Source organism: Chiloscyllium punctatum, chromosome 11 (assembly GCF_047496795.1).
Source record: "Chiloscyllium punctatum isolate Juve2018m chromosome 11, sChiPun1.3, whole genome shotgun sequence".
Taxonomy (NCBI): Eukaryota; Metazoa; Chordata; class Chondrichthyes; order Orectolobiformes; family Hemiscylliidae; genus Chiloscyllium; species Chiloscyllium punctatum.
The window spans coordinates 72,785,152-73,072,987 of record NC_092749.1 but is presented as its reverse complement, the minus strand read 5'-3'; the positions used below and the strand labels follow the sequence as shown (position 1 = coordinate 73,072,987).

General features: G+C 41.0%; 1 protein-coding gene and 1 long non-coding RNA gene across 4 annotated transcripts; one reads left to right on the top strand and one right to left on the bottom strand.

Annotated features, from left to right (window-relative positions):
* Positions 1-51,857: 51,857 nt before the first annotated feature.
* Positions 51,858-242,628, bottom strand: cnksr3 (cnksr family member 3). Of its 3 annotated transcripts, none has more exons than XM_072581043.1 (14): positions 242,137-242,275; positions 188,522-188,685; positions 188,236-188,386; positions 139,312-139,511; positions 129,519-129,606; positions 109,592-109,633; positions 107,351-107,470; positions 99,528-99,587; positions 79,928-79,996; positions 72,335-72,481; positions 70,991-71,115; positions 66,596-66,801; positions 59,574-59,663; positions 51,858-55,285 (listed from the first exon to the last, which is right to left on the bottom strand). In XM_072581043.1, exons 3-14 carry the CDS (start codon positions 188,317-188,319, stop codon positions 55,014-55,016), a joined length of 1,503 nt encoding a protein of 500 aa, XP_072437144.1. In that variant the 5' UTR covers positions 188,320-188,386; positions 188,522-188,685; positions 242,137-242,275; the 3' UTR covers positions 51,858-55,013. The 3 variants fall into 3 exon arrangements, with proteins under 3 accessions (XP_072437144.1, XP_072437142.1, XP_072437143.1); XM_072581042.1 differs by lacking the exons at positions 188,236-188,386; positions 242,137-242,275 and adding an exon at positions 242,351-242,628 and having other exon boundaries at positions 51,862-53,302; positions 55,053-55,285; XM_072581041.1 differs by lacking the exons at positions 188,236-188,386; positions 242,137-242,275 and adding an exon at positions 242,351-242,628.
* A 105-nt stretch (positions 242,629-242,733) lies between these two features.
* LOC140483102 (uncharacterized) lies at positions 242,734-285,618 on the top strand. Its single transcript, XR_011961894.1, has 4 exons — positions 242,734-243,045; positions 262,473-262,517; positions 274,687-274,723; positions 280,157-285,618. It is a non-coding gene; the product is annotated as an uncharacterized lncRNA (long non-coding RNA).
* Positions 285,619-287,836: the final 2,218 nt, after the last annotated feature.

Genomic DNA, 287,836 nt, shown 5'->3' with positions numbered 1-287,836 from the left:
GTAAAATAATGCTTTTTTGTGAATTGGAGAACTTAATATAATCACTACAGGAAATGACAGAGCAGATTTTTTTAAAAAGCTGCAGTGGCCTTGAATAATATGTGTTTCTTTAATATTTCTTCAGTATTGTGCACTAAAATACTGAAACCATTATCACAATAGGAAATTAAGCTGAAGGGATTTGGGAGATGTCTGTTGACTTGTACTGTGCTTGATGGATGCTCATCACAGCCTTCAGTGCACATTCAAAAATGTTTTCTGTTCTTACAGATAGACAAATTCTACTGTGTCTTTTCAAATAGTAGGTTTGCTAATGCTCATTTCCCTGTTACTTTTGATAACTCGGCCCAGTCAGAAATATCTATTTGCAATGAACACTATTGCAGATGTTGATCCATTTATTTTAATCTGCTGGTGGTTGGTTAGTGTTCAGTCCTATTTGTAATTTGCAAGACCAGGATAACATTTCTGCTTGGGTTGATAAATAGCAAATAATATCAAATGTCAGGCAATTACTACCTCCAATGAGAGTATCTCATCACCTCCCCTTCATTTTCAACAATATTACAATTGCTGAATTCTCCAACATCAGCATTTTGGGCTTACCATTATTGGCCAAAAAACTAACTGGATCAGCCATAAAATAACTTTGTTACAAGACGCGTCAAAATGTTGGAAACTCTCCAGCAGTTAACAGACCTCCTGGTTCCTCAACCTTTAGGTACAAGGCACAAATCAGGACTGTAATGGAATATTCTCAATTTACATGGATGGCTGCAACTCCAACAATATTCAAGAAGCTCAACACCATTCAGGGTAATGCAGCCTGCTTGATTGGTTCCTGAATCACCAGCACATAAGCGGCAGTTGGCACCATTCCCAAGATGTACTCCAATAACTCATCAAGGTTTGTCCAACAGCAAACTCTGCAACCTCTACCACCTTGAAGAACAAAGGCAGCTGGCACATGGGAACACATCCATCTGCAAGTTTCCATCCAAGCTGCACATGATATTGCTGCTCCTTCACTGTCACTAGACCAAACTCCTGCAACTCCCACCTTATGGTACCATGGATGTATCTATAGCAAGTGGACTGCAGTGGCTCAAAAAGGCAGCTCATCAACCATACCTTCTAAATGGCAGTTAGGAGTCAGCAATTAATGCTACCCTTGTAAGTGACACCAAAACTCCGTTGGTGAACAATAAAGCAACACATTTATAAAAGGAAAAGGGAGCAATATACGGGGTGAAGTTTCCACAAGGTGTTGTTTTCACCAGAAAAATTTACTCAGTTGGCAATTAATATACAAGAAGAATTTCAGGTCATGTCTAGCACAAATCAAGTCTATATTGGTTTAAAGTGGATGGGTATAATCGGGCGAGAATAGAATATGCTGGACCAAGACAATTGACATGAGGATCCCATGTGATGCAATCTCCAAGATTACATCCATACACCCTAGTTGACATTAAGCCTTGAGAGTTGTTGGGAGGTATTGGTGATTTGATGTTGTGGGGGTGGGATGGGGTGCTAATTGTATTGGTACGCAAGACAGAGCAGAAAGAAATTAAATGGAACTGTTTTGTGGTCTGGTGCTTCTAACTTACGTAAATGAGAAATTCAGAAATTCAGTGTAATTTGCTTACCCTCAGACAATACTGTTACAGGGGAAGAGGACATTGACCTGAGTGAGCAACAAGTGATGTGTAAAATATATTAAATAACTCATATAAAAGGGCCAACAGTAATAGAAATGATGTAGCAGACATGTATTGTGCCAGAAAGTGTGGTATGTGTGCCTCACGGCACTGTTGACATAGTTACAGCCAGAGGCAAACAACATGTAGACAAATGCATACTATTCAACAATTGCCAATGTGCAGTGGCTGTTATCAAAGCAAGGAGAATTCTAAAACGGAATAGCATATTTGAGCAACAGAGCATCAAATATCAATTGTGGCCCTCCAGTTGTACAACTGATTGATTGATTATTGTTCTGGGTACTGAGGAAATAAGGAGACAAACCCTAGAAGTGGCAGAGGAATGTGCATAAGACTGATTCTTAATGTAAATATTGAACTAATTTGGAGCAGTGGAGGCTGCAAGTGATTTTCAGCATCATCTACTCAGCTATGCTAATTATGTCAGATTTTGAACTAATTTGACAGCTAGTTTGGTGGAAATGAGAACAACTGAGTCTGTGAATGGCCTAGATCAAGTCCTTTTAGTTCTATTATTCAAATTGATGCTGTGCGGTTAAATCCAAGACCAGCTTGAAAAGCCAAAACCGAGTGAACATCAGGGGAGATGCAGGCTCAGTTTTTGAAGACTGCACATTGGATTTCAAGTGTTCCTTGACATCATCCTGCTGGGTTTAATGGATTGCAGAAAGGTTAACAAGAGAAATAAGAGCAGGATTAGGCAGTTAACTCCTGAAGTTTGCTTCATCATTCAATAAGATCATGGCTGATATAATCGGGGCTTCAACTCCACTTTCCTGTCTACCCTAAAATTGTTAACTCCCCTTGAAGATTGCAGCAGGTCAGGCAGCATCCAAGGAGCAGGAGAATCAACGTTTTGGGCATAAACTCTTATTCAGGAATGGTTTATGCCCGAAACGTCGATTCTTCTGCTCCTTGGATGCTGCCTAACCTGCTGCGCTTTTCCAGCAACACATTTTTCAGCTCTGATCTCCCACATCTGCAGTCCTCACTTTCCCCTTGAAGATCAAAACTCTAATGTAGTATTCAATGATTTCACCTTCACAGCTCCCTGGAGAAAAGATTCCAAACACCAACATCCCTTTAAGAGAAGAGGTTTCATTTCATCTCCATCTTAACTGGGAGACTGTTTATTTTGAAACTGTGGTCCCTAGATCTAGATTCCCTTAAGATAGGAAACATCCTCCCAACATTTATCCTGTCAAACTCCTTTAAGATCTTATGCTTCAATAAGAACATCTCTTTATTATTTTAAACTCCAATGAGTATAAAACCCATCTGCTCAATTTTTCCTTTTAAGAAAGCCCTTTATTCCAGGAATGAGTATTGGTGAGCCTTCTCTAAAGCATCTGCAATGAAAACATATCCTTCCTTGAATAATGAGGCCAAAACTATCCACACTACTCTAAAATGTGGTCTCACGAATGGTGCGTTCAATTGCAGCAAGACTTCCCTACTCCATGCTTCTTGTGAATGAGAACAGGCATATTTTTATCGAATTCAGCTGTAAATTCGTCCTTTTTTAAATGAATGGTAAGTGCATTCAGATACAAAGCCATCAATTTAATTCTCCCTCCCTTTCCTAGAGCCTTATCTGCAGGCACAATAAAACTGTATACTCTGGCTACCTGCTAAGTTCTGATTATCATTTACCTTACTTATACCATGCTCTCTTGTCTTGTCCTTTATTTTATCACATTCTCTCCAATTTGCTTCTTTACATTCATTATTTGGTATAAAGCCCTCTCCACCAACCTATTTATACAATTCACTATAACACTAGTTCCCAGCATGGTTTAAGATAAGACTGTGTCAACGGTTCTGCTCTCATTTTCCCCATGAATTGAAAGCTATTCGTTGTATCAATCTTTTAATTCTCTATTCTGGTTTACCCAATGGCAATTTGCATGTTGGGCAGGAATTAATATAGAATGTATTACCTTTTGAGAATCTGCTTTTTAAATGTATCCCCTAGGTGTTTATACTTGCTAAGCAGAGCCTCTTTTTAGTTTTAGCCATTTTATTGGCACCTACATGGACCACAACTATTGGATATTCTCACCCTCCTACTGAAAGATGTTCTCCTGCTCAGAGCAGATACCCTGCACTCTAGCACTGGTAAGCAACACAACCTTCTGAATTCTCTCTCACTCTTGGTTGCAGAGATCCGTGTCTATCTCCCTGACTACTTAACCCCACCACCTGCATTTTTATTACTGTTCCCAAGTTGATGGCTTCCTGTACCCCCAGTTTGCTCCTCCATTCTGAAGCTGCAAGAATATTGAATTTCTTGAACAATCTTGAGAGAATGGTGGTCAGATTTGAGTAAGGTGTCATGCCAGAGTTCCAAAGCAGTGGTCAGAGAATGAGTGGACCCCGTGTGGAGCCGCTTGGTCTGTGGACTCATCATGTTCTGAGAAAATTCAACATGTGCTATCATAGGGAAACAATAAGTTTGTGAATACAGACTCTGCGAAGTATCAGGGAAGAGGCATGGTACATGGACACACCATTACAGGAGGTAGTCACTTCCAATTTGTTCTCTGGTCAGTGATAAGAAGTATGACTATGAATGAGGCAAGTACAGGGATTGAGGGGGTAGAAGGAGTCGGAGCCTTAAAAACTAAGCCACCCCAATACTCATTATTTCCCTGTGATATCACGTTCTGAATTTTCTTAGAAAGTGATGAGCACAGACCAAGCATTCACACGGGGTCCATTCACTCTCTGCCCAGTGTTTTTGAACTCTGGCATTACACCTGACCATCAACCTGGTAAGATTGGGTGCACAAAGATGGTGCCCTAAGATTCCTCCACATTAACCAAAGTCACAGAAAGCTTTTTTTCTGGGGTCCATTTGTCACATCCTGTGGCCATGGAGAATTGGCATTGGCAATCAGACTGTGAAAGTCGGAGTTTCCAGTCGAGAACCTTCTTATAGACACCAAATACATGGAAGTTGTTGGACACCCGTGTTTGGGTAGAGGTGTCTTTTGGTAGTTACTGAACCCAAATGGAGAGTGCCTAGAGTAGGTGGCTGAAGACCAGACAGTCACATTTTCTCTTTGTTGGGGAATACTGGCTGAGGAATCACTATCTTTTGTGCACAAGGAAAGAAATTCTAAATTTTGCAACTTGTAATGTGAAAACATTCATGAATGATCTTCAAGACTAACTATCCAAAAAGACAAACTGTAATTTGTATCATATTAGCCATCAAGATATTGCAGAATTGACATTGGCATTATCAGTGAGAACCATCCTCCTCAGGAGGGGAAGATGAAAGAACAAGCAGAAGGATAAATCTTTGACTCGAAAAAAAAGGTTGACATCAAACTTTGTTCAATTTGTCAGCCATCTGGAATGAGATTTTGGATGCGCTGTCACAATCCCCCAATTGTACAAGTGAAAGAGAAGGGTTTTTTGTTTTAAAATGCTAGTGTCATCAACAATTAAAGATTGACTCAGGTGAAAATGCAAATGAAAAGTCCTATTCTGACCTTGATGGATCCTCACAGCCATTCCTAAAGAGGATAATCTTTCTACACACTTTAATGCTAGGGTTGGGTGGTTATCATGCTGGTGCCTGGCGCAGAAAAGTGCAAATATTGTTCTCTTGGTGATGAAGTATGTTCCTGATGAAGGGCTTATGCCTGAAATGTTGACTTTCCTGCTCCTCAGAAGCTGCCTGACCTGCTTTGCTTTTCCAGTGCCACACTTTTCGACGATGAAGTGTGTTTAGCATGGCCTCAAATCTCAAACACACTTTATTGCTGGAAGGTCAAATACAAAATCATATGGAGGTATCTGACATCAAAACAATTTCATATCCTGACTAATGTCATTATTCAAGTCAAAGATCAATGTGATGTCTGTACCCCCAGTCCACGCAAGTGGCTAATGTCTGCTCGATAGATCTTTGATTTGTTCAATCTGCAATGAGATCTGCCTTTCACCAAGACATTGCAACATCCAAAGGTTCAAAATGAAATAAAAAAAATAATTTTCTGTTGTAGAGTAGCCTGAACAAATGCAGCTCATGAGCAAACTCGAAAATCTTTGCACACATAATTTTAAATCCAGAACAGTGTGATTGAATAAAGTCAGCTGTACAAGACTCATATGTCCAGACCTTTGGGTTGAATCACTGCTGTAAACAGGACTAGTTTGATGAAAACAATGCCAAAATATGTGATGTCTTAGAGGAAGAAAATAGCAGCTGATATTGCTTGGCAAAACAACCCAACACTGCTCAAGGCAAATGCTCAAAGTCAAATCCAGAAGACAAATGATATGTGTTTGGAAGAGAAAGCCCAAGATTTCCAAAAATATGTTGACTATGATGACAAATAAAGCATATTTGAACCATCAGGGCTTGCAGGGTGTTTCTCTTTCTACACTGGGAATGAGTAATTTCTCAATTGTGAATCCAAAAAGACAGTTGATACTATTGACAAGATATTAATGTTTCATAATTGTCCACAGCATGATTTATCTCCCTTGCTGAAGATAGTTACAATTGTTGCATTCCCAAGTTGGAGGGGGATTTCTTTTTCCTCCCAAATCCAGAGGAACAGTGTGGATGTGAAAGAAACCCACCATCTTGGAAGTCTGCAGCTGGAATACAACACAGCTGTGCACCCTTTTCACCACTCCCTCTGGTTGGGGCTATCTGAGGTCCAAGCACTGATTCCTGCAGTTCCCCGTTAGTCATTTGCTGCAACTTATTCCTATTCATTGTTTTCTGTCTGCCAAACAGTTCTCTATCCATGTCAGTATACTGTCCCCAATCCATACACTTTAATTTCACATGCTAAACTCTGATGTGGGGACTTTTTGAAAGTCTTCTAAAACATCCCCTCTAATAATTTCTAACCATAGTTTATGTCAAATGATTTGACTTTGCCTGCCTTAACTCTAATTGAGTGTGTAATTGAGGTTTTGAAGGCTCAGGTAGTGGATTTGAAATCCATCCTTTTTTTTGCTAAAACTAAATGTATAATTTTGCTGTTACTGATAAAATGAGGTGTGAATAACCTTTGTCCTAAGTAGTAGTCAGTCAGGTGAATTGGTGATTTGGGCAGTCTCAGTGGAATGTTATATATTTATACACCTTGTGATTGCTTGTGAAACATTACAGTTCTTCCCAATTCAGTTGTGCCACTCTTCAATTCTGCAGATTGATGAAATTTGGCCTGTTCTTCGATTATTGCCAAAACCAAAACTATCGTCAGCTTAATCAGCCAAATATTCCCAATCCCAAACATATTAAAGGACAGACTCTAGAATATGTTGAATTTTTCCCATTCCTTGACAGTCTCCTCTCTCAAAAGGCCACCAAAGAAGAGGATGTCCAATGTCTGAGCAGCTTAGATTTCTTAACAGCTATGACAGGGGAGCCTTCAACAATAAAGAAAATCAACAAAACCACTAGTGTACAGAGCAATTAACATCATTACACCGCTGCACTGCAAAGACAGCTGGACTATGTAGCAGAGGTGTACAGAGCAATTGAAAAATTCAGTGAGCAATCTCTCCACTGTACCCTCCAGATTCAACAGAGGACCACAGAAACACTAAGATCTTCCTTGAAAGCAGATCAACAAACATTTGGGTAAAACCCCTCACAAAATTATTCCAATGGATTGAACCCATTTCTTGGATGGATGAAAAGGATCTCTCTTATCCAGTCTTGTTTTCTCAGCTCTCAAATAGCCAGGAGTCCTTTGAAATGTTTTCTTTGTCCTCAAAGGCACTTTGAAATTCTCCAAGATGTTTTGACATTATGGACATCTAATGCTGGTTGGAGTTTGTGAACAATCACTCAAAATGGCAGCCACCTGTCCATCAAAGTACATCATGCTTTAATTTATGATGTCTTAATCACAACACAGAGTTACTACAGAGAAGAAAAGGAAGCAAATCCAGCATTCTAATCTTGCTATCTTGGATGGCATCTTGCCAAACATGCTTAAAGATCTGTGGATTGAGAATTAGTCTGAAGATCTGCAGTAAAAACTCATAACCCCAAGTGGATTTTATTATCAAGCTGAAGTATTACTTATGACTATATTGTTATCCCTAATTTCATCCTCTGAGAACAAAATTTGTTTGCACTCTTTTCCTTTTAAGTATGTATGTCAAAACTACTACCGAATTGTTTATATCTTTGTTAATTTCACTGATCTCCAAATTCTCCCCTTATTAAAAAAAACTCATAATGTGTGCTTTTCTAAATGTTTTCTAATCTTCTGGCTGACTAGATTTTATTCAGTTTGAAAGTTTTCTTAACTTCCTCAGTTAGCCATAGATTATAAATCCTTCCTGAGAGACTGTCTTTCTAAATAGAACACTTTAAAATATCTCCTTGATGTCTGCCACTAATTACTTACCATTTTTTTTTCTTTAAACATAATTTCATAATTCATGACAGCCAAGTCTTTCTTCATACTTCTGTTTTTGTCTTTATTTAAAATCAAGGCGGCACTGTCAGATAGAGTCATAGAATCATAGAGATGTACAGTATGGAAACAGACCCTTCGGTCCAACTCGTCCATGCCGACCAAATATCCCAACCTAATCTAGTCCCATTTTCCAGCACCCAAACCATATCCCTCCAATTCCTTCCTAAACATATACCCATCCAGAAACCTTTTAAATGTTGCAATTGTACTAGCCTCCACCACATCCTCTGGCAGCTCATTCCATACACGTACCACCTCTGTGTGAAAAAGTTGCCCCTTAGGTCTCTTTTATATCTTTCCCCTCTCACCCTAAAACTATGCCCTTTAGTTCTGGACTCCCCCACCATTTTGTCTATATATCCTATTCAAGCCTCTCATGAGTTAATAAACCTCTATAAGGTCACCCTTCAGCCTCCGGCACTCTGGAGAAAACAGCCCCAGCCTATTCAACCTCTCCCTATAGCTCAAATCCTCCAACCCTGGCAACATCCTTGTAAATAGTTTCTGAACCCTTTCAAGTTTCACAACATCCTTCTAATAGGAAGGAGACCAGAATTGCATGCAATATTCCAAAAGTTGCCAAACCAATGTCCTGTACAGCTGCAACATGATCTCCCAACTCTTGTACTCAATAGTCTGACCAATAAAGGAAAGCATACCAAACGCCTTCTTCACTAACCTATCTACCTGTGACTCCACTTTTAAGGAGCGATGAACCTGCACTCCAAGGTCTCTTTGTTCAGCAACACTCCTGACCTCCTTACCATTAAGTGTATAAATTTTGCTAAGATATGCTTTCCCAAGATGCAGCACCTTGCATTTATCAGAATTAAACTCCGTCTGCCGCTCCTCATCCCATTAGCCCATCTGATCAAGATCCCATTTTAATCTGAGGTAACCTTCTTTGCTGTCCATTACACCTCCAATTTTGGTGTCATCTGCAAACTTACTAACTACACCTCTTATGCTCACATCCAAATCATTGATATAGATGACGAAAAGTAGTGAACACAGCATAGATCCTTGTGGCACTCCACTCGTCACAGGCCTCCAGTCTGAAAAGCAACCCTCCACCACCACCCTCTGTCTTCTACCTTTGAGCCAGTTCTGTATCCAAATGGCTGGTTCAGAGGTGGGGAACCTTTTCATGTTGGAAGGACGCATTACGTTAGTTGTAATCTCATAAAGCCGCATCCAAGAAACTTCAATGATATATTCTTCAAAATTCACATTATTTTGTAAAAATCTAACTACTATGTACTAACTGAAAAAAGGAAAAAAAAAGTTAAGCTAAAGTTAACTAACCTTTTAGTGACTTTGTTGTGACTGCTTTTTGTAGGAAAGCATTTGAATATTTGGTTGCAGCATGGAGGTCTGCAGTTTTAGCTGATTCTTTTACTCTCTGGTATTTTAAATACATTCATTTTAAGATTAAAATTTAAAAAAGGACAAAAAACATATTCATAAAAAATAAAGGATTTGGATTCATTCAAAAGGCCACACACAATGGCCTAGAAGGCCACATGAGGCCTTAAGGCTGCAGTTCCCCACCCCTGGGCTAGTTCTTCCCGCATTCCATGAGATCCAACCTTGCTAACCAGCCTCCCAAGGGGAACCTTGTCGAACGCCTTACTGAAGTCCATGTAGACCACATCTACCCCTCTACCCTCATTAATCCTCTTTATTGCTTCTTCAAAAAGCTCATTCAAATTCGTGAGACATGATTTCCCACACACAAAGCCATATTGACTATCCCAAATCGGTCCTTGCCTTTCCAAATACATGTACATCCTGTCCCTCAAGATTCCCTCCAACAACTTGCCCACCACCGACAACTGGCTCACTGGCCTACAGTTCCCTGGCTTGTCCTTACCACTTTTCTTAAATAGTGGTACCATGTTTGCCAACCTCCAGTCTTCTGGCACCGCACCTGTGAATATTGATTATTCAAATATCTCAGCAAAGAACCCAGCAATCACTTCCCTCACTTCCCACAGAGTTCTTGGGTACTCCTGATCAGGTCCTGGGGATTTATCCACTTTTATATGTTTCAAGACATCCAGCACTTCCTCCTTTCTAATATGGACATTTTTCAAGATGTCACCATTTATTTCCCTACATTCTATATCTTCCATGTCCTTTTCCACAGTAAACACTAATGCAAAATACTTGTTTAGTATCTCCCCCATCTCCTGCGGCTCCACACAAAGGGCACCTTGCTGATCTTTGAGGGGTCTTTTCTCTCCCTAGTTACCTTTATGTCCTTAATGTATTTGTAAAAATCCCTTGTATTCTCCTTAACCATATTTGCCAAAGCTATCTCAAGTCTTCTTTTTGCCCTCCTGATTTCCCTCTTAAGTATACTCCTCCTGCCTTTATACTCTTCTAAGGATTTCACTCGTTCTATCCTGTCTATACCTGGCATAAGCTTCCTTTTTTTTCTTAACCAAACCCTCAATTTCTCTCGTCATCCAACATTCCCTACACCTATCAGCCTTTCCTTTCACGCTAACAGGAATATACTGTCTCTGGACTCTTGTTATCTCATTTCTGAAGGCTTCCCGTTTTTCAGCTGTCCCTTTATCTGCGAACATCTGCCCCCGATCACCTTTAGAAAGTTCTTGACTAATACTGTCAAAATTAGCCTTGCTCCAATTAGAACTTCAAATCTTAGATCTGGTCTATGCAAGACATATTAACTGTCATGCCCATCTTTATTATATTCTGAGTAAACTGTTATGATTTCAAGTTTTGGAATGCATTCAATGATAAGCTACTTAATATAACTAACTTAATTAAATCATAAATTTAGTAAAGGTCTAAAATATTCTTAGTACTATATTTAAGCTGGAGCATTTAGAATAGAAGGGAACATTAAAACTCACAAGCCAACAATTATCTGCTTGCATAATTATCCCACTTGAGTTCAGTTCTCAAGTCTCAGTGGTTCCCCTACTGTCCTACAGAAGCCTTCTCTTTTTTTTGGAAGACAAGCAGAGAGGAGCACCAGAAAGCAAACAGATGCAGCTGGAAGTAGCAGAGGAAGTGAGCTGGAGTGTGGTACCTCACTCCTGAAGATTTGATAGACCTGGTTTTTTAATAGAAAAATTACTTGTGGTATGTGGGCATAGCTGACTAGCCTGCATTTATTGGCCATCCCTAGTTGCCCTTGAGAAGGTGTTAATGATCAGGGCAGGAAAGGGGGGGTATCATTCCACACTAAATTGCAAACCCCAGTCTTTTCTATGTATCACTCTTCAGCACATCTTTTATATGAATCTATTCCTCTCTCTTGAGGCAGATCGGACATCTTAATGTGACCAGTTTTTGGTAATGAACCGGGACAAGTGATGGGCTTGTTAGTGGGTGAGCATTTTGGTGATGGTGACCACAATTCTGTGACTTTCACCTTGGTTATGGAGCGAAATAGGTGCGTACAACAGGGTAAGTTTTACAATTGGGGGAAGGATAAATACGATGCTGCAAGACAGGATCTGAGGAGCATAAATTGGGAGCATAGGCTGTCAGGGAAGGATGTCATTGAAATGTGGAACTTTTTCAAGGAACAGATACGACGTGTCCATGATATGTATGTACCTGTCAGGCAGGAGAGAGATGGTCAAGTGAGGGAACCTTGGTTGACAAGGGAGGTTGAATGTCTAGTAAAGAGGAAGAAGGAGACTTACATAAGGTTGAGGAAAAAAGGTTTAGACAGAGCGTTGGAGGGATACAGGATAGCCAGGAGGGAGCTGAAGAAAGGGATTAGGAGAGCTAAGAGAGGGCATGAAAAATCTTTGGCAGGTAGGATCAAGGATAACCTCAAGGCCTTTTATGCGTATGTGAGAAACATGAGAATGACGAGAACGAGGGTAGGTCCGATCAAGGACAGTAGTGGGAGACTGCGTATTTAGTCGGAAGAGATAGGTGAGGTCTTGAATGAGTACTTTTCTTCAGTATTTACAAATGAGAGGGACTGTATTGTTGAAGAGGAGAGTATGAAATGGATTGGTAAGCTAGAGGAGATACTTGTTAGGAAGGAAGATGTGTTGGGCATTTTGAATTTACTTGAGAATAGAAAGTCCTCCGGGCCTGACAGGATATATCCTAGGATTATGTGGGAAGCAAGAGAGGAAATTGCAGAGCCGTTGGCAATGATCATTTCATCTTCACTGTCAACGGGGTTGGTACCAGGGGACTGGAGAGTGGCGAATGTTGTGCCCCTGTTCAAAAAAGTGAATAGGGATAACCCCAGGAATTACAGGCCAGTTAGTCTTACTTCGGTGGTAGGCAAAGTAATGGAAAGGGTACTGAAGGATAGGATTTATGAGTATCTGGAAAGACACTGCTTTATTAGGGACAGCTAGCACGGATTTGTGAGGGGGAGGTCTTACCTTACAAGTCTTATTGAATTCTTTGAGGAGGTGACCAAGCATGTGGATGAGGGTAGAGCAATGGATGTAGTGTACGTGGATTTTAGTAAGGCATTTGATAAGGTTCCCCATGGTAGGCTTATGCAGAAAGTCGGGAGGCATGGGATAATGGGAAATTTGGCCAGTTGGATAGAGAACTGGCTAACTGGTCGAAGTCAGAGAGTGGTGGTAGATGGTAAATATTCAGCCTGGAGCCCAGTGACAAGTGGAGTTCCACAGGGATCAGTTCTGGGTCCTCTGCTGTTTGTAATTAATGACTTGGAAGAGGGAGTCGAAGGGTGGGTCAGTAAATTTGCAGATGATATGAAGATTATTGGAGTTGTGGATAGTGAGGAGGGCTGTTGTCGGCTGCAAAAGGACTTAGATATGATGCAGAGCTGGGCTGAGGAGTGGCAGATGAAGTTCAACCCTGTCAAGTGTGAGGTTGTCCATTTTGGAAGGACAAATAAGAATGCGGAATACAGGGTTAACGGTAGGGTTCTTAGTAAGGTGGAGGAGCAGAGGGATCTTCGGGTCTATGTTCATAGCTCTTTGAAAGTTGTCACTCAGGTGGATAGAGCTGAAAATGTGTTGCTGGAAAAGCACAGCAGGTTAGGCAGCATCCAAGGAACAGGAGAATCGACGTTTCGGGCATCAGCCCTTCTTCAGGAATGAGGAAAGTGTGTCCAGCAGGCTAAGATAAAAGGTAGGGAGGAGGGACTTGGGGGAGGGGCGTTGGGAATGCGATAGGTGGAAGGAGGTCAAGGTGAGGGTGATAGGCCGGAGTGGCGGTGGGGACAGAGAGGTCAGGAAGAAGATTGCAGGTTAGGAAGGCGGTGCTGAGTTTGAGGGATTTAACTGAGACAAGGTGGGGGGAGGGGAAATGAGGAAACTGGAGAAATCTGAGTTCATCCCTTGTGGTTGGAGGGTTCCCAGGCAGAAGATGAGGCGCTCTTCCTCCAACCGTCGTGTTGCCATGGTCTGGCGATGGAGGAATCCAAGGACCTGCATGTCCTTGGTGGAGTGGGAGGGGGAGTTGAAGTGTTGGGCTGGTTGGGCGGGGTGGTTGGGTTGGTTGGTCCCGGTGTCCCAGAGGTGTTCTCTGAAACGTTCCGCAAGTAGGCGGCCTGTCTCCCCAATATAGAGGAGGCCACATCGGGGGCAGCGGATGCAATAAATGATGTGTGTGGAGGTGCAGGTGAATTTGTGGCGGATATGGAGGGAAGTAAGGGGGGAGGTGTGGGCGCAAGTTTTGCATTTCTTGCGGTTGCAGGGAAGGTGCCGGGAGTGGAGGTTGGATTGGTGGGGGGTGTGGACCTGACGAGGGAGTCACGGAGGGAGTGGTCTTTTCGGAACGCTGATAGGGGAGGGGAGGGAAATATGTCCCTGGTGGTGGGGTCCGTTTGGAGGTGGCGGAAATGACGGTGGATGATACGTTGGACATGGAGGTTGGTGGGGTGGTAGGTGAGGACCAGTGGCGTTCTGTCCTGGTGGCGATTGGAGGGGCGGGGCTCAAGGGCGGAGGAGCGGGAAGTGGAAGAGATGCAGTGGAGGGCATCGTCGACTACGTCTGGGGGGAAATTGCGGTCTTTGAAGAAGGAGGCCATCTGGGTTGTACGGTTTTGGAACTGGTCCTCCTGGGAGCAGATGCGGCGGAGACGAAGGAATTGGGAATATGGGATGGCATTTTTACAGGGGCCAGGGTGGGAGGAGGTGTAGTCTAGGTAGCTGTGGGAGTCGGTCGGTTTATAATAAATGTCCGTGTTGATTCGGTCGCAGGAGATAGAAATGGAAAGGTCGAGGAAGGGGAGGGAGGAGTCTGAGACGGTCCAGGTGAATTTGAGGTTGGGGTGGAAAGTGTTGGTAAAGTGGATGAACTGTTCAACCTCCTTGTGGGAGCACGAGGCAGCGCCGATACAGTCATCGATGTAGCGGAGGAAAAGGTGGGGGGTGGTGCTAGTGTAGCTGTGGAAGATGGACTGTTCCACATATCCTACGAAGAGGCAGGCATAGCTGGGGCCCATGCGGGTGCCCATGGCTACTCCTTTGGTTTGGAGGAAGTGGGAGGATTGGAAAGAGAAGTTGTTCAGGGTGAGGACCAGTTCAGTCAGTCAAAGGAGGGTGTCGGTGGAAGGGTACTAGTTGGTACGGTGGGAAAGGAAGAAGTGGAGGGCTTTAAGTCCTTTGTGATGGGTGATGGAGGTGTACAGGGACTGGATGTCCATGGTGAAGATAAGGCATTGGGGACCGGGGAAGCGAAAATCATGGAGGAGGTGGAGGGTGTGGGTGGTGTCCCGAACGTAGGTGGGGAGTTCTTGGATTAAGGGGGACAGGACCGTGTCGAGGTATGCAGAGATGAGTTCGGTGGGGCAGGAGAAACCCCGTGCTGGCCTCTTACCCGCCCTCGATCTCTTCATAGCTAACTGTCGCCGCAACATTAACCGCCTCAACTTCTCCACCCCTCTCACCCACTCCAACCTCTCACCCTCGGAACGTGCAGCCCTTCACTCCCTCCGTTCCAACCCCAACCTCACCATCAAACCAGCAGACAAGGGAGGCGCGGTAGTAGTTTGGCGCACTGACTTTTACACCGCTGAGGCTAAACGCCAGCTCACAGACACCTCCTCCTACTGCCCCCTTGACCATGACCCCACCTCCCACCACCAAACCATCATCTCCCAGACCATCCAGAACCTCATCACCTCAGGGGATCTCCCATCCACCGCCTCCAACCTCATAGTCACACAACCCCGCACCGCCCGTTTCTACCTCCTGCCCAAAATCCACAAACCTGACTGCCCCGGCCGACCCATTGTCTCAGCCTGCTCCTGCCCCACTGAACTCATCTCTGCATACCTCAACACGGTCCTGTCCCCCTTAGTCCAAGAACTCCCCACCTACGTTCGGGACACCACCCACGCCCTCCACCACCTCCATGATTTTCGCTTCCCCGGTCCCCAACGCCTTATCTTCACCATGGACATCCAGTCCCTGTACACCTCCATCCCCCATCACGAAGGACTTAAAGCCCTCCGCTTCTTCCTTTCCCGACGTACCAACCAGTACCTTTCCACTGACACCCTCCTTCGACTGACTGAACTGGTCCTCACCCTGAACAACTTCTCTTTCCAATCCTCCCACTTCCTCCAAACTAAAGGAGTAACCATGGGCACCCGCATGGGCCCCAGCTATGCCTGCCTCATTGTAGGATATGTGGAACAGTCCATCTTCCGCAGCTACACTGGCCCCACCCCCCACCTTTTCTTCCGCTACATCGATGACTGTATCGGTACTGCCTCGTGCTCCCACGAGGAGGTTGAACAGTTCATCCACTTTACCAACACTTTCCACCCCAACCTCAAATTCACCTGGACCGTCTCAGACTCCTCCCTCCCCTTCCTCGACCTTTCCATTTCCATCTTGGGTGACCGAATCGACATGGACATTTATTATAAACCAACCGACTCCCACAGCTACCTAGACTACACCTCCTCCCACCCTGCCCCCTGTAAAAACGCCACCCCATATTCCCAATTCCTTCGTCTCCGCCGCATCTGCTCCCAGGAGGACCAGTTCCAAAACTGTACCACCCAGATGGCCTCCTTCTTTAAGGACCGCAATATCCCCCCAGACATAGTCGACGATACCCTCCACCGCATCTCTTCCACTTCCCGCTCCTCCGCCCTTGAGCCCCGCCCCTCCAACCGCCACCAGGACAGAACCCCACTGGTCCTCACCTACCACCCCACCAACCTCCATGTCCAACGTATCATCCGCCGTCATTTCCGCCACCTCCAAACGGACTCCACCACCAGGGATATATTTCCCTCCCCTCCCCTATCAGCGTTCCGAAAAGACCACTCCCTCCGTGACTCCCTCATCAGGTCCACACACCCCCACCAACCCAACCTCCACTCCCGGCACCTTCCCCTGCAACCGCAAGAAATGCAAAACTTGCGCCCACACCTCCCCCCTTACCTCCCTCAAAGGCCCCAAGGGACACTTCCATAACCGCCACAAATTCACCTCCACACATCATCTATTGCATCCGCTGCACCCGATGTGGCCTCCTCTATATTGGGGAGACAGGCCGCTGACTTGTGGAATGTTTCAGAGAACACCTCTGGGACACCCGGACCAACCAACCCAACCACCCCGTACCCCAACACTTCAACTCCCCCTCCCACTCCACCAAGGACATGCAGGTCCTTGGACTCCTCCATCGCCAGACCATGGCAACACGACGGTTGGAGGAAGAGCACCTCATCTTCTGCCGGGGAACCCTCCAACCACAAGGGATGAACTCAGATTTCTCCAATTTCCTCATTTCCCCTCCCCCCACCTTGTCTCAGTCAAATCCCTCGAACTCAGCACCGCCTTCCTAACCTGCAATCTTCTTCCTGACCTCTCCGCTCCCACCCACTCCAGCCTATCACCCTCACCTTGACCTCCTTCCACCTATCGCATTCCCAATGACCCTCCCCCAAGTCCCTATCCCTACCTTTTATCTTAGCATGCTGGACACACTTTCCTCATTCCTGAAGAAGGGCTGATGCCCGAAACGTCGATTCTCCTGTTCCTTGGATGCTGCCTGACCTGCTGCGTTTTTCCAGCAACACATTTTCAGCTCTGATCTCCAGCATCTGCAGTCCTCACTTTCTCCACTCAGGTGGATAGAGCTTGTAAGAAGGCCTATGGTGTATTAGCGTTCATTAGCAGAGGGATTGAATTCAAGAGTCGTGAGGTGGTGTTGCAGCTGTACAGGACCTTGATAAGGCCACATTTGGAGTACTGTGTCCAGTTCTGGTCGCCTCACTTTAGGAAAGATGTGGAAGCTTTGGAGAGGGTGCAGAGGAGATTTACCAGGATGTTGCCTGGAAAGGAGAATAGGGCGTACGAGGATAGGTTGAGAGTGCTAGGCCTTTTCTCATTGGAAGGGCGAAGGATTAGGGGTGACTTGATAGAGGAATAGATAGAGTAGACAGTCAGAGACTTTTTCCCCGGGTACAACAGAGTGTTACAAGGGGACATAAATTTAAGGTGAAGGGTGGAAGGTATAGGGGGAATGTCAGGCGTAGGTTCTTTACCCAGAGAGTGGTGGGGGCATGGAATGCGCTGCCTGTAGGAGTGGCAGAGTCAGAATCATTGGTGTACTTTAAGCGGCAATTGAATAGGTACATGGAAAGGTGCTTAAGCTAGGACAAATGTTCGGCACAACATCGTGGGCCGAAGGGCCAGTTCTGTGCTGTATTGGTCTATGTTCTATGTTCAGTTACCGCATTTAATTGGAGGCATTTCAGAGAAGGTTCACCAGGATAATCCCGAGAATGGAGTGATTGTCTCATGTGCAAAGGTTAAACAGGTGGGGACTCTGCCCATTGGAGGTTAGAAGAATAAAAGGATCTCATTGAGTCATATAGAATTCTTTAGGGGCTTGATTGGGTAAATGCTGAGAGGATATTTCCCCCTCAAGGGAAAGTCTAGGAGGAGAGGACATAGTCTCAGAATGAAGGGGTACCAATTTATGACTGAGATAAGGACAATTTCCTCTGGGTGGGTTGAGTGCCTTTGGAATGCCTTGCCACAGAGAGCTGTGCAGGTACAGTCCTTGTACATATTTAATGATGAGAGAGACCTTGATTCCCCAACTGATCAGGAATCTATGGAGAAAGGGTGGGAATGTAGACAAAGGAATGTAGGATCAACCACAATTCCATTGAATGGCAGAGTGGACTCAAGAGGTCAAATGGTGTACTCTGTTATTACTTCTTGTGGTTTTATAGTCTTTATGATCTTATGACATTCACCTTCATCGTTCTACCATGTCACTGCCTCCAATTCCAAACATTGTATATTGAATATTAATAATCCTCTTTCCATCCTTCAGGAAGAGCATGTGTGCAACATCAGGGAGATTGTGAGTGTGGGGGAAGGGTGGTCCCCAAACATAGCCAACCTAACAATAGTAGAGCTGCAGCAGTGCATCCCCAGGTACTACTTTTTAAGAAATGTGGGAGAGAGAAAGCAGGAAATTATAGACCAGTTAGTCTGACCTCAGTGGTGGGAAAGATGCTGGAGTCTATTATAAAGGATGAAATTACGACACATCTGGATACTAGTAACAGGATAGGTCAGAGTCAGCATGGATTTATGAAGGGGAAATCATGCTTGACTAATCTTCTGGAATTTTTTGAGGATATCACTCTGAAGATGGACGAGGGAGATCCAGTAGATGTAGTGTACCTGGACTTTCAGAAAGCTTTTGATAAAGTCCCACATAGGAGGTTAGTGAGCAAAATTAGGGCACAAGGTATTGGGGGCAAGTACTAACTTGGATTGAAAGTTGGTTGGCTGACAGGAAACAAAGAGTAGTGATAAACGGCTCCATTTTGGAAAGGCAGGCAGTCACCAGTGGGGTACTGCAGAGATCAGTGCTGGGACCGCAGCTTTTTACAATATATATTAATGATATAGAAGATGGTATTAGTAATAACATTAGCAAATTTGCTGATGATGCTAAGCTGGGTGGCAGGGTGAAATGTGAGGAGGATGTTAGGAGATTACAGGGTGACCTGGACAGGTTAGGTGAGTGGTCAGATGCATGGCAGATGCAGTTTAATGTGGATAAATGTATGGTTATCCACTTTGGTGGCAAGAACAGGAAGGCAGATTACTACCTAAATGGAATAAATTTAGGTAAAGGGGCAGTACAAAGAGATCTGGGTGTTCTTGTACACCAGTCAATGAAGGTAAGCATGCAGGTACAGCAGGTAATGAAGAAGGCTAATAGCATGCTGGCCTTCATAACAAGAGGGATTGAATATAGAAGCAAAGACGTTCTTCTGCAGCTGTACAAGGCCCTGGTGAGACCACACCTGGAGTACTGTGTGCAGTTCTTGTCTCCAAATTTGAGGAAAGACATTCTGGCTATTGAGGGAGTGCAGCATAGGTTCACGAGGTCAATTCCTGGAATGGCGGGACTACCTTACGCTGAAAGACTGGAGCAACTGGGCTTGTATACCCTTGAGTTTAGAAGACTGAGAGGGGATCTGATTGAGACATATAAGAGTATTAAAGGATTGGACACTCTGGAGGCAGGAAACCTGCTTCTGCTGATGGGTGAGTACCGAACCAGAGGACACAGCTTAAAAATACAGGGTAGACCATTTAGGACAGAGATGAGGAGAAACTTCTTCAGCCAGAGAGCGGTGGCTGTGTGGAATGCTCTGCCCCAGAGGGCAGTGGAGGCCCAGTCTCTGGATTCATTTAAGAGTTGGATAGAGCTCTCAAGGATAGTGGAATCAAGGGTTATGGAGATAAGGCAGAAACAGGATACTGATTAAGGATGATCAACCATGATCATATTGAATGTTGGTGCAGGCTCGAAAGGCAGAATGACCTACTCCTGCACCTATTGTCTGTTGTCTATTGTCTATTGTACCTGATACTAGACCCTAAATATGACCCAGCCACATTAAGTGCAACAGTCATGAATGTTGATCTGATTTCAGCACTGAAACATGACGCTCTATACAATAATTGGAACTCCTCAACTTATCGTTTCTACTAAAGTGTCCCTGAGCTTGAACTGCCAGAGATGGAAAATGACCCACCATATACAAGCTGGAGGAAGCTTTGCATGAGGGTTTTGACAGTTCCTTTTCCATTGTTGGCTTAATCTGAGGTATTTAGCCTTGAAAGGAACCACTCTCATAGATTATAACGATTGCCAAGGTCATTGGAGGAAACGGAAATCAGAAAACCATTTAAACCAAAACCTCTAGCGAGACAAGGCATAAAGAACAAAGCTAGCAAAAAAAGCAGTTTAGGTTTCATTGGAAAGTTCTTCTCCATGTGGTTGATCATGTGAGAAATCCATTTCTGGACAAGGATTTCAGGTCAAAACCCTGCAGCCAATTCGAAGGGAACTACCATAATGACGGTGGATACTTTACTTCATTGTTTAAACCCTGTTACATATTTCACTTTTGCCAGTTCTAATAAAAGTTTAATTGACCTGAAAGCACATATTTCCTTTTCTTTTCACAGATTTAGTCTGATTTATGTAATTTCAATATTTCCCTGCTTGTATTCCAAATTGGTACCTATTTTATTGCAAAAAATAGATTTTAGAATAGAATATCCTTTATTGTCACATGTACTCCATTGTAGAAGTACAGTGAAAAGATTTTACAATCTGCCTCTTATGGCACCATCTTGGGTACAAATCTTGGATACAAAAGAAGAATAAAAAATAGTTGCATTTCTTTACAGAGTTTAAAAAAGAAGTTTTAAATAAGACATCATTAAAGGATTAACATTACAGTCAGGTAAAAAAATTTCAAATAAACATTACATGTAGCAATTCAGGGCAGGTCCTTCGCGTGTGAAGTGAATGCCCGCACCAGGTCCCAGTTCAACAGTTGTTCCTGCTTTGCTCCAAGCCTCCAGTCTGTTCTGTACTGGCATTCAGCTGCTCCAAGGTACATTCCAGGACTTGATCCCCTTGTGCTGCTCCAGAACTCACTCCTCCAGGGCTACTTCTCCATGCGCAGCTCCAGGGCTCTCAGGCTCCAGGGAGAGACCATCATGATAGGCATAAGTGGTGTGTCCTTCTACACTTTGTGGTGCCTTCAATTGTGGTTTTTGGACACCAGCAAATATAAATATACTCGCAATATGTTTAGAAAGAAATTAAGAATGGACCAAGTGAAATAACAACGGGGGACATACTTGAGAAAGGATTACCAAGTGGTGGTGTTCTAAAATGTGAAAGAAGTACGATACATACAGAAAGACTGAACCACCCTGTACACTTTGAAGGATATGCTTTTTAGGTGCGGTTCCAAATCAATAACATTGAGGTGTACGTATGTTTTGGAATGGAAAAAGTTGAGTAACTTCCTTCTAAAAGATTAAACAACTATTTCTGCCCTGTAAGATTGGAACAAGTTTGAGCCAAGGAATAATAAAATCAAAACTATCTGGAAATTCCACCAGCTTGATACAAACCTTTCTCGATAATTTGGATCATTAACTGGAAATCTAGTCAGTATATCTAAATTTTATTATACTTAGAGTCACTGCTAATGCAATACTAAGTTCTGAAAAGTGTAAAACAAGTTTAAAAATATAAAAAGCTAGAGCCCTGTTTAAGACATGTTCATCCCTGGCCTGGTTGAGAAACTTCTCCATCCTGAAGCTAATGCTATTAACATTTGATTCCTTCCTAATTAATCTCTCAAGGTAAACAATGGAGGTGGAATAGCATTAATCCACACGGAAGACAATTTCAAAATAGCTTAAATTCAGCCTTACCTGAACAATCACAAATGTGCTATTAGAAGTCAACCACTGTAATGCAGAATTTTTAAAAACTGCTTTTTATACTTCTAAAAATGGCAATTTTCATTTCTAAACAGCTATCAAGTGCAAATTTAATTTCTGATTTATTTTTTGAAATTCAAATTTCAGAATTTAATTTTTCACCTGCTCTCCAGTATGAGTCAAAAACAGAAAAAACATGTGGAGAAGGCAGGCAACATTAAAGCTGGAGCTCCTTCATGTAGTTTCTGCTTTTGCTTCAAATTTCCACTGTCTGTATTCTTTGTTGTTTGTTTGATATAAATATTGGGTTACGCAATGCACTTCAATTATTCCCTATGCAATTACACAATTATGGGAACTCAGAAATGCACTTAAGTGCAATACACGTATGCTTAATGTGATTTACTGTTCAGACGCATCTTCAGTAAAATCTATTTTCTATCTGTTTTCAGACTACCTCTACAATTTATTGTCATCGAAATGTTTACATGACCTATCAGCAACCAAAGATTAGAAGACGGATGGCAAAACTAATTGCAGCTATTTTACTTCCGGCAGAGATTCAGGGTGAAATCTGATTGGGGTCTGCGTAATGTGGGCTGTGGTGAGACTTGTGGCACAATCGAATGAAAACGCCAGTGAAGCCCATCTCAACTTTGGGAGCATCTTGTTCCATCTTTTACGCTTTTGACAAGTGCTCGGCACGGGGTTTTGCCAAGTGACTGCGTGGTTATTGCTTGACATACACCTTGTTCATAGCACAGCATGTGACATTAATATTCAGCCTCTTATTTTACCAAGCAAGCTAGACGTCAGAGAAACTTGACATGAAAAATAGCGCATGTACCTAGTGGATTCAGCTCACCAGTTGCTCTGGACAAATTCCTACAATCCAATATTCAAACCACAGGCCCGGCATTATGCACAGGCATCAACTGCATGCTCTCTTCCTCCACACATGTTGACACCTGGCAACTGACAGCCCTCATGACCATCCTGGCATCTCTCCAAAGCACTGGCACATGGGCAACTACTATTGAAATGGTGTATCACAGGCAAAGGAACCGGTAACCAGCTTGCATGTTGGGCTAGGCTGGATCTGGATCTGCTTGCTTGCTTGCTCGCTCACTTAGCACTTCCCTGTATGCTCGTAGCTTTCATGTCTTGCTTTGCCTTGCCTTACCAATTCGAGCAGTCACATAACCAGGCAGATGGTTTTGTGACTCAGTAGTCCTCAGGCAAGAGAATATACATTTTGCTCTACAGAAGCATGCAACATCTCTCACCCACACCATGTACCAGCAGATTATGGCAAACAAGCTGCATTTGCAGAAAGCAGATAGCCAGGTCTCTAAGTCTGAGGATAGAAGTTCTCACTAAAATCCATGGAGACGTCCGTCAGCCAGGGGTCTTGGCATAGTAAGTGAAGGGAAACCTCTGATACCACTTCAAAGGATTGGCCATGATCAGGCGTCTGGTCAGGATATTGGTGCTTAGGTGTACTGGCAAAGGAGAACTTACAGGAAAAAGGAAGGAAAAAGGAAGTGCAATGAGGAAGAAAAATGGCTCTGGGCACCCTCAGAGTTGATGGGGTAAGCCACTCAATCAATGAGAGAGGAGGCTGCAGCAAACAACAAGTATAAGGCTTTTGAAAGGGAAAGAACATTGGTCACAGACCCATGGGCACATAGGCAGCTTATTTCCTGGCCATCTGGCAGCATTGACTGTCGCTTTGTGTTGCACCTTCTTGGCACAACCACTGCTGGATACTGCAATGTCTTTGTGCACAGAGGGAGCCAAACATGAGGGCTGTTTAATGAGGAGGGTCAGAAGTATCATTATGACCCAATGCCATATTTAAGTGTTGTTCCCCTTCTTCCTGTGGAATTCTCTGCCACAGAAAGTGATTGAGGCTGAAATGTTGAAGTTTTCAAGAAGGAATTCCTAGAACTAAATGGATCAAAGAGTATGGGAAGAAAGCAGGAAAAGGGACAGAAGAGAATGATTAGCCATGGTCCTACCGAATAGCAGGGCAGGTTCAAAGGGCCAAGTGGCCTACCCCAGCTATTTTCTATGGTTCTGTGGTGCATTAGGCTGTCAACATGGACTTCCATCCATGGATCATTAATTGTGGCCAATGAACCGATACTGGATGGCGTGACAATGCATTTAGCACCTCCTCAGAGACACTGTATGTTTGAGGCGCTAACATTTACACATAAGCAGGCAGTCACATACGACCTACTGTCATCTTAATAAGGTTCTCTTAATGCGTCTTCTGCTTCCTCTCTTTCCCAACACATCTTTGTGTACTCCCTGGTTCTGCAGCTAGGGTGAATGTGGCTGCTCGGCAGTGGACTTTGTTGGCCCTGAAGGTTTGGACTGGAGATCATGGAAGAACTTCTCTTGTCAGGCCCCACCCTCCCTAGTCTGCATTTCCAAGAATCAGTGAGGATCAGGTAAGGGAAAGTGAAAGGGCCATCATCTCTGCAGTGCCCCCAACTGAAACAGCCAGAGAGCCTGTATGTGGTTTCACAGCCTTTACGCACAACCCTGTCTCCTTTTGAGGAAGGGGCACCCAGGATTGTAGTCAAGGCTCTCCATTTCCCTGTTGCTAAGCCTTTGATGGATTGTACATCTCACCAGCAGATCCTGAAGATGCAGGATCTTTAAACAGGATTATTTTTGCTTTCAAAAAAAAAAATCAACCAACAGATTGTCAAGTTAATTTGTCCCAAAATACTGTTTAATGTTAATCTGAAATAAGGCTCAGTTGGATACACAGAAGCAACTCTGTGAGTCTTTTACATTTTACTTTACAGTGGAAACACAAAGTGGTTTGCTATCTCTATGGCATTCCTAAATCAGGGATAGTAAAAGCACAAGTCTGGTCATGATCCCCTACTATTTGCGAACAGCTGAAAAGTGATGCATTGAGTGAACTGTCTAACATGAACCATTGCTGCAATTTATTGGTGCAGTGTGGTTCGAAATATCTTTCAGTTACCCACACTGAATGTCTGTACAACCACAACTCCTGTAGTCAACGCACTGACCAATAAAACAAGTGCACCAAACACCATCTCCACTATTCTGTCTAGTTGCAACTCCACTTTTAAGGAATTATAAACCTGCACCCTAAGGTCTCTCTGCTCAGTAACACTCCCTAGGACCTTACCATTAATCCTACCATGATTTGCTTTATCAAATAGCAGCACATCGCATTTACCGAGATTAAATTCCATCTGCCACTCCTTGGCCCATGATTTCTAAGCTGAAATTAAACCCAACACATGGAAGTGCAAAATCAGACTCCATCTCAATAATTCCCACCTCCTGGAAATGAAACCTGGATTTGAACAGCATTTGAATTTATCACGGACTGCATTTGTATTTGGGACATTTCACAGATTTGATTAGTGACAAAACATCATCCTGAGAAAGTCTGTTAATTTGAGATGGGGTGGGGAGGAAATGTGTCATTATTTTGATCAGCATTTTCATAGTTTTTTTTTATTTATCCAGTGTGAAAACATTTGTGGCAGAAGCATAAATTAGTTAAATAACCAAAGATAAATTTTTGAAAAAGAGGGGATTGTTACTTCCTGAAGAAGGTATTGCATGACAAATGATCTTTGGTACCAGGATGGAGAGAAACCTTTTACAATCTTGAGTTTAATCCACCATTTTTGAAATAGATTTTTGTTATTGCTCCTAAAAGTGATGCTTCCTTTATTTATGGAATAGTCACAGTTGGATCCCAGCACCTTAGACAGAGGTCATATAGTGAGTGGCTGGAGAGTATAAAACCACGGGAGGGATTTGATCTTCATCTCACATCAACTTTTTTTAACCCCTTCTTAATGGTTCCAGAATTAGTTGGTACACAGCAAACCAAGTAGCTAATTGCTCTCCCCCCAATGCCCCATAAAACTATTGAGACCTATTGAGAAGCTCCTTACTGCACTTGTGTGCTATTCAGCAGTGAGCAGGAAGTTGAAATGATCTCCTGATCAATATGGTACCATCAGGTTGACCATTATTTATATGGTTACAAACTGATTTTTACCATCTATGGTTCATTACAGTCCAATGAAACTTACATTGGAACTGAAGTAGGCCATTCAGCCACTCGAGACTGTTCTGACACTCCATGAGATCATGACTGATCTGTGATCTAACTCCATATACCTGCCTTTGGCCCATATCCTTTAGTACCTTTAGTTTACCAAAACATTATCCATCGGATTTAAAAATAACAATTGATCCCACACCCATTGCCATTTGTGGAGAGAGTTCCAAACATCTATGAGCCTTTTTTTGTAGAAGTTGTCAATATGGACTTCATCAAGGTGTTCGACAAGATTCTCCATGGTAGACTCATTAGCCAGGTTAGATCACATAGAATATTGGGACAGCGATTCATTTGGATATAAAATTGGCTCGATAGTAGGAGACAGAGAGTGGTGGTGGAAGTTGTTTTTCAGACTGGAGGCCTGTGACCAGTGGTGTGCTGCAAGGATCTGTGCTGGGTCCATTGCTTTTTGTCATTTATATAAATGATTTGGATGTGAATGTAGGAGGATGGTTTGTAAGCTTGCAGACAACGCCACAAATGGTGGTGTAGTGGACAATGAAGAAGGTTACCTCAGTACAACGGGACCTTGATCAGATGAGCAAATGGGCCGAGGAGTGGCAGATGGAATTTAATCTAGCTAAATACGAGGTGCTGCATTTCGATATAGCAAATCAGGGCAAGACTGGTGCATATAATGGTAAGGTCCTGGGGAGTGTTACTGAGTAAAGAGACTTTAGGGTGCAGGTTTATAATTCCTTAGAAGTGGAGTTGTAGCTAGACAGGATAGTGAAGGAGGTGTTTGGTACACTTGCTTTATTGGTCAGTGCGTTGACTACAGGAGTTGCAACTGTAGAGGACATTGGTTAAGTTACTTTTGGAATATTGCATTCAATTCTGGTCACGCTGCTACAGGAAGAATGTTGTGAAACTTGAAAGGGTTCAACAAAGATTTACAAGGGTATTGTCAGGGTTGGAGGATTTGAGCTCTATGGAGAGGCTGAATATGCTGTGGCTGTTTTCACTGGAGCATTGGAGGCTGAGGGATGACCTTATAGAGGTTTACAAAATCATGATAGACATGGATAGGGTGAATAGGGAGTCCAAAACTAGTGGGCATAGGTTTAAGGTGGTGACAGGAGAAAGATTTGAAAGGGACCTAAGGGGCAATTTTTCCACACAGAGAGCTGCCAGCAGAGGTGGTGGAGGCTGGTACAATAACAACATTTAAGGATATGGGCCAAGTGCTGGCAAATGGGTCTAGATCATATTAGATTAGATTAGATTACTTACAGTGTGGAAACAGGCCCTTCGGCCCAACAAGTCCACACCGCCCCGCCGAAGCGCAACCCACCCATACCCCTACATCTACCCCTTACCTACACTACGGGCAATTTAGGATGGTCAATTCACCTGACCTGCACATCTTTGGACTGTGGGAGGAAACTGGAGCACCCGGAGGAAACCCACGCAGACACGGGGAGAACGTGCAAACTCCACACAGTCAGTCACCTGAGGCGGGAATTGAACCCGGGTCTCTGGCGCTGTGAGGCAGCAGTGCTAACCACTGTGCCACCGTGCCGCCCATCAGTTCAGAATATCTGGTCGGCATGGAGAAATTGGACCGGAGAGTCTGTTTCTGTGCTGTATATCTCTATGACTCTAATGTCACTCTTGAACAGTTTGGCCTTAATTCTCAAATATATCTCCTAGTTCTAGAATCGTCAACCAGTGGAAATAATTTATCTAGCCCATCTTTTCCTGTTAATACCTTGAAGTCTTCAATCAGATCACTCCTTAACTTTCTAAATTTCATAGAAAATATGCCTAATCTGTATAATCTCTTCTCATAACAGATCATTTACTAGAATTCTATGAAGACATTACAAGCGTGATGGACAACAGAGACACAGTGGATGTGGTGTATCTGGATTTCCAGAAGGCACTTGATAATGTGCCACACAAGATAAAGGTGCACAGTGTTACAAGCAATGTATTGGTATGGATAGTGAATTAGTTAACTAACAGGAAGTAAAGAGCATAGGTGAGTGCTTTTCTGGTTGGCGATCAGTGACTAGTGGTGTGCCTCAGGGATCAGTGTTGGGACTTCAATTGTTTACAATCTACATAGATGATTTGAAGTTGTGGACCCTTTTTGGATGATGTTAGGATGAGTGGTAAAGCAAAGTGTGCAGAGTAATCAAAGTTTGCAGAGGGATATGGATACTTTAAGTGGACAAATGTCTTGCAGATGGAGGACAATGTTGATTAATGTAAGGTCATCCATTTTGTTAGGAATAACAGATCAAAAGACTATTCTTTGAACGTTAAAAAATTGCAGCATGCTGCTGTGCAGAGGCACCTGGATATCCATGTGCATGAATCACAGAAGGTTGGTTTGCAGATGCAACAGGTAATTAAGAAGGCAAATGGAATTTTGCTAAAGGGGTTCAGTTTTAAAGTAGGGAGGTTATGTTGCAGCTGGACAGAGTGCTGGTGAGGCCACACCTAGAGTACTGTGTGCAGTTTTGGAATCCTTATTTGAGAAAAGATGCAGTGCACTAGAGGGGGTACAGAGGAGGTTCACTAGGTTGTTTCTGGAATTGAGGGGTTGGCTTATGAGAGATTGAGTAGGCTGGGATTATATTCATTGGAATTTAGAAGAATGAGTGAGGAATCTTATAGAAACGTATGAAATTATGAAGGGAATAGTTAAGATAGAAAGAGGGAGTTTGTTTCTACTGGTTGGTGAAAATAAAACTAGAGGGCATAGCTTCAAAATTAGGGGGCGCAGACTTAGGACAGATTGGAGGAGGAACTTCATCACCCAGAGGGTTATGAATTTGTGGAATTCCTTACCAGTGAAGTGGTTGAGGCTTCCTCATTGAATGCTTTTAAAGGTAAGATAGAAAGGAATTAAGGCTTATGGTAAGAGGTGGGTAAGTGGAGCTGAGGCCATGAAAGGATTAGCTATGGCCTAGTCCTGCTACTGGTTCTTATGTAAGCCCAGGTATCATTCTTGTAAACTTACATTGTACTCCCTCCAAGGCCAATAATATACTATTATAAGGTGTGATGCCAAAATCTGCTCAATACACTGCAAGGGAGTATAATTTTTGCATCCTTATATCTAGTGCACTAGGGTATAAAAGCTAGTATTCCATTTCTTGATTATTTTCTGCTGCTGTTTATAGCATTTTAAAGATTGATTTGTCTGAACCCCCAGGTTGCTTTGGACATCCACTAAATTTAACTTCATGCAATAAAGAAAGTATTCTGGTTTACTCATCTCAATCCAAAATGTATAACTTCACTTGCTAGCAATGAACCTCCACCATGTGACTCACAAAGGACATATATTAACTGCTGAATTCCCAAACTCTGAATCTCTCAGGACTAAAAGTAGGTCACGAAATTCAACAGGAATTAACACTACTGAGATGTCATAGCAAATTTGTTCCATTTTACCATTCCAATGTGGCAATTGCAGGTAGGACTTAGAATAAAAAATCATCTGTAAGAAAAAGATGGTTAAATCATGTTTGGTATACACATGCAAGTGAATACCCCATAAACAAGTTTTTAAAATTCATTACAGGATGAGGGCATTGCTGGCTAGACCAATAGTTATTGCCCATCCCTCATTGCCCAGAGGCCAGGTTAAGAGTCAATCACATTGCTGTGAGCCTGGAGTCACATGTCAGCCAGACCAGATAAGGATAGCAGTTTCCTTCCCTAAGGGACATTAGTGAACCAGATGGGTTATTCCCCAACAATAGATTCATAGTCATCTTTAAACTCCTAATTCCAGATTTGTATTGAATTCAAATTTCACCGTCTGCCATAGCAAGGTTCAAACCCACAGGGCATAACCTAGGCCTCTGGATTAGTAGTCTAGCAGCAATGCCAGCAGGCTATCACCTCCCCTAGATGAATGCAGATTATGTACAAGAGGCTAAAACACAATAAGACTCTGTTGGTCAAACTAAGAGAAAAGTGGTCTAAATTATCCATGCACTTAAATTTGGGTCAAGTAGGAATTTTTTGAAGATTGTTTCAAAGCAAAACATGATGGAAATTCTAGGAAGGCCAGTCAGTTCATTGGTATGCATTGCCTCATTAGGTCTTCATGAATCAACTCAAGATATTCTTTGATGTTAAAATGTGTGATAAAAATATGTACAGCTAGAATGGTATGAAAATGTCAATATCCAAAGAAGCATGAGAGGATGTGATTATGTACAAGCGAGTAGCCCCAGCAGCTGTCCTGCCTTGAAGTTAGTCCTGAGTACAGTCTGACAGGTTTCAGGTGTAGACCTGGACAGCAACAATGACCAGCTGCTTCAACACAAAACCCTCAGGTTATCCAAGGCTAACCCACCTAGCCTGCACATCCATCAGTACTACAGGACAATTTAGCATGGCCAATCCACCTAACCTGCCATCTTTGGACTATGGGAGGAAACCGGAGCACCCAAAGAGCTGGAGATCAGAGTGGAGAGTGTGAGTCAGGATGAAGGGTTTATTCCCGAAATGTTGATTCTCCTGCTCCTCGGATGCTCCCTGACCAGCTGTGCTTTTCCAGCACCACACTCTTGACACATACAGTTGTCCAAGGCTACCATGCCACTGGATGCGGATGTGAATGTGAATGTCATTGAGCATCTTCAAAGTTGAGAGCATTAAATTTGTGGACACTGGGGAAATTACAGGGATAAGGTGTCAAAGTGAAAATGAATGCTGGAGTAAGTTTAAGGAGCTGGAGTGCCTATTGCCTCTCTATTTCTTATTTTCATAATCCACTAATTCCTATGTGGATGTCATAAGTATCAGAAATAGGCTGACTTTTATTTTTCACCCTCTTCTCCAACCACTACCGGTTTGAGATAAATTTTGTCTGCACACCCCAAATAAATCAGTCCACTAGTGTGTGCCTCAAACCTGAAACAAACTCTGGGCATTTTTGAAAAATACAGATATTTTGCATGTGTCTCATTCGGCAAAATAATGGAATAATTTATAACAATTAATACAAAGGTTCTGAATCAGAAGGTAACCTCAGTTAATGCAAATTGACAGTGTGACGTCTCTTTCACCCTCCATCTACACGCACAATTAATTAAACAACCAAAACCTACAATCATGTAAATGTGCCTAATTTAAGGGACAGTCAATATTGACTTAACTATTGCTGTTCTTGCATTGAAGCCATTAAGAAATTCAATTATATACTGTGAATATGTACATCTGATGCTACTTGAAAACATTTGCTTTGGAATGAATTCTGCTGAGGCACACTTGCACAAAAGCACATTGAGGCTCCAACAAATTGTGTCACTATCAATTAATAGATCAAATACTTGGACAAGATTCTGGAAATAGTACTAATTTTTACCCATTTCCTGGTACAAGGCACAATCCATGAAAATAGTTTGCAGTACAATGTAAATTACAACGAAGAAACTAAATGAGCAGGACATCAATTTCAAACATTGAAATATGGATATCGGAGAAGACCAAATAAAACCAAAATGACAGATGACCTTAATTGTGTAACAGTCAAAGATGGAGCTTCAGTAGAATAACTGTCCCATACGTAAAGATATTAATCTAAACTAAGTCAGTTTCATTACATGTGGAATGTCACATTAAGACAGTATGCTCAGTTCATGATTTGCAACATCCATGCAGATATTAATTGCTGTTTAAAGCAGCACTTTTTTTGAAAATATAAGAATAATGGGACAAGGGTGAAACTAATTGAGCTCTGAGATAAAGCTTGCCTAGTGTTTTGGTCAAATGCCTGAAAAAATAATTCTTCAATAATATTCAATTGCCTATAGGGCACTTTACTGCTGAACTTAAAACAGTTCTATTTCACAGCACATTAGTGCTTCAGATTGAAGTCTGCTTCAAGCTACACATAACTTCTCTTTTTAAAAACGAAAAGTGGATCAGTGTTTAGCAGTTCTTCATAATTCTGTATGTCATCAGTATTCCAACTTTTGTAATACTTGTTGTTCAGTTAAAAAATGAACAAATGAGAGTTCAATATTGTAAATGTGCAGTATTGATTGCCTATGATTCTTTAGTGAGGTCACCCTGAATAAAATATTTATATCTTAACTTTTCTGTCAGTTGTAAATCAATATTGAAGAGATACCTTAACATAATCATCTTCAAGCCCTGAAATACTTTGCTAGCCTTTGCTGGATAATCACAAAACAAAAAGTGTCAAGACATAGCAAATCAGAAGGGGTTAAATAAATCAAATAGGGAAGTCGCTAAAAACAAATTGCCAAACATTGGCTAAAGTGAGGAATCTCCTTTGGACTCCTTTCCATCACTGGAACTTCAGTGGAAGTTCAGTAGAGGTCCTATTTACACATGCCATGGTGTTTATAAACTTAGAGAAAGAGGAAGAAGTTTCAATAAATCCACCAGTCTGTGTTATTGGAGGGGGTCCTCTTGATGATAAAATCTTCCTCCCATTTTGGATCCATTGAAGAGACAGTAGGTACCCAATCCCCAGGGTTATTCCAAGCCAAATATGGGGTGATACATTCTTGTAATCTTTCAGGGGGAATGGTTTGTGTTCACTGACCACTTCCCCCAGCTAAGGCTTAGAATCCTCAATATTTAAAAGTGAACTTTTAACATTCCACTTCATAATAGCTCAAAAATGTCAGAATTTCACATGACAAACAAAACTTAAGTACTTTTATATGTTTTTTAAATGCATTCTTGGGATGTCATGGACTGGGCCAACATATGTTGCCCATCCCTAGAGATGGTGGTAAGCTGAACTAAACAGTAAAGGTTGCTTTCAAAGTGTTTCCTCACAAAGATTGTACATGTAGCTATAAAAAAAATTATAGCTATAAAAAAAATTATATTTACAGTTGGCATTTATAGAATTTATGGTTAATACTTCAAAATGTGCTATATGGAATGTGGGTATTGCTGGCCGATCCAGCATTTTTGCCTGTCTCCAGGTTGTCCTTGAGAAGGTAATGGGGAGCTGCTATGATGAACTGCTGCAGTCCATTTGCTGTAGGTAAACTCACAACATTATTAGGGAGGGAGTTTCAGGTCATTGACCCAGCAACAGTGAAGGAAAGGTGATATGTTTCCAAGTCAGGATGATTATTGGCTTGGAAAGGAATTTGGAAATGATGGTATTTCCAAGGATCTGCTGCCCTTGTCCTTCTAGATAGAATTGGTAGTCTGTTTGGAAGGTGCTGTCTAAGGTTATGAAATGATATCTTAATAATATGGGTGCAACTCCAAAAATGCATTCTGAATTTAACTAGACTTTCTATTTGCATTTGCACATAGTAGAATATATAGAAAACTAACTTCGGCGTAAGTGGGCACCTTCCAAATTAAATATTTTGGACAGATCAAAGTCCCAATATTACAAACTACTATGTTCCAAAGGATGTTACAAAGTCCTGGGTGGTGTTCACTATTTTCAGTAGAAATGTTTTGTTGAGTGAAATTCATAGCACCTAGTTCACCATGGCTCTGAATAACTTTTCTGATTCAATCTTCTAATCTTCACTTTGTTGGTGATGCCAGTAGCCTCTTTGATTTATTATTGTCACGTATTGAGATACAGTGAAAAGTGTTGTATTGCATGCTATACAGGCAGATCATACCATACAATGTGCATCAGTGTAGCAGAACAGAGTGCAGAATACAGTGTTACAGCCACAGAGAAAGTGCAGAGAGCAAGAGAGAGATCTGAATTAATATTTGAGAGGCTCTTTCTCAAGGAATTGCACAGCAAGAGAGCCTGAATTGCTTCCCACTGCCAGGACCTTGCATTACCCACACTGCTGGTGCTGTGTTTAAAGTATCGAACATCTAGCAAGTTTGTCAGAGGCCTTCAGTAAACTGGATTGAAGGAGGGAGGGGTCCATCGCCTTCTCTGCACCTTCTCTGTGGCTGTAACACTGTATTCTGCACTTTGTTCTGCTACACTGATGCACATTGTATGGTATGATCTGCCTGTATAGCATGCAATACAACACTTTTCACTGTATCTCAATACATGTGACAATAATAAATCAAAGAGGCTACTGGCATCACTAACAAAGTGAAGATTAGAAGATTGAATCAGAAAAGTTATTCAGCACTGTACTTACTCTAGCCTGAATGCATTTGCCTGTCCCCTTAGACAGGTTTGCAACTGCTATGTAGTTCAGGTCTAGCAAAAGTCTGCCAGATACATGCAGGGACCTGCACATCAGTGCTGTAGTCACAGTATCAATACCAAGGCAAGAGAAGGACACAGGCCTCAATCTACTCCAGGTACCCTATCCTGTCAGGGACCCATAGGGAGGAAGAGAGTCACTCACGGGACACTAATACTTTTCTCCTCATAATACTCCAGAGTGCACCTCCAGGTGCCCATTGGCCGTGGTCATAAAGCCTCTGGAATTTTAAGCTGAGAAGGGTAAGCCTACATTTGGCAAGGACACTCTCAGCAAACCTTAGACCCTTAAGCCTAAATACCCCCAGGAGCAGCCAGCCAAGTCTTTCAGAGCAGACTCCATCTACCTCAGCTATTCATAGAATCAATACAGTGCAGAAGCAGGCCCATTAAGTCCACACCTATCCTCCCAAGGAGGACCCATCCAGATCCACCCCCGTACCCTATCCCTGTAACTCTATTTCTCATGGCCAATGCACCTAACCTGCACATCTTTGGACTGTGGGAGAAAACCCCTGAGATACAGAGAGAATGTGAGATGGGAATCAAACCTGGGTCCCTGGTGCTGTGAGGCAACAGTGCTAACCACTCAATATAAATTGCTCCATAGAATTCCTACAATGTGAGGACAGACCATTTGGCCCAACAAGTCCACACTGACCCTCTGAAGAGTATCCCACCCAAACCCATTGCCCTACCCTATTACTTTACATTTCCCCTGACTAATGCACCTAACCTACACATCCCTGAACACTACGGGCAATTTAGCATGGGCAATTCACCTAAGCTGCACACTTTTGGATTGTAGGAGGAAACCAGAGTACCCAGAGGAAATCCACACAATTCGACTCTGGAATCAAACCAGAGTCCCAGGCACGGTGAGGCAGCAGTGCTAACCACTGCGCCACCATGCCACCCCATCTGTTGTTGAAGGAAACTGGCATATGAAATGCCTTGAAGGCCACAATAATATTCAAATTTATACCTGGTGATTTACAAGACCAGTGCTTTAAGTAAGTTAGGGAGTCAGTGGGCTGTGAAAGTCAGGGCTTCACTTAGCCATAATAGGAATAAGGGGAAGAAGAGAACCTACTGAAGGAACATAGGTTACCCATCATTGTAAATAAGTTTGCATCTTACAAATATATCTTGCTGGCACTCTTAACATTTCTGTTACAGCACATTTTTTGCTGTTGTACCTAGTTACATCACACTTATGCAGGATGAGCAGCTTCTCCAGCCATCCCAAGGATGAAAGAAGTTACAATTTCCAAAAATTGCTCATCTCTGACAAGCTACTGTCTCCTTCACTGCAAAAAGCCTCAGACATCAGTGATCTTTGAACTATGAAGCTCATGATGTTCAGCAAGTTCAGCCATGGTATTTTCATATGTGATCTGTGAGCAGATAACCTCTGAGGAAAGAATTATTTTCCTGCAGAAACTCCTCAGCCATTGAAATGAAGCCTCACGTTATGCCCTCACACAGTGTAGCACACAGGCTTCCTGTGTCATGTCTACAGAAGAACTTCTGAAGAATGTGACATTATTCACTTCTATTCTGCAAAGCTTTGATGCTAAACTGAATGTAGAAATGTTCCAGTATGCCACTGTTACTACCAGTCACTTCTTTCACCAAAAGAAAATGTCCATTCCACATTGTAAAACTATGTCCTTGCATGCTTAGGTTTCAGTGTGAGGATGTGACATCTGCAAAGTGCCATCTTTTTTAAGGAATGTGTTTGGGAAAAGAAAACTTCAGGTTCTGCTTTGAACTGCCTTTGCCTGACTTCAGTTGTTTTGTTGACATGACAAGGAAGACGTTAATCTTGAGAATGATGCCCCTGATTGCCTGAGGCCAAGATTTGGAATGTGCATTCCTGGACAGTGAATGTGTTGGCAATGAGTTCAAATTGAAGCCAGATGGATGGTGCTGCTGAATTATTGGAGGCACAATTACTGTAATTCTCCCAAACAAGGCCTCCAAGTCAAACAGTTTTACACCAACCCAAAGGAAATGAGGTAACGTGCTTTGCCCATTTTGCAAGTGGTGTCAGCCATTTTAAGCAATTGACTTTCAATTCATCCTGGCAAGGTGCCAACCTTGTGTTCTGGATGAAGAGTTGCATACTCCGTCTGAGATGCAAGACCTTTCCTGAAAGCATGTTTCATTTTGTGTTGCTAACCTTGCTTCCATTGAGTCCCTTTACATAACTATTACTATCCTCATTATAAATATTGTCAAATCAACCTGGTCAGAGATGTTATTACACATCTCTGTGAGGCTGGAACCAATGCCTGCTGGTCCAGAGGTAGGGATACTACCATTACACCAGACGAACCCCCAGAATATCACTATTTAATCTCAAAGGCCAAGGCTTTGCACATTTCCATGCCCTTGATAGCCCTACACCCTCTCCCTCCCCCCCCCCCCCCAAATAAAAATTGGAGTGACTGTCACCTATTAGAATGTCAGTCTCCTAGAACTCCAAGCTCCCTTCCATTATCTATGGACACAGAACAATACAGCACAGATGTGGAGGAGTTGGTGCTGGACAGGGGTGGGCAAAGTTAGAAATCACACAACACCAGATTATAGTCCAACAGGTTTATTTGGAAGCACTAGCTTTCGGAGCGCTGCTCCTTCATCAGGTGGTTGTGGACTATAAGTTCATAAGTTCACAGAATTTATAGCATCTGTGTCTTATGATCTTATACTTCACACCCACCTAATAAAGGACCAGTGCTCTGAAAGCAAGCTTCCAAATAAACCTGTTGGACTATAATCCCATGTTTGTGATTTTTAACTTAATTTAGCACAGGTATGGGCCCTGCAGCACACAATGTTGTGCCGAACATGACACCATATGAAACCAATCCCTTCTGCCTGCCCTTGATCCATCTCCCTCCAAGCCAGAGAAGCCAGGGAACTATAGACCAGTGAGCCTGACATCGGTGGTGGGCAAGTTGTTGGAGGGAATCCTGACAGACAGGATTTACATGTATTTGGAAAGGCAAGGACTAATTAGAAATTATGTCTCACAAACTTGATTAGTTTTTAAAAGACATAACAAAGAGGATTAATGAGGGCAGAGCGGTGGACATGATCTATATGGACTTCAGTAAGGCATTTGACAAAGTTCCTTGTGGGATGTTGGTTAGCAAGGTTAGATCTCATGGAATACAGGGAGAACTAGTCATTCGGATTCAGAACTGGCTTGAAGGTAGAAGACGGAGGGTAGTGGTGGTGGGTTGCTTTTCAGGCTGGAGGCCTGTGCTCAGTGGTGTGCCACCAGGATTGGTGCTGGGTCCACTGTTTTTCATCATCTATATAATGATTTGGATGTGAACATTGGAGGTATAGTAGTAAGTTTTCAGGCGACACCAAACTTGGAAGTGCAGTGGATAGCAAAGAAGGTTACCTCAGATTTCAACAGGATCTGGACCAGATGGGCCAATGGGCTGAGGAATGGCAGATGGAGTTTAATTTGGATAAATGTGAGGTGCTGCATTTTGGAAAAGCAAATCTTGGCAGGACTTTTACACTTAAAGGTAAGGTCCTGGGGAGTGTTGTTGAACAAAGAGAGCTTGGAGTGCAGGTTCATAGCTCCTTTGAAAGTAGAGTTGCATGTAGATAGGGTAGTGAAGGTAGCATTTGGTATGCTTTCCTTTATTGGCCAGAGTATTGAGTAAAGGAGTTAGAGGTCAAGTTGCAGCTGTACATGACTTTGGTTAGGCCACTTTTGGAATATTGTGTGCAATTCTGGTCTCCTTCCTACCAGAAAGATGTTGTGAAACTAGCATGGGTTCAGAAAAGATTAACAAGGATGTTGCCAGGGTTGGAGGATTTGAGCTAGAGGGAGAGGCTGAGTAGGTTGGAGCTGTTTTCTCTGGAGCGTTGGAGGCTGAGGAGTGACCTTATAGAGGTATATAAAATCTTGAAGGAAGTGGATAGGATAAATGGATAAAGTCTTTTCCCTGGGGTGGGGGAGTCCAGAACTAGAGGGCATAGGTTCAGGGTGTTAGGGGAAAGGTATAAAACGGACCTAAGGGGCAACACTTTCATGCAGAGGGTGGTACGTGTATGGAATGAGCTGCTAGAGGAAGTGGTGGAGGCTGGTACAGTTGCAACATTTAAAAGGCATCTGGATGGGTATATGAAGATTTAGAGGGATATGGGCCAAGTGCTGGCAAATGGAACTAGATTAGGTTCCATATTTGGTCAGCATGGACGAGTTGGACCGAAGGGTATGTTTCTGTGCTGTACATCTCTATGACTTTATTTATGTGCTTATCTAACAGTCTCTACAACACCTCTATCTTTCTATTGGGAATTGTCCCCTTTCACTGTAATCATTCCCACAGTGATATAGCGCAATGAATTGCATTTCCAGACGCGACTTGTCCACTTTTCCCCAGACTCCACGGACTGACCCTGATAAGACCTTTGACCATGATTGTCCAAAACCCTAGGACTGACTGTGGCCAAATAGCTGAACTGATTTGGCAGGACAGTATCAAATGAGCATGCCCATTCTCTGGACTGATATCTCCACAATACCCCAGCTAAACTGGCTGCATTTGACCTGCTGGACTAACTGGGGCCCAAAATTCAGGGAGGACACAGATCCCAGAACTCTAGACAGATGAGCCCCTGTCTGACTGTGGTTAAACCCCCTTGACTGAGAGTGACTGAGTATCCCCTGACTAACCATAGTGTCTCTCATCCAACTAAATAATTTTCAGACATGATCATTTGCTTGAAGCACATGCATGTGTTTGCCATGTAAGCTACTAACATTGGGCTGTGTCAGTGCCACACCAACAAGTGTCATACAGTAATATCTCCAATCCCAAGACTGTTCAATTCTCCCAAAATTCACAAGCTGCCAGCCTCTCTCCGTTTAAAAAGCAATTCAAGACACAAATGCTGGCAGCCTGTAGGTCAATGCTGAAGTCAGTGAGTGTAAACAATGAGGTGTAGACAGGGGGGTGACAACTTCCTAGTGAAGCCTAAATCAAATGAGCATGAATAAAGTTAGCTAAACACCAGACAATATATCCTTTGTAGATACATGAGATATGTATCTGTCTCTTTGCACAAAGATATCCGGCAGAAACATTCAAGTTATACTTTCTCCAAAGTAAAATGCTGAAAGACTGCAGTGGAGTCTGAACTCATCGAAAAGGCAGCATGGTGATATTGTGATTTGCTGATGCAACTTGCGTGGACAACAAGTTGTGGAAATGGTAGCCACGGAGCATACCAGGACATTACGGTGGAGGTATTTTGAGCAATGGTTGAGACAAACATTCAATGAACTAAAACCAGCAATTCGCCATTCTGACTGACTTGTTGGAAATTTGTGCCATCTTGTTTCTTGGCAAAGTAGAGGAGAATTGGAAGTGGTGGATAAATTAGGTGAGTTGGGTTATTAATGAAATGCAAATACATGAAAATAAGGCAGTCACCCCTCAATAATGAGATTAAGTCTTCACCATTTAAAGTTTAAGGGAAAAATCAAGACAGAATTTCAAAGAGAGTATCAGAACTTCTCATTCTCTGCATTTTCCCCAACTTTCTGCCATTGCCATGTCACATCCAGTAGGGGAAATTCTATCCTTCAACTTACCAGAGCAAAACCAATGCAATTATTTCAGTTTGCTTAACATTATGGACATTATTACCCAGGGAAGCATATTTTTGCCTTTAAGGGACTATAATGAAAGCTCAACCAAGTTTAGAAGTCCGAGAAATGGTCTTATTGAAACACAGCAAAAGTGTGAGGGGCTAGGCTGGGTAGATAATGACAGCCCCCTGGCTGAAGAGTTGAGACAAGAGGTTCTCAAACTTTCATGAGCCCTCATTCAGTGGTAAAAGTCACGTTTGTGGTCACAAGCTGGCTTTCCGCTGAGCAGTGAAGATGATGGTGGAGAAGGTGAAACAGTCTGCATGTTCTGGTGGAATAGCCCTAGGCACACTGCTGCAATGTTACCAAATAACACATGACAAATGATGAGGCCAAAGCATTCTTTACTCACTTATCAGTGAGTGCCAGGCAGGCCTGGTATGATTGTGTGCCAACTTGGTGCATCCTGAGGCTGGCAAACGTAACTCAGAACATTATCCCTTTTCCTGCCATATTAGTTGGAGATGAGTGTGAGTTGGTAACTAACAGGCAGTCCTCGCCAGTGACATTGGTTCATAAAGAACTGAGAAAAAGACAAAGGTGAGTACCACCCCCTTCACTGGTATCCTGGGTGTGAAAGCCTGCTGGCCAAGCTTAGTCCTCTGGAGTATTGACTGATTGATTGAGACAATTGGTGGTATCCCTAAACACAATAGGCAGGAAGCCATAGTTTCTCAGTCTAGAAAATAAACCCATTTCTCACCACTTGGAGGCAGGAAATCAGTAAGGTGGTGACAGGAGGCCCTTACCTGGTCAGCAACAGTCCAGTTATGGGCCTTAGATGCTGATCACCTTGGACCTTCATACTCACTTAATTGCAGATGCTGCAAGAGAGGGGTGTGTTTCACTCCAGGGCAACCTCATTCAAATATTTCACTCACCATATCCAGGGAGGGTGAAAAAGATCACACACACGATTACTGATGGAAGGGGGATAAAACACTCGGAGGTTATCGAGCTGAGCCAGGAACCTAGTTAATGGTTTCCAACTATGTCATCTCCCTGACTGCATCATAGACTCCTTACCCAAAAATAGCAATTTTTATTAGAATTGATTTTGTGGAACGTGGGCATCACTGGTTGACCAGTATTTATTGCCCTTGAGAAAATGGTGGCAGTTGTGGTGGGATTGCAGAGCTTAGATCTGATCTGTTGTTTATGGGATCACTTAGCTGTCTAGAATAAAAAGGAAGGATATAGGTCCAAAGTGAGGGAATAGGTGGAAGGGGGTTTGGGATGATGGACTTGTTTGCATATCTGTTTGGGATAGGGGAATGGGTTGAACAGCAAGGTGTGTGCACTGGGGATCAACAGGGAGGTTAATTCTAATGTGTGCATTGGGGTGGAGGGAGGGGATTCACAGAACCTTTTGTCACCAGGAAACAGCTATAGCTTCAAAAATGATTGTTTACAAGTATTTTCAAAACTTGGGATTTTCATCCTAATGTTGATCTACAACATGCCAACATATTTAATTAAGTCTGAAATGTTCCTATGGTACTTTTGTGCTGTGTTGGTATTGCTGGTGCCTAGAGTCACAGTCATTTTCAATCATTAACATGTTTCCAATGTTATCACAATTTAAGGAAGCACTGGTCTAGAATGAGGAACCATTGTCTCAGGACAAGGAGTCTCATTTAAGAACAGAATTCCGGAGAATAAAACTTACAAAACCTGTATCCCAGTGGCTATGAATGTTCACTTGTCGAAACTATTTTAAGACTGAGGTGAAAAAAATTATGCAACACTAAGGAAGCCAAGGCACAAGGGACAGAGCCAGAATGCAGTCTAATGCCTGGGGAGTCAGTGGGGGCTGGTGAAGATAAAGTGTTACAGCAGGAGATAGCGGGGTTAGGCAAGCTAGGTGTTGTAAGTCAGTGTTTTCTCAGGGATGATAAAAGTACATTTTACTTGCCATGCACCATGGGTTTAAAATTGAGACACTGTGGAGTCTCAAGTGATGTCAAATCTCTACATTTATAAATAATTTTTTTTGAGAAATACTCATCTTCTGAAGGTTGCTGTCTTGTAGACTTGTAATTTTTTTTTAAAAAATCAATCCTACATCTTCAATAAATCACTGGTAGACAGGAAGTTGAGTGCACCATGCAAAACCAGAAATCCAAGCCTCAGAGTGCAATACTAAGGGAACTCAGAGTTTGAGTTATGGACTCATTATTGCAGAATAAAATAAATAGCAATTTGCAGCCTCACTGAAGTAACAGGATTTACAGGCAAGTTATCCAAACACTGCAGTATTTGTTTTCAAACAACTGGACCAAAGATGACAACATGCTGCAGTGTAATCCAAGGAATTTCAAATGAATGTCAACACTTTGTTCAGGACTTTCTAATGAAGATCCGAAAACATGGGGCTGTATGGCAGCCAAAGTCAAGTAAATATTCCAAAACCAAAAAAAATTGCACAATCCCAATATACTAAGAGAATCAATGAGCAACAATTACTTTGATACTGATGCTGGTCGGTCTTGACAGTTAACATTCTGCACGTAAACATTTCTACAGAGTTTAAGTACTCGTCTTTTTTAGGATGTTGTGATTACAAAAACAAGTTAAAACTAAGCTCAGCTCCTACATGCCTGGACTTGTTATTACAAATTAAAATACTGTACAAATGAGAAACAGGTTGAAATTTATATACAGCACTCAAGGAGGAACATCATTTGGGCATTGGTAGCAAAAGGATTGAAAAACCATTTATTTTTTACTTTTAGGGCCTTGGCTCAAATGTGGTGCAGATTAATGAAATCACTGTATTGTGCCAACTGTAATGAATTCTTAAGAGTTTTTAGGATATAAAATAGCAGAAGAATAACCACCACAACTCCCACATTAAGAAGATAAAAATTCTGCAAACTAACAGCAGAGGGCACTCTGAGGTTAGTGTTAGGCTAGACTGCTTTATGGCAGAACAGAATGGACGAACAGCAAAATTGCTGACGAGTTAAATGATGAAATTGGGAGTCCTAAAACAATTGGAAAATGTTCAATTCTCCAGCATGATCTGTGATGAACACAGGTTAAAAGTAGCAGAAATCAAACTAGCATTTTAAGTTTAAGAATCAAATTGTCAAAGGATAAAATCAAAATTTACCTAGAGATTTGCACTCTGTCTAAATTTTGCTAGTCTACCTGTATTTTAGCTCATCAGGCTTACCTTTCAATCCCGTACACAGACTTGAGCCTGCTTTAATAGAAGATGATCATTCAGGAACTCCTTTCAAAAGATAACATGTCATACGTAGTTGCTGAATAAGTTCTTAAATAATTTGGCATGTTAAAATATTTTAAGAGGGATAGACATACATTTTGACCTTGAAATAATTTAAGTTTACCATAATTGCTACTTGGGAGCTACAAACCAGAAGAGTATTTACATTCAGCAAGAGAAAAATGCACATGGGGCCACTGAAAAAGTTACTGAAGCATCACTGATGCCTGTGGAACACAGTTTACTGTTCCCTTAATTTCTCTACACACGTCCCCTCCCCACCCCACCTTACCCATTCAAACCTAGCTCCCTGTGAACTGACTGCATTCCATGCTCTCACATCCAACCCTGACTTTGTAATTAAGCTTGCTGACAAGGGTGGTGCTGTTGTTCACTGGTAGGCTGACCTCTATATTACAGAGGCTGAGTGCCAGCTCTCAGACAACTCCTCCGATGTCCCTCGGACCATGACTTCACTATTGAACGCCAAGGAATTGAGTCTACAACAGTCACTAATCTCATTTCATCTGGTGATATTTCCTTGCACCCCCCTCATCACTGCCTCCAAGTGCATAGACCACCAATCCTGCACAGCTCGTTTCTACCTCCTTTTCCAAAATCCAGGAACAGGACAGCCCAGGCAGACCTATTGCCTTTGCCTGCTCCCGCCCTACAGAACTCCTGTCTTTCTACCTCAACTCAATTTTTTTCCTCCCCTTGTCCAGTTCCTTCCCAATGGCATCCACAATTCTTTGATGCTTTACATCAATTTTAAAAATTCCAGTTTGAAGCAACCACATCATCTCCTTTTCACCAGAGACACGCAATGCTTTTACATTTCCATTCCCCATCAGGAGTGTCTCAGGGCTCTCTGCTTCTTCCTAGAAAAAAGGCCTGAACTGTCCACGTCCACTAAAACCTTCGCTCACCTGGCCGAGCTCATCCTCACTCTAAGCAACTTCTCCTTTAACTCCTCTCACTATCTTCAGGTCAAAAGGGTGGCTATGGGTACCCAAATGAGTCCCAGTCAAACCTATATCTTTGTGGAGTACATGGAACATTCCTTGTTTCAGTCCTACTGGGACCACATTCATAACAGCGAGAGGGGCCTCCTGGTCATCACTAACCACCCCATCAGCATTCACAACCATGGGCATTTTCTCCATCTTCAGTTGGTTGTCACTACTAGACACATATTCCCCTCCACTCCCAATATTCCCACACCACCGTGGCATCTTCACATGAAGGTATAGCACCTGCCTGTTTACTCACCTTCCTTCCCTCCCTCCCTCCCACCCCACCCCCCCCTCCATGTTCACCTTCTCCCACCACACCTTCAATATATATAACAACCTTTTCCTAGCTAGAACTAGTCCTGGAGAAGGATCATTGGACCTGAAACATTAACTCTGCTTTCTCGCCACAGATGTGGCAGACCTACTGAGATTTCAGAGTAATTTCTATTTGTGTTTCTGATTTCCAGCAACCATAACTCTTTTTCTTTTTTTCCTTTTCGTTGTCATCTCATGAACAGTGAATACTAAGGAGAACCAAAAAATAAAAGTTTTTTTAAATATAAAGGGAAAATGCACTTATCTGTGGAGTTTAATGACCCAAATGAAGGTGAACCTTAATCTTTCATTTAACCAAAAGTATCATCACAGCTTCCTTAGATCCACTCCTCTGTTGAGTCTGAGAGCATCCAACTTCACTCACTAGCGATCAGAAGTAGTCAGCTTGGCTAATACTTTCACTCCCATAACCTGGGACAGAGGCAAATTACTGCATTGTAGCAGTTTTTGTTTCTCGATCTGAAGTCAGTTCAACTAATCAGGCTTGGGACTTTACTGGAATCCACTGCAAGGTGCTAGTTGTCAGAACCACAATTATTATGGCCACTGAAAGTTGAGATGGAGCAATAAGAACCTGAAGTAGCTTGAAAGCAGGAGGTTGTTTTGCTTATAGCAATATTGTATTATGATATACAGCTGGAATTCCTGATGCTCTGAACACCAAAGATACTCAAATCTCATCTATACTAATGTTCCAATTAATCAAAGCATAAGCATAGAAGTCTGCAAAAGCTTTACGTATGATTTGCAAAACAAATCACAATCTACAATTCTGAAGTATTGCATTTTCATTCCAGGCCCACAATGAAATGAACAGTAAATGGAAATAGACAAAACCGTATCACTTGAAGTCTTTAGATCATTTCTATGTCATTATCAGAACAACACTTCAGCAGGTTAGCTATCACTGTTCATATAAATGCTGCTTGAATATAGATATTAAGTCTGTAATGCTGACACCTAAATCAGAGGTCATCCCTGGTATCAATCCCACAATTTGCTGGCTAATTCTTGATGGCAACCAAATGTTTTGATGATCCTGGATTAGCAACTGAAGGCTTGACTTCTATCATAGCAAATTGTGAAAATGATTCCAGCAATTCCTTTTACTTGTGGGCTGGCACCTTAAAACAAAAATGGACCACAAAAATTGCTGGACTTGCATAACGTAACTGATGCTCAGAGAAGAGACCTGTTATCCTGATCTGGTTTGACCAATAAAATCATTCCATTACCATCACAGTGAGATCATTCACTTAAGATTCTTGCTCTTGAAGCTTAAACAGCTAAGAAAATACAATTAATTAAAAAACAAAGTGGCTTTTTAAAATAAAAGTTTTAAGATAAAGTTACAATTCAATACAGGGGTAATAATACTTCACATAGTCCTGGCACAACTTCACTCACACATAGACAAATGAACTGACTGAGAACTTTTCACTTAACATAGAAAACAGGAATAGACCACTCAGCCCTTCTGGTTTTCTATACACTCATGGCTGATCATCCAACTCAGTTAGAACTGTATCTAACTCCTTGTTGAAACCATTCAATATTTTAGCCTCAACTGCTTTTGCTGGCAGAGAATTCCACAGGTTCACTCTTCACTGGAGGACAAAATTCCTCTTCATCTCAGTCATAAAAGGACTAACCTGTATACTTAAACTATGACCTCTGCTTTTGGACTGACCAGTCATCAGGAACATCCTTTCTGCACTTACTTTGTCTGGTCCTGTTGGAATTTTAAGTTTCTATGAAATACTCTCATTCTTCTCAATTCCAGTGAATATAGTCTGAACCGGTCCAATCTCTAGTCAGACCTAACATCCCACAAATCCATTTGATAAATAATCATTGCATGCCCTCCGTAAACATATCACTAATTCTCAGATAAGGAGGCCAAAACTGCACACACTACTCCAGGTGGGGTGTCATCAAGGCCCTCTAAAATTGCAGCTGAAAATGTGTTGCTGGAAAAGCACAGGTCAGGCAGCATCCAAGGAACAGGAGAACCGATGTTTCGGGCATCAGCCCTTGAAGAAGGGCTGATGCCAGAAACGTTGATTCTCCTGCTCCTTGGATACTGCCTGACCTGCTGCGCTTTTCCAGCAACACATTTTCAGCTCTGATCTCCAGCATCTGCAGTCCTCACTTTCTCCCTGTAAAATTGCAGCCAGTCAACACTGCTCCTGTACTGTAATCCTCTTGCTATGAAAACCGACATATCATTTGCCTTCTTCACCACCTGCATGCTTACTCTCAGTGACTGTATAGCACCATCCAGGACTCATTGCACTTCCCCATTTATCAATTTACTGCCATTCAGATAACGATTTGCCTTCCTGTTTTTTTCCCACCAAAGTGGATAGCCTCACATTTATCCACATTATACTTCATCTACCAGGCACTTGTCCACTTATAGAGATGTACAGCATAGAAACACACCCTTTGGTCCAACCTCTCCATGCTAACCAGATATCCCAACCTAAGTTAGTCCCACCTTCCAGCAACCAGCCCATATCCCTCCAAAACCTTCCTCTTCATATACATATTCAGATGCCTTTTAAATGTTGCAATTGTATTAGCCTCTCCCACTCTCTCTGGCAGCTCACTCCATATACATACCCCCCCCACCTCTGTGTGAAACATTTGCCCCTTAGGTCTCTTTTATATCATTGCCCTCTCACCCTAAACCTATGCCCTCTAGTTCTGGACTCCCCAACCCCAGGGAAAAGATTTTGCCTATTTACCCTATCCATGCCCCTCACGATTTTATAAACCTCTATAAGGTCACCCTTCAGCCTCTGACATTCCAGGGAAAACAGCCCCAGCCTATTCAGCCTCTCCCTGTAGCTCAGATCCTCCAACCCTGGCAACATCCTTGTAAATCTTTTCTGAACCCTTTCAAGTTTCACAAAATCTTTCCGACAGGAAGGAGACCAGAATTGCACCCAATATTTCAACAGTGGCCTAACCAATGTCCTGTACAGCCACAACATGACCTCCCAACACCTGTACTCAATACACTGACCAATAAAGGAAAGCATACCAAATGCCTTCTTCACTATCCTATCTACCTGCGACTCCACTTTCAAGGAGCTATGAACCTGCACTCCAAGGTCTCTTTGTTCAGCAACACTGCCTAGGACCTTACCATTAAGTGTATAAGTCCCGCTAAGATTTGCTTTCCCAAAATGCAGCACCTTGCATTTATTTGAATTAACATCCATCTGCCACTTCTCATCCCATTGGCCCATCTGATCAAGATCGCATTATAATCAGAGGTAACTTTCTTCGCTGTCCACTTCACCTCCAATTTTGGTGTCATCTGAAAACTTACTAACTATACCTCTTATGCTCACACCCAAATCATTTGTATAAATGATGAAAAGTAGTGAACACAGCACTGATCCTTGTGGCACTCCACTGGTCACAGGCCTCCAGTCTGAAAAGCGACTCTCAACCACCACCCTCTGTCTAATACCTTTTGAGCCAGTTCTGTAACCAAATGGTTGGTTCTCCCTGTATTCTGAAATCTAACCTTGCTAACCAGTCTCCCGTGGGGGATCCTGTTGAATGCCTTATTGAAGGCCATATAGATCATTTCCACTGCTCTGGCCCCATCACTCCTCTTTGTTACTTCTTCAAAAAACTCAAAAGGTTTGTGAGACATGATTTCCCATACTCAAGGGCATGTTGACTATTCCTAATCAGTCCTTGCCTTTCCAAATACACGTACATCCTGCCTATCAGGATTCCCTCCAGCAACTTGCCCATCACCGACATCAGGACATCTACAGTTTGCTAGCTTGTCTTTACCATCCCAGTGGCACCACGTTTGCCAACCTCAAGTCTTCCAGCACCTCACCTGTGACTATCAATGATACAAATATCTCAGCAAGAGGCCCAGCAATCACTTCCCTAGCTCCCACAGAGTTCTCGGGTACATCTGATCAGATCCTGGAGATTTATCCACTTTTATGCATTTCAAGACATGCAGCAACTTCTCCTCTGTAATATGGACTTTGTTCAAGATGTCACCAGCTATTTCCCTACATTCTATATCTTCCATGTCCTTTTCCACAGTAAACACTGATGCAAAATACTCATTTAGTATCTCCCCCATCTCCTGCGGCTCCACACAAAGGCCACCTTGCTGATCTTTGAGGGGCCCTATTGTCTCCCTAGTTACCCTTTGGATTTTCCTTAACTCTATTTGCCAGTTATCTCATGTCCCCTTTTTGTCCTCCTGATTTCCCTCTTAAGTATGCTCCTACTGCCTTTATATGCTAAGGATTCACTCGATCTATTGTCTACACCTGATATATGCTGCCTTCTTTTTCTTAACCAGACCTTCAATTTCTTTAGTCATCCAGCACTCCCTATATCTACCAGCCTTTCCTTTCACCCTAACAGGAATATAGGGTCTCTGGACTCCCGTTAACTCATTTCTGAAGGCTTCCCATCTTCCAGCCATCCCCTTACCTGCGAACATCATGCCTCCGCCCACTCCCCCCCCCCCCCCCCATCCTACTCATAACTCATCCTCCCAACCAGCTTTGTGTTATCAGCAAACTTGAAGATTTAGTTTTCTTATCTATTTTGTTAACATATTGTGAATAGCTGGGACCAAGCACTAAATCGTGTGTACCCAACTAGAGACTGGCTGCCAATTGATGCAGAGAGGTATGTGTGTGTGAGCTTATTTACTCCTACTGTTTCTTGGCTGCCAACTAGTTCGCGGTCTATACCAGTATTCTACCCACAATCCCGCTTTACATTTTACACATTAATTCTTGTATGACCTTACTGAAAGCCTCCTGATAGTCCATGTAAACCATGCTTACTGACTCTTCCTTATTAGCTCTATTAGTTTTCATCCACAAAACTTTTCAGTCAAGCATGATTTCTTTTTTGTAATTTTAAGTTTCTAAGCAATACTCCCTTATTCTTCTAAATTACAGGGAGTGTCAGACTCTGTCCTATCCTGTCACTGTTTTTAAGTGTTTTGACAATGAACTCTAACATTTTCCCTGCCATTGATGTCAGGCTAACCGGTCTAGTTATTTGAGACTGTACCACTGCACCACATGAGCCCCTCAGTTCCTGATTTCTCTCCATCGCCCTTTTTAAATAACAGGGCTACAGTAGCTACCCTTTAACCTTCGAAACTGTTTTAGAGTCCATAGAAATCTGAAACATGAGTACTAATGCATCCACTATTTCTAGTGCCACTTCCTTAAAGTGTCTTGGATGCAAATTATTAGATGCCTGGGGATTTGTTGGCCTTTAATCCCAATTTTACCAAAACTATTTCCCTACTAATATAGATTTCCATTCTCTCATAATACCTGGTCTTCCCCAATATCTTTGGGATATTACTGGCGTCCTCCTTTGTGAAGTCAGTCCTCTCCTCTTTGGAAAGTGTTCTTGTATGAAATCAGGATCAGTTGTCATTATGAAGCTACACTCAATCCCCATGAATAAACTTGCATGAACAGCGAAGAGTGAAGAGAGAAAGGTATCACATTAGAAATGCACTACACAGAACCAATAGGACCTCAAGTCAATAATCCAAACTTTGGCAAGATTGTGCTGAATTATTAGTGTTGGAGGTTACTGTAATGCCATTGAGTGATTTATGGAAGGAGTAGAATTAAACACTAATTCCAATTATGCACCCATTACATTCGAAATGAATTTTCAGCCTAAACAATGATAAATGCCTGCCATCTCGCACAAGGTTGATGAGTCATCAGTTTAGAAACTGTTGAGGTAAATGCAGAACAATTTCAATTGTTAGATAATATATTGATTACATATGTTGTGAAGTCATTGGTTTTAAGAGTTTGTTTTTGGTACAGTGAAGGTACAAGGCCACGTTATCTTTGTACATTGGTCCTCCAATGTTTTAGTAATGTCCAAAACTACAGATCAATAGTCTCCAAGTCCAATTCCTTCAAATGGCAACTGCACCCGAGTAACATAGTAAATCATAAACTGTGTTCTTGGTGCGGGATTATTGCAGACAATTTATTTATAATCCCTCCTTACTGATGATTGGGAAACTATACTTTATTTACTGCAGGCTCAAAGACTGCCTTCTTGTTCTTTTTTTAAATATCATTTAAGTCTTATTTAAAGTCAGAGCAGTCCTCCATGATTAACCATTTACAATTTGCAATCATGCCATTAAATTATAGGATGACGGTCAGACAAACACTTGGAGGTCAGAAGCTTCAGAGAAATAAGATATTAGTAAATATGAATAACTGCCGCACTTCAACATTAATGTCAGTTTCACAGGTGCATGGATCTCTAACTTACAAACCATAAATGTTTAGCATAAAGCATAAGATGATAAAAAGATCAAACACATCAGTTAGTTTAATTAGAATTGAGCATTTCGAATTATTAATTTTGAATCAACATTCTTTCTGCAACTGACTAACACAAACCATTCTCAACTTTGAATATGCTGCAATGTTTGAGAAGATTTGTAGCTCAGGTTGTGGTTCTGGATGTAGGTTTGCTCACTGAGCTGGAGAAGGTTCATTTCCAGACATTTCATCACCCTACTAGGTAACATCTTCAGTGGGCCTCTGGGCAAAGCATTACTGATAATTCTTGCTTTCTATTTATATGTTTGGGTTTCTTTGGGTTGGTGATGTCATTTTCTGTTGTGAAGTCATTTCCTGTTGCAATATGCAGCAGGTCCATCAGCATTCAGGAAGACAAATGGAACATTTCAACCAGAGCTCCAAATGTTAATCCAACTTTAGAAGTAGTCTAAGTGATCCCCTATACACCTCTTTTCTCCTGTAAAAGTGAACTGCGTGTAGAAGATAACCCCATGACTTTTGATCTGGAAAAACAACTTTTTGTGCATCTTGTGTGTAGAAGTCCACCATTGTTTTATCAAGGATCAAAGTCTAAAAATTTCAGAACCAAGGCATAATCCTGGAAATGTTACTGACTTCATTTCATTGTACATGCAAAAATAACAGCATTTATAAATGTTGAATTTATTTATTCAAATTATGACCAGATTATGAAGGACAAATCAAAAAAATAAATAATCATAGTTCATGTTTATTAACCATGATTTTAGTCATATTTGGGTTTCACATAGACCCAAATCAGATATATAATTCACCCCCTACCTATAAAAACAAACCCCATAACTTGTGAGCTGTAAACGTTATTCTTAAAAAACTTTTTGACTTCTCCATATTTAAAAAAAGTCCGCATTTACAGTTTCTCCCTTTATTAACCTCATCTCAACTGCTGCATATCTTGTAAATATGACAAACCATTTAATTCTGAAATCTTTATTGTTCAAATATATTAGACTAAATTTCCAGGTACATGCCAAGAAGAAACATCAACTGTTGGTAATGCAGACTGTAGCATTAAAGATAGTTAACATTTTTTTCACTGTCTGTACAGGAAGATTTGCACCAACAGTTCCCATTAAGAAAATGGCTCCTTGGCCAGTTTCCTCCATCAATGTACCTGAATGATAAATGCAGGCAATGACTTGTAGACTATTAGTCATGTAATGGAACACCCAGATTTTTAATAAATACAATTTATTCTGCATCAGAAATCGAACCAGTGTAAGTGAATCTTGAGAACCAATTCTTTAGACATTAGAGCATCTTCACCAAAATAACACAAAATGAAAAGTGACAATTTTTGAAAAGAAACTGCACCTTTAATCAGTAATCCTGCAAGTATTAACACCATGTTTTAAACAAAGACAAAGTAATGTCACAGTTATTTACACTCTGAAATGTATTAATCTTTCCAAATGATATTTAAAATGCTAATCTATGTTTTAACTCCATAACTGCCTAATTTCTTTCAGCCCAAAATAAATGTAAATAGACATTGGCTCCCTGAAACATTTCCACTCCCCTTGTTCTAGAAATGAAATTTGTTGGGGAGAAGTTTTTTTAAAAAACACTATAGGCAGTCAGAAACTTTGCATATACATATTTGTATGCCTTTCTTGTGCAAATTTTGCCAATTTAAGCAAAGGGGCATGTCACTGAACTCTTTCTATCAACATACTTATTACAAATTAGTTTATACACTGATAGCCGTGGTAGACCATTGAATATTGTACATTAATACAAGTTAAAAACAAAACTGTAAGGCATTTTTATATATATTTAAATACTCTATTAACATCCAAATAGTTGTAAATCTACACAATCCAGTAATCCAGATGAATCATTATCTATTTGGCAAGTAAACTGCACATGCAGGTTTGTGTCTCATTTAACTGCGCTTCTAGGCTAAACCTTGAAATTCCCGATCATTACAATCACCACTATAGAGATGCACACCATTTTTCTTGATCAGATTTGTACAGATGTCTCATTTCATTACATGATGTATATTTCCATTCATATCACAAGAAATTGCCCAGATGCTCTGAACTAGAGCTAATTGGCTGAATGAGTCAAACACTCCATACACTTAGTGTGCATTCCAAACTTTGGGTGAGATTATTTTTGTTTTATAAAATTTCTCTACGTATTTGCACAGTTCAATTACCTCACTGCTGAAGTAGCTGCACATTAAGCAGTGGAAAAAGAATAAGAATTTTTATTAAAGAAAAGTATATTTTAGTCAGTTCTATCATCCATTGCATCTAGTTCCTCCAGAACAACATTTTGATTGTGGTCTTTATGAGCTGGGAATGAGCAGACATAGATCACAACTCAGGATAATCAATGACCTTCTGAGGAACTGAAATCTGAATATCGGATTTTCTTGATCACAGTTCTTCAGGTATCTTTGGCTACAGAAAACAAAAACAAGTTGTCCATCAAATAACTTCCACATCCCTGATTCACATGCCCAGAAGCATCTGTCTTCAATAAACCAAATAAAAAAAACTGATATTTGACTTGGACTTAAAGCCAACTACAGACCAATTAAAACTGTTCAATAATGGCCCATATATGCAAAATAGACACAAGTACACAAAGGGAAAATAAGCAATTTATCCCAATTCTAAATTGGCAGCATTCCAAAATGAAAGCAAAACTAACACTATCTTCAGAACAGTCTCAATGAGAATGTGCCAAAGCTATCAAAAAGAAGAGAAATCTAGCATCAAAGTCTAAATATCGACAGATTGCAAGATTAAATAAAGCAATCTAAAGAGAAACATACAAGTATAAAAAGTATCAAAATTTAGAACTTGCATGATGGTAGAATGAAATTTGCTCAGTCACCAAGTCCTGTGTAAAGCTGTTTCCAGTGGGTTGTATAGGGTTCAGCGCTAGGTACTTTGCTTTCTTTTTGGGTGTATATCAATGACTTGGAGTTTAACAGTTTCAGGCATTTTCATGCAAAAATTTGTCACGAGAGGTAGGAGCTTTCAAACAATTTGAGGAGAAAGTATTCCATGCAGAGAGTAGAGAAGATTTCATTCCACTGCCTGAGAAGTTGCAAGGGTCAAAAAATCCTCAAAATGTAAAAATTACTTGAATATTCACTTGAAGTGCTGCAACCTATAAGGCAATGGACCAAGCACTGGAAAGCAAAATGAGGCTGGATAGTTTCACAGCAGCTAGCCTTGAAATGTTGAATGGTCTCCTGCAGAGCTGAAATTTTCTATGATTTCACTCAAGTGATAATAGATGCCAATTATTTTATTTTTAAAAAAACAAGTAGCACCAAAAAAATTTCAGGAATCGGAAAACTCAATCTAGCTTGGTACGTGATACCAGTTGAATATATCCTTTAAGAATTTCTCTCTCCCTTTGGAATGCATTGCTTTAAAGATTTAGCTAACTAACAATGCACATACAACTTGGGTCAGTGGTCTGATATATCTAAACAGCAGTTCACTCATGAGATCATTCACACTTCCTTTGGATTATAACAAGGTTGCTCTATCAGTTAATCACAAGAGGGGCATGAAAGATATTTCGAACAAATGGGTTGCTTGGCGAATCATGTATTACAAAGATTTTTATATACATATCCACATATCAAAGTAATTGCATTTGCAAAACAATGTACACCGTTGCCCTGCTTTCAGTTTCTGTAACAAGCAAAACATAATTTAATCTCCAATTCCACTTATTACTGAAGAAAAAAATATGCAGATGCTACAAACATCAGTCTAGAGCTAATTTAGAAAGTCAATGCAGAATCCTTTTACATTGTTCCGTTCATATACTCTAAGACTTAAAACCTGTGTCTAGGATCTCCAGAGGGAACAAAAACTGACGCAACTTTGCTGCACATTTATTAGGTGGTGTTATAAAATCAAACCAAATGGATAAAACTACATTGCATTTGTAATCTATTAACCCACTGCATAAGGTACAATTAACACGATTCTCTTGAGACATGTGCATTTTTACTCTGATGTTAAAAATTGACCAAGTGACGCCTGCTGTATTTTTAATCAGCGATTGCCTCACAAAACGAGTCAACATTGAGCTTAGCATATTGCTCTTGGACACAAGTGTGAAATGAATGGCAAAAGGCAAAATTCATTGAGTTAATAGCTTAAATCTTGAAATCCAACTGACCGTTGAATGTGCTGATGAGCTTTTATCTGGTGAATGTCTGCTTTTTTGGGGTCTGTCTTGCTGATTAGAGAATGCCATACTATTGAGGGGTTCAGGGCTGACAGAATACCTCCCGCTCACTGCCCTTCCAGAGTGTCTGCCAGCGGCTGGTTGAGAAATATGTGCTGCAGCACAATCTTCATTGATTGGTGGAATCCTATCATTGCTGAAGTATCTGTAGAGATAGTCACCCCCTGAAAGAGATTGCCACTTTTAGAACTGAAGTTAAGGAAACTTGGAGAGTAAACAAGTTTGATAATATAAAAATCTTACTAGATTCATACATTTTACTTTAGTTCACAAGTATTACTTTGACAACTCACTTCATATCCTTTTAAATCAATCAATCAACACTTGGGAGAGTTGCAGGTATCCCTGCATATGCTGCAACCCAAACAGAGTTTCTGACTTTGAGCGCGGTTGTTTAAGTACGAGCGCATCAAAATACCAGTCACAGTAAAACAAAAATCAGTCTGTTTTGAGGGTACATGGCAGCAGCAATAGGCCATTTGGCCCTTTCAGTCTGCTTCCCCATTCAATAGGATCATGGTGTGGTCTGACTGTGGTCCCAACTCCATCTCCCTGCTGTCCCCCATAAATCTAGACTCCTTTGCCAGTCGAAAATTTATCAAACTCAGCCTTAGATAAATTCAAAGAACCTGTCTCCACTGCTCTCTGGGTAAGAGAGTTCCAGAGACTTGTAAACCTCAAAAATATTCGTCATTTCGTCTCAATCTTAAACTGGCACTCGAGCTCTGATATTAAAATAGGTAGGAAAGTAAGTTGCAATGAAGAAATAAGAAACTTATAAATGATATGGATAGGTTAGATAAATGGGCAAAAATTTAGCAGTTTAAGTTTAACAAGTGTAAATGTGCAGTTATTCATTTTGGTCAGATGAAGAGTAGGGCAAATTGAATGTTTAAATAAAGAAAAACTTCAGAAGAATGATTTAAGTGTCTTCATACATGAATTGCAGAAAATGAATATGCAGGAACAGCAGGTAATAATGAAACCAAATGGAAGTTTGGCATTTATTGCTAAAGGAAGAAAGTGATAAAATTAGGGACTTATTGCTGCAACAGTACAAGGCATTAATTAGTGAGATCACACCTGGAGGATTGTGCACAATTTTGGTCCACTTATTTGAGGGCAACATATTGTATTGGGAGCATCACTGAAATACATGAAATAGCATAAAGTTCCTGTACTTGACTGATAAATATTAAGTAAATTTGGGTGATGCACAGTCAAGGCATAACTATATTGTGCTTCTGGCTAGAACACTGCAAATGTTTTAAAAATCACAAACAAGTTGCACAAGATGGCAGTTAAGAGTAATTTGATGTGATCTGTGGGTCCAAAGCTGCTATGGTGCCTCAAAAGTAGACATTACAGGCTAGAAGCATCAAAGAGAAATAGGCAGCTTTTACGAGTCTGTAGTCGGAAGCTTTGCACAGGCTTATTTTAAACGGGTTGCATTGAAAGAGTCGTCTAATTAAAAACTCACTAAAGCTCAGATCCTCATTTACTGAGTGAGCTAGGACCTTTGTTAGGACCGGACACAAGTAATCAACCTAGTGTGAATCGAATTACAATAGACTTCATAAGTTAAGTATCTCAGAGTTCAATGGAGGAAGACGAGAAGCATTTGGCTGTTTTTTGCCTAAACAAAGCAGTTGATTTTTGAGTATTTCTATTCTGTGAAGTGAAAATAAGGTCTTCAGTTTGTCTTTAGTCTCCAGGCTTTTCCCATTTCTCTCTTTCTGGGAAAAAAATGATTAGAAGCACGATTTAGAGAGAGTGTGGTAATAAAAAGAAGTAATACAATACACTCCAATGAACAGGGATACTGGAGTGACTAATAAATAATTTAAAGAGACGCTAGGCCACATGATGTAATGCAACAGCATATGCTTGACACAAATCTGGTCTACAGCAAATATATTTGTTGCAAGCATTTGCAGTTAACGCAATTTAAGTTTGGATTGGATTCCCTACAGCGTGGAAACAGGCCCTTCGGCCCAACATGTCCACACCAACCCTCCAAAGAGTAAACCACCGAGACCCATTTTCCTCCGACAAATACACCTAACACTAGGTGTGTGGGAGGAAACTGCAGCACCTGGAGGAAACCCAAGCAGACACGGGGAGAATGTACAAACTCCACACATGGACAGTCACCTGAGGCGGGAATCGAATCTGGGTCTTTGGCGCTGTGAGGCAGCAGTGCTAACCACTGAACCACCATGCCACCCCAAATTCTGGGAGTCCAAACTGCAGACATCGCACCACAACAGAAAAGGGCAAGTTAGTTGGAAACTTTGCTCCAGGTGGCATTCACATCGCTTCGATTAGGCATTTCAAACTCGATCTGTGATCAAAGATTAGGGAGCATGATTGTACATGAGGCAGGTAAAGGGACAGCTCTAGAGCAGCCTTAGTCCCTGAAATTGTTTTAACAGTCACAAGGTTCTCTTAACGCATGAGAATTAGAGTTGAGACTACAGGAAGGATCAGCGACATGACCACAAACAGGGAGTACACTTGGAGGTAGGAATGTAGTAGTGGTAGAGGTAGTAATTAGGGAGATAGATCCTGTTCTCTACAGGTCTGAGTAGGAGTCCTAATGGTTGTGCTGCCTGCCTTAGCATTAAAGATGTCTCGGAGCTGGAGGGTTCAGTTGTGGTTGTCAGCATTAATGCTAATGACACTAATAAGACTGGAAAGAAGGTTCTGCTGAAAGATTCTGAATAGTTGGGAGCTAAATAAGAATGAAGAACTTCCAAGGTGATAATCTCAGGATTATTATCAGAGCTATGGGCAAAATGGCACAGGGTGAATAAAGTAAAGGAATTAAATGCATGGCTTAAAGATTGCGGTCAGGGGTGGGGGCAGGAAGAATGAAGAGTGTGCAGGGTTTTGGGGGGGGGGGAGGGGGTGGAGAGCAGGGCAGGAGTGCAAAAGGGGAAGGCAGCATTGCAGAGCAACTGTTTTGACAATGATGCCCAGGAGTTAGACAGAATACACAAGCATGTAATAACCTGTACCTGCATCTATGGCAGCTCCAGGGACCATTCTACAGAACAGCTATTTTACTGTGATTTAGAATCATACAGTTGTAGAGATGTACAGCATGGAAACAGACCCTTCGGTCCAACCAGTCCATGCCGACCAGATATCCCAACCCAATCTAGTCCTACCTGCCAGCACCCGGCCCATATCCCTCCAAACCCTTCCTATTCATATACCCATCCAAACGCCTTTTAAATGTTACAATTGTACCAGGCTCCACCAATTCCTCTGGCAGCTCATTCCATACCACCCTCTGTGTGAAAAAGTTGCCCCTTAGGTCTCTTTTATATCTTTGCCCTCTCACCCTAAACCTATGCCCTCTAGTTCTGGACTCCCCAACCCCAGGGAAAAGACTTTGTCTATTTATCCTATCCATGCCCCTTATAATTGTAAACCTCTATAAGGTCACCCCTCAGCCTCCAACGTTCCAGAAAAAACAGCCCCACCCTGTTCAAACTCTCCCTGTAGCTCAAATCCTCCAACCCTGGCAACATCCTTGTAAGTCTTTTCTGAACCCTTTCAAGTTTCACAACATCGTTCCGATAGGAAGGAGACCAGAATTGCATGCAATATTCCAACAGTGGCTTAACCAATGTCCTGTACAGCTGCAACATGATTTCCCAACTGCTGTACTCAATACTCTGACCAATAAAAGAAAGCATACCAAACACCTTCTTCACTATCCTATCTACCTGCGACTCTACTTTCAAGGAGTTATGAACTTGGACTTCAAGGTCTCTTTGTTCAGCAACACTCCAGAGGACCTTACCATTAAGTGTAGAAGTCCTGCTAAGACTTGCTTTCCCAAAATGCAGCACCTCGCATTTATCGGAATTAAACTCCATCTGCCACATCTCAGCCCACTGGCCCATCTGATCAAGATTCCTGTTGTAATGTGAGGTAACCTTCTTCGCTGTCCACTACACCTCCAATTTTGGCGTCATCTGCAAACTTCCTGACTATACCTCTTAAGCTCACATCCAAATCATTTATATAAAATGACAAAAAGTAGAAGACCCAGCACAGATTCTTGTGGCACTCAACTGGTCACAGGCCTCCAGTTTGAAAAACAACACTCCACCACCACCTTCTACCTTTGAGCCAGTTCTATATCCAAATGGCTAGTTCTCCCTGTATTCCGTGAGATCTAACCTTGCGAGCCAGTGTCCCATGGGGAACCTTGTCGAACACCTTACTGAAGTCCATATAGATCACATCACATTTTGCCACAAGGCTTTTCAATAAGATAATTTTAATATTACTTGGACATCTAGAAACTCAAATATTCTGCACACATTAAGGAGACAGCCATAAACAACAACTGTATACTAGAGGAAAGACAAAGAGTTCACATTGAATCCAACGTGTCTCTTTTTTTAAGAGCATAACTGTAGACTTTTAACAAACCTTTCCTTCCTTCCACTCTGGGCCTTGAACAAGCTTCAACTGCAGCCATCCAGCTCCCACTCACCGGCATTGACAGAGGTCGTGGTCTTCCTGTTAATAGCAACATTTTAAATTTCTGAGCACGCCACTTCCTGATAAGTCAAACATTCTCTCAAATTCTTTGACCAAAGATTTTGCACTTACAAAAAAGTTCAAGTATTAATTTACTCGTCTTTCAGAAAAATGGCAGGAATGAAACTATATGAAGTTACCCCGAGCCTAACTTAAGCTGGCTTTCACATTGATTTTAAAAGTGAGTTTTAAATAACACAAGGAGAAAGTGAGGACTGCAGATGCTGGAGATCAGAGCTGAAAATGTGTTGCTGAAAAAGCGCAGCAGGTCAGGCAGCATCCAAGGAACAGGAGAATCGATGGTTCGGGCATGAGCCCTTCTTCAGGAATGAGGAAAATGTGTCCAGCAGGCTAAGATAAAAGGTAGGGAGGAGGGACTTGGGGGAGGTGCATTGGAAATGCAATAGGTGGAAGGTTGTTAAGGTGAGGGTGGTAGGCCGGAGTGGGGATGGGGACGGAGAGGTCAGGAAGAAGATTGCAGGTTAGGAAGGTGGTGCTGAGTTCGAGGGTTGGGACTGAGACCTTGTCTCAAGGTGGGGGGAGGGGAAATGAGGAAACTGGAGAAATCTGAGTTCAACATTTGTGGTTGGAGGGTTCCTAAGGGAAGATGAGGCGCTCTTCCTCCAGCCATCGTGTTGGTCTGGTGATGGAGGAGTCCAAGGACCTGCATGTGCTTGGTGGAGTGGGAGGGAGAGTTGAAGTGTTGAGCCACGGGGTGGTAGGGTTGGTTAGTCCGGGTGTCCCAGAGGTGTTCTCTGAAATGTTCCGCTAGTAGGCTGCAGTCTCCCCAATATAGAGGAGGCCACATCGGGTGCAGCGGATGCAGTAAATGATGTGTGTGGAGGTGCAGGTGAATTTGTGACGGATATGGAAGGATCCCTTGGGGCCTTGGAGGGAAGTAAGGGGGGAGGTGTGGGCGCAAGTTTTGCATTTCTTGCAGTTGCAGGGGAAGGTGCTGGGAGTGGAGATTGGGTTGGTGGGGGTATGGACCTGACGAGGGAGTCACAGAGGGAGTGGTCTTTTCGGAACGCTGATAGGGAAGGGGAGGGAAATAGATCCCTGGTGGTGGAGTCCGTTTGGAGGTGGCGGAAATGATGATGGATGATACGTTGGACATCGAGGTTGGTGGGGTGGTAGGTGAGGACCAGTGGGGTTCTGTCCTGGTGGCGATGTCCAGTGGGGTTCTGACTGACTGAACTGATCCTCACCCTGAACAACTTCTCTTTTCAATCCTCCCACTTCCTCCAAACCAACGGAGTAGCCATGGGCACCCGCATGGGCCCCAGCTATGCCTGCCTCTTCGTACGATATGTGGAACAGTCCATCTTCCGCAGCCACACTGGCACCACCTTTTCCTCCGCTACATCGATGACTGTATTGGCGCTGCCTCGTGCTCCCACGAGGAAGTTGAACAGTTCATCCACTTTACCAACACCTTTCACCCCAACCTCAAATTTACCTGGACCGTCTCAGACTCCTCCCTCCCCTTCCTAGACCTCTCCATCTCTATCTTGGGCGACCGAATCAACATGGACATTTACTATAAACCAACCGACTCCCACAACTACCTAGACTACACCTCCTCCCACCCTGCCCCCTGTAAAAACGCCATTCCATATTCCCAATTCCTTCGTCTCGGCCGCATCTGCTCCCAGGAGGACCAGTTCCAATACCGTACAACCCAGATGGCCACCTTCTTCAAGGACCGCAATTTCCCCCCCGATGTGATCGACGATGCCCTCCACTGCATCTCTTCCACTTCCCGCTCCTCCGCCCTTGAGCCCCGCCCCTCCAATCACCACCAGGACTGAACCCCACTGGTCCTCACCTACCACCCCACCAACCTCCATGTACAGCATATCATCCGCCGTCATTTCCGCCACCTCCAAATGGACCCCACCACCAGGGACATATTTCCCTCCCCTCCCCTATCAGCGTTCCGAAAAGACCACTCCCTCAATGACTCCCTCATCAGGTCTACACCCCCCACCAACCCAACCTCCACACCCGGCACCTTCCCCTGCAACCGCAAGAAATGCAAAACTTGTGCCCACACCTCCCCCCTTACTTCCCTCCAAGGCCCCAAGGGATCCTTCCATATCCACCACAAATTCACCTGCACCTCCACACACATCATTTACTGCATCCGCTGCACCTGATGTGGCCTCCTCTATATTGGGGAGACAGGCCGCCTATTTGCGGAACGTTTCAGAGACCACCTCTGGGACACCCGGACCAACCAACCCAACCACCCCGTACCCCAACACTTCAACTCCCCCTCCCACTCCACCAAAGACATGCAGGTCCTTGGACTCCTCCATCGCTAGACCATAGCAAAATGACGGCTGGAGGAAGAGCGCCTCATCTTCCGCTTAGGAACCCTCCAACCACAAGGGATGAACTCAGATTTCTCCAGTTTCCTAATTTCCCTCCCCCCACCTGGTCTCAGTTCCAACCCTCGAACTCAGCACCACCTTCCTAACCTGCAATCTTCTTCCTGACCTCTCCGCCCCCACCCCGGCCTATCACCCTCACCTTAACCTCCTTCCACCTATCGCATTTCCAACGCCCCTCCCCCAAGTCCCTCCTCCCTACCTTTTATCTTAGCCTGCTGGACACACTTTCCTCATTCCTGAAGAAGGGCTCATGCCTGAAACGTCGATTCTCCTGCTCCTTGGATGCTGCCTGACCTGCTGCGCTTTTCCAGCAATGCATTTTCAGCTTTAAATAACACAACCCAACTACAAAACCACAGGCCAAATAGCTTGATACAAATCTTCAGAATGTATTGCAACTTTGAAACTCGGTCCCACATGTTCCATACTTTTTGAACGTGGTTTCTATGCTTTATTTTGGCAAGTCCTACATTTTAAAAAATACCAATAAAGATAGACTTTTTGAAAACATTTGTACCTCAGATTGAGGTTCCAGATGTAAGTTTGCTCGCTGAGCTGGAAGGTTCATTTTCAGACATTTCATCACCCTACTAGGTAATATCATAAGTGAGCCTCCGGTGAAGGCTCCTAGTATGGTGACAAAACGTCTGAAAATGAACCTTCCAGTTCAGCGAGCAAACTTGCATCTGAAGACAGATTTAAAATAACGTAGAAGGTTCACACACACAGGATTTTCCAAAGTGCTCTGCAGCCAATGAAATAGTGGCCAGGGTATCTAACTCAGGGATTTTTGTTGAGGGACAATTATTGACTAGACCATTGATGGAACTGTGCTGCTATGCAAAACAGCTCCAAAAGATTGTTTGTATCCATCTGAGAAGATTGAAGGTCCTCCGTTTAATGTCTCTCAAAAGGAGTCAGATTTGCATTTATGTAGCACTTTTCAGGCTATTCCAAAGTTAATTAAATACTTCTGAAGTGTAATCACTACTGTAAAGTAAAAGAAACAACAACCAAATTACACACAGCAAGCTCCCAAAAATAACATGATAATGATTAGATGACACTGTTTCGTTTGTGCTAAATGGGGATATATCATTTGCTTGGACATCAAAACTAACTCTCCAGATCCTCATCTAATGTTTGGCATTGATTTTCAAAGTGCAAGCTGCTCAGGTACGCTCAATATCTGGTTCCTTGCAAATATCGCAAACGACATGCTATTTGAAATAATCAGCCAGCCTTTGGGATGTATAAACTACATATCTGGCATCATGCTGGTAATGACATTCATATGCAACATTGCATTTGTGTGATTAGCAAAACCTCTTTCTGGCTTGATAGCAACATATTGTATCAAACAACATTATCTTTGTGAATTGCCAAGGAATTTGGCCACAAGCAACCGACCTACACTTGCAAAACTAACAAAGTTCAACATTTCATCCAATTCTGCAATTTGGTGTTTTCTGGATAATCCGGAACGTGCAAAGAATTCTGCTGACAATTTAGGATCGTCAGTCTGGCTCACAGTGTGGTGCACTTACATATACTGGAAGCTACAGATGTTAACACACAAAGCCCTGTTCTTTGCATTGCACCTGTTTGAACTCAACAATATAGATTTCTCACTGCAATGCCCTAACCAAAGTCAAAGTCAATCAGACTGGTTTAAAATTTAATAAGGCTGGGCAGTTAACTATCAATCAGCATTAACGGATGCATTCTTCATGACTATATTGTGACCATTTAAAGTACACTTGCCAATTAATCAGCACTCTCCTTTCATGCACTACAAATTCTGGTTTGCCCCTTGAATTGATTTTCTTACAAAAACATCTGATGAATAAAAGATGAAACGCTTCAACAAAATGCATTGAACTTATTAATTTTTGAACCTTTGAAAAGCTGATTGTCACCGATTTAAAAATTGATCAATTACCATGCCACCTCTCTCCCTCCCTCCCCACCCCCCAAATATTAAAACAAATTTCTAAGCTATGGAGATGCCAGTGTTGGACTGGGGTGGGCAAAGTCAGAAGTCACACCTCACCAGGTTTATAGTCAGACAGGTTTATTTAAAATCACAAGCGTTTAGAGCGCTGCCTTTTCATCAGTTGGGAGTGGAGGTAAGCACACAGGCACAGAATTTATAGGCAGAGAGATAATGGCAAGATAATTATCTTGTCGAACTTTGACCTGATGTCATGGGACTTCTAAAAAAGTTTTAAATATACAAATTGATAATCACATCTAATTTATCAAGGTATTAGATAACAATGAGTACAGAAACATAGGTATGGAAAGAGAAAAAAAGACCAAACATAGGGGCTTGCATTCAAATCACCTTAGTTGTTGTATAATACAAATTATAATGGAGCTGCAAACTAGCTATGCCAAACCAATCTACCAATTAATACTAATATAGGAGCTGCCCTGAACAGCTTGGCCAGGCGCATAGCTAGTTCTGGAGCACAAGGGTTCAACGACCAGTAACCACCATGATTGCTGGAATTTCTTTTTGGGCACACATCCTTCGAAGTATCTAGAGGCTTCAGCCGTCTTTTTTAAAATCAGAGTGAATCAAATTGGCTGAAGACAGACAGCTGAGATATTGGGGGCTTCAGGTGAGATGGATCAGCAATTGGTCACTTCTGGCTGAAGACAGACCCATCTTTCGCATGGATATGAGAGGCTTCCCCACTGATGAGGATGGCGATAGATGTAGACTCTCATCCTATATGTTGATTGGCAATTAAATATTCCCACTGGAAGGGGTAGGACTAGAGCTTAAGGATTAGTTATGGGTTACTATATCTATCCAATACTGCTATCATTGTCTGAAATCCAAATATTCCTGATGCCATTGCTTCACCAAGTTAACATACTGCCCATGCCTTCCAGTACTCTTCATTGAGCAACCATAATGGCAGAGTGAGGGATATGTTAGGTCAAGAGGTTGCAGATGGAGGGTTTAACACAATTCTGCCATTGCTAATGGCCTATAGTGTCTCTCGGGTGCCACAATGAGTTATTGGATTTGTTCTGAATCTACCCCATTTAGCACGGTGGTTGTGCCATACAACATGATGGAGAGCATGCTCAATGTGGAGATGGGACTTCATCACCACAAGCACAAAGAAGTGGTCATTCTTGCCTCCAATCTGTCATGGACAGATGTATTTGTGATAGGAAAATTAGAAAGGTCAAGATATGATAACTTTTCTCCCTCAAATTTACACAATTGCTCAATCTAACCCTTCACTCATTCTGGTTTCTTTCTTGTTTTTCCTTTCAATTGTTGCAGTATCTTTTGTGTAAAGCAGAAATGAGAGCAGTTGTAGAATTGTCAGGTAGATCTTCTGTGGGGATTTGTCACCGGGCAAACAAGATTTATAGTATTAAATGACATTTTTAAAAAGTCCTTCCAAATTTCCTTGGAACAGCATTCACAGTAAATTGGTGGTTGCAAGCACTGAAATTTAGTTCCGCAGATTTTAAAGACCACCTACACTAAGTCTGCAACATGCAATGTGCCTACAGAAAGGCCAGAGGTGAAACAGCTGCTGAGGTTTGCCCAAGCACAATGACAATAAACGGCCCATTCCATGGACTTCCACAGAGATCTGACACTTCACTTATGAAAGGACCGACAGGTGACAATTATGGATTGCCATACTCAAAAATGCAATTGTAACAATGATTTAAAAAGTAACGGGATTCTTTCAGTAGCTTGAATTTCCAATAAATTCCAATATTGTTTTCATTCACTACCACCAACACGGTTGCATTTGCTTCAATTTTTCAGCAATCAGAAATACAGAATTTTTTTTTTGTGCACACATTTTCCTGCCAATGAGTTAAGTGCTTTTTGGAATTTTTTTGTCCGCATGTGAACCTTTCCAGTTCTCGAAAGTGAATTTCATTTGCTACATGTCAAATTTCAGGGAACATTCACATTTTCCATTTTGTTCGGGTTTAGAGTCTTCCATCTCCTTTCACTTTGTGTCATCTACAAATTCAGTCACTGTACTTGTTACTCCTAGCTCCAGATCTCTTCTACTTATGAAGATTTTAAACACAAGTCCCAAAACAGGCCCCTGTAAAACTCCACTGGTAATATTCTTTCAACTAAATGTCAAACTCTTTAATGTGCTCCTACATATCCATTTAAAAATATTTCCAAATATTTTTCACATTAGACTTTGCAGAGGAATGGCCTTAAGGGAAATTCAAAAATACTATCAAGCTGCAATACTGCCAAACTTCTGTTGCCACACCCTCAAAGAAAACCAGCTTTTAAAATTTGCTGATGATTTAAAGATATTATCTGAATCCTATGTTGAGGAACATTAAAGACATCCTATGCAAATGACCTCAACCTTCAGTAACACTGTTGAAAACATGGATAAACTGTCCAATGAGCCAGGAATTTTGGAATTACTGGTTGCAAGGAGATTTGGAGAGTTAAGTAAAAATCAATCACAATTTCAGAAGACATGAAAAATAACAAACCATATTGCTGTGTCTTATCCCGCATCCTGGTGGGTTTAGGCACTTCAAATGCATATGGGGGCAATTGATCATATTCTGCAATGGTAAACCGCCGCCTCTGGTATTCTTGATCAAGGAAAGAATTGGGAGACTCAGAACCCTTTGGTACAGGCCTGACTGGTCCATGCTTGCTGACCTCTTCATAATCCAGGTCACCCTGGTTATTTCTGAATGTGAGGATAAAACATCAACTTATTTACAATCTTTTTACATCCATGGTTGCATAAACAATTGCTGAAACAAAATAGCACATTTTGTTCGATTACTAAAAATATCATTAGTTATACCTAATAAAAAAAATTAAGTGAAAAGCAAGAATGTACATTTTTAATTATATTGCCAGAAATAAGTGCTTCATCCATAAGAAATTACACTTTTAAGGTAATGTGGGTAAATATGGCACTCCCTGTGTTTTAACCCACAACTTTCACACACTAATTGCAGCTAAACTAACATGCAGTCTTTCAGATCAGGACAGATTTACAATTGAACAAGCGCACCAAACTCATGGCTGGGGAGGACTCATATAGCATGCATCAAGATGTTGTCCCAGAAACACGGCACAAATGTCCTTTTACAGCACCAAATTGAAAATCTTTACCATAACAGTATTGTTTGCCTTTGGTTACTAATTTTCAGAAGTTAGGGCAAGGGAATCCTCAGACTTTATTGGTAGTTGCTCATAAGGTAAAGTTTGAAAACCACAAACTAATAATGGAAAAATCTCTACACTCAGAAGCCAGGAATGTCAGTAATGTGACAGATATACTGGCAGATTAAAAATGTATAGAGTTTAATTACTTATCATACTGGGGGGCAAGATTAGACCAACATGCTGCATTAAATTATTAAGATTAAAATTAAAGGCTACCTCTAAGCAGCAGACGTGACTTGTATTTTAAAGATGTAAAGTTGGTACATAATTTGCTAGAGAAAAGGGCACTCCAAATCAAAATTAGAAGCATAAAAAACTACAGAAGAGGTATCAATTGCAATTCAAAAAGCCAAGAGTTTTCAAGTTTCCCACTCTGTGCTGATTAGAACAGATTTCTAAAACATTGTTTCAAGGAAACATTGCCATGCTGAGAAAATGATAATCTTTGGACAAAGTTTTGTTGGATAATATACCTATTGTAATACACTTGACATTCCTACCAAAATATAAAGGACAACTCTACCTGCCTTTTAATTGCACAAGATGCTGAAAGTTCATATCCAACTGAATTGGAACCACTGCCTCACTCTTGATTTAAACATTTAGGAAAGCCAATCTTCATCCACAAAACCAGACAAAAATCTGTTTGCAGAGTCAGCTATAACTGGTGGCCCATACAGGTAAATGCACAAAGTATCACCTTGCTTGCTGGCCTGAGGGTTCATTATAAGACATGTAATTCAATACATCTCTCCTATTGACGCTCGCCTAAAGAGGGAATTAGCAGACTGTATTCTCTGCTGGAGATGGAAGAATGAGTCTAACATGTTTTTACTTGAGTTCCTTAAAGGTAAATTCTTTTAAACAGATATCTTCATTTATCAGAACCAAGAGAGTTGCGAATTTCAAATTCACACACGATTAGTAATTCTCTGGCAGGACAAGGGGGTTTGGTGGGGATATGCATCTTGAGAAGTTAGAAATCTGGTCCCCAAAGGTTAGCATGTACTGATTGTAAATTTGCTTACTGAGCTGGAAGGTTTATTCTTAGACGTTTCATCACCATGCTAGGTACCATCATTAGTGAGCCTCTGGTGAAGCGCTGGTGTTCTGTCCTGCTTTCTATTTGTGTCTCTTGGTCTGTTAAGGTGGGTGATATCATTTCCAGTTTTTTTTCTCAGAGGCTGGTAAATGGGGTAAAAATCAATGTGTTCATTGATGGAGTTCTGGTTTGAATGCCAGGCTTCTAGGAATTCTCGCGCGTCTCGGTTTAGCCTGTCTTATGTTGGATGTGTTGCCCCAGTTGAAGTGGTGTCCTACTTAGTCTGTGTGTAAGGGTACTAATGATAGCTGGTCATGGCTTTTGGTGGCTAGTTGGTGATTGTATCCTAGTGGCTAGTTTCCTGCCTGTCTGTCTGACGTAGTGTTGCAGTCCTTGCAGGGTATTTAGTATGTGACATTTGAGTTGCTGGTTGTTGGTACAGGGTCCTTTAGGTTCTTCAGTAGCTGTTTCAGTGTGTTGGTAAGATTTGTGGGCTACCATGATGTCAAGGGGTCAGAGCAGCCTAGTAGTCATTTCCAAGATATCTTTGATGTATGGTAGTATGGCTAGAGTCTCTGGGCGTGTTGTGTCTTCTTATCTGGGTTTGTTGTTTACGAATTGATGAACTGTGCTTATTGGGTACTTGTTCCTGAACCAGAAGAGAGAGAGAGATCACACACCTTAACAGACCAAGACACATGAATGGAAAGCAGGACAAAACACCAGCGCTTCATCAGAGGCTCAATGATGATGTTACCTAGCATGGTGACAAAACATCAGAGAACAAGTCTACCAGCTCAGAGAGCAAACTTACAATGTGAACCTCAACCAGAGCTATAAATCTTCTCAAAAATTGTTAGCATATACTCTTTGGCTGGCATGTACAAAGTATAACCTTGTCTATATACATTTTCCATGCAGCCCATACAGCCGCGGTAGGGTATCATAGCTTCTGCATAACTTTGCTGTTTTTGCACCCTTTCTCCTCTACTAATGAAGCCAAGGATCCCAAATGCATTTTTGCAAAAAAAATTCTCAACTTGACCTGTCACCTTCAAAGATTTATGGATGTACAGCCCCCTCGGTCTCTCTTTTCCTTAAGATTGTACCATTCATTTTAGATCACTTCACTTGTTCCTCCCAAAAAAAAATTTAGGGTTTTACAATCTGTTAAATTAGATTTAACCTTCATGTTTCTGGCTATTTCACCAGTTTACCTCATTGTTTAAAAAACTTGAATGCAATAATCAGTAATGTTTGCAACTAATCTCTGTAATACTCAAGTCAAGGTTTGTTGGGATTAGAAAGAACACTAGCCTCAATATGGACCTCTAAAAACAATACTGTGTACTTCCCTCACGTCTGAGAAATGAATCATTCAACACTACTCTCCACTTTCTGCCCCTCAGCCATTTCGACATCTATAACCACTCTTCTTGCTCTCATAGGCGTTATATTTTGTTAACAGGTTTAATCATGCGTTACTTTAATCTAATGCCTTTTGAAAATCTATATGCCAAACAACCCATCAACCCTGAACAGCCCTCTTAATTGAGTTATTTTTGGAATAACTAAGTTAGTCTAACACAATTTTGCTAAGAAGCCATCCTCCACAAGCAACATAGACATCTCTCTCTGTTAGGGAGAGAGACAATTAATTATGCATGCATTTTGCCTACTTTGCTCTCAGCCGAGATGCCTCCTCCACACTAACTATTCCCCTTGACCCTCCTCTACCTTGGTCAAGTGTGTAAAAACTGCCATTTTCCAAACCCTTTCAGTTCTGAGGGACAGTCACATCAGACTGGAAATGTTTACTCTATTTCCCTCTTGATAGATGCAGTCAGACCAGCAGAATTTATGCAGCATTTTCCATGTTTGTTTCAGATCTGCAGCATTAGCAGCATCTTGCTTTTATTTGAGAATCAGTAATCATCTCAGTGAATGTGCCCCAAGAAAACAGTGTTCATATCTGGTTTAATGTTTGAATGCAGTTTGAGGAAGAGAGGTGTGGACCAAAGACTACAATTCTAAGCATAAACAGGCACAATATGATGGCATGAAGATAGAGCCAGTTAGAATTTCAATGGCGAAATAGGCACATTAGTTAAATATTGTTTACCCACTAAATGTAACATTGCTCACTGAATGAGACAGCAGTTATTGGAGAGAGGAGGGGCCATCAAAAACTTGCTTCAAGTTGCCAGTTTTACATTATCTAATGCACTTTTTAATGGAAGAGTGAAAGAAATCTTTCTAGGTCACAGCATAGGATTCTCATTCATTACTATATGGTATCATTGGCCCTGGATTACACATAAATGTTTGCTGAGAATGCTCCATTCTTGCTTACACACCACAGTAAAATGAAAGGATTGAATTCAAATCTGGCCGTATTTCATTCTCTATGATGGAGTCAATAGCTTCTCTTTTAAGTCAGCATAAATTAAAAGCTATATACCCAAATATTGAGCTAGTAGCATTTAACTGCAGAAACATTGGAAACAGAATGCATACATATTTTCCCATGCCTATTCTGAATTAACCACTCAGCGTCAAATCGGAAATATTCATTCTTCCTGTGTAGACTCATAAGCTCTCACTTAAAACTGTAATGATACAAGCAGCTTTTGTTGTGAGATTTCATGGATTATCATACCGTGGCGTATATGGAACAGCTGGTGGTGGTGGGATGTACAAATCCTTAATAGCAGGTTTTTCTTTCTTTTGAGACATCTCCATTGTGCTGGCTGTAGATGGAGTTGCAGTTTGTGACGGGCTGGTCTAGAGAGAAAGGAAAATTAGTCAGAAACTATTTAAAGGTAATGTTTACTTCATATAAAGAGAGGGGATAGGGAGATACAGGGAATGCGATTAAAATGAGATCAATACCATGCAGCATGTTCCACGTCAGTTCCTGATTGGATGACAGCCAAGGACAGGAAATATTTCATAGCTTTTTCCATATCTGTTGGACAGCTTTAAACATTCTGTTTTCTTTAGAACAATGCAAGATTTCTAAAGCTTCTGTACTTTACCATAGGTTGAATGCAATTAATTTTAACTAATTTTCCCACACTACCATTTGATGAAAATTAAAACTGTGTACTTTCCAAAAACATTAGTTCTAGAAGTGCTATACCTTGTTTTAGAAAGAACTTGGAAAGAGCTTTAGAAAGGCACCATCACCTTAGCAACTTGCCATGATCTCTCTACCTTAATGAGTCTGTAGAGTTTTGGATTACTTGTTACTTTGGTTAGACCCTCAGCATGTAACTCTTGCACCTATCATGTCATTCCAGCCATTTGGTTTGTCTCCTGCAGCATCTTATTTTGTATTTTTTGTAATTACCTCGCTGCCTCAATTGATCAGATCATAGGTCATCCTTTCAGTTACTATTCAGCTGGCGACACTTTGCTCACACCGTCTGACACTTTTGACCACCTGCATAGGCTTGTTGTTCAGCCTGTTGACACTCCACTCACACCACCTGTGTTATCATTTGATCTCTCTGCCTATACATTCTGTACCTGTGTGCTTTTCTTCATTTCACTTGGCAAAAGAGCAGTGCTTCAAAAGCTTGTGATTTCAAATAAACCTGTTAGACTATAACTTGGTGTTATGTGACTTCTGACCTTGTCCACCCCAGTCCAACACTGGCCCCTCCACATTATACATTATAGAAAGAGCTTCACCTTGCTTTTAAAAAGTAGACATAAACTCTCCTAAACTCAAGAACAAACAAACATGTATTTTTTTTCTTCAGGTTGTTATGAAGAACTGCACAGCCAATGACTACATGTGAAGTACAATCAATATTGTAAATGTAGCAAATATATTAATTTGTACACTGCACAACACCACAGACAGCAGTGTAACAGATGCCTAGACCAGCGTTTAACTGATCTTGTGAGATAGTGCACCATTAAGAATAAGCACTGACAGATGCAAATACAACAATTGAGAAGTTGATCGGTAAATTCCCAGCTGCACTTTTATTACCTGAACAGCTGGTGGTTTCCAGCGCATATTCTTCAGAGGAGCAGGAGTAAAATTGCATGTGTTTGCTGCCCGTTTTTTCAACAAAAGCACAACACCGATAGGATCTTCACGGAGCTTTCCAACAAGATTTTTCAACTGCCACCCAACCTTTTAAGACAGAACAGAACATGGTCTGGTTTACAAATCAATTGGAGTTGCTTTTAATTATTTCAAGAGATGACATTAGAAACTCCAAACATTTAGGTTTATTATGACAAAACATGAAATATGTTACTTTATCAAACATTTCATGCCATAAACATTTTTCAAGAATGCTGCGTGGAACATTTAACATTTATTAGTCCTTATTTTCTTTCAATATATCCTTAAGATTAATTCACATGACAAAAACTAAACAAAAAAAATCCTGAATCCTAAAATGAAGTGTCCATTAAAGAAAGTTTTAAGCTCAGTAGCGTGTTGAAATCTTAAGAAAAAATCCTATGCAGATATCCTGCGATGGATTTCTTCATTCATACATTTCTCATAACTGGAAAAGGATAAAGTACAAAATCACATTTGTAAGCTTTTCTTACTTCCTCTGGTACCTACTGCATCAGAGAAATGTTACTAATAACCCCAAAGTTGTTCTGCTCATGCCATATGCTTGAAGATGTTTGCAAATTAAGATCTCTAACAACTAGCATGACATCACACAACTTTAATTCAGCTATTCATAGTCATAGGAAACAATGTTTCACCATTGGAGACAATTGGATTTAGATTGTAATATACAGATACATTAATGAACAAATGATTGTAATAAGGGCACTGCATGTAATATGCCTGGGCCACCAGTAAAATAACATGAATCCAACTAATGGTTTTTCCCAGGAATCCAATTGCTCAATCCATATACTTTCCAATAGCAAGACACTAAATATAACAAATTCTCTCGGAATATGCAGCCCCAGTATATGTAACTGAGAAGGAACAAATATTCGCATAAAATTATGATCACAATCACCTTCAGTCACTGGCATGTCATGTCTACCCTATAACTCGTTTGCCAGATGGCAGAGTTCATCCAATTTCAGCAAGAATATATGGAGCAGGAACATTTGACATACATTCTTTTTTGTGGGATGAGAGCGTCACTGGTATAGCCATAGCTTGTTGCCAAGCTCCAATTAGTCTCACAGTGGGATGGTGAGCCGCTGTCTTGAACTGCTGCAGTTCATCTGACAGATATATTCACTGTGCTTCTAGAAGAGTACCTGGATTGTGACCCAGTGGCAGTGACAGAATGGCGTTATCATTCCAACTCAGGATGCTGTGGGGCTTGGGGGGGAACTTGCAAGGAGATGATTTTCCCATGTAATTAGTGCCCTTATCTTTCTAGATGGTAAAGGTCATAGCAGGTGGTAGAACTTGAATTCAGTAAAAAAAATTCTGGAATTAAGAAACTAATAATGACCATGAATCCATTGTTGAAAAAAACCCATCTGGCTCATTAATGTCCTTCAGGAAACTGCCATCTTTACCTGGTTTGGACTACATGTGACTCTAGACCCATAATGTGGCTGACTCTTAACTAACTGTTAGGATGGGAATAAATGCTAGCCTAGCCAGTAATATCCTCACCCCATGACTGAATGTAAGAAAAACATCTTGTACAGGCTGCTATGAATATTTGGTGGATTGCATGAATATTTAGAATATTTAATGAGACAGGTAAGATTTCTTTGAAACCACTTGAATCTTGCTGGAGCTGCACTCATCCAGGCAAGTGGAGAGTATTCTATCACATATCTGAACTTGTGCCTTGGTGATGGTGGACAGGCTTTGTGAGAGTGGAGGAGAATTACTTGCTACAGATTTCTTAGCCACTGATATGTTCTGAGAAGGGTCAACAGACCCAAAACGTTAACACTCATTTCTCTCCACAGATGCTGCCAGAACTGCTGAGCTTTTCCAACACTTTCTGTTTTCATTATTGATATGTTCTCGCAGGGCACATAACTAAAATGTCTGGTTGAATTAGTTTTCTAGTCAAATTGTAACCCGTCAACATCCTAAAGTTTCTGTGGTGGTGATAATGCCATGAATACTAAAAGATGTTGGCCTCTCGTTGGAGATAGCAATTGTCTGGTATTTGGCTGTCACAAATGCTACTTTTTTTTCCTACTTTGTGTCAAAGTTTGAAAGCTATCCAAGTGTTGTATGGGACACAGACTGCTTCAATATCTGAGGAATTACAAATGGTACAGAGCACTCTTCAATTGTCACTAAATAAAAAAATTCTGATCTTATGAGGAAGTTTTCGATGAAACATCTGAAGACAGTTGGGTCTAGGCAACTACCCTGAGGAACATGAGGGCATTTATGGTTCAGTCTTAATGTCTCTGTCTGAATCAGAAGGCCTGCTTTCAAGTCCCATTTGTTCCAGAGGAGTGTAGTAACATCTCTGGACAGGTCAGTTAGAAAATCTCTATCTTGACAGACACCTATAGTGCTGTCCTGGGGCAAACATCTTGGATGATTGATTTCCAATAACCATATCCATGTTCCTTTATGCTCACTATGACTTCAACCAGTGGACGTGTTCCTGTTCCCCCAATTTCTATCAGAATGATTTTTGCTAGGAACCCTTTAACCCGGATAGACGAGAATAGTGGTGGCCTTGCCAAAAGAGCAATCACTAAGTTTGCCTCAATCACAGAGGCCTGGATAAACAATTGCTTTCAAAAGCTGGATAATTATGGCTTTTCATCGACAGCTATGCTCTCGCTTCCTATTTGTTCCGTCAGCTCCTTCACCAGTTTTGTTGCCTCTGTTCATTCAGCATCATGCTGTGGTCAAGGGTTTTAATAGCACTGCCCTCCTGCATGGGAACAAGTCATTCCGCAGACCTTTCCATCATAATAAAGCCCTTCAACATGTACTGCACCTTGTAGATTTTAGTTATTTGAAACAACTGCGAAAGACATCCAACAGATATATCAATCAGGGCGAGATAAGCATGTCATTGCTTAGATCAGAACATCAGTGTATTTTCAAACTTTTAATAACAAATGTTTTTCTTTTTAAAAAAGGATATATAGCCAAAAGATGACTGTGGGTTTAAATTCAGTGACTGTATGGAGAGAAACAATCTGGAATGTTACATCTGATGAGCTCTTAAGGAAGCTTCAAAGGGATGGAGACACAAGAGAGAAATGGACTACAAATTGTACTGCAATCTCTTGGGATTTACTTTAGACTGAATATGGGTTAAAAAAAAACTTAGTTAGAGACAAAACAAAAACTGCAGATGTTGGAATCCAAAGGAGACAGGCAAGAGGCTGGAAGAACACAGCAAGCCAGGCAGCATCAGGAGGGGGAGCAGGTGACATTTAAACGTCGACTTCCGCACCTCTTGATGCTGCCTGGCTCGCTGTGTTTTTCCAGCCTCCTGCCTGTCTACACAGGATAAAAAAAGACAGGGGTCTTGGAAATACATGGTGAGAGACTTCTACTTTGAATAATACATAAGAACAGGAAATAAAAGTGCATCCAACACTGATTTGTGCATTATCGTTTAAGAGTACACCAACAAGCTGGATTACTTGTACATAACAACCTAAATCCGTGTACTAGTGTGCTATGAAGGTCACAGTAAAAAACTCCAGCAAGGCAGTTAAAAAGATGCAGAAGAAAAGATAGACTTTCTCACTACATGTTGCCAGTCAAGCATGGGCAAAAAGGGAAACAATACAAAAAGAGATTTCAAAACCAATAATCCCAAAATCGACTGTTCAACTATCAATGTTCCACTGTCTCCTCATGAATGTCCCACAGAAATTGATCTGTATATCTTTCAAATGTTTTTTGACTCACATCTCAATTCTAATCTGTGTCTATGGGTGATGTATAATTATTTCTTCTCATGTTTCATAACTTGATGAATTATTAAAGCAAAACCTGGTTAAATTACCTCCTATTAAAGCCTAATTCTTTTGGTCTGGGACAAAAAGGTAGCCTCACAAAGGTGGGAATCCTTTGTCAATTAACCTGATTGCAACTAACTGAGGAGACAGGTGAATAAAGGATGACCGCCAGTTCATCCCTCATCAGGGGGTTGTCAATTTTGGGGTATCCTGTCTAGAATTATAATTTGAAGAACCTTGCTCAAGGACTGGTTGACAGTTATGGATACAGAATGGTTATGAGTGTGCTCCCACGGCTTCAGAATGGTAGTACAGATTGAGGTCATGTGTGCAAATTTCTCATGGTGTTCCCTGCAAGTATGCTAACACAGTTAGCAAATGGCATCAGAAACCAGTGATATAAGGAGCAAGAGGGTAATGAAAGAAAGAGTTGGCCCACTCATGGATAAAGGAGGAAAACTGTGCGTGGAATCAGAGAAAATGAGTGAGACTCTTAATGAGTACTTTGCCTCGATACTCACTGAGGAGCGGGACATGGTGGATGCTGAGGTTAGGGATAGATCTTTGATTCCGCCATGTCAAGTCGGGTTAAGAAAGGAGGACGTGTTGGGTATTTTAAGAAGCATTAAAAGGTGAATAAATCTGCATGTCCGGATGGGATCTATTCCACAGTACTGAGGGAAGTGAGAGAGGAAATAGCTGAGGCCTTAACAGATATCTTTGCAGCATCCTTGAACATGGGTGAGGTCCTGGAGGACTGACGAGTTGTTAATATTGTCCCGGTGAACCTGACATCAGTGGTAGTGAAGCTGCTTGAGAAGATACTGAGGGACAGGATCAATTTACATTTGGAAGAAAATGGGCTGATTAGTGATAGGCAACATGGTTTTTAGCAGGGAAGGTCATATCTTACCAACTTAATAGATTTCTTTGAGGAAGTGACAAAGTTGATTGATGAGGGAAGGGCTATAGATGTCATATATATGGACTTTAGTAAGGCATTTGATAAGGTTCCCCATGGTAGGCTGATGGAGAAAATAAAGTTGCATGGGATCCAGAATGTACTAGCTAGATGAATAGAGAACTGGCTGGGCAACAGGAGACAGAGAGTAATAATGGAAGAGAGTTTCTCAAAATGGAGAACTGTAACCAGTGGTGTTCCACAGGAATCTGTGCTGAGACCACTGTTAGTTGTGATACACAAATGATTTGGAGAAGGTATAGGTGGTCTGATTAGCAAGTTTACAGATGACACTAAAAGTGGTGGAGTTGCAGATAGTGAAGGGGACCATTAGAAAATGCAGCAGAATATAGACAGATTGGAGAGTTGGGCTGAGAAATGGCAGATAGAGTTCAATCCAGGCAAATGTGAGGTGATGCATTTTGGAAGATCCAATTCTCAAGTGAACTATACGGTAAATGAAAAGGCCCTGGGGAAAAGTGATGTACAGAGAGATCTGGTGTTCAGCTCCATTGTACCCTGAAGGTGGCAAGGCAGGTCTATAAAGTGGTCAAGGCGGCATACGGCATGTATTCCTTCATAAGACCGAGTATTGAGTACAAGAATTGGCAGGTCACGTTACAGTTGTATAAGACTTTGGTTCGGCCACGTTTGGAATACTGTGTACAGTTCTGGTTGCCAAATACCAGAAGGATGTGGATGCTTTGGAGAGGGTGTATAGGAGGTTCACCAGGATATTGCCTGGTATGGAGGGCGTTAGCTATGAAGAGAGATTAAGTAAATTAGGATTATTTTCATTAGAAAGTTAGAAAGACAGAGGTTGAGATGGGACCTGATTGAGGCCTACAAAATCATGAGAGCTATAGACAGGGTGAATAGCAAGAAGCTTTTTCCCAGACTGGGGGACCCAATTACTAGGGGTCACAAGTTCAAGGTGAGGGGGGAAACGTTTAAGGGAAATATGCTTGGAAAGTTCTTTACGCAGACAGTGGTGGGTGCCTGGAATGCTTGCTAGCAGAGGTGGTAGAGGTGGCCATGATAGCATTCTTGAAGACTTATTTGGACAGATAGATGTATGGGCAGGGAGCAGAGAGTTACAGATCCTTGGAAAATAGGTGACAGGTTTAGATAGAGGATATGGATGGGTGCAGGCTCAGAGAGCCGAAGGGCCTGTCCCTGCACTGTAATTCTTTGTTCTTATATGTGCCTGCATGCACATTAGGGACAGTTAGAGGTGAAATGGTGCCCAATATGCTGATGATATATTGGAGTTAAATTTTGCAGCCTGTAAGTTCATATCACAACACCATATTCATACACAACTCCCCCAAGCTAAATGTTTCTCATACCACACAAGTCACTGAATAGCTTGAATCTCAAATTGGAAATGCACAAGTCCAAGGGACAATATAAACGTCTGGAGTGGAGCAGAATTAGTTGTGAAAACATTTTAAAACTTTGCTGAGCATTATAGTTAAAATCAAGTTGCATGCATGAATTCCAAATACCAGTTTCCTATTTCTCTGTTGTGCAAGTCAACTTTAGAAAAGTAATACAGCTTAACACTGCTATGGGGCACTCAGCACCCAAACTATTTAGTTTTTTAAACATCAATAGCTCTGAACAGCAAAGAGAGATCATTGGCCAGTCACTTTCACTTCTTCTTCACCCAGAGAGTGATCCCCACATTGTCCATGGTAAAGGCAGACTAGCTGCAAATCTGCACTGTTGCCCTACCATCAATTATTTCAGTTCAGATCAGAGCAGGAATTCTACTTTGGATCACATCATAAATGGCCCATTAAATAATAGGTGGCTCCCAACTATTTCAGTGACACGGTACTCTTCAATGAGATAAACAATCCCAAAATTCACACACTTTTTACAGCTGAATTGATTGCTCCCAGATGTCACATTCACTTGCATTTACGGAGGGTAGGGTCTTACTTGAGAGATTTACAACAAACTAAAGGAGGATCAAATGCATTAACGTTTCAAGTTTGTTTTACACTGATTTTCATTACTTTTGTACAGAAGTTCATGGCAAACCAGCATGCCACAGCATACTGGTTGAAAACCACTGATTTGAAGGTACTGTATTCCACATTACATTAGCAATTAAGTGTGTTTTGTAAAATAATCCATTAAGCAGATATTTAAGTAAGCTAGCAATTCCCAAAATGGCACAATGCAAGTTTGTGTCTGTAATGCAACGTTTAGTTTGTTCAAACTGTAAAAAAAAATTCAATGAAGCAGCTTCCTATACTTAGGTTAAAACAAGAGCTTGAGTAACCAAATATTGTCTTGCTGCGCCAGTAAGAAGCCAGGCAGGTTATCAACAGCATGATTTCTACTAAGTTTAAATTTTGACTTTCTCCACGAGAAAACAATACATTTCACATAAAGCTAATCTTTACTATTCCACAAACTTGTAAAACAACAAAAGTTTGTAGGATAGCACAGGGTTCATGAATAGGATACTGGAGGTCATTTTGCTCTTTTTGCAAAGATGATATTACTTGTGCTTTTAGCCTTATTCACTGTTTTAATTCTATTTAGATTGTAAAACTAACACTGAATACATTAAAACAATGAATTATTCAGACAGCAAAGTATCTTTTAGGTCCAATGATAACGAAGTGTAAAATTAAGCGAGGAACCATTCAGTGATTATCAGCTTCAATGGGTCTCAACATATATTTAATTTATCTACTGAGTACTTACCACAGTTTGCTGATTAACCTGAATCACCTCATCACCAGCATGAATTTTACGCGATCGATCAGCAGGCGACTGCAAAACAGAATCACAATAGTTACAGTGGCTATTATAACTGTGCCAGCTCTCTGAATGAGCGACCTTAATTCTTCCCCTTCAGAAAACAGTCCAGTTCCCTTCTGAATTTTCCAACTAAACTCCACATTCAGGCTGTGCATTTCAGACCCTATTTGAAAAGATTTTCTTCACATCCTTCTGCTTCTTTTACCAATTACTTTTTTTTATATGCACCATATTATTTTCAACCTTTGCACAAATAGGAAAAGTTTCTCTCCAGCCAATCTGTTGAGACCCCTCTTGATTTTTAATACCTCAGTCAGGTCCCTTTGCAACCTTCTTTCCTCCAAGAAAAAAAAAGTCTCAACTTTTTCAATCTATCTTCAGAACTGAAAATCCTCATTCTCATGATCCTCTTCGATTATATCATATTCTTTCTAAAATGCAGTGCCCTGGAACTAGATATTATACTTCTCCTCAGGTCAAATAAGTGTCCTGCAAGAATTCAGCATAATCGCCCTATTCTTGTACTCTACACTCAAAATAATAAAGCCTCGGATACTACATGCTTCCAGCAGTTCCATCAATCTGTCCTGTCCCCTTTAATGATTAATGCACACATAGACCCAGGTTCATCTGCTAAATCATCCCTTCAGAATTGCACCCTCTACATATTTTATTGTCTATGCTCTTCTTCCCAAAATGAACCATGTCAAATTACTCCACATTGAATCACATCTCTCACTCAAACACCCCAAGTCATTTAGAAATTCTACATTATCCTCCTCACTATTCATAATGCTTTCATGTTGCATATCATCCATACACTTCTGGTCTATAAAGGTCAATTTAGAAACTATGCTTTACCTGGCCTTATTATCCCAAGTGCTTTAATGTGGCTCAAGTCTGTTGTGTGGCACAAGACCAAATTACCTTTTGGAATTCCACATACACATTAACTACACTGTCCTCATCCACCCTACCACCTCTTCAAAACACTCAAATTAGTCAGTTGAACAATTAGCTGGCATTTATCCATACAATGAATGATTTTGTCCTAAATTGTTGTTTCTATAAGCTTCCCCATCACAGAGATTCAACGGATTGATTTGTAGTTTCTGGATGTACTTTCACACGGTTATAGGGAAGGGAAAGGAAACAAACATCCATGAGCAAATGAGAGTTTAGTATGGTCACAAAAATAACACACATTTTCAACATGCTAGAATTCTCAATTCTCCCTTCTATCCTTAGTTTAACTAGTTTTCAATTCAGTTCTTCACAATTATTAACATGTGGATATGCCAGCTCTGCAGACAAACAGATGTTAACCAGATGATGAAAACCAGAACAAAATGCGGATGCTGGAAACCAGAAACAAAAACAGAAGTTGCTGGAAAAGCTCAGCAGGTCTGGCAGCATCTGTGCAGAGAAATCGCAGTTAATGTTTCAGGTCCGGTGACCCTTCCTCAGAACTGATGGTAGCTAGGAATATATTGATTTACATGCGGGAGATAGGGTGGGGTGAGGGGTGAGGGGTGAGGAGTAAGTAGTAGGTGTGTATGGAGCCCAAAGAGAGAGAACCGTTAGATAGACAAAAGGAGTGGATAACGATCAGATTAGGAAGGTGAAGAGCTGTTAATGGAGACTGTTGGTAGTTAACAATAGGTAGTGTGTAATGGCAAACTAACCAGGTGATAGAAAATTCTGAGTTTATCCGATTAATGCCAAACATGTCAAGCCACTGGGTACCGAACAGACTTTTTTGTTTGATTAATAGAAGACAAATTTTTCTCTCCAATAATAATTTTTAAATCATGTTATTCTGGACTCATTAAACCAAACAGCCTTTAAAAATGTTCAATTCCAGACCTGAATAGTGTAGTTAAAATTTCAAACTTTAAGCAAATGTGACAACTCAAACACATACTTAATAACTCCAATTCCCACAGACAGCTTCAGCAACATTTTAATGTCAAGTCAGCTGGTTGCACAAAGGCTGTCCAACTGTAATATAGAGGGAAGAATTGGCAGACCCAGACAGAGACAGAGACAGGCCTAGCTACATTTTATTTCTTCCAAGTGCTACTATTTTTGCAGTAAGATGTAAGATTAGTATGGTGTCACTGAGACCTGGCATCAGGATCCATCCATCCCTCCTACGCCATCTCCCTTCAAAAGGCCTGAACCATCTGTATTTTAAAAAAAAGGAGTGGGTTCTAGCATTCAGACAAATGGCAGAGAGTAATTTTGAACCAAATGGACAGTGCGCTCCCTGGTTCATTCCCAGCTTGTTCTATTTAAATGATCTCAGCTGGATGATGGTAGTAGTCCTACAATTGGACGAAGTGCTCCAGTGCTGAAAATACAAGGTTTGTGCTCATTGCCACCATTTTAAGAATCTTATTTTGTAAAAATGGATATTATCTTCTGGAATCAAAACAAATACGAATAGTCAAAAATCAAGTAGGTACGTTTTTCTTTCTTTGTAAGACAAATAGATTAAGCGTCAAGTTCATTCTCTTTCAACCAAAAATTCCAGAAGTTTGATGAATACTAAAAATTAAAAATATTTAAAATGAACACATTTAACAAACTATTAAAATTAAAAGCAGTACAGTATATTTGTCTAATTAGAAAACCTGAAGATGGCAAACTATTTTAAATCAATTGTTTAACATACAGCAGACAATGTATTATCCTGTTAACAAACTAGTCATCATTGCAACGTGAAGCTTTAAAAGAAGTGAGTTTTTGCTTCAATGATACCAGGTTACAGTCTTTTCTCCCAGCCAACAACCTAACAGAGAGATCAGTTACATCAAAACCTGCATATGGTTTCAAATTCTGCAATTAAGAGCAGAAAAACACGCCTGGCTCAGCAAGAACATCTGGGCAGGAATCATCAGCACACAAAGGTACAAGTAGTTGAGTCAACAGAAAGTCAGAACTACCACTGCACCACAAAAGTTCTTCCATCCATAGGAATAAGCTTAATCAGCAATTGAAAAGAATATTGCAGAGTTATATTTTTGGCAACGGCTTGCAAATGAAATAAAACAACATGATTTGGCAAATAGTTGTTTTAGTTGCGAATACAAAGATGCCTGTGAAAGACAGATGTTTATTCCCTGCAACAGTACAAAGAAATGAAAATGTAAAATTGCTGTAATAAAGGGTTGGAGGGATATGGGTCAGGATTGGATATTAGGGGATGGAAGGGTCTGTTTTCATACTGTACAACTCTATGACTCTATTGAAGAATGTTGGGCTAACGTTTGTAAAACTCACTGCACTACCCTGACATTAGGGATGTGTGAAACTTAAGTTCTGCTTCTACCACATCACATCATCTCCCCACCCCCAAGTGAATCACACACACTGTTCCCCCAAACTGTTTGGCATTTTCAAAGCATATGTCAGGAGTCTGATGGAATGCTCCTCACTTGCCTGACTGAATGCAGCTCTAACAACAGTCAAGAAGCTTGACACCATCCAGGACAAGAGCGGTCCACTTGATTAGCACAACATCCACAAACATTCAAGGCAGCAGCTCATTGCCACGTTCTAGAACAATGTGGGACATGCAATAAATGCTAGCCTAACAAAGTCCACATTCTGAATGAATCATAAAAAAAGTGTTTTGCACACGCAAGCAATAACTTGTAAAATTTGACAGAGCTTTAAACGCTAAACTAAATTACAGTCAAGTTACCTAGTTAACAGAAAATGCTCATCAATAATAGTTAACTGCCAGTTATAAAATATAGGTGCTAATTACTTTGAACAGGAAGCTGAGCTAGCAGCTGGAACTTCAATGACGCTCAAACATTCATTGAAGTAAACAGCATCTGTTCCAGACAATGCTCATGGAGACAGTCTGATGTGAACAATGCAGTCAGGCATCTGGTGTGCAGGACAAAAAAAAAGATTCTGCTCTTTTTCTTAAATCTTCAGGAGCTTTAGGTAGTAAATATTCAAACATTTTTGTCCAATGCATTGTGCAAAGTAGTGTGTGTGTATACTAAAAAAAACCCCAAATTAAATACTAGTCCTGAACATTATTATTGATTTAGTCAAAGCTATGGCAGATTAGGCTATATACCTGGATTGCAGTATGTAGGGGTTTGTAGACTGTAAGAATGCATAGAGGAAACAATTGCAGTAGATATCTTACATCCTGGATCTCTCTAGCCCAGGGTCATTGAGCTACAGGGAGAGTTGGAGATGACAGGCTAGATCTTCTGAAGAGTGGCAATGACATGCAGGTTGCTCCTCTGCTGCTTTCTTTCCCCCACACTACAAAGGATACATATTTTCTGACAGGAGATTCTATTCTGGGTTCGTTCACAAACACTGAGCTGTGCCTTCGTTCTGACAAGTGTCTCTGGAGCAGGACAAACTGGGGAAAGGCAAACCATAACCATTTTCACAGTAGTGAGCTTTGTATTCTGAAACTGAAAGGGTCAGCATAACAGTCAATAAGTGATAGGCTGCTTAGAGTTGGTTCAGTTAGGGTTAAATGGTATTAGGTCTGGTGGTAGGGAAAGGCGTATAAGATCAGGGTGTAAGACTGGGGTAGTCTAGGGGTGTCTTGGGTAGGTGCCAGACCAGTTGAATACATACTCTAGTTAGACCAGGTATTTAATACCCAAGTCTTTCCTGAGTAATTTCTGGAGTAGTTCTCAAACCTAAATGGAATACTTTATAGGTTCCAGAGGTAGAAGAATTGCCCAATGGAATCTTCAATTTCCAGGCAGTTCCTTCACAATCTGTTGCTTGGGGATTCTGCTGGGTCACATGCGCAACACCCACCAATATTTCAGAAATGATCATCTGACCATCAGAATATCCAGGCCAATCAGATACTTAAAAACAACGAGGCAGCACCTGGAATATTGCTCCAGATTTTGGTCACAAAGGTGCAGCGTCAAATCAAGTGAATGACTGACAGTGCAACAAAAGGGGCAGCTCAGGCAAGAGAGAATGACAAATCACAGAAACCTCAGTGCATGAAGCAGGAACTACTCACCATAAACTAAACAAATCTATTAATTGGTAAACCAACAAGGGGAAAGAATTTAATGTGACACAGTCTATACCTCTCAAGAGCAACAGTTCTACTTGCCAAAAAAAAGACAGGCAAGGATAACTAAAGACACAGGAAACAACATAAAACAAAACAAAAGCAGTAGAAATCTTGGCAAATAATCAATGAAAAGAGCAACAAAACAGACAGTAAAAGCTATAAAAGGGAATATGAAAAGCCTTTGTAAGGGATATCATAATCTACACAAAGACTCTTTCATATTTACGAGATAGAAAAAGAAAGGGTTGTTAGAAACAATGCAGGCCCCTTGAAATTAGATATGGTGATGTAGTCAATGATAAAAAGGAAGTGACAGACATGATGAGTAATTACTTTGCTTCAGTAATTACACTAGTTTAGCATGCTTGACATCTTAAAGAAACCATTATTAAACCAATGATATGGACGTAACAACATTCAAGTAGGAAGATAACAGGACCGAACAGCCTTAAGGAATGACAATTAACAGGACCAGATGGCTCACTTTGCAGGATTTAAGAAACTGTTGTTTAAGTACATTGCAGTTTCAGCATCTGCAATTTTTCAGAGAATTAACTTGATTCAAGATGTATTCCCTAAGATTGGAAAATTGTGCACAAGATTCATGACATTTAAAGGAAGGTGATAGAGGAAATGAAGAGTCGGCATTTGTCATTAGAAAATGCAAGGGTCAATAATTAAGGATGGGCAACGGAACACTTTTTTTGAAGCTTAGATTATATTTAATTTTATTTTACTCTTGTCACACGTTCAGAGATATAGTGAAAAGCTTTTTTTGGATGCTATCCATGTAAATCATACCATAAGTACATCAAGGTAATAAAACAGAATGCAGAATATAGTGATACAGCTACAGAGAAGATGTAGAGAATTATCAACTTAATACACGCGAGGTCCGTTCAAAAGTTTGATAGCAGTGGGGAAGGAGCAATTCTTGAACTTGAGACCCCGCATGAATTTAATATTTATAGATCTTGCCTGACAAGTCTGACTAATAATTAGAAAATTAACTGAAATTCATGAAGAGTAGTTTGAAATGAACTATTTTGGGTGAAAGAAGGAGATAAGCAATTAAAAAGGGTATGGGACCGGAGGGTATAAAGTTCATAAATCATCGAATGTCATGAGCCATTTTGAGAAAGGGGAGGAAAAGGCTTCCCAGATCCTGCTCTTTACAAATCGAAACAAAGTACAAAAATAAACAAGTTACAATGAACCTTCATAAAACAGGGGTTCAGCTTCAATTGGGAGCAGTGTGTCCAATTCCAGTTATGGAACTTCAGGAGGGTATGAAACAAAATTTTGCAACCAAGAATAAAGGACTTTAGTTACAATGACAGACTGGAGTTGAGAGAGAAGATATACTATTAGATTATTTATAGTTATGAGGGATTCAGACGAGTGCAATTGAGAGCGCGTGCGCACGAAAATGTTGTCTTTGCCAAGAATAGTGAGAGCCAGAGAATACAGATTTAAGATGATTGCCAAAGGAACCATGTGGTGAAATAAGGAAATAGTTATTATGCTAACAATTAGGATCTGGAATGCACTAATAACACAGTGGAGCCAGATTCTACAGTGATTCTCAAAAGGGAATTTGATGAGCATCTGAAGTTGAGAATAAAGATTGCTCAACCAAACGCATAAAAGTGGATAATTCCCCAGGACTAGATCAGATGTACCTTAGAACTCTGTGGGAAGTTAGGGAAATGATTGCTGGGCCTTTTGCATAGATATTTCTATAATCGATAGGCGCAGGTGAGGTGCCGAAAGACTGGAGGTTGGCTAACGTGGTGCTACTGTTTAAGAAGGACAAGCCAGGGAACTATTGACCAATGAGCCAGACGCCGGTGGTGGGTAAGTTGTTGGAGGGAATCCTGAGGGAGAGGATGTACATGTATTTGCAAAAGCAAGGACTGATTAGGGATAGTCAACATGGCTTTGTGCGTGGGAAGTCATGTCACACAATCTTTATTGAGTTTTTTGAAGAAGTAACAACGAGGATTGACAAGGGCAGAACGGTAGATGTGATCTATATGGACTTCAGTAAGGCATTCAATAAGGTTCCCCATGGGAAACTGATTAGCAAGGTTAGATCTCATACAGGGACAACTAGCCATTTGGATATTGAACTGGCTCAAAGATAGAAGAGAGGGTGGTGGTGGAGGGGTGTTTTTCAGACTGGAGGCCTCTTACCAGTAGAGTGCCACAAGGACCGATGCTCGGTCCACTACTTTTCATCATTTATATCAATGATTTAGATTCGAGCATAAGAGGTATATGGTTAGTAAGTTTGCAGATGACACCAAAATTAGAGGTGTAGTGGACAGCGAAGGAGGTTACCTCAGATTAAACAGGATCTTGATCAGATAGGCCAATGGACTAAAAGTGGTAAATGGAGTTGAATTTATATAAATGTGAGATGTTGCATTTTGGGAAAGCAAATCTTAGCAGGATTTATACACTTCATGGTAAGGTCCTAGGGAGTATTGCTGAACAAAGAGACCTTGGAATGCAGGTTCGTACCTCCTTGAAAGTGGAGTCACAGGTAGATAAGATAGTGAAGGCAGTGTTTGGTATGTTTTCTTTTATTGATCAGAGTATTGAGTACAGAGGTTAGGAGGTTATGTTGTGGTTGTACAAGTCATTGGTTAGGCTACTTTTGGAATACTGCATGTAATTCTGCTCTCCTTCCTATCGTAAGGGTGATATAAACTTGAAAGGGTTCAGAAATGATTTACAAGGATGTTGCCAGGGTGGAGGATTTGAGCTATAGGGAGAGGTTGAATAGGCTGGGACTGAATGGGACTAGATTAGGTTAGGATATCTGGTCGGCATGGACGAGTTGGACCAAAGGGTCTCTTTACGTGCTGCACATCTCTATGACTCAATGACTCCAAGATATCTGCATTTGTCTTTATGAATCTTTTTCTCTTAGCGTATTTATAGAAGTTTTAATGTTTGCTGCAATTTTACTTGCACATTATTTCTCTCTTCTTGATTCAACATTTTATACATACCACTACCCTCTCCAATCCCCTTGCTTGCTATGTCCCTCACGTATAGAGTAAGTTTGGATTTTCAGGAAAGATCAGTAAAAGTACCTAAATTCCATCAATCCCGATGCTTCATGCTATAACAGGAGTCTTGGTTGGTTAACTTCACAAAAGAAACTCAAGAAATCACTGTTTTCAAAATATCATTTGAATATCATTGCTTCAATAATATCCATCAGTTTATCCATCAGAGTCTGTTCCAACAGCACAGTGACAGAATGACCAACATTCATGTTTAGCATTGAGCTTGGAATAGAATCCAACTTCTGTGAAATTGGATTTAGTTCTTCCAATGTGGATTTTATGTCAGCATCTCTAAAGATTTTCCTAACTTGTATGTCAGTACATTTGTTCTAAAGATTCAGTGCTAGGTTAATGCTAAAGTGATTCAATATTGAAATATTGGTACAGGGAGCCAAAAAAGAGAAGAGAAATATAGTTGTAATTGGAAGTAGTATAGCCAGGGGAATTGACACTATTCTCTGCTGCCAGGATCCCAAAGTGAAATTCTGTAAGTTTTAAGACTTGGAGGATAAGAATCACTTGCAACAGGACATAGACAGGCATGTATTTTGAAAGTGTGTTGGGAGAGGCACTGTTCTAAACAGTACATAGGGAGAGACAGACCTGAGGGGCTCATGTGTGCATAAAGGTGGTAGGACACGGTTACAATGGTGGGCAAGGAACATGGGATGTATAAGCAGAGGCAGAGAGAGTACAAAAACAAGGAACCGCCCAGGAGGCCAGCAATAGCAAAAATGATAAAATGATTTAGAAAGGAAATTGGTGGACACTCTAGCAGAAATTAACTTACAGAACTACAGGGATGGGGATAGTGGGGACTGCAGATGCTGGAGATCCAAAGTCAATAAAGTGTGGTGTTGGAAAAAGCATAACAGGTCAGGCAGCATCCGAGGAGGAGGAGAGCCGACATTTCATTAGGGCTGATTGTACAGAATCAATAAGTCAAATGACCTGTCACACAGCTCATTTCCCCCAAGGAGGCATGGCCACTATAGTTCAAGAGATCCAGATGAATGGATTATTATTGAAAACTGGTTCAGCTACAAATGACAAAATCTGGCTGGACCATACAAGGATCTATTGGGTCCAGCTCTCTTCTCTCACAACAGTTGACTCTTTCAGCATTATTCTGGAATGAAAAAAGCTAATCTCCAGTTTTGTTTCTGTATTGCAACCTTCTCTTCATGTTACCTGCAACCTTACCCCCAACAAGCACAAGATGCTAACGGAATCTTCATCAAGGTCAGTAAGCTTCACACTGTCATGAAGGACAGATCCTTGTCCAGAGGAAGACACAGCACAAGTGAGTATACAGTTTGGGGAATTTGGAGGCAGCTTGGAAATTTGGTGCAGAGGGGAAGAGGTACTTTTGGGGTTATTTTTGGCTTGTAGTTTGTCAGATTTTCATTTAAACTGGATAAATTTAAGCCCATGATTAGGAATGGGGCCCTGCACTAAGGAGTGACATTCCAGGTAAATTAAGTTTTTGATTGGCGATAGCTACTATAACAGATTACTTTCAGATTGAAGGCAAATAGAGGAAATATTTATAAGCCACAGATGAAAAGTATGAAAGTTCTAAATTTGATTTTCAAATTTAACTAAAAGAGAGATGCCAACTCGGGCAATGTGTTATACCCAATGTTATGGGAGCTGGTGGACCCCATTGTGGTTCATAGTGAGCACATCTGTAGCAAGTGGTCGCTTGAGGATCTCTGGAGTTGAAGCTTTGAACACTGACAGAGCAGGGAGGGGCAGAATTACTTGGACCAGAAGGCTGTCACACCCACTAGATCAACTACCTCAAATTTGGTCAGCGGTTAGTTATAGGAGGATATGACCACAAACAAGGCAGGTAGAGGAATCCAAGAGGTAGTGAAGAAATCTCAGCCCTGGAGCGAGCTAACAGGTTTGAGATTCTTGCTCCCTATCTGGATGAGTGCGGAGGCTGGAGGGAGGATGAGCAAACTGACCATAGCATCATGGTACAGACAGCCAATCAAAAGGAGGGGAAAAATACAAAAATGTAATTATAAATCGGGGGCGGGTAGTATAGTAAGGGAACAGACACTATTCTGTGGCCAGGATCGAGAGTCCCAAAGGCTTTGTTACCTGTCTGGTACCCCAGTTCAGGGTACCTCATCTGGGTTGCAGAGGAACTTGGAGTAGAAGGGGAAAAATATCTAGTTGTTATGGTCCACACAGACACCAACAATAACATTAGAAAGAATAACGAAGTCCTGCTAAGGGAATATGAGCAGCTAGGGGCTAAATTAAAAAGCAGAACCAAAAAAGGTAACACGCTCCAGATTACTCTCTGAACCATGAGAGAAATATCTATGTACCCTCCAGTAATTGACCACTGACCTAATTTGAGGGTCAACAAGATTAAAGAGGTAAACATGTGGCCCAAAGATTGCAGTGGAAGAAATAGGTTTGAATTCATGAGTTAGTACTTGGGAGGAGAGAGCTATTCCAATGGGATGGGCTCCACCTGAGTCATGCTGGAACCAGAGTCTTGGTGAATCAAATAACTAGAGTTGCAGATAGGGCTTATAGGGGTTAACCTGCATGGAAAAGTATGGAAAAACTTAAGAGGATTGTGGGGGGAACTCAGGAGGGGTTATGAAAGTTGCCACATCAAATAACAGTGTGTGGAAAGGGTCAGGAATCTAACATCAGGCATATCAGATGACAAATATGAGGAGGGGTGGTCAATGCAGGACAGAGGGTGCTGTACTTAAATATATGCAGTACACAAAACAAGATGAATGAGCTTGTACTGCAGACTGAAACTGGCAGGCAGATGGGCAGAGAAGGTTGGGTTGTCTTGTCACTAAGAAACAAAATTAGATCAATAGCAAGGGATATGGAGTCTGAAGATATAGAACCTGCGCTGAGTGTGACGAGGAACCACAGAAGGGAAAAAAAAGCTCTATACAAGCCTCCTAGCAGTAGGTAGGATGTGGGGAATGGAAGAAGTCAGGCATAGAAAAGACATGTTGTGGTTCTGTTCGCCGAGCTGGGAATTTGTGTTGCAGACGTTTCGTCCCCTGTCTAGGTGACATCCTCAGTGCTTGGGAGCCTCCTGTGAAGCGCTTCTGTGTTGTTTCCTCCTGCATTTATAGTGGTTTGTTTCTGCCGCTTCCGGTTGTCAGTTCCAGCTGTCCGCTGCAGTGGCCGGTATATTGGGTCCAGGTCAATGTGTTTGTTGATAGAGTCTGTGGATGAGTGCCATGCCTCTAGGAATTCCCTGGCTGTTCTCGGTTTGGCTTGTCCTAAAATAGTAGGTGTTGCCTCAGTTGAACTCATGTTGCTTGTCATCTGCGTGTGGCTACTAAGGATAGTTGGTCCTTAGTAGACAGAACCACAACAATGAGCACCCGAGCTACAAATCTTCTCACAAATATAGAAAAGACATGTAAGAAATGCATTATTACAATGATCATAAGGGACTTCAATATGCAAATGGACTTGGGAAATCAGATCTTAAGAAAATGAATTTGTGGAATGTCCCAGAGACTTTTTTTGGAGCAGCTTCCGGTAGAACACACCAGAGAACAGGTAATTCTGAATTTGGTGGTTGAGCGAATTTGAGACAAAAGGAACCCAGTAAGGAGCAGTGACCATAATATGGTAGAGTTCACCTTGTAGTTTGAGATGGAGAAGCTGGAATCAGACAGAATGATATTACAACTGAGTAAAGGTAACTTCAAAGACATGAGGGAGGAGCTGGCCAGAGTTGTTTGAAGCAGGAGACTGGCAGGGAAGGTGGTGGAGCAGCAATGGTTGGAGTTGCGGAAGTAATTCGGGAGGCACAGCACAATCATCCCAAGGAAGAAATATTAAGGGGAGCACAAGGCACTGATAGCCGACAAGGCAAGTGAGGGACAGCATAAAAGCAAAAGCATACAATGTGGTGACGTTTCATGAATTCATGAGAAGTCTTTTAAAAACCAGCAGAGGATAACTGAAAAAAAAGCAAAGGCCAATAGTGGTGGTTTGGAGGGGGGAGGGGGGTTGATGGTGCAGAGAGGAATTCGGTGGCTATTACTAAGGAGAAGGTGCTGGAGAAGTGGAAAGGTATCACCCATACTAGATGGACTACCTCTGAAGAAGGTAGTTGAGATTGTAGAGGTATTAGTGGTGGCCTTTCAAGAATCACAAATCAGGGATGGCCCCAGAGGACTGGAAAATGACTGATCTAGTACCCATGTTTAAGGGAGGCAGAACACAGGAAACCTTTGGCCTGACCTTGGTCATCAATAAGACTTTAGAGTCTGTTATTAAGAATGAGATTGTGGAATGCTTGGAAGTGCATGATAAAAATAGCTGAGCCAGTAGGGCTTTATCAAGGAGGGGTTATGGCTGACAAATCTATTAGAATTCTTTGAGGAAATAATGAGCAAATTAGACAAAGGAGAACCAGTGCATGTGATTTATTTGGATGTCAAGGAAGTGACAAAAGGTACTGTGTCGGAGGCTGCTAAATAAAATAACAGCTCATGGTGTTAGGGGCAAGGTACTGGCACTCGGAGGATTGGCTGACTAGCAGAAGGCAGGGAGTAGAGATAATGGGGTCTTTTTCAGGATGGCATCTGGTGACTAGTGGAGTTTTGCAGGGGTCAGTGTTGGGACTACATCTATTCATGACGAAGGAACTGAGGGCATTGTTACTAAGTCTGTAGATGACACAAAGATGGAGGCAAAGATAGTGTTGAGCAAGTGGGGAGGCTACAGAAGGATCATGACAGGTTGGAGAGTGGGCAAAGTGTGAGGTTATACACTTTAGCAGGAGCAAAAGTGGCATAAATGGGTTAAAAATTACACAACACCAGGTTATAGTCCAACAGGTTTAATTGGAAGCACACGAATTGTACTTCCAATTAAACCTGTTGGACCATAACCTGGTGTTGTGTGATTTTTAACTTTGTACACCCCAGTCCAACACCGGCATCTCCAAATCATTCCTAAATGGGGATAGGCTTTGAAAATCTGAAGCACAAGTGGACTTGGGAGCCCGAGTTCAGGATTCTCTTATGGTTAACATGCATATTCAATTGGCAGTTAGGAAGACAAATGCAATGTTAACATTAATTTCAAGAGAGTTAAAGCACAAGCAAAGAAAGGTATTGCAGAGGCTGTATAAGGTTCTGGTCAGACCGCATTTGGAATATTGTGAGCAGTTGGGACCCCATATTGAAGGAAGGGTGTGCTGGCTTAGGAGGGGGCTACTTCCAAAATGCCCCTATCCTAACCTCAATTTTGCACCTTCCTCTAGTTTCTTTCACCATGTCCTCTGATGCCTTGTTCAAGCTCTTGCCCAATTAGGTCCACTTCTTGCTCCTTTTATCCTACTTTCTATAAGATACAAACTACCCAAATACCTTTGTGGTTACATACCAACCGACATTATGAATGGTATTCTGAAGAAGAGTGAAGTAGTTGGTTAGCTTGTCGAGTTGCTAGGTTATTGTGCAGATGTTTCATTACCATGCTGGGTATCATCAGTGAGACTTCCATGAAGTGTTGTTCTGTTCTGCTTGTTTTTTTTTTAATGTGGGGTCTGTTGGGGTGAGTGTCATTTCCAGGTCTTCTCTGTAGCAGTTTGTACACTGGGTTTATGCGTTTGTTAATGGCCTTTTTGATTGAAAACCAGATTTAAAAACACTCTGGCTTGTCTCTGATTAGCTTGTCCTAGAATAGTTACTTTGTCATAGTAGACCTGACGACCCTCTTGGTCCATCTTTATGGAGATGAGGAAGAGTGAATCATGTTGTTGAGTTGCTAATTGGTGTTTAAACGGATGGCTAATTTTCTTCCATTTTATCCAGCGTAGTGCTTGTGGTTGTTGCAAGGGATTTTGTATACTTTCTTCTTCTGAAGAAGAGTACTATTGCATTTGAAATGGTAACTCTGCTCTCCACAGATGCTGCCAGACCTGCTGTGTTTCTCCAGAACTCTCAGATTTCCAGCATTTTCATATATTTGCTTTTATTATGAATGGCACATTCAGTGCAGGTATTAGACCCCCTCTTCCCACCCACCAGCATACGTCTTTCCTCTGAAAATAAACCCAAATTTGGCCCCTCTGTCCTTCAAAAACCGCCCCATTTCTAATCTCAGTTTTCTCTCTGAATTTCCAGGAGAGATGGTTGCCATTAAAAGTACGTTCATCTTTCAAGAAACTCCATTTTAGAATCTCCCCAGTCTGTTTTTGATCTCACTAAAATAATCCGTGTGCCAAACTTATACATTACATCTTCGAGGAATATGACAGTATCATAGCTCCATGTTACTTACTGAGAAATTTATATCATCGATAGTTACAGGTGAGGTGCCAGAACACTGGAGGTTGGCAAATGTGGTGCCACTGCTGAAGAAGGGTGGTAAGGACAAGCCAGGGAACTATAGACCAGTGAGGTAAAAACAATGACCGCAGATGCTGGAAACCAGATTCTGGATTAGAGTGGTGCAGGAAAAGCACAGCAGTTCAGGCAGCATCCGAGGAGCAGGAGAATTAATGTTTCGGGCCTTCATCAGGAATATCTGCTGTGCTTTTCCAGCACCACACTAATCCAGAACTATAGACCAGTGAGCTTGACCACTGTGGTGGGCAAGTTGTTGGAGGGAATCCTGAGGGACAGGATGTACATGTATTTGGAAAGGCAAGGACTGATTAGGCGTAGTCAACATGGCTTTGTGTGTGGGAAATCATGTCTCACAAACTTGATTGAGTTTTTTGAAGAAGTAACAAAGAGGATTGATGAGGGCAGAGCAGTAGATGTGATCTATATGGACTTCAGTAAGGCATTCGTCAAGGTTCCCCATGGGAGACTGATTAACAAGGTTAGATCTCATGGAATACAGGGACAACTAGCCATTTGGATACAGAACTGGGTCAAAGGTAGAAGACAGAGGGTGGTGGTGGAGGGTTGTTTTTCAGACTGGAGGCCTGTGACCAGTGGAGTGCCACAAGGATCAGTGCTGGGTCTTCTACTTTTTGTTATTTACATAAATGATTTGGATGCAAGCATAAGAGGTACAGTTAGTAAGTTTGCAGATGACATCAAAATTGGAGGCATAGTGGACGGCGAAGAGGTACCTCCGATTACAACAGGAACTTAACCAGATAGGCCAATGGGCTGAGAAGTGGCAGATGGAGTTTAGTTCAGATAAATGCGAGGTGCAGCATTTTGGGAAAGCAAATCTGAACAGGACTTATGTATTTAATGGTAAGGTTCTAGGGAGGGTTGCTGAATAAAGAGACCTTGAAGTGCAAGTTCATAGCTCCTTGAAAGTAGAGTCTCAGGTGGATAGGATAGTGAAGGCGGCGTTTGGTATGCTTTCCTTTATTGATCAGAGTATTGAGTGCAGGAGTTGGGAGATCATGTTGCAGCTGTACAGGACATTGGTTAGGCCACTATTGGAATATTCCATGCAATTCTTGTCTCCTTCCTACCAGAAAGATATTGTGAAACTTGAAAGGGTTCAGAAAAGATTTACAAGGATGTTGCCAGGGTTGGAGGATTTGAGCTATAGGGAGAGGTTGAACAGGCTGGGGCTGTTTTCCCTGGAGGGGAGGCTGAGGGGTGACCTTATAGACGTTTACAAAATTATGAGGGGGCATAGATAGGGTAAACACGCAAAGTCTTTTCCCTGGGGTCAGGGAGTCCAGAACGAGAGGGCATTGGTTTAGGGTGAGAGGGGAAAGATATAAAAGAGACCTAAGGAGCAACCCTTTCACTCAGAGTGTGGTACGTGTTTGGAATGAGCTACCAGAAGAAGCGGTGAAGACTGGTACAACTGCAACATTTAAGAGGCATTTGGATGGGTATAAGAATAGCAAGGGTTTGGAGGGATATGGGCTGGGTGCTGGCAGGTGGGACTAGATTGGGTTGGGCTATCTGGTTGGCATGGACGGGTTGGACCGAAGAGTCAGTTTCCATGCTGTACATCTCTATGACTCTATGTCTTCAGCTGCAAAGGTCCTAACCTCAAATTTCTTTTCCCTTGCTACACTCTTTCCTCCTTTTAAACACATCTTAAACCCTATCTTTTTGACCAGGCCTTAGTCATCTGTTCTGATACCTCATGTGGCTTAATGATGTATTTTGCTTCATAATCCTCCTGTGAAGTCCCTTGTCACAAAAATACAGGTCATTAGAGTCATAGAGATGTACAGCATGGAAACAGACCTTTCAGTCCAACTTGTCCATGCCAACTAGATATCCTAAATAAATCTCGTCCCAACTGCCAGCATTTGGCCCATATCCCTCTAAACCCTTCCTATTCACATACCCATCCAGATGCCTTTTAAATGCTGTAATCAGACCAGACTCCACTACATCCTCTGGCAGCTCATTCCATACACACCACCCTCTGCGTGATAAAGTTGCCGCTTAGGTCCCTTTTATATCTTTTCCATCTCACCTTAAACCTGTACCCTCTAACTCTGGACTCCCCCATTCTGGGGAAAAGACGGTGGCTATTCACCCTACCCATGCCCCTCATGATTTTATAAAAACCTTTATTAGGTCACCTCTCAGCTTCTGATGCTCCAGGTAAAATAGTCCCAGCCTATTCAGGCTCTCTCTATAGCTCAAACCCTCTGACCCTGGCAACATTCTTGTAACTCTTGTTCTGAACCCTTTCAAGTTTCACAACATCCGCCCTAAAGCAGGAATACAGAATTGAATGCAGTATTTCAGAAGTATTTTGGGGGAGTGGGGAAATGTGACTACAGCTGTTTTCGTTGGATTTCCAACAGCTTGCTTGCGTAGTCACATCTATAGTGTTTTTACTTGTTCTGTCGCCTGTAGTTAGATTAGATTAGATTACTTACAGTGTGGAAACAGGCCCTTTGGCCCAACAAGTCCACACTGCCCCGCCGAAGCGCAACCCACCCATACCCCTACATCTACCCCTTACCTAACACTACGGGCAATTTAGCATGGCCAATTCACCTGACCTGCACATCTTTGGAGTGTGGGAGGAAACCGGAGCACCCGGAGGAAACCCACGCAGACACGGGGAGAATGTGCAAACTCCACACAGAGAGTCACCTGAGGCAGGAATTGAACCCGGGTCTCTGGCGCTGTGAGGCAGCAGTGCTAACCACTGTGCCACCGTGCCGCCCACGATTACCACGGCTTCCCTGGTAACAACCTGACAGAGGGTGCTCGATTTGATGGATCATTTGACCGTTGCTAAAGCAGTACTCTAGTTGGGTCGGCGAGTACGACCACAGAAGGAATATGAGATGGCTGTTGACCCACGTGGATCACTTACCCTAGGACATTTAAAACAAAGCAAGAGGTGGAATGGCCCTCATGCCAATCTTTCCTGTATCCGGTTGGGTGGACAACTGGGTAAACAACTGCCTTGCACGCACGTTAGTGGTGACGCGTGTGCCAAATACGTTAACCACAACAGGATGATGCCGTCAGTGTATACACAAACAGATGAGACCCCTAGTTTGCTCCTTGTAGCAAGAGAGAGTTCACAAATTTAAATTGCAACGAGAAAGTGAGCGACCAAACAGAAAGTAACGAGGAGCAGTCCCTTCTCCACAATCCAGGTTTTATAAAATCGAAGATTTTTTTATAACTCCAACTATGGGGGTCCTTTGAATTTGAATAATGAGCAAGAAAGTGAGATGGAGTGTAATAACTTAATAGATCCCTGTGTTATGGTACCCAATGGCCAAAATAAAATTAAATGTTGATTTAGTATTTTGGTATCCCATAGATGCCTTTAATTGCCATCAATGCTTAAAATATATTTAATACAATGGGTCAGTATAGAAAACATGTTAAAAGCTGTAAAGGAGTTAAATTGATAAGAGCCACTTGCAGTCAGTGTGGATGGGAAGGTAGCGTGTCACTACTCTAAATGTAATAAGGATAATACAGTTAATTTAGAAGAGACTTTTCAATGCAAGTACTGTCCACTTAAATTTTCCACCAAGATAGGCCTTAGTCAGCATGTAAGGCATAAACACGCTGAAGAAAGAAATGAGAAAAGAAAACAGATGGCTAATATAAATCGTAAATAATGATTGATGTACAAGTAGACAAGGATGTTGGACTAAAGTAGCAGTAGATTTATTAGATAGGCTAGAAAAACAGTTTTCTGGCAGTAAACAAACAAACTAATTGCAGAACAATTAAAATCTAAAACCGCAAAGCAAATATTACAACCAAAGTCCAGTATAGTTGTTAATATGCATTTATTGCTGTGACAGATGTTGATAAACAGGGAACAGTCTATGAATTGTCTTGTTGTATAGCACATATAGATTCAGAAATCAGCTTAATTGATCAATTTACCTTCATAGATATATATGATGCACACTCAGATTTCCAAAGTTACTTCACTGCTGTCTATTGTTGTATAAGGCATTAAGCTCTGAAAGGGTTATCGCTAAGGAACACATTAAGCACCACCCAATATGATCTGATCATATGGATAAGAGTAGAATAGCTCTGAGTCGCAAAGATAGACCTACCACCCTCAATCTCTCTCAAACATTGGTTTGGTAGTATCAGAAACAATAACCTAAACAATTTTTATCACACAATAAACTACAATGTTGTTTAAGACAAGAAAGTCTGCTCATTAGACTAAATGGCTTTCCTGTACTATACTAGACCAGTCACACACGAATCCCAACCCCAGAGGAGGATGGTGGCAGCAAATCTACCTGACACATCTTTCAAGGTAATGATTGTCAGGACCCATCACGCAACATCTATTACCCAAACACACACAGGACTCCACGGACGGTGGATACGCACAAAAGTATTTGAATAATCAATGTACAGCAAGCTTTATTTTAACCAGAACCTTATGAACTGGCATTCTCGATAAGTTATATACCTCAAACACCAGATGTTTACCATGTTTTTGTGATCACCATGAAGTCAGAGTAGGCAGTGGATGATGCAAGTAAGCAGGCTCTCTGCTGCTAAATAATATAACTTTGTCTTAAATAAAATTTAAGTGCTTGACGCTGTAAGTAATGTATAACAGTGATGTTGATACCCTGTGCATTGGGCTTCTATTACATAATGCGCATGTTTTTACAGTGATTATGTGGACCTCTTGATCAGCCAGCACACTTCTGGTCCCATCAGGGCTGTTTAATAAAAAGTTTGCTGTAGTATAATTTTATTTTTGAAAAAGAACGTGAATTTGCATAATTAAAAACTCGTTAACTTGCCATCTCATGTAGGAGAGCTTCAGAGTTTTCAATTAATGCAAATTACAAGAAAAAAAAACACAACTAAAATAAGGCACATTAATGCACGCTGATTAAAAACCCAAAATAATAGATTTGCCATTCAAAGTTGAAATTATCAGCAAATTTCTTACTCACATTTTCTGTTGTACCAGTAACAACATGCAATCCATCATATGTTGATTTAATATACATTCCCTAGGAAAAAGGATAAACATTTATTTATTAGAAAGAATAAAACACAGCAGTACAATTACCCATTTAGAAAGCTCACTGATGTGATGTTGAAATCCTATCTTCACATTTGGAAATTCATACTGTGTTCCAAGTAACATACAGCCTTTAAATTTCAATGGTACAATTCTCAAATAGACATCTATACCTACTGGAGAAGAGACAAAGCATAATAGATGAACTGAGAAAAATAAATAACTTGTGCAAATACTGAGAAAGTCCTACCAGCTGGAGCAATGTGATTTAGATGAATCATATAAACCATAATATCCTAATATAGTATTCAAAATATTACAATCCTGGAGCTGCAGCAGTTCACAACTTTCACTCTCATCAACCTAATGACAACGTATACATTCAGTAAGTTGCACAAGCACAGCTCAGTTATGCAGCAAACTCAGGGAATAAGTTCATCATTGTACTTTGTTATATGCCAAATCTCTATTACCCAGGCAAAGTTCAGTCATAAATGCTCAGGTGATGCTCAGTTTGGATTCCAACATCTATAATATTTAGATCTACTTTGGGCATGTGCTAAGTTTTTTTTAAATTGTCGAGAACTAACTTGCACTTAGGATGAATGTGGACAAAATTTGAAAGACCCGGTTTCTGAAAACTGTGTCTAACATAAAATGTTCGGATTTTAAATTGAAATTTAATGTACAGGTAGTTCTCCTATAATGCCAAAGTTGTGTTCCAGCAAAACCTCGCTTAATAGAAATAATGGGGCCTATCGGAAAAGTGACGTCCTGGGCAAACATGAGTCACGATTGTTCAGTAATCATCAAACAGTGCAGCACAATGTAAAGCACAGCCTGAATGAAGGTTGAAATCATATTTCATTAACAAAATAAAAGTAAGTTTAACACAATACATTCTTAAAAAAAAGTAAGAAATCTGCACTCTACACATTACCTCTCATTTAAAGTTGCTCCATCGGCAACTGACATTGGTGCATGCACAGAATGGCTTTAAGACTGGTACTGAAAAATGTGTTGCTGGAAAAGTGCAGGTCAGGCAGCATCCAAGGAGCAGGAGAATCGACATTTCGGGCATAAGCCCTTCTTCAGTTTCTTGAAGAAGGGCTTATGCCCAAAATGTCAATTCTCCTGCTCCTTGGATGCTGCTTAACCTGCTGCGCTTTTCCAGCATCACATTTTTCAGCTCTGATCTCCCTCATCTGCAGTTCTCACTTTCTCCGAGTTGAAGACTGGTATCAACGTCACTCATGTGCGGACACTGGAGCATGTGCAGAACAAGAAGAAAATCGGCACATGCACAGAACCAACTGCGCAAACCAATCCCCGCTGGAATCATGTTATTGCAGATAGGAGGTAAGTGTCCTCCAAAATACCATTCCCTAATTCTTCAGCACCATCATAGATAGATTGTGCTGCTGAAATGTGTGTTCTACCAGAAGTACCTGTACAAGAACTGTCAAGAGTTCCCCTCTCATTTATGAAATAAAACACGTAGTAAATAGACAAGTTCATTTACAATGGTTTCCTGGTCTGCAGATCTTGATTTGTTGTGTTGCTGCCTTCCAGATGTCGTCTAAATAGAGTCATCATGGGTGTTCTGCGAAGCAGTAACCTAGTCTGTGTTACATTGCCTCAATGTAGAAGAGACCACATTGTGAGCAGCAAGTAGAGGAGGCTAGATTGAAGTGCAGGTAAATTGCTGCTTCACCTGGAAATCGTGCCTGGGACATTGCACAGTGAGAAACTTATCAAAAGTTGTAACAGTGAGAAGGTAAATGGACAAAGGTTTCACCTTCTTCAATTGCATAGAAAGGTACTATGGAAGTGTTGGGAGGAGTAGGAGTGGAGCAGAAATGGACCAGAGAATGTCCCAGAATAGCAGTCCCTGCAGAATGTGATCTCCTGTACATTTGGGAGGTAAATGCAGACTGGGTAACAGCTTTGGGGAACATCTATATTTGGTCTGTAAAAAATCATCTTGAATCTCCAGTTGCCTGTCACTGCAATACACCACCATCCTCCCTTACCAAAATTTCTGACATAAGCCTGCTGCAGTGTTCCAACAAACTGGAGAAACATCACTTCATTTTCCACATAGTTGACCGTTTCAGAGCATGAAGATCCCAAGTCTTTGACTATTACCTATTCCCACAAATCCAGATCCTCTCATTAAATGTGCTGCTTTAATTGCTGCCATTAAGACCTATCTAGCTTTTCTTCTTCCCAGGCCAATTATCAACAATCCCTTTGTTTGCCTATCCTTTTCTCTCCCTCTCTCTCTCTCTCTCTCTCTGGGCTCCCCCTATCTGCTCACTCCTTTACTACCTCATCTAACATCATCAGTACAAAGACCTTACCTCGCTGATTAATAGTTCTGGAGGAGGTTCACAAGGCTTGAAATGTTAATTCTGTTTTCTCTTCACACATGCTACCAGATCTGCTGAATTTCTACAGCAATTTCTGTTTTTGTTTACTTTTGACCACTATCTCTGCCAAATGGTGTAGAAATTATTTTGTTCTATAACGGTTTTTCTACTTACACTTCAAACAAAGACCACTAAGATCAAGCATTTTAGCTGCATTTTCATATACAACCCCAAAGCGTGATTTTAATATTTTTAACAACTGACGAAAATTGATTTATAGAACAAAATTTCCACAACAAACACTAGCAGACCTTAAACTCTAAGTTCAACTGACACTTCTTGCTAAGAAAAGCTTGATTTCCTTTCGCTGATCAAAATGTTAATATACATAGGCTGTACGGGTCCTAAAAAACAAAACAGAAAATTGTCAAAATACCAGCATCACCTGTGAAAGAAATTGAGTTAAAGGTTGCAGATTGAATGTAAACATTTTTCAAAATGATTTCCTAATCTGGCTTTAGTTTCCTCAAATATAGGAATGTTCATATTGTGAACAGTGTATCAACTTAAAAAGTATGTCAAAATTTCTGTTTCACTTTGAAGAAATGTTCTTTCTCTGTACAGGTGCTGTCCGACTTGAACATTTCCAGTACTTGGTTTTAATTCCAGATTTCTACTCTCTGCAAGTCTTTTGTTTTTGTTTCAGTGTATTCTGCCTTATGAAATGTATTGATAATCGAGGAGATTGTTTCAGATAAAATAAGCTGTTCAACTCCTGAAGCAATTTCCTAAAAAGATTCTCTTTAAATGAGCAATCTTTTAATGATTTGCATCAGGCTGCAGGAGATGTGGTGGAAGTATCTGGGTAGAGAGTTCAATGTTTTTGGTCCATATTGTATGACTTGGGAGGGTAACTGAATTATGATTCCTGGACAACTATTAGTGGGACACTCAAATGTTACTGAATACCAATGGAAGGCAACTATGGTCTCTCTTGTTGAAGACCAGTGCGTAACACCTGTGATACAGGAATGTTGTATGTGACCTCAATGCCACTTGCCACTTTTCAGTCCAGCACTGAATATTGCCATATCTGTACAGGTAAAGATGGGTTGATAAAATACCTGCACAAGCACAAATAGTGCTACTCAACACAACCAGCAACAAACAGCACCAACTCTGACATTACAAGTACTTTTTAATAAAACGTTTGGACACATTATCACACACCTCCATATAAGGTCAGACCCAGACCTTCTGGCCATTTCCACTGCATCACAAGACCCATTCCTCTGAACTTATATTGCAGGTAAGTCATGGATTGAGCAGCCGAAGGTACATTCTCCAATTGCACACTTTCCTTTTGTGCTACTTGATAACATTGCAGATATCCTGAACAATTTTTCACATAGAACAAAACCCAACATTTGTTTTGAAACAAAGAGCATAGCTACTTCTGCAGCATAGATCTTTAGCACAAGTGAGATATAAATCAGGGTCCACATCCTTGGGAACCTAGGTACTTAGCAGCTCCCTGATGTCACGTGCAACCAGTCAAATTGGCTGAAAACTAATATTTGTTAAGAATGCAAGGACCAGAGGTGGTGACAAATAGGAATCAATCATTCAGCATTTCTGGCTGTAGATTCATGCAAACACTTCAAGCTGAACTTCAAAAGCATCATATTCACAGATGATGTGGCATCTCGGCCTCCTATTAATTAACTGTCCACTAACATTCACATGTGGATGTGACAGGGCTGAGGTCCTGAGCTGATCCTCAATTTAGGATTGTTACACATTTATAGCGGGAAAATCGACGTTTTGGGCAGGGAGGCAGGGAGCTTCCTGTGTGGAGAGATAAATGGGAGGGGGGGGAGAGGGCTGGAGCTGGGGAGAAGGTAGCTAAGAGTACAATAGGTGGATGAAGATGGGGATGAAAGTGATTGGTCAGAGAGGAGGGTGGAGCGGATAGGTGGGAAGGAAGATTGGCAGGTAGGACAGGTCATGAGGATGTTGCTGAACTGGCAGGTTGGAAGTGGGGTCAGGTGGGGGAAATAAGGAAACTGGTGAAGTTCCCCTCCCTAGTTCCTTACCCTAGTTCCAACCTGCCAGCTCAGCAACATCCTCATGAACTGTCCAACCTGCCAATCTTCCTTCCCACCCACCGGTTCCAATTTATCACCTTCATCCTTACCTCCATCCACCTACTACACTCTCAGCTACCTTCTCCTCAGCCCCACTCCCCTCCTATTTATCTCTCCACCCTGGGGGCTCCTTGCCTCATATTCCTGATGAAGGGCTTTTGCCTGAAATGTCGATTTTCCTGCTTCCCGGATTCTGCCTGACCTGCTGTGCTTTTCCAGCATCACTCTAATCTAGACTGTGATCTCCAGCATCTGCAGCCTTCACTTTCACCTCGACATTTATAGCATGCTGCTAACTCTAGAGTTGTCATATTGCCATATAGAAACTTAATTTTTGGGTGCAACTGGTGATGTTCTGAATGTGGCTCTACAATCCATTAGATCAGGCTGGTCATCTGGCTAATCTGCCATGAGAGATATGACAGGCCACGAGGTAATATATTGTGAGGACATGCATTGCTCAGCAGTGAGGCAGATAAGCTTTCACACGGTTCTATTCAGCCTTAATCCATCCTAGTTAGCATGGCATTACTGGAAAATACCAAACCAATGTACACAATGAAGCCAGTCAGTATCGAGGCATTGGGGTGTGGGTGGACATGTGTTAGGTTAGTCGATTACACAGCTAACATCTGCATCTGAATTCTCTACTTTTAGTGTAAATCGAATGTCTGCTCTTTTCCAAGTATATTCAGAACCTGTCTCCCCAACCTAATAAAAATATCGTGGCATCTTATCTTGGTTCAGTGAATAATCACCTAGGATCTGCCTTTGGGTCAAGAACTCAAAAGGCATAAATACAAGAATTAATCTGCATGAGGAATGTTTTGTGGACATTTTTACCAACATCACTGTTGATGCATCTGTGACAATTAGATTGGATAGGTTTAAGGTATGCCATTCCCACTTACTGGTTCTCCTACTACTCTTTGCCAACCCAGTATAGCACCAATATTTTTCTGGATCCAAGCAGATAAGCCAGTCATAGTACTAGTGACCCACTGTTCTTAATATACATTGAAAGCTCCACGACCAGTATATGTTCCCTCTTCTTATTACACTCATAATCCACTGTTTCAACATGTTCAACAGGACCAATAATGATTCATCACTTGAGGGAGCAAGTTGGACAGTCAACAGCTTGTTTTTCCATGTTTTGTCTGAAGCCACATGATTTCATGGGGCCTGGAGTCAATGCAGATAATACTATCCACCTTCCCTTACCTCTAAATCCCTGTACAAACTGACCCACTCCGTTTATCAATCCCCAATATCCTGATGGCACAATTCCTTCTTTTAAGTATGCAAAATTCATTTAAAATGTACCTGTAAATGGACTCTCACCACAAAACTAGAGAATAATCCATCCATAACCTATCTATAAATGTGTTTGATGAACACAAAGATCTTCCAGTTCAAGTACATGCCTTTCAACAATCACGTATAGTTTACATAAATCAGATTTTAAATCTCCTAAAGGAAGTAAAGAATCCAAGACAATGCATCTACAAATTTCTGCAAACTTCCAGGATATCAATCTAAAATTACAATCTCCATTCTTTGGTCATGACTAAATGCATTCTACAGGATGGTATTTTCTATCCACTCTTTAACCTATGCATGAATCATTAACCTCTGTCGACCCAATAATTTATTAGCCAGCAATCCTCTTTAGATGTTTATCGACAAAGGAGGGAAAGAAAGTGAAATGCTAACCCTCTCCTTAACTTTCAGTTTGAAAAGGGAATACCAGATTTAATTTTACAGTATGTTCCTTTCTTAAAGCAACTTTTATTGCATGCTACTATCAGTTTCAATTGTCAAGTCCCAGAAAGCTTACTGACCTTGTGTGCAGCAAATTTGAACTTGTAGTCACTTTGCCAATTGTTGACACTGACCAAATATGAATATTTTCTTGTCAACTTCCCATACTCAGCTCACTTTAATGAGTACTTCAGAAACAAAACTTGTGGCTGCATTACCAAAATTCTTTCCCTGTAGAAGTCACTAACCCAATTCCCATCAAAAAGAATGGAAACATTACAGATTCCTGAAATTTTTTTCAGTCTATGATGCTGTAATCCCAGATGGCTATGATTTGGATCTTTCCCAAATACTTTCATACTGAGCGTCTGCTGACGCCCAGCACAGCTGTTAAACATCTTTCACACTCAGGTTAGCAGGGAAAGGCAGAATATCACTACTTCACATACAAACATCCAATTCAAGTAGAACTTGTGACAGCTCTGCAAATTAGATTTCTCAAATCAATATACCAGCATTGCAAAATTGAAAATTGTTCAGTTTACAGTAGAGTTATCTTTCTCAACCAGCAATGCCCAAAGTTCATACAGTTCAACTTCTACTATGCCGGCAAACAAATAATAATGGTAACAGAACTACTGATTAACAGTTATAATCAATCATTTTGTCCGTACCACACCTAGAACTCACAAGGTAAACTATTCTGGTGGATAGCTTTAAGAATCATAAGTCCCAGCCACCATTTCCCTTTCAAGTATTGTATACACATGTTATTTATTTTCCAGTGTGTTTTTGGCCAGCTTCAAGAATATCTGCCATCAATAACTGATTTACTGAGTATTGTGTCTCCACACTACTGTCATATGCACCAAGTCACAAGCTATAACTTATAATTAAGATTTCAAAGCCATTTGGAATATTTTTATATAAATTTAACACTAGCAGCTCTCCTGAAGTACTGCTGATCCACAAAGCATGTTGTTGCACTCTGTTGAAGCCAAGGTGTAGGATGGGAGAATCTGGATGGAGGCCACTGCTGAAGCTTGGCAAAAGCAGATGTTGCATTGCAGTCAGATAGCATTGGGGGTAATGGGCAATTGTTAAATTAAATACACAAATGAGGCATTGGAAGAAGTGGGTCATTATGCCTTAAAAACAAAATTAGAAACTTGAGAATGCTCATACAACTATACTAAAATGTGACAAATAGAATCGCAGGCCACTTCAAGATTCTTCCTACACTTCAAGACGGAACATTTAAAAATGCACAACCAAGTAGAAGCAACAAAACAGCTAAAACACAACTGTTTGATGTGCAATGTAACTGAATAGATATGCAGTGAAATAGTACTAAGATTTTTGGGTTACATGAAAACTAAATAGTTAAATAAAAGTAATCAATTAGAAAGGAAAAACAAGTCACCACCATTACATGGATAAAAACATGAAATATTAAATCAATTTCTTACCAATCCTTCGCTTGGTTTGATGTTTCTCAACTGAACCTCCTCGAGACAAGCACTCTGGCTTAACAAAGGATCAGATGCAGATCTGATAGTCTGATCACAAATACCATTCAGAACTTTACACTGGGAAAGAAAAAGTTGCAAATTGAACATGGCAAGAATACAGGTCAATTATGTATTTTAATTGAAGAATTCTCTAAGGACACACTAAATTGAAACACATTATTACAATGTCTTCACATATAATATGTGCACTATATAATTAACACGATATAATGTGCTTTTTGTTTGCCATTCTCCAGAGTAAAAAATACAACTTTTTTTTCTTAAAAAAATGAAAGCTTTATTTGAATGAACATAACATGCGAGACCAAACACTCAAGTCAAATCTCAAATGCTGCAAATTGTGAAATTAGTGGAATTATCTGGGTTACGGCAACCAGTTCCAGATGCAGTGCAGTGTTAATGAGTTACCATACTCTATTACAATAGAAAAGATCTCCAAACTTAAATCAAAATTTAAAATCAGTTTTAATTGCTTAGTAAAGTTTGAAGCAAGCAGACAAATTTGACTTTGGGCAAGCGTCGATTTAACATTTAAAAATACCTTAGACTTTAAAAAGCACTTTTGCATGAAACGTGCTCAAAGATTACATTGATCCATCAGAGATTTGAAAAACAGTGAATACATTTTGAATAGTAGTATCTTGTATTCAATTTATTACTAGAAATAGAACTACCCATTCTGGTTAGCAAAGAATGCTACACAAAGAACAGGTAATTCCTCGTAAGCTAATTTTATTGGGTGGCTATAACTTTAATTAAAAAGTAAAGTAAACTAACACTTCAAACATTACACTCACATTGACTAGCACTTCACTGAAGAATGAAGTGCGTAAAAATTACTTAAGAACATATCTGAAGTTGTACTTAAAGTATCAAACATTTACTTTTAAGAACTCAAATCAACAGCTACAAAGCAATTCTTTAATGCTTCATTCTAACCCAGATGTCATTAATGGAGATTCAGTCTATTGATACAATATTGTTCAATTTAGGCATATAAGACAGTATTAGATGTATTTTCACTTAAAAATATTGTGTAAGGACATGGGGAGGAAGAGGAGATTAGTGGCAGATGATGATGTTCATTTAACAAGCCACAACAGGTATAAGGAACCAAATGGCTGCCTTCTGCACTATAACAATTCTGTGATACTGTGGATAAATGGATAAAAGTGACATGCTAAATTGGGAAATTTCTGACATTAACTCTCAAATCTATGCTATATGAGCTAATCTTAGCTGGAGCAGAGGTGTAATGAATCTCGAGCAATGGGAAGAATTACAAAGTTTATTTTACTACCTAGGAATTTCAGCATTAGTTAATGCTACTCAAATGTAATGTCCTCTCCTTAAAGATGAAGGGTCTATCCACATTTGAGAAAAAAAGCACACCAGTCATGGTTATCACTTTTTTCAATATTAGCCAAAATTGGTTTCAGGTTGTGGAACGACAAGGGTGGAGGGGAGAAAATTATGTTGATAACTCGAGGTTATCATGCATACTTTTCCTTCCAATAATCGGAGTTCATGTTGATAAGCAACTGCTTCCTTTTCCCTGTCAATTGTCTCAACATGTAGCGTGTGTTATAGAGTCGTAGAGATGCACAGCACAGATACAGACCCTTCAGTCCAACTTGTCCATACCGACCAGATATCCTAACCTAATCTAGGCTCATTTGCCAGCACTTAGCCTACATCCCTCTAAACCCTTCTTATTCATATACCCACCCAGATGCCTTTTAAAAGTTGTAATTGTACCAAACTCCACCACTTCTTCTGGCGCTCATTCCATACACACACCACTTTCTGCGTGAAACAGTTGCCCCTTAGGTCCTTTTAAGTTTTTCTCCTCTAACCCTAAACCTGTGCCCTCTAATTCTGGACACCCCACCCTAGGGAAAAGACCTTGTCTATTAACCTGATCCATGCTTCTAGTGATTTCATAAACCTCAATAAGGTCACCCCTCACCCTCAGACGCTCCAGGGAAAACAGCCTCAGCCTATTCGGCCTCTCCCTATAGCTCAAGCCCTCCAACCCTGGCAACACCCTTGTAAATCTTTTCGGAATCATTGCAAGTTTCACAACATCCTTCCGATAGGATGGAGAGGATTTAATTACTTTTCAGTGGATTAAATTCTGTAACATTATCAAAAGTATAAAAACAAATGAGCACTTACAACATTAATAACACCATCTTCCATTTCAAGAACAGTGGAGTTCTGTCAATAAAAAAAATTGCAAATCAAAAATCAATTAGAGAACAATGAATTGTAAAAATACATTTTAGGTCACCTATAAGTTGCAAATAGGATTCTAATAATGACTGATTTAATAGAAATAGTTAAACTATTAAGTTTATAATATTAAGATTATCGCAGTGTCTTAATATAATCCTTAAAATAAGCATTCAACTTTTTGGATTTCTGTTATTCTATTCATTATCATTCTTACTAATGTTGCATTTCCTGTTCATTTTCCTTTAATTAATCCAGATTATTTCCCTGGTATCTTTGACATTTAATCACTCTTGTTCTCAATCCTAACTCAGATCTCCTCTTTTGTTCTTCCCATCACTCCCCACTATCAATGTCATATAACCCTCACATTTCTACCCTCAATTCTGAAGTCCCAGTCAACACAAAATGTTAACTATTTCTCTCCACACAAATGATGCAAATCTTGAATATTTCCAGCACATGGTTTTTGTTTCAGATTTCCAACATGCATATTTTGTTTTTGTGGTTTTCTGATATTTCTGGTTAAACTGCTGTGTGGTCTTTTCATTGTGATTCTAGAATGATTTTGATTACATGCCTCCCCGAGATTCATCATTCGAAGAATTTAACATCCTGTTGCACCAAGTTAGGCTCTAAACACTAATATGTAGCCATCTCCTGGAAGTCTGCCAGTATTTTAGACATTTTTGCCGAATGATGTTAGCATCTTGTGTCAAAATTCTAATGTCAATGTCATTTCCACAATGCTGTTTTCATGATTGGTGATCCTTTGTCATTACAATGGTTGGTGTTCACCCCTTTCTTCAGAGGATAGTTCTGCAAAGCTTCAGCTGAGGACATCACTTTTCTCCAGTATTATTCTACCATCTTTTGTTTGGATGTAGTTGCTTCTAGTACAGTAGCTTTTTGAGCTGGTGATCTCCCTTGCTGTGTTATACATATTTTCACTTTTTCCTTTAGCACTTCATTTTCTTCATCATTTGCTTTCTCCTTTTTTGACTTGCTACATTACATTCCTTTTGTATCAGTTTATCAATATTACATTTTGTGATACCTCTACTCTTGTATTGAAATGATGACAAAATGCAGACAAAGATTTCTTTAGTCATCTTTTTGTTTTATTGAAATGCATTTGTGCACTAAGAGCTATGTTGTACAGATTACACCAAAGCATTTGACAGACTGAGACAAGAACAGAGTTTTTGCCATTTGAAATAACCTCGACACAGAAAGATTCACGATTATTTCAGAACTTAGACTGGGACCAAACAGTAGCAGAATAGATAAACTGATATACCAAAAGTGTGACTAGTTGCATTCTGCCTCCATATCTTTTCAATCTTAACCATTTCGTTGTAAAGACATCTAGCAGAGTATCAGGATTTTCAATGGATTAACAAAATATAAATTAAGTTTGAGATGTCCAGAAGGCACAGCAAGTTTGGCAGATACAAAGGCTTCTAAACACAATGTTTTGTTGATTTATTCATTCAAGGGATGGGAGTATTGCTGCATAGGCCAAAAGGTACACCTATAACCCTTTGAGAAATGGAGCTCTCAAGCCTTCATCCAGCAACAGTGAAGGAATGGTGACATAGTCCCAAGTCAAGTAGTGAATGTCTCGAAGGGGAACTTTTCAGGTGGCGATATTTCCATCCCTCTGATGCCTTTGTCCTTCAAGGTGCTATACATCACAGGTTTGGAAAGTGCTGTTGAAAGAGCTTGGCGAGTTGCTATAGTTCATTTTGTTGATGTATCTGTTGCAAAGTGTGTTGGTGGGAGACAAAGTAAATGGGGAACGAATGTCAATAGTGTTGGCCACTTTGTTCTGGATTATGTTGAGCTTTCAGAATGCTTTTGGAACTGTGCAAACTCAGGCAAGTAGAGAGTATTCCATCTCACTCAGGACTTGCATCTTGTAAGTTGTGGACAGTGTTAGGAGGCAAGTTAGAGTCATAGAGATGTACAGCACGAAAACAGACCCTTCGGTCCAACTCATCGATGCCAACCAGATATCCTCAACTGATCTAGTTCCATTTGCCAGCACTTGGCCTATATCCCACTAAATCCTTCTTATTCATATACCCATCAAGATAACTTTTAAATGTTGCAATTTTACCAACCTCCACCATTTCCTCGCTCATTCCATACATGTACCACCCTGTGTGAAAATGTTGCCCCTTAGGTTTCTTTTCAATCTTTCCCCTCTCACCCTAAACCTATGCCCTCTAGTTCTGGACTCCCCCACCCCAGGGAAAAGACTGTGTCTTTATCCTTTCCATGCCCCTCATGATTTTATAAATCTCTAAAGTCACCCCTCAGCCTCTGACACTTCAGGGAAAACAGCTCCAACCTGTTCAGCCTCTTCCTATAGCTCAAGTCCTCCAACCCTGGCAATATCCCTGTAAATCTTTTCTGAACCCTTTCAAGTTTCACAACATCCTTTTAATAGGAAGGAGACCAGAAGTGTACGCAAAATGCAAAAGTGGCAAAAGTCCTGTACAGCCACAACAGGACCTCCCAACTCCTATACTCAATGCTTTGACTAATAAAGGAAAGGATACCAAACGCCTTCTTCACTGTCCTATCTATCTAACTCCACTTTCAAGGAACTATGAACCTGCACTCTAAGGTCTCTTAATTCAGCAACAGTCCCCAGGACCTTACCACTACGTGTAGAAGTCCTACTCTGATTTGCTTTTCCAAAATGCAGTACCTTATAGCCTCTAGTGACAGGAGCAAGTCACAGTGTGTATATGACTGGTCCAGTTCCATTTCTTGTCAATGGTAATCGACGCCAGATGTTGGCATATGGAGATATAGCATTATAATGACATTGAATGACATGGGGAGTTGATTAGATCATGTCTGGTTGCAGATGGTCATTGCCTGTCACAAGTGCTCTTGCTACATATCAGACTGAACCTGACATTGTACATGTCTTATTGCAATATGGATATGCTTGTAACAGAAACAGATATGGGTCATCACTACATTGCGGTAGAACCATGTGTGGGGTAATAGCAAAGAAATGGACTGCCTGTATATGATGCATGACAAATATAAATTAATGGAAAATCTCAAAATATCCAGATCAAAGTTAGAAAAGGTGAGCAAATGGCCAATGATGATGTTTATCTTTAAAATGAAATGTATCCAAATACTTTTTGCTCTGACTCTGTTCTCTTTTTTCCAACTATTTATTAAATGTGGAGAGTTATTTTCAACGTACTGGAGGCATAATGACAGTAATCAGCAAATGGCACTGCAATAAATAAATTCAACATCTCAAGAAGGTAAAATTATTACTATTGCTCATAATTATGGGTGAACACAATTGGTAAAACAAATTTTTGATAGTAGGGGCCCAGCTGTGCTGAAAGAGGGGTTTTAAAGAAAAAATTGAAGGTTGTGCCCTCAAGTGATATGGACTACACCTATCTACAAGCATCAGATGCAGCCTTCTCACACTGGCAAAGGCTGTGCTCAATTATTTTGTAAACTGCAAAATGCCTCAGTTTTTAGCAATACAGATCAAAAGATGTGTTTCAAAATGACATTACTCCAGACACGGGGGGGTGGTGGAAAAACTTAGTTCGGCCAAATCTTGAGTAATGGAGATTTCATGCAACAGGTGCTGAAAACGTTACAGCCATTTTGTCCAGCACCACTCATTTGATAAGCTGTTCAGCCTTCATGCTCCATCATTGGACGGTGAACCATTCCTAAATTAATGGATATGAAGCCAGCAGCTTAAACCATTCTCTCTTTCAGAAATCCAGTGACTTCAACTCTTGGCACAAAGTAAATGGAACATGTTAAAAATATGCTAAGAATATTTCATTCTCAAAATATGCTGGCTCTATTCATATCAATTCTTTTTCATTTATACATTGCCATTGGTTGAATTAATAATGCATTTTTGATGCTTATATGGAATCTCCTTTGTTTCCAATGCCTTCGCTGTCCCCGTTTGTTTCCCCAAAGTGAAATCATGTGTTGGTCACAGAAGAGAATATGTTAAACAATACTTAAGTTTCAATACAGTTTGATTACAAAATTAAAAAGAAATATTCCAGAAAATTAAGATTGGTTTTGTGTCTAATTCCTTGATCAAAGCTATTCCCACAATTAAGTAGTTGGACAGATTTGGTGTCAGGCAGCAGATAATGTTATAATATTTGCGATTTTGTGGTGGGTGGAGGAAAATGATCAAAGAAAAGAATCATGAGGGTACAATGTACAGTCAAGTTAGAGCTTTCTCTATTTAAAAATAGGCACAGAAATATTTCATGCCTGAACAGCCATATCCAGAACTAGGAATTACGACCCCATAGCTTCAAGAAATTTAAAAGACACCAACTTGGTGATACCAGACTTGTGTAAAATAGTTACTTCTGAAGTGCACTGGGTATTTACTGTGCTCAGTGCTGGAAATGTCAATGGATTCATAGTACTAAAGTGGACACAATGTCCACTTGCCATCCACTCAGGATGCAAATTGCAACACTATAAATTGGAAGATTTTTTTACTTCATTGAAGGAGTTACAATAAACTGCAATCATGTATTTAATCTTGAAACGTATAATAAATGCAATTAATGGCAGCACTATTATAGGCAGTATTTTGAGGAAAAGATGTGTTACAGACCAACTGTCAACCCTACCTCAGCAATCGATATTCTGCCATACCCTCCTCCACTGTATCCAAATCATTGTAGGAAATACACATTAACATACCAACATCAAATGAAAATAACCATAGGCAATTTTATCTTCCAACTTCCATTCATTAGCACAAAAGCTCCCTTAGTCACCAAGGAGTTAAAACTACAGGAGGGTACATCATGTAAAACTCAGTGATCATTTTATGGACCCTGTTTATTTACAGTGTTGAACTTCAAACAGATTTCAAATCAGCTTCTTGGTATTGACATAGCGCTTAAGTTTAGTGGTCTCTGCAGCTAATAAATCTAGTAACACTAAATTATCCCCAGCTTCAAGCAACTTCAAAGGGATTTTCATGTCCACTGTAAAAGGAAGTTCATTTTGTTATTTCTGCCCAATGAAGTTTGGCCCAATCACATTGAAAGAAGTCCATATGCAAATCTGTTTTTAAATACTAGAGACATTATACTCATGTGGGGCATAATTCTCCCCACCTAAAAAGATCCCATTAATCAAACTCCAGTTTCTTCAACTAACATACAAGATTTGTAAAACAAAATTGCCATATTGTAATGTCTCTTCTGCTGCTTTATCAACAATCCTTCATCAAACACAAGGTCATAAATGGGGATGTCTGATGATGATTGAAAAGCTTTCCAGTGTTCTTCAGAACAAAATAGGGGGTGCTTAGCTCTGTATAGCAAGGGGAAGGGATGTGGGGAACGAAATGCCCCTCCAACTATGAGGGGTTATAGTACTGTTCACCTCACAAATAGTGCTGACTCTTTCCACCTTATTTTTATTGTTATTCAGTCAGTCCATGAAAACATCAAGCTAGCCTTTTCCCACATAAATTGTCTACATGCCTCAAGGGTGGCAAAAAAATTTTGATGTACTTTTGCATTAAACAATATTCACTTGCAATTTGAACATGGACATGGAAAATGGAATTTGCAAAATTATGTAACTGAACTGGGTACTTTCTCATGTACACATAATGCATGTTCATAAGACCACTTTGTAGGATTCACATAATTAATGCCTGATCCCACTAAAAAGTTGATTAAATGTGAAATCTTGCAGTGACTCTTCCTTCATTGTGATCTGTACGATTTGGTAAAAATTACATATTTGTTAATAAAATGATTTGGAAACATCGGGTCAGTAAAACTGTTCATTAAGATACTTTTCTTTCAATGCCTCAGCTTTCAAAAGACCACAATTACAAGAACACATTAACAGAAACAGCAACAGACCAGCATGTCAAGCCTATTCCACCTTTCGATACAATCATGGCTGATCTTTGATTTCAATTCTACTTTCCTGCTTATTTCCCATTCCCTTGATTCCCCAAGACACCAAGAGTCTGTCTATCCCATTCTTTAATGCATTCAACTAGAGATACTCCAAAACAGTCTGGGACAGAGAATTGCAAAGATGTGCTACCCTTTGAGCGAAAAAAAATCATCTGACTTCTAAAGTGATCAGCCCCTTATCCCAAGTCTGTGCCGAGTTTTAGAATGTGCAACCAGCAGAAACAATTTCTAAGCATCCATCCTACCAGAATCTTGCAATCTTCAATGAGACCATGTCTTGTTCTTCTAAGCTCCAGAGAACAGAGACCTAATTTGCTCAGCTTATCATAGAACACCACCATTTTCCCAGGGCCATTTTTGTGAACTTATGCTGTCTCCAAACCAACTACATTTTCTTGGATGTGGAGACCAAATCTACAGCAGTACTCTATATGTGGTCTCACCAAAACCTTGTACAACTGTAACAAACCATTTTATGTCCATGCTTCAATCCACTTGCTTTAAAGGTCAACGTGCCCATTGATGACTTAATTGCTTGCTCTACGTGCATGCTGACTTTGTGAACCTTGTCTGCACACCCAAGTCCTGAACAAATTTGACAACTTTCAAAAACATTCTACCTTCCTAATCTTCGGCCTAAGAAAATAACTTCACATTTCCCTAGTTATAATCCATCTGTCACATTGGTGCCCATCAACTAAACCCATCTATACTCTATTTTCAGACTCCATGCTCTCCCCAAAGCATATTTTTCCACTAAGCTCTGTATCATCAGCAAACTTAGATTATTTGAATGGATTTGATTGATTTATTGCCATGTGTTCCTATGTACAGTGAAAAGTTTTGTTTTCAAGCAGAACAGGCAGTTCATATAGTAAGCAAGGACATATAGATCCATAGGATGAAAAAACACTAGATAGAGGCATGCAACTTACATCTAACAGGGTGTGAGCTAGGCAAGATCAGCATTATTTGAAATTAGAGAGGCCATTCATCAGGCTAATAACGACAGGGGAAAAAGCGGTTCCTGAATCGTGTGTGTCTGTGTTCAAGTTTCTGTATCTTTTGCCTGATGGAAAAGGTTGTAGGAGGTTGCTGGGATGCAAAGGGTCTTTGAGGATATTGGCAGTCTTTCTGTGCCCGTGTAAATGGAGTACATGGATGGAAGGTTGGCTTCCGTGATGGTCTGGGTTGTACACATAACTTTCTGTAGTTTCTTACATCCCTGGGAACAGCAGTTGCCATACCAGGCTGTTATGCACCCTGGACAGTATGCTTTAAATAGTGCATCTGTAAGAGTTGGCAAGGGTCCTTGCGGACATGCCGAATTTCCTGAGCCGCCCGAAGGAAGAAGTGTTACTGTGTCTTCTTGACCGCTGTATCTACGTGGAGATTCCAGGACAGGTTGTCGGTTATCATCACTCCTTGGAACATAACACTCTCCACCCTCTCAACCTCGGCTCTTGTGATGTTGATGGGGGCCTATTCTCCTCTCTTCTTTCTGAAGTTTAGTTCTTTAGTTTTACCAATGTTGAGAGAGAGGTTGTTCTCATTGCACCACATCACCAAGCCCTCTATTGCCTTTCTGTATTCTGACTCCTCATTGTTTGATATCTGGCTTACCATGTCGTCAGCAAACTTGTAGATGGCATTCATTGAGAATTTGGTAATACATGTATGGGTGTACAGAGTGTACAGTAGGGGGCTGAGGTCCCCTGGTGTTGACTGTTAACATGGAGGAGGTCTATCTTCACCTGACTGCAGTCGGTGGATCAGAAAGCTGAGGATCCAGTTGTAGAAGGAGAAGTCAAGTCCTAGGTGTTGGAGTTTTGCAACCAGTGTGGTGGGGATAATGGTGTTGAAGGCGGAGCTGTAGTGGATGTGTAGGAGCCTGACTTCAGTGTCCTTGTTGTCGAGATGTTTGAGGGACAAGTGTAGGGCTAGGGAAATGCTGTCCACTGTGGACTTGTTACTTCGATAGGCAAACTGTAGGGAAATCAAGGCAGGTTGAGAGACTAGAGTTGATGTGGGCGAACAGTAGCCTCTCAAAGCATTTCACGATAACAGAGATCAGAGCCACTGGGTGGTAGTCATTAAGGCACATTGCATGTGTTTTCTCAGGCACTGGGACGATGGTGGTGTTCTTGAAGCAGGTGGGAACTTTGGCTTATCGGAGGGACAGGTTGAAGATACCGGTGAATGCTTTCACCAATTGGTCTGCACAGGATCTAAGTGTTCAGCTGGAGACCCTGTCTGGGCCCTCCACTTTCCTTGGGTTGACTCCCAGGAAGGCCAATCTGACATTTGCAGCCATGTCAGAGGGAACAGGTGCATCTGGGGCTGTCAGGGTACGTGACACCATGCCACTGGCATTCTGCTTAAACCGAGCATAGAAAGCATTGAGGTCATCAGGGAAAGATATGTCTTTGTCCACTATCTCGCTCTGCTTCATTTTCTATCCCGTAATGTGCTTTAGAGTTGCCACAGGTGGCAGAAATCTCTATAGTTGGTTTGGGCCTCTAACTTTTTCCAGTACAGCCTCTGGGCCTCTCTGATAGCTTTTGTCTCTTCATTCTTATGACTTGAACAGACAACACAGATTGCAAATAGCAGAGGTCAAGAACAAAAATGCATTCCACTATTCACCTGCCAAATTCATATCATCTCGTTTTTGCCAACTTCCTGCTGAATGAATATTAAATCAATTCTCTCATCTATGCTAAAATATTATCCACAAGTTTCTGGGGCTTTATCCCACCTCTTAACCTATTGTGCTGATCCTTAACCAATGCCTTTTGGGAATCTACATATATGACATCTACTGGCTCTGCTTTAAGACTTTTTTGATAATAAATCCCAGCATTTCCCAAAAAGTGATGCTTGTCTAGCTAGCCCACAATTCTGTTTAGTTTATCCTTCCTTTCAAAAAAAGTGGTGCAACTTTTGTCAACATCCAATCTGATGGGACTGGTCCTTAATGGAAATGATTATGTACAATAATGGCTAGCAAAGCCACTATCTCTGCAAATATCTTTATAAGCTTTACACACATACTGTCGAGTCCAGGGACTTTTCATGTTTTAGCCCTTAGACTACCATCTATTTTGGAATGGAAAAAAAGTGTACCTTCTGCAGTAAACAGAACATATTTGTTCAATGCATTTTCCATTGCCTCATTCCCCACACTAAGTTTCTCCTATCCCAAAGGGATTGGATTCTATAAAGCCGACAAGTCCACTACATGGCATTTGATAATCCTATCTTCCCTCCAGTTCATGAAATCAACACAATATGTATCCCTCCAACCATTCCATCTGTCAATCAATGAAAGCAGTCTCTTGAATTAATCATGCCTGTATCAAATGCACAAGGTAAATGACACTAGCTTATTGCATGCTTCTCAAATTGTTCCAACTATCTGATTCCATCATTCTGAAACCAATTTGTCCTGTTCATTGTCTTTTCAATAATATAATAGAATAACATTTGTATCAACTGAAAATGTCTTTTTGATTTTCATTTTTATGTGGGGTAATTGTTTCAAATTAGGATCTGACAAATTAAAATGCCAATAGAGAATGGAAGAGTGACTGAGTGAGACTGGGGCCTGTGGCAGCTGGTGAAGGAACCAATAAAAGGAAAGAGAATCAACTTCACCTCATCCTCACCAATCTGACCATGAGTGTATTCGGTAGAAGTGATCACTACATAGTGGATGTGGAAATTAATACTGCCCATCACATTGCAATGACATCCTGCCTAGAAAAATAAATTTTAAAGAGCTACTAGCTCAAAACTGGCATTTTGAGAGGTGCTGTAAGCCTTTGGCCATCATAGAATTGCATTTAACCATCATCTGTAACCTCACAGCCCAGCACACATTCTTTCTACCATTACGATCTAAACAAGTGAACAACTCTTGCTCAAATGGAAGAGTGTAGAAGGGCACATCAAGAACCACACAATGCACAACAAAACGAGGGGTCAACCTGGTGAATGTACAATGCAGCATTACTCGCGTGCCAACAAGTAAATGCAGCATATGGTAGGTGTGGAGATACACTAACCCACAACCAAAGGATTAGATCCAAACTCTGCCATCCTATTGTATGCCATTGTGAATGGTGGTGGACAATTAAACAATTCACTGGAGAAGGCGATTCTACAAATATTTCTGACCTCAGGGCCCAACACATCAGCATTTGCAACCATCTTCAGTCAGAGTGCTGAGAAGATAATCCATCTTGGCCTCTTCCAGGGAACTCAGCAGGACAAATGCCAACCCTTGCCATCCAAGCAGCATTTGCCTGGTTGTTGCCTCAAGGAACCCATAAAATACTAGAGTCAGAGAATTGGGGAGGGACTTACTGCTGACTGGAATTATACTTAGCACAAAAGATGATTTGTGGGAGGGAATCTTGAGGGATAGGATTTACATGTATTTGGAAAGCAAGTACTGATCAGGGATAGTGCATGGGAAACCATGTCTCAGGAATTTGAGTTTTTTTTGAAGAAGTAACAAAAAGGATTGATGAGGGCAGAGCAGTGGACATGATCAATATGGACTTCTCTAAGGCATTCAATAAGGTTCCTCATGGGAGACTGGTTAGCAAGGTTGGATCTCACGGAATACAGGGAGAACTAGCCATTTGGACACAGAAGTGGCTTGAAGGTAAAAAACAGAGGGTCGCTTTTCAGACTAGAGGCCTGTGACCAGTGGTGTGCCACAAGAATTGGTGCTGGGTCCACTGCTTTCTGTCATTTATATAAATGATTTGGAGTGAACATGGGCAGTATAGTTAGCAAGTTTGCAGATGAAACCAAAATTGGAGGTGTAGTGGACAGTGAAGAAAGTTACCTGAGAGGAGAATGGGATCTTGATCAGATGGGCCAATGGGCTGAGGAATGGCAGATGGAGTTTAATGTAGATAAACGTGAGGTGCTGCATTTTGGAAAAGCAAATCGGAGCAGGCCTTAATGATAAGGTCCTGGAAAGTGTTGCTGAACAAAGAGACCTCTGAGCACAAGTTCGTAGTTCCTTGAAAGTAGAGTCACAGGTAGATAGGGTAGTGAAGGCAGTACTTAGTTTGCTTTCCTTTATTGGTCAGAGGATTGAGTACAGGAGTTGGAAGGTCATGTTGCGGTTGTGCAGGACATTGGTTAGGCCACTTTTGGAATACTGCATGCATATTGAATTATAATCAGAAGGAGGTGGTGAAATTTGAAAAGGTTCAGAAAAGATTTACAAGGATGTTGCCAGGTTTGGAGGAATGGAGCTTTAAGGAGAGGTTGAATAGGCTGAGGCTGTCTTCCCTGGAGCGTCAGAGCGTATGTGTGGAGTTTGCACATTCGCCCCGTGTCTGCGTGGGTTTCCTCCAAGTGCTCCGAGAGACTGAGGGGTGACCTTATAAAATCATGAGGGGAATGGATAGGATAAATAGACAAGATCTTTTCTCTGGCATGGGAAAGTCCAGAGCTAGAGGGTAAGGTTCAGTGTGAGGGGGGCAAAGATAAAAAGGGACCTTAAAGGGCAACCTATTCACGCAGAAGGTGGTGCGTGTATGGAATGAGCTCCAGAAGTAGTTGTGGAGGCTAATACAGTTACAGCATTTAAAAGGGTTTAGTGGAGAATGGGGCAAGTGCTGGCAAATGGGACTAGATTAGGTTAGGGTATCTGGTTGGCATGGACAAGTTGAACCGAAGGGTCTGTTTCCGTGATGTACAGCTCTGATTCTATGATGGTTATGATCGACTTCCAAAAAAAAATCAGTTCCAGAACAGTTCTGCAGGAGCTCTTCAGGGTAAGGCTGAAGGCTCAATCATCTTCAGATGTTCTACCAATGACCACGCTTTGATCATCAGGTCAGAAGTGCAGATGTTTACTGATTATTAAACAATGCTTAATAATTTTACATCATTATCTGAGGAATTGTAGTCAGTGTGCACATGCAGAAAGATGTGGTAAGTGGTAAGTAACATTTGAGCCACATAAGTGCCAAGCAATGACCATCTGATGATCAAAGGCATTGCAATCACTGAATACCCCACTATCAACATCCTGGGTGTTATTAATGACTAGAAACTGAACTGGGCCAGCCTATGAACACACTGGCTCATTCTGCAGGTGATAGCCTGGGAATTCTGCATCAAATAACTCACTACCTGATTCCACAAATATTGTCCACCTTTAAAGGCACACGGTGGAATTCTCTTCACTTGCCCAGATTAGTGCAGCTCGAACAACATTCAAAAAGCTTGAATATAATGAAATAAGTCAGCTTCCTTGATTAGAAGAATGTTTTCAGTATTGACTCTGCTGTCTCTGTACACCGATGCTGCATAACCTGTAAAATTTACAAGATGTACTGCAGCAACTCACCAAGACTCCTTCAACAGCATCTTCCAAACAGTGACCTGTAACAACTAGAGGGACAAGGGGAACAGATGTATAGCAACAGCACTACCAGTTGAAAAATCCCCTCTAAGCCACACACCATCCTGACTTGGAACTATATTTCCGTTCCTTCATTGTTGCGACACCAAAATCCTAGGACCGCTCCACACCCCACCCCCACCCCCAACAGTAATGTGAGCATACCTACACCATATGGACTGCAGAGGCGACCTAATAAAAGGTCTTTATATAATCATGAGGGACAGGGATAGGGTGAATAGCCAAGGTCTTTTTCCCAGGATGGGGGAGTCCAGAGTTAGAGGGTACAGGTTTAAGGTGAGATGGGAAAGATATGAAAGGGACCTAAGGGGCAACTTTATCGCGCAGAGGGTGGTGTGTGTATGGAATGAACTACCAGAGGATGTAGTGGAGGCTGGTCTGATTACAGCATTTAAAAGGTATCTGGATGGATATTTAGTTGGCATGGGCAAGTTGGACCGAAAGGTCTGTTTCCATACTGTACAATCTCTATGACTCTAATTATGGATGAGTAGGTCATGATCTTTTTTTCTTCCAATTCCTGCACCCTATGTGAACTTCAACACTTTTTGCCGTTTGGGAGATGCTGTGATGGAAGGGTCTCCACCTCAGGATTTCCAAGCTCCAGAGACAGCTGGAGTCACTGTGCAGTGAATTTCCTGGATTGTCTGTTCTACAGGGCCACTTCTTTTTTGTGAATCTTATCTGCAATCTAATATTTTTGCATTTCTCTTTTAATGTGGTCCCCAGAACTGGATGCAAAATGACAGCTGAAACCAAACAGCATTTTGTACAAGCTCTTTTATTTTTAATCAAAGTGTATGGACATGCGAGCTCATCCAGCATTTATTACCCATCTCTAACTGTCCCTTGGAATTGTCCCAATTAATAAATCATAGGATGCTGCATGCTATTGAAATCCTGCTCTTTACCTGACCTGCCACCTTCAATGATTTATACACATATACACCAAGGTCCCTATGCTCCTGCATCCACTTGAAAATTCTACTTGTTCACCCAATGTTCTTCAAACTATAACACTTCACACCCGGCATGGTGGCTCAGTGGTTAGCACTGCGGCCTCAGTGCCAGGGACCCGGGTTCAACTGTCTGTGTGGAGTTTGCACATTTGCCCAGTGTCTGCGTGGGTTTCCTCCGAGTGCTTCAGTTTCCTCCCACAGTCCAAAGATATGCAGGTTAGGTGAATTGGCCATGCTAAATTGCCCATATAGTGTTAGGTGAAGGAGTAAATGTAGGGGAAAGGGTCTGGCTGGGTTTCTCTTCAGAGGATCGATGTGGACTTGTTGGCCGAAGGGACTGTTTCCACAGTGTAGCTAACCTAACCTAACCTATCGGTATTGGGTTTCACGTACCCCACATTACACCTTATCTTTGCCTTTTCAAAGTTCTATACATTCACACAAACTAATAATAATTAATAGAAAATATATACCAAACATACCTTTCTAAACTAAAATGCTTTCAAAATTTTAGACTAACCTGCTCACAGGTCACAATATTTCAAAGTTCACTTGCCAATTTTGAAACCGACCATATTTATTTACCAGGAACAGCAAGTACCCTAATACAGACTACCAGGAAAGACCATTACAAATCTTCCTTTAATCTTCTCAAAACATCCAGTAACCATTACAGTTTCTTGCTACGCAGACAATTTTATACCTATGTTGCTACTGTCCTTTTTATCCCGTAAGCTACAACTCAGCTCACAGGTTTGTTGTTCACAGTCGATGTTCACCACTTCAACAATATTACCCTCATCAATCTTTGCTGTTACTTCCTCAAATACTCTAAGTTAGTTAAACACAATCGTTCCTTAAATTCATGCCGGTTTCCTTTAACGAACCTACATTTGCCCCAAAGTTGTGGTTCTGGATCTTTCCTGCCACAGACTAATTTATACTTGCTGAAGTATGTTCTTGCTAGGGATGCAGTGCAAAGAATGCTTATCAAATTGATTCCTGGGATGACAAGACTGATTTATGTGGAGAGATTAGGTTGATTAGGATTGCATTCACTCGAGGCTAGAGAACTGGGTGAAATGATCTCCGAAACACAAAATTCTAACATGAATGTTCAATGCAGGAGGATCTATGGGGGAGGTGCAGAAATAGAAGTTAATAGTTTAAGGATAGGACTAAGTTGAATGGAACTTTCTTCATCCAGAGAGTGGTGAGCCTGCGGACTTCAGTGACTTGGTGATAGTGAAGCCAAAACAACATGTTTTCATGGAGGTGGTAGATATAGAAGGGGATGGCGAAGGGGATTAAGGAATATGAAGAGTTGGGGAAGGTAGGATTAGGATATTGAACTCCATGATCATTCATATTGCATGATGGAGCAGGCTTGAAGGGTCAAGTGGCCTACTCACGCTCTTATGATTCAATGTTATCTCCACACCTTTCTTGAACAAGTACATAATATCGGCAATTACACAGTCCTCTTATCACCTAGCCTGAGGAAAACTGGAAAATAGTAACTAGTATTTCAACAATTTCCATATTTGCTTCCTTCAGCACTCATGGATGCATCTTATCCTGACCTGGTGTTTTTATCAGTTTTAAGAACAGACAGTCTGTTCAATGTGTCACCTTCAATTTTAAAGTCTTCAAGTGTCTCCTCTTTGCTTTGAATTGGGCAGTACCTTCTTATTTGTGTAAAGGAAGACATGAATGATTCATTTCAAACCTCAGTACGCAATGCCACCACAGGCAAACCTCCAACTAGCTCTGCCCCTCCTCTTTCAGCCTTTTTACAACTTACACGTTTACTATATGAAAAATTTTTTCAGCAGAACATTTTTGTTGATTTATGTGGTGGTCTTAAGCAGTTCCTTGGGATTCAAGTTAACTTGCTTCCATTCCAGTTCCATGGATTTTCTCTGACTCCAGTCCAATTCACAATCTGCAGACTCTGCCATGTTGGGGCAAATGGTGTTTGAAGTAGCATTTGGAGACTTGCATTCTACCTCTGCTCAGAGCACCAAGGTAAGATTGAGATGTCAAACTCTGTGACCACGGCCTTTCTGAACTAACCTTTTACACTTTCAGTCACAAGCCAGTGACTGCTGTGAATCAGAGTATACTTGATTTTTAGAAATATTCTTAAGGCATCCACAGCAACGTTCCCATTTATTCCTGTGATTTCCTGCCGTGCCAGCTTGAGTGCTGGCTAGAACAGTTTTTCAGATAACAGCAACCATATGAATGGCATGCCCCATCCAAAGTAGTGGATACTGCTGCTGGGCTGCCTTTCATGCCACCAAATTTGCAGAGGTAGGAACTGGTGCCTGAGGTATTTGCTGCAAGTTGTCCAAGTCTCTGAAGCATTTAGGAGATGAGATTCTCTCCCATCTGCTACAAGGAAAAATATTGCAAGGTCCCCCGACCTACCAGTCACTTAAAAGTAAGGGATCCACAGTAATAAATATGGATTACACAGCATATTAAAGGAAAATCCAACGATCCAACAATTGCTGTATAGTACCCCTACCAAACTCTTCCTACTCAAAAATACTTCCATCAAGGATCAATTTGCCCACTTGCAGAAACTTATCTTCTGCCTACTCCACGACAATATGCAAACCCGATCCCCTCCAACAGAATTACCACGGACCTCATCTAAATGGGAATGGAATCAAACACGATTCTGTCATCACATCCTTTTCTTCCCCCTTTTCTTGCTGCAATACTGCACCTCAAATCCAGCAAAATAATCCACAGGCATAGGAATAATCTATAGAATACAGCATAAGATAGCCACTTTTGAGAAGATCTGTACCTCAGGTCAATGATAAGTTTGTAAATTAGCTCGCTGAGCTTGAAGATTTGTTTTCAGACGCTCGTCACAATACTAGGCAATATCATCAGTGAGAGTCTCTGGTAAAGCACTGGTGTTATGTTCTACCTCTCTATTTATAGGTCTTAGTTTTTTTTTTCAAAAGATGGGTGATGTCATTTTTGGTTCCTTCCCCCCCCCCAAGGGAAGGTAGATAGGATCTAATGGAGTTCTGGTTAGAATGCCATGCCTCTGAGAATTCCCGTGCATGTCTTTGCTTTGCCTGTCCTAGGATCTGTGTGCTGTCCCAGTCAAAGTGGTGTCCTTCTTTGTCTGTATGTATAGAAACTAGTGAGAGTGGGTCATGTCTTTTGGTGGCCAGTTAGTGTTAATGTATCCTGGTGGCAAATTTCCTGCTCGTTTGTCCGATGTAGCTTTTTGTTACATGTAAATGACATTAGTTTTGCTGGTGGTATCTAATGGATCCTTTAGGTTCATTAGTTGCTGTTTAAGTGTGTTGGTAGGTTTGTGGGCTACCATGATTCCAAGGGGTCTGGAAGTCATTTATGCTATGTCTTTACCTTACATCAAAGTGGCTATAGGTTTTGGTTGTGTTGTCTGCTTGTTTGGGGCTTGTTTCTGGGGAAATTGACAAATTGTGTTTACTGGGTACCTGTTTTCTTGTATAGATATTTTTCTTCTTCTTTTTGTAGTTCTTGGGTGCTGCAGTGCGATGTAGCTGATTGAAAAAATGTCTTAATGCAGCTCCATTTGTGGGTGTGGGGATGGTTGCTTCTGAAATATTTGGTCTGTATGTGCTGTTTTTCCTGTAGAAGCTGGTTTGAAGTTCTCTGTTAACTGTTATGTTCAACTGTCACATCGAGGAATGGGAGTCTGTTGTCATTCTCCTCCTCTTTTGTGAATTTTTCACCTGTCAGGATATTGTTGATGGTGCTGCATGTTTCCTCTAATTTGTTCCATTTTGTGGTGACAAAGGTGTCATCTACGTAGCGGACCCAAAGTTTGGGTTGGATAGATGGGAGGGCAGCTTGTTCAAGTCTCTGCATTACTGCTTCTGCTGTGAGCCCTGACATTGGTGACCCCTTAGGTGTTCTGCTGACTTGTTTGCAGGTTTTGTTATTGAATATGAAGTGGGTGGTGAGGCACAGGTCGACAGTTTGAGGATGTCGTCTTTGCTGATGAAGTTGATGCTGTCTGGTGTTTGTGGGCCTGGTTTTCCAGGTAGTGGTGCCAGTGTTTCTTTAGCCAGGTTGATGTTGCATTAAGACATTATTTCAAAAGAGCTATGTCACAATGCAGCAACCAAGAACTACAAAAAGCAGAAGAAAAGTTTCTCAGCGAGCTAACTTACAGACTGCATAAACTGTTAAATTTAAAACTAAAATCACTTCAATTTGAATAACTGAAGTTCCAAATGCAGACGACATTTGTGGTCACTAGTTGTGGCTCCTTCTCCAAAGCACAGGTGAATGGGCCATTTTCTCCAAAAGCCCAGCATACTACAATCTTCTTCCAACCAGTGGATATTTACTAGCTGTTGCGTGGGATGGTAAGTTCATTATATGAGAAGAGATTGGGCTGACTGGATCTGTGTTCACCAGAGTTCAGAAAACAGAGGGGCTCTGATTAACGTAAAAAATGTTGACAAGACCAGACAGATTGGAAACAGGGATGATGTATCCCCTGATAAGTAGGTCAGAGCAACAGGTTGCAATCTCAGGACGTGTGGCAGGCCATTTGGACTGAGATGAGGAGGCATTCCTTTCCTCAATGGAGAGTGAGCTTTTCAAATTCTCTACTACAGAAGGCTGTGAAAGCCAGGTCACTAAGTAGGTTTAAGAAACAGATATCTAGAGGCTCAAATAGAGCAAATGACGACTCATAACCTTATCCTGGGAGCCTCCTCTTAACGTAGGCAGGCAGTGATGATGAAATTTATTATTTAGTCAAATGTGCCGGTTGTGATAATACTATGGCTTTAAGAGATGCATTTTGTCCTGCTTGTTTTTAAAATGGAGAAATTAAGAGTGGTCTGTTCCAAGCCAACAAAGTAAACAGCTTGAGACACCTTTGATTTTTTTTAATATAAAAGTTGAACAAACGGGTGGGGACAAGCTCCTCCAGAAGCAGCATTTGAGCTTTGGCTTTCAGTAGTTGCTGCAGTCTTGAAGCTGGATGTGGAAGCTTATTTCTTTGTTACAGCTAAAAGCCTAGGTTCTCTTCCTGCTGCTAGAATTGTAATCTATTTTACTTAACTTATCTTTGCCAAGGGTGTATTTACTGGATGTTGCTATATTGGAACTGTTGTTGTTTCATAGTTAAATAACCTATTACTAAGTTGAGTTTTCCAATAGAGTTAAGCTATTTAAATTCTTCTTTCTTTTGTTTGTATTTTTACTATATTGTAAGAATAAAGAGAGACTTGTTTGACCAATCGAATTGCTTCCGGAACATAATGCCTTACACTTGCCTTTAAAAACAAGAAACAGCAGGGGTCTAGGCTATCTCTAATATATTTTGAGGGTGGGTGGTGGGGGGGGGGGGGGGGGGGGCGGGGGGGATGCGGGGGGAAAACAGAGGGGTGGTCTGCTCCATGACAACGTTCAGCCTCTAGGCAACCGAGAGCAAGAATATTTGAGAACCAGGTTGTCAAATACAAGATTTATGGTCATGGTTTAAGAGGTTGCAGTGATCCCCAAACTCTGACAGCTCCAGAGACTTGTACATCTGTGCTTACATGCAGTGATTTTTGGAAGACTGGTGTGGCACAGCTCAACATGACAAGGAAAACATTTGTTCCCTGAACAGAGGAGACAATTCCCTGGAAGGCTGTGGTAAATGATTCAGAAAAGGAAATAAAGTTCTCTTCACATTCAGCTAAGACCTTTTTAAATCACTCAAAAACAATTTAAAAAATGCTGTCTTGTAAGATTTCTTGAAAACTTTGTATTTGCTAAGAGCAGGTACCTGGCCATGTACAATGCAATGCAATTCAACAACAACGCATGTAACAGCCAGTACACAACGATACGTTAGGAGCCATATGCTATTTGGACAAAATAATTTCTTCTTTCAGTGAAGAATATGTCAGGTTGTGAAACTTGAAAGGGTTTAGAAAAGATTTACAAGGATGTTGCCAGGGTTGGGCAATTTGAGCTATGGGGAGAGGTTAACTAGGCTGGGGCTGTTTTCCCTGGAGCGTCAGAGGCAGAGAGGTGATCTTATCGAGGTTTATAAAACCATGAGGGTCATAGATAGGATAAATAGATACGGTCTTTTCCCTGGGTTGGGGGAGTCCAGAACTGGAGGGCATAAATTTAGGGTGAGGGGGGAAAAGATATTTTTAAAAAAAAAAAGAGACTTAAGGAGCAACTTTTTCACACAGAGAGTGGTTTGTGTATGGAATGAGCTGCCAGAGGAAGTGCCAGTTGCTGGTGCAATTACAGCATTTAAAAGGCATCTGGATGGGTTTGAAGGGATATAGGAGGGTGCTGGCAGGTGGGACTAGATTGAGTTGGGATATCTGGTCGGCATGAACAAGTTGGACTAAAGGGTCTGTTTCCGTGCTGTACATCTCTATGACTCTGACTCTAAGTGAAAATGAAAGTCATAAAAAAATGTATACACAAACCTGTTGAACAATTGTTGTTAAATTCAAGCACAGTTGTATAATCTTATTTTTCATCACTGAGTAATCACTGATCCCTGTAAATGGTGATCTGCAAAACAAAAATGTTTTAGAATAGTATGCATACATATTTAAACATGCAACTTGGTGGAAACTTTCTCATACGTGCATAGCAGTGCATGCGCCAAAATAGATTAAAATATACTTTTAAAATAGATCAACTAAACATTCCATCTAGACAACGGAATTATTTGACCTAAATGAAAGGATCTTGGGCATTATACTATAATTTAACATGCCTGTTCAATGAGTCAGTGAGTTCAATAACAATTTGAGTACGTGCAACCAGTTCTTAAGCAGCAGTACTGCGAACTTTGCTGGGTGGGTTCACAAAGACTTCTAGGGAAATCCTTCTCAAGTAAACATTATTTCAGTATTCAATGTACATGACTCAGAGTTGGATGGCTAGTACATTGAAAAGTTGGTTTGCCTTTCTGAGTCAGAATTTACCAACCCAGACTGGACAGACTCAGATACAGACGCATTTGTAAGTCACAGGTTGACAACACTGAACTGTAACCCAGCTGATACATGATACCTGAGAAGCACATAATGATGTCATATTGGATCCTTATCTTAGATGAAATCAGCCTACATTTAGCCTTGTTACATGTTACATAGAAGAGTTTAACAATTGCAATGCATGTCAGCAATTGAACCATGCAATTTTCTTGCTTTGGTTGATCAAATAGACAGAACTAAACAAAGAATGTGCACAACAGCTCATGAGAAATTGAGAGCAGTCAGATTACAGAATAATGTCCAAGCAAAATCGTGCATTATTCTGAATCTCTACAGTACTTATTTCCAATTAAGTACAAAAAGTGCAGAAATGAAACTTCATTCTTGTACTTTGAAGGGCAATTGTCAGAGCATATCATTCTAAAAACTTTTCCTTCAGTAAATTTGTTCCTTTTACTCAACATCACATTTCTCCTTCTCCAACATTTTTATTTCCCGCGGCACACAATTTTAAAAGGTGAGGTTCCTTGTAAAGATTTAAAAGGTTGAAACATAAATTTTTAATGGTTGCATGCTCAGTCCAAAATACAAGTTGCTTCCTATACGTGCACAGTACACCAAACACACTATACTGTGGAGAGTCAACGGTGCCCATAATATTTAAATGCCCTCTTCTCCATCCCACAACCTGTGATCCATTCCTTGCAAGGCTGTAGGTAACATATCAAGGTTGACTACCCAAGGCTAGTTCAATTAAATTTGTGCTAGTAATGTGACTGATCCAGCATAATAGTTGTAAAACAAATGCATGGAACCCAATTGACTCTATTGATAATATAACAAATTTCATGTATATTTGAGGTTCACAGTAACTGATCATAGGGATCTAAGGTGAGAGAACTCAGAGGGGACAGTGACTATAAAATGATAGAATTCATCCTGTAGTTTTAGGGGGAGATGCTGGAGTCAAACATAATGGTTTTACAATTGTGCAAAGTTAACTACAAAGAAATGAGGGATTTGGTCAGAGCTAATTGGAACTGGAGCCTAGTGGGAAAGACGGTGCAGCAGGAGTTTCTGGGGGTAATTCAGGAGGTACAGCAGAAATTTATCGTCAGGAAGAAACAACATACTAAGGGGAGGATGAAACAACCATGTCAGGGACAGCATTATAGTACAAGAAAATGCATACTACGTGATGAGGAATTGTATGAAGCCATAGGATAGGGAAGCCTTTTTAAAAAAAAGGCAAGAGACAGAAATTGGAAAAGGAAGAAGGGGAGAAGAAGAAATGAGTGTAGTATAAAAGATGATTGCAAGAGTCTGTTTAGATATCTAAAAGTTAAGAAAGGTGCAAGAGTGGATATTGGACCGATGGAAAAGTAGAGAAGTAGTAAAGGAGATCAAAAACAACAGAGGAATGGAATAGTACTTTGCATCTAATTTTCACAACAGAAGACACCGGCAACATACCATAACTTCAAGAGATACTAGGTAAGTGCAGTGGCCATCACTAAGGACAAAGTGCTGGACAAGCTGAAAGCTCTGAATGTGGGCAAGATGGAATATATCCCAGAGTTCTGAAGGAGCTAGCTCAGGAGATTATGAGGCATTGGTAGTGATCTTTCAGCAGTCAGAAGACTGGAAAATGGTTAAACCCTGCTTAAGTAGTGAGTCAGGGGGATCCAAAATGGCAACGACCCAGCAAGTCTGAGTCTATAGTGCTCCTCCCAAGACTTGGGCAAAATAGGCCACCTGCCTCTTCCACACTCACCAAATCGCTTAAAATAGTTTTTAATTAATGTAATTAGTTGCTCAGTACTGAATTTAAACAATCTAATCTCCTGTAAAAATGACTAAAGGGAAGGGAGCCCGCAGTTCTCAGCAGGCAGGAACCCCTCCCCCACCATCCCCAGCTGCAGCTGAGGTGTCCGCAGCCACCCCGGGGGACTTCCCTACGGTGGTGAGCCTCGTAGAAATAATCTCCAAACTTGATGCGAAGATCGACGCCTTCATCGAAGAGTCCTGGAGCCGATGGAATTCACCTCGTCCGCGCTACAAAAGCGCAACAAATACATCGAGGAAATCAAGCGCCGAGTCGGAGGGGCGGAGCCAAAGGCCGTGACTATAGCAGAATTGGCCGTGGATCTGGTCCGGACTCTCAAACAGTTGAGTCCGGACCTTAGAAAATTGAGATCATCGAAAAAATATTCGTTTGCTGGGCCTTCCCGAACGGGAAGAGGAAGGTCAGCTTACAGTGTTTCTCGAATAGTGGCTTCCGCAGCTTTTAAATCTGGAGGCTGGATCAGGCCAGGTAAGGATGGAATGGGCCTACCAGGTTGCAACACGCGGGCCCGGCTCAAACCAACGCCCCCGCCTGGTCCTGTTCCGGCTGCAGAGCTATAAGGAGAGGCAGATACTCTTAGAAGCTTCCAGAAATCTTGGGAAAGATCCCGAAGCCATTATTTATAAAGGATCCAAGATGATGTTATTCCAGGACTTTTCCCCAGTTCTGGTCCAAAAGAGGAAGGCGTTTGATGAAGCGAAGAAGTGTTTAAGGGACTTAAATATTCAGTACTCCTTGCGCTACCCAGCGACGCTACGCTTTAGCCATGAAGAGTCCATCTACAACTTCAGATCGCCGGAGAAGGCCAAGGAATTTTTGGACACTCTTAGCTAAATTGCAAGAGTTAATTGATGTTGTTTTGCTCTCCCCACACCCCAGTTTACACCCCACCTTTTTTTTTATATTAACCCCTTTCATTACCTTACTGTTTAATATTATCTTCGGGGGGTGGGGAGGGAGGTTTATTGATTTGTTCTCTACTTAGCGATTTTCTTCCCACCCCCTTTTTTTATATATATAGGCCAGGGGGGGTCTAGTTAACATAGGTGAGGGGAGGTGGTTACCTTATCCTATTTTTTCTCTGTCTTTAGGAGCAGGGTTGTTTTCCCCTGTTATTTTGTATTACTATATTTAATTATTACTTGTTAAGGCAGTGTAATTTTATAGTTATATATGTTTATACATGGTATTAACATTACCAAATATATCCAGGTGTTGGCGTGGGTTGGGGGTGGGGGGTAGAGTGCTCACTGTTAATTCTAGCTCTGTAGTACATTTGAATTTTCTTCATCCTATCGTGGGGTGCTTGGGTCAAGGGTGGGGCACTGGTTGGGAGAGGATATGATGGGCTTTTGGAAAGGAAGTGATGCAACCTGGGAACAAGGGGGAAAATCTCCATTTAAATAAGTTTTTCTTTTATTTAGAAAGTTTTTTATTATATTGATGGGAGTGTATTCAAGAGCCTTTGTTTTTGTGAATTTTATATGTTCTACACTCAGGATGTTTTGGATAAGGTTTCTTCTCCCGAGGGGTCTTGGACTTGCCCAGACGATTATGGTTATTCAGTCGATTAAATGGTGCACCTGGACTGTCAAGGGGAGTAATTCACCAATCAAAAAGGAAGAAAATATTATCAAACCTCAAGAAAGAAAGGATTAATATAGCTCTCCTACAGGATACACACTTATTGGATAAAGAACACTTGAAATTACATCAGGGTGGATTTGATCAGTCCTTCTTTTCTTCCTTCAGCTCAAAAAGTAGGGGGGTTGTCATCCTTACTCGGAAGAATCTCCCTTTCAAAATCCTAAAGCAGATAAAAGATGAATCTAGACGATATATTCTGATTAAAGCCCTTATAAATGGAGAGGAATAGGAGATCTTAAATCTGTATTGTCCCCCGGCACATCCTTTTAAATTTATAACAGAAGGCTTCTCCAAATTGATGGCTCTCGGTGCTCGTCATACAATTATAGGGGGAGATTTTAATTGTATTATGGACCCGGAAATTGATAGGATTCCCAAGAGTACTGCAGGAGTATCCCCCAGATCCAGACAATTGGATTAAAAGGGAGAACAGCAGCGTCTGCTCGAAGCTCGCTTAAAAGCGGTTGATACAGCATACAAACCTTCTGTTATTAAATTACAAAGGATTACGGCCCTTAGGACAGCTCTAAACACCATGCTTACCCAAACGGCTAAGAGGGAAATATTATTTGCAAAACAAAGGTTATATGAATTTGGTGATAAACCTGGTAGATACTTAGCATTCCTCGCAAAGAAAAAAACAGCTCCTCAAACTATTATGTCTATCAAGGAAAGTGCGGGTACTCCAACTCAAGATCATAAAAGGATTAACACAATCGTTAGAAAATGTGATTCTGATTTATATAATCGCAGGATTGTGAAGACAGAGCTAGGAGGATGCAGTCATTTTTTAAAAACCTGACCTTTCTGGACCTAACTCCTGAACAGGTATCGGTCATGAAAATCCCCCTAACAATCCAAGAAACACTTGATGCAATCAGGCAACTTCAGGAGCAGTAAGGCACCTGGTCCAGCTGGCTTTCAAGCTGAATTCTATAAAGAATTTACAGGAATATTGGCTGGTCCAATTATGGACATGTATAACTACTCATAAAGTCAGGGCTGTCTCCCGCCTTCGCTGAAAGAGGCAAATATCTCTCATTCTCAAAAAAAGGAAAGGACCCAGAAGATTGCGCGTCATACAGACCAATATCCTTGCTAAATGTAGATCTTAAAATCCTTTCTAAAACGTTAGCATTGGAGGATAGAAAGGGTACTGCCACATATCATAAAGGAGGATCAGATGGGGTTTATTAAGGGCCGTAGATCATCCAATAATGTTAGAAGGGTTTTGAATGTGATTCAAGCCTGCCATCAGGGAAAGATACCAGGAGTAGTAGTCTCATTAGACATGGAAAAGGCATTCGACAGGGTTGAGTGGTCATATCTGTTTTACACATAGGAAAGGTCTGGCGTTGGAAAGGTGTTTATACAATGTTGAGACCCATTTGGTAATGATCCCAAAGCAGTTGTGATTAGGCTCAGATAGCTTCAGTACAGATAGGGACTCCCATCAGGAATGTCCTCTTTCGCCATTGCTATTTACGCTAATAATTGAGCCACTGGCAGAAACTATATGGGTTGACCCTAACATAATGGCCCCAAGGATTGGCACAGGAAAACATAAAATTACCCTTTATGCAGATGATGTTCTTCTATTTCTCAGTAATCCTTTGATGTCCATACCTCATTTAATCCAAGTTATTAATACATTTAGTGCATTTTCAGGCTATAAAATTAATTTTTCCAAAATCGGAGGCTATGCCAATGGGTGGCCTTGCTAGTATATCCCACCTATTAGACGAATCCCACTTTCCCTTTCGGTGGTCCCTGGAGGGTTTCTTATATTTAGGTATTTTTATCACCCCAGTATTTGGTCAGTTATACAAGGCTAACTTTGTGCATTTACTGGAAAGAATTATGGAATAATTCGGTCTTTCGGTGCACCATGTTGGTAAGGAAGTCAAGGGGAATACATTCCATGATCAATCTGTGCCAGTTCAAAAGTCCAGGAGGGCCCTCAGCCACCCAGTTTACCAAAATATTTTTTCTTGCACAGAAAGAGAGAATAGAAAATAATCTCTTCCCGTGCATCACCTCCAGCAATGGGGAGACCTTCCAATTTCCTGGTTAGGCAGAATAGCACTAATTAAAGTGAATGTCCTGCCCAGTCTCCTATACCCTACGAGAATGCTTCCGGTGATGCTGCTGAGGCTGGCACTACGTAAATTGTATGGCTGGCTGGGTTCCTTCATCTGGAATCATAGACGGCCCCTCATTAAGCTGAAGAAACTACAGCTTTCACAGGCAAGGGGAGGACTGGATTTCCCAGATTTTAAGAAATATCAGTTAAGTTCCCTATTAAGCTACATAGATGATTGAGTCTTGTCTGACCCGCAATCAAGCAATTTGGCTGGACGTCGAGGCTTCTCAAGTAAAATGCCCACTTATTAACCTCTTGTTTTCAAACAAGAGGAAAATCATACGGATCACTGTAAAATATTAAATACAATTAACGCTTGGAATATAATGCGGTAAAATGAGGGCAACTCACATAAAACATCCCCCTATACTCAGATAGTGGGAGCATGGGGGTTTCAACCAGGGCTTACAGATGCCACTTTTAAACTCTGGAGATCCTGGGGTATCTTCTGTTTAGGGGATCTGTTTAAAGAAGGGGTCCTGATGTCTTTTGAACAGCTGCATCAGAAATTTGGATTACCCAATGTTGGTCTCTTTCGATAATTCCAAATTCGAGATTACATACATAAGATGACTACGCTATTAGGTAGTCTTTATAAATCAGAGAACGTAGAGTGTTATGGTCAATGGGGGTATCTTCGGTCAGCACTATTTATCATTTAATATATGATAAAGTATCGGGCGACATGGACAATCTGCTTAAAACATGGGATCAGGATTTGGGACTGGAAATCTCTGTAGAAATGTGGAATGACATTTGGGAAAATGACAGAAAAATCTTCATCTGCATCAGAACTCAGGCCATTCAGTTGAAGATACTTCATAGGGCCCATATAGCACCGGACGGATTGGGAAAATGTAAGGCAGGAGCATGTCCAATGTGTCCCAAATGTAAAATAGAGGTGGGCACTCTTGTACATTGCTTACGGACCGGTCATAAGATCTGTAGATATTGGACTAAAGTAGCAAATGTTCTGACAGAAATCTTAGGAACGGAAATTAGAGTGGATCCAGTATCTCTCCTTTTGGGCTTTTCGAACTTACCCTCCCTGGATATGCACGGGAAGAGATTATTTTCTATTCTCTTTCTGTGCAAGGAAAAATATTTTGGTAAACTGGGTGGCTGAGGGCCCTCCTGGACTTTAGAATTGGCACAGATTGATCATGGAATGTATTCCCCTTGACTTCCTTACCAACATGGTGCACCGAAAGACCGAATTATTCCATAATTCTTGAATTACACAAATACAGATATTTCGGCCATCCTAACAAGGGCTTTTATTTAATTGAGATGGCGAACCTGCTGGTGCAGGGCCCCTTGGGAGAGGAATCCTGCACGAATACGGGTTTTGTTATGATTTGATGTTAACACATTCCGAGCATGTATCTCACTACCCAATTTCTGTTATCCGTCAGTTTTTTTCCCCTGAATAATGTGAGAGACTTAATTATACACTCTGGTTAGTTGTATGCTAGATTAGTAGTTAGTTGAGTTTTGTTTTTTTCCTCTCGGTATCTCTTTTTCTGTTTGATAGATTTTGGTTATTTATTTATTTAAGATTCAATTGTATATTAAATGTTTATACTTGGGGTTTTTTTTTATTTGTAAACTTGTAAAATGTTAAATTTTCAATAAAAATATCTATTAAATAAAAAAAAATTTAAAAAAAAGAAGTGAGGCAGAAGATAGGAAGTTACAGGCCTGTTAGCCTGACCCCTCTGATTTGCGAGTCCATTGTTAAGGATGAGATTCCGCAGTACTTAGAAGCGCATGATAAAACAGGGCTGAGTCAACACAGCTGCATTAGCAGAGGTCATGCCTGACAATCTGTTAGAATTCTTTGTAACAAAAACAGAGAGAGCCAATGGAGATGATTTATTTGGATTTCCAGAAAGCCCTTAACAAGTTGCCATACAGAAGGCTGATAAATACGATAAAAGCTCATGTTGTTAGGGGAAAGGTTGTATTATCATAGTCTTACCAGACCACAGGGCTGCTCTCTTATTAGAGAGACACAACTGGTGATGATTTAACTTAAGGGCCAACATACCTCAGGGAAGGAAGAGGTTGAGAGGAGAGTCCTTCATGATAACCTCCGCTGATAATGGGAACTCAACCCAAGTTGTTGGCATCACACTGCTTCACAAACCAACCAGTCACCCATCAGAGGCATGGATAGATGATTGGCCGACTGGCAGAAGGCAGACAGTAGGGATAACAGGGAGTTTTTCATGGTGGCAACCAGTAACTAGTCATGTTCCAAATGGGTCAGTGTTAGGACCACAATTATTCACATTATATAATAAAAATCCTAGACGAAGGAACTGAGGGGAATTGTTGCAAAGTTTTCAGATGACACAAAGATAGGTGGAAGGACAGGGAAGATTGAGGAAGAAGTCGGGAGGCTGGAGATAGAACTGGATAGACTAGGGGAGTGGGCAAGCAAGTGGCAGGTGCAATACCACGTAGCAAAGTGTGAGTTGTGCACTTTAGTATGAAGGATAGAGGCATAGACTATTTTCCAAATAAGGAAATGCTTCAGATATCTGAAGAATAACGCAACTCAGGATTCCTAGTTTAGATCCTGAGATTAGCATTCAGGTTCAGTGGCAGTTAGAGGCAAGTGCAACGTTGATCTCTGGTCAGACTGCATTTGGAATATTATGAGCAGTTTAGAGCCCCGTATCCAAGGAAGGAGGTGCTGGCATTGGAGGGAGTTCCAAGAAGATTCATGAGAATGATCCTCAGGATGAAGGGCTTGTCATATGAAGGGCAGTGGGTCTATACTCAATTGAGTTTAGAAGGTTGAGGGATGATCTGATTGAAGCTTACAGAATACTAAGAGATCTGAATAGAGTGAACATGGCGATGTTTCCATTGGTGAGAGAGACAGGGGCCCCGAGGGCACAGCCTCAGTGAAAGGATGACCCTTAGAACTTAAAGGAGGAGGAATTTCTTCAGACATTTCTTCTTCTGTGGAACTCATTGCCACAGAATGTTGTGAAAGTCAAGTTATTGAGTTTCTTTAAGACAGAGATACATACGTTCTTCATTGGTAAGGGGATCATTGGTTGTAGGAGAAAAGGGAGGAAATGAGAAATACATTGGCCATGACTGAATGGTAGAGAAAACTTGGTGTGCCAAATGGCCTAATTATGCTCCTGGACCTCAAGACCTAAACTGCCCACGGTAATTGCTCAGACTATTAAAGGAACAAGAATGAAAATTTGTAGCTACCATTAATTTGGGTGGTCATATACCACTGATTTTTAACTCCGGTAATATTTTACATGTATAATCAGGAGTCAATTTTTTTCACCTTCAGAGCTATTTCCTCAGGAAAATGACTGGATTTTTCACTTCCAACAATAAGTGCAAAAATGCACTAATGTTGCAGGCACAGCTACTAAAACGGATTGCTACTTTAATGACTCCTGTTTTTTTTAAGGTTTAGCCACTGAAGCCTTTGACAATCCAAATGCTGAGAAGTCATTGCATCCAAAAACTTTTGCCTGCATTCTACCAGGTTTTACACATTTCAAGAACAAAAAAGGTGCAGGATAAAATTTAGTTTCATCTGAATAGACAGCGCATCATAATGAAAAGTGTACAAATATTTCAGTTGAAACATTGCTCACCTGTCCAACCATGCCAACAAGGCCTTAGCAGCTGCAATAAGGTCCACCACTGAGGTAAGGAAATCATTGGGAGGTTTGTGAGAAGTGCCATCATAAGCAGTGTTTTTTCTTCTACTGCTGATAAAATTCTGAAGGCCACTGGTAGAAGCCCGTAATTTCAGGGCCAACTTCTTCATGCTTTCTGTTTCCAATCCATAATTCTGCAATTAAAATCAAATTGTTAGAGTTGAAGTAAAAGCTTTGAACAACCTTCCAACTTTCCTTGTTTATATGAAGGTAGAGGAGACTGGAGGATTAGTAACGTTGCACCATCTGATTAAAGAATGATAAGGTTAATCAAGGCAACTGTCACCTGACAATCGTGGAGACATTTTTAGAGACAACAAGATGACAAATTGTTCAATGTTTAGAAAAGCACGAGTTAATAAATTAAAATGGTGCTGTGCATGTTGACTTTCAGAGGTGAATACATCACTCAAACAATAACTCCATAGGCTTTAAGGGACAATGAAAATATCTGCACAAAATTGTGTAAGTGATAGAAAATTGCTTGTAATGAACGAGAGAGGAAAGATAAATGTGATGCTCCTCTCGGATGTATTAATACTGTAGTTTAAACTGTTGATTTTGTGATGCATACATTCACAATCTGGAAACAGATATAAAAAGGCCACAATATCAAGTTAAGATGTGAAACTCCAATATAGTTAGCAAAGAGAACAGAACATAGCAACATCAGAAATAAAATTCCAGGCCATGGCTGGATTTCCCCACAGTGCTATCATATCACTATCCCAATACCTCAACTTACTTTTGAGAAAAATAAAGATTTACTTAATGTATTCATTGTTCGAGAATCCATTACTCTCTGGGACAAAGGAGAATTCAGAGATACATGACACTCGAGTGAAGAAATTCCATCTCATCTCAATTTTAAATGACAGATCCATTATTGCGAGGTTATGGAATTATTTAGATTTTCTTTAATGCAGGAGGTCAAGAATGATAAGAATGTGCAGAAATATTTGCACAAATTTCAAACTTATATTGTTTTCCTGATTATGAACTATTTTTGCATGGCCTGCAGCTCACATTAACCTATTTTGGAACAGGGTTATCACTGGGAGCTCTATTGGATATTTGGATTTCTTCTCTGCTATTTGTGTTCCTCTGCAGGCTTTTGAAACATTAAAGATATAAAAAGGCCTTCTTGGAAAGCTCATGACAACTTGGGGAAGCATGCTGAGCAGTTGGGAATAGTCCGACGGGTAGTGTTCAATGTTTCAAAATTTTATCACAGAGCATTTGATCATGACATCAAGGTATATGGGACTTAACTGCAGCAATTCATCAAAGGGCTTAGTTCTGAAAAGGCAAATTGACCATTACATTGACCAGCACAATGTGAGGGTTGAGAAGAATTACAGTACTTATGGTGGTAGTGCTAAGCATTCATAAAATGACAAAGACAGTGTTTGGAATTATACATGTAGTTATCTAAAGTGAGTTATGAAGTTTTGAGGCCATAAACTGGGTGGTTGTTCATTATAACTGAATTGGGATAATTGCGCCCACGTTTCTCCCATGGCTTGCTCATTGAGACCACTCTCTTCATGTGTCAGATGAAAATGAGACAAGTATGGAGTTCTAGAGCCATGTTTGAGATTTGAAAATTCATAGCAGACTGACCTCTACTTCTTGAAAATATGCATCTGTGACAATGCTTTATGTTCCTCACCTGGAGGGATATTTTCTCAGGATCTGCCATTAAGAATATTTTATGTTTCAATATTTTGTTTCTTCTAAATTCCAAATTGACTGGAGTGGACTGCAGTGGTTCAAAAGGGCAGCTCACCCTCACCTTCTCAAGGGCAACTAGTGACTGGCAACAAATGCTGGCCATCCAGTCACATCAACATCCCACGAATAAAAATGAATACTTTTTTTAAAAAAAATTGAGATTCCATGGAAGGGGGAGCGGAGACCTAGGTTTCAGGTTTCAAGTTTCAAGATGAGTTTGTTTGGAATTATGGTGTTGAAGACAGAGCTATAGTCAATAAATACGAGCCAGAGACAAGTATGCTTGTTGTCCAGATAGCAGGGATAATCCAGGTCATTACAGACCTGTGAGCCTTACATCAGTGGTAGGGAAGCGACTGGACAAGATATGAAGGGATAGGATATAAGCCCATTTTTTGCCAAATGGGTACATCAGTGATAGGCAGCATAGTTTTGAAGAGATGGCAATGTTAATTGCTGAGGGAAAGGATTTAGATGTCATATACATGGACTTTAGTGAGGCGTTTGATAATGTTCCCCATGGTAGGCTGATGGAGAAGATGAGGTTGCATGGAGTCCAGGGTGTTCTAGCTAGATGGATAGAGAACTGGTTGGACAACAGGAGACAGTAGTCGCAGAAGGGAGATTCTCAAAATGGAGACCAGTGACCAGTTGTGTCCCACAGGGATCAGTGCTGGGACCACTGTTGTTTGTGATATACATAATTGATTTGGACGAAGGTGTAGGTTGCCTCATTAGCAAGTTTACAGATGACACTAAGATTGGTGGAGTAACAGATAGTGAAGGGGACTATCAGAGAATACAGAATATAGATGGATGGGAGAGGTGGGCAGAGAAACGGCAGATGGAGTTCAATCCAGACAAATGCGAGGTGATGCATTTTTGAAGATGCAATTCAAGAGCGAACTATACAGTAAATGGAAAAGTCCTGGGGAAAATTGATGTATAGAGAGATCTGGGTGTTCAGGTCTATTGTTCCCTGAAGGTGACAACGCAGGTCAGTAGAGTGTTCAAGTAGTCATATGGCATACTTTCCTTCATCGGACAGGGAATGGAGTACAAGAGTCGGCAGATCATGTTACAGTTATATAGGACTTTGGTTCGGCCACATTTGCATAAAATCCTACTCGCCACATTACCAAAAGGATGTGGATGCTTTGGAGAGGGTGCAAGAGGAGGTTCGCCAGGATGTTGGCCTGGTATTGAGGGTGCTAGCTATGAGGAGAGGTCGAGTTGAAAAGAAGGTAGTTGGGGGAGGGGGGTGGGGAGGAGGAGATGGGCCTACAAAATCATGACAGGTGTATGTAGATAGGGTGGATAGTAAGAAACTTTTTCCCCAGAGATGACTCAATTACAAGGGGTCATGAGTTCAAAGTGAGGGGGGAAAAGTTTAGGGGAGATATATGTGAAAAGTTCTTTACGCAGAGTGTGATGAGTGCCTGGAATGCGTTGCCAGTGGAGATGGTAGGGGCGGGAACTATAGCATCATTTAAGATGTATCTAGACAGATATATGAATGGACAGGGAGCAAAGGGATACAGATCTTTAGAAAATAGATGGCAGATTTAGATAGAAGATTTGGCTCTGGGCGGGTTCAGTGGGCCAAAGGGCCTGTGCCTGTACTGTAATGTTCTTTGTTCTTGTTCTAGAAAAATCACACTGTGGAAACACTGTCTTAAGTGTTGACACTGTAATCACATTACAGCCAACACATGTTTTAAAAGCTTATGCTGTAGAAACAGCATCCCTAAATCATCAATCACATTACAGCAAGTTTGTGTTGACAAAACGGCCATTATAACAGAATGACCTGTAACTCTGTTCTCGTGCAATCTCACATAATAAGAAAATCATGCATTAGATGTGCCATTTAAACTAATGGAGCCAGAATCACATTGCAGCCAAAACAGGCAAGGAAAGTTTGTGTTCTGCAAATAACGGTCCAAATTCTTCAATGGTGTTAAATCCAATTCGCATTGAAGATACACACATTATCGCAGAACCAACTGTACTAGCCCTCACTTCAATTCTGCTTGTAAGCCAGGAGGAGCAGCACAGTATTATGGTTCGATTTTCCAAAATATGGCTGGGACATGGAGCGATAGGTACCTTTTATATTTATATATAAAAGGACATGGTAGCGAGTTTTGAGAAGATTTGTAGCTCAGGTTGAGGTTCTGGATGTAGGTTTGCTCGCTGAGCTGCAAGCTTTGTTTTCAGATTTTTCATCACCATACTAGGTAACATCATCAGTGAGCCTCAGGATGAAGCACTGGCAGCGTGGCTCACTTTCTGTTTGTGTTTGGGTTTCCTTGGGTCAGAGGTGACATCATTTCCTATTGTGATATCATTTCCTGTTTTTTTCTCTGGGGGTGGTAAATGGAATCCAAGTCAATGTGTTTGTTGCTAGAGTTCCAGTTGAAGTGCTATGCTTCTAGGAATTCTCATGCATTTCTGTGTTTGGCTTGTCCTAGGATGGATGTGTTGCCCAGTTGTAGTGGTATTCTTCTTCATCTGTATGAAAGGATATAGTGAGAGTGGGTCATGTCTTTATGTGGCCAGTTGATGTTCATCTATCTTGGTGGCAAGTTTTCTGCCTGTTTCTCCAATGCAGTGTTTGTTACAGTTCTTGCAAGGTATTTTGTAAATGACATTAGTCTTGCTTTTTGTCTGTATAGGGTCTTTCAACTTCATTAGCTGCTGTTTTAGTGTGTTAGTGGGTTTGTGGGCTACCATGATGCCAAGAGGTCTGAGTAGTCTGGCAGTCATTTTCAAGATGTCTCTGATGTAGGGGAGAGTGGCTACGGTTTCTGAATGTGTTTTGTCCACTTATTTGAGTTTGTTGCTGAGAAATTGGTGGATTGTGCTCATTCTTTATGGATGTGTTATGTTAAGGATATGTTATTAATATAGTACAGAAAAAAGGAAATTATGTATCCTGCTCGATTACTTAAGAGAACAAAAACAAGAGAAGGCTAATGCTGACACATTAAAAGTTGGAGGCCAAGGTGTGAAGTGGGGATTGATCAGGGATAACATCTATAACAATCTCAGTCATCCAAGTCGAAGCTTTCTTTTAAAAAAAACTTCCCATTGACTTTCATGTTCCCTCTTTCTAAACATGTAACTTTTTGCCAGGTTATATGTTTCTGCATTATCTTATGCCAGTTCATGTAATTATTAACACTGACAGCGTGCAGGAGGCTGCTACTGAATGTAAGAGCATGGAGCATGATTTTCATTCTCACAAATGGAGCTGAACAACAAGTGATACTGAACTATAATAAATCTTGTGAAGTTTCCCTTCACAAGGTGGTGAGGTCAACTGAAAAACCTTTATTGTTTCCTAGCAAAGAACAGGCAAAATACATCAGACCTGCATGGTTTACTAACCCTTCGTAAATCTGCTGATCTCAGTTGCATGAATGTTGGATATATGCCAAGTGGGGATCAGATGCCTGCTCACAGGAAGGAATACCGAAACATGCACACATTCAAAATGATAGCAACTGCAGAGTTTGACTTTACAATAATAACCTTCTGTCTCAGGCTTCTTCCCTTAGGAGTGACTGCACCAGGAAAGAACAGCACATATGATTCTCAGCTTCAATTGTATGACTGCATTCCGGACACTCACGAAGTTTCAAAGCGCCCGTAAAAGGAGGGGGTGTGCAGGAGGTTTTCGATGCAAATATCTGGGGTCTTAACTCGAGGCAGCACTGGCCACTGTGGAAACCTATACCCACCTCCAACATTCTCGTAGCTCTTCACTTTCTGTCAACTGCTCTCACAAGTCTTCTCACCACATCCTCCCACCTCTCAGTTTTTCACCAAGGTCATAAATTTCTGGATTCGCAGTGGGGTCAACAGTGGAGAGAAAGATGTTGAGCATGCGTAATGTTGTGGAATATAATCAGGAGACAAACCTCCTACCAAGCTATTCAGATTAGCTCCCTTGATAACAGCAGCCCACTCCAGGGGATTTTCTCCAAGGAGATGGGGTTACTAGAATTGTAACATTCATTTATTCCCGACTCCCAGCAAAATAAAAGTTGGATTTAACTCACCAAATATTAGTCACCTCTGTAGAATTAATTCCAAAACAGAAAACTGCGCTTGGTTCTTTTCAAGATTCTTAACCATATATCAATAATTACAGGAGACTAGGGGCATTTCTGCTGCCCTCTACATTGAATAACTTTACTTACCACATGCCAGTAATGGCTGCCTACAGTCAAGGACTAAGTTTTAGGAACACGCAACTAAAAAGTGACAAGAATAGGATGGAATTTTTTTTTAAAAAACCTTTTCATTTGAATGGGGTCTGCTTGTCCTCAGTGCCATGGATTTTGATTAATTTTTACGATTCTGAGCTTCTCTGCAGGACTAGGAATGAAATTGCGCTGAGAGCAGGATTCCAGCAAAAGAAAACAGTAGCCAAGGAAGGCTGTTGCAGACTACATTCTCAAATTAAACAAATTCTCACTGTATTAAGGTGTGAACTAAATGTCAACATTACAGGCATGTTCACTAGAGGAGCAAACGAACAATAAAATCCCATAAAATCTTCTGAGCAAAGGCAATAATCAACTGAGAAACACGAATGAGGCTACATCCATGCAAGTCGTAGAAAGATAGATAGTGCTAGATCACAAAGAAATTCTTTAATTGAGCCTACAGTCAATGTCCACAGATTTCACGGAAGTCAAGACAACAGCCAAATTCACTGTCACTGAATTAGAAAAGCATGTTACTGCTGCCATGGTAGAGAACCATTTAAATGCCCCATTTCCACTAAAAATACATTACTTGTGCCTACTGGCTGGATAGGATTTACTTTTCCCACAGGTAAAGGAAAAAGTGAAGCTCCAGATCATAGCCATGCAGTCATGGTAGATATGGAACTAGTTAAAGTGTCTAATATGTACATTAGAGGACCTCAAAGTTATGGAAACAGAATCGGATGATATCTAATATGAAGATAGTCTACAAAATCAACCTAAGAGGACAGACTCGCCATAGGGGGAGTGCAATGCAGAGTCACATTAGGCAGATATTAGCGATGGCAGGACTGTTGTATTAAGGAGTGTGGTGCAACTGAACCTGTATTCTAGTAGAGAACATGGTGAAGGTGGGAGGTCCAGCATGCAAAGCCAGCCCTGGCTAGAGTGGAGTTTGATGGGGTGGGGTTTTCTTCACTGCCTCATGTCTTGTTTGGGAGGGGGGGGGCATATTGGCAGTTGTTGCCAGCAGCCTCTGCAAGATGGGTATTTGTTGAGAGAGATGGCTGGATGTCAGCTGGATGGGTGGCAGGCAGGAGTGAAGTAGTTGTGTGGGGGAGGTGTTCCTCACTGATTACCTGGTGTCTCCATTCCTGTCACAGCACATTAAATGGAAAACATGATGCTTGTAAGCAATCACTTCAGCCGAGAAAAGTTGGTTTCTGTAAAATCATTTATCTCACTGAAGTGTGCCTTGATACTGAAAAGGTTGGGGAGCACTGCTGCATTTACCAGAGTTTCAAAGGATCATTGCAGTTCTGACTGAAATGTGTAAAATTCAACAGGACTGGACAATCTAGGTGCAGGTATTACATTTTACCTGGTTGGCAGTCTGGAACCATGGGTCATAATTTCAGGATACAGTGTGTAAGCCATTTAGGTATGAGCCGAGAAATGTCTCTTCACTCAGGTGGTGGTCAACTTGTAGAATTTGCCACCAGAGGCCAAGTCACTGCATATGTTAAAAAAAAAAAGAGACTGATATATTTTTAGATATGAAAGACATGAAGGAGTGTGGAGATTATGTGGGAATATGGCATTGAGATAGAGGCTCAGAGATTATCAGATTGAATGGTGGAACAGGTTAACAGCTGTACGGCCTACTCCTGCTTTTAGCTCCTATGTTACTATCAGCTTGAAGACATAATTCCAGCATTCAGAGTTTTAAAAAAAACCCCAAGATTCAAAATTTAGCTTTCATTAGTGATACAACAGCGTGTCAGCTGTTTTCTTGGTATGACAGTACAAGCTGTCCACAGGTCTCAACCCCTTTCGCAAAACTGGTCTGAAAGTGAGTAGTTATTCCAACAACAGAGTGTTAAGGCAAATGAGGGTAAAATATGATGATGATGATGATGATGATGATGATGATGATGATGATGATGATGATGATGATGATGATTCGTGTTAATGCCATTGGCTCTGGTAAGATGAAAATCACCTCAGAAACATTTGGCATGAAATGATATGACAAACTGGGCGGAATTATCTACTGTAGGGATTGGTAAGAAAATCTGATGCTGACAAAGTTTTAAGAGAGGTAAAAACAATGACTGCAGATGCTGAAAATCAAATACTGGATTAGTGGTGCTGGAAGAGCACAGCAGTTCAGGCAGCATCCAACGAGCAGCGAAATCAACGTTTCGGGCAAAAGCCCTTCCTGATGAAGGGCTTTTGCCCGAAACGTTGATTTCGCTGCTCGTTGGATGCTGCCTGAACTGCTGTGCTCTTCCAGCACCACTAATCCAGTATAAAGTTTTAAGAGAGCATAGTCATCTTTCAGCAATGAGATCCAAAACAATAAGGTTCGGTGTCATAAGGCTGAAGTCAAGAAGGACAATGTATAATGTACAACCGTCATTTTAAAAGCTAGGACAGTTATTTATTGCATTTAATTGTGCATAAGGTAACAGCTGAATAAGTTAGAAAGGTCTAAGGCTGTTAAGGAGGTGGAAAGTTGTGACATGTATCACGGAATGCAAAATAATCAAATCACACTTCCTTTCATTTTTATAGTCAAAGACAAGAAAATAGTGGAAATGAAGGAGTACATGTTGATTCCTTTGAAGGGAAAGGGGATTTGTTTTGATCGATAGCTATGGGAAGTGGATATGTTGAGTCTGCGCTTCATACCAGAAGTGTCAAACCATTGAAGTTGAAAAGTTGGTTTAGGAGTTGTGTGTGTGTCCAGAGTCAAGAGTTTGAAATATTTCTGAGCAAAAATTGAGTCAAACACACACTAATGTCATCGTATTACCCAGCAGTAAATGATAATGTAGAAAGTAATACACAGATTGTGTTGAGGTTCTTTGCAGAATTAGTTGCCAGGTGTTAAAATGGGTAGCAATTTCAGTGCTTCCTTAAAGACAGGCGAGACAATTTTTGGCTCTATTCCAAAAGAATCCCACAATCTATAGCAAGGGTGCTCACCTGATATGTTAATGTTTAAAACACTCCTATGACAAGGCTGAGGTTTCTTAAGACTGACAGCAATAACAAAGTAAGAAAACAGCAAAATGAAGTGAAGGTGAGTCATGATATACAAGGCACTACAGCGCTGGTCAGTAATCAGCAAGGTGATTAGTAGTAGTGTGACTATAGTTGTTGTAAAGAGCTGTATTCTATTTAACAGAGTGATTCTACCAGCATAGTTTAAATAATTTGATTGAAAGACAAAAAGGAGAGAGAATGAGAAATGTCCTTCCATCCAAATTCCTCCAAAAAAAAACCCTACAAATGTTTGCTGCTATTAAAGAATCCATTGGTGGAGTAATCTGATTAGGATCTTTGATTAAGTCAAACCAATCACTACCAACCCCACTTAGCTGTGACGAAGTAAAGGTGTGAAAGTCAGAATCATTGATGTAGTCAGGGAATAGAATCAAGTTATTGAAAATGGAATGAAATGCCCAGACACAAAGAAACAAAATATGTTAATTGACACTTTGAAGGAAATAAGAACTATATTTTTTATTATTTCTGGTTAAAATTTTTTTGTTAAATACATTAATATTAAGGAAAATTTTTTTTGCAATAAGTTTCTCTGGCAGCTTCACATGTTTTGGCTGTGATAACAAGTAAGGAACCCAACTTATTAAACTTTCAAGTCTGGTTCAGATTGGTTTAGTTATATTGTTTTCTTCTCTAGTTTTGTTTTTATGTGGGGAGGGAGTGAGGTTTTAGGTGGTTTTAAATAGAATTCAATAATGGTTGCTTGCCATGAGTAGACAAGTCAGTTTTACTCAGTGCAATACGTAACCATAGCACTTACAATTCAAGTCAGTAGATTGAGTTCAAACCCTACTCCCGAGATTTGTGAATACTAACTTATCTTTTTGTTACAGTGCTAATGGAGGACTCATTGTTGGAGTAAACATCTGTCAGGTGCAATGTTGAGACAAGAACCAGTCTATTATCTTGGTTGGATAACAGATCTTTCAAGGTACAGCTTTGAGAAGCAAAGGAGTTCTTTTCCCAGGTTCTTGTCCAATATATATTGCTCAACCAACATCATTAAAGAGAGATCATCTGGCCACTCTCACATCATTGCTTGCAAAACTTTTCTGTGCACAGATTTGGTTGTGTACTATTAAAAATAGAGCAATGGGCATAGATCAAAAGTATTTAATTGGCTGTAAAAGTGTTTTAAGATTTCCTGAAGTTATGAAAGTTGTTATAACAAGTTCATTTACTTCATAGTTAACCTCAAAAGATAACAAACTGGATGGTCAAAATACAGAAATTACAAATCCCCACGACATGCTAATAAAAGGATGAATAATCAAGCACACAGACACACAATTAAGTAATTTGTGCTGACATGATTGCTTTCAAACTCGCCTCAGCTTGAAATCCATCTTGAGGTGAACTCACTTCATGTCAGCACCATTATAAAAGAACATAATAAATCATTCACACTGTTCCTGGAGTTCAGCTTCTAAATGCATTGCAAAATATATAATACTCAAGTAACCAGTTTGCTTCATGAGCAAAATGTGCCAATAACTTCAATCTTCACAAACTACTCCAGGCTGCAATAAGCTACTATTTAAAATATAATTATTGCCAACAGAAGTCTGCCTTTTGGCGTAACACATAATGGATGAATAATTTCCTGATACTTCACTACAGATTGTTCAATTGCAAATTTACATTCTTTGAAGTGAAAAAGAAGAAAGAAGAACACACTGTACGTAACATTTATCATAAATGCTAGGAAAAAATAGTTATCCAAATTAACATCTTGGAATGCTGCAATGGATACGTGTTGACAAACAACTTATCAGCCAGCAATTTACTCACCGCAGGAAAAACAAAACTGCTCCAGTATTGGAATCAAACATCTGATTATAAAAGACTCATGGAAATCAGAAAATATGTCATGATAGTGACAGGCTAAGAGCAAAAACCCAAACAGTTTAACCAAATTTAATGTTGAACTACAAAATAAAAAGCAGTGAAATTACACAAAAACAAAATGGCCACATCAATAAACACACAGCTCCATGCAAATATAGAAATGAGACCTTCTGGCAGTTGCATATTCATGTGCGAGATTCTAAACATAAATCTAGAAGTTCATAGTAGAAAACAAAAATCATGGTCACAATTTAATTCTGAAATCCTAAGGTAAGAAATGTTTTAAGCAAATGCCCTGCTCCAGTTGACACCACATGATAAACAGGGAATAAATGATGTAGGTCCATCCCTAGTGAATGTGTTACCATTTAACCAAAGTTAAGGGCAGAAGATAAGATCAGAAAAGTTGATGACTTCAAGGAATTCCCCCTCAGCCATTGGCCTGATACCATATAGGAAACCAAGCCAGTAGGGTTGTTAAGAAGGCATAGAGTGTTTTGGCCTTTATTAATAGAGGGATTGCGTTCCAGAACCAGGAGGTTATGCTGCAGCTGTACAAAGCTCTGGTACAGCCACACTTGGAGTATTGTGTACAGTTCTGGTCACTGCATTACAAGGAGGATGTGGAAGCTTTGGAAAGGGTGCAGAGGAGATTTACTAGGATGTTGCCTGGTATGGAAGGAATGTCTTACGAGGAAAGGCTGAAGGCCATGAGGCTGTTCTTGTTAGAGAGAAGGTGGTTGAGAGGTGACTTAATAGAGACATACAAGATAATCAGAGGGTTAGATAGGGTGGACAGGGAGAGCCTTTTTCCAAGTATGGGGATGGCAAACACGAGGGGACACAACTTTAAAATGAGGGGAGATAGGTATAAGACAGATGTCAGAGGTAGTTTTTTACTCAGAGAGTAGTAAGGGTATGGAATGTCTTGCCTGCATGAGTAGTAGATTCACCAAGTTTAAGTGCATTTAAGTCGTCATTGGACAGGCAAATGGATGTACATGGAATAGTGTAGGTGGGGTGGGCTTTAGATTAGTATGACAGGGCGGCGCAACATCGAGGGCCGAAGGGCCTGTACTGCGCTGTAATGTTCTATGTTCTATAATATGGCTGTGCTCACCTGTCAGAAATTACATCTCACTAGAAGGTGATGCTATGCTCGTCAGATCCAGCATTACCAAAACGATGCTGGAGGAAGACATGCGCAGACCACATGGGAATGGAGAAGTACAAGGTCAGACAGATCAAATATGTACTGGATAGGCACATACAACATCTAAAGCAAATGTACTTCTACGTTGTATGTAGACACCAAAGAACACAGCAGTACAGCACACAAACTGGCCCTTTAGCCAAACAAGACTGCTCTAATAAAGAGTCACATCTAGACTCAAAACTTTAGCTTGCTCTCTCTCCTTGGATGTGCCCGACCCACAAGTGATCTGCAGCATTTGATGTTTTCTGCACTGACACAAGGTGCCTTTCTAAATTAAAAAAAGATTTCCCTCTATCCAGTAAGATCACCTCTATTCCCTGCTTATTCATACATTTGTCAAGATGCTTCTTAAATGTTGCGATTGTATTAGCTTCCACCACCTCCTCTGGCTGTGCATTATAAGCACTGAAACAAAACCTGCTTCTCACATCTCAAATTTATCCCCTTTTATCTTACACTCACATCCCCTAGTATTTGATATTTCTCCCTGGGGAAAATGACTGACTATCCATGCCTATCAATTTTGTAAACTTCTCGGGTGATCCCTCATCCTTCCAAATTCAAGTGAAAACAAACCGAGTTTGTTCAATCGCTCCTCATAATTAATACCATCCAAACCGGAAAGCAACTGGTAAACCTTTTCTGCACCTTCTTCAAAGCCTTCACATCGTTCTGGAACTTTGGTGACAAGACCTGCACACAATATTCCAAATGTGGCCAAACTAAAGTTCTTTACAGCTGCAGTTTGACTTGCCAGCTTTTATACTCTATGCCCAACCAATAAAGGCGAGCATACCATCTGCTCTTGACCAACTCATCCACTTTTTTTGCCATTTTCAGGGAACTGTGTACCTGTACACCTGTATTTGTTGATGCTACCAAAGGTTGTGCCATTTACTGTACAATTCCCTCTTGCATTAGATCTCCCAAAATGCATCACCTCAAATTTCTTAGAATCATAGAATCCATACAGTGCAAAAGCAGGCCATTTGGCTCATCAAGTCCACACCAATCCTCCAAAGAGCATCCCAGCCAGATCCAATTCCCCACATACCCTATCACCTTACCCTGTCATACTACTCATATTAAAACAAATACATCTCAAATCACCAGCCTTGCCACGTTCAGTAACCTCTCAGTGTTGGTTCTTCCTCTTAGTCTTACTTGCCTTAGTCTCTGCCCCCTCAGTTATTTTTTAAGTTGCTGACCTCCAGCTATGGTTCCTGCCCCCCTGCCACAAAAGTCTAAACTCTCCTGAATGGCACTAGCAAACCTTCCTGCCGTGATATTGGTGCCCTTGCAGTTTCAGTGCAATTCATCCTTCTTGCACAGGTCTCACCTATCCAGAAATTAATCCAATGATCAACATACTTGAAGCCCTCCCTCCCACACCAGCTCTTTAGCCATGCATTTCACTATGCTATCTTCCTATTCCTTGCTTTACAGGTGCCTTGCATAGGAAGTAGTCCAACACGACAACCTTAAAAAGGTCCCATTTTCAATTTCCTATCTAACTCCATGAACTCCTTTTGCAGGATGTCATGTTTCTTTCTGCCTATGACGTTGCAATCAATATGGACCATAACCTCCGACTGCTCACCACCCCCCACCACCACCTTATAGAGTCATAGAGATGTACAGTATGGAAACAGACCCTTCGATCCAACCCGTCCATGCCAACCAGATATCCCAACCCAATCTAGTCCCACCTGCCAGCACCCGGCCCATATCAAATATCCTGTGCTTCCTCAGACATCCTTGACCCCAGCGCAAGGGAGGTACACAACATCCTAAAGTCTAGCTTCCAACCATAGAAACACCCATGTCCTCGATCACAAAATCCCCTACCTCGAGTGCTTGCCTACATTTCAACCCTCTATAAAACAGTGCCAGGCATAATCCCACTGCTTTAGCTCCTAATGCTGCTTTCGCCTGAGAGGCCATTTACCCCCACAACCAACTAAACAGTTTTCAAAAAGGAATACCTGTTTGAGTGGGGGGGGGGGGGGGGGGGGGGGGGGAAATGGTCAAACTGCCTGCCCATGCTTACTACTCTTCTTGCCGGTCACCCAACTCTGCCTGAACAGCCCTTACTGGTGGTGTGACCAGTAATATGTACTGTCCATTATATTGAGTGCAGGAGTTGGGAGGTCATGTTGCGGCTGTACAGGACATTGGTTAGGCCCCTGTTGGAATATTGCGTGCAATTCTGGTCTCCTTCCTATCGGAAAGATGTTGTGAAATGTGAAAGGGTTCAGAAAAGATTTACAAGGATGTTGCCAGGGTTGGAGGATTGGAGTTACAGAGAGAGAGGCTGAACAGGCTGGGGCTGTTTTACCTGGACTGTTGGAGGCTGAGGGGTGACCTTATAGGGGTTTACAAAAGGTATGAGGGACATGAATAGGATAAATTAGTAAAGTCTTTTCCCTGGGGTTGGGGAGTCCAGAACTAGATGGCATAGGTTGAGGGTGAGAGGGGAAAGATACAAAAGAGACCTAAGGGGCAACTGTTTCACGCATAGGGTGGTACGTGTATGGAATAAGCTGCCAAAGGATGTGGTGGAGGCTGGTACAATTGCAACATTTAAGAGGCATTTGGATGGGTATATGAATAGGAAGGTTTGGAGGGATATGGGCCGGGTGCTGGCAGGTGGGACTAGATTGGGTTGGGATATCTGGTCGGCATGGACAGGTTGGACCGAAGGGTCTGTTTCCATGCTGTACATCTCTATGACTCTATATTCAACCTCAGAACTGCTCCATAGCGAGTCCACCCAAAGCTCCAACCACTCCATGTGGCATATTAGGAGATGCAGCTGAACATACTTCCTGCATACGTAGTCACCATGAACACTGGAAGTTCCCCAACTTCGCAAAATGTTGGGGGAGGAGCATTCCACAGTACCAAGTTGTCCTGCCATTTCAAACCTTATCGGTTAAATCAACTTTAACTACAGACACAACCTTACCAACTCGTCAACAAATGCAGGTCTCTCACTCTTGCCTCTTTGTTCACAGCAAACAACAATTACAAAATGTACCTCATCTCTCTCCATACACTACTCACCTGGTAAGTAAGACACAGATAAAAGAGATGAAAGCTGAAGTAGGACACAAACTATCATACATTGGAGCCAATTTCTTTACTAACAATCAAGAATGAGTAATAGTCTGCAACTATAAAATACCAAAAGTATTCTTTTATCCAAAAGCTGCAACATTTGAGAACCACTAACACTTCAACAAGACTTTTGTTTGCTGAAGAGATTTGTGAAATAATAATATGCGACAATGGCACTCAATCCACCTCTTCAATCACTGAATAGCATGGACCCAACATCACAATTTCCAAAATGGACACATCCACAAGGAATCCCTCTCAAATACAGAAACATTAAAAAAAAAGAGGACTCAACCTTTGACTTACTGTCCCCTAATCTAAACATCAAGGCTATCATAAAATCATCAGCAGAGTGGTTGAAGAGCTAAGTACGAGCCAATGCCACCAAATAAGATACTTCCTCCAAGTGACCAAGAGAATATGAAACAACCCGCTGGAGGTGGAGGTCAACACTTAAACAGCCATGTTAAATGCTTGTCTTAATTGCTCTTGAAATCCAGTAATAATTGCTTGTAAAACGGATTTTCCAAGGTCACATATCACAGATGGAAACTATTATCATTTGCTTAACAGAGTCAATATTTATACTACACCCCTGGTAACTGGTGAGACCATATCACCAAGTGGCACAACATCAACCATGTCAGAGACAACAACATTAGCAAGATTGACAAGACTAAGAACATTACAAGGAGCAACATGCACACCATCAGCTATGTAGTATGCCTCCTTACGGCTGACGGTGATGATTGCCAAAGCTACAAGATGGTGATATTAAAGCTTTGGTAGCACTTAAGAAAATGTTGAGAAAACAAAATAATCTATAATACACACCAAGTTCTGTTTAATGGATGCCATTCGTTAATTTGGTTCAGAAAAAAAATTATTGGAACAGTTGAATTGATGTGGGTCATTAGTTTCTTTTAAAGGAAGAAGGAAGATAGTTATATTATTTCTAAAAAGAGTGAGAAATGTACTGTCATGTAAATAGATATCCCAGGGCACCAGTTGCACTTGAGCAACAATCTCTCAGCCCAGCAGCCAGGTGCAAGAAACACACTGAAACTTTGCATCTCAAGTATGATTATTTCTAACTATGGGAACTAGAACATAAAACAGGGTGCAACTTGCAAAGACAAAAGAAACAGAATACATACAACACAGAAGGAAATCTTTAAGCCTTCAAGTCTACGCTTGCTTAATCTTAATCTTTAAATATGGCAATTTAAAAGGATTAAAGATTTCGAGGAATGATGTCAATCCAACATTATATTGTTACACTTATGTATTATAATTTTTAAAAACTCAAAGCTGAAGACCTATTTTAAAGAAATACCAGTTATAAATAATAAAGGTTTTAGAAAGCTGTTACAAACAATCACAGTTTAATTCAATGTTCCCACAAAGGAAATTATTCTCAGGCATTTTCTAAATATAGTGTCTTTATGCAAGGCTGCCAAAAAGAGAAATGGAAAGTTACCACACACACACACACACACTGCACTTAAAACATACATTATGTACTATTTTGGTACATAGAAATAAACGTACTCTTCTTTTTATAAACAGAATTTTGCCAGTTCTTCCTGATATCAAATTATTTGATTTTCTACAGATAGCTGAGCAGGAAGGTGACTTGCTCATGAGTGCTGGCATGTTTTCGGCAAAGAAATCCAGAATTCTCTCCCCCAAATTGTTGTGCGTGCTGAGACAATTAGAGCTTTCAAAAGCAAAATTGGCAGGTGTGTCATGTCAAGGGTTTGGAAGGAAGGTAGATTAATTAAATCAACAGTCAGTTGCAGTTCATTGTGAAAGGCTGGTCAGGTGCAAGGGCCCTCTCCTGTTCGTTCATTTAACAGTGATAGAATAGGAAACCCTATTAGACGCTCAGTATCCAATTAAAGAGCATTTATAAGTGTCACATTAAGTGAAAAATAGGAAGAAAAGCAAGGTAGGATAAAACAAAAAATTCAAGAAATGATCAGATCAGAGACCTTGCTTTTTCTCTTTCAGGTCCCAACATTTGCATTCCTCTGCAACTTGAGTGAGAGAAAATCACGCTATGGAAAATAGCTATAGAAAAATTGCTATATCCGTTCGATAGAAAGTTTGCGTTATCCAAACAGCACCTACAATTTGTCAATTGTGTTACAGCCAATTCGTGTGACAAAATGCATATTATACAATAACGAACTGTAATTCTTTTAAAATGAGATTTGAACATTACTGGATAGGCTAATATTATCACCTTCTCAACGGCAGCCGGGGTTTAGAATCATAGACTCTTTGCAATGTGGAAGCAGGCCATGTGGCCCATTCAGTCCATACTGACCTGCCAAACAGCACTTCACCCAGACCCACTACCTCTCCCACCCCCTCAACCCCATCCTATCCATGTAACCCTGCCTCTCCTATGGCTAATCCAGTCTGTACATCCCTAGACACCATAGGCAATTTAACATGGCCAACCCATCAAACCTGCACATCTTTGGACTGACAGAATATGCAAACTCCAGGGATCCAGGTTCAATTCCACCCTTGGGCAACTATCTGTGTGGAGTTCACACATTCTCCCAGTGTCTGCATGGATTTCCGCTTTCCTCCCACAATCCAAAGATGTGCAGGTTACGTGAATTGGTCATGCTAAATTGCTCACACGGTGCCCAAGGATGTGCAGCCTAGGTAGATTAGCCATGAGAAAGGCAGGTTTGGTAGGTCTGGCTGAGATGCTCTTCAGTAAGTCGATGTGGACTCAATGGACCGAGTGGCCTGTCTCCAAAACCATAGGGATTCTAGGAATCCACACACAGATCGTCACCCAAGGGTGGAATTGAACCACTCAGCCACCATGCTGCCCAGAGCAGAGCAATAATGAATCTTTTTGAAAGACAGCAATCTATCGGTTGGAAATACAATCACAGCACCATTAGAAATTGAGGTTCAGGATTTTGACTCAGTGAAGGAAAGGCAACATAGTTCCAAGTCAGGATGGTAAGAGACGTGGAGGGAACTTGTAAGTAGCAGTGTTCTTTTGCATTGGCTGCCCCTACACTTCTCATGGTAGTGTTCTAGTGTAGAAAGTATTATACAGGTACACAATCCTTTATCCAAAATTCCAAAATCCAAAAAGTTCTGAAATCCAAAAAGTTTATTTCATCAAGTGTTTTTGGAGTGCGAACAGGTGACCCAACTCCACACCCACTTGACCCACATCACTCAGATTTGACATGGCGGGTGGCCCAGCACTGACAGGCATCAAATTGTGTCTCACTGCTTGTACTAGTCACACATGGGTCTGCCGCTCGGTAAGTTCTTTTTTTGTTTCACTGTGAAAATGTAATTTATTCTGAAATCCGAAAAACAACTGGCCCCAAGGATTTCGGATAAAGGATTGGATACCGGTATTAATGTTTTAAGAGCTGTTTTGCTTCAACATCTTGATATGCTAATGGATCAAGGACAAGTACGCAAACTACGTGACCAACAGCCACATTCATTCAGTCATGCGGAAGTAATGCTTGTTGGTGGTTACACATTTAGTGACCTATAAATGCAAATACTCTGTAAACGGTTAATAAACTTGCTTGAGTTTTTCAAGTAAATCCTGGCTACTCAAGCACAAAACATGACAGAAATTAACGAAATCCCAATGACCTTCAAAGTAAACATTACTTGTCCTTCAACAGATGCTACCCAACCTGATAAGTATTTCTACCATTTTCAGTTTTTACTTCAGATTTCCAGCATATGTGGTGTTTTGCTTTCACACATTAAAGTTATTTGCTTTTTCCCCCCCCCCACTTTTTAATCATGCCACCTCACTTTAAATTTGGCTTGTAACTAACTAAACATTTCAGAACATTCCAGTAGGAGTATAATTTTGCCAATTTGGCTCAGCACAACTTGACAGATTAGAAGCAAGACATATACACAAGCTACCATTCAAGGGCTTCAGCAGGGGACTTTGAACGTAGCAGTAAATTTACATTATGAAATAACTCGAAACTTCAGAAGAACAACTGGCTGCTTAAATATTTCCACCTCTAGCTACTTGGGCTCAAATGCCCACATTTAAGGTGTAGTAGTCAGAGAGGGGAGGGAGAAAATAGGCAATCGAAGATGCACCATCCAGAATATAGTATACATCTTGCATTTTTTAAATAAGAAGCGCATGTTAGTGGCATGGGTGGTGAAAGAAAAAAAATTTTTCCATAAAAACTAAAGCCAGGTAAAATTACAATAAGACTGGTCTGATTTACCAACTGAATCAAGCTCAAAGCACAACTATCTTTCCTGCCATTTACTGGATGGCTGAAGTGGTAACAGTTAATTGAAAGCAAAATACCCGGATGCTGGAAACCTGAAATATAAACAAAAAATGGTGGGAAACCCAGCAGCTCTGGCAACATCCGTAGAGAGCGGAACACGGTCAAGTCTTTTCAAGATTCAAGTAATTTATTGTGGCAGACATTGTTATAGAGGTTATGAACAAGACCAAGATATTAAATGTTCTCCCTACCAAACCCACAATGGACGGCAATAGAAGGCATTCCAAAGCATTACCCTTTCAGACCCTTATAAAACAGAGATGTCAACTTTTGCACAAGAAATTAATTGAGGGCCTGACAATTAGATTGATCTAATAAATCCCATGGCCAAAAGTTGTTGAGAGGTTCTCCTAATCTCCTGGCCCATACATATCCTTCAAGCACTAAGAACAATCTGGAAATTATAATACAGTTTTTGTGGGACTGGAAATGCAAATTGGTTTCTGCATTCTTATTACAATAACCACTCTTCAAGATTAGATGTAAAAGCAGCGAAAGCCACTACGTAAGCAACAGTCCCTTCTCTAACTCATTATTGTGAACCATCACCATTGTGTGTAAGGCAATTCAAAGCAAATATTACTATGCTCAGATATTAATCTTGTAGGTGCAATGGCCAAGCAAGGTGTGGAAGACAGTCACCAGATCACATTTACGCTTTATCAGTTGGGATCAGAACAGTTCAAGAAAAAGCTCCACCCTGAAATATGGGTGGATAAAGGTCTCTGATATCTTATTTGATGCAAGATTTATTTAATCTGTAAACAGGTGGGTAAAAAAATCCATTAGTTAATATACAAAGCACTGATTTCACAACTGAATTAAAAACTTACTAATAGCTTGCAGGTACATTCTAATCAACCTGTTCAGAATGTTCTCATCCTCAGGGACAGAACTTGAACCCACATTTTCTGGCCCAGTGGAAGGAACACTACCACCACACAGGGGCCCTTTTGAAACCATGCTATTGACATCACTTTGTGTTGCAACTGGCCATCCAGCAAACTTAACTAGCTGTGAAATAAGAATTTATCCAATTACAAACATTGAGCTGCATAAACTTAACACAAAGCTTTGGATATTGGAGCCATATTTTATAAGCAAAGAGTTTGTGTTTCAGTGCTTGCTAAAAATTGACATTGTACAAATTAAGTCTTTGGATTTCTGAGGTACTTACATCAATGGAAAGTTTAAGCACTCTTAATACTACACCTAGCTGAGTAGGAAATAATTTTTTGAAATTTGATGTGTCCTTAAAAGCAAGCCAACAAACAAAAAAAAACAGAACTTCTGGCAACTCTAGGTTTCATTTGCTTTATCAATAACATAGCCATGCCATTTGTAACTTTAAAAATTCGAGAATTCATTCTCAAATATTTTATAATAATATATTGTACAGACCCTCACAATTTTTCTCTTATTTTTCTTCATTTTATTCAGTAAAACTAAGAGTTGAACTTTGAACAACTGTGTTTTATAAAAAGGGAAATAAACAAACAGATGTTTACTGTTGGTGACTGTCCTGGAGATTATGTGGCTTAATTACTAATCGAAGCAACACAGAGCACTATCCAACTCCCAGGTTTGGCAGTTGCTTGCATGTTGCATCAGTTCTGAGGAAGGGTCATTGGACTCAAACTGTTAACGGATTTATCTCCACATATGCTGCCAGACCTACTGAGCTTTTCCAGTAATGTTTGTTTGTTGGTTGGATGTTGAGTTGGTTAATCGGGGAGGACAAGTGCTATCCAGCCAGCCACACAGAATATTGATCAAAAACGTAAAAGGAGGAAGTAAATAGGTCCGCACTTGATTTTGGCTGGTGCAAAGTGATTTTGAAAGCTTTAGGACTGACTACTCTTTTTTACTCTAGTTTCCTGTACAGTTAAAGAATTGACAATGTTCTGACAAAAGAATCCCAGTCTGTAAGAAAACAAAGTAAATAATTCTGGAAGTCAACTGAACTGTTCACATTCATTGGTAATTTTGAAAACCAATACCTAGTTATGTGACTATGAATAACCCATTATCCAAGGGTTGCATGAAGGTTTGGCATCCATCATTTGAAACTGTTTAATTGAACTAGAAAATTAAAATATTTTATTTCCAATTTATCCCTTAGCTGTCTGTTTGTTGTAGAGAGATATGATCAAAGAAGATTGGGTATAAAATCAGATATTAATTAGATTACTTGGCTGTTTAGATTTGTCCTGTTACAGTATCAATAAATTTATTTTTAAGCTATAAACTTGGTGTTCAAGATCTGTTATTGAAACAAGTCTGGTTAGGAAATTGGAAGATTTTGTGCATCATTGAATATTTTAATTCTACTGTGCTACAAATCCAGTGATAATAAGGCTGATTTGGTTTGGCTTGCTCTCCCTGATAACAATACATTCTTCGGATCATACTTGCGTCACAATTAATTTTGGTTTTTAAAATAATAAGTAAACAGTCTGATGGCCTAAAGATTATTTTTTTCTTCTCAGCTTGCAGAATTAAATGAAGCATTATTTCTGAAAATGCATCTGTTCTCTCGATATAAACAAACTGTTTGGTTCAGCCATGGAGTATTTTTACACGATGAATATGAACAAGAACTAAAATGGCAAGAACATTGAAACAGTTAAAAGTTTGTCATCACAACTATCTGCCTTCAGATTACATACAGTAATTGCAGCCAAACTTAGAGGGGGACAATTTATAGCTGATAACATGTTACAAGACAAACAATGCAGATAAATTGCAAACAACATTGAATATGCTTACAGGGACTATTTTCCTAAGTTTCCAAACTTCCCCCCTTTCTCCACAACAAAATGAAGTCATTCTATGTTCAAATCTTTCAAGCTGGAATAAGATATAAATTCAACAGTTAACACCTCAGGAGTTTCTCCATACAGTTCCCTTTGGCGGAGTGGGGATGGGGGGAAATCCAGGTTGGCCTCTGTTAACAAACCTCCTGCACCTCCTCAGTTGGACTTTTCTCAAACAGCATCTTTACTGGCTTTCAACTGTTGTGTGTACACTTGGTATTTACAGATTCCAAGTGCTGTATGTATACAATATTGAGACTCCACCTAGTTGCTAGCCTACTTTGGATTTAGAAGTTGTCATACAGAAATTAGTTGGTTGTTGTATTTGCTAGATAGCTTATAAAGTGTTTTACTGTTTTAGATAAACAAATCCACATTTACTCAATCCCTAATAAATGATTAAATACTTGACCGTTGGCATTAACACTGCTTACAGCTGGGAACTCTACTGCTTCTCAATTCCAGAACTAGGCAGTGAGATAAAACTGCTAGTAAGGAAGTCTATACATACCCAACCAAACTTAAAAAGGCATATCCAGGTTTATCCATATGATGGAGGCAACTGTTACCAGAGCATAAATGCTTCTGCCAAGATAGAATTTTTCTCTAGGGTGGTTTTTCCCAGATAGCTAGCCCCTGGAGGAGTATGAACACTGGAACCCAGGTTGCACACTGCCTATTTTAGGGACTGTTCAGCTGCACTGCTTGTTTTCACAAAACCTTCTTAAGAATGGATGAAAAGCAAAAGGCACTGGAGTTGCTCCAAGTTCTGTTTTTAAGCTTTGCTTATGTACTTTGTAACCACATCATTGTATATTTGAAATTTGCAAAAGGTATGCTCCGCTCTCAAAAAAGATAACTATATACTCATGATTCAAATATCAAAAATATAATGGCTCAGTGTAAAACATGTACTTCAGATTTGGATTGAATCTTGTTTTGAAAATGGCAAAAAATGTACTTTAGGTTGACTGGAAAATGGCTTCAGAGGTAAAACTGCAAACTCAGATTGGAATTATGTTACCTATAAAATAACATGTGGAAAATTAGTCCTAAACACTGCATAGTGAACCTCTGGAGGCAAAGAAGGGAACACTTGCTTTAACGATACAGTACAGCCTTGCTGCCATGCACTAGGCAGATCCACATGCACAAAAGTACTGTACACTATTTTATTAGTGATTGTTATTGCAGATCAGGATTGACACATAGCTCAAAAGTTTGTTAAAAAAATACATGGGTGGTGATTCACTGTGCAAGCATTTCTTCACAAATTAACCCCAGGCTCTTGTACAGTTTTTTTGGCAGATCAGTGACTAATAAGAATTTTAAACAATTCCCACCAAAGTAGCCAATTAAAAGACACACTATAACTTGCCTAAAAAGGTAATAACAGACTAAAATGGGCCAATTTCTACAGGTTGTAAAACTTGCATACAATTGTAACGTGTCAGAACACAAGTCCTTCATTGCTGCAGGTTCAAGTCTAGAGATAGCAGGCATTTTCTGAACAGTAATGAAGTCAACAGCTGAACAGTAATTCAGCTCAGGTTTGCTATAGGGTCAGGGACACAAAAACAAAGAACAAAGTGCAAATTCCTCAAGGTCAACAGAGTAAATACTGAATTCCTAGGCAGGCATGCACTTTTATAAAAAAGGACGCACAGTTCATCTAGCATGTCCATTCAAATGATGATTGAACACTGAAATAGAAGACAAAAAAGTACACAATCAGATATTACTAAAAGAAACTTGTACCAGTTAAGTATCGACAACTTTGCACATCTCATTTGATATTGACCAAGTCAAAAGCACACCAGAGTTATCAATGTACATATTCTTGGCATCCCACCACGCATGGTCCCACATAAAATACACCACTCATTATATCAGACCTTATGTATGCTCTTACATACTTGTACGTATGCTATTTACATACTTACAGTTCAGTGTATAAGGATAGCAGCACTGAGGCTTTGAGCAATGTTTGATGGCAGCTACGTGGCATAACTAAAATTGACACAGACACCTGATTAATGCAATTGCCCCTAACTTGGCCTCATAAGAACCATGTTCACCTGTCCATGCAGACAAAATTACTCCACCTATTTTGAAGATGCTAGCTGCTATTTTGTTTCCTTGTTGCACAGTGGAGGTTTGGTGAAAGATGGCACCTTACCCAGTTCTCATGAGGAATTTACAGTGTCCAATAGTCCGGGTTCATATCTCAGCATTCACCTTCCACAGTTTTTGTTGTTGTCTTTATCAATCCCAACTTTCAAGTTCCTGTCCAATCTTTCATTTGGCTATAAATACCTTCCATTTTCTCCCTCAGCCCATTGCTTGCTGTATTGCCATGCCCATAAAAGCAATCCACTGTTCTTTAATCAAGTATGGCCCAAGCCCCAGACTGATATTTCCAAAAGGACCTTGACTGATTTATCTATAATCCCCAGACTAGTTGGACTTGACCTACACAAACTGCAAAGACAATGACCCTTGCACAGCAGTAGCTCCAATTGACTGAATGCAGCCAACCCTCTGTACTGTAATCAAAAACTCCTGGACTGATTGTGATGACACCTACCTGACTAGTCTCCCTTGACCTCAGTAAAGGTGTGCTGCCCTTTAATGTTCAGATATGGCCATTTGGTTAAAATACATGCAATGTGTTTGACGTGCAAGTTGCTGGCACATACTGCAGGTGTGATACGGACACAGTACTGCCATACAACACATCCACCACCTTGGACTATTCAGTACTTCCAATGACAGCTAAGACCTGCCTTACCACCTATGCTCAAACCCAAAGCATGCCAGGAGATGCTGAGAGCCTCAAAACGTAAACAAAGTGAGTGAGCACTAAGAAAGCAAGATTAGACATAACATGAATCATTGATATAAGTGATGGGTATGTTACCCTATGCACAATGCACTTTGACAATAGCATGCTGGTCATAAATGTTCCTGAGCTCCAAAGTGAAGCTCTGGAATGGTGCCCGAAAGCACCCATGATGTCAGAAGGCTGGTGGTTTGGCAATGTCTATTTGTGTGAATCATTTGGGAAATGGTAGTTATAGATGGCTCTGAGGAGCGAGCAGTGAGCTATGGCAACAGGTAACTGCTCTGACCCTCACGCTGGGAGTTGGTGCCATCCAGTTTCTCAGGGAAAGGAGCATGGTGCTGGAAAAGCATAGCAGGTCAGGCAGCATCCGAGGAGCAGGAGAATCGACATTTCGGCCATAAGCCCTTCATCAGGAATGTCCGAAAAGAATACAATCTTATTCATGGAAAGTCAGAATCAGAAATACAGAAGAGTCCCTTCAGCCCTTTGAGTCTGTACCAGCAAAAATAAAGTAAATCGACATGTGCCCAATTACATAGCACTAGGCCCATTGCTTTGCCTTTGATAACATTTCAAGTACTCATCCAAGTACTTTTTAAAAGATTGAGAGGTTTTCCACATCAACTGTATGCCAAGGCAGTGCATTCCAGACCCTTATCTATCTATCTTCGGGTGAAAACTCTCCTCTAAACTTCCTGTCATTCAGCTTACAATTATGCTCCCTTATTACTGACCCTATAACTAAGGAAAGCAGGTGCTTCATATCCACACTGTCCATGCTCTCAATCTTATATACCTCTATATATAAAAAAAAGCTTTTTCCGGCAAACCTCTCTGCTTTAAAGAAAACTTGAGAGAATCGACTCTCACTTTAAAGCTGAGCCCGGGGTTCATCCACTTTTCTTTAATCTCTTTTTCCTCTTATTTTACTTACCTCGAGTTCAGCTGTGGCAACAGCATCGGCACCTGGTGCAGATTCATGGAGACGGCAGCATCAGCAAGGTGGGCCCAAAGCAGACTCACATTTGGGCTGGTGCAGTACTCAGTGACATGTAGCGTCTGCATTGGCAAGGTCCAATGAAGACTGTGGCAAGGGCATCAGTGGAGGCAAGATGGCAAAGAGTGGTGACTTTCATTCCAGCAGCATGGCAAAGGGACTCGCACTTTGACCACCAGGCCCATGGCAAGGCACTTGAGGACTGCAAAACTCTATTTTCCTGCCATTATATTCTATGTGGGGTTTTTTGTATTTTAAGGTGATGCCTGAGAATGGTGACTCTATGCAATAATTTTTCACTGTGTTTTGTAACAAAATACATAGGACAATAAATTAAATCAAAGCAAATCAACATCCTGGGTCAATTTCCTTTGCACCTCCTCCACGACAATCACATCCTTTCTATAGTGTGACCAGAATTGCACACAGTACTCTAGCTGTGGCCTAACAGAAGACTTGTACGGCTCCAACATAACCTCCTTACTTAATATATGCCTCAACCTGATAAAGGCATGTGTCCAATGTGTCTTCTTAACTATCCTATTATCTTAGGAGAAAGTGAGGACTGCAGATGTTGGAGATCAAAGTCAAAAAGAGAGTGTGGTGCTGGAAAAGCACAGCCAGTCAGGCAGCATCCGAGGAGCAGAAGAGTTGGCGTTTTGGGAATAAGCTCTTCATCAGGAAATCTGACCTACTGTGCTTTTCCAGCAACACATTTTCAGTATCCTATTATCCTGCCCTATGTCAATGATCTGTGGACAACCACTCCAGATCGCTCTGTTCCTCTGAGCTTTCTTTCGTATTTTTAAAATAAAACTCATTAAGTCCAATTACATCAAGAAGGGCAAATGGAGGGAGAGGATAAGGATAAGGAAGAGAAAAAAAGTTGCTAGATACTATAATGAGAATGACAGGATTCAAACACTTTTTAAAGCTTGCTTTTTATAATGATTGACCAATGGGACTATTATTGGAATAAAGACTTATTGCTTCAGCTCAAAGCCATGTCTATATTTAAAAAAAAACTTTCCTTGATTTACGATCCAAACTGCAGCTCACCAGCAGGAAAAATTTACCAATCTTTCCAACCACAGTGCTCCACTTAGTTCAACAGACACCAAGTATTATACAGTCACACAGAGGCAAACATTTTCCCACAACAGATATGGATTTTATCAGTATCTTTAAAATATAAACGCTCTGCTCGATGTGAATCAAACTTGGACCCATATAAAACTACAATGGTAGCACCTTGACAGAATTTCAATAACCTACTCAAACTAAACCCAAAAGTAGAAACTGATAAACATTTACAAGTCTGTGGTCTAACCAAATTGCAGATTGGAAAAATTATAATCTAGAAAACTTATTCCTAGGTACCTACTTTATTCATTTCACAAACTAGTCAATAACCATATATCTGAACAAATAGCAGAACGAATGTTTCCAGACAATTTCTGTTCATGCACTTTGCCAACTTGCAACAAAAATAGTAATACTCATTTTTGTAAATATTTCCCAGAACTTGGAGAAAGTGAGGACTGCAGATGCTGGAGATCAAAGTCAAAAAAAAAGAGTGTGGTGCTGGAAAAGCACAGCCAGCCAGGCAGCATCCGAGGAGCAGGAGAGTTGACGTTTTGGGCATAAGCTCTTCACCAGGAAATCTGACATGCTGTGCTTTTCCAGCACCACACATTTCCCAGAACTTACTTTATAAATTTCAAATTAAACATTTGAGAAACATAAATTACTGGTACAAGCAACAAGGCAAACCATGACACCAGTCACAAAAAGGACCTGTAAATTCCAACACAAAATCAGATTTTGATCACTTAGTCTGTGCTATTCAGAGTATGAATAGTCAAGCAAATGGCCTTTTGTTGTCATTGCAAGCAAGAAACAGGTTTGCCCCACAGCCTAATGGGTAAAGACCATCAACAATAGCATGAAGCAATACAAATCCCCAAACGACAGTTATCAGATTTCTATTCCATTGAATCATGCAATTTTAGAATTATTACGATAGGTAGGGAACAGTAGATTAACACTTTTAAGCAAAGTATACATGACTTCCAAATGCTTCAATTGTACTCATCAAAACATCACAAGGCTTCAAAATGATAGCCAGCAATATAATAAGTTGTTAAAACCTAGGATATATGGCAAAAAATGAATGGCTACTTGAGAGAGTTCAGTGGGCAAACAGTAATTCTTGCCATTCCTTTCACAAATAAACAGGCTACCTCAAGTTTGGACGATTTCGGAATGAAATTTTATGACCTTTGACTGAAAGGCATAGAGCAAGGACATTTTCTCATTTCTTTTAAAATGTTTAGAATGCTTGAGCAGGATTTTTAAAAATTTGCATCAAGTTTCAAAAACAGATTAGTTGCAATTCCATTAGATCTTAAATACTGTTCCATGTTCCCTAACTAGGAAGCTGTACTAAGAGGAAGGAAGTTAAGACAGAAGCTCTGTGGATAGGAGTCCTGCGACAAGTGCAGATAACGCTGACCAAGAAGCTTGATCTGCTACTTAAGAAGCCACTTAAAACTACAGATGAAGGAAGAGAACATAAAAGTTAGGATTTCAAAAGGACAGAAACCTGTCCCCGGTGTTGCGAAGGATGGGCCTGGCCTCGCTGCCGCGGAACGCTCAGAGTAGTTGGACCGTTCCGTATCACCTGTCCTTCGTGGAGAAATTTATGAGGAAAAACACCTTTGACCACAAGTCCATCAGGAAGTGGTCAGCACGTAGTATCCTTGAGACCCTTCGGGAAAAGGAGAGGGCGGATCCTGTCGAGCGGTTCCCTGAGCAGACTGTCAAAGCCATTTGGCAGAATGCCTCATCGCCAGAACTTTCCAACAAGCACCAAGACGTGGCTTGGGTGGTGGTGAGAAGGGCTCTGCCTGTGAGATCCTTCATGCACGCCCGGACTCTCTGCCGCACTACACGCTGCCCTCGAAGTGGCTGCGGTGGGGACGAGACTGTCACACCTCCTTCTGGAATGTGCCTATGCAGAGGAAGTCTGGAGAGGAATGCAGTGGTGCTTGTCGAGGTTCATCCCGAGCAGCGCCGTGACGCGGGACTCCGTGCTCTACGGCCTGTTCCCCGGGACTCACACCGAGATGAACATTAACTGCGCCTGGAGGATCATCAACTCGGTGAAGGACGCTCTCTGGGCTGTCCGAAACCTGTTGATCTTCCAGCTGAAGAAGTTGACCCCGACTGAGTGTTGCAGACTGGCACAGTCCAAGGTCCAAGACTACGCGTTGAGGGACGCGCTGAAGCTTGGGGCAGCTGCCGCCAATGCGCGGTGGGGAAAGACCACCGTGTAAGAAGATCGGCCTGCCTAAAGAAGAACAGGGGGCCCATGCAGACGTTTTTTTGGCTCTGCTGATGCCTCAGCCAAATATATGCATAAGATTGAGAAATGCACAGACCTGTATGTGACATTGATAAGTTCGAATCTGTGTTTGTAAATGTGGACATATGTATGGCATGACCAAATGTACAGACCATCAAATCATTTTATGAATAAAGTATATTTTTGAAATAAAAACAAACCTGAAAATAGGCTTAAGCAAAGATTGAAAAGTGACAATTCCACACCGATACTTTGGATTAGCCATCAAGATCACTTAACAGCGTTTGCGACAGAAGTCAGCTAAAGGAACTTCTGGGAAATCTGTGCCATTGAGATGATCATGAACCTAGCCGAGTAGATTCTGCAAGAGTGTACTGTTTAGGTGATGGCTGCCTCTATGAAACTCCATTGGAGATATAACTGATTGAAAATGCAACTTGAGGACTAAACTGATGATGTGTGTGAACCTATGGACCGGAGATGCAGTTAGAGATCTTTGAAGTTGTACTTGATGCCACACATCTGCGGGCAGTGATGCATATCTTTGTGGTTACACATGAAGCAGTTTTGCAGTGTCAACCTTATAAAGTGAAACTTAGCTTTTTATTTCAAGTATGGTTTGTTTGTTAATTTGTGTTTAATTTGCATTGGCTTTGCGTAATGTTATATTTTAAATTACAAGTGGAATCTGTTGGGTCACTTAGTAAATTTGATTAACCCTTTTCCCATAGGAATCAATCTCTATCGTCAATCATGTTCTTTCAACCATTATTACTACTCTTATTACTAAAGTCAAATCATTCAACATAGAATAAATGGCTAAAAATTGGAATTGATTTAGGTGTCATCCGAAAGTAAAAGTATTGCTTTCAATAAAATTATAATGCAAATCATTTTTGGAGTAGCAGAATTACCCTTGCTTCAAAAAGTAATAGTTAGTTCTTCCTCCTGCATAACTATGACCATGAACTATCATACTTATTAGCTGTCCTTCAATACATTCTATGAAGGGAGCATTCTCAACTAACCCTACTCTAGTGGATGTAGGACCAATTGCTTCAAATACACTCATGCTTTCCACATTCAACAGTCGGCACCACTGTACCATCCAAACAACTACAACATAAATTGAAAGTAATGCTCATATGCTTAGCTGAACACTACAAAACTTTTTAATTTACTTTCTTCCTGAAATCTTAAACCTGCACATTACTTCAAACTGGTTTAGGCCAGCATAACTTATTTTGTAATTTTTGTGAATTTACACTGATTTAGCTGTATGAGTATTCATGCCATTAATAATTATGTTTAATTAAACATAATGGCCTGTTAATGGCCTCTTTGGTTTTGTATGCAATTTCATTCTATTACATGAATGCCCTTCAGACATTATCACATATCTGGTCAATACAAATTCTGTATTCCAGCTCTGTTAGAATTCGTTCAGGCGATACTTTAAGTAACTCTGTCCTTCACACAGTCGGCATTAAGTTGCTACTGATCAGCAATTCCCAAAGCTGTATTTTATGGTAGAACATTATGTTTCTAGCAGTATTCCTCCATCAGCTAGGAGATGACAATCTTGGCCACAAATCTAGACAAATAATTAGCAAGAAATACTGGGGAGGAGTACATTTCTAGTGAGTGTTCAAGTTTTGACTCCAACAACTTATATTATCTCTTGTTACATAAGAAACTGGGTGTGGTATGAAGAATCTAAAACATTTATTACAATCAAACATTACATTCCTCAGGTAAATGTGTGTCTGAGCTAATATTAAAATGATCAGTTTACAGGGGAGCATACTTTCAATAGAGTATGTTATGCTTCAAATGATCCCAAGTAAGTTGGAGCAAGCCACCTTTATATCCACAGATCCCTTGCAATGATACAGTGATGGTATCAGGATCAATGTTAAGAGACACAAGAGATACCAATTTTTTCAAAATCTTCCCAAATATTCTTTAAGGGATGAAAAAGCTGCATGTACATTTTCTACTGAAAATTTGTGATCATAGGACGTGGTACATATGCTGTACTGAAATATTAAAATACAGACAGACTATTTAGTAGCAGAGTACTCAGTCATAGAGATGTACAGCATGGAAACAGACCCTCGGTCCAACTTGTCCATGCCGACAGAATATCCCAACCCAATCTAGTCCCACCTACCAGCACCCGGCCCATGTCCCTCCAAACCCTTTCTATTCATATACCCATCCAGATGCCTTTTAAATGCTGTAATTGTGACAACTTCCACCACTTCCTCTGGCAGCTTATTCCATACATGTACCACCCTCCCGCACCCCAGCGAAGAAACCTTGACTATTTACCCTATCCATGTTCCTCATGATTTTATAAACTTCTATAAAGGTCACCCCTCAGCCTCCAATGCTCCTGGGAAAACAGCCCCAGCCTATTCTTTTTATAAAATTATTTTTATAGAAAAAAAAAACTGATTTTTAAATATTACAACAAATACAAATCAATACAATTTAAAACCATACCAAAAAGTAAAAAACGAATCCACCTCATGTACAAATGTATAAATATATAGAAAAATGCAAAATAAAAATCCAACTAACTATTCAACTAAATAAATAATAACCAACAACATAATAAATCGTATTAACTCAACTCAGCCAAACAAGACACTCATACGTTTACAGTTCCTCGTCCCTAGATACTGGGCTCATTACGGCTATATAAAAGCCCTTACTGATGTGGCAGATAAATCGGTGTCCAGGTATTCCAAAAAGGGCTGCCGTGTCTTATAAAAATGCTCAGTTTTGTGATGTACCAAACTTGAGAAAATTCCAGGGGATATGCTCCATAACAATCTTCTACCAAGCCGACAGGACCTGGGGCTTTTCAGATACCCAACCTAGCAAAATATTTTTTCTTGCACAAAGAGTGAGGATCATGAAAAGTTTTTATGCGCATCTGCAGAGAATGCACTGGGCAGGCCCAGAAGGAGAGAGATTGGATCCTTCTCCACCCTTACACCCAAAATCCTCTTGATTGCACCCACCACAGTGCTCCAGTATGTTTGAAGCCTACCACAAGACCAGGACAATGGGTAAGAATGCCCGTACAGACCTTGTGCTTGGGACACTTTGAAGATACCCCTGGTTTAAATTTTGACAAACAATCCAGAGCCAGGTGGACCCTGTGGAGACTCTTCAACTGTAAAGCATGGGTCCTATTGCAAATTGGTATCTTTCTTGCATTTTCCCCAAATATCTTCCCATGCCTCTGAGGAGACTTCAGCACTTATTCTGCACCCAGCAGAGTCAATCGAATTTATCTGAGGGGGTGCCCTCCAATTGATGATGTTAAATGCTGACAGAAAGAGAGGAGGGCACTCCGTGCACGATGTCAGATTTGTAGTGATCAGTCAAAAGTGTAGTCTTCTTTTGAATAAAATCCTTAACTTGAAAATAATGAAAGAGGTCAGTTAGGTAGCTTGTATTTCTGTGCTAACTGATCAAAGGGCTTCATTGTGTCTCCCTCAAATAAACCCCTCATGCAAGACACATCCGTAGCTGCCCAACATTTGAATCCCCAGTTGAAAACCCGGCATCCCACCAAAGGTGTAAAAGAGGATGTTTTGCCAATATTGCCTTCCGGCTTTGGCAATATTCCCTAACTGTCCTCATTTTGTCCAGAAACAGCAAGCTAGTAAGGGTGCACCCTGCCTGGGAGGCTTTGATATCTAACCGTATTGAAAGAAGGCCCCCACAAGCCCAGTCACTCACGTAGTATAAAAGTGAGCTTCGTTGGTAGCTTTCATTGCCCGGGGAGGTCCACTCCCCCCAGTCTGAGAGGTAGATGCAGTTTAGCTAATTTAATGAGGGGCTGCTTACGATGCCAAATAAAAGGCACTGAACTAGCCATTTAGACTCCTGAATATTTGCTTATTGAAAATCGGGGGAGCATCCGTATAGGGTATAGCAAACGGGGGAGAATATTCATCTTAATAAGCGCTATCCAACCCAACCACAAGACCAGAAGTCCCTCCCATCCTTGAAGGTCTTGTTTGACTGTCAAATAATTGAACAAAATTGGCCTTGAACAGCCGAACCAGAACTGGAGTAATGAATATGCCCAAATACACAAAACCCCCTTGTAACCACTTGAATGGGAATCGATATTTGACCTTTAGATTTGATTACGTTACACCTCAAGACCTTTTGTAAGACCACCCATAGGCATAGCCTCTGATTTAGCAAAATTAATCTTGTATCCTGAGAAGGTGCCAAATGTGCAGATGCATTATATCAGGTGAGGCACTGAAACTGCTGGATTTGACTAAAAAAAACACATTAGAACATCGTCTGCATACAACAAAATCTTATGTAATTTTGACGCAATTTCTGGAGCTGATATATTAGGATCCCTACGAATGGCCTCCACCAATGGTTCAATCACCAATGTAAAAACCAGTGGTGAAATGGGGCAGCCGGCAAAAATATTAAAATTACTTGATCGTACCCCATTGGTGATGACCACAGTGAGAAGGCCACTGTGGAGAACCTTTACCTATTTTATTAGGATTTCGCCCAAACCAAACTCCTCCAGAGTATAGAAAAGGTACAGCCACTCAACTCAGTCAAGTGCCTTCTCTGCATCTAGAGAAATCACCAATCCCTGCATTGACTACTGTTGACATGCTTGAATTACATTAAGCAGCTTCCCAACAGTATTGGAGGATCTGTGGCTCTTTATGAAGCCCGTCTGGTCCACTTTAACAATAGAAGGTAACAGTCTCCAGCCTTAACGGGAGAGTCTTCGAGAGGACTTTAAAATCCACATTGAGGAGTGAAATGGGCCTGAACGAAGCACAGTCCTCTGTGACCTTCCATTTTTTAAGAATAAGTGAAATATAGGCGTCTTTGATGGTGGGAGACCACCATGGCTGTTTGAGTCATTAAACATATTGAGCATCAAAACTTGACTAGGTGCCTCCATGCTTTGGGGGGAGGGGGAATGATTGGAATCCTCGTGCCATTCATTGTCAAGTACCTTGGAGCAATGAACATAATGTTTCTGACGGCACACTTGCTTCTCATATTCTGAAGTGAATACCATGTTCAGAGAACATGAAAATAAATGCACTAGATTTGGATGGTACAAAAAAAGCCAAAACCTAAATTCATATCTGCGCTCAGATAAAACTACAAGCACTTTTCAATAGCTTAAATATTGACCAATATCTTCTGCTGACAAGGGTGAAATCAATGGAATTGATTGGAATATTGCATAGAATTCAGTAAATGGGGAAAAAAAAAGGATAGGGAACCCAAGATTTAAGGCTGTGCTCCAAACTAGAGAAATCTCAAAGAAATTCTCCACACAGAACACAGAACAGGCCCTTCGGCCCTCGACGTTGCACCAACCTGAGCCCATTTATCCTACACGATTTCATTTTCATCCATATATTTATGCAATGACCATTTAAATGCCCTTAAAGTTGGTGAGTCTACTACTGTTGCAGGCAGTGCATTCCATGCCCCTACTACTCTGAGTAAAGAAACTACCTCTGACATCTGTCCTATATCCATCACCCCTCAATCTAAAGCTATGTCTCTTCAAGCTAGCCATCATCATCTGAGGAAAAAGGCTCTCACTATCCACCCTATCTAACCCTCTGGTTATCTTATGTGTCTCAATTAAGTCACACCTCAACCTTCTCCTCTCTAACAAAAACAGCTTTAAGTCCCTCAGCATTTCCTCATAAGACCTTCCCTCCAAACCAGGTAACATCCTTGTAAATCATCTCTGAACCCTTTCCAAATCTTCCTATAAATGTGGTGACCAGAACTGCACACAAGTACGGCTGCAGAGTTTTGTACAGCTGCAGCATGATCTTATGGTTCCGAAACGCAATCCCTCTACCAATAAAAGATAACACGCTGCATGCCTTCTTAACAACCCTATTAACCTGGGTGGCAGGTCACATAGCACTCAATTTTATGCCAATAGTCCCATCTGATATAGCAAAGATAAGCAAATTCAAACATCTGGTTGAGAGAATTGTACTACTGGCATGTAATGTCCTAATTTGATATCTGACTTGTTTTACTCTGTTAGCTATTCCAACAGATTTCATAGCCATACGAAAAGTGCACTTACATGGAAATCTAAAAGGTGGAATTGAACTGGATTCCGATACTTTCGAAATTTCCAACTTGTAAAGCATTTTGCAGCCAATGAAGCAATGACTGAAGTATGATGAGGGAGTGGTACTCTAATGCCAACTAACTTGCAATTATAGAACATTCTTCATGTTAAGATACAAAGAACTTCAGAACTAACAGTGTTGGTGAATCATAGTCACCATAGAATAGTGAAAAACATCAACCAACTTATACAAAAAGGTCTGATGAGCAGAATAAAGATAAAATAAATAACCGGATAAATGTTTTTAGTAATTCTGGTTGAGGAATGAATTTGACCAAAACAACTTTCTGCTGTTCGTTGAGTAGTATTTTATGTTTGACATCTACTAGAGGCAACAGGAAGTCAGTTTAACATCTCATCTGGGAAAATTGGCATCTCCAAAATTGCAGCACTCCCTCAGCGTTGCACTGGAATTTCAACTGGATTATTCATTCAAGTCTCTGCAATTGAGTTTGAAACAAGGTTCTCTGACTCAGTTTGGGAAAAAAAGGTCTTGACTTGAAATGTAAACTGCTTCTCACCTTTCAGACCCAGCATTTTCTATTAGATCAGATATCCAAAATATCTGTCCTTTGTTTTCCATCAGTTTTCAAAACAAAATTACAACAACAGAAAAGTGATATCTGTCCCTTATTCACAGTCACCCATGAAACTATCAAGGGCATGAAGGCATTTCTGTGGAACTTTTCAGATTTCATTATTAGTGAAAAATGTTTTTTAAAAAATACAGCAAAACTTTTAGAGAATCCTACCATTTTCATTTTAAAATACAACTCTGTACATATTATACAGAATAGTGTTACAATTAGGGGAGTGAGAGTGCAAGTGCGCACATGGAGGGGATGGGGGTGGTGGTGCTGGTCAAATGTCACCCCTCTTTTTCCAATTCTCATTTGATAATAGCAGGCTATTTTTAAGATATAACTGCCTATTCAGAGTTCAACTGTTAAATGTTGTGACTGCAAAATACAGAGAGGTCTCCTTGTAAAAGCATTTATTGTATTTAGCACCCGCTCAAAAGCGAAGGAACAAACATTTCTTGGACTCTCTCTCATACATTCAGGGCTTCCAACAAATTAGTAGGAAGACAGGTAAAATTGGCTTAAAGTCACCTAATAAAAGTCAACAGCGTACGGATCTCGTGGATCAAAGACTTGTATGGTTCCAGACTGGACGTAGAGGCCTCTAGATTCACTGTTGACAGTTTAAAAGTTGTTGACAAACAACTTATCTTTTTCTTCTGCAAACAGTGGCTACTGAGTTGTTTCTTTTTTTTAAAAAGCATGCCTGCAGCATGTAGATGGTTAAATAATAGGCAGGATAGAGCTCAAGCTACTCAATTAAAGATACTCCACAGGGCTCATATAGCACCTGAATGACTTGCAAAATTTAAGGTAGGACCATCCCCAATGTGTCCTAAATGCAAAACAGAAGTTGGCATTCTCACGCACTGTCTACGGACATGCCATAAGATCCGCAGGTTTTGGGACAGAGTAGCGAATGCCTTGCCAGAGATCTTGGGTATGGAGATTAGACTGGATCCAGCATCTCTACTTTTGGGCTTTTCAGATTTTCCCTCCCTGGATGTGCATGGGAGGAAACAATTTTCCATTCTCTCCTTTTGTGCATGGAAAAATATTTTAGTGAATTGGCAGCTGAAGGCCCTTCAGGACTTCCAAACTGGCACAGGTTAATCATGGAACATATCCCCCTTGACTTCATTACAAATATGGTGCACCAAAAAACTGAATTATTCTATAAAACATGGCAGCCCTTCTTGAACTTTATCACCACAGATGTTTTGGCCATATTGTCCAGGGCTTTTGTCTGGCTGGTCCAGGGACCCCTGGGAGGAGGAATCCCGTATAAACACAGGTTTTATTATGACTTTATGTAAATCTATTTTGAGCATGTACTTAGTTATTTATTTTTTTTTGTTTATCACTAGTAATATATGATATCCTATTTTATGTTTTGGTTGTTTGTAGGATAGATCAGTAGTTGGGTTTTTCAACTTTTTTTGTTTGCCGTTTCGGTTATTTTTTATTTATTTATTCTTATTTAATCTTATATTAGTGTTTATACTTGCTTGTATTACTTTTGTAAATTTTGTATATCTATAAAAATAATAGGCAGGGCTTTAATTTGCAGACTGGATGGAACATTGCACACAGTATGCTCATTCAGAAGTTAGTTTCTTTGTGCCTCCTCCTGCTGTGGTCAGCTGAAAAGCAGCTTCTGAAACATAAATGATGGGTTAATTGGCTCATCACATGATCCACTCTTGGCATCTGACCATACATCCAACCATAGTAACTGAAAGATGATTCTCAGCCTTTGATTTAAAGATGTATAAATCATTTCCAATCCCTGTGGATTGCACAGACAATAGTCTACATGTTTTGTAAATAGGTCAGTCATTCAGGTGACTGTCTATGATCTGTTTTAGGGTTAGATCAACTCATTTCATTGTCTTTAGACTTAAGCTATTGCGACTCAAATAGAGAGACAGATGTACAGCACAAATCAGACCCTTCAGGCCAACTCATTCATGCCAACCAGATATCCTAACCTAATCTAATCCCATTTGCCAGCACTTGGCCCATATCCCTCTAAACCCTTTTAAATATTACAATTGTACCAGCCTCCACAACCTCCTCTGGCAGCTCATTCCACATACGCATCCAGTGCTCGAAAAAGTTGACCCTTGGGTCCCTTTTATATCTTTCCCCGCTCATCCTCAACCCATGCCCTCTAGTTCTGGACTCCTCCACCCCAGTGAAAAGATCTTGTCTATTTATCCTATCCATGCCCCTCATGATTTTATAAACCTCTATAAGGTCACCTCTCAGTCTCTGACATTCCAGAGAAAACAATCCCAGACAATTCAATCTCTCCCTGTAGCTCAAATCCTCCAATCCCGCCAACATCCTTGTAAAGCTTTTCTGAACCCTTTCAAGCTTCACACCATCCAGACAGAAAGGAAACCAGAACTGCACACAATATTCCAAAAGTGGCCTAACCAATATCCTGCACAGCCACAACATGACCTCCCAACTCCTATACTCAATGCACTGACCACTTAAGGAAAGCAACTCTACTTTCCAGGAACGATGAACTTGCACTCCAAGGTCTCTTTGTTCAGCAACACTCCCCAGGACCTTATCATTAAGTCCTGCTCGGAGTTGCCTTTCCAAAATGCAGCACCTCGCATTTATCTAAATTGAACTCCATCTACCACTCCTCAGCCCATTGGCCCATCTATCAAGATCCTGTTGTACTCAGAGGTAAACTTCATGGTTCTCTACACCTCCAATTTTGATGTCATCTGCAAACTTACCAACTATACTTACATTCACATCCAAATCATTTATACAACAGATTAAAAGCAGTGGACCCAGTACCGATCCTTGTGGTACACCACTGGTCACAGGCCTCCAGTCTAAAAAATAACCTTCCACCCTGTCTTCAACCTTCAAGTCAGTTCTGTATCCAAATGGCTAGATCTCCCTGGATTCCATGAGATCTAACCTTGCTAACCAGTCTCCCATGAGGATGTTAGCTGTTTTACCAGTTGCTGGTTTGCATCACTAAAATGCAAGTGAATTTCAGCCCAATTATTACATAAAGCACTGCATTGTATCTAGTGATATTATAATAGGTATACCAGTCCACTAAAGATTATTGTGTATTTGTGGGATAGGATGTGAAGTTTGGAAAATGTGCGAAAGAAACCTATTCATGTACAATGATTGCGTTTTGCCAGTTATGTATTGGGAAGTGCATTCAACTGCTTGTAAGAGTATTAGGAAGTCAATTACAACCAACTATATGGCACAAGTAGAAAGTTAACCATTTCCATACAACTATTCGTATTTGTAATGTGGCATTAATCTCCACAAATGCCTCACAGAACTAATTATATTTGGCAGACAACACAAGGCAATACTAGGATGCAAGCTTTTTTAAAAACCTAGTTTATTGATCAGTATTTTACAAGCGATGTGAGTGGGCATTTGAGCCTGAGATTAAGGGAGAAATTTAAAACAGCTGAATGATTGGGTGGGGTAAATTAGGAATAAGAGGCCAAATTTAGAAGAGTGCAGCGATGTGGTAGACTTATATTCCAATGTTTCCACAAACTTTAATTCATCCAAAACCATCTTAATTTTCTCAAAATCCCATCCCACATTACACCTGTGCTCAGTGACATATGGCTCCTGAGAGGAGCACAAAAGTCCAAGTTAAAACTCCTGACTTTTAATTATTGTGGCCTCACTGCAATATTCCTTCTGTACTCTTCATTTGCGGTAGCAATAACAAATAGATGGATAAGAATTCCAGCAGCCAATGATGGACAGTATGGAGGATCTTGGTGGCAGAGAAAATATGGCTCCCAGCTCAGCTTAGTGGTGAATAGGATTCTGAAATTGTGAACACTGGTTTTACCTCAAACAATAGCCAAAGGCAAATGGGACAGGATCAATAGCTAAAAAAAAAAATGTTTGCGCAAGGATACAAGACAACAGGCCAAATTTTGCAGCCAACATCAAAAGAACAGTAAAAGCTTCCTACAAACATCCGTCAAATTTTCTGAATCAAGGCTAGTATGACTGATAGATTATTTTCAGCATGGCATCCTCTCCAGTGGATCTAAACTGTCAATTGGAAACAAAATTTCAAGATTTCTCAAAAATCAGATAAAGGAACTCTGAAAAACAGAGTCTAAATCAGAGTATAAAATCATGTACAGAAAGCAAAATAAAGATGGGATCAAAATGAGATTTCTACGCTTCCTGCTAATCTTTTATCTCCAACAAATTAAAGTGTGACAGAATGATACTTCACAATTGTAAAATTAACAATGTCTAACAAGTAACTTATTCCTGAATACAGCAGTCCCATATACTTCTGGTGTGTTTAATGCAATTACCCAGACTTTGCAAAGAAATCGATCAGCAAAGGTCTGAGGCAGCCAAGGGTATACCCAGTAGCAACTTCTGTTTTTTTAAGGTGTAAATGCTACTGCTCAATTTACTCCTTACATTGTTAGAGTCACCATTTAGAGCAGCCCAATGGCTCAGTGGCTAACACTGCTGCCTCACAGCACCAGGGAACTGGGTTTCATTGCAGCTTTGGATGATTATCTGCATGGAGTTTGCGTATTCTCCCTGTGTCCATGTGGGTATGCTTCAGTTTCCTCCCTCAGTCCAAAGACGTGCAGATGAGGTGGATTAGCCATGAGAAATGCAGGGTTACAGGGATAGAGTAGGGAGTTGGGGCTAGGTAGGATGCTCTTTGGAGGGTTGGTGTAGACTCAATGGACTGAATGGCCTGCTTCCACAATATAGGGATTCTATGATTATGATTATTCTTCAAGCAAAATAAGGTGTGTGATAGTTTATTTGAAGAAGTCATTCTGTGAATCTACCACGTGCCCAACAAGTAAAATGACAAAACAATTGTAGCAACAAAGGTCATGGGAGAGGAAAATATCAAAAAAGGTGGATATCATCTTTACACAATTAGAATCCAATATTTTCAGATATTGATCTTATAGGCAGTCTGAAGACATGAATCAGAAGTGGCTAAGGATAGATCACACAGGGACTCTAAGGTGAAATGATCAAACTAAGGAAGACAAACCACAGTAAGACACAGTATCTATGACAGAATAAATAGCAATTGTTACAGTGGTGAGCTTTCAGAGGTTGTCTTTAATTAATGTGAGATGAAGAGGTTAGTGGGAGGAAAAAGGAAGTTTGAAATCTACTTAACAGAAAGTCCGAGTGGTTTGATTGTTAGAGATCAGAAAGGGGCCGCAGACATTTTCAATGCTCAGGTGGTTATACTCAGACATTGGCAGCAATCTATGTCTAAGTCTCACACTGGATAGACCATGGGCTTCCAAAGTTTGTGACAGACAGGCTGCAGATAGCTGTGCTTTAAACTATACATTTTCAGATTGAAAGAAGGTTGGAGCTCTCAAGAAAAGCCAAATCAGTATTTCCATCCAGACGTGAGGCTCATTTGATTTTTGCAATCCATTTGATCATAAAAATAGGCTTTGACAGAAGTGTTTCTGAGGCCCATATCTATTACAAAGACTTCAGACAGATACAGAAACAAAAAGCAATGATTGACTGTGAACAGGAGGCACAGAAATGCTGTGATGTGACTTTGATAAGGGCATTTTAAAGCTGCAGTGAGGAAACCCAACTGAAGAAATTAGGAGAAAACAGGCACAGTTTTGAGAAGCACATGGCCTTGCAATGTATATTCCAACATTATAGGCAATATGTTTCTTGAAGAGTATCAGTCTACCACAGGGTTTGGATCTCAAGTTAACTTTGCATAGTTCTTGTCAGGCTTAAGGTGCTAGGGTGGCTGAACATTTCACTCGCCCTCCCACTCCACCAAGGACACGTAGATCCTGTGCCTCCTCCATTGTCAAATCCTAACCACTCGACGCCTGGAGGAAGAATGCCTCAGCTTCTGCCTTGGGACCCTGCAACCACATGGGATTAATGTGGATTTCACCTGTTTCCACAACTCCCCCCCCCACCTTATCCCAGTCCCGAGCCTCCAACTTGGCACTGCCCTCTTGATCTGTCCATCACCAGGGCAGCACATTGGCTCAGTGGTTAGCACTGCTGCCTCAACGCCAGGGATCTGGGTTCGATTCCAGCCTTGGGCAACTGTCTGCATGGAGTTTGCACATTCTCCCAGTGTCTGCGAGGGTTTCCTCCTACAGTCCAAAAGATGTGCAGGTCAGGTGAATTGGCCATGCTAAATTGCCCACAGTAATAGGTGCATTAGTAGGGAGTACAGGAATGGGTCTGGGTGGGTTACTCTTTGGAGGGTCGGTGTGGACTTGGAGGGCCAAAGGGCCTGTTTCCGCAATGTAGGGAATCTAATCTAAAAAAATCTTTTCCCATCTATCGGAAAGTCTAGACTTTCTCCCTGTATCTGTACCTCACCACCACTTTTTCTCCTATCCATTCATGGGATACAGGCATTGCAAGTTAGACCAACATTAAATGAAGTAACAGTGGTCACCTACCTTCCTTAGGTTTTTAGGTACTCTCAATGTGCTGTTATGAAGATAATTCCAGGGTCTTGACCTAGTGACAGTGACTGAATAGGAATCTAATAGGACAGTGAGACACTTGGAGGAGAACTACTTGCAGTTGTAGTGTTCTCAAGCATCTGCTGTCCTTATACTCTTAACTGCTTCTGTGAAGCGCTTTGGGATATTTTAACATGTTTAATATGTTTTATAAATTGAAGTTTAGAGTCATACGAATATACGGCACTGAAACAGACCCATTTGTCCAATTCGTCCATGCCAACCAGATATCCTGACCTTGCTGCTATCATCCTTGAACAGTTCTATTTGACATTGAAACAGTCATCAAGCAGTTAGGACCTTGTTTTAATGATCCATTTAAATCAGTAGCTCCAAAATTATATGCATTTATTTGAGGTACCACAACTTAAACTAATGATAATCATTACACACCTCAACAGGATAGAGAATAGTCCATCTGAAAGCAGCAAGGTACAAATTAGGTGTGCAATAGTTAGCCTTATCTTTGAATGAAGAACCCATAATACTGTTTCACCAACCCTAAAATGTACGATTCATAAAAGTCAAAACAGATGGAGAATGTAACAGCCTTCCCTCAGTAAGGCAATCAAGTTATAGGAAATTCAGGAGATGGCTGCCAAAAGACAAGGAATGTCTAAACTAACCAACTCCAGTAGCTGTAGATGTCCTAGTTCTTGAATAAAATTAGCTACAGTCTCAAACTCCTCACTAATCCTTAAGCAAAACAAAGAGATTGAATACGTTAATAAGTCCTATGAGTCTCTCAAACATTATGTCAGAACTTATGCCAAGAACATAACTTCGTACAATCCTCCAAAGTTACTGATTTGACCACAGAACTCAAAGCCATTAATAACTAGGACCTACTATAACAGCATTCCTAGACTGCATGAACATTTTTATTTTGTAAAATTAGAGCTCATTTTTCATAAAGGAAAATCAGTTGGGTAATAAATACATTACAAGTTAGATATTCTTAAATGAAAAATGAATACCATGCAAATTAAACATATTCATGGAAAAGAGGACTGCATCATTGAAGAGATATATATGGGCACAGAGTACAAGATTCAAGTACTAATGGCAAATTTGTACAAGATGTACACTTATGCTAATATCTGAAGAACTTTAATGTTAAAGTATAAAAATTCATCAGAATGTTGCCAAGGGGAGGTAACTTAAGTTTCAGTGAAGTAGACCCTGTTCCGTAACTGAAGTAAATTAACTTTTTTTTAAAAAAGGTGTCTTAAAATGTTGTGAATATGCTTAGGAGAAGATTATGTCCTTTGGAGATTCAGTGAGGATTGAATTAACAATTTATCGTTTTCATTAAAAGGAGGAGATAAAGAACATTTTTTTTTAAAATAAACAATTACTGGAAAATGGTACATGGTGTCACAAAGAACTCTTGAGGCAAAGACTATTGCATCTTTTAAAAGCAAAAACTGGATAAGCAAAGGAAAACAGGTTTAAGGAGAGCCCAGGAGGTCGTAGCATTACTCTGGGACAATCTTATGCATAATAAAATGGACAACTTTCAATTTATCTGTGTAATAGAAAGAATTATAAATCTCCTTTTTAACCCCATACACTGGGGTTGAACTTTCCCTGCCAAGGGGAGATGGACATGTTTGCATACAAAGAGTCAATTCCTGAAAGACAATGCTGGGCTTGATTCACAGTTCATCATTAGACTCATTTCATTCTGACAGGAAAGCAATTAAGACAATTAAGTTTATTTAACTCTGCATTTTGACTTTGCAAGCAATGCATGGTTCCAAGATTTTTTTTAAATCGCGTCAGGATGAAGGAGTCAAGTGCACAGCAGGAAGTTATTGATCAATGGGAACTGACCAGCTAGCAACAGTCTGAAGGCTGAAATTAGTAAGCTTGTGGAAAGCCACAATGAAATGTTAGTATTTTCTGGAGTTATTGCATTTGCGTGAACGCATGGCTTTCTAAGAACAGCAACTTTGTTCATGAATACCAAGTGCCCAAGTTATCTGTGCTCCACTTCAACATCTTGTCTACAAGTATTTGTGATCAAAATGGGAACTACTCATTTCACTATTGTTTGAACACACTAAGAAGGAAATGCAGTTTGCTACAATCCAGTAGCCACAGTAACAGGAACAGCAACTTTAACAGCATTGGACTTTATAATAGTTACATGCAGCTGTACACAGAGTTGCAATTCAAATGAAGGCAAAGGAATGGGATTTCTGAAGAGGATAATGTTATGCTGACTCTCATTTTTTAAATAAAAAGACATACGGAGCTCTAACAGGAGACTCCAATCAGGGCTCCTTCATAAATGCAGAGCCAAACAACATTGTGATAGATCCCTTGTAGAATAGAAAAGCCATGAGAAAGCAAATCATTTATTTTCCATAGTAGTCTGCAGCTGTACAGAGGAACCTCGATTATCCGAATACCAATTATCTGAAAATTGGATTATACGAAGGAGATCTCGAGTTCCTATGGAAACATTACTTCAAAGACATGGTTTCCAACAGTAATCGCATCTTTTGTTTACTGATTAAACAGGCACCTTCTCCAAATGACGGCCTGCCTGCCCTCTCGCTCCTCACACTTTCCCTGGAGCTCTACAAAGGGGTGTACCCTAAACCCTCCTTCCCCAGATAATCTCTCCAACATTGTCCTGTACAGGGCAAAGGTGGAACCTGTCAAAAAGTTGCAGTAAAAAAGTTGTGTGTGGGGCTGTGTGCACGCGTGCAATTTGGAGACTCACCCCACAAAGGCAACTGCAGCAGTCTTGTTGTTGGTGTCCAGTCCAGCTGACCCGGAGAGGGGGTGGGGGCAGATGTTGATGTTGCACGGTGTTGGGGGCAGGGGGCAGTGTTGCATGGGGTTGTGGACAGGGGGAGGTGTTGCATGGGGTTGGGGGCGGCTGCAGTCTCCTGAACAGGGAGCAGACTTTAAAAGCTCAGAGCCCCAGAGGAAAGGCATTTAATCGGTTAACCGAACAAAATAGCGCCCGCTCATCAAGTTCGGATAAATAGAGGTTCCCCTGTATTCTGAAAGTAAAGTTCCAGCATCAGCGGCAGACACTTTGATGGTATAGGGAGGTTTCAGATCCAGCAGTGGAACAATGGGGTTGTAGCCCACATGTGTCATGTACAATAAGTGACTCAAAACACCAGTATCTTATGCATTAGGATTTCCAATGATATTGGCTTTGACATGAATGAGGGCAGTTGGACCCAGAAAGCTGGTAACTTCACATAAATTTCCCTTTTTTAAAAAATATAACCTATTTTTCTAATAAATCTAAACAGATATTATTACACATTTCTGAGCAAATTTCTTCAACTCAGGCCTCCACAAGTTCAGGTGTAGGGACACTACTACTGCTCCACAAGAGGGTCTCACGTAATTTCCATTAGTCCAAGGGGGTGCCTTGATTTTAAGCAATCACAATCTGATGAGTCATTTGTCTTTGTTAATTGAAAAGGCTTCAACTTATTTATGTGCAGGTGGTCTGTGGCCACCACAAGAGCATCATACATAGGTCTGCATCAGATATCAAGGGTGCTACATGATTGTTTTATCCAACATTAGAATCTACAGATGTTCTCTCTATCAAGTAGCCTCAATGGCAGGACCCTAGAAAGCAGAGGATAGCCAACCAAGACCTGACTGCTGACGCAGTGAGGAACTCAAAAGTATATAGAGATACAACAGGAACTATATCACTACAGCATCACCAATGGAGCAAACTAATGCATTAAGCAGAGGCCCCGCTGTCTTGATAGATTCAGAAATGTTCTTCAATATGACATTGGAAGAGATTCTAGAATTGTCATACCCTGCTGTGCCCAGCACAAGGCACTGAAGAGGGGACTGAAGCTGTTGCGAGAGAGATGGAGAGATGGAGAGAAACTTAATGTGTCATGGGTACCACAGAGATTTAACTGCCAGAGAAGTAAATAACAGACTCACCCAGCCAAGTTTCACCTGAAGTGTGTGGCGGCAATACTTACAAGCTTTCCAAGATGCTGGCATAACTACCACACCTCAAATGGACCTCCTTATCACATTCACCAAGGAACCAATCGTAGTTACGAGCTTTCCTCAAAGCCGATTAGGGTGCATGGTATTGGGGGCAAGTTACTAACTTGGATTGAAAGTTGGTTGGCTGACAGGAAACACAGGGTAGTGATAAACGGCTCCATTTCGAATGGCAGGCAGTGACCAGTAGGGTACCACAGGGATCCGTGCTGGGACCGCAGCTTTTTACAATATATGTTAATGATATAGAAGATGGTATCAGCAATAACATTAGCAAATTTGCTGATGATACTAAGCTGGGTGGCAGGGTGAAATGTGAGGAGGATGTTAGGAGATTACAGGTGACCTGGACAGGTTAAGCGAGTGGTCAGATGCATGGCAGATGCAGTTTAATGTGGATAAATGTATGGTTATCCACTTTGGTGGCAAGAACAAGAAGGCAGATTACTACCTAAATGGAATCAATTTAGGTAAAGGGGCAGTACAAAGAGATCTGGGTGTTCTTGTACACCAGTCAATGAAGGTAAGCATGCAGGTACAGCAGGTAGTGAAGAAGGCTAATAGCATGCTGGCCTTCATAGCAGGAGGGATCGCGTATAGAAGCAAAAAGGTTCTTCTGCAGCTGTACAGGGCCCTGGTGAGACCACACCTGGAGTACTGTTTGCAGTTCTGGTCTCCAAATTTGAGGAAAGACATTCTGGCTATTGAGGGAGTGCAGTGTAGGTTCATGAGGTCAATTCCTGGAATGGCAGGACTACCTTACGCTGAAAGACTGGAGCGACTGGGCTTGTATAGAAGACGGAGAGGGGATCTGATTGAGACATAAAAGATTATTAAAGGATAGGACACTCTGGAGGCAGGAAACATGTTTCTGCTGATGGGGGAGTGCCGAACTAGGGGGCACAGCTAAAAAATACGGGGTAGACCATTTAGGACAGAAATGAGGAGAAACTTCTTCACCCAGAGAGTGGTGGCTGTGTGGAATGCTCTGCCCCAGAGGGCAGTAGAGGCCCAGTCTCTGGATTCATTTAAGAAAAAGTTGGATAGAGCTCTCAAGGATAGTGGAATCAAGGGTTATGGAGATAAGGCAGGAACAGGATACTGAATAAGGGTGATCAGCCATGATCATATTGAATGGTGGTGCAGGCTTGAAGGGCAGAATGGCCTACTCCTGCACTTATTGTCTATTATCTATTCTATTTACCAGGATGAAACTGAGCCAGATGAATGGGGTATGCAGCAGAGAGGAGGCAGGACAATGCCAAACTCATAAACCTAAGCCTTCATTCAAATAAAAGACCACTTAGGAAAAGACACAGCTTTCAACCAAGAGCTGTGGATGACTCATTGCGAATTGCATCCACAATGTTGTCTTATTCAAGCAGTGGGGGCGGCATGGTAGACAAAATGGCTGAGTTGTTTATGTAGTAAATTAAGAAAATCAGTCTGCAAATGAGTTTTAAAATCCTTAAATTTCTACCTCCCTCCTGTATGGCGAAGTAACAAAAAGAAAATCTTCTGGTAAGAGTTCTGATTCAGCCTTCCTTCGTAAGCTGCTCTCCCTTACTGAAAGGAAAGTGGAAATGACCCTGTGACACTAAAAAGAGCAAGTCAACAACAGAACTGATGTACCCAAACCTTCATGTCCTCAAAATAATAAAAAAAGTTGAAAGAAAACAATTCATCGACATTCACGATCCATGTTTACAAGTAAGTGCACGAATGCGATCCACCTCGACCATTCCTTGTGGTAGCAAACCCCTACACTCTTGCCACTGTTTCTCCAGAATTCCATATTAAATTTACTAGTGATTATTTTATATTCAGAGCCTCTAGTTTTTGGACAACCCTGCAAATGAAAACACCTCTAGGTTTATACTCTCTAAAACACTTTTTGATTTTAAAGATATCTATCAGGTTTCTCCACAGCATTCTCCTTCCAAAGATAAAAAGTTCAGTCCAAATCACCTTTATAAATTGTTGATACTCTGGAGATCCACGAGCCTTTGGAGAATCTAGTCTAGAAGTTATTCCAATATCATCATCAGACATGGTGCTCCATAAGTAATGAAAAACAAACCTGTGTCATGGAAATCTTTTGTATCAAATGTTTAATCATCTAGATAAAACAACAAATTATACATTAATAAGATATGGTTACTCTCAAGAGCAAAATAGATTATGTTTTAAAAATAAGAAACCCAATGAATTGGCTACAGTGGAACGAACAATTTTGAAGAAAATAAAACCCTACCAAAGCACAAAGCAGATCCACAGCTTCCAGGATCAGTTCTTGGTGACCAATGCGAATTACTCCTAATTCTTCAAGGTCCTGGTGAGTAATCTGTAGGAGCTGCTCACCATTTATCTTCTCTCGCTCAAAGTTGCAAACGTAACACTGTAAGCAATCATCCAGCCCTACATAATAAAGTGAAGATATTAAATAATTAATAAGATTTATTTGTACAGGAAAGTTTATTTACCTTCAAAAGTACATGATTCATGCTGACTTGATGAAGCAAAGCTCAGTTTTCAAAACAGTTAATGACATGGACATGAACAAGCAACAACTTGTATTTGTAGAGCAACTTTAACAGTCAAACAGAGAGATGCTTCACAGAAGCATGGAGCAAACTATATTTCACAATAAGCAATATAAAAAGTGATAAGCAGCTGAAGCAGTAAAAGTACGTCAAGTAGGACTCCTTTGAACTAGAAAAAGGCCAGAAGGTAGGCAAAGCAATGTAACATTTTCAATTTCCATCACATGCCAGCAGAACATTGAGGGGTGTGCAAGTGAACACTCAGGATCAAGTGACTGTGATGGCTACACAAATCATCCAACAGGTATTCAATGTTGAGCACTTGTGACAAGTTAAATGATCATCTGAGAAAAGTACTGGAGTGCTGTTGATATACCTGTTAATATTCGGCACCTAAAAGAGAAAAAAAAAAATGGCAAGGAAAAGAAAACCTGTCTCAACAGGTGCTTGGCCCTGAAAACAAATTATAATTAACCTCAATCAATATAGAGACCTTGAATGAGAAATATAAAATGATCTCAGTTCAAAAGCAAAGGCTCCAGCAACATTTCCTCAAAGTGTATGATTAAAAAAAAAGAGAAACACAGTGATGCATGTTCATAATTGGAATCAAGTATGTAGAAACAAGACCACTCTTGGTTAGCCACCTCCTGAGCCTGGTTAAGATCACGGCTAACAGGATCAAAACAGTTAGCAGTCTAGGGGTCATTCATCCTTAGTTCAAAAAAGAAAACAGGAACAGGTCAGGTAATTACACAGACTACCTAGTCTGACATCAATGGTAGGGAAATTATTGGAAAAATTTCTCAAAGAAGAATTTGTCAATGCTTGGAAAGGAATTGATCAGGATGGTCAGTAGTGGCTGGCCAGCATTTACTGCCTGCCCTTAGGTGCCTTAAGGTGGTGATGGCGGTGAGCTGCCTTCTTGAACCACTGCAGTCCACACACTGTAGGTTGACCCACAATTCCTTGCAGGTGGGAATTCTAGGAATTTGAATGTGGAAAGTGTAATTATAAATTGGCAGATGGCATGAAAACTGAAGTGGAGTGAAGAGAATGGTCTCAGGCCACAAAAATAAAATGGATAGCAAAACTCAGCAGATCTGGCAGCAGCTGTGTTGAAAAATCAGAGTTAATGTTTCAGGTCAACTGACTTCCTCAGAACTTTGTGAAACTGGAGTTGTAAACTATATGGGATGAATCGGAGGCAGAGGCAGTAACTGAGGAATGCAATATGGGCTGTGGAAGAGAGTTTTAGCAAATACCTTGGTTGAATACCAGGAACAATAATGAAATTAAGGACGGTGGACAAGGAAAATGATTGGAAGAGAAATCTGGTCAGAGAGCGGAGCAGCACTTCAAAGTGCACTATCTAGAGTTCTGAGGAAGCGTAACTCAACCTGAAATGTAAACTTACGATATCTCTTCACAGGTGCTTCCAGACCTGCTGGTTCTTTCCACTAATTTGTTTTTGTTTCTCATTTATAACATCCACAGTTCTTTGAGTCTCAGGTTCCAGTCAGATATTGAACAGCTGGTAAATTGGGCAAAGCAATGGCAGATTGAATTTAATTCAGATAAGAGAGGAGTGATGCATTTTGGGACGTCTAATAAAGGAAAGATATACACAATGAAGTGTAGGTCCCGAGGGAGTACTGAGGAACAGAGACCTTGGTGTACAAGTCCCTAGATCCCTGAAGGGATCAGCACAATTAACCAGGGTGAAGGGATCATACAAGATGCACTTCATTAACCAGGACACTGAATATAGAAGCAAGGAAGTCATAGAATCATAGATATGTACAGCATAGAAACAGACCCTTCAGTCCAACCCGTCCATGCCGACCAGGTAGTTCGACCCGATCTAGTCCCACCTGCCAGTACCCGGCCCATATCCCTCCAAACCCTTCCCATTCATATACCCATCCAAATGCTGCATTTGTACCAGCCTCCACCACTTCCTCTGGCAGCTCATTCTATACCCATACCACACTCTGCATGAAAAAGTTGCCCCTTATGTCTCTTTTATATCTTTCCCTTCTCACCCTAAACCTATGCCCTTTAGTTCTGGACTCTCCAACCCCAGGGAAGAGACTTTTCCTATTTACCCTATCCATGCCCCTCAATTTTGTAAACCTCTATAAAAGGTCACCCCTCAGCCTCCAACGTTCCAGGGAAAACACCCCCAGCCTGTTCAGCCTCTCCCTATAGCTCAAATCTTCCAACCCTGGCAGCATCCTCGTAAATCTTTTCTGAACCCTTTCAAGTTTCACAACATCTTTCTGATAGGAAGGAGACCAGAATTACTTGCAATATTCCAACAGTGGTCTAACCAAAGTCCTGTACAGCTGCAACATGACCTCCCAACTCATGTACTCAATACTCTGACCAACAAAAGTTCTGGTTCCCAAGCGATCAGAAGAATGTCATTGTATTAGAGGGTGAGGAGTAGATTCACCAGAATGCTGCCTGGGACAAAAAGTCTTAACATGGGAGGAGAGACTGGATAGGCTGTGTTTCTTTTCATTGGAGCAGAAAATGTTGAGGAAGTTAGGGAATTGGGGATGGAATTTGATGGAGGTATAGAAAATTATAAGCATAGACAGGAGTTAATCATGAGAATCTCTTCCCCAGAGCAGACATGTGCTAGACCAGAAGGCAAAAGTTTAAAAAGGCGAGGAGCAAATGGTTTAGGGGAGATTCGAACAATCTGGTTTTTCCAGCCAGAGTGCTGCAGATATGGAACATGTTGCCTGAGAGGGTGGTGGAGGCAGGTACCCCTGGAACATTGAAGCAGCAGCTGGAGGAGTACTGAAAATGCCCAGCCGTAGGAGGCTATGCACCAAGTATAGGTAAATTGGATTAACAGAGTTTGGTGCTTCTGGATCGACAGACATGGTGGACAGAAGATCCTGGTTTGATGACTCCATCACTAACTCCATATATCACCTTTCCCCATATCCTTTAATACCCATCTCAATTTTAAATTAATTCATCACTAATTTTAGAGTCAGATGTACAGCACGAAAACAGACCCTTCAGACCAACTCGTCTATGCCGATCAGATATCCTAACCAAATGTACTCCATTTTCCAGCACTTGGCCCATATCCCTCCAAACCCTTCCTATTCATATACCCATCCAGATGCCTTTTAAATGCTGCAATTGTACCAGCCTCCACCACTTCCTCTGGCAGCTCATTCCATACAGACGTCACCCTCTGTGAAAATGTTGCCGCTTAGGTCCCTTTTAAATTTTTTCCCTCTCACCTAAACCTATGCCTTCCAGTTCTGGACTCACCCACCCCAGGTAAAAGACTGTCTATTTATCCTATCAATGCCCCCCCATGACTTTATCAACCGTTATAAAAGGTCACCCCTCAGCTTCCGACACTCCAGGCAGAACAGCCCTGGCCTATTCAGCCTCTCCCTATAGCTCATATCCCTCCAACCCTGGCAACATCTTGTTGTTAACCTTTTCTGACGCCTTTCATGTTTTACAACATCTGTCCAATTGGATGGAGACCAGATTCACATGCAATATTCCAAAAGTGGCCTAACCAATGTCCTGTACAGCCGCAACATGACCTCCCAACTCATGTACTCAATACTCTGACCAATAAAAGGAAAGCATACCAAACACCTTCTTCATTGTCCTGTCTAGCTGTGACTCCACTTTCACGGAATTATGAACCTGCACTCCAAGGTCTCTTTGTTCAACAACATTCCCCAGGACCTTACCATTAAGTGTATAAGTCCTGCTAAGATTTATTTTTTCCAAAATGCAGCACCTCACATTTATCGAAATTAAACTCCATCTGCCACTCCTCAACCCATTGGTCCACCTGATCAAGATCCCATTTTAATCTGAGGTAACCTTCTTCACTGTCCACTACACTTCCAATTTTGGTGTCATCTGCAAACTTACCAACTATAACCTCTTATGCTCACATCCAAATCATTTATATAAAATTATGAAAAGTAGTGAACCCAGCACTGATCACTGTGGCACTCCACTGGTCACAGGACTCCAGTCTGAAAAGCAACCCTCCAACACCATCCTCTGTCTTCTACCTTCAATCTGTTCAGTATCGAAATGGCTAGGTTTCCCTGTATTCCATGTGATCTAACCTTGCTAATCAGTCTCCCATGGGGAACCTTGTTGAACGCCCTACTGAAGTACATAGATCACGTCCACCACTCTACCCTCATCAATCCTTTGTTGCTTCTTCAAAAAACCCAATCAAGTTTGTGAGGCATGATTTTCCATGCACAAAACTATGTTGACTATCCCTAATCAGTCCTTGCCTTTCCAAATACATGTAAATCCTGTCCCTCAGGATTCCCTGCAACTACTTGTCCACCACTGACATCAGGCTCAACTGTCTATAGTTCCCTGGCTTTTCTTTAACATCTTTCTTAAATAATGGCACCATGTTAGCTAACCTTCAGTCTTCTGGCACCTCACCTGTGACTATCGATGATACAACTATCTCAGCAAGGGACCCAGCAATCACTTCCTTAGCTTCCCAGAGTTCTAGGGTACATCTGATCAGGTCCTGGGGATTTATCCATGTCTATGCATTTCAAGACATCCAGCACATCCTCCTCTGTAGTATGGACATTTTTCAAGATGTCACCATCTATCACTCCGCATTCTATATCTTGCTCAGTAAACATGGATACAAAATACTAGTTTCGTATCTCCCCCATCTCCTGTGGCTCCACACATAGGCTGCCTTGCTGATCTTTGAGGGACCCTATTCTACCCATAGTTACCCTCTTGTCCTTAAAATGTGTTTATAAAATCCCTTTGGATTCTCCTTAACCCTATTTGCCAAAGCTATCTCATGTCCCCTTTTTGCCCTCCTGATTTCCCTCTTCAGTATAATCCTACTGCCTTTACACTCAAAAGATTCACCCAATCTATCCTGTCTATACCGGATATATGCTTCCTTCTTTTCCTTGACTAAAACCTAAAATCTCTGGTCATCCAGCATTTCCTGCACCTACCAGCCTCTCCTTTCACCCTAACAGGAATATACTGTCTCTGGACGCTCATTATCTCATTTCTGAAGGCTTCCCATTTTATAGTTGTTCCTTTATCTGTGAACATTGGCCCCCAATTAACTTTTGAAAGTTCTTACATCAAGGAGCAGGAGAATTGACATTTCAGACTTAAGCCCTTCATGAGGTTTATGCCTGAAACATCTTTTCTCCTGCTCCTTGGAGACTGCCTGACCTGCTGTGCTTTTCCAGCACCACCCTCTTGACTCTGATCTTTAACATCTGCAGCCCTCACTTTCTCCTTTTGAAAGATCTTGCCTAATACAGTCAAAATTGACCTTCCTCCAATTCAGAACTTCAACTTTTAGATCCCGCCATGACTGGCAGTGTTTTCTATACTTGAAAAGGTTCTGTGTGCAATTGTATTTCTTTACTTTACTCTTGAAAGGCTTGGTTCTAGTCCTCAGACGGTATGCTGTAGTTCAAGACTCCTTAACCAACAGAAAGACTTTGTCCCAAATTCTCCATTCTGCTCCCCTTAATATACTGCAAGATTGAGTCAATTTACCTATTTATCTTATCTACAACCAAACTTTGCCTTTTCAATTTAACCCTAGCAATCTAGGCATCATTCGGTTAAATAAATGTTGCACTCCATTCAAGGCCAATACATCCGTTCTAAGGTGTAGTGCTCAGCAATGCTCTGAATACTTGATGTAGGTGTTAACCAGAGTTTTGTACCATTGAAGCATGACATTTTACCTCCACTGCAATTCCAGTCCTCTCCATGAAAAGCTGAGAATATTCCATTTGGGTATAATAATTCCAATATTCAGTGCAAATCTCTTTGTGGAGCTGAATTTATTTTGTCACCTTGGCAATTCTTTGTATCTTTGAGTATCGATGCTGTTGCATTTCTACAGTTGTAATTTGAAGCTTTATTCTGACTTGCTGTGGCTATCTTTTTGACAGGTGTTTGCACTCAAGGATAGTGATTTTTTACTAATACTAAAATTTTCTTTAGAACACTTCCCATTATTTAACATCAATACCAGTAACAGTGTTGCCCACTTTACTGCAGACGGGACTTCTTTCATCCCGCTGAAGTTAGCTTTACTTAAATCAGGAATCTTAGTTATTGTTTCATGCTTCCTGCTTCCAAACAACTAAAGGCTGGGAAAATTCAGATCAAGTAGAATCTGTTTCTCTGCAGAGTTCAGATTAATGGTCTTTCATCAGAAATGAACAGAAATACAGATTCAAGACTTAAGGCAATAGTGGAAGGGAGAGCACAAAAAGAACAAAAGTAGAAAAATGTGTCAAAGTAGAGGCCAGGGGAAATTAAAATAACAGAAGTTTTCACAATGAAACAGCTAAACATTAGTATGGGCAGTGAAGAAACAAGGGTTGTGCCCAAGTCAGGTGTGAATTGCTTAATGTGAATTACTTAATTCACACTATTCAAATGCAACATGCAGAAACAAATGGAAGGCAGAAAGATCAACCCAGCAAATAAAGGAACAAGATGGAGGCAGGTCAATTGTCTTGTTTAATCATATCCTTATAATTGTCAGGTAAATGTTCCTGCTTCATTCAGCTATTGACTAAATTTGGCTCGAGGATGTGTTGCTGCAGAAAATCTTCCAGACACACAGCAAATTCATCCCTTTCAAGGCATGTATTCAGACGCGTTGCAAACCACATTAATAAAAAAAATTTAAAAGTTCCCATCAAAATTGCAATGCTACAAATCAGCTGACATATACACAAAGGCAAATGTCAATAGGAGTTTGATAAGGTCCTGGGGAGTGCTGCCAAACAAAACGACATTGGAGTGCAGGTTCATAGATCCTTGAAAATAGAGTTGCAGGAAGATAGGATAGTGAAAGCAGTGCTTGGTATGCTTTCCTGTATTGGTCAGAGTATTGAGTACAGGAGTTGGGAGGTCATGTTGCAGCTGTACAGGGCATTGGTTAGGCCACTTTTGGAATATTGCATGCAATTCTGGTCTCCCTCCTATCGGAAGGATGTTGTGAAACTTGAAAGAGCTGAGTAAAGATTTACAAGGCTGTTGCTATGGTTAGAGAATTTGAGCTAAAGGGAGAGGTTGAATAGGTTGGGGCTGTTTTCCCTGGAGTGTCAGAGACCAAGGGGTGACCTGATAGAAGTTTATGAAATCTTGTGGGGCATGGGTAGGATAAATAGGCAAAGTCTTCTCCCTGGGGGTGGGGGAGTCCAGAACAAGGCGGCAAAGGTTTAGGGTGAGAGGGAAAAGATATAAAAAGGTACCCAAGGGGCAACTTTTTCAGACAGAGTGTTCAGTGTATGGAATAGGCTGCCAGAGAAAATGGTGGAGGCTGGTACAATTATAGCATTTAAAAAAGGTATTTGCATGGGTATGTGAACAGGCTTTAGAGGGATATGGACCAAGTGCTGGAAAATGGGACTAGATTAGGATATCTGGATGAATTGGACCGTGCATTCTGTTTCCGTGCTGTATATATCGATGACTAGAGTGTGTTAAGCTCCTAGTTTCATTCATTTTGCTAACGTGTGTCATAGAGCTGAGTCAATGAGTCATAGAGTCAGAGCTGTACACCATGGAAACAGACAGAGGTAAAAACAATAACTGCAGATGCTGGAAACCAGATTCTGGATAAGTGGTGCTGGAAGAGCACAGCAGTTCAGGCAGCATCCAAGGAGCTTTGAAATCGACGTTTCGGGCAAAAGCCCTTCAGACCCTCTAGTCGAACTCATCCATGCCAAACAGAAGTGCTAAATTACTTTACTCCTATTTGCCACATTGGGCCCACATCCCTTTAAGCCTTTCCCAAACATTGTAATTGTACCAGCCTCCACTACTTCCTCTTGCAGCTCATTCCATACAAGTACCACGCTCTGCATGAAAACCTTGCCCCTTAGGTCTTTTTCTTATCTTTCCCCTTTCACCTTAAATCTATGCCCTCTAGCTCTGGATTCCCCCATCAGAGGTAAATACCTTGTCTGTTTACCCTATCCATGCCCCCCTCATGATTTTTTAAATCTCGATAAAAGGTCACCCTCAGCCTCCGACGCTCCAGGTAAAAATACCCCCAGCCTCGCCCTATAGCACAAATCCTCCAACCCTGGCAACATCCTTGTAGAGCTGAAAATGTGTTGCTGGAAAAGCGCAGCAGGTCAGGCAGCATCCAAGGAACAGGAGAATCGATGGTTCGGGCATGAGCCCTTCTTCAGGAATGAGGAAAGTGTGTCCAGCAGGCTAAGATAAAAGGTAGGGAGGAGGGACGTGGGGGAGGGGCGTTGGGAATGCGATAGGTGGAAGGTGGTTAAGGTGAGGGTGATAGGCCGGAGTGGGGTGGGGGCAGAGAGGTCAGGAAGAAGATTGCAGGTTAGGAAGGCGGTGCTGAGTTCGAGGGATTTGACTGAGACAAGGTGTGGGGGGGTGTGGGGGAAGGGGAAGTGAGGAAACTGGAGAAATCGGAGTTCATCCATTGTGGTTGGAGGGTTCCCAGGCGGAAGATGAGGTGCTCTTCCTCCAACTGTCGTGTTGCCATGGTCTGGCGATGGAGTCGTCCAAGGACCTGCATGTCCTTGGTGGAGTGGGAGGGGGAGTTGAAGTGTTGGGCTATGGGGTGGTTGGGTTGGTTGGTCCGGGTGTCCCAGAGGTGTTCTCTGAAACGTTCCGCAAGTAGGCGGCCTGTCTCCCCAATATAGAGGAGGCCACATCGGGTGCAGCAGATGCAATAGATGTGTGTGGAGGTGCAGGTGAATTTGTGGCGGATATGGAAGTGTCCCTTGGGGCCTTGGAGGGAGGTAAGGGGAGAGGTGTGGGCGCAAGTTTTGCATTTCTTGTGGTTGCAGGGGAAGGTGCCGGGAGTGGAGGTTGGGTTGGTGGGGGAGTGTGGACCTGACGAGGGAGTCACGGAGGGAGTGGTCTTTTCAGAACGCTGATAGGGGAGGGAAGGGAAATATGTCCCTGGTGGTGGGGTCCGTTTGGAGGTGGCGGAAATGACGACGGATGATACGCTGTACATGGAGGTTGGTGGGGTGGTAGGTGAGGACCAGTGGGGTTCTGTCCTGGTGGCGGTTGGAGGGGCGGGGCTCAAGGGCGGAGGAGCGGGAAGTAGAAGAGATGCGGTGGAGGGCATCGGCGACTGTGTCTGGGGGGAATTTGTGGTCCTTGAAGGAGGAGGCCATCTGGGTGGTACGGTTTTGGAACTGGTCCTCCTGGGAGCAGATGCGGTGGAGACGAAGGGATTGGGAATATGGGATGGCGTTTTTACAGTGGGCAGGGTGGGAGGAGGTGTAGTCTAGGTAGCTGTGGATCCTTGTAGATCTTTGTTAAACCCTTTCAACTTTCACAACATCCTTACCAAAGCAGAGAAGCCAGAACTGCATGCAGTATTCCAAAAGTGGCCGAACATGTACAGCTGCAACATGACCATTAATGTCTACCATCTTATTCCCCACATGTTGCATTTGAGCGCACAGTTCATTTACCTTGTTCTTGATACAGCAAGTTTAATTAGGGCACAGCTCCACAATTGTGGCACTTGTGGCTCAGTGGTTAGCACTGCTGCCAGGGACCTGGGTTCAATTCCCACCTCAGATGACTGTATGTGTGGAATTTGCACATTCTCCCAGTGTCTGAGTGTTCTGGTTTTCTCCCACAATCCAAAGATGAGCAGGTCAGGTGAATTTGACCATACTAAATTGTCCATATTGTTGGGAGCATTAGTCAGGGGTAAATGTAGGGGAATGGGCCTGGATGAGTTACTCTTCGGAGGGTCGTTGTGGACTGGTTGGGCCAAATGTCCCGTTTCCACACTAAGGAATTTAATCTAAACATGTACTTTTGCTCTAAATTTTACTCTGTTCATCTTATTTTTCTCTCCTAGCTTAATTACATTAAACCACTTAGTTTCCTCCATCTGTTGCACCTAAAGCACAATTTTAAAATGCTCAAATACCTTTATTATTGTTTGAACTATTATCCATATTACCTTTTTGTCCAAGTTCTTCATTTCTGCCATCAACCCAACAACTCTAACAATTTGTACATTCAGTGTTTCTGACTACCCTATTTATCTCTGATAGGACAAGGTTCCCATCCCAGTACAGCCACCTTGTTAAAGGGAATCCCTCATCTTACACTACTCTTTCAGGCATACTTCACCCGCGAAAGGCAAATTGCACTTGACCCCTTTGTTGACAGGAGCAGGAGTTGGCAGTTTGGCCCCTCGTGCCTGCTCTGCCATTTAAGAACATCATGGCTGATCTGTTTGTAGCCCAAAATTTGCCTACACCTGATTACCTTTCCATGCCCTTGCTTACAGCAATCACCTCTTTAAAAACATGCAGAGCTTCTGCTTCTGATGCTTCTCATTGGAAAAAGGAATTCATTTGTCCGAAATAGATGATCCTTTACTTTTAAAGCAGTGCTCCCTCTCCTAGTCTACATTCTCCCCCTCCACATCCACTGTATAGCGAGCAAGAAACCTGTTCATCTATTGAACAATTTTTACATATGACTTATACAGACAAGATAGTTAGCTACAGGAGCATCAACAGCAGGGTTTTCAGAACTAGTCAGGGCACAGTTTTAACCAAAATGGCATAAGCAATGAAGACAAAGAAAAAAATTATTTCATGCAAGGAGCATTTGGGATTCAGGATGTAGTGCCAGAGTGTGGTAGAAGTAAATAGATTCAATTGATTATTTAAAGGAGGAATTAGATTACCATCAGAAACATTGCACGTGCAGAGCTACACTAGATAAAGTGTTCCATTGGAGAGCCACTGTATGCTTGTCAAGCTGAATGGTGGATGCTATTACCATGATGATTCTGTGAAGGTCAAAGCATATTCATATCAGCAAAACTATCTTTTAGTTCCGAATTGTGTGGCAGTGAATAAAAACGGTGATCCTGTGTTACAGGTAAAACAGTCCACAATAAACAATTCTACTTGTGCTCAACTGGAACCAGCAAAGTCCATCCCTGCATTTGGGAGATCTGTTAATCTTGAAATTATTTTTAAGCCCCAATCTGGAGTTCACAAGAACCTAACAGGGTACCATTACCAAACAATTTGTGTGACAAAGGAAAATCAGGTGATGATCTCCAACGAACAATATTACGATAAAACTGAGCCAAAGACTGAAATAGCTGCACTCTTTCGTTTCTATAATTAACTTTGAACATATATAAAGTACTGAACATATAGATGATAAGAAACAACAACAGAACACTTTTTCATCTTGTATTATAAAAACTTACCACAATTAAATCTGGGTATTTACAAACGATAGACATTCTAGCCTGTGTTCAATAACAAGCTTTCAACTGGGGTTTCCCTTCATTCAGATGAGTCAAAGGAGTAATTGTACAACGTTTAGAAAACTAATGGGATTTAGATGATAAAAACCTATGTCTAAGAATTTACTGTGCAGATCCTGCAATGTGTTTGTTCATGATATTTAAGAATGTTACTAAGTCTAAAAATAGATTGATTTGCAGGCTGTGTTTCAAATTTTCGAAGTGAATAATCCAGGAAATAGCTCTGACCACTTACAGGATCAGTAAAATGTTATGGCACAGAAAAGAGGCCATTCAGCCCATTGAGCTGATGCAGAAACAACCTAGCCATCCATAGTAATCCTAGTTTTCAACTTGGTCCACAGCCTTGCAGCTTACAGTAATTCAGTTACAGGTCTATATTTCTTTGAGGATTTCTGCCTCAAACATGAAACTGGACACTGAGTTCCAGCCCCACCATCCTGAGTGAACACATTTTTCCTCATGCCATTTCTAACCCTTTTATCATCAATCACCTTAAATATACACTCCTGCTATCTGACCTGTCCAGTAGGGGACAGCAGGTCTTTACTATAACCTTCCTCCAAGTCCCACCATTATATTCTACACTTCAGCGAAGTACCCTTAGTCTCTTCAGTCCTAAAGAAAACAAATGTCAGCTTATGCAATCTTTCTTCAGGCCTGCAATTTTTGAGCCATGGTAAATTTCTAAAAACTTCTCTATTTTCTCTTGAGCAATTATGTCCTTCCTCTAAATGACATGACCAGAACGGCAGCTCCAGCTGTGGCCTCACCAAAGGTCATCTACACCTTCACCATAAACACCCCTTTTGTATCCAATATCTTAACCAACAAAAGGGAAGTATATTCCATACGCTTTCTCCTTTGCTACCTTACCTACCTGTCCTGCCTTCTTCAGGGACCCACAGGAATGCATTCCGAGGTCCCTCATTTCCTCCATCCTTCTCACTAACTCCTGGTCATTGTGCATTCCCTTGCTTTGTTTGGCCTTGCATATTATTATAAATTGTGAAAACAATGGACTGAATAGCTCAAAGTCCAACTGAACATCAGTTTGGCCAAACAAAAAAGAGCATCACATCTGTTGAAAAGACAAAGTGAGGACTGCTGATGCTGGAGATCAGAATCGAAAAGGGTGGTGCTGGAAAACTCACAGCAGGTCAGGCAGCATCCAAGGAGCAGGACAGTCGACGTACGTCCTTCACCAGGAAAGTAGGGGGTGGGTTGGAAAAGGGGGCTGAGAGATTAATAGGAGGGGGGAGCTGGGAGCTGGGGAGATAGTTTGGAAGGTGACAGGTAGATGCAGGTGGGGGATGATGATAATAGTTTGGAGGGAAGGGTGGAGCAGATACGTGGGAAGGAAGATGGACAAGTAGGTCAGTTGAATAGGGTGGTGCCGAGTTGGAGGATTGGATCTGGGATGAGGTGATGGAGGGGAGATTTGAAAACTGGTGAAATCGATGTTGATGCCATGTGACCAAAGGGTCTCAAGGCTGAAGATGAGACGTTCTTCCACCACTCGTTGGGTGACTTGGATTTGGTGTTGGAGGAGGCACAGGACTTGCATGTCCTTGGCAGAGTGGAAGGGGGAGTTTAAGTCATCGGCCACAGAATGGTGGGGATGCTTAGTGCTCAATCACACTATATCAATAATCGACTTCATCCATTTCCAAATCTCCCCTCCCACCACCTCATCCCAGATCCAACCCTCCAACCCACTCACCCAACTTGTCCACTTTCCTTCCCACCTGTCCATTCCACCTTGCCCACCAACCTATTACAAATCACCCCCCACCTGCATCTACCTATCGCCTTTGCAGTACCTTGCTCTTAACCTTACTCCCACCCTCCCATTTATCTTTCAGTCCCTTTTCCCCCCCTCCCCAACATTCCTGATGAAGGGATTATGTCCAAAACATCGACTCTCCTCCTTGGATGCTGCCTGACCTACTTCCCTTTTCAACTATGAAGCTGTTGAAAGCCTCACGAATCACCACCATACCTCACTGGGGATAGCCCACTTAAAATCTAGTCCTGCTATTCCAGGAGCCATCACAAAAATAAAAGATTTTTAAAAGTATGTGAAATTCCTCACTTTAACTGTCTTTCAGGCCCCAGTTTGACAGAAAACAGAAAGGTTGCTGTACATCATAATTAATATTTATTACAAATAACTAGTTACTAACTACAATAATTTTGAACTGTCAACATATAATACATACAAACAAATAGAAAAGGGGAAAAATAGATTGTGTGGATGAAGGGAAATACTGGGAAAGCAGTCGAATGTTGCAGGATCTGCTGGAGATGGTTCTTCTGTTGGTCAGAATGCTACTTCTCAGGTCTTTCTTTTCCAGATGCTATGACTGATTTGCAGGAAGTACAGGGCGGCATGTTCAGTTATATGTAAAATACATCTCTGGTGTATTAAAAGTCACAGTTGACAGTAACTAGAGAATAAATTGTTCTTCAGAATTAAAGCTGCTTTTTACTGAAGACACCACAGACAGCTCCTGAGTTGGTGGAGACAAGATGACTTCGCCCGATCTTGTTCACAGCCCCAAAACTGTTCAGCTACAAGAACACCAACCTTTGTTGTTGGCAGGTAGAAAACCTTTGTCGTCATAGAAACAAAAAAACTGAAGTTGCTGGAAAAGCTCAGAAGGTCTGGCAGCATCTGAAGAGAAATTAGAGTTAATGTTTTGGGTCCAGTGATCCTTCTTCAGAAATGATGGAAAATGTTGGTTTATATGCAGAGGAGAGGGTGGGGAGAGGTGATAAGGAGTAAACAATAGGTGGGAATAGAGCCCAAAGAGAGAGAAAAGCAGTTGGACAGATAAAGGAGTTGATAACGGTTTGGCTAGGATAGCTTTGGATAGTTGTTAATGGAGACTATTACTAGTTAACAAAAGATAATGTTTAATGGCAGACTGTGATAACAAGGCAGTGTGCGTGGGGTAGGTGGCTAGTACATGGGACAGTTCCATGTTTTAAAATTATTGAACTCGATAGAATCCAAAGGGCTGCAGGGTCCCCAGTGGAAAATGAGGTGTTGTGCTTCCAACTTGCACTGAGCTTTGCTGAAGCACTGCAGCAAACTAGAGACACAGATGTTGGCCTGCATTGAAGTAGCAGGGAACTGGAAGCTCAAGGTCTTTTTTGCAGACAGAATGTAAACTTCTGTGAAGCAGTCACCCAGTCTAAGCTTCATTTCCCCAACCTAGAGGAGATCACACTGAGCAGCAAATGTAGTAAACTAGATTGTGAAAGGTGTAGATAAAATACTGCTTCAGCTGGAAGGTATGTTTGGAGATTTGGATATTGAAGGAGGAGGCGGTAAATGGGGAGTGGGGGTGGGGGCTCGGAGTGAAGCAAGAGTGGACCAGGGTGTTCCAGAGGGTCCCTGCAGGATGCTGACAAATATGGGGAGGGGAATGTGTGTCCGGTGGAGGCATGTCACTGGAGATGGCAGAAATGGTGGCTGATGATCCTCTGGATGTGGATGCTGCTGGGATGGTAGGTAAGGACATGGGGAACTCTATTGCTGTTGCGGGAGAGAGTGCAAGGGCGGAAATGCAGGACATGGCTCGATCCAGTTGAGGGTCTTGTTGACAATGCTGTTGAGGAATCCTTTGTTGTGGAAGAAGGTGAACATTTCGGAGGCTGTCTTGTCAAAGTTTGTCATAGAAAACTGGTCACTAGTTCACCGACCAATTACCTGTTGCCAACTGACTCTCCATTTGTATGCACCCAGCTCATCTATACGTTTTCCTACTATTGCTTGAACCAGAAGCTGGGTAAACGGTCCTTACAATATACATCAGGTTACTTGCGTTCAAAACATGGAGTACTCCTTCAGGATTCCTTGGTTTTAAAATCCTTCTTTCCCCATTTCAATCCACATTCAAAAACACAAACCAAAAAGGCACATAAAGACAGTTTTAACTCCATAGGAAATCCAGACATGCTGAAAATAAACTTCATGCACTGTAAACTGAAAAATTATTTTTAACTTTGGAGCCTAGTGTGCATAGTTCTTTCATCAGATTAATGCCTTGTCAGTCCTTAAAACCACAAAATACATGCTAAAATAGATTATTAGATATGTACTCATATAGGCTTTCACATTAGTGTGAGTTTAGTTGCTACATAAGTGCATACTAGATACTAATTTCAAATTTTAATCAGGAAAGACAGCTTCACATAAGAGTACAAAAATACTATCTTGCAACGACAATCTGCAACCTGCTATTTGTAGTCTTCCTTGTTTGCTACAAGAAGTCTATATCAAGGAATTTTAATGTATAAAAGCCAAGAATATAACATTAAAAACCTACAGAAATACTTTGCTACTAGAAACGAACAATGCATTCTAACTGACAGGGAGTATTGGATAGGGGAAGGAGCATTAATATAATATCTTAAACATAGAACAAACTGTTTTCCGAACAGTAAACAATTTTGAAGTACAGTCATTGTTATAATGCACAAAATGAAGTTGCCAATTTGTCTGCAAACTCCCACAAACTTTAGTACGACAATCAGATAAAAATAATCTTAAATTTATAGTGCTGATCGAGGGACAAAAAAAAAGCCAACACGCCAAGGGTTACTCCACTGATTTTCTCTGAAATATGCCCAGTGTTGTACTGTGGGGTATTAAACCTGACTTTTAGTCTTGAATTCTGGAGTGGAACACAAAACCTTCATCCCCTTCAGCATGTTGATAATTGGTACTTGTATTTAAGAAAAAGCTAAACCTGTGAAATGAATGTTAAGGCTCAATCCATTTTGGATCATCTTTTGAATTTTTCTTTGAATCAACTATAAAATCCTCAATTGTGATAATGTAACCAATTTGTGCAGTACACACTAAAGTCAATTGAATAACATTTGAGATATGTATATTTTAATCACCACAGCAAATGTTAACCAACTCTGCACCATGCAACATTTCCAGAAACAAATGATGTGAAATTGCAGTAGTAAAGGTCAATATAAAAAAAAAACTAATGTTTGTTTCTAAGGGTATGTATTCTACAGATGAGAGAATCTGTGGTAGGGTCAACATTTATTGTCGAGTTCTCCTAGGGAAAATAAAGAGTGGTGTGCCTCTTATCAGGAATGCTGTAGGTCACATGAAGGTTCTCAGCTAATGTCGCGAACTAAAAAGAGGGGCTGGGGCACTCCGCACTGGTTATTGTTGAGGCAGCTCAAGACAGTTGATCCCACGTTTCTTCCCTGAGTGATTAATACAGCAAAGAACTGAAGCAAAATTGATGGCTCCAAGAAAACCACAAATCTCCTGCAATGCATTAGGTATGACTATTACCATGGAGACATTTTTTATTGATTGTTATTGACTGTTATTGACATCAGTTTCATCAGCGTTCCTTGGTACCACATGGGTGAATGCTCCCTTAACTGTCATGCTCATCTCACCTCTGGAAATCAGTATAACTGCACAATGAGGTCTGAAACCAAGTCATCCTGGTCCTGAACATCAGTGAGTATATTATCGGTAATGAAGGGTTGTTTAAAAGTGCTGTTGTTGACTCCGCTGGTGTTACTCATGACCAAGAACATTTGGTTCTTTTGAATTATTTACAGCCTGATCCTCATGTGACAAATTATTTCAGTGGTGTAATAAAGAATTCTTGCATCTTTGTCAAATCTGATCCGAGCCTAACATTTACATGTTCAATTGCTGAACGTCTGAATAATTCAAATCGCTGTCCAATCTCTTGCTACCCGAGTCCATGAATAAAAAGGTCAAAGCCTGGAATATGTTGCACAGACAATTGTTTTGAATTCTGATTAGGAGTGTCTTCAGGTGATGGAGCTCCAGTTGGGGAATTTAGATATGTATCACTTTCATAGACTCACATCAGCTTAATATAAAAAAGGGATATCCCACTACTGGGAGATGATAGCCTACTGGTATTAAATCGCTGGCCTTGTTAATCCAGAGACCCAGGTTGCATTCTGGGAATCTGGGATTAAATTCTGCCATGGCAGATGGCAGATTTTTTTTAAAAAATCAGGGATTAAAGAGTCTAATGGCAATGTTGGAATAACCTATCCAGAAACTGCCATCCTTGACTGGTCTGACCTACATATGACTCCAGCTTCTCAGCAGTGTGGGTTAACTGCACTCTGGGCAATTTGGGAATGGGCAATAAATGCTGACTTAGCACTTTTTAAAATCAGCTCTGCATATCCTACACAATTAAATTTAATGAATAAGAAATAGCCAAATGCAAAACCATACATTGTTTGGAAACTCTTCTCCAACAAAATCATTTCAAGACTACATTTTTAAAGTTTAAACCATTTAAAAATTAATACATTTTAGATGTAAATGGAAGAACTTTGCCACATTAAACACTTGCAACCTGTTTTTCTGAAACTACGTTTTTCTGAAAAATCTTTACCAAAATCTTTCCCACCTAAAACTGCAAATAAAATTCAGTAAAGCACCAAAATGACTGTGCTGTAAAATAATAATTCATAGACTTAAAACAATGCACAGTAAAGAAGAAACATAAACCCAAAGTGCTAGCCATTGCCTATCTTAGAGGGAAGTCCCCTGACAGAGATGTGAACAACAAACCCGAGCTAAATAACTCCAGCGCAGGGTGGAGGCAGATTTCTTTTTGCTGAATAAGGCATTAAAAACTGATTCTTTGTTTGCACACTCAAGTAGACTCTACATTACATTATAGAGCTGCAGGTTTCAACAAATATTTCTCCCTCAACTTTGACTTCCAGCATCTTCTGGTGTGTAACTCACCTGTTGCATTCCCAACACCACAATAGTGGCATCAAAAAGGGCTTTGCAATATTCATAGATAGTTAAAAAGGTGTTGTATAAATGCCAAGCTTTTTCAAACATTTCTCAGTACAGTTTACAGTACTATCACCAAAAGTAAGGTTCCTCAATTCGGCCATTTAGTGTTGGCAGAAGGATTTTTTTTTCTACAAGCAAATATCCAAACATTGCATGATCTTGAAGATTTATTCCTTGCACTTGAGGTGGGGTAAACATTAGAAGCATATTTTTCTTTAGAAAAATAGCTGACAATTCACAGTTTTCAAGTTGAGACGAGTTTCATGTTTGACAAGTGCCCCCACAGATAAATTCAACCTGAGTTTCTTGTCTGTGCCTTTGCAATTGATACTGAGCACACAATTAAAATACAAAACTGGTCCAACCTGTTGCTTTAATAAGGAATGTCTATTACAGCTGCAGCACAAATCTGTTGAAAATATACCAAAGCACACTCAATATATAAACAATATAATTACTTCCTCCAAATCATCTGCATTATGGATCCAAACAACTAACAGGGTTAATCTCATATCTAAATTAACTTCCATCATGATTTGGGTTAAAATGTGAGGTGCTGCATTTTGGAAAGGCAAATCAGGACAGGACTTATACACTTTATGATCCTGGGGAGTGCTGCTCTTGGAGTGCAGTTTCATAGTTTCTTGAAAGTGGAGTTGCAAGTAGACGGGGTAGTGAAGAGGACATTTGGTTTGCTTGCCTTTATTGGGCAGTGCATTGAGTACAGGAGTTGGGAGGTCATGTTGCAGCTGTGCAAGGCATTGGTTAGGCCACTGTTGGAATACTGTGTTCAATTCTGGACTGACATGGATTAAGGATTGGTGAATAGGCAGAAAGTAGGAATAAGTGGGTCATATTCATGTTGGTAGACTGACTAGTTGGAGGACTGCAAGGATACGTACTTGGGGCACCAGCTATGCAGGATGTATATCAATCATTTGGATGTGGGAACCAAATATAATAATTTCTAGATGACACAAAAAAAAGGCAAAAAGAGAGAGAAAAAAAAAATGAGGAGAGAGAGATGAAGAAAGTCAAAAAGAGAGAGACAGAGACAGGATTCTTCTTAATTAGGAGATCTGAATGTATCACCAATGGACAGATGGTTTGTCTCGAGACCAAGTTATTATGCAAACACAAGACCTTGTCTGTAATGCGTAGCGTTACGGAATTGTACATTTGCACCATTAATGATATTTATCTAAAGCAGCATGTTGCTCATATAATTTACAAGCCCAGGATTCCCATTTATTTGGAATGGGATTTGCTCAATGGAGGTACATCAAACTAGGCAATGCACAATGTAAAACAGTAGATCCATCTGATTATGCCACACACTGATGTGTTTTCCAGTAAGTAAGCACACCATTTTCCTGATGCTGAGAGCAGTGCATATGGTTTAAAGGATACTATGTTTTTTTTAAAAAATTACAGCCCAGAAACAGAAGGAAGGTACTCAAATCCACTAAAAATCTGGGAGAGAATTCTTTACGGAGAAAATATTTAATATATGGAACTTGCCACCATAAAACTGGTAAGGATAATAGCAAAGATGCATTTTGGGAGAAACTATGTACACAGGTAGAAAGGAAAAGGAGGATACGTTGCTTGGGCTGAATCAATAGGGTTGGGAAAAGGTTCATGTGGAGCACCAACAGTGGATAGGACCTTGAACCCAATGGTTTCTTTCTGTGATATGTGTAGTTTAACAGATTATCAGCTCAGTTGGCCTAATGGCTGGTTTGTGATGCGGTGTTAATTCAACAGCATGGGTTGAATTCCTACACTGACTGGGGTTACCATGAGGTGGTGACCCTGAGCTCCTTTTCAAGTTGTAATTTTTTAAAACCGTTATTGCCCTCACTTTCAGTTGGCTGTCTCGAATGCCCTCTGCTTCTCAGGGACTGTAGTGGCTTCACCTTTACCTAGTATACGTGGATGCAAACAGAAAGCACAAATACAGACTCAAAGTAAGCACCATAAATGTTTAGTTCAAACAGAATAGGGATGCAAAGGGAATCACAGTAGATAGAAGAATAAAGAAAAGCAACCTCAGTACTAGAAAGAGGAAGCTGTGTGCGGTTCCAAGGTAGTAAAAAAGCTGCAGGAATCCAACATCATACTTGAACTGATAGAGAAAGCGATATCTAAGGAGAATGCATTGAGTATATGAATCCAGCTGGTGTGGGATAGTTTTACTACATCTCAAAAAAAGGAGACAGCAGAGATGACGTCTTGAGGGAACTTTTCACAAATGGGTCAATTACAAAGTTTAATGCCTCCTTCAGTGGGTGCTAAAGCCTGCACCTTCCCATTGGAAGCTGTGATCTACGTGGGCATTTCTCACTGTTCATCATGTGAAGTGTATTGGGGGAAAAAAACAGAAGCTGCAGAAAGCTCCATGAAGAATTAGTTTACAGCATCTCAAGCATTTGGAAATTGTAGGTCAATGGTGTAAACTTAATGAGTTAAAAGGAACAAGGTCAAATTAATTACTTACTACTCTATGTGCTTAAATTTTGTTAACTAACCTTTTGATGTTTTGTAAATACAAGTACATTTAGTATAGTCGGTTTTGTTAGCAACACTGTCAAATAACTCTACCAAGTTTGCAACATGCAAACTAATAGGTCAGTAATTCTGTTTTTTTTCTCACTTCCATCTTAAATAGTGGGTAACACTTAGTACTGCTAACCCACAAAAATCATTCTAGAATCTGTAGAATTTTGGACGATGATCATTAATGCATCCAGTACCTCTACAGCCATCACCTTCACTCGAACTATGACTAATTCTTGGGGAAATATCAACTTTCAGCCTCATTCATTTTGCCAGTACAATCTTCTTATAAAAAGCTAAAAAGTTTCTTCAGCTCTTCATTCTGACAATCCATTTGGATCTCTAGTTGTGGGCAATTTCTAATATCATCCTCAGTGAAAACAGAGGCAGAGTAATCATTTAGCTTCTCTGAAATTTTTCTAGTCAGCTGCATAAATTCTCCTGACTCTGCCTGTAATTGATCCACATGTATTTTGGCAAATATTTACTCTTGCATAACTATATGAACTTTTACAGACTGTTTTTAATGATTTTTGCTAATTTACATTCACATTGAATTCTTTATCTCTGTCCGTTTCTTGGTCATCTTGCGCGGTATTCTAAAACCCTCCCAATTCTTGTGTTTCTGGCAACTTCGTAGACTCTTTCTTCTAACCTTATATAATTCTCAACCTCTATCATTCCAGCCACAGACCTAACAAGATTCAAACCAAGGCATAAAAGTGCATGCCTAACCTCCACCCACAAGTTGTGAAAAAGAACAAAAACAGGGGGGGGGGGGGGGGGGGGGAAAGAATCCTGGAAAATACACAACTGGTCTTCCAGATTACCATTGTCTACTCGCAAAGGAAACATTCCAAGACAAGAACTGAACACTAAATTTCTCCCACACACTGGGTACACAGACATTTCCTCTGTAATGTAACATGTCACAATGCAACTATTTTTCAGCAACAAAGCTTACTAAAGCAGGCACTCCAGTTTCCCTGCTCAGTCCAAATATGCGCACTTTTGGTGGCTTAGCCATGCTAAATTGCTCATATAGTGTCCAGGGATGTATACACTAGATAGATTAGCCATGGGAAATGCAGAGTTACAGGGATAAAGTAGGGGGGGTGGGTCTGGGTGGGATGCTCTTTAGAAGGTGTGGATCCAATGGGCGAAATGGCTGCTTCCATTCCTATGATAAAAACTGCATCTTACTTATTATTTCTACAGTTTATTTTAAAAATTGGAAAAAACAATACTCCCATTCGCTGAAAGCAACTTGTCAATTCTTCTAGCTAAAAATGGATCTTCGGTATGTAGCTTACTGAAGGTCTATCCCTTGGATTTCTTTTAAACTACTGTGACATTAAGTTATGCAGATCAGAGGTATAATGATACAGGTGGGTAAGATCCACAGATAATCTTTAGCACTAAGTCTGGGCTGAGACGTGGCAGATGGAGTTCAATTTAGATAAATGTGAGGTGCTGCCTTTTGGGAAAGCAAACAACTTATACACTTAATGGTAAGGTCCTAGAGAGTGTTGCTGAACAAAGAGACCTTGGAATGCAGGTTCATAGCTCCTTGAAAGTGGAGTCGCAGGTAGGTAGGATAGTGAAGACGGCATTTGGTATGCTTTCTTTCATTGGTCAGAGTATTGAGTACAGGAGTTGGGAGGTCATGTTGCGGCTGTACAGGACATTGGTTAGGCCACTGTTGGAATATTGCATGCAGTTCGGGTCTCCTTCCGATCAGAAAGATGGTGTGAAACTTGAAAGGGTTCAGAAAAGATTTATAAGGATGTTGCCAGGGTTGGAGGATTTGAGCTACAGGGAGAGGCTGAACAGGCTGGGGCTGTTTTCCCTGGAGGGTAGGAGGCTGAGGGGTGACCTTATTGAGGTTTATAAAATCATGAGAGGCATGGATAGGATAAATAGACAAAAATCTTTTCCCTGGGGTCGGGGAGTCCAGAACTAGAGGGCATAGGTTTAGGGTGAAAGGGTCTCTTTTGTATCTTTGCCCTAAGGGGCAGATTTTTCATGCAGATGGTGGTACGTGTATGGAATGAGCTACCAGAGGATGTGGTGGAAGCTGGTACAATTGCAACATTTAAAAGGCATCTGGATGGGTATATGAATATGAAGGGTTTGGAGGGATATGGGCCAGGTGCTAGCAAGTGGGATTAGATTGGGTTGGGATATCTGGGTCGGCATAACGAGTGGACTGAAGGGTCTGTTTTCATGCTGTACATCTCTATGACTAAGTGGTAGAGGCTAGTACAATTAGAATATTTAAAAAGGCATCCAGATGGATAAATGGATAGGAAAGGTTTAGACTAGATTAGAATAGGATAGCCGGTTGGCACGGACTCTGTCTTGACATGCTGGCAAAATACAACCACCGCTTTAGAAGCAACAAAAAAAACGGTAGTCTTCCTGAAAACTAAATCAGTTCCCCCATGCATTGACTGGAGAAGTAGCCAACATTAATGTAGTTAATGAAATTTATCATAGAAATATTGAAAACGTAAACTTAAATCATGATAAAACAATTAAACAATTAGTGTAATGTCTGTATACAACTCTTTCAAAATGAAGTTTGCAGATCACTGTAGGTTCAAATATCTTCAATATGTTCTGCTGAGGTTTGCAGAATTCATTTTAGATTGGCAGAAGGGGCTACATTCCACAAGTTACTATATGCAGCCTCTGGGAGAATATGATAAACTGGATATTTAAGTGATCTATTCTTAGAAGAAGTGAAAACAATTATAAAATCACATATGCCTGTTACATATAAAAAAATTTGCCCAAGTACAATTGATAAGCTGACAGAAGTTCTTAATTTAGATACGCAAATATCCAGGTGATTTACCAATTATGTCATTTGGTTATAGACAATTGTGGGCATTCATGTCGTTAAGGGAAAAATTGAGAGAATGATAATTAATTGATTCTCTCGCCTAAAACTGAATATTGAATAGTCATGTTATGCCACTTCCAGCAGAGGCCAAGTATAACCCATCTTTTCATACAATTGGTATTGAAAAAAAGAGAGTGAACTCCCTTGATGATGTGGGGAGAAACAACTGACGTTGTCTCACTTGACAGGTAGTCTTTTTAAAAAATACAGTAGTCCACTGAAGCACAGCAGAGAATTCTCATGAGCAGATCAAAAATCAATATCACACCCTCAGACTACCTGCATACCTATGGGGTTTGGTGAATCTTGCTGTTGCCATGTTTACCGATACAACTGACTACATTCTAAAGCATTATGAAGGTGGCCATTATATATAAAAAAAGGAGAAAGATCTAAGTGTTTTTTGGAAAAAAAAATTACATATTATCTGCAATGTGCTATAGAATGTGGAGATTCTAGGGGTGTCGTTACAGTTGCAATAGAGAAACGAGGTAGTCAATTTGCACGTGACAATGTTCTTTAAACAACAATAAGACGAGTGGTGAGATAATCGGTTTGACAAAATAAATATTTTACATCCACCTAGTGGGGCCTCACTGTAATGTCTCATCCAAAAAAAAAAGCACCTCAAATGCAGTACTCTTGCAAGTATTACACAACAGTCCCATCCAAGGTTGTGCCCTCAAGTTGCTGGAATATAGAATAGCACAGAAATATGTTACCACTTAACTAATGCCAATAATGGTGAACAAAAGCTCTTTAGGCTGTCTTGTGACACATTTGCTTCGTAGGACACATACCGAGCAGTATTGAAAACAAGAACCCACACAATGATTAATATGGTTGATAGTTGAATGGAAAAATCAACTTCACTCATTTTAGAAGTTCCACAAGATATGCAGAACCCCATGTTAAATACACACATCGGGATCTCTTATCTCAGGAAATTTTTCATTAATAAGACAAGATTTATCAAAATTTTTTCAGCCATCTAGTTGCTGACATTTCACAAAATAGATCTCACACTGTTTTACAAGTCTCCTTTCAAAGTATCATTATGGCAATGCTTTTAATGAAAAAAGGAGAAATTTGATTTTGGGAATAGATTAAAATTAAGGTTTACTGTGTTTTAGAAGCGTTAAATATATTAAGATCATGCAATCATTATAATGAAAAAAAAAGGAAAAAAAGATACAAATTAAGTGATAACATTTAGTTGGAGCATAGGACATGGCAGGAAGGCCAGTGATGCAGGAAAATCCTTCATTTCTTTATTATACATCTTCTATTCAAGCTATGAAAAAGCTTCCGCCCAAACTGGAAAGCGCTATAAACAAACAAACTGGGCCTATTACACCTATCAGTCCACCACTCCACACAGTTGAAGTTATAAACTTAGTCAAAATTTCACCACACAAATGTGCTACTGTCAATGAGGCACGTAGAATATTGGAAAATAATGCATCTTTTCAAGTAGGCATATGAACTTGTAAGTAAAATCATACCCTATCACTCAGAATAACATTCTTTTCAAGAACACAATTCTTCATAAAAGTAGGATAATTTTCTGTAAACTGCAGTAGAGTTGGAACTCGCGTGGAGCTGGAGAAAAAAAAAACAAGAATTGTATTTTAGTCAGCCTCCATCAGGTATTTTTTGGCAGATATTTGTGTTCACAAAGTTGCAGTTGGAGGGAGGCAGTGGCATGTGAAGTGTGAGAAAAGTCATCTTTCTACTTTGACAACCAACATCAACTGAGGTCAAAGTGCGAAATGGAAGAACTGGCACAAGATGTTTGAAAGCTCTTGAGGGTGGAGGGATCAGATGTTTTTAAAAGTAACATTTGAGACGCTGTCAAGTTTAAACACTTCATTGATTAGTTTTAAAAACAGTGAAAGGATGGCATTGAAAAGGAGTGTCAAATTTCACTAGCAGCAGCAGTCCTTGAAGCCTTTATTAAAAGGACCTGAACAATAGGTAGCAGCAATCCCCAATCAGCTACACTAAAGCTTCAAGCAATTGTCACTTGTCTCAGTTGGAAGTTAATAAGCATTGTTCAACAGTCAACTGTAAAGTTGCTCACTAAATTACTTTATTGCCCCTCTTTCCACCCTTAGCCACAGAGAAAACATATACCAGCATGGATTTCACCCTGCCACCCTCATTGATATTAAACTAATTAATACAAAATGGACAAACTGACTACCTAACAGCAGTATGAATCTATCTACTGAGCCAGTTGAAAGGTGGTCAAACTTTTGGCCAGACTTGTTACACTTGTTTTCTGGTTAAAATGCTTTAAAACAATTTCCTGAAACTTAACTATGATTCAGTGTATAACAGGCAGCATCTTATGTCAGAAGATTGTCTCCAAGTGCTACTTGAACTGTCAAAGTCTGGGCTGATCATCCAAGCACAGAATTGTAGTATTGGTATAATATGATAGAAGAGGGGTCATGCTTTGGATTAGATACTAAACAAAGCAAAATATAAAAGTTCTATGTTAAATAGAACATCATTCTGACTTCCCAAATGCTGGGTAATGATGGTCTTCAACAACAATAAAAAGGAAAAGAAAATATAACCACAAAGACAGAAATGGGGCTTTTAGAAAAAAGCCCTGACATAGTCTTGCCAACCTGTATTCAGAGACATAAGCAGAATTATAGCTATTTAGAAACAATTTAGAAGCCCTCTTAAGATCTCAATTATATCAATGTGCTCTGACACTGGGTGCAGAGATGAAAATTTAGACTTGGAACTTCCAGAAAAGAAAATCAGAAAACACTTCTATGTACACAAAAAGAAACAAAAAACTTTGTAAATAGCACTGATGCAAGATCAATTGTTGCTTTGAAGTCCAAGACAGATCCATTGTTGCTTACTAGAGTTACAACAGGAAGATGTGGAAAAAAAAGGCTGGGACACAAAGGAATAAGTTGATTAGGGATAGTCAACGGTTTTATGAAGGTTAGGTCGTGCCTCACAAACTTTATTGAGTTCTTTGAGAAGGTGACCAAACAGGTGGATGAGGGTAAAGCGATTGATGTAGTATATATGGATTTCAGTAAGGCATTTGATAAGGTTCCCCACAGTAGGCTATTGCACAAAATATGGAGGCATGGGATTGAGGGTGATTTAGCAGTTTGGATTAGAAGTTAGCTAGCTGAAAGATGACAGAGGGTGGTGGTCGATGGGAAATGTTCATCCTGGAGTTCAGTTACTCCTGGTGTACTGCAAGGATTTGTTTTGGGGTTGTTGCTGTTGGTCATTTCTAGAAGTGACCTTAGAAGGATGGGTTAGTATATTTGCAGATGACACTAAGGTCAGTGGAGTTATGGATAGTGCCGAAGGATGTTGCAAGTGAGAGGGACATAGATAAGTTGCAGAGCTGGGCTGAGAGGTGGCAAATGAAGTTTAATGCAGAAAAATTAGGTGATTCACTTTGGAAGGAACAACAGGAATAAAGAATACTGGGCTAATGGTAAGATTCTTGGTAGTGTAGACGAACAGAGAGATCTCTGTGTCCATATGCATACATCCCTGAACATTACCACCAGGTTTATAGGGTTGTTAAGAAGGTGTGTCAGCTTTTATTGGTAGAGGGATTGAGTTTCAGAGCTACGGAGGTCAAATTGCAGCTTTACAAAACTCTGGTGCAGCCACACTTGGAGTACTGGATATAGTTCTGTTCACGGCATTATAGGAAAGACATGGAAGCTTTGGAAAGGGTGCTGAGGAGAGTTACTAGGATGTTGCCTGGTATGAAAGGAAGGTCTTTTGAGGAAAGATAAGGGACTTAAGGCTATTTTCATTAGAAAGAAGGTTGAGAGGTGACTTAATAGAGACATACAAAGATGATCAGAGTGTTAGGGTAGACAGTGAAAGCCTATTTCCTCGGATGGTGATGGCTAACACATGGGAACATAGCTTTAAATTGAGGGGTGATAGATATAGGATGGATGTCAGAGGTAGTTTCTTTACTCAGTAGTAGGGGCGTGGAACGCACTGTCTGTAACAATAGTAGACTCACCCACTTTAAGGGCATTTAAATGGTCATTGATAAATATATGGATGAAAACGCAATAGTGTAGGAAAGACAGGCTTCAGCATGGTTCCACAGGTTGGTGCAACATCGAGGGCCAAAGGGCCTGTACTGTGCTGTAATGTTCTATAGCAGAGTAAGTCACATTTCAAGTGAATGATGAAACAGGCTCAAGTGTCTTAATAGACCCTGATCCTCAGACTATAGCACTACCACCACAAAGCATGAACCAACCCAGCTTATTCATATCTCATCCACCATCTCAGGCATACACTCCTTCAACCATCAACAAACCCTGGCAGAATTGCTCCCAATCTAGAAGCTGCACTGCAGCAATTTCTAACAGTTTTAATAATACCTCCCAAACACACAATATTCACAAATCACAAAGACCAAACACCAGCACAAAGAATCAGCATCACCTTGAAGAGATTATTCAAGCTACACATGGTCTGGACTTAACATTTTCAAAATCGATGAACTCCCTCCATTTTGATCGCCACTGTCAAAGAAACATTAGGGATGAGCAACAAATTCTCGCAGTGCTAGTTATCTATACATCCTATGAATGAACAGAAAAACACCTCAGTTCTCTTAACAACAATAGTCAGGCATTTCTGGTCAATATTTATTCCTCAAAAATCACAAGTTATCTGGTCATTAGCAACCACCATATGCAATCACCTAGTATCCTTGACAGCATATTCCACAATGTTTCAGGCCAATGATCAACAAACAAGAAACCTTGATACCATGCTACTTTTCAGACAGGACACCAAATGCTTTGCCAAACAGGTAGGACACAGGGATTTAGGAAATACTATTCAAAACTTCAGAAACAGGTAGCTGAAAGCATAGCTGTCAACATGATTAAAGAAACAGAGAAAGATTTTAAAAAAGGAATGTTCAATGTACGCAGAGTTCAGAGGGGGCTGCACTACTCAGAGGTCACACCCAGATGTCTTAAATGTCACAAATATACCTGCCTCTACCACTTCCTCTGGCAGCTCATTATATTCACGCTCCACTACCTACATGAAAAGGTTGACGCTCCAGTCCCTTTTATGTCTTTTCCTTCTCACCTTAAAGCTATGCTCACTAGTTTTGGATTCCCCCACCCTAGGAAAAAGATCAAATCTATTCACCCTACCCATGCACACCCCTCAAGATTTTATAAACTTCTAAGGTCACTCCTCAGCCTCCTACAGTCCAGGAGAAAAAAGCTCCAACCTATTCAGCTCTCTCTCTCTCTCTCTAGCTCAAACCCTCCAAACCCAATAGCATCCTTGAAAATCTTTTTTTCTGAACCCTTACAAGTTTCACAATATCTTTTCTATTGCAGGGTGATCAGAACTGAATGTAGTATGCCAAACGTGGCCGCACCAATGTCCTGTACATGACATGTCGACTTCTTTCCTCAACGCACTGACCAAATGGAGGCAAGCATGTCAAACACCTTCTTCACCACCCTGTCCACCTGCAACTCTACTGCTGCATAGTTGCATAACTCTCAGAGTGGACAACATACATTGCCAAGACAAACGTTTACAACAATTTCATGCAAGAATGTCCCTGGACAATACCAGCTTCAACTGGCAATAATCAAAGTACCAGCTGGGTCAATGTAAAAACTAAAATCATGAAACAAAAAATGTTTTTCTTATTACCTCACCTTACTCCATAACTATGCAATTTTTTCAAACAGGGACAGTGTAAAGAAAATCACGTGAGAGAAATGACACAACCTAAAACAATTATGCAAATGTAAAAGTCTCACCAAAAACAGTTTAGAAGAAAAGTAGAGGATAGCAAGAGCCTTTGTTTAGTTTCAATCTGTCTAGAGGGAAGGACATTACCAACAGCCTTCACACCGCAACACAAATCATTACATTCAGGGATTTTAACAGATAGAACCTAACTCAATAGTTTTTGTTTTAAAAATCAACCTGCTCAGAGATGATATTGCAGGTGTCTGGAGCAAGTGGGACTTGAACATAGCTCTCCAGGTCCAGAGATAGGTTCTTGGGAAGTGACAGTGTCCCGTCACACAGCAATACGATGACTTTCCCGAATCAATAAACAGCTGTTGCTTTAAATGAGGATGAAGACGTAGCATTATATCTGACCAAAATATTGCAAATTAACTTTAGCTTTTCAGAGAATGATTTGTACAGGCAGCCACAACAACACGATTGCGTCAATAATAAAAAGTATCAGCTTTCATGTTTTCAGAACCTCTTGCAACTGACTGGAAAACACACACAATTCTGGTCATTAGTTAAAAAAAAAAGCAGTCTTCACCTTCCCCAGATAGATACTGTAAATTCAGGTTCCAAGCTGCTTACAGAATTTAAGAACTAGGATGGGAACTTATTTTTAGGCTACTTTAATTACATAAATCCAGAATGGACCCGCCTCAGCAAAAATATTAATATTCCACATAATTAAACTGAGCTCGTTAAATGCACATTCCAGAATAACCATGCGTCAATTCTTAGCTACACCACAGGTGATGGAGAGGTAGAATAAAACACCATCACATTTCAGTGTAATTTTGTTTGTAAAGATGACCGTCAGTTAAGTTTAGTGTTTAAAAGCAATCTGGTTGGCTCCAAGCTTTGCCTTCAAAACGAACAGTATTAGTAATTTTAAAGACAAGCCATGCACGTGAAAACAGCTCATCCTTTACTATTGCCCTTCCTAGATACCTCCCTCCATTTATGTTAATCAAGGGTGTAATAAACCTAAGATTTCAGACAATCTCTTCTGTTGATTAATAATACTAACAAATATTGAATTACATCTACAACTAACTCAACTTCATCTATTTATCTAACACCCTGCCCTGTAAAGTTAATTTACTTTGGAATTTTACTAGCTATTAAGATGCTAGCTATTTTAAATAGAAGACATAAGTATGATAAATGATTATTTTCTATGATCACAGAATGTCCCAAAGCACTTTGACTACACTTCAGAAGTACTTAATTGTTAGTACTATTCTAATTTAGGAATTGCAACAGCCAATTTGGGCACAGCAAACTCCAACAAATAGCAATACAACAGTGACCCAGATGATATGAGAGGGATAAATATTGGGCAAAATAGGGGACAACTTATGGAGTATTTTACACCTGCCTGAAGAGGGAGTTGAGACAGGATTTTAGACTATTCTGAAAGATGGCTCCTTCAAGACTGCAGTGGTCCCTCAGTACTTAAAACTTTAACCCAAAAACTTAGGTCATGTTTTTGAAATAAACAAACCAACCAATTTGTGCCTTTCCAATAGTGTGGAAGTAAAACAAATTAGAATCAAAAGACCTATTTTTTAAAAAAATGTCTTACAATTCTAGTAACCAAAAGGAGTGGAAACCAAATAATTATTTATAAAGAAGAGCAGTAGGTCACCCAGTATTTATTTCCAAGTGCTAGCTCATGCCCAGGAATGATAAATGGAGCAAGGGCAAAAGAAAAACAAAACTGCACAACTACATCTGTCACATATTTGCTTGTAAGTAAGACGTCGAACATTTTTCCCTTTCCAAATGTTACAGGTTTGAGTATGAGTTTAACTTCTAAATCAACATTCACTGTTCAGATATTCAATAATATTTACTGGATTAGTGGTGCTGGAAGAGCACAGCAGTTCAGGCAGCATCCAACGAGCAGCGAAATCGACATTTCGGGCAAAAGCCCTGAAGGTCGATTTTGCTGCTCGTTGGATGCTGCCTGAACTGCTGTGCTCTTCCAGCACCACTAATCCAGTATTTGCTTTCCAGCATCTGCAGTCATTGTTTTTACCCTATTCAATAATATTGTCAAACCACTACAACTGACCTTAAAAAGCCAGAAATACTATAATTTCCCCTTTTCATCTTTGGGCATAAATCCATCCAAAGTAATAAGGCACCCAGATGCTGATAGTGTAGTGGTGCAATGGTGCTGTCCCTGCCTTTGTTCCAGAAGGCCCAAGTCCCACTTATTCCAGAGGTGTGCAACATCATCTCTGAACAGGTCGATTAGAAAATATTTAAACAAAGCCATGCAACAGAAAGTTTAGTTCTTAAATACCCATATAAAATTTTAGAAGCCAGAAATAGCTAACAGGAAGAATTCAAGTGAAGTTTAAAAATATAGCGACTTCAAATTTACAGATGTTGTTCAGCTGTTAATCAAATCTTTAAAGAACATGAGCTACAAATCAAAAATGCAAATTGTTCTCTCCCCTATTCTAACTATAACTGGAAAAAAAACGCTACATAACATACATCCACAAGAGGGTCACCACTGTGTGGCATAAATGGTGCCTAAATTTAATTCTTGCTGCTGCCAAGCAGGTTAATCTCAGCTCAGACAGAATTTGGGCCTCAGACTTTGCAACCATGGCCTGAGGTGAAAACTAGAATGCCCACTTCTAATCAGTCAGTCATGCTGAAAAATGCAGGAGAGGGGACATGAGATGTCTACTGAGATGGCCCCTTGAATGCATTGACTTGTCAGTGCAGTAGATGAAAGCAGCAACATGAAATATGGGTGTTGGCATCAGGCAGAGGCACAAATGTCCACAAAAATCATGCATGAAGTAGTGTTGTGTAATGGAATGAAGAAAATAAGAATGAACAAGACAGACAACAGGGTTATCACATTAGAAAAAAAAAGGTTAAAAGCAGCACATATGGAGTTCCTGAACAGAAAGAATTTCCACTAAAAAACGCCTAGAGGCACAATAATTAATGATTAAACAAACAGTCTGAATACAACAAATCTTCCTTTCTATTTGTTAGATTAAAAAAAAACCCTGAAAGACGGAAAACCTCGATATCCAGTTTTAAATCTCTGCCTATTATGGTCATTAGATTGTGCAGGTGGAAGCAGCACAAAATCCACATGTATCTGGGTTTTAAGTTAGATTAAAAGGCTAGTAAAACTAAAAATAGGACTTTATTTGGAATTTAACTTTGTTGAACTGATCAGTTGAAAGTCAACAGCTCATGACCAGTCGATATTTCCTCGAAAATGAAAAGGTTAAGTCTTACCAATGGATATCAATCTTTGAAATAGGGCAATTGAAGAGTTGCATCACCTTAAATTCCAATATCGGAACTACAAAGTCAAGTTATTCTCTGTACACATGCTAAAGGACTCAGTGCCAGACTTCCCTTTCTTCCATGTTCAACAACTTTTTTTTTTTGAGTTAAAAGGAGAAAATTTTACCACTGAGTTGAAGAATTTCATTAGTCACACTATCTACACTTTACCAGATTTCTTAAGATCTTGACTGTTTTAGAAAAATAAACCCAATGCTGAATAAGTATCAATGGCCAAATAGTACCTCAGCATACCCAAGAAAACATTGAGAGGAAGACTCCGTGAAGAAACCAGGCTTGAGCATATGCAAAACTTATTCCCAGGAAAAGCACAACACTGACGAGGAACCTCCCTCCCGGTTTTGTCCTGGAAAGAATCTATCTTCAGGTCAGTTATTTCTCTAACCACAACAAACATCATTATCGCAGACTAGTACCCAAGGTCCAAGTGAAGAATTCAGAGTCACCAAAAAAAGTTAATATTTCACAAAAGCATTAAAATTAATTCACAAATGGGTCTCATGATGCAGTGGTACTGTCCCTACCTTGGGTAGGAGCCCAGATCCACAGAAGTGCACACAACACACCCAAATAGACGGATTGAAAAAAAAAGCAAAAAAAAATTATGAAAAAAAACCAAAAAAAATTAGTCCATAACTGTCACGCTTAAAAACTCGAAGTTCTTAAGCTAATCCAATGGTACTTACAGTAAGACTAAAATAGTGTAAAAGTATTGCTGTTCTTTCATACCATTTTGCTCTCACTTCTACCTACCAAGTCATGATGGATTTCCTCACGTTCTCAACATCCACCCATTCCGTCACAACTAATCACCTGCCATTATTTTCCATCCCCCCCCCAAGACAGCATGAAATACATTTTTTCCCTTCCTTTCAGCATTCTCAAGAGACCAACCCCTTGGCGACACCCAGACCAACTGCTCAGTCATATCAAACACATCCATGTTTCCTATAGCATCTTTCAACTCTTGCCCAAGGTCCCAAATTTCCCATTGGAATACAGGGTAGTTACCATTTTAGTTCACAAAATGCGATTTTTTTCCCCCAAGTAATGCATTCATGAATATGTTTGTCTTAAGCATTCGGTTCTTAATTGAAAAATACAATTTAAAATTTAGACAATTAGTATGAGCTCAACAAAAAATCCCAATACTGGTGATCAAATATTATAGAATAATTGTTCATATTTACAATTCTCAAAAAACTTGATTTTAGCCAAATCTTCAGTGGGAATATTTCAAGGCAGTTAGCTTTATGGAGCAAGAAGTCTCTGTACATGAACAACCTTGAATTATTTGTTGACTCATGGAGAAGAGCTGCTCGAGGGCTTTCATGGCCATACGCTGGCGATAGAAAGCAATATAAAATTTAAAATGCAGAAGTACATGAACTTTAACATTGGATGCATACTTTTGGGTAGGGAAAAAAAAATAATAGTATCACCACAGGAAATGACATCAACCACCTAAGGAAACCTAAATCACAAATATTAACTCCAGTGCTTCACCGATGACGTTACCTTGTATGGTGATGAATCATCTGAAAACGAACCTTCCAGCTCAGCGAACAAACTTGCATTCAACAGTATTAGAATTGAAGTCTAACTCCAGCTTGTGATCAGTTGGTGTCAGTTAAGGTAAAGCAAATAAAGAAAGCTGTAGCTTTGATCTGTATGTATTTAAGTCACCAGGGAAAACTGGCCCAAGTTCTACTGGATTAATGAAAAACTTAAAAACATCCAGGTAGACAGTTTCAAGCAACATCTCTTGGAGATGGGTTAACAGTTTCTCTGCCTCAAAAACCTGTATACACACAGAAGACCTCCAACTGCACTCCTGATACATGGGTATGCAAAAGGTGTACGTGAGGTGGCAAGGGATGCTTGTAGTACACTGGTCGTACTCCAGTTTAGGGGCCAGGTTTAAGCCCCACCGGCTTGAACAGTGTAATAACAGCAGATTCATTAGAAAAAAGTAGCTGGGGAGCAAAAATTATTTCCTGCTCAAGTTTATGCTTAAAGACTAATTAGGCAGAGTCACTCAAAGAAATAGATGTAGAATATAAAGAAAGTAGTATCGATGATGGAGCAACTCAAGTATTGGAGGTAGATCTCCCAGCAATACTACTAAAAACATTTGCTCCCAAATTGGTTGCCTCTCTAGCAAAAGCTGATCTGGTACAGCTACAACACTAGCACCTACCTGGCAATGTGGAAAATTGTCTTAGTTATGACCAATGCATAAAAAAAAGCACAAATCCTACCTGCTAAGTTATTGCACACTTAGTCTATCCTCCAAAGAAATGAAGGGATCAACCACAGCTATCAAATGTTACTTGTACAACAAGAATGAATACTCACTCACTCAGGGTTCTGATAGGGCCATTCTGCTCATGACTACATTACAGCCCTGGTCCAAATGGACAAATGAGCTCAAATCAAGGCAAGTGTGACTGGTCTTGCAATTAAGGCTGCAATTGACCCAAGTATGGCAAAGAACTCTAGCAAAACTGGGGTCAATGGAAATCAGAGCAAGAACTCTCCAAAGTCTTACTGAGCATAAGATAATGATCACTGTTGGAGGCAAGTCATCTCCACCACAGGACGTCAACAGGTGTTTCTCCAGGTAATGCCCCAAACTGAATCATATTTTGTTGGTTTATCAATGGCCTTTCCTTCACCGTATGGTCAAAAGCTGACATTTGTGGATGATGTTCAGCACCATTCAAAACTCCCCAAATACTAAAACAGTCTATATGAAGTCAATACCAGGCTTTGCTGAGTTACAGTAACAGTGAAGCACAAGTGTGCTAGGCAATTATCATCTTCAGTGAGACATTATCTAACCATCACCCTTAGACATTCAGTGACATTACCAACACTGAATACACCATTATATCCTGGATGTTACAATAAATCAACGATGGACTACACCAGTTGCTCACGGCAACAGGGCATACTACTTAAAGATGCACTGCAGAAACTCACCAAGTCCCCTGAGACAGCACCTGTGGGCCCTATCACAGGACAAGGGCAGCCAAATTTCCCAAGCTACTCACGATCCTGATTTGGAAATATATCACTGCTCCTTCAGTGTCACTGGGTCAAAAACCCTGGAGCTCCCTCCTCTCTTGAAGCACTGTGGGCATCCCTACAACACATAGGCTGCAGTAATTCAAGGCAGCCCCTCACCACCACCACCACCACCACCTTCTCCAGAGGAACTAGAGAACAACAAATGCTGGCCTAGTCATGAACACACTCAATAACAACTTTTTTGACAAATTAATTAAACTAACTTGATTGAAGCATTATCACATTTCCCCTTATACCCTGCCTATAGTTATTTCACTTATTTTGGAAAGCTAGATTTGGCAAATACATTTAATACTACATTCAAATGGCACAGAAATAAATCACAACAGAACTGCATTGAATATTAAACAGGGGGATAAAATGCAAATAAAATTAACTACCAAATAGGACTTTAAAGCTAATCATTCTAAAAAATTGTTTTACTGTAAGTCAATCCAGTCTGTATTTCCTAGTATTAAGTTGCCTAACTTAGAAGATGAAGAAGAGATAGGCCAAATCTCCTCCGCTGAATGGTTTTCAAAAGTTGGATGGCTATCAGTAAGAGAAATGTGAGGTGGCACCATTAGAATACAATTGGACACATTAAATTATAACAAGAGGTTTCCTAAACTGAACTAGTCCCATTTGCCCCATATCCCTCTAAATCTTTCCTCTAGAACCTATGCAAACGTATTTAAATGTTGTAATTGTCCCCACCTCAACCACTCGTCTGGCAGCTTGTTTCATTAACACATAACCCTGTGTGAAACGGTTGCCCCTCAGGTCCCTTTTATATCCTTCCCCTCTCTCACCTTAAGCCTATGCCCTCTAGCTTTCAACTCTCTGCAGAAAGACCTTGAGTATTCAACCTATGCTCCTCTTGATCTTCGAGATCTCCTACGCATCAGGGGAATAAGTCCCAACCTGTCCTTATAACTCAAACTCCCCCAGTCACAGTAACATCCTTATAAATCTTTTCTACTTTCCATGCTGTACGACAATGACAAATAGACAAATCAAGTAGAAAGAGAGAAAAGGGTTGGGTAAACTATTAAACCTAGTTGCATCTGCTCTTAAACTGCCCGGGAATAAATCCTGACAAAGTTGTCAGTGCTGACAAAAAAAAAGTGAGGAAGAAGAGGTGTGGAGAAGTAGTTTATACAGAACCCTCATACCTATATATTCTCACTTCATTTGCATATAGGATATAAGCAGGCAGGGAAAGAGTTAAGTTCTGAGTTTGTGAAAGAGGTTCTGCTGAGCATGACTCAGATCTTACACACTTAGTGTTAACAATAGGGTGCTGGAGGCAAGATAATGGACTAACAAGGTGGAAAAGCATTCATGGTGTAGAGCTATTTAACAGGTGAAAACTATGAATTATGTGAAGCCAGTTTAGAGTAAGAACATTCATTGTATATCAGCAGATGGCTTAATCTTTGCTATTAACACTTACTGATTGTAATAGTTACGCAAATGATATGCATATTGCCTTATCTGGATGCTCCTCTCTGTAACATGACTATATAATTAGTTAAGAAACTGTTGTTCAAGAGAAAAGACCGAGATCTCATGTCTCTGTGCACATGGGTGATCGTTCTCTCTCCCTCCAGGGCCTGGAATAAAGGACGTAAGAGTATACTGTGTCTGAGTATTCTGCTTTGACTGAGGGGGGGATAAAGAGGACAACAGAAGTGGATCCTCCCAGTCAAAAAGAAATCATAAGAATGCTCTGATTTCACAATATACTATCCACTTTATGCAGAGATCGCAAGTTACCAACACTTATGGTCTGTAACTGTACTTTTACTTTTAAATTGGGGGGGGGGGGGGGGGGGGGAAGGGGGAAGCTGAGACTTAATTTGGATTTAGCCACGCCTAACAAAAAAGTTCTCTCACCAGCAGGGTCTTGAAAGATAAACAAGAAAAAAAAGTGCAATGCGATAAGTGATCTGTTCACAAATCAACTAAAGTAGCTGTTTAGCGGAAAATCCCTCAAAAATTTAGATTATTGAAAAGGTTTATACATGCCATTTCATATTACCATCACAGCAGCTTCTCACATATTATATTACATTACGCTTGTCTGCATTTTAGGACAGAAGAGGTATATTCTACCCAATGAGCTGTCTTCTGTCTGATTAATGTAAGGCATAGTCATTCCAACGCTGATCAGAAGATTTGGGCCATACTTACAGCACTGGTTACTAGATCATCAAGATTAGAAATTGTCAGTTTCTTCGTCTCTTCAACCTACAGTTTTAAGGCTAGAGTTGTTGTGTGCAGTGGTAGCTTCCCTACCTCTAAACCAGAAGGTTTGGGCTCGAGTCCCACCTGCTCCAGAGGTGTCAAAAATTGCAAGTTAAACAAAGTACACCAATTAAATGCAGCCACCTTAGGTGGTACTGACTGAATGCAGCACAGTGCATGGGGCTTTTAAATGGCTTTTTCTGAATGACCCTAAAATACAAAACTAGGCAATCAAAACAAAATTTCAGCAATTTTAGGAATACCAATTTTGACGACATGCTAAACTACACCAGCCAAAATCAAAAGACAAAAATTAGAATGTGACAGAATGCCCCACATCACAACTTCCCATTTTGTGGGATGAATACAACCTCAAGAACACAAGCAGCTGTGAAACCCTCTGTTAGACTGAACCCTTTCCACTGCCTTCAATGTTCATTTCGTCTGCCTTCGATACAGTGGCGTGTGTAGAATTTGCAGGATGCACTGCAGAAATGCATACTGATGCAAGCCCACAACCTCCAACTGCCTAGAAGGATAAAGACAACAAATGCATAGGAACATCACTATTTGCTGGGTTCCCCCACCAGCCAAACAACACCTAGATATGAAACTACATTGATATTCTTGCACTGTCACAGGTTCAAATTCCTGATCTTCCTTTCGATCACCACTATGGCTGCAGCTACACCAAATGGACTGCTTTGGTTCAAGACAACTGGTTCATTATCACATCAAGGGTATATACTGTCAATCTTGCCAGCAATGCTCACATCTGATAAAAAAAATACATTTAAAAAAAAAAGAGATGAGGCTGTTGTTAATTAAGTTTTTCACCAATTATGGCCAACTGATTACCTTGCAACAAAAAAAAAGTGTTAGCTGTTGTTCAATTGGTAGCATATTTTACCCAATTCACAAGGTTTTAGTCAGGTCCAACTCCATGGCCTGAGCAGAGAAATTTACATCAACACTCCAGCACAGTATGAACAGAGTGCTGCATCATTCAAAGTGGCATTACTGTGACAAGACATGCAACCAAAAACAAAAAGGTGCCACAAGCCTGTGTGGGTGGATTTAAGATATTCCATGGCATTAACTCAAAAGAAAAACAAGGGAGTTATCCCTCAAATCAACATTCCCAAAACATAAGTCATCATAGCAATTCAAATAAACAGCTGTGTACAAGTTGGTTACCATTTTCCCTATTCAACAGTAACCATACCAGTATACTTCATTGACTGGAAAACACAGGTAACTAATGCTGATGAAAACAATGAATATAGTTTATCTTTTTAAAAAAGATGACCTGCACTTCAATGATTTGCCAGAAACAGTTTTCAGCCAATATGGATTGCTGTACTTTGTTCAAAAAGTGGAAAGAACACAAGCAAACAAAATCCTTTGGTCTTGTGGAAGACCCAAAACCTGGATAGAAACAAAGACCTGGATAGAAACAAAGACCCGGATGCACAAAACAGTGTGGGAATTGTCTGGGAAGTTTAAAACTTCAAATGGTCAATTCTCCTACGTGAACATCTCCAAATCTGTGCTACAGTTAGAGACAAACAGATCCACAGTGTTTACTTAGATATATGATTTGGAGATGCCGGTGTTGGACTGGGGTGTACAAAGTTAAAAATCACAACACCAGGTTATATCGTCTAACAGGTTTAATTGGAAGTACACTAGCTTTCGGAGCGCCGCTTCTTCGTCAGGTGATTGTGGAGGGCTCAATCGTAACACAGAATTTATAGCAAAAATTTGCAGTGTGATGTAACTGAAATTATACATTGAAAAATTGATTGTCTGTTAAGCCTTTCATCTGTTTGAAACTATCACTGTATTCTAACAGATGAAAGGCTTAACAATCAATTTTTCAATGTATAATTTCAGTTACATCACACTGCAAATGTTTGCTATAAATTCTGTGTTACGATCGAGCCCTCCACAATCACCTGATGAAGGAGCGGTGCTCTGAAAGCTAGTGTACTTCCGATTAAACCTGTTGGACCATAACCTGGTGTTGTGTGATTTTTTACTTAGATAAATTATCTCATCTAACCTCCAGTTAATTACTTTGCCAGTTTATGCTGCTATTTTCAATGTATGCCCTTCTCAACAGCAGCAAACCCAAAGTAAATTTGCCACATTCACATAGGTCAGAAAACAGCCTTAGCAGATCTAGCAAGGAGGTCATTACATTTTCGTGTATACATACACAGGAAGCCAGTGGTAGAAGCACATTACTTGTTTTGCTACAGGATTGATCTCACCTGGAGTATTTTGTTTACTTCTGATCTCCATACCACAAATACAGATATAAACTCTAGATAAGAGTGAAGACAGTTTTTCCACCTCTCCCCCCTCATCCCCAGACTCTAGACTCTTAAATCCAAGTCTGGCATCTGCTTCATTAGCCTTCCCAAAAACAGATACCAGAAGTCAATGTATGTTGCATCATTTCCCTTCAAACCAATATCCTATTTTGAAAACTTGCACCTAGATGCACAAAGTTTTACAGTTTGATGTATTTACAAATTCTCAACCATCAGCTCCCTTTAACACGATGGCTTTGTGAATGGGAAATCATGTGTCAAGCTTGATTGTTACTACTTCAAAAAATTCAAAGAGGATTGATGAGGACAGAGCAGTAGGCGTGCTCTATGTACTTCAGGAAAAAGTGTTCGACAATGTTCCCCAGGGGAGACTGGAAAGCCAGGTTAGATCTCGTGGAGGAGAGGGAAACCTAGCCATTTGGATATAGAACAGGCTTGAAGGTACAAGACAGAGGGTGGTGGTGGAGGGTTGTTTTTCAGACTGGAGGCCTATGACCAGTGGAGTGCCATTAGGATCAGTGCTGGGTCCACTACTTTGCATCATTTTATATAAACGATTTGGATGGGAGCATAGGAGATGGTAAGTTTGCAGATGACACCAAAATTGAAGGTATAGTGGACAGTGAAGAAGGTTACCTCAGTGTACAATGGATCTTGATCAGATGGGCCAATGGGCTGAGGAGTGGCAAATGGAGTTTAATTTAGATAAATGTAAGGTGCTACATTTTGGAAAAAGCAAAAGGTCCTGGGGAGTATTGTTGAACAAAGGGACCTTGGAGTGCAGGTTCATAGCTCCTTGAAAGCAGAGTCACAGGTAGATAGGACAGTGAAGAAGGCATTTGGTATGCTCTCCTTTATTGGTCAGCATATTGAGTATATGAGTTGGGAGGTCATGTTGCGGATGTACAGGACATTGGTTAGGCCAGTTTTTCAATATTGCTTGCAAATCTGACCTCCATCCTATCGGACAGATGTTGTGAAACTTGAAAGGGTTCAGAAAAGATTTACAAGGAAGAATAGGAAGGGTTAGGAGGGATATGGGCCAGGTGCTGGCAGGTGGGACTAGATTGGGTTGTGATATCTGGTCAGCATGGACAAGTTGGACCAAAGGGTCTGTTTCCATGCTGTACATATATGACATGTGCAAGTCCCACGATTGTAAAACTAAATTCAAACTATACCCTTGTTTTAAAAAAGCAGTTTTTAAAAGTAAGATTGTTATTATTTTAGAAAACAAAGCCAGTATCAGTAAAATTGAGCACAAAGCTATCAAACTATGAAAACCAAACTGATTCAATAATGCCCTTTAGGGATAGAAACTATGTTGAATTTCAGTTCTGCAATCCGCTCAAGTCACCCCATTGCATCCAAATGTTACAAAGAAAATCAGTTCTTGAAGACCTTCTCAAAAAGGCAAGCAGAGATGGACAATAAATACTGTGACATACATATTCCCAGATGCAATCTAAAAATGGCATTAGCGACACACTTTCAGCACCAGTTCCCCACATTTTGAACTTCACAACAACTGGCCTTCACAAATCTGGGAAATTTACTTTCAAGTTGCAGTCAGCTGCATGGAGACAGCTTCATGTATTGAGAGCCATCTGCTCAAGCATTCCTCGGAGACCAATATGAAAACAACAGTTAACTTCAGTTAAGTCAGCTCAAAGTCTCTTCCTTTCCAAAGAACAATGAGCTCAATGTTCAATTAATCTTGCATTACAACCCAGGTATGACCTCAGTGTTTATAATCTGCAGCACTGAACAATAATCAAAATGAACCAAACAGGCTTCATGGAGTCATATGGTCCAACGTTTCAGGTAGGGTAGACTATAGAATGGGATTTCTTCTCCCAACACAAAACCAGGCAGAGCCATGCATACAAATTTAGTTTTATTAAATACCTCTCAAAATAAATCTTCAATCCCAACCAAAGGAACACTTCCTTCTACTTTCCAAATTCAAGCAGTTATTTCTACATCATAATGCAATGCCATTTCCAAAACAAGGAGCCTGAACACAATGTACCAGTCAATTTGTGCAATTCTAGAAAGTGCAACACCATCATTCGGAATTTATATTTAATCACAATGCAAAAATTACTCAATGCACCACCAGGGAGTAAAATATCTGCGAAACAAACAATTTGTGATTATACAAATCCTGGTGTAAGCCAGGAATATGGCTGAATAGACTAACTGTTCTCTGATCATGGCTGATTTACATGTTAATTCCATACCCTGTAAGAAGGTGCCAGCATCATTTTGGTTATTTTCAATCCATGCAGCATCTACAGCCTGTAGTGGAAGAAAATGCCAGACAACATATTGCTCAGGAAATATTCTGTGCTGTACATTATTTTGTCTGAAAGCATGTAGAACGAAGATTCAAAACAGTTAAAAATTAATTTTTAAATGTAATTTTGAAATCTCAAGTTAACACAGATGTTTTGCTTTTTCCAGGTCAGGAGTTTCAAGACTGTTTGTTTTGTTCTTTTTCAAGATGTGAAACATCATTGAAAAATCAATTATGTGGCTCAGGGTAGAAACATTATTGTGGCAATTTGTCATTGATAAACATACAATTGGACGTTCAGGCAGCTCGCAGCATGCTTATTTTCAGTTATCAAATTTGCTTTGAAAACAAAATGCAGCTGCCCTGATAATGTATGCCCATAAAACACACCGAATATCCAAAATGGAAGATTCGGGTTCAGCCTTTCATTAATTTCTAGTTATTAAGGTGACATCAAAATTACACTTTGTAATTTTAGTGACCAGACACTTTCATTCTTGCATTTTAAGAAACCAGTATGATCTGTGAATGCTGACCTCAACCTGATATTAGGCCTAGTTCCATGACATTCAGTGAACAGCTGGTGCACTCATGTTTCACTCTGTCCATCCCCGCCCCCCAAAACAAACTTCAAAGAGAACTAAAAATTTAAAAAGTGGCAATAGATGTATAGTACACATGAATAGCTCACTTTATTTCATGATGATCAAGTTAGTGTTTTATTCAGTAACAAAAAAAAACTACAACTACTAAGTAAATAGCACCCAGAGTTTCTGAAAGGGATAGAATGGTGCATTAGTGTCACAGATTGCTTCAAGAAATAATGCAGCAAGTTACATTGCCTGATTGTGGGCAGTCAGAATATGGAAGCAGAAACAAAAATAAACACCGAGAATAGGAGCAGGAGTAGGCCATTTGACAGTTTCATCATCCAGTTTAATAGCCTGTTCCTGCTTTTCCCCTAATTCCTTATCTCCAAATGCTATATCTGATTCCTTCTCCATAGACTGTGACCCCTGGTTCTGGACTGCCCTGCCATCAAGGACATCATTCCTGTATAGTCTCTATCTGGTCTTGTTTAATTTTATAGGTTTCTATGAGTTTCCCACCCCAACATACTTCCAAACTCCAGCCAGCATAATCACAAACAACTCAACTTCATCTCTGATGGATGCCAAAACTGCGCACAATATTTTACATATTAACTCACCAAGACCCTGTATCATTGCAACAAGACTCAGAAGGCATAAAATTCGCTAATGCAGCAAAAGGAAAAGCTTCACTTTAGAACAGCAAGTGTATTCGGAGGGCTTATTGTGAGAATTTTTCAATTGCACATATACCATGTCCAACTGCAGTGTGTTTAAGGCTATTAAATTGCAAAGGTATTAAAAGATAATATTAAAAGGTATCTCCATAGCTTAGCATGGGGGTCTTGCCACATGAGCAACAATTCACCTTTAGGTTAGGTCCACATCTAAGACAATCTTCTGCAATTTCCAATTAGTATCAAATTAGTCTGCTTGCATTACAATTCTGAATTCTTGCACAAATCTAGTTTTGCATAAACTGTGAATCCCACAACCACTTGGAAATAATGTTTTCATAAATACGATGAAATTAGCAACTGCCGAAATTTTTCCAAATTGAGGGGAAATCATCAGAAAATGGATTTGGAGATGCCGGTGTTGGACTGGGGTAGACAAAGTTAAAAATCACAACTCCAAGTTACTGTCCTACAGGTTTATTTGGAGGCACTAGCTTTCGAGGCACTGCTTCTTCATCAGGTGGTTGTGAAGCAGGACCTTAAGACACAGAATTTATAGCAAAAGATTATAGTCTCAAGAATGGGAAAATGATATATTGAACAGATCTAGATATCATTTCAGCTGCACGAGACTGTAATCTGTTGCTATAAATTCTGGTAAAAACAATGACTACAGATGCTGGAAACCAGATTCTGGATTAGTGGTGCTGGAAGAGCACAGCAGTTCAGGCAGCATCCAAGTAGCTTCGAAATCGATGTTTCAGGCAAAAGCCCTTCGTCAGGAATAAAGGCAGTGAGCCTGAAGCGTGGAGAGATAAGCTAGAGGAGGGTGGGGGTGGGGAAAAAGTAGCATAGAGTACAATGGGTGAGTGGGTGAGGGGATGAAGGTGATAGGTCAGGGAGGAGTGGATAGGTGGAAAAGGAGATAGGCAGCCCACCCCTTTCCGCCTTCCGCAAAGACCGTTCCCTCCGTGACTACCGGGTCAGGTCCACGCCCCCCTACAACCCACCCTCCAATCCTGGCACTTTCCCCTGCCACCGCAGGAACTGTAAAACCTGTGTTCCACCTCTCCTCCCTCACCTCTATCCAAGGCCCTAAAGGAGCCTTCCACATCCAAAGCTTTACTTGCACATCCACTAATATCATTTATTGTATCCGTTGCTCCCGATGCGGTCTCCTCTACATTGGGGAGACTGGGCGCCTCCTAGCAGAGCACTTTAGGGAACATCTCCAGGACACCCGCACTAATCAACCACACCGCCCCATAGCCCAACATTTCAACTCCCCCTCCCACTCTGCCGAGGACATGGAGGTCCTGGGCCTCCTTCAATGCCACTCCCTCACCAGACGCCTGGAGGAAGAACGCCTCATCTTCCCCCTCGGAACACTTCAACCCCAGGGCATCAATGTGGACTTCAACAGCTTCCTCATTTCCCCTTCCTCCACCTCACCCTAGTTCTAAACTTCCAGCTCAGCACTGTCCCCATGACTTGTCTGGACTTGTCCTACCTGCCTATCTCCTTTTCCACCTATCCACGCCACCCTCTCCTCCTTGACCTATCACCTTTATCCCCTCCCCCACTCACCCATTGTACTCTATGCTACTTTCTCCCCACCCCCACCCTCCTCTAGCTTATCTCTCCACGCTTCAGGCTCACTGCCTTTATTCCTGATGAAAGGGCTTTTGCCCGAAACGTCGATTTCAAAGCTACTTGGATGCTGCCTGAACTGCTGTGCTCTTCCAGCACCACTAATCCAGAAGCTATAAATTCTGGGTCTTATGGTCCTGCTTCACAACCACCTGATGATGAAGAAGCAGTGCCTGGAAAGCTACTGCCTCTAAATAAACCTGTTGGACTATAACCTGGTGTTGTGAGATTTTTAACTTCAATCAGGAAATGACAGCCTTAGCTGAAAGATGAGCAGGATTTGTACCTCAACATTGGTCGGTTATAGGAAATTCTGACAAGGTAGAGAGGGAGATAGAAGTTGGGGGTTTGCAATATTGATCAAGAAATCAATTACAGCAGTTAGGAAGGATGATATCTTGGAATGAGGCCATATCGGTAAAAAGTTAAAAAAAAAACACACACAAAGGCACAAATACACTGTTTTTTTTTTAAAAGAGACCCCAAGCAAGCAAAGAAGATGATCAAATTTCAGAGATATACAACAATAATTAAGCAGTAATAATAGGAGATTTTAACTACTCAAGTGTGCAAGATTGGTAGTGAGTAAAATTCTTGAATTATTCAAGAGAATGTTTTGTTTTAGGTAATACCTCGAAATCCCAAAAAGGACGTGGGCCATTCTGGATGTAATATCGTAAATCAGCCCAGGCCAGTGAAGACTTGAGTTCAGGAGTATTTTTTGAGTTAGTGACCATAACTCAATGAGATTTAGGGTGGTCACGCAAATAGACAAAGATGGGCTAGGAATAAAGTTTCTAAACGGGTTCGCGGGTTTCTTTTAATTTGTTGGGTTTAGTGGTAACAAGCGGTGTCACAAACACAAACAACATCCTTACCGGTATAAAGTTCACCAAGGAGGAAGCGAACAACAAGACTCCCTTTCCTAGACGTCACAGTAGAACGCAAAACCAGTGGATAGCTACAGACCAGTGTTCACAGGAAAGACACACACACACACACAGCGCCAGATACTCATCTACAGGAGCGATCATCCCAACACCCACAAACGGAGCTGCATCAGGACTTTTAAATGAGCCACAACACACTGCATCACCCAGGAACTAAAAGAAGCCAAGGAAAAACACCTATACAACGTATAGCATTTAGGAACAGGAACAATAAGCACAGTCTGCTGATTCCTACACAATAGACCTCAACAATACGACAACACACCCAGAAACTCTAGTCACCCTGCCATACATTAAAGACATCTTAGAGATGACGACCAGACTAGTCCGGCCCCTAGGCATCATGGTAACCCACAAAAGTACCACTTAAACAGCTCCTGATGAATTTAAAGGACCCCGAACTAATAACGAGCAGAATGAACGTCATATATAAAGAGACCCTGCAAGGACCGCGACAAACATTACATTGGACAGACGGGCAGGAAACCAGCCACCAGGATATACAAGCACCAACTAGCACAACATGACCAACTATCAGTAGCGCGCACACATACACACACACGTTCAACTGGGACAATACATCCATCCTGGGACAGGCTAAACAAAGACACACACAGGAAGTCTTAAGAAGGTTGGCATTCAAACCGGAACTCTATTAACAAACACATTGATTTGCATGCCATTTACCAATCTCTCAGAAGTAGAACCGGAAGTGATATCAGCCACCACAACACACCTAGACAGATAAATAGCAAGCAGGACAGAACACCAGCGCTTCATTGGAGGCTCACTGATGATGTTACACGGTGATGAAACATCTGAGAACAAATCTACCAGCTCAGCAAGCAAACCGAAATCTGATCCACAACCTTAGCTACACATCTTCTCCAAAATTGCATTTTACCAAGGCTTTTGGTGAGGTCCTTTGTAGTAGACAGGTAAGAAATCACAGTCATAGTAACCAAAGCAAAGTGACACACTGGATTCAAAATTTGCATCTTTCTTCAAAGCCAAGGTAATGGCAGATGTTGATTTCTGTAAACGAAAACCTGTGTGGAGTTCTGCAAACCTTGGAACTGGGGTACGTGCTGTTTGTGGTATATGTCAGTGATTGGACTCAAAATGTCAGGAGTATGATCAAAAAGTTTAAGATGACGTGAAATTGGTCAGGTGCAAAATACCGAGGAACATATCAATAAAATGGTCAGGTGGGCAAAGCAGTGGCAAATGGAATTTAATTCAGGAAGGAGAGAAGTAATGCATGTGGGAGAGTTAACAATGCAAGTGATTACACTGTTAATGGGTTAGGATCCCAGAAAATAGTGAAGATCAGAAGGACCTTGGTGTGCATATCCACAGATCTCTTAAAGTAAAGTAATGAAAGATGATTAAGGCAGCTCACATTTATTAGCAAAGGCAGATTATGCTGAAACTGAAGAAAACACTGGTTAGGTCACAACTAGAGTAGAGTGATGCACGAGCACCTGATCACCGCATCATTACAAAGGTGCAAGTGAAATAGAAAGAGTGTAGAAGAGGTTTACCAGGATACTGCCTGGCTTGGAAGATCTAAGCTCAAAGAAAATCTGAAGGCTAAGGTTACTTTCCTTGAAGCATGATTTGCAGGGAAGGTTGAGAGGAGCCTTGATAGCAGATGGATAACATTATGAGGAGCACAAGTAGGGTTAATTGGAAGATACTGTCAGTAAAATGGTTAATAACCAGGTAACATGGATTTAAGAGGTAGAGGCTAAGAGGGAGTGGAATTTATTTTCACTCACAGGTTGGAGAGAGTCACAGCTTCAAAAGGTGAGGGAGTCAGAACCTTTCAAAACATTTACGCAGTATTTATATTTTCATTTGCATTACAATAGCCTCCTGACTGTGGGCTAAAAACTGGAAAGTGGGATTAATGTAGTCAGATCTCTATCAACCAGCACAGGCACGATGGGCCAATGGACTTCCTTTTGTGCCATACATGTCTACAAGTCTGAGAAATGTACAGATAGTAGAAAATTTTGAAGAGGAACTAAATTACTAATGTGGTTTGTCCAACAAGAATATACTATTCTCCCACTACTAGTAATTTAGGTTCAAATCCTACCATAGCAGAATGTGGAATTTTGAGTTCTGAAGAAGAATCACATCAGACTCAAATCATTTATATTTTTTTAAAAAAACTTTCCACAGATGCTGACAGGTCTTCTGGGTTTCTCCAGCATTTTGAGTGTTCGGTTCAATTTCCAACATTTGTGGCATTTTGCTTTTAGTATGCTAAACAAAATCTTTGTATTTTCACTGGCAAGCTCCAAAATTTCACAATTCTCCAAGTAGAACACCGCTGTCCCTAGCAAAACATTTATGCAATAATTGGCACTAGCAAAGCCAGAGGCTCCCAACCTCATTCCTGATGAAGGGGCTTTGACCCTAAACATCTTTATTTCTGTTCCTCAGATGCTGCCTGATCTGCTGTGCTTTTCCAGCACTACTCTAATCTTGACTCTAATCTGCAGTACCCACTTTCACCTCCCAAATATAATTGCCTGATGTAGTTTAGGAGTCCCATCTCAGGCATGACAATTGCATCTGCATATGCTGCAGCAGAAGGCATTGGATTTAAGAGGAGGCAGGATTATGTTTGCTTTCTCTGGGCCATCTTATCAAGGAGAACAGCTGAGCAACACATACAAATGGAAAATGGCTCCTACAGATATCAATTCTTCAAAAAAAATTAAATTTAAACGATTGAGCCTAGACTTGTACAAGCAGTTTCCTTGCAGATTTTATTACACAATCATGCATCATCAGTAGATTGCAAACTTCGAAAGACTTTGTCAAAATAGATATTAGAAAAATCGGAATATCCTTCTTATATATATTTGTTACATTATGTTTGAAACGGTCGGTCATATTTCATGAAATATACAAGACAGAAACAGGACATTAGACCAACATTTTCATGCTGACTCTTATGGTCCACAAATGCTTAATCTCATCTCACCACTTTAAACCTATTATTGTTAGCCCTTATTCCCTCCAAATGTTCAGATGCTGAAAGCCTGAAGCAAAAAGGGTAAACCTTCAAGTCAAGCAGCACCTCTGGAGGGAAACAGTTAACATTTCAAGTTGAAACCTTACATCAGGAAATGGAAAGAACAGTCAGCAACCAGAACCATTATGTTTCTCTCTACAAAAGTCATTGAACATGCTGAATATTTCAAGCACATTGTTTTTATCCCTTCCGTTTGCCTGTCCAGTTTTCCCTCAATTGCATACACAATATTCACTTCAATAACTCCGTGGTCACAAGTTGTAAAATTCAATGTTTTGCCATTTGTCAAATACCTGTACATTGTAGTCACTTCTGAATTCCCCATTAAAATTTCTCAGTAAATATTTTATACTGATGGCCTCTAGTTATGCCTTTCCCCAGTACGTTCAATACAAGTGCCCTTCATTTCAATGATTAAATAAATAATATTAAGTAAATAGGTAAATAAAATGTGGCATTTAGTTTCCTTTATGCCTCAACCTGTGGTGCTACTTTCAGTGAATGGTGAATTTGTGCTCCAAAATCCCTTTGCTCCTCTACTCCATTAAGACTTGCACCTTACAAGTAATACGTGACCTACTATTTCTTCCCATCAAATGTTCCACCTCACGCTTTCTATGGTTATCCTTGTCAGTCTATTCTACCAGTGGATGAACTTGTCCTCAGAACTGACCGACTTTGTAAAACCATACAGTCCATGCAGGATAGAATACCAAAAACTATTGGTGGATAGAAATATGCTGGCATAGTGAGGCTATCGAAATATGTCAAAGTTCGAAATGACAGGTAATCAGTTAGACTGTATTTTCTGCAGAAACGGATAAGTGCACAGTGGACATACTTTGGCAGCTGAATATCAATGCAAGACGAAAGAGGACTGCACCAAATACAAACTTTTTTCGATCAGCATTTTTAAAAATTGTTTTCCAAGTAGGTTAGGCTTCTCATCGATGGCGATGAAGAGAATGAAAGCAACCTTACTGAATCATGTAAGACTTAAGAGGGGACTTGATAGGTTAGATGCAGAGTGGTTGTTTCGCCTTGTGGGAGAGTCTAGGTCCCACAAGGGTATAATCTCAGAAGAAAAGGGTCACTCATTTAAGGTGATGGTGAATCTGCAGTGAATAGTGCCATTGTGTCATTAAGTATAGAGATTGCACACCACAGAAAAAGATCCTTCAGTCCAATGTGTCCATGCTGCCCAGAGATCCTAACCTAATCTAGTCCCATTTGCCAGCACTTGGCCCATATCCCTCTAAACCATTCCTATTCATATACCCGTCCAGATGCCTTTTAAACGTTACAGTTTTACCAGCCTCCATCACTTCCTCTGGTAGCTCATTCCATACACACACCACCCCTCTGCATGAAAAAGTTGCCCCCTTGATCACTTTTAAAATCTTTCCACACTTACCCTAAACCCTCTAGTTCTGGACTCCCCCACCCCAGGGAAAAGACTTTGTCTATTTACTCAACTGTGCCTCTCATGATTTTATAAATCTCTATATGGTCACCACTCAGCATCCAATGCTTCAGGGAAAATAGCCTCAGCCCATCCAACATCTCCCTCCAACCCTGGTAACATTTTTGTAAAAAACTTTTCTGAACCCTTTCAAGTTTCACAACATCCTTCCTATGGGAGGGAGACTAGAATTGAACACAATTTTCCAAAAGGGGCCTGACCAATATCCTGTACAGCTGAACATGACCTCCCAACTTCTATACTCAATACGCTGTCCTATAAAGGAAAGCATACTAAATGCCTTTGTCACTATCCTATCAACCTGCAACTCTACTTTCAAAGGAACTATGAACCTGCAGTCCAAGGTCTCTTTGTTTAGCAACACTCCCCAGGACCTTACCATTAAGGGTATAGGTCCTGCCTTGATTTGCCTTTCCAAAATGCAGCTTCCCACATTTATCTAAATTAAACTCCATTTGCCACTCATCAGTCCATCTGATGAAGATCCCATTGTATTCTGAGGTAACCTCCTTCGCTGTCCACTACACCTTCAATTTTAGGGTCATCTGCAAACTTAAGATCACATCCAAATTATTTATATAACTGATTAAAAAGTAGTAGATCCAGCACTGATTCTTGTGGCACACCACAATTATAGCCCTCCAGTCCACCACCACCCTCTCTGTCCTGCGAGCTAATTCTGTATCCAAATGGCTCGTTCTCCCTGTATTCCATGAGATCTAATCTTGCTAACCAGTCTCTCATGGGGAACCTTGTGGAACACCTATATGTAAAAAAGGTGGAAATGGACATATTTTTAAATCAGAGTCGAGTGTATGATGCTGGAACAGCACAACAGGCCTAGTAGCATCTGAGGAGCAGGAGAATTGCTGTTTCGGGCAAAGGCCCTTCAATCAGGAATGCTGACCAGGAAGGCCCATCTGATTGATGAAGGGCTTATGCCCAAAACAGCAATTCTCCTGCTGCTCAGATACTACCTGACCTGCTGTGCTTTTCCAGCAACACACGCTCGACTCTGATCTATAGCATCTGCAATCCTCACTTTCTCCACATTTCTCCACAGATGATCAGGTCAACAATGATCTCATTGAGTGGTGGAGCGGGCTGGATGAACGGAATGACCTTCTTGTGCTCCAATGTCTTATGGTCTCAAAAATCCCCAAGCTGCCAGAAGTTAGAACACATTCTGTACATAAGTCACCCTACGTGGCATCATTGTTGCACTGTCTTTCTATGCTCCTGGTATTAGAACTAAAAAAAAGAGGTTTTTCAGCCCGAACTATAAAAAATGTTCAGCAATGATTTACTTCAGCACAGCTCCAGCGTCTTCATCTCACCCAAATGGCCATCAATCACGAGCGAGGCCAAACACCAAATTTCAATGAACTATTCACCAAGACCATGTTAACAAGCCCGATCCCATGAGGGCGCCCACATATTTGCATTAGTCTCCAGTTTACAGTAAACAGTGGATGCACGGCGAATCCTCGCCAAAAGTCGAATAGAAGCGGCCGCTTCCTTTCCAGTCAGAAACTAGCTGACTCAGCACCTCTGTCCTTCCCCCAGTTGGTATACCAATGGAATATTAAACTGTTTTTGTTTCTTTTTAAAATACACTTTAAAATAAATATTGAGCTCTGTCGAACGACGTGGAACAGAAACTCTTGACATTTGAAAGCTTTACTTCTTTTAAATAAAAGAGTTCGCGGGCACGTCCCATCGCTTTCAGCCGAAGTGAACTGGTCCATCGGGAGAAGTTGGGTCGGTTGGATATTCCTCAATGTTCGGCTCAAACAGCGGTGACAGCGCTGAAAACCAGACAGTGCTCGGAGCCCGGAGTGCAGCAGAGGGGCCGCCGACATCCTGCAAACGAGAGCGGCAGGAACCGGGATCCCCGGGAGATTCCCGAACCAGTGAGCTGTCGGTCAACCACCGGCAGATAAGAAGAAAAAAAAATAAACCTAATTCACAGATACCAGGGATACTTCCTCCCCCCCCCCCCCTTTCCCCTTCCCCTTCCCCTTCCCCACAGCCACAGAAGGTGACGCGAGCAAGTTAAAGTTCGGGGGCAAAGAAAATACATTTGGTTTTCCAACAAAAGTAGCAATTAAATTATATAAACACTCGTGAAAAAAGGAAACGAAACCCACCGAGCTAATAATTAAAGTGAAGAAAAATCATGTCCTGAATGGAGCCACAACACCAAACTAAGTTTTCGTTGAATCCGAACACTGCTCCACACAATCACATCAGTTTTTGAAATGACTCAGAAGAACAATGTTGCTTTAAGTTGTAAGATACTGACTGACCGCCACTCCAGGAGTTGTCAAGTGCGCCGTTACAAACAGCTCAAAAGTTCGTTACCTTTAATCCACTCCACCACTTGTTTCGGCGTCCACTTGGTGATAGGTTCCATTGGTTTGAGAGGTTGGGAAGATTATAGAAAGTTTGTATCCAGATGTATCTGTGTGTGTGTGTGTGTGGAGGTGATACTCAGTGCCCCTGTTACTGTCGCGGTGTTCCCGTGCTCACATGCTGCTTGCACTGGGCTCAGCTCCGGGCCGCTTTCCACCTCCTGTGTGTATCTGCAAACACAACCTCCCGCTCCAGGACCTCTGCATTTCACCGAGGGATCAGGTTGCATTCGCCACCACTTCCGTCGAAACTCCTTAAAGGGAAGGGACCACTCCACCCAGCGTGCTTTGCTTATTATGATGATTATTATTATTTGTATCTGCCGACTTTAAGAGCGCGCCAGACGTGAAAACAAATTCCTGTTGTCTTTATGCGTCAATAACTTTACAAGAGAGAAAAAAAGGAAGGGGGATCTAGCGTTGATGTTCCTACTTTTTATAAAGTCTGGACCAAAAACCAAAGCCAAGCTCCGAGCGGTAGTTCATTTAAAGGGGTAGTGGAGAGATCAATTTGAATGTCTTTTGTGTGTATTTACAATGAGTATACATTATTCACAACACAGAGATAGAAGTTCACCGTGGGACCTATTGAGACAACCGAAAACAACGATAAACCTTTCTTAACGTGCATTCTAGCTTCAACAGGTTAGTGTTAAAGACTAGATCAAAACAATTTTATAGGCCAAGTAAAAGGAGAAACTGGAACATGGTGATAGTGGATCCTTTATGGTTCAAATCAAAAGCTTGAAATAATTCTGATAAAAAGAAAATTGTATTTATGCAGAGCTAAAGTCGGTGTAGGACAACACAGGAAGCTGCTGTATCAGAGAGAGAGAGAGAGACGGTGGTGGTTTAACCTGAGGGTCCGCAGGTGAGGGTACAGGTTGAGAAAAGTCCTTCATTGCTAACTTAAGTCAAAAAAAAATTGGAACCCATGCTGTTCACATCATACTGCATCGCAAACCAGCATCCACCAACCAACTGAGCGAACGAACACCCCTCTTTTTACCTTATTTACATGATGTGGAAGGACGATGTTGGACTGGGATGGGCCAACTCAAAAGTCACACAATACCAGGTTTTAGTTCTGATTTGGAGATGCTGGTGTTGGACTGGGGTGTACAAAGTTAAAAATCATTCAACACCAGCTTATAGTCCAACAGGTTTAATTGGAAGCACTAGCTTTTGGAGCATCGCACCTGATGAAGGAGCATTGCTCCGAAAGTTAGTGTGCTTCCAATTAAACCTGTCGGACTATAACCTGGTGTTGTGTGATTTTTAGGTTTTAGTCCAACAGGGTTATTTGAAATCATAAGCTTTAGGAGGGCTGCCCCTTCATCAGGTGAAGGGAAGAGAAGAATACAGGCACAGTATTTATAATCAGAGAGATCAAAAGACCATGCAAATAGTGTGAGTGGATGTCAACAGGCTGAGTAATAGGTCTCTGCAGATGATCAAGACTGTCAATCGGTGTGAGTAAAGCGTCAATAGCTGAATAACAAGTGAAGGAATGATCTATAATCCGATTAATTGAGGCAAAAATATATTTGCAAAGAATTCAAAATAAGGTGGTGCTGGAGACCGGCCAAATGGCTGGAATGATATGGTTGGTATAAGAGGTGCATACAGAGGGTCTAACCAAAGTAACAAGTAATCCAAAACTGTACAAACTAATTAGATAGAGAGATCACACCAAGTTGGATAGACAGTGGAGCTGGAAAAAAAGCACAGCAGGTCAAGCAGCATCAGAGGAGGAGGGTAGTGAACATTTCAGGTCAGAACCTTTCATCAGGACTGGGGGAGGGGAAGGGGGCTACAAAATAAATGGAAGGGGTGAGTTTGGGAGAAAAGGGGGTGGGTTGATGATAGGTGGATGCAGGTTGGAGGTGGCTGTGATTGGTCAGTGGGAAGGTTGGACCGGATAGGTGGGAAGGCTCTCTCCAGATCATAACAAGCTATCAAGGTGATGGTGTCAAAACAGCTCAGTAAGGAAGATTTTACAGAACAGTATGGTGGGTTCACATAGCGCAACGTGAACCCAAGAACATGGTTGAGACTGAATTCATGCGTATAGAACTTGGCCATCAGTTTCTGCTCGACAATTCCGCATTGTTGTGGATCTCAAAGGCCGCCTTGGAGGACACTTACCTCCAAGATCGGAGGGTGAATGTCCTTGACCACTGAAGTGTTCCCCAACTGGGAGGGAACATTCTTGTCTCGTGATCATTGTGCGGTGTCCATTCATCTGTTGTCTTAGTGTCTGCACGGTCTTGCCAATATACCATGTCTTGCGGCATCCTTGCCTGCAGCGTATGAGGTAGACAACATTGGCTGAGTCACATAGTATCTGCTCTGTACATGGTGGGTGGTGTTCCCACGTGTGATGGTAGTATCCAAGTTGAAGATCTGGCATGTCTTGCAGATGTTGCCATGGCAGGGTGTGTGGTGTTGTGGTCAATGTTGTCCTGAAGTATGGGTAGTTTGCTGCAAACGATGGTCTGTTTAAGGTTTGGCGGTTATTTGAAGGCAAGAACTGGAGGTGTAGGGATGATCTTGGCGAGATGTTTGTCTTCATCAATGACATGTTGAAGGCTGTGAAGAACATGGCATAGTTTCTCCACACCAGCAAAGTACTAGAAGATGGAGGGTACTCTATCGGTCGTATCCTGTGTCTGTCTTCTGAGGAAGTTGTTGAGGTTTTTTGCTGTGGCACATTGGAACTGGCAATCAGTGAGTTGAACATCATATCCCGTTCTTATGAGGGCCTCTTTCAGCATCTTTAGGTGACCATAGCATTCCTTCTCATCTGTGCAGATAATGTGTATGCGCATCCTTTCACTTGTTATTCAGCTGTTGACATTTTACTCACACCATCTGACACTCTTGGTCCTCTGCAGAGTCCTATTATTCAGCCTGTTGACACTCTACTCAGACCAGTCGTATGAACATTTGATCTCTCTGATTATAAGTTCTGTGCCATTATGCTCTCTTCACCTGACAAACGGGCAGCATTAGGAAAGCTTATGATTTCAGATAAACCTGTTGGACTATAACCTGGTGTTGTGGGACTTTTGACCTTACCTTTTTTCTGTAGCACTGGGACATTAATAAATGGAAAGCAACCCATTGTCACAAAACTATCTCTTGGTGCGCAAACATCAAAAATAAAATATGCCAGTTAGCGTGAGTGTGAAATTTGGAAAATTCCTTTTGGACGCATTTAGGTGATCAAAGCTAGGAATTTACTCATGGATCTAAATTTTGTGTGAGATGGTAATTTCCCCCTAGTAAGGACAGATCCAGATCAAACTTGAAGGAATTCAGCAAATCAGGCTTTACAACAAAAAATGTCAACTTGTTCCATGGGTCATATATTCTCTGGCAAAGAATTATCTCCTAAACTATGATGACTGCCAATACATCCAATATTTTCAGGTCTACTTCCTTTTGTACTCTAGCATGTAGACTATCAGGCTGTGGTGATTTGTCAGCTTTTAATTCCATTAATTTCTTTTGCGTAATTTTCTTATTAATATTGATTCCCTTTAGTTCTGCCCTCTCACTAGACCCTTGATTCCCTAACACTCTGGGGAGTTATTTGTGTCATCTTTGTTGAAAATAAAACCAAAGTAGGTGTTCAATCCTTCTGTTATTTCTTTGTTCCCTATTATTTGCCTACCTTCTGATTGTAAGGGACATACATTTGTCATTACCAATATTTTTCATTTCACATATTTATAGAATCTTTTATGGGCAATTTCTATGTTTCCTGCAATTTTGCTCTCATACTGTACTTTTCCTATCTTGATGAAACATTTTGTCTTCTTTTGCTGAATTCTGAAATTCTGTGAATCCTCAGGATCGCTGCTTTTTCTGGCAATTATATTTATCCTCTTGAATCTAATACTGTCCATTGTTTCTTTTGTAAGCCATGCTTGCACCACCTTATTTTTGTGTCAGACAGGATAGTCACTGTAATTGTTGTTTAAAAGTTACCCATTGCCTAGGCACTGTCAGCCCTTTCAGTAAAGTTCCCCAGTCCATCTTTGGCAATTAACTTGAGCCCTGCCAGGACCTAAGTTTTGGATGTGACTACTTCACTCCATGCTAATGAAGAATTCTATCATATGTTTTTTCTTTTAGATTAGATACCCTACAGTATGGAAACAGACCATTTGGCCCAACAAGTCCGGACAGTAACCCAGCCAGACCCATTCCCCTACCCTATATTTACCCCTGACTAATGCACCTAACCTACACATCCCTGAACACTATGGGCAATTTAGCATGACCAATTCACCTAACCTGCACATCTTTGGACTGTGGGAGGAAACCAGAGCACCTGGAGGAAACCCACACAGACAGGGAGGGAATGTGCAAACTCCACAAAGACAGTCACCCAAGGCGGGAATCAAACCCAAGTCCCTGGCGCTGTGAGGCAGCAGTGCTAACCATTGAGCCACCGTGCCATCCATTGATGAGGTTATCTACTTTAGGCCGGACTTATAAGGAATAGAACCAGAATTAATAGTTGAGCTAAAGCTATGCAAAGCCCCAAACAAAAACAGAAGTTGCTGTAAAAGCTCATCAGGTTTGGCAGCATCTGTGAAGAGAAATCAGAGTTAACGTTTTGAGTCAAGTGACCCTTCTTCTGAACTGGATGATAGTGACTAAGCAATAGGCAATAGAGTATTTAAAAAGAAAGTGCATGAATTGCAGCAATTATCCTGACTGACACAAAATTAAGAGGAAAGATGGTGCAAGCACAGCTTACAAAAGAAACTATGGATAGTATTAGATTCAAAGAGGGGATAAGTAAGCAGCAAAGCAGCAAACCTGAGGATTCAGAGAATTTCAGAATTCAGCAAAAAATGACAAAATGTTAACCCTCGGTCAATCAGGCACTAGTGAAGCTAGTTAGCTGGCCATACCCAGAATTAGGTCCTGGGAATGAAAGTTCTACCAAGTGAGAGATGCTGGTGAATTAGAGGAGAAAGTGAGGACTGCAGATGCTGGAGATCAAGAGCTGAAAATGTGTTGCTGGAAAAGCGCAGCAGGTCAGGCAGCATCCAAGGAGCAGGAGAATCGACGTTTCGGGCATGAGCCCTTCTTCAGGAAAGAAAATTCCTGAAGAAGGGCTCATGCCCGAAACATCGATTGTCCTGCTCCTTGGATACTGCCTGACCAGCTGCGCTTTTCCAGCAACACATTTTCAGCTTGTGAATTAGAGGCTAGCAGTTCTTTCACTTATTAGTTCCATGGAGAAGACCGTGGCTTCTGCTGAAGGAGCACTGACAGAGTGTCAAGAAGAGACCTTGGAGTGCAGGTTCATAGCTTCTTGAAAGTTGGGTCACAGGTAGATAGGATAGTGAAGACGGCGTTTGGGATGCTTTCCTTTATTGGTCAGACCATTGCGCATAGAAGTTGGGAGGTCATGTTGCGGCTGTACAGGATATTTGTACAGGCCACTTTTGGAATATTGTGTGCAATTATGGTCTCCCTCCTATGATGTTGTGAAACTTGAAAAGGTTCAGAAAAGATTTACAAGGATGTTGCCAGGATTGGAGGGTTTGAGCTAGAGGGGGAGGCTGAATAGGCTGGGGTTGTTTCTCTGGAGCATCAGAAGCTGAGAGGTGACCTTATCGAGGTCTATAAAATCTTGAGGGGCATGGATAGGGTAAATAGACAAGACCGTTTCCCAGGATTGGGGAAGTCCAGAACTAGAGGGCATAGGTTTAAGGTGAGAGGGGAAAGATTTAAAAGGGACCTAAGGGACAACTTTTTCACACAGAGGGCAGTGTGTGTATGGAATGAGCTGCCAGAGGAAGTGGTGGAGTCTGGTACAATTACAACATTTAAAAGGCACCTGGATGGTATATGAATAGGAAGGTTTAGATGGATATGGGCAAGTGCTCGCAAGTGGGACTAGATTAATTTAGGATGTCTGGTCGGCATGGATGAGATAGACCGAAGGGTCTGTTTCCATGGTGGACATCTCTATGACTCTATGATTCAGGTTATAGGTAAGTACATTGGAGAGCTGGCAGAGTGTTCTCAGCTTCAGGGACATGGAAAGTGGAGGAATTGAGATAGAGGAAGCCAGCAATAATGGCAGGAGAGTGGCTCATAGCAGGCACCTCCTTGCCAATGTCCAACCCTCAGTTGGACAGTGATTGCCTTAAATCAAGGGAGCCCCTGAACAAGGTAACAAACTGCCCAAAGCAGTTGTATTTATAGAAGCTGAACTATACAATTGTAGTTTATTCTAACTGCATTTAGTGCATCATATAATGTGACAACAGAAAAATGTCTATATCTTATCATGAATTAAGGACTGCTATCAAACACTTAAAGCATTTATTATGAGACATGGATGGGCTATCTTGCAGTTGGGTTATCCCACCAACTGCAGGGTGAGGTCCTTAAAAAGGTCTTTAATTAGCCACTTCAGGGAGGTAGACAGGAAGGTTGACCACGGGTCTTATTGTCCAGTAGTTAATTTCAGCATGAAGGCAGTACCCAGGTAGGCCACCACCCACCTAATTAAATGCCTGACCCAACTCAAACCACATTACCACTGGAAGCAGAATATTGCATTCGTAGAATCATCAAATAGTTCAAATACAGAAGGAAGCCATTTGGCCCATTATAACAATGCTGGCTCTATGCAAGATCAATTCACCTGATCCCCTGCAAACCTGCAGATTTCTGTCTTTTGAGATAATTATCCAGTTCTCTTTTGAAAGTCATGGTTTATTATAACTTCATCACCGTCTTTGGCAGTGTGTTTCAGATCATAACCACTCACTGCATAAATGAGTTTTGCCTCTTGTCATCATTGCTGCTTTTGTCAGTCATCTTAAATTTGTGTCCCTTGCTTTTTGACTTTATCAGCAATGGGAACATGTTCTCCATTTTTTTTACTCTGTCCAAAATCTCGTGATATTGAACAGATCTATCAAATGTCCTCTCAATCTTCTCTGAGGAGAACTGCTCCAGCTTTTTAATTTGCTCATGTTATCAAAGTTTCTCATCTGATAAATCTTTTATACACTGTCTTTGATGCTTTCCTATTCTTGCTAAAGTATAACATTTGGAATTGGACCAATATGCCAACTGAGGTTGAGCAAATATTTTCTAGATATTCATTGTAACCCTCTTGCTTTTGTGTGCTGCACTGAGTGTGGACTCAATGCATTTCTGAATCATTCTGTCAGATTTCTTCCAGAATTACAATGGGATGTCCACAGGGAAGGCCCCTTGATGCTGATGATGACAACAGGTTCGCAACAATCAATGATGATTTCTGTGAAGGCCACTGATATTTACTACCTTGGTGCTTGTAATAGACTAGCCACCTTCTTGCCTGTGAAGGTCACCATGCAACATAACTTGTGACAAGAAAGTCCACACATCATAATGTGTTAGAAGGGCCATCATGCGCTTAAATCAGATGTCAGGCTGTGTTAACTTTCTGTGATCCACACCTTTACCAGCATTCTATACTTTTAAGTTTTATCTCCTCCAAAACTACCGAGCATTTTCAGCTCTGAGAATAGGCACATATATTTGGCACTGAGGGCAGTTGGCAAAGACGGATTTCTGCTGTTATGTGCAGACAAACCATAGTGGTCATGGTTTTGGAGCTGATCTTGAGTGTGCTTAGTTTCTGTCCAACATCTCAGGGTTTGCACAGTTACCCTCATCCATGTTGTGGTCCTTGTCATTACCTCCTGTTGTTCTATCTGAATGCACCATTTTCCAACACATTCATTGTTACTCCACTACATACCTCCTTTGTCACCATCACCCACGATTGAGCCCATCCTTGACAGGTATACAGTTACTCTCAGCATCATTTTCTGAATTTGTTGCAGCTTTCACCATTGGCTCTGTTACACTGTCTCAATTGCAACATCTAAGAGGCATTTGGATGGGTATATGAATAGGAAGGGTTTGGAGGGATATGGGCCGGGTGCTGGCAGATGGGACTAGATTGGGTCGGCATGGACGGGTTGGACCGAAGGGTCTGTTTCTATGACTCTATGTATTTATCTCAGCATAACATTTCCTAGAGAATGACAATGACTACACATCCAAATAGCTCCCTGGCCCTGAGGTATTTTGTGATACCACAGGGTTGTGAAAACATTCTATATGAGTGCAAGTCATTACTTATTTCTTCCATAAAATAAAGCTATGACCTGGAACTGTCTTGGCACCATATTCTTTTAGACTCACCTTAAATCTCTCCTTCTTGCAAACCCTCATCTACCCTTCCAACAGCTCCTCTCTGGCCATGTTGTTGGTCACCATTCTCCATCGCTGATCCTCCCTCCTTTCGCAGAAATAGTTTGGGACATTTATTAAGTTAAAGGCTCTTTGTAACAGCATCAGGTGATGTGACAATGGTAAGGACACGGAAGCTTTGAAACAAATTCTGAGCAATGTGATCTTTTTTGAAGCAATTAATTTAAGATTTTCGTTTAACAGAGTGGCTGATATAATTATGCTACTATTTATGTTAAAGGTTGTGTGTTAGTCACATGTAGTTATCGCGTCAAGAAAATTGAAGGAATGCTAAAAGTTTAAAATATATTACAAATGAAGATATCAAGGGGCGATAATGCTAGTTACTATTTTAAAACAATGGATGTGAGTTCCATATTATATTCAAGAACAATGATATCACAAACCTATTTCTCTTCAGGAGTAAGGCTTTCATTCTTTTTAATCAAATTTCAATGACTGCAAGGGAGGGTCTGGGAACCTAATTTTTTCACAGCAGTTGCCACATATAGATTTGTAATCTGCAAACCGGAGAAAAGGTCACAATGATTAGTAGGCAAAATAAAACTACAGGTTGATCCAGTGAAATTTTCTTAAGTGGAATAACCATCTACAAATCAACAAGAAGAAAGATTGTGGATGCCAAGTATCTTGGTGAACAATGTAATGGGCCGAATTTTACAGTGGGCTGAATGGCCTTGGCTACAACATGACTCTTGTGGTAAAATCACCCAGAAAGCCCAGCAAGGCCTGTTTCAAAATCAGGAGCAACTTGCTGTATACTTTATGCATCTGCCAGGCAGTAAGGCGAATTTCACACTAGGCAGCAGTGAGTTGCCGACTTTTGGGGGGATAGTAGCCTGTTAAATATCTCACTAACAGCACAACTTACCTCATTAATATTCAGTTTCCCACCTTACCACCTGCATCAAACAAACTAGATGTCAAGAAATCTTAACAAGGATGTCAAAGCAGGTACCTGGCAATTTCAGTTTACCACTGGTTGTGAAAAGCATCCATGTTGCTCAGCACCAAACAGCATGTCATGAAACGATCCATGGCTGCCAGCTGTGCACACCCCAAACCAAGGACATTACATCCAATATTTGCAAAGCCCTTATGATCCTCATGACGCATCTCCATCCACTTTACAGGATACTTTGGAAGCACAGACCTTAATTGCACTGACAACTTGCATTGAAAAGCTGCTGCTGGACACTTTGCATGTGTGGACAGGTACCAAGTTCACAGATTGAACCAGGTTGTGTCCCAGGGTTACTTACTTGTTCTTTTAATATTAGTTCAGATAGCACAAACCTGATTGCTCACAGCATCCCTGCCTTGTTTGCCATGCCTGTTAGCCTTTAGCCTGTGACTGAAGTGTTATGCGATATCAGTACTTTTTTGCATAGAGACACAGTCAGGCTGCTTGTGAGTGGGGATCTGACTGGGGTTAAGTACTGAGGTTGGCGGGTTCAGAATATCTTGCTGGACAGCACACTGAGACATCAATTTAACACTGTCTGCATGTGCCAGCTTCCTGTGCAGCAAACACATTGCACCTTCATTCAACCAAATAACCATGTCGGAAAATGGGTGAGGCTGGTCCACAGTCCACTCAATGCAGGGCCAATATCGGTTAGGAGGTCGCAATATAGTCAGTCACAGGCATAGTCTGCACATATGTGGTTCAGCCACATAAACTTCCCTGCTCAGGGATATGTCAGAGTATGTTATGAGTAGTTCGCAACAATCAGTACTGTAGGCCAGCACCAGCTGTCAGAGGTACTGTGTATTATCATCGAGGAACTATATACATAGTCAGGGGCCTTGTCAGCCGTGTCTGGAACTACTTGAAGTCAATCAGAGTTCTGGGGCAAGTACAGTCTGGGGGTCCATGCATTAATATTTGAGGAGGATGCAAGGGTCGGCTGTAGGGATATCAGAGTGTTATTGCCAAAAGTAAGGGAGTAGTCAGGCTGTGGGTAAAGGAGATGTAAAGATAGTGAGAAGTACAGTGATGGGAAAACTCAAGGCATGTTGGGGAAAGGTGGTATAGCTTCAGGTGGGCTATGGGAAAGGAAGTCATTGGCAGGGACCACACTATGGGTGGGCTTCACAGGCAGAACAGGGTGGACATTATTACGGTACAATGACTGGACCTCAGAAAGGATATTTGGAGAAAAAGTTTATTGTGGTGGATTTGCACAAGGGGGCTGGCTGGAAATGAATTGTCAGGATCGAGTGAGATGCAAAAGGCAACTGGAAAATGGCTGCGATAACATCCAGATGAGATGGATGGCAGGATTGTCCGTTTGATGGGTGAAAGTGCAGGATCCATGTTAAGGACATTGAAGGGGCAAACACATGAAGCAGATATTTCTAAACTTCAGCTATGTTTTAATGCAAACATTTCTTCACTCAATTGCAATAAATGGTGAGTGAACGTGCTAAGGCTTCAAATGCTGATCAGAGGTGGAATTAAACATTGGCTCTCAATGATGAAGGAGTCAGCAGTGATTACTTGAAAAGTAACTTGGTACCAAATGCTACCAAAAGTGCCCCATCACTTATGAAAGTCAAGAAATATGGTCTTAAATATAAGATAGTAACTAAACTTCTTAATACAGATTAATTAGAATAAATTACTATTACAAGAAGTAGGTGAGGCAAATAGAATATTGCATTTAAGAGTTATCTATAAAAACATAGAGAAAGGACAATCGAGTTAAATAAAGCAGGAAGAGATTGGTTAAGACCAGTAGGATTAAGTTGACTGTTTATGTAAACTTTCTGTAATTCTATGATAGCAATGTTATAATTGTACTGGAGAGTTCATACATGCTTATGTTAACTGAGAATTATACAAGAATTATGGCATAGAAACAGATTTATTCAACCAGTTTGTGTTTCTTATGATGTTTATTCTCCACATGACCAGTAGAATTAATTCTTTGAGTCCACTCCGTTCCTATATTCTTTTTTCTTTCAGTTATCGATCTCATCCATTTTTAAATGTAATGTCATCTGAAACAGAGCCTCATATGCACTGTGAAATAATATTTCTCCAGCTCTTTGAATTTACTGGAGAGCAACACTGAGATGGATTTGTAAAATGGTTGCTGTTTTGTCACCTGCCATTTTACTCTTTCATCTCCCCTATCTGTATTTAGTTTTCATAATTTAATGCACTCCTTTAAGTATTCCTCAAATAATTTCTGTTTGACTGAAACAAGTTCAAATGTTCTATTATTTTTCAGTTTTGTATTTGCATTGGTCAGACAGTAACCAAATAAATCTGTGTCATACCCAATCAATTGTGTCCAAACTTTCCTACAGTTTGGTGCCCACACACTACCCTGACAATGATCTTACTAAGGCTTAGTAAAGATTTATCATGGTGTACTAATGTTTATGTTCTATAAAACCCAATAAAACTTCTTTCACCATTTATAAGACTAATTGCTCAGGGTTAGAGTTCAATGCTTAGGTTTGAGAGTTATTACAGCATATGAGGAGGCCATTCAGCCCAAAGCCTATGCCCGCCTTACAGATCAATCCAATCCCAATCAGGCCAATTTCCACATTCCATCCCTTTCGCTCTCTAAGTTCATTTTCCGCAAATATCTATCCAATTTTCTTTTGAAATCTGACCTCCCATCACCCTCGTAAACAGAAATTTACAGGTCATTACCACTTGTAGCCTCAAAAGATTATATCTTATATTCCTGTATCTAAAACCTAAAATCTGTGTCCCCTCATTCTTTCACAGTCAGCTAATGGGGACAGGTTTTGCTTGTCTACCTTGTCTAAAGCTGTCAAAATTTTATAAACCTTTGTCAGGTCTGCCTTCAATGTCTTATCTTCCAAAGAGAACAATGTCAGCATCTCAAAGCTATCTTTAAATGGGTCAGTTCAACATTCTGTTCTTATACTCAAAAGCTACACTTACGCAACCCAAAATACCAAATTCTTTCTCAACCACATTCTCAATATGTCCTGCCACCTTAAAGATCTATGTACAAGAACTCCCAGATATCTTACATGCTCACTAGAATTGTGCCTTTAAATGATAGTGCCGATCACTATCCCCTCCGCTAAAATGCATCACTTCGCATTCAAGAGTCATAGAGGTGTATAGCATGGAAACAGGCTCTTTTGCCCAACTCGTCCACACTGACTAGGCTTCCAAAACTGATCGCGTTCAATTTGCCTGTGTTTGGCCCATATCCCTTTAAAGGAGAAAGTGAGGACTCCTGTTCCTTGGATGCTGCCTGACCTGCTGCGCTTTTCCAGCAACACATTTTCAGCCCATATCCCTTTAAAGCCTTCTTATCTTTTAAGTGTTGTAATTTAACTTCCCTGCATTAAATTCAATTTGCCACTTGTGTCTCCATTTTGTGTGCCTATCCATGTTCCATTACAATCAATTTTCAGCACACCTAAGTTTGGTATCATCAGCAGATTTTGAAATTTAACTCTGGATCCTTCAGTCAAAATTATTTGCATGGATAAAGGAAAGTAGAATCCTATTATGGACCATATTATATCCTCCAGTTTAAAAGTTCATGAAGCCGAAAGGAGCACTGTCTATCTGGCACCTCATATTAACTGGATATTCTCCTTTTGCAGCCATCATTCTAACAATCACAAACCATTCTTTTCCTTGAAACTCGGCAACACCAGTCTCTTCTATGGTGTAAGTGTTGCACCAGAATCATTACCCAAAATCCTATCAGCAACCATTTTTACAGACATGTTTTGTTTCTTTCCAGTAAATACGTATTTCAGCTTCTTGCAGTTAGAGTGCTGGTTTCTCTGTGCTGAGCATGCTTCCTTTTCCTTCTTGTGTCTCCCACAGCATTTACATCCCATATTCTGGTCTTGATCTTTCTTCAGATACTTCTTTAAGTTTTCCTTCATTTTAATCATTAATATATGCTTGAGTGCCTAGACTTTCTACAAACAGGATAGTCTTCACCTGAACCAGAGGCGTACCAATATCTTGGGGAGGAAATTTGCAAATGCTCTTCAGGTGGGTTTAAACTAATTCAGCAGGGGGATGGGAAGCGAAATTGTAGTTTGAGTATTTGGGAGATTGAGAGCAGTGAAGTCAGAAATAAAATTTCCAGATCACAAGAAGGCACCAGCAAGTAAGAAGTTGGTTTGAAGTGTGTCTACTTCAATGCCAGGAGCATCCGGAATAAGGTGGGGAACTTGCAGCATGGGTTGATACTTGGAATTTCGATGTTGTGGCCATTCCAGAGACATGGGTCAAGCAGGGACAGGAATGGTTGTTGCAGGTTCTGGGATTTAGATGGTTCAGTAAGAACAAAGAAAATGGTAAAAGAGGGGGTGGGTGTGGCACTGTTTGTCAAGGACAGTATTATGGTTACAGAAAGGACATTTGAGGATTTGTCTACTGAGGTAGTATGGGCAGAGGTTAGAAACAAGAAAGGAGAAGTAATCCTGTTTGGAGTTTTCTACAGGCCTTCAAATAGTTCCAGAGATGTTGAGGATAAGATAGCAAAGACGATCCTGGAAATGAGTGAGAGTGAAAGGGTAGTTGTTATGGGGGACTTTACCTTTCCAAATATTGACTGAAAACACTATAGTTTAAGTACTTTAGATGGGTCAGTTTTTGTATGCAGTATGTAGATAGGCCAACAAGGGGCGAGGCCACATTGGATTTGGTACTGGGTAATGAGCCCGGCCAGGTGTTAGATTTGGAGGTAGGTGCGCACTTTGGTGATAGTGACCACAATTCGGTTATGTTTACTTTAGTGATGGAAAGGGATAGGTATCTACCACAGGACAAAAGTTATAGCTGAGAGAAAGGCGATTATGATGTGATTAGGCAAGATTTAGGATTCATAGGATGGGGAAGGAAACTGCAGGGGATGGGCACCGTTGATATATGGAGCTTATTCAAGGACTAGCTAGTACAGGAAGAGGAAGAAAAATGCTTATGTTAGGATGAGATGTGATTGCTCAGTTAGGGCACTTGACAGTTACAAGTTAGCCAGGAAAGACCTAAAGAGAGAACTAATAAGAACCAGGCGGGGACATGAGAAATCATTAGCAGATAAGATCAAGGAAAACCCTTAGGCTTTCTAAAGGTATATCAGGAATAAAAGAATGACTTGAGTAAGGTTAGGGTCAATCAAGCATAGTGGTAGGAAGTTGTGCATGGAGTAAGAAGAGCTAGGGGAAGTGCTAAATGAATACTGTTCATCAACATTCACACTAGAAAAAGACAATGTGGTTGTGGAGAATACTGAGATACAGGCTACTAGACTAGATGGGTTTAAGGTGCATAAGGAGGAGGTATTAGCAATTCTGGAAACTGTAAAAATAGATAAGTCCCCTGGGCTGGGTGGGATTTATCCTAGGATTCTCTGGGAAGTCAGGGAGGAGATTGTCGAGCCGTGAGCTTTGATCTTTATGTCATCATTGTCCACAGGAACAGTGCCAGAAGATTGGAGGATAGCAAATTTTGTTCCCTTGTTCAAGAAAGGGAGTAGCGGCAACCGTGGAAATTATAGACCTGTGAGCCTTACTTCAGTTGTGGGTAAAGTGCTGAATAGGGTTATAAGAGATAGGATTTATAATCATCTAGAAAGGACTAAGTTGATTAGGGATTGTCAACATGGTTTTGTAAAGGGTAGTTCATGCCTCTCACAAACCTTACTGAGCTCTTTGCTCAGTGACCAAACAGGTGGATGAGGGTAAAGCGGTTGATGTGGTGTATGTGCATTTAGTAAGGCATTTGATAAGGTTCCCCATGGTAGGCTATTACACAAAATGCGGAGGCATGGGACTGAGGGTGATTTAGCGGTTTGGATCAGAAATGGGCTAGCTGAAAGAATACAAAGGGTGTGGTTGATGGGAAATGTTCATCCTGGAGTTCAGTTACTAGTGAGGTACCGCAAGAATCTGTTTGGGGTCCATTGCTGTTTGTCATTTTTATAAATGACCTGGATGAGGGCAGAGAAGGGCAGGGTAGCAAATTTGCGGATGACACTAAGGTCGGTAGAATTATGGATAATGACAAAGGATGTTGTAGGTTACAGAAAGACATAGATAAGCTGCAGAGCTGGGTTGAGAGGTGGCAAATGGAGTTTAATGCAGAAAAGTGCGAGAAGATTCACTTTGGAAGGAGTAACAGGAATGCAGAATACTGGGTGAATGGTATAATTCTTGGTAGTGTAGATGAGCAGAGAAACCTCAGTGTCCAGGTACATAGATCCTTGAAAGTTGCCACCCTGGTTGATAGACAGCTTTTATTGGTAGAGGGATTGAGTTTCGGAACCATGAGATCATGCTACAGCTGTACAAAACCTTGATGCTGCTACATTTGGAGTATTGCATACAGTTCTGGTCACCGTCTTATAGGAAGGATGTGGAAGCTTTGGAAAGGGTTCGGGGAGATTTACTAGAATGTTGCCTGGTATGGAGGGAAGGTCTTACAAGGGAAGGCTGAGGGACTTGAGGCTGTTTTCTTTAGAGAAAAGAAGGTTGAGAGGTGACTTAATTGAGACATTTAAGATAATCAGAGGGTTAGACAGGTTGGACAGTGAAAGCCTTATTCCTCAGATGGTGACGGCTGGCACCAGGGGACATAGCTTTAAATTGAGGGTTGGTAGATATAGGACAAATATTAGGGGTAGTTTCTTTACTCAGAGAGTATTAGGGGCATGGAACACACTGCCTGCAACAGTAGTAGACTCGCCAACTTTAAGGGCATTTAAATGGTCATTGGGTGGGCACATGGACGAGAATGGAATAGTGTACGTTAGATGGGCTTCAGATTGGTTCCACAGGTTGGCGCAGTATCGAGGGCCAAAGGGCCTGTATTGCACTATAGTGTTCTATATTCTATGAATGGAGCAAAGACTCTTGAGTTCTACGTTTAATACTTTTCAGCTGATGATTAACCACCTCAGAGTTTTTGCACATGTCAATAGCTTTCTTGAGTGTAAGTTTCTCTTCTCTAATGGGGATTCTTGTATGTAAGGCTATCATATCTCTCATGAGATCATTCTTCAGTTTTTGAAATTCACAAGATTCAGCTCAATCTCTAGGTGAAGTCAGACACTGATCAATATTCTTCTTTTTGCCAAGTTTCAGTGTTCATCATTGAGCATCTGGAAATGACAATAGTAAAGATTTCAAAGTGGGCATACAAGGCTTCCACAATCGCACATAACTTTATTTTCTGTTCATCAATAAGATACAATCCTGCTCATAACATTCTTTCTCTATCAGTGATAATAGAGATTTGGTTTAAGTCTTCATTCACATTTCTTCTTCAATTCAGACATTCTCAGATTTCTGCTTTTGAAACTGAAAACAATTACCAATTCCCTTTCATATCTCCCAACATCCTCACTGAAGAAGGTACTGGGTTATCCAAAACTGGGATTACTCACCTAGCTGTTGACATCCTGTATTAAGTTCCAGAACCTAATGTTTAAGCAATCTCCACTTTTATATCTATTGGTTCTTACAGATTAGAATTAGGTTTTATTGTCTTGTGTACTCAAGTACAGGCGTACAGCAAAAAGTGTACAGTGTTGCCACCTACAGTGTCACCTCAGGTACAAAGTACCTAGTTATAAATCTTAGATACTAAAGTAGATGAGGTACAAAAATAGAGAAATAAAGAAAAAAGCTAAAAGTTCAATATTACAGTTATTCATTGATTAGGAAAGCAAAGAAATAAAGTTAAAAGATAAACATTACAGTCCTTCCATAACCTGCAGTCACTCCATGCTCGGAGCTTTCTACAGGTGGTCTCGCTGTCCCCAATGCTGGGCTGACCCCAACTGGGCTCACAAGCCACTGAGCACCATCTGTGACAAGCTGACTTCATCGGGCCCAGCCTGCTGATTGCCAGCCACCCCACTGTGGACCTCCAGCCTGCCGATCACTTCGCTCCACTCCAAACCCGCTGACCACTGGCAAAACCCACTCAATTCCACCACTTACTTTTGACACCATGTTGCATGTGGTCAGTAAAATAGCTCCTGTTCCAAAAGCCTTTAATTAGTTATCATGACATGACATGAATGAATTAATGATTTTATTGTCATGTATATTTTACAGTGCAAAATACAAAAAAAAGTGAAAAGCATTCATTCGTAGCCACAATATGACACCATTTTGATAGCTTTAAGAGTAAGAGGAAAAATAAACATATAGCTTGAAGAGAAGTCCACCTATGTTTGAGTTCTGAGCTGGCTCAGAACCACCACTGCCTTGCTGCCATTAATACCAGATCCAATCTTGGAGTCGCCGAACCTCTGGCAGCATCTTTTGCTGCTGGGCCGATTCTTCTCTTTTAGCGCCCTGCTGCCACCTTCACCTAACCCAACAACATCAGAGTCTTGTCTGTAGCTGCGGACCACCTCATCAATGTCGCCATGATGCCCTACTGCCACCACTTCACTGCTGCCAACACCAGAGCCAATTGATGATGAAGTAACTGATTCTCAGGCACCATCTTTCACTGCTCGGCCTTCCCCACTGATGTCACCAATGCTGATGTAGCAGCTACTGTTCTAGGGTCCTGTGCTTGCCCTGGAAAAGTAAGTAAGGACTCACTGGGCTTCCTCTGCCCCACACTCAGCCCACTCTCCTCTCCCTCATGCTGGGTTTCCTCCCACTTGTGCTGACCTCATTCTCACCCATGCTGGGCTTCCTCTGCCCTGTACTGGGTTCTCTCCCCTGTGCTGGGCTCACTCTTCCTGCACTGGGCTTCCACTCCCCTGGGCTGGGCCCACTCCCCTCCCTACTTGGCTAACTCTACCTCCACGCATCTATGCCAGATTAACTTGCCACCGCTGATGCCATCTGAACAATAAGTTAGTTAAGTAAAAGTTAAGTAAAGGAGAATGAAAGGAAATACAAGAAAAGTGGGAAAAAAAAGAAATGAATAGAAAAGTGACCGAGCTCAGGAGCCCTAATCCGCCATTATCTTGGCCCTCCCTTCATGATCGAAGTTACATGAGCATACCAAGGCACAGTACGCAAGCTATTTATTGAAACAACATGCATTTACCTGTGTGATGAATCACACTAGATGTCTGATTGATGAGGGCATTAAAGTACAGGGGATCTCTGAACATGAACATGAACATCTGTCTTACGGATGCTCATACCTATGAATGCGATTCCATACAGGGATATATTTTTAAAGATTTAATATAAAAATATTTCCTGTACTTACAATCAAATATTTGATATTGTTCTGCATTGTGTTCTGACTTGTATACAAATTGACTTGCTAATGGACTTAGGAACAGAACCTGTTCACAACCCGGGGACTGCTTGTACATAATGAATATCGTCAGTAGCCTGCCGGAAAGACAGATCATGACATTAGTCAGCATGCAATGTTGATTTGGCAGCAGCAGTGTAATTTTAGATCTCAGTGCTCCAGCCAATACCCTGTCTTAACCTTGCAATCTGGAACATACATTCGTCAAGGGAACATGTCCTCACCAACACAATTAGAACAGATCAACCACTTAAACTTGGGGAAATAAAAACCAATGCATTGCAGATGCTGGAAATCAGGAGCAAAATCAGAAATTGCTAGAAAAACACAGCAGTTTTGGTAGCATTTGTAGAGAGAAAACAATGTTAATGTTCCTGGTCACTGGACCTGACACATTAACTCTACTTTCTCTCCACAGATGCTGCCAGATCTACTATGCTTTTCCCAGCAATTTCTGTTTTGGAGCAGGTTGATTTCATCTACTGTTATGATTATGCAAGTCTCTATAAAGATCAGTAACTTCTAAAAAGAAATTTGAATTCCCAGTTATTCAATGAAAAAAGAGTATTCTATATTTTAAATGGAAAAACATTTAATAGCAGTAGAAAATGAACAAGCAGTATCTATTTAATGTTATGTCACAGAATTATATTGGGCTGAATTGTCCCATTTGCAGTTAGGATTTTGTTGAGTGAGATTCATCGTGCTTGGTCACCATGGCCCAGCGTGACCTTTCTCACACAATCTTTGGTTCTTCTCATCATCATTGAGCTCCTGAGTGACCTTCCCATAGATCCATAGAGCGTAAAAAGTAAAAGGTTCATGCTTTTACCATCTTCAGTTTTGAAGGGGATTCGTTATAATTACACTGTCATCTTCTTTGGTTTTGTTCCTGTGGCTGGAAAGGGTCACGGCAATATATTTTCCATTAATGATCAGACCATTTCCACTATGGGGCTCAGGATGTCAAGTTAGCTATTGCTACCTCTAATTGTGCCTTCAAAGAAGAGGGAAGTGTATCAGTAGGTGTCATGCGATACGTTTTCTAAATGTGCTTGTCATGGTTGACTCACTGGCAATCTTTGCAAGTTTTGGAATATGGATGTGAGGCTTGGAACATTGTGAGATATGAGAAGCTGAGGTGAAGCAATAATGTTAGATGTGTCCCAATAGATTGAGACTGTTGTCAGATGGGTGGCGAGAGTGTGGTGATTTGAGCATTGAAGCTATTGGTGCAATCACTGGGTTATGGAATTTAACCATGATCACTTGTGTGGGGTCATTGATCATCTTCAGCACTGTATCCAGGTCTGCATTTTATACCGTATCTCCCTAACCCACCATCTGACCCTCTGAACCATATATATGAAGAATACTAATACATTTTATACTACCTAAAGCTAACCCTTTGCTCAAACTGACCTATGTATTATTTATCAAATTATTTGTTCTTTGGAAATGAGTTTCACTGGCAAGACTAACATTCATTGTCTATTCATAGATGCCCTTGAAAAGATGACAGAAAACAACTGCAGTCCATGTGGTTGTAAGTAAATCCACAGTATTGCAAGGTTCATTTCCTGAATATTGATCAAGAAACAGTGATATATTTCCAAATCACAGTGATTTTTTACTTGGGTGCACCTTGTTGTATCTAATGTAGAGATCACTGTGAAGTGGTCAGTTCTGTTTTATTCTTGCTTGACTTTTTTTGTAGCAATTTGCTACAACTGTGTGGCTTTCAAGACCATTTCAGAAAGCAGTTAAGAGTCAGATGTTGCTGGAAATCTGGAAATGCATGTCAGACTGTATAAGGATGGCAGATTTCCTTCCTAAAGGGCCATATTGAATCAGATGCATTTTTTAGATAATCTGGTAGTTTCAAAGGACAGTATTTTGTGCTGCGGCTAGAAATAGAAAGTAAAGTGAGCCAAGGAATATAATTACACAGGAGGCCAAAATATCAGAACCCCAATTGCAGGAGGACTCCTATAATTAAGTTCTTGAGAATTTAAAGGCAGCTCAAATGTCCAGACAACAAGTGTCAGGAAGCCTTTTTGAATCTTATGAATGCTCACTAAAAGGCCAGCTCATCTAAATTACGCTCCTCTTCCCAGTCATGTTCTCCATGAATGAACAATATGTGCTTTCAGAAGCATGACTGCATGACAGAAGTGTGCAACAGACAAAATAATCATTTTTCTGGAATTTAGTGTGTGGCTACTGCCATCTTCCCTTTGGAAAGCTTGCATCTATGCCAGAAAAAAATTAAATTATTTTTGGATTTGGTTTTGATTTTATTGTAATGTGTATTTTACATAAGAATACAGTAAAATACAATGAAAAGCTTTCATTTGTCATCATGATATGGCACCATTTTGAATAATTTAAGGATAAGGATTTTAACAAATGATAAAGCTTGAAGTGAGTCCATCACCAGTCCTGAGCTAACTCATCACCATCAACAATGCCTGAGCTGCCATCCCTCAGCCATCATGTCAATACCACCTGCACCAGGCCAACCAATATCTCTCGCTGCTGGGATCACCTCATCAATGGTTGGGGATAATGCAGGTTCCAAATGAGGATGATTGATGTAAGGAGACTGGAGTTTAATGGACACAGTTCAAGGTGGATGGCATGTATAGAATTCTGGATTAGTGGTGCTGGAAGAGCACAGCAGTTCAGGCAGCATCCAAACAGCTTCGAAATCGACGTTTCGGGCAAAAGCCCTTCATCAGGAATAAAGGCAGTGAGCCTGAAGCGAGGAGAGATAAGCTCGAGGAGGGTGGGGGTGGGGAGAAAGCAGCATAGAGTACAATGGGTGAGTGGGGGAGGGGATGAAGGTGATAGGTCAGGGAGGAGAGGGTGGAGTGGATAAGTGGAAAAGAAGATAGGCAGGTAGGACAAGTCCAGGCAAGTCAAGGGGACAGTTACTGAGCTGGAAGTTTAGAACCAGGGTGAGGTGGGGGAAGGGGAAATGAGGAAACTGTTGAAGTGTACATTGATGCCCTGGGGTTGAAGTGTTCCGAGGCGGAAGATGAGGCGTTCTTCCTCCAGGCGTCTGGTGGTGAGGGAGCGGCGGTGAAGGAGGCCCACGACCTCCATGTCCTCGGCAGAATAGGAGGGGGAGTTGAATGTTTGAGGAGCGCTGGTTATGGAGGTGGGTAGATAAAAGTTTGTTGTACTTACAGTTTTTGATGTTTGAGATGGAATTGAAATACTGTTTGTTGAGAGTATGAATTCACCTGAGGATGTAGTACAGAGTGGATCCTTTGCAATTCTGAGAGAGTGTGGCCCTCAGCTGGGGCAGGGCTGACTGTAGAGAGGTTAGGTGCCGGCGCATTGCTGCAAGTGTGGAGCGGAGGATCTTGAAGGAGAACTGTTGCTGGTGTTTTTGAATCTGTAGTCTGTAATGTTTGTCCTGTTCGGGTCTGAACTCTGCTGGTTTAAAGGTGGTCTGGAGTCCGTGTGGGATGAGTTGGTTACGGAGGCTGGCACTGAGGAAGCGAATGTGGCTGTGGTAGCGAGTTTGTTTCACGACATGGTTGAAGAGCTTCAGCGCAGAGGAAATGACATGGGAGTTGCAGTGGGAGAGGGACTCCCCGCGATTCTTGTAGAGAGAGGAGGAAAACTTCTTCAAGGCAGGCATCCTTGCAAGAGGATTCGCAGTAGGGTTAAAATCTGTCCCCTTGACTTGCCCGGACTTGTCCTACCTGCCTATCTTCTTTTCCACCTATCCACTCCACCCTCTCCTCCTTGACCTATCACCTTCATCCCCTCCCCCACTCACCCATTGTACTCTATGCTGCTTTCTCCCCACCCCCACCCTCCTCTAGGTTATCTCTCCACGCTTCAGGCTCACTGCCTTTATTCCTGATGAAGGGCTTTTGCCCAAACGTCGATTTTGAAGCTATTTGGATGCTGCCTGAACTGCTGTGCTCTTCCAGCACCACTAATCCAGAATCTGGTTTCCAGCATCTGCAGCCTCAAACATTCAACTCCCCCTCCCATTCTGCCGAGGACATGGAGGTCGTGGGCCTCCTTCACCGCCGCTCCCTCACCACCAGACGCCTGGAGGAAGAACGCCTCATCTTCCGCCTCGGAACACTTCAACCCTAGGGCATCAATGTAGACTTCAACAGTTTCCTCATTTCCCCTTCCCCCACCTCACCCTGGTTCTAAACTTCCAGCTCAGTAACTGTCCCCTTGACTTGCCCGGACTTGTCCTACCTGCCTATCTTCTTTTCCACCTATCCACTCCACTCTCTCCTCCCTGACCTATCACCTTCATCCCCTCCCCCACTCACCCATTGTACTCTATGCTGCTTTCTCCCCACCCCCACCGTCCTCTAGCTTATCTCTCCACACTTCAGGCTCACTGCCTTTATTCCTGATGAAGGGCTTTTGCCCGAAACGTCGATTTCGAAGCTGTTTGGATGCTGCCTGAACTGCTGTGCTCTTCCAGCACCACTAATCCAGAATCTGGTTTCCAGCATCTGCAGTCATTGTTTTTACTCCATGTATAGAATTCTGTCTGGTCAAGGGAAAGGGACGCAGTCTGACTAGGGAAGGGTGACCATTCCAATGTCTGACCATTTTACTAAGTGGAAGGACCAGAATGTTTAGTGCAAACATCCACTTTAAAAGCCTGCGTGATCAAATTAAATTTTCACCCATTTACCATGGTTGGATTCAAGCTCACATGCCCAGAAAATTATCCTGGAACTATGGGTTACTAGTCCATTGACATTACTACTATGTCAGCATCACTCCACTTGAGCACTATTATCAAAATAAGAAGGGATTAGAGTATGAAACAAGGTAAGAACAATTTCAGTACTATGACAAGGAGAGAAACCTGATTGAAGGGATTCAAAATGGTGTTCTGGAAAAGATAGGCAGGGATGTGATAAGCAATTATAAGTTTTTGGACTTGAGAGAGGGAAGGGAGGTTCGGGTTGGTTTGCAAGAGCATCACATCAAGGTTACTTTTTTGTGCACAGAGGTGGAGGTGGCAGATAAAACCTGGAGAGAGAGAGCAGTTAGCAATATCAGTAAACATGGGGGCTGGAAGGGAAGTTGCACGGACAGTAGTTCAGTGGGAATATCATGGACAGGTTGAGATTGGAGAGGACTTGAACAGAATTAGGAGAGAAGCTAGAGAAAACCGTGAGTTGTTTTATTTTCACTGATGCAGACGTGTCAATCATTGAGTTGCACTTTTGTTGAAATTCAAGGGAAGCAAGCAGGGCGCAGGAGATGATGATGGCTTAATGGCTGGGGTTTGTGGAGGAGAGAAATATGGAAATACAATAACTCAAAGGTCCTGTTACATCTAATGGCAAGAAACCATTTGAATGTTATTTCCATATCCCTGCTGAAAGTTAGTTAAATTGAGTGGTTGACTGGTTGTTGGCCAAGAAGGCCTGTCAGGAAGTAGAAAGAGGGAGATCACTGGTTAGAAGGAGTTGCTGGTTTGGGGAGATCAGAGGTGATTAGAGGGGATTGCACGTAAGGGGAGAAGCTAAAAGGATGAACTCCTGTGATTCTTCATCCACAAACAATGCTGGAAGATCAAATACCTGCTGAAAGTTTGCCTCCCTTTGGTTGGTTGCCTTTCCTCTGGGAAACCTGGCCCACAGTTGTAAAATCTAAATGTGTTTTTAAGGCGTGTAGCCTTACTAGTCCATTTAAATAACTGATCAGCCCTGTGAGAACATGTTAGTTGCCTGTAGCCCCCTTGCTACTTGCCTGCTCAAGGATGCTATTTTGAACCAGAGCCCCCTTCCTCTCAGGTGACGGGGATGGTTTTGGTAAAATTCCCTCCAGCATGTCAGCCAGTGATTTGGAAGTGGATCATGGCATAAGGCAGGATTCAAACAAAGTTTATTTACTCAGCAAACATAGTCTGTTTAAAGAGCACGTTACAGCTAATAATTTACCATGTCTATTTAAAACAAGTTTCCACAAAATACAGCAAAAAAAATCTAAGTTGCAGGGACATATCTGCATAAAAACAGATTTCTCCAGCAAAATACTGGAGGAGTTACAAATAAATCAAGCAGACATGATCATCCTCAGTTACTCACAGCATAATTGGCAGGAGAACACTGAATCGTCTCCTTTCAGCCTAGGAATATTAATATCACTAAATACATTTTTTTAAATCTAAAGGATCATCTCTAGGAAATGTCATCATCAAGCACATCTTTCTTATGAAAAGACTCAGGAGCCATTCAGTCCTTGAGACTGCTCCACGAATCAATGTGATCATGGCTGCTCTCATAGCCTACAATTCCACTTTCCAGCCTTTTTCCCATAATTGATTCCCTTAATGATTAAAAATCTGACTCTCTGCCTTGAATATGCTTAACAAGCCAGCTTCTGCTGGAAAGAATTCCACAGATTCACTACTTTCTGAGAGAAGAAATTCCTCCTCATCTCTGTTTAATCTCTTATTCTGAGATTATACACTCTGACCCCAAACTTTCCCCTCAGGAGAAGCAATCTTTCTGCATCTACCCTTCAAGTCCCCTAAGAATCTTAAATGTTTCAAATGGCCAACTTTCATTCTACTAAATTCCAATGTGTACAGGCCCAACCAACTCAACATCTCCTCATAAGACAGTCTCTCCTAGTTCACTAGGATCAGCCTAGAGAATCTTCTCTGGACTGCCTCCAATATATCTGGGGCCCAAAATTGTTCAGCTGTGGTCTGATTAAGGCCTTGTACTGTTTTATAAAAGCCTCCCTACATTTACACTCCATTCCCTTTGGAATAAAGATGAACCTTCCATTTGTCTTCTCCACCACCGGCTGAACTTGGATGCTAGTTTTTTGTCATTTGTGCACAAGGGCTCCCAAATCCCTCTGTTCCATAGTTTTCTGCAGCCTTTCTCCATTTAGGTTTCTCTATTCTTCCTGCCACAGTATATGTTTGTGTCATTGAAAACTTGGTGATATAGCATTTTTATTTTCTTCATCCAAGTCATTAGTATATATTGTAAATGATTGTGGTCCCAGCATTGATCACTGTAGCACTCCATTAGTTACAGGTTGCCATCTTGAAAAGGGTCTCCTCATCCCATCTCTCCAACTTCTGTAAGTTAGCCAATCCTCTATCCATGTGAATATATTACCTCCAAAACCATGGGCTCTTATCTTATTAAATAGACTAATGTGTGGTACCTTCTCAAACACTTTCTGAAAATCAAAATATACCCACTGCTTCCCCTTTATCTATCCTGCTTGTCACCTCTTCAAAGACTTCTACTAAATTTTTCAGGCATGATTTCCCTTTCATGAAGCTAAGCTGACTTTGCTTTTTCATATTATGTATTTTTTACGTACATCCTTTATAGTAGAAACAAACATTTTCCCAATAACACATATTAAACTAACTAACCTAGTGGTCTTTAGCACCATTAATTTCCCTAGCATTTTATCTCTGGTGATAGACGTATTTATTTCCTCTCCTCCTTTTGCCCCTTGATTATAAAATATATTTGGAATTCTATTATTATTTTCTACTGGAAGACTGATGCAAAGCATTTATTCAGCACTGTGCCATTTCCTAGTTCCCCAATTTTTTCCCATGGTTATTCTCTAATGGGCCAATGTACACTTTGATTTTTTCTTGATTTCATACAGTAGTCCCCCCCATATCCTTGGGGGATAAGTTCCAAGACCTACTATGGATGACCAAAACTGCAGATAGCAGCGAACCCATTCATTTAAATCAGAAATTTGCCTCCCCGGTAGCTCCCTAGTTCCTGTTCTGGAATGTTCCATGTAATATTTCTGAGCCACGGCAAACCATGGATAACTAAAACCGCGGAAGCCGATTTCAGGGATCTGGCGGTTGCCCTGTACTTTTAAAGGAGCTCTTGTTGTGTGCCTTGATATCATTTGCAAGATTACCCTCGATGGTTACCCTCGTTATCATTTTATCCCTTCCCTCCAAATTAAATCTTCCAAAGGCACTATTTCCTCTGTGATACCCTGTGACACTCTTTCATTTGTTCCCCTTCCACTGAGACCTTAACAAGGCAGCATAGGGGAGCTACCACCTGCCTGTTAATCTCCTTCTTTCCCACAACCAGAGCATCACACCTTTCTTCTTAATGTAACAATGATAAATTTACACTTCTTCCAATTTATTACACAGGGTATTTGCCACTCACAATGTGGTCTTTTCCACAACAGGAAGACCAAATGCAGACTGGGTCATTCTTCAATGAAACATGTTTGTTTGAGAGCAAGAATAGCTAACTTGAATGAGACAACAAACCAACTCATATTCCCATCTTGTTAAGATATATTGTTTTCTTATCACTTTTTTCTCCATATCATTCTGATCTCTGAACTCTTCTTCATGTGTTGCTTAAAAGTTTGTTGGTGGAAAAGCGCAGCAGGTCAGGCAGCATCAAAGGAGAAGGAGAATCGACGTTTCGGGCATAAGCCCTTCTTCAGGAATGAGGAGGGTGTGCCAAGCAGGTTAAGATAAAAGGTAGGGAGGAGGGACTTGGGGGAGGGGCGTTGGGAATGCGATAGGTGGAAGGAGGTTAAGGTGACGGTGATAGGCCAGAGAGGGGGTGGGGGCGGAGAGGTCGGGAAGTAGAATGCAGGTTAAGAAGGCGGTGCTGAGTCTGAGGGTTGGGACTGAGAAAAGGTGGGGGGAGGGGAAATGAAGCTGGAGAAATCTGCATTCATCCCCTGTGGTTGGAGGGTTCATAGGCAGAAGATGAGTCGCTCTTCCTCCAGGCGTTACGTTGCCATGGTCTGGCAATGGAGGAGGCCAAGGACCTGCATGTCCTTGGTGGAATGGGAGGGGGAGTTAAAGTGTTCAGCCACTGGGCGGTTGGGTTGGTTGGCATGGGTGTCCCAGAGGTGTTCTCTGAAATGTTCCGCAAGTAGGTGGCCTGTCTCCCCAATGTAGAGGAGGCCACATCGGCTGCAGCGGACGCAGTAAATGATGTGTGTGGAGTTGCAGGTGAATTTCTGATGGATATTGAAGGATCCCTTGGGGCCTTGGAGGGAAGTGAGGGGGGAGGTGTGGGCGCAAGTTTTGCATTTTTTTGCGGTTGCAGGGGAAAGTGCAGGGAGTGGAGGTTGGGTTGGTGTGGGGTGTGGACCTGACGAGGGAGTCTCGGAGGGAGTGGTCTTTCCGGAACGCTGGGGTGGGGAGGGAAATATATCCCTGGTGGTGGGGTCCGTTTGGAGGTGGCGGAAATGACGAAGGATGATCCAATGTATCTGGAGGTTGGTGGGGTCGTAGGTGAGGACTAGTGAGGTTCTTTCCTGGTGGCGATTGGAGGGGCGGGGCTCAAGGGCGGAGGAGCGGGAAGTGGAGGAGATGCGGTGGAGAGCATCGTCAACCACGTCTGAGGGGAAATTGCAGTCTTTGAAGAAGGAGGCCATCTGGGTTGTTCAGTATTGGAATTGGTCCTCCTGGGAGCGGATGTGGTGAAGGTGAAGGAATTGGGAATAAGGGATGGCGTTTTTACAGGGGGCAGGGTGGGAAGAGGTGTAATCTAGCTAGCTGTGGGAGTCTGTCGGTTTATAGTATACATCCGTGTTGAGTCGGTCGTCCGAGATAGAGATGGAGAGGTCTAGGAAGGGGAGGGAAGAGTCTGAGACAGTCCAGGTAAATTTGAGGTCGGGGTGGAAGGTGTTAGTAAAGTGGATGAACCCTCCGCGACTCCCTTGTCAGATCCACACCCCCCACCAACCCAACCTCCACTCCCGGCACCTTCCCCTGCAACCACAAAAAATGCAAAACTTGCGCCCACACCTCCCCCCTCACTTCCCTCCAAGGCCCCAAGGGAACCTTCAATATCCATCAGAAATTCACCTGCACCTCCACACACATCATTTACTGCATCTGCTGTACCCGATGTGGCCTCCTTTACAATTGGGGAGACAGGCTGCCTACTTGTGGAACGTTTCAGAGAATACCTCTGGGACACCTGCACCAACCAACCCAACCGGCCTGTGGCTGAACACTAACTCCCCCTCCCATTCCACCAAGGACATGCTGGTCCTTGGCCTCCTCCATCGCCAGACCATGGCAACACGACGCCTGGAGGAAGAGCAACTCGTCTTCCGTCTAGGAGCCCTCCAACCACAAGGGATGAATGCAGATTTCTCCAGTTCATTTCCCCTCCCCCCACCTTTGCTCAGTCCCAACCCTCAGCCTCAGCACTGCCTCCTTGACCTGCAATCTTCTTCCTGACCTCTCCACCCCCACCCCCTCTCTGGCCTATCACCGTCACCATAACCTCCTTCCACCTATCGCATTCCCAACGCCTCTCCCCCAAGTCCCTCCTCCCTACCTTTTATCTTAGCCTGCTGGACACACCCTCCTCATTCCTGAAGAAGGGCTTATGCCCGAAATGTCGATTCTCCTGCTCCTTTGATGCTGCCTGACCTGCTGCGCTTTTCCAGCAACACATTTTTAAGTGCTGATCTCCAGCATCTGCAGTCCTCACTTTCTTCATGTGTTGTTTCATTTAATTTCAATGAAAACAGGACAAAAAGCTGTTCTTATTCCTACTGGGCATTTCAAAATCTTCTAGGCATAACTTTAGGTTTCAACAACAGTTTTCTCATTGAAAATAGGTGCTGGTAAGAGTCACTGAAAATGACAGACATGTGGGCTGATGCTTTAGAACAGGGGATCCTTAATTAGTAAATGGTTGGCAAATGACAATACCTTTAGTATGTTCTTCTTCTACCTCATTTTTGCGAAGTAGTAAGTCTTTCCACTAAGCCAGATTATCCATGCTTTCCTGAACCCTCCAAGATTCTTCTGTAACTATTGACAGCATTCCTGGTTTCATAGGAATGAAGGAAAAGGATCAATCTATCAATCAACCCAAACCTGTTTTTCAATAAGACAATGACTGATTTGTGACTAACTCCAAAACTTGCCTTTTCCCAAAGTGAGTTAGCATCTCTTGCAAACAAAAGATCTAACGATTTCATTTTTAAAATTAACAATTTATTTAGGATCTATTGTCAATTGTGAAAGAGAGTTCCAAATCTCTTCCAACATTTGAAAGAGAAATATTTCCGTATGTCACTCCCAGATGTTCTGGATTTAACTTTGCATTCTGATTCCTGGTCTTCAACATCCCAACCAGCAGAAATAATTTCTCCCAAGCTGTGCTCCTTAATATCTAGACTATTTTGATCAACTGTTCTGAATTCTCAAGAGTACAACCACAATTCAACGCTTTAACTCCAGATATTACTTGAGTAAATCTGTGCTATACTCAATTCAAAACCATTATACTCTTCTTAGAACATAGAACAGTTTATCACAGGAATAGGCTCTTCAGCCCACGATGTTGTGCCGAACATCACACCAGATTAAACTAATCCCTTCCATCTGTCCTTGGTCCATATCCCTCCATTCCTTGCATATTCATGTGCTTATCTAAAAGTCCCTTAAATGCCCCTTTCGTATCTGCCTCCACAACCACCCCTTGCAGGGCATTCAAGACACCTACCACTCTCTGCATAAAATACTTGCCCTTCACATCTTGTTTAAAGTTTTCCCTCTCACCTCAAATGCATGCCTTCTAGTGTTAGACATTTCAACTCTGGGAAAAATTCTAACCATCAACCCCATCTATGACTGTCATAATTTTATAGACTTCTATCAAGTCTCCCCTCAGCCTCTGTCTTTCTCACTGAAGCTTGGTATTCTTAAGATGTGATACACAAAATCTTACTTTACACCAGTTGTGATCTAACCAAAGTTCTTTTTTATTCCTGAATCATGACATCTAACTCTTCAAAATAAAATTCCCTGAATGGTTTGGATTATTTTCTGTTTTGGATCTTGACATTTTAATTATTTATGTCCTTTGTCTCTTTGAATCTTCTCCTATTTTTAGTATCAGATTGTTCTTATTTAATCACTTGTTAAATGTAGAGTGCTACAGGAGTCACTTTGAGGCTACAATTCCCCAATTTTAGGAAATAAAAATGCATTTAAGTAAGATTCATTGAACTATCAAATCATAATCAAGAAATCAAAAAATAATTTTCTGTTTCACTGATTCTGGTGGAGTATGGGAAAGGTATTATTCTTCTAACCTTGTAAAGATATTGATAAACTTTAGAGCAAGGCAGTCCCTGATGCTTGCTAATAATACAATTTGTCTTCCAGAGGGGCTTATGAAGGAAAAAATAGTTCAGTCTTTTGCAAAATAAAGTTAACCCAAAATAATACAATCAGATCAAAATTCTAATTTTATGTCCCTAATATTCAAATAAATAATTATTAATTTGAGAATAAAACAATTTCTGTCTCGTGTTTCTCATCCAGAATCTAAGGAGCGTTGAACTGACATGATTAGAGTTTATTGGATTAGTGGTGCTGGAAGAGCACAGCAGTTCAGGCAGCATCCAACGAGCAGCGAAATCGACGTTTCGGACAAAAGCCCTCCTTTATTCCTGATGAAGGGCTTTTGTCCGAAACGTCGATTTCGCTGCTCGTTGGATGCTGCCTGAACTGCTGTGCTCTTCCAGCACCACTAATCCATGATTAGAGTTTATTGTCAAGAATGCCCTATGATTGGGATAAAAGAGCTCCTTTGTATTGTTAGCCATTAAGTTTGCCCCTAACAAGTTCAGTTCTGTTGAACTGATGTAAGGATGTGAGGTATGAGGATTTAGAATTAGAATTAAAGATAAAATTATAAATCACAGCTCAGAGGCTATATTTCCAACCAATGTGTCAAGTAGCTGTGAAAACTCAAAATGTTGTTGATAAAGACAAGGTATTCCTTGTTTCTGGGGAACTATTGAAAGCCAGGTTCACAGGATCTTATCAATTCAAAAGCAAAACTCGATTATGTGAATTCTCTAAACAGGAGACAAGTTAGTGATTGTTTCATGTAAATATATTATGGTAATACTATAGTAAGAAGGGTGATTAGGAGAGAAGTACATGTGCCAGGGTGAAAGAAATAGAAAGTAATATAACAGTGTCAGAACCAGTGAATGAATCATAACTTAAAATTGCAAAAGTCAACCTTCCAGTAATCAGATTTGATAGTGTGGAGCTGCTTAAAAATGTAAATGGAATGGTATGCCTTTTCCCAGAAAACCATTGAGGAGACTGATTAAAGACTGATAAGTCAATTTTTTGTAAATAGTTCAGGTAACATGTTTTTAGTTACATGTGATGTTAATGTAGGGGATGCATTATCCATAGAACAACATCCTAACAGACACAACGCAGACAAGTTCAAAAAGTGATCAAAGCTCAACAAAGTGATCAAAGCAATCAAGTTCCTAATAAGCAATAACATTATTGAGCCATGTCATAGTCCCTGGAGCTTAGCTTCTGTAGTGGTGTCAAAATTGGATAGACCACAAGAATTGTGTAGATTATCATAAATTCAATATTTTAACAAAAGTGGACTGACATCCAATTCTATGCTTACAGCGTAATATTAAGAGGATTGGATGAGCATGATTTATTACAAAATTTCACGTGTTTAAAAAATTTAGCAGGTTCCATTGACTGATACAGCTAAAGAAATATCAGCATTTGTATCACCAGTTCAACTTTATCAGTGTAAAATCATGCTAATGAGATAAGATTATTTACAAACCGATGCTTTCTTTTTTTCATTGGTTGAAACTCTGCTCTTTCAATGTCTCTGAAGGTGTTTGTTTTTACTGTTTCCTTTCAGTAGACAATTTGCAGAGAGAGCAGCTTACTGGGATATGGTGAGTGAGAACAGCCAGTGGGAGAGCTTCTGTTACATCTCCACACAAAAGCGGAAGAAAGAGATTGGATTCCTTTCTCCTTACAGTCTAGAAAGTTTGTCTCTACTGTCCATATACAAGCTGGCACTTGTCCAGGAACCAATCAAGCTGTCATTACTATGAACTCCCTTGAGACTACAACAACTGTTCAACTGAAAGACCAACCAAAAGATTGTCTCTGGGCAAAACTGCTCACACACACACACACCCATTCTGTCTGCTTGAAAAGGCAACATTGTAGATACATATCACAATCCATGGTTTAAGATTAGATTCCCTACAGTATGGAAACAGGCCCTTCAGCCAACAAGTCCACACGAACACTCCAAAGAGCAATCCACCCAGACCCACTCCAAGACCCCATATTTATCCCTAACTAATGCACCTAACACTACGGGCAATTTAGCATGGCCAATTCACCTAACCTGCACAACCTGCATGTGGGAGGAAACCGGAGCACTCAGAGGAAACCCACACAGACACGGGGAAAATGTGTAAGCTCCACACAGACAGTCTCCCAGGACTGGAATCGAACCCGGGTCCCTGGCGCTGTAAGGCAGCAGTGCTAACCACTGTGCCACCGTGCCGCCCACTATGGGCAATTTAGCATGGCCAATTCACCTAACCTGCACAACCTGCATGTTGGAGGAAACCGGAGCACTCAGAGGAAACCCACACAGACACGGGGAAAATGTGTAAGCTCCACACAGACAGTCTCCCGGGACTGGAATCGAACCCGGGTCCCTGGCGCTGTAAGGCAGCAGTGCTAACCACTGTGCCACCGTGCTGCCATTTGTTTCCCATTTTATTTGTCCATGATCCAAAAACAAAAAGTTGTGTTCATACTGCTGAACTTCAGCACTGTAGTGACTCCTATGACAAGTTTCTGAAAGAAAAGCAAGAAATTTGAATAGGGAAAAGAATGTTGGAATTTGTTTTACAAATAGAAATCTATACAAACTCATGCATTGGATTCAGCAGCACCAAATTATGACACATCAGTTAAACAGCCTGTTTGGGTGGCTGGAATATTGGTATTGTTGTTATTACAAGAAGAGAAGATTGGATTCGAAATAGCTGTGAGTTATTTTTCACCCAAATGAAATTTATGTCAACAGTAATGTTTAATGGTAGACAAAGAGACTTTCAGTTCGTTATTGACACTGCAACAGTTAGATGTCTACATATTCAACAACTCTTCAGAGATTGTTATGTGTGGAATCACAGGAGATCGGTAAGATCCTAAACAAATATTTCATGTCAGTATTTACCATGGAGAAAGAAATGAAACATGGGAACTCGGGTGTGGGAAGCAAGTACTGATGTCTTGAAAAGAGTCCACATTACAGAAGAAGAATTGCTGGAAGTCTTAAAACACGTAACGATAGATACATCCCTGGAACCTGATCAAGTTATCCCAGGACATTTTTGGAAGCTAGAGAAGAAATTGTGAGTCCCCAGCAGGGAGAGTTGTATCATCGACAGCCACAGATGAGATATTAGAAGACTGGAGGAAGGGTAATGTTGTGCCATTATTTATTAAAGGCTGCAATGAAAAGCCAGGGCACTACAAACAGGTGAGCTTAATGTCAGTGATGGGTAAGTTGTTGGTGAGGATTCTGAGAGACAGGATATACGTGCATTTGGAAAGGCAAGAACTGATTTGGGATAGTCAGCATGGCTTTGTGCATGGGAAATCATGTCTCACAAACTTGATTGAGTTTTTTTGAAGAGGGGACCAAGAAGATAGATGAAGGCAGAGTAGTAGACATTGTTTACATGGACTTTAGCAAGGTCTTCATCAAAGTTCTGCATGGTAGACTGGTTAGTAAGGTTAGATCACATGGGATCCAGGGAGAGCTAGCCAATTGGCTACAAAATTGGCATGATGGTAGGAGGCAGAGGATGGTACTAGAGGGTTGGTGTTTAGACTAAAAGGCCTGTGATCAACAGTGCGCCGCAAGGATTGACACTAGGTCTGTTGTTGTTCATCATTTATATAAGCAATTTGGATGAGATGCATGGTTAGTAAGTTTGCAGATGACACCAAAATTGGTGGTACAGTGGATGGTGAAAAAGGCGATCTAAGATTACAAAGGGGTCTTGATCAATTGGGTCAGTGGACTGAGGAATGGCAGACGGACTATAATTTGGATAAATGCAATGTGTCTTGTATCCCTAAATTCTACCCAGAACAAATTTAGGTTCCAAACATTACTGTTGCGTGTACACCAATTCCTATCATGTCCTATCCATCCATCAGCCCTCTGCCCACTACTCTACTTTGGTTGCCAGTTACAATACTTATTTTTAAAGTTCTCTCCTTGTTTTCAAATCCTTTCACTGACTGGTCTCTCCCTGTCTTTGCAATTTCCTTCAGCCGAACAACCCATGGTTAGGAACATGGGACAGGGATATCATAGCAATTGCAGAAACATGGCTCAGGGATGGACAGGACTGGCAGCTTAATGTTCCAGGATACAAATACTACAGGAAGGATAGAAAGGGAGGCAAGGGGGGGTGGGGGGGGTGGGGGTGGGGGTGGGGGGGGGGGGAGGTGGGGAGGGGAGGGGAGGTGGGGTTGGGGGGTGGCATTTTTAAGAAGGGATAGCATTACAAATGTGCTGAGGGAGGATATTCCCGTAAATACATCCAGGGAAGTTATTTGGGTGGAACTGAGAAATAAGAAAGGGATGATCACCTTATTAGGATTGTATTATAGATCTCCTAATAGTTAGAGGGAAATTGAGAAACAAACTTGTCAGGAGATCTCAGCTATCTGTAAGAATAATAGGGTAGTTACAGCAGGGGATTTTAACTTTCCAAACATCGACTGGGACTGCCATAGTGTTAAGGGTCTAGATAGAGAGGAATTTCTTAAGTGTGTACAAGACAATTTTCTGATTCATACTGTGGATGTACCTACTAGAGGAGGTGTAAAACTTGACTTACTCTTGGGAAATAAGGCAGGGCAGATGACTGAGGTGTCAGTGGGGGAGCACTTAGGAGCCAGCGACCATAATTCTATTTGATTTAAAATGGTGATGGAAAAGGATAGACCAGATCTAAAAGTTGAAGTTCTAAATTGGAGAAAGGCCAATTTTGACAGTATTAGGCAAGAACTTTCAAAAGCTGATTGGGGGCAGATGTTCTCAGATAAAGGGATGGTTTGGAAATGGGAAGCCTTCAGAAGTGAGATAATGAGAATCCAAAGAAAGTATATTCCTGTCAGAGTGAAAGGGAAGGCTGGTAGGTATAGGGAATGCTGGATGACTAAAGAAATTGAGGGTTTGGTTAAGAAAAAGAAGGAAGCATATGTCAAGTATAGACAGGATAGATCGAGTGAATCCTTAGAAGAGTATAAAGCAAGTAAGAGTGTGCTTAAGAGGGAAATCAGGAGGGCAAAAAGGGGACATGAGATAACTTTGGCAAATAGAATTAAGGAGAATCCAAAGAGTTTTTACAAATACATTAAGGACAAAAGGATAACTAGGGAGAGAACAGGGCCCCTCAAAGATCAGCAAGGCGGCCTTTGTGTGGAGCCACAGAAAATGAGGGCGATACTAAATGAGTATTTTGCATCAGTATTTACTGTGGAAAAGGATATGGAAGATATAGACTGTAGGGAAATAGATGGTGACATCTTGCAAAATGTCGGTATTACAGAGGAGGAAGTGCTGGATGTCTTCAAATAGGTAAAGGTGGATTGCTGGGCCTCTTGCTGAGATATTTGTATCATCAATAGTCACAGGTGAGGTGCTGGATGACTGGAGGTTGTCTAACGTGGTGCCACTGTTTAAGAAGGATGGAGAAGGACAAGCCGGGATCTATAGACCAGCGAGCCTGACATCGCTGGTGGGCAAGTTGTTGGAGGGAATCCTGAGGGACAGGATATACATGTATTTGGAAAGGCAAGGACTGATTCGGGATAGTCAACATGGCTTTGTGCGTGGGAAACCACGTCTCACAAATTTGATTGAGAAAGTAACAAAGAGGATTGATGAGGGCAGAGCGGTAGATGTGATCTATATGGACTTCAATAAGGCGTTCGACAAGGTTCCCCATGGGAGACTGATTAGCAAGGTTAGATCTCATGGAATACAGGGAGCACTAGCCATTTGGATACAGAACTGGCTCAAAGGTAGAAGACAGAGGGTGGTGGTGGAGGGTTATTTTTCAGACTGGAGGCCTGTGACCAGTGGAGTGCCACAAGGATCGATGCTGGGTCCTCTAATTTTTGTAATTTACATAAATGATTTGGATGTGAGCATAAGTGGTACAGTTAGTAAGTTTGCAGATGACACCAAAATTGGAAGTGTAGTGGATGGTGAAGAGGGTTACCTCAGATTACAACAGGATCTTGACCAGATGGACCAATGGGCTGAGAAGTGGCAGATGGAGTTTAATTCAGATAAATGCGAGGTGCTGCATTTTGGGAAAGCAAATCTTAGCAGGACTTATCCACTTAATGGTAAGGTCATAGGGAGTATAGCTGAACAAAGAGACCTTGGAGTGCAGGTTCATAGCTCCTTGAAAGTGGAGTCGCAGGTAGATAGGATAGTGAAGAAGGCATTTGGTATGCTTTCTTTTGTTGGTCAGAGTATAGAGTACAGGAGTTGGGGGATCATGTTGCAGCTGTACAGGACATTGGTTAGGCCACCGTTGGAATATTGCATGCAATTGTGGTCTCCTTCCTCTTGGAAAGATGTTGTGAAACTTGAAAGGGTTCAGAAAAGGATGTTGCTAGGGTTGGAGGATTTGAGCTATAGGGAGAGGCTGAACAGGCTGGGGTGTTTTCCCTGGAGCATTGGAAGCTGAGGGGTGAGGTTTACAAAATTATGAGGGGCATGGATAGGATAAATAGGCAAAGTCTTTTCCCTGGGGTCGGGAGTCCAGAACTAGAGGTTTAGGGTGAGAGGGGAAAGATATAAAAGAGACCAAAGGGGCAACTTTTTCACGCAAAAGGTGGTATGTGTATGGAATGAGCTGCCAGAGGAAGTGGTGGAGGCTGGTACAATTGCAACTTTTAAGAGACATTTGGATGGGTATATGAATAGGAAGAGTTTGGAGGGATATGGGCCGGGTGCTGGCAGGAGGGACTAGATTGGGTCGGGATATCTGGTCAGCATGGATGGGTTGGACCGAAGGGTCTGTTTCCAAGCTGTACATCTCTGAGTCTATGACTCTATAACCCTTCAAGGTATCTGTGCTGCAACAATTCAATCCTCCAGATCCCCCAAATTTCATTGGTGGCTCTGCCTTCAATTGTTCTATAATTAGTGTCCTAATCCTCTCTGTCTCTCTACCTCTCTTATCTCATCAAGGTATTTCTTAAAATCCATTTTGTTGACTCAGTCTTTTAAAATGACGTTTGCTTTTTTGTCATCTTTGCAGACTTTGAAATTATACTCCATTTCCAAGTTAATGGCTCGATTCTACAGTTTGGAAGATTGTCATCACAACAACATGTTCAGAAAGATGTGCTACAGGACCACTCAGAGGTGCACTTACCACCCCAGAATTAGTCTATGTTCGGAACTTTCCAGAAGTGTCTTCAACTCTGAGATGGAGTCACAGGATTTGGAAGACTCTGACTTACTTTGAATCACAGAGGTTTATAGCATGGCAATAGGCCCTTCGGCCCAACTTGTCCATGCTGCCCAGTTTTCATGCATTTGGTCCATATCCTTCCAAACCTTTCCCATCCATGTACCTGTCAAATGTTTCTTCAATAGGAAATCGTCTTCACCACAACCTCTGGCAGCCTGTTGCAGACAGTCACCACCCTCTGTGTGAAAAGATGCCCATCTGGACCCTTGTGCATCTCTCCCATCTCACTTTAATCCTACGCCCTCTAGTTTTAGACTCCATTACCGTGGAGAAAAGCTGTTGGCTAGCTACCTTTTCTATGCATCTCATGATTTTACAGACCTCTATAAGGTCACTCCTCAGTCTCCTATGCTCCAGGGAAAAAAGTCCCAGCCTATCCAGCCTCTCCTTCTAACTTCCAGTCCAGGTAGCATCCTTGTAAATCTTTTCTGCACTCTTTTGAGTTTAAAAATATCCTTTCTTGTTGTGAAACAGAGAGACCTGGGGGTTCAGAAACATAAGTCTTTGAAGTTTGCATCACATATATATAAGGTGGTTAAAAAGGAATTTAGCATGCTTGCCTTCATTGCTCAGACTTTTGTATTAAAGAGTTGTGACATTATATTGAGGATGCAGAGGATATTGGTGAGGCCTCTTCTGGAGTACTGTGTCCAATCTGGTCACCCCATTAAAGGAATGATATTATTAAACTGGAGAGGGTTCTGAAAAGATCTACCAAGATGTTGCCAGGAATGGAGGATTTGTGTTAGAAAGAGAGGCTGGATCGATTGGTACATTTTTCACTGGAGTGTAGGAAGTTGAGAGGTGACCTTACAGAAGATTGTAAAATAAGGAGGGGTATAGATAAGGTGAATGGCAGGTGTCTTTTTCCTAGGTTGGGGAATTTCAAGACTAGAAGGCACATTTTTAACGTGAGAGGAGAAAGATTTAAAAAGGGTGTGACTGGCAATTCTTTACACAGAGTGGTTTGTGTGTGGAATGAACTCCAGAGCAAATGATGGATGTGGGTACAGCTATAACTTTTAAAAGACATTTAGATAATTACACAAACAGGTAGGATGAATTTAATTTGGGATAATGGGTGGCATGGACTGGTTGGACCAAAGATTCTGTTTCCATGCTGTATGACTCTATAACTCTGTAGTAGGGTTACCCAATACTTACTCAGGAAAAGTTAGTGGAATCAAAGCCTATTCTAGTGGCTGCATAATTTTAAAACTGACTCCACTTTCAGCCTCACCTGATAATCTCCCTGAACAGAGATGACCTGACAGAACTCTACAAATCAAGTACACACCATTCCCAACCTGATACCTCCAAAACCTGAACTGACATTCCCCCCTCTGCCCCAAACCTGAAACTCTTCTGACCTGACGCCTCCCTGACTAAAACTGACATCCTCCTAACTTGGACACCTCATTTGTCTGACTCAAAATTACACCCTGCTGACCCAACAACGCCTAATCTAATCTGACAGGCCCTAATGCAACCGTCCCAGCACCCTTCCTGTTCTGACCCAACCCAAAACCCTGTGACCTGACCCCAACCAACCCCCTGACCCAAGATCCATAACTACTCTCTGATTCACTATTTCCATATTGGTAACAGCCTGCCATTCCAACACCTCACCCACTTACTCCTACTCAACACCCTTCACCCACCCATCTGCCACCCTACTTCGCCAGCCACATATCTTTCACACTTGCTTTCTCTCCATAGTTTCCCAAACTACTTTTTGGTACCTCTAAGATCTGGAATATGCAGTTAACACTGTAAATAGGGCATATAGTTTTGCCTCATACACAGATACTGTTCTGAGCTGGAAGGATCCCAGAGAGACTAAACATTTTTGAGAGGCCTGAATGGAAAGAAGAGATCACAAACTGGAGCTGCAGGGCAGAATAATTTTAAAAGGTGCAATGTGGCAAAAATGTCAATTATATGTATCAATTAAGCAGAGATCCTAACAGTAGCTGAAGTTAGACCTATTGTATTTTTCCATCCAGTCTGAGAAATTATACAGCTCTTTTTGTCCTTCAGCCAACTTTGTGTCCTTGCTGAATTCGCTCCTTTAAACCCACAAGTTTCAATTTTGCTAATTTTTAGTATATGCTACTTTATCAACCACCTCTTTGAAAGTTCACATACTCAACATCAAACACCCACTCAACCCTCTGTGTTACTACATCAAAGAACTAAGCCAAGTTATTCAAACAAGATTTGTCTTGAACAAAGCCATGCTAGCTGTTATTTATTAACCAATGTTTTTCCAAATGTCAATTAATTTGTCCCAGATTATTGTCTCTGACTGATTACTAAATTCGGATTTATTCCTTAAACATTGTGGAAATTCACTGCTGTAAGTTTAAATTTTCCCCTAAGGAAAGAAAGTCAAAAACTTATTTTGGTGAATATTCAGCCTTTAGTTTTGCTCCATTTCTCTTGCTTGCAAGCATTTAAAGTGGAGCTTGGTAGTAGCATAGAATCAAGCCAGTGTACAATGTTTATATTACTTATGCTCTTAGAGATCAGACTTAGGCTGGCTATCCCATGACTGCTACAGAAGAATGTAAATATTGTGAGGACTGTGTAATGTCCTGGAAAAGTCAACAGAAAGCAGGATGGGATAGATAATGCTTTGTGTCAAGTCCATCATCTTTTGGCTGCTGTTCAAAACAGATATTTGATGTTAACAAACACTTTCTGAGTGGTATTTTTCTCCTTTATGCATTCACAACATAAAGAGGTTTGAAACTTAGGTTTATACAACTACTGAACATTATACAATACTCAAGATGCACTTCAAATCAGGACACTGGTTAGGGTACTTTTGGGATACTGCTTTCAATTCTGGTCTCCCTGCTATAGGAAGGATGTTGTGAAAGTTGAAAGGTTTCAGAAAACATTCACAAGGATGTTGCCAGGGTTGGAGGGTTTGAGCTATATGAAGAGACTGAATTGGCTAGGACTGTTTTCCCTAGAGCGTTGGTTGCTGAAGGGTGACCTTATAGAGGTTTATAAAATCATGAGCATAGATGGGGTGAATAGCCAAGGTGTTTTCCCCAGGGTAGCAGAGTCCAAAACTAGAGGGCATAGGTTTAAAGTGAGAGGGGCAAGATTTTAAAAGGACAGCTTTTTCAGGCAGAAGGTGGTGTGTGGTTGGAATGAGCTGCCAGAGGAAGTGGTGGAGGCTGGTACAGTTATAACATTTAAAAGGCATCTAGACAGATATATGAATAGGAAGGGTAAAGAGGGATATGGGGTAGATGCTGGCAAATGGGACTAAACTAATTTAGGCTATGTGGTCAGCATGGACATGTTGAACTGAAGGGTCTATTTCCATGCTATACAGCTCTATGACTCTAAATCAATGATAATGACGTAACTATTGACAATGAGATGCATGGGATACCACCTCATTTGCACAATTATACAGTATGCAACATTAGATCCACCCTGGCCCAACTCAACATGGCTGCATTTCTTGAATCTCAGTCTTTACTATCTCTGTAATTAGTAAAGAGAAAGATGTAAATTACAAAGAATAGTTGCACAGCAGCAGCAGCATCATCTCTCAAAGCTCTTATCATTTTATGTCATGGAACATTCCAAACATGCCACACAAGTATCCTGAAATGGATATTGCCTTGTGATTCTGGAACCAATTTAAATTCAACAGGGCATACATTGTATAAACTTTATCTTTTATGAAAGGAATGAGTTAATATAGTTTAGTTTATTAGAAAAATTCAATAATTGACAACAGATTTTAGTGGGTAAATCAGTTTGATTCAATGCATGCAGATTTGTCAGGTTATTGACTGTTACTACCAAAATTGCATTGATTTAACTCTAATTGTGTTTGAGACTGTAAATTGGGAGTAAATTGGAAACTCATCTTTGCACCAGCAATTAGGTTTCGCCTGTTTTAACACACAAGCTTCATTTGGAGCTGTTCCTGCTCCTCTGAATCCCAAAAGGGAAGGAAAAAAAAATCCAAGCCTCCAACTTCCGGCTTTCAGCTTGTGGAAAGGTCATGTGTATTTTTACTTGGGTTAATCTGTTAAAATTGTAGCTGATTTGCAATGATATTATCAGGATCTGACATGCTTGTGTAAAGAAAGATGTTGCTAACTTTGGGTGGTTATTCTAACCACCTCCTTTGTAACACAGGCTAAAATTCAGATTGATTCTTGGCAATTTTGGGCTGGTTAAGGGTGTTGGTTGGCTTTACCTACTCATTTGTACAGTTTCACCAAGTGATAGTATTAAAATTATTAGTTCACATAAATATAGCATTTAAGAAATGCAAACTGCACTTTTCCAGTTGTCAGTATTATAAGATTACCAAATGAGTTCTAAAAGCAACCAACTCCTGGTGAACACTGACATTTTAAATCTCCCAGGCTAATTTCAGGCTTTTATAGATAAATCAGCTAACTTACATGTTAGGATATGATTCACAATTTCCATTGCATCAGTAAAGCTCATGGTATAAACCAGAATGACATTTGCTAGCAGAAGCAGTGCAGCTTCCATAAAGCTAAGCATTGTTTGGTGGAAGTCCTCTTTGCGTTTGTGTGAATGAATGTAGGACCTTGTTGCAATGTTAGGAGCAGAGTTCCAATGATAACAGTGATACACCAGTCCGAAAGTGTAACATAAAAATAGACCGACTGTGCAATGTCTTAGATATTGCAAGCTGGAACTGTAAGTAGGATCAGAGTGAGTAATATGTGTGGGCAAATTTATTGAAACTGTTCCAGTCATGCTGGGTGTTCTTCAATGAACTGTGACATTGAATTTTTTGTGTGATGAGATCTTTTTTTCATTTTGCCCACAGCACAAATGCTTTGGATATCAGTGTGGTAAACTATTTTAAGTTTCTTTAAAAACACAACAACATCACTATTCCTTCAATGTTGCCCAGCCAAAACCCTGGAACTCCCTTTGTAACAGCACAGTGAAGATACTTTATCTTAATGGATTGCAGAAATTCAAGATCAAAGCTCACCACCACCTTCGCAAGGGGAGTCAGGGACAAGAAATAAAGGTTGGCTTAGCAGTGACATGAATGAATTTAAAAAGCACATATCCCTTACGGTAGCAAAGAGGATGCCATGATGCACAGGTGCCCGTTTGAACTAGGGTGGACAAAATCAGAAGTCACAACTCCAGTGGCTTAACCTAATGAAGGGGTTGTGTTCTGAAGGCTTGTGATTTCAAATAAACCTGTTGGACTATAACCTGGTGTTGTGTCACTTCTGACTAAGTAGCAAAGAGGACAGCGTGTATGGTAATAGGTCATAAATCTAAGTAAAACTGTAAAGAATATTTGTAATTTCTTTAAAATGACTGAAAAGTATAATTATTTTAAAGAATTTTCAGGACTTTGAGTAAATGGATTAACTGTGCCTTTCTTTGCTAATAAGAAGTACCTGTTCATGTGACCTGGTGACCCTTGACCTGGAAGCAGTACCAACAAGTAGGAAGTTAAGAATGAAGCTATGTGATTGGCAAGCACACAGCAGAACTGCAGACATAGAAGAGAACTAAAAAAGTAATAGAGTTGGGGGTTGAAGGTGATCAGCACACAGATACAGGCATGAAGGAAAAAGCTGAGATAGAAGGAGAAACACAGAAATCTTGTGAGAAGAAGCAAGTCAGGAATCTCATGAAGAGCTCAGTTGTTCTGTTTGACAGAAAAAGAGACAGAATCTCTTGGAGGCAATGTTAGCTAACTAAGTCTAAAACCCTGGAAAACTGTGTGAATGTCTTTGAGTTAGATGTTTTCCAGAGATGGCCAAACAATGTTATAATTTGTTTGGTTAAGGAGGTCTGGCAAGTTATCTTTGGGACTGTCATGAGCCAAGGAGAAAGGCTCATAGAAGTGTGACTTGCTGCTGATAATCAAAACTGTGAAACTCAAAGGCCAAGGATGTTGTTAGGTAGTACTACCTGAGTTACTCTGGCTGAATAGAGAATAATATTGTGGAACTGTGCAGAATGTGATGTCTGTTTGTGACCTTGTAAGATATTATTCTTTTTATTGATTATTGTTTCTGTGAAAGTTACAAATCATGGCTGTTTCTCTTCTGGGAGTGATTTGGTGAATTTTGGTTTGTTTTACAGTTCCTTCATGTGGATCATAACAAATAAGACTTGCAGGCCAAGCTGGTATAATGATCAATATCCAGAGAATGCTAACTTAACAGATCTCTGCCCAGGGGCCAGGCAGTGTTTGTTTCCAACAATTGGTTTCAGTATTACCAAGAAAAAATATTATCATCTGCTGGAAAGTGTAAATATGTGAGAACAGGCTCAATTATGAAGCTGGAGCTTGCATTTGATGAGCAAGGTATTGATAGGCTGCTGTAGCATCTTGGGAGTCAGCAAACCCAGGAAACAGCAAGCTGGAAGGGAAAAATTCAAGAGGAGCAAAGAACTACATATAAATAGGATGATGTTAAACAGGCAGAGGGGATAGTATTGGGGTTTCAGCCAGGGAATAATGAAGCCCAGATAGAGACCTAGGGATTCAAGTACATAATTTGTTGAAAGTTGTGTCACAGGTAGACTGGGTTACTTGGACCATTGAGTTTGGAGTTGGGATGTTACATCAGAAAAGTTGTTAGTGTGGCCATTTATGGAGTACTGTGTATAGTTCTGGTTGCCTGCTATAGGAAGGATATTATTAAATTGGAGAGTTTACAAAATAGCTTTACAAGAATATTATCAGGAGCGGAGGGTTTGAGTTGTGGGAGAAGCTGGGCCTATTTTTACTGGAGCATAGAAGGTTGAGGGAAGATCTTCCAAAGGTTTATAAAATCACAAGGGGCATAGATATGATGACTAGCAAAGGTCTTTTTCTAGGTAGGGGATTTCAAAACTCTATGACTCTGCAGGCTGTGGTGTTTTAACTCCACAGCATGTGTTTTGCGTACTTGACCATTTGCCCCATCCAGAGGTCAGGCTTGATTGACAGGCCTGGCTTTGAACCAGCGAGGAAGGACTTTGGAGCAGTTACAGAAGTCAGTAGGTCCAGTCCAGCACTTGGTAGGATCAGATCCCTGGAAAGGATATCACTTCTGAGAAGAATTCTGATACCAAATTGTGTGGTGTGAGCCAATCCCAGGATAAGACCCATCCTCAGCCTAATGGGTTTGAACCCTGAACCCAAAACTCAGGCATGAGACAACGATCAAAGACCTGGGCAGGTGTTGCCTGATGCTGGGATTCTCATCGGGATCCTGGGGAGACCAAACCTTGAACATTGAGGTTATTTTTCTGGCATTAAATATGACAGTGAGTGTGTTGGAAACATTCTGGGGTCAGATTTCAGATTTCTTATCCTTTAATTTCTATTCTGATTCCAACCCATTGATTTAGAGTCATAGAGTCATAGAGATGTACAGCATGGAAACAGACCCTTCGGTCCAACCTGTCCATGCTGACCAGATATCC

Excerpts from the sequence above, each read along its gene's own strand:
- cnksr3 (XM_072581041.1), bottom strand. The coding sequence starts at position 242,402 with ATGGAACCTATCACCAAGTGGACGCCGAAACAAGTGGTGGAGTGGATT. Across the intron at positions 129,607-139,311 it reads TTGTTGGCATGGTTGGACAG|ATCACCATTTACAGGGATCA; the intron begins GTGAGCAATGTT and ends TTTGTTTTGCAG. Across the intron at positions 71,116-72,334 it reads GGAAACCACCAGCTGTTCAG|ACCAGCCCGTCACAAACTGC; the intron begins GTAATAAAAGTG and ends CTTTCTCTCTAG.